At 44.7% G+C, this 288,358-nt stretch overlaps 1 protein-coding gene and 2 long non-coding RNA genes across 4 annotated transcripts; 2 read left to right on the top strand and 1 right to left on the bottom strand.

Moving 5' to 3' along the window:
* Positions 1–31,979: 31,979 nt before the first annotated feature.
* Positions 31,980–37,744, top strand: SOX4 (SRY-box transcription factor 4). Its single transcript, XM_019425262.2, has one exon. It carries the CDS (start codon positions 33,448–33,450, stop codon positions 34,885–34,887), a length of 1,440 nt encoding a protein of 479 aa, XP_019280807.2. The 5' UTR covers positions 31,980–33,447; the 3' UTR covers positions 34,888–37,744.
* Positions 37,745–97,044: 59,300 nt separating this feature from the next.
* LOC128777702 (uncharacterized) lies at positions 97,045–256,179 on the top strand. Of its 2 annotated transcripts, XR_008423027.1 has the most exons (5): positions 97,045–97,288; positions 99,021–99,275; positions 165,035–165,148; positions 200,851–200,894; positions 253,929–256,179. It is a non-coding gene; the product is annotated as an uncharacterized LOC128777702 (long non-coding RNA). The 2 variants fall into 2 exon arrangements; XR_008423026.1 differs by lacking the exon at positions 253,929–256,179 and having other exon boundaries at positions 200,851–201,806.
* A 15,347-nt stretch (positions 256,180–271,526) lies between these two features.
* LOC128777704 (uncharacterized) lies at positions 271,527–275,112 on the bottom strand. Its single transcript, XR_008423029.1, has 3 exons — positions 273,755–275,112; positions 273,531–273,657; positions 271,527–273,269 (listed from the first exon to the last, which is right to left on the bottom strand). It is a non-coding gene; the product is annotated as an uncharacterized LOC128777704 (long non-coding RNA).
* Between the last annotated feature and the right edge of the window lie 13,246 nt (positions 275,113–288,358).

The following is a 288,358-nucleotide window of genomic DNA, read 5'->3' as shown; positions in this document are numbered from 1 at the left end:
GACCTCACAGACTAAAAGAGGAGACGGACATTCAGTAACAATAAAATATGACAGTTATGTAGAAATGTCCCAGGATGCAACGAGACACATAGAAGAGCCACCTGAGGGGGGTGATGCAACAAACAAAGCTTCCCCCAGAATAGGTGACATTTAAGAGACGTGCTCGATATGAGGTAGCCAGATGAAAAAGGGGACTAAGAATCTTCCAGGGATAGCGAGAGTCAGGGGCAAAGGTAGGCGCTGGTGTGCTCTGTTTAGGAAAGAGCAAATAGGATCACCTGGGTGGCTCCGTTGGTTAAGCACCCACTCTTCATCTCAGCTCAGTGCTTGATCTCAGGGTCCTCAGGTCAAGCCCCATGTTGGGCTCCATACTGGATGTGGGGACTACTTAAAAAAAATAAGGGAAAGAGCAAATCGTTGAGTATGAGTGGGCCAAGAGGAAACTACACCAGAGGTAAGGACACTAGAGGCAGTCAGGAGCCTAGTGCGTCAAGCCACAAAGTGAAACAGTCAGTGCCTCAACAAAGGCATTGGTCTCGGATGGGGAATAATGGGTAAGCCCACGTCCTTTTCTATGTGTACATCAGCAGCTCATGATTCTGTCAGTTAATTATTGCAAATATGTACTGAGATGTATTCCCCCAGCATATGCCTTATTCTTACCCTCCATGACTATCGCTTGTGGTTACTGATTTTCATGTCAGAATTAGGAAAATCTGTTAAGGAAAAAAAAAGGGGGCAAATTTGAAAGCTAACGTATTTATGAAAAAGCATTTCTAATTCCATTTCAATTTGTTTCTGAAATCCAGTTGGAATGACCAAAGTATTCTTTGTTCATGCAGCCGAAAGGGTATCTCTGACCATTTCAGTGGTGGTGACTAGTTTTCCATATCCTGTAGCTAAACATCATCGGTTATGTAGCTTCCTAATGATCTGCCCTGAGGAGTTATTATTCCTGATGGCAATTAATCAAAATTAAAACAGACTGCATGGAATGAAGCAAATTCAAACATCCAGCCTCAGTTAGGAACACCTGCACATTAAGATTAATCATGGGCCCTGCTTGAATGTGACAGGTATATCAATATTATAGAGAAAAGAGAACGCTAACATTTTCCAGCAGAGTTCCAAGTGTTATTTCCAAGGAGCAGAGGCTTTGAGCCTGAGCCTATGTTGAACAAAACTACACAAAATCCATAGTTGTTACCTCGAAATTAACATTATTTTCTTCCAAAAAGCTTAGATAGTTGTGGCAATCTGCATTGCTAAACGTAAAATGCAGAGGGAGGTGACAGTGAAATGGAGGAACAAAAGTTTTCCACTGTCTTTCCCCACCAAAAAACCCCACCAAATTTGACCATCACTCATGAACAACAGTGCTTTGTGGAAGTCCGGGAGTCCAACAGAGAAGCTCCAACACACTGTTGGAGGCTAAGAGAAATCCAAGATTGGACACATTGAAGAGGTGACTCTACCCCGTCACCCCTCCCCCACAGTGGCACAGGTCAGCGCTGAGGGAGACCTTGTGCCACTTCTTCACAAGGAAAGTGGGAGCATATGACTGAGTGCCTAGCTTCCCCAGCTATGCAGGATGCTTGCCAAAGAGGCCCCGCCCCTTCTTGCCCCATCCAGAATAGGGAAATGTGCTACTTGACTGAAGGGTCAGCAGGGGTTGGGAGGATAGCAGCAGGGCTCTTGGAGGGCAGAAGTGATGCAGATCCTGTTATGTGAACTCCATCCAGAAGCCCGGCCATGAACCTCTGGGGATGCCTCATCTGTGCATCCCCCCCACTGGCCCACAGACACCCCCAGCACTCTGCGTGGCTCACCCTCAGCCCTCCCCCTCCCCCCCCCCCCCCCCCCATGCAGCCCGCTCCTTGCTCCTGCTGGCAAGGTCAACAAGCACAAGCCTTTGCAGATGGCTAGTGAGCACGTGCAGAAAGCCAGCCCAAATCTGCGGGGTTGGGAAAGAGCACAAAACTTGAGCATTCAGCACTGCCCTCGGGAAGGCAAATGGGAGGCTGTCAGCATTCAGCTGGGGGTTTTGCAGGGTCAGGGGAAAGAACACCATTTTAAGAATCATCCCCCCACCCCACCCCACCCCATCCACCAAGAGAGAACAGAAGTGTGGAGTATGTGTATCCATAGAAAATGTCTGAGAGTTGGGGCGCCTGGGTGGCTCAGTCGGTTGAGCGTCCGACTTCGGCTCAGGTCACGATCTCGCGGTTCGTGAGTTCGAGCCCCCCGTCGGGCTCTGGGCTGATGGCTCAGAGCCTGGAGCCTGCTTCCGATTCTGTGTCTCCCTCTCTCTCTGCCCCTCCCCCGTTCATGCTCTGTCTCTCTCTGTCCCAAAAATAAATAAACGTTAAAAAAAAAATTAAAAAAAAAACTTTAAATAAAAAAAAAGAAAGAAAATGTCTGAGAGAAAGAAAGAAAATGTCTGAGAGAGTCTTCGAATGCTTCGCAGGGCTGACAGAAGGTATTTCTCTCCCAAAGACAATCAGTAGAGGCTGCAGGAGGCAACTCCTCCTTCAGATGTGAAGATAGCAAGGCAAGACTTCAAGAAACATGAAAAATCAAGGAAACGTGACACCACCCAGTGAACACAGTCATTTTCCTATAACCGACCCTAACGAAATGGAGATCTGTGATGTGCCCGATAATGAATTCAAAATAGTTGTTTTAAGGATGTTCAGTGAGCTACAAGAAAACACAAAAAAAGACAATTCAGTGAGCTCAAGAAAACAATACACAAACAAAATGAGACATTTAACAGAGAAATAGAAATCATTAAAAAGTAAAAAGGAGCCAAACAGAAAGTCTGGGGCAATGAATAAAATGAAAAATGCAATAGAGAGCAGACTTGATCAAGGAGAAGAGAGAAGCTGTGAGGTCAAAGATAGGTTATCTGAAATTACGGTCAGGGGAGAACAAGGAAAAGTGAATGAAAAAGAGTGAAGAGAATCTATGCGAATCATAGAACACCATTGAGAAAAGCAATCTAGGCATCACTGGAGCCCTAGAAATTCAGTGATTGTGTCTGTCCACTGTTCTGTCCCTCTGTTAGGGGTTGAATTGTGTCCTCCAAAAAGATACACTGAAGCCCTAACCCCTGGTTCCTGGCAATGTGAGACCTAGTTTGGAAATAGGGTCTTTGCAGATGTAATCAAATCAAGAAGAGGTCATTTGGGTGGGCCCTATGCCACCAGAACTGATGTCTTTATAAAAAGAGAAGAGGCACAGATAAAGACACACAGGGAGAACAGCACGTGACAATAGAGGCAGAGATTGGAGTGGTGTCTATAAGCCAAGGGATGCCAGGGTTTGCTGGAAATACCAGAAGCTAAGAGAAAGGCATAGAAGAGATTCTCTCCTAGAGCCTTCAAAGACAGCATGGCCTTGTTGACTACCTTGATTACAGATCTCAAGCATCCAGATCCCTGAGAGAGAACAGATTTCTGTTGTTTAACCTGTTTGTGGTATTTTGTTACAGCAGCTCTAAGCAATGAATACACCCTTTATGCTTATATATGACTTAGCCTGGGTCCTGGGCATATTTCCTAATGTCACAGGACACCAAGAGTTGTCAGCCTGTGGTTGACAGGCACTGGGGCAGTCCTCCATTTCTAAATAGAAATAGGACATTTCCATTCTCATTAAGTGTCGTTTTCAGCTCTCATCCAGCGATAGGGTAATTCATTGTACTGTTATTCCCAAGCAAAGATGTCCAAAAGTTCAGTTCATTCAAAAGGAAGAGAACTTTAAAAAAAAAAAAAAAAAAAAAAAAACGGTTCAAAATGCCTTGTCTGTAAATTTAGAAGTGTGAGGGTATTTTAGACTAGAGTCAATCGTAGAGCCGGAATACCTGGTGTTTACTGTATTTTTACTTTCAAAAGAAGCCAACGCACTTTTTTCTGGTGACAGTACGTGCCCATTTTGTGTACTAGAACTTTTTTGGTTCACAGCAATGTTGACACACAATGATTTAATGTTCCCATCTCTACTGATTGATTTGGCACAAACAATGCATTGACGTACCAATGAATAAGAGAGATCTAGGTGACATCTTTCTCTCTACCTCTCTCTCTCTCCCTCTGTGTTTCACACACACACACACACACACACACACACACACACACACCAGAAAATGTAACTTTTTTCATATTAACAAATATTGAGAACAGTCATTTAATCAGCGAATTAATGAAGGCCCCATGGACGTTCTTGAAAGTCTCGAAGCTTATAAGATTTTTATTAGCCAAAGACTTGATGAAAATTAGAGATTTTCTACGACCTCCAGATTGTGTTAGGTTTTCGGCTTTCCACAAATTATTTAAAACTTAGAGCAATAAACAGCTTATATAAATCAGGGAGGCAAACACAACTACCCTCAGGAGCTGGGCAGGTAATAAAAATAACTGAAGTTGGCCAGATTGTATTCTTGGGACGTAACTTTGTTTACATGTTAAACACACAGCTTCATTTCCACCAAGAATGTCTTGAAACACAAGGACCTGCTCAGTCTACCTTTCATTTGCTCATCTTCGTGGAGGCTCAGCTACAAAATTATTTCACCGTTCTGTGAACTGTGAAACGAGAAAACCAGGGCAGGCACCAGGCTGAACAACAGGAGAGCTTAAGACCCCAGTGCTGACAAGAGCTTAGTGTGGATGGGGGAGGTTCAGGCTTCATGTAAGGGGACCAGACCTGCCTGGTCTCCAACTGGTTGTACCCAAGTAAGGGTGTGTGCCCACAGTTACTAGGCAGCCCAGTTTTGGAAGGGATTTTACACAAAATCTCCAGATTCTGAATGTCAGAAACTAATTTCATTGTTTTTGTACATACATGGTGGCCAGAACAGTTTGGGACCAAGCAAAACATTCTAAGAGCAGATTTAGCCAACAGCCTGCTCATTTACAACCTTTACTAAATGTTGCATGGGTTGTGTGTGTGTGTATGTGTGTGCGTGTGTGAAAATATACATAATATAATTGTGTATTTACCATTCTCACTATTTTTTCAGTGGATAATTCAGTGGCACGAAGTATATTCGCAATGTTGTGCCACTATCACCACCATCCATTTCTAGAACATTTTCATAATCCCAAGCAGAAATTATGTACTCATTAATTTGTTGTGTGCTTTTATTATCAACTTTAAACTGTGAAGAGGGGCGCCTGGGTGGCTCAGTCGGTTGAGCGTCCGACTTCGGCTCAGGTCACAATCTCGTGGTCCGTGAGTTCGAGCCCCGCGTCGGGCTCTGGGCTGACGGCTCAGAGCCTGGAGCCTGCTTCCGATTCTGTGTCTCCCTCTCTCTCTCTGACCCTCCCCCGTTCATGCTCTGTCTCTCTCTGTCTCAAAAATAAATAAACATTAAAAATAAAAATAAAAATAAATAAAAATAAATAAAATAAAATAAACTGTGAAGAGAGCCTTAAAATGAAAATGACCCAAATGGTTACCAAATTTGTTGTTACAAAAAAAAAAAAAAAAAAAAAAAAAAAACAGTTCAGATTTCAGTGTTAGGCCAAGTGCCCACCTTCTTCCAAGAACCATTCAGGAGTAAATCCTCTGCCAATACTAAAAGCGTCTCCAGAAATTCTGTATCTTGTCGGCGCTCAGCCCCAACCTCAGCCCCAACCCCTTACTTCATCCATACTTCATGTGACCCAACTTTGGACTTCATTATGCCCTTGGAAATGCTGCCGTGTGCTCAAACAACTTTCACGTGCACTTCACCTCTGCTCTCCACACTCTCTTCGCCTCTCTCCCTCTGTGAAACCCAAAAGATGCCCGAGAACATCAATTCTCCCCATCAGCCTCTTAAGTGGAAACTGCTTATTCTCAGCTCGGGTTTTGTAGTTGAGTCAACATTCGTCTACTTTCAGACATTGAACCTGCTTCCTCTTATAAATATCCTCCCTCCTTTGGGACTCATACCATTCAGCGGAATCTTCCTCATTGTTGTCATCTGCTGTCACTTCTCTCCACTCACTTGAGATTTCAACACCTGACTTCCAACCTTCTAGTCTCCTTTAACTCCTGCCATCATATTAGACAATGTCAACATATATTAGATGACCAGTCCAAAAGGCTGAGCTGCTAGTTCATTGAAATATCTACGTCAACACAAATCAGACATCCCACTGTCCAGCAAATCTGTCTTACTTTCAAGGTATTCGGTCCATCATCCCACTCTTCCACTATCTTGTATTCCATGAAAACTCCCAAACCACAACCCATCAGCCCCATTTGCCTTATTTCTCTATGTACATAGAGACTTACAGCCCTTCTCACTGTTAATAACTCCTTTGCAAACACTGTAGGAATTGCCACGCTTCTTTGTCCCTTGTCAAACATACCAAACCCCACCCAAGATGAACACTGGGGAAAACGTACAACTGAAGTGATTGGTATGGATGAAAAGTCAATGTCTCTAACCTGAACACCGCTTGGCAACCTAATTCTGTATCTCTGGTAAACTCAGCTGATCACTTCCTAAATGATTATTTTGTACTTCCCTAATCCTGAATCTTTTTCTCCCTAAAAGAGTCCATCACCAAATTCTATCAGTTTTACCCCCAAAATGTATCACAAACCGTTCACTGCTCTCCTTCATGGGCACCCAAACCACCACCATCATCTGTAGGCTGGGTCACCACAGTAGTCTTCTAAAGATTCTCCCTGCCACCTTAATTGTCCTCTCCGTGAATTCTCCACAGAGCAGCAAGAGTGATGTTTTTAAAATGTTAATCTTGGGACAGCTGGGTGGCTCAGTTGGTTGAGCATCTGACTCTTGATTTCATTTCAGATCATGATCTCATAGTTTGTGGGTTTGAGCCCCATGTCAGGCTCTGCATTGAGCCCCATGTCAGGCTCTGCACTGACAGTGCAGGGCCTGCTTGGGGTTCTCTGTGTCTCTCTTTCTCTGCCCCTCCGCTGCTCATGCACACACACACACACTCTCACTCTCTCTCAAAAATAAATAAATAAACATTTAAAGAAATAGATAGATAGATAGAATCTTAATCAGGTTGGGGCACCTGGCTGGCTCGGCTGGTGGAGTGTGCAACTCTTGATCTCGGGGTTGCAAGTTCGAGCTCCATGTTGGGTACAGAGATGACTTAAAAATTTTAAAAATCTTTAAAAAAAAAAGTTAATCAGGTCCTGCCATTCACTTATGTAAAACCATCCCGTGGCTTCCCATTGCATTTTGAATAAAATCGAAACCGCTTCATATAACCCCCTACCTGGTGCGGTCTGGGTTCTACCCACCACTCCATTGTCATCTCCACCACTTGTTTTCTTGCTCATTACGTGCTGGGCACACTAGCTTTATGGACTAAGCTCTCCTTTCTCCGGCCTTGGCACAATCAGTTGCCCCTGCATGGTGTGCTCTCCCTCCCTCTCCCATATTCTTCACCATTTATCTGGACAAGTTCTGTTCATTCTTTGAGTCCCACATTTGATGACCCAGTCTCAGAGAAGTCTGCTTGATCAACTCCATCTTTAAATTATGCCCCTTCTGTTCCTCCTAACTTGTTGATTTATTTTTCTTGACATCGCCTATATAGTTACCTATTTCTCTGTATATTTCCTTAGTTTCTGACTCTTATCGGACGTTACTTGGGGGCAAGGGACCATCTGTAATTTGATTTTCACTACATACTGTCTCCTGACATAGTACATACTATATAATGAGGGTCCCAGAAATAATTGTTAAACTAATGCTGAGTGAAAATTCATTCCCGATTCAGTAGGAAAGAAGGGAGAATATATAGGAAAGAGAGACAGGTGGGAGAGATATTTTACCATTATTTTGATATGGTTACTTGGGACTCATTTTTGTCTCTACCAAAACCAAACAAAACCCTTGTGTTCGGTACTTTAAAAACAGTCATACGAGGGCGCCTGACCGACTTAGTCAGTGGAGCATGTGACTCTTGATCTTGGGTTTGTGAGTTCCAGCCCCATGTTGAATGTAAAGATTACTTAAAAAACAAAATCTTTAGGGGCGCCTGGGTGGCTCGGTCGGTTGGGCGTACGACTTCGGCTCAGGTCATGATCTCACGGTCCGTGGGTTCGAGCCCCGCGTCAGGCTCTGTGCTGACCGCTCAGAGCCTGGAGCCTGTTTCAGATTCTGTGTCTCCCTCTCTCTCTGCCCCTCCCCTGTTCATGCTCTGTCTCTCTCTGTCTCAAAAATAAATAAACGTTAAAAAAAAAATTAAAAAAAAAATCTTTAAAAAAAAACAATCATGCTGTATTTGGGCTAGAAGAGAGTTTACTACAATAACCTCATATTACAGAAAAAGGACTCGTATTTTGTGACTTATTTTAACTGTAGGGTGATATATTTGCTAATTTAAAAAAAATTTTAAGTTTGTGTGTTTATTTTGAGAGAGAGCAAGAGGGGGAGGGGCACAGAGAATCCCAAGCAGACTCTGTGCTGTCACTGTGGAGCCCAACGTGGGGCTTAAACCCACAAACCTGAAATCATGACCTGAGCCGAAACCAAGAGTCAGACGCTCAATCGACTGAGCTACCCAGGTGCCCCTTTGCTAAAGTTTTAAAGCAGCAGTTGGTAAACTGTTTTTTGTAAATTAAGTTTCTTAGAACACAGCCATGGTCATTTATTTACATATTGTCTACACCTGCTTTTGTGCTACAGCAGCAGAGTTAAATAGTTGTAACAGAGAAAATGGCCTACAAGCCTAAAATCTGTGCTGTCTGGCCCTTTACAGATAATATTAGCTGACTCCTGCTTTAAAGTATTGAAAAGCAGGTTCCTTTAAATATCTTTGTCTTTTTCGGATTTTTTTAAACGTTTATTTATTTTTGAGAGACAGAGGGAGAGACAGAGCATGAGTGGGGGAGGGGCAGAGAGAGGAAAACACAGAATCTGAAGGAGGCTGTCAGCACAGAGCCCAACGTGGGGCTCAGACTCGTGCACCTCGAGATCATGGCCTGAGCTGAAGTCAGACAGTTAACTGACTGAGCCACCTAGGTATCCTCAGATTTGTTTTTTGTCTTCCTATTGAGTTATACACACACACACACACACACACACACACACTAAAGGCATAAACAGCACTGACTTTAGTGTACTGCTCGATAAAATTTTGTATATGTATACACCCATGCACGCATTACTTTGATAAATGTATTGAATATTTCAAGTATTCTAGAAGGTTCTCTCATGGCCATTTCCAGTCAACCCTTCCCTAGCAGATAACCACTCTTTAAATCTGTCACTTACAATTATATTCTCCTGTTTCTGAGTTTCATATACACGGAATTATACAGCACATACTCTTTTTTGTGAACTTCTTTTGCTCAACATAATGTCTATTCTTTTGTTTCTGTGTAGAATTCCATCAGATGAAAATTCCATAATATATTTTTGCGTATATATCTGGGGGTGAGTTTACTGGACATGTTATAAGTAGTGACAGTTTTCCATACGGGTTCTACCAATTTACACACCCCCTAAACATGTGAGAATTTCAGATGTTCCACATTTCTGACAACACTTGGTACTGTCACTATTTTAATTTTCGCCCATCCTTGTAGGTCCATAGAAGTATCTAACTACCGTTGTATTTTGTATTTCCCTGGTACATATCTTTTCATATACTTAATGGCCATTTGCATACCCTCTTGAAACGGCTGTTCAACTGTGTTACCCACTTTTTTAATGCGAAAAAACATATATCCTTCATTGTATGATGCATATCTTCTACCAGTATTTGGTTTCTTTTATGCTTAGGGTTTTAGTGTCCCGTGTTAAAAATCTTTGCCTACTCCAAGATCATAAAGATGTCCTATATTTTCTCTGCGCATTTACAACTGTGATATATAAGTTATTTTTTGTATATGGTGTGAAGTAGAGGTCAAACTTCATTTCTTTCCCATGTGAATATACGATTATCTTGGCATCATTTTCGGTGGCACATAAACACACTCTCCTTTTCCCCACAGAATTGCAAGTGGTGTCTTTGTTAGAATTGGGTAATTGCATAGATGTGAGGTATAGGTATATTTCTGTATATAGGTTGTATATATACAATTATGTATAATTGTAGAGGTATGGTTCTGACTTTCTTTTCTGTTCATTTGGTCTGTAATTGGTCTACTCTTACACCAATACTACACTGTGTTAATTAAAATCTGGTAGTGTAATTGATTCCCCACCTTTGTTTTTATTCTTCCGGATTTTTTTTTTTTTGACCAATAGGTTCCTTTGCGTTTCTATTTTATTTTATAATTCACTTGGCTATATAGGTTTCATCTGCCATCTTAAAGGAGAGCATTCCTATGAAACCTTTTGTAAGCCAAGCTGCTGTAAAATTTAACAATATCCCCCACTTTCCAAAAGTTGACATTTGCTTTTACAAAAGAAGACCTGCATTAATACCTGCTAACTGAAAGAAATCCAAAGAGGATTTTTACTTAAAAAAAAAAAAAAGCCATTACCATACTAATGTAGGTCTTTCTATAAAAGCCAAGTGACCTAACACAAACTTTCAGAAAATGGGGATGCTAGAATCAGTTTGGTTATCTCTACAAAGCAAACAAAAAACTAGAATTTTGCTTGAGATTGCATTTCATCTAGAGATCAATTTTTGAAGAATCAGCATCGTTACAATATTCAGTTTTCCAACCAGAAACAAGATATACTTCTTAGTTTAGGTCTTTTTAACTGCTCGGAAAAGCTCCATAATTTTTAGGATAAAGGCTTTTCATGTCTTTCATTAGATGTACTCCTAAGTGTTGTATGGTTTTTAATACTATTGTAAGTGGTGTATCATTTGCATTTTGTTTTGTTTGTTGTTAGTACATGGAAATACAACTGATTTTTGCATCCTTGAGTATATTGAACTCACCTGTTAATTTAATTGAATTTTAAAGTTTATTCATTTTGAGAGAGAGAGACATTATGGGGGGGGGGGAGGGTGGTTGGGCAGAGAAGGAGGGAGAAAGAGAATCCCAAGCAGGCTCCACAAGTTGTCAGCACAGAGCACAACACAGGCCTTGATCTCACGACCCATGATATCACGACCTGAGCTGAGATCAAGAGTCAGATGCTTAACCGACTAACCCACCCAGGCACCCCTCACCTGTTAATTTTAACAGTTTATAGATTATTTGGATTTTCTGTATACAAAATCATGTCATCTCTGAATAAAGCGGCTTTGTTTCTTTCTTTTTTTTTTTTCGGATCTCTATATATTGTATTACTTTCCGATCTCTATATATTGTATTACATATATATATGTATCTCTATATATTGTCTTATTATATTGGCTAGGACCTCCAATACAGTGACTGAATGAAAGTGATGAGAATAGACATACTTGTACTATTTCCCACTGGAGGCAGAAAATGTTCAAAATTCTATAATCTTAGGGTCATCAGATTGAGAAAGTTCTCTTTTAACCCTAGTTTGCTGAGAGTTTTTATCCTAACTGGATGCTGTATTTTGTCAAATGCTTTTTATTTTAATATTTGTATCTATTAGGATTATCACACAGCTTTTATCCCTTATTCTGTTAATGTAGTATATTATATTGATTTTTATTTTTAAATGCTAAACCAACCTCACATTCCTAGACGAAACCCTACCTGGTCATGATGTATTAGCCTTTTTATATATTGCTAGATTTGATTTATTAATATTTCCAAAATAATTTTTGGATCTACTGATCAGTAGAAATATTAGAGTGTCATTTTCTCTTCTTGTAATATCCTCACCAGGTTTTGGTATTGAAATTGTGTAGACTCATAAAATCAGTTGTGAATCGCCTCCTCTTTCTTTAGTCTTCGAAATTTTTCTTGTAAAATAAGTCTTATTTCTTCTTTAGATTTTTGGGAAATTCACCGGTGGACTGATGTGAGCTTTGCATTTTCATGGCGGGAGGGTTTTTACTTTATAGACACAATTCCTTTAATAGGTGTAGAACTATTCAGATTTCTTTTTGGATCAACATTTGTAAGTTGTGTTTTTTTAAGTTGTGTTTTAAGTACTTTTCCCATTTCCTTTATGCTGTTAATTGATTGGTATAACACTGTTAATTATATTTTATCATTATTTCTTTACTATCTGTATAATTTCTATGAAGGTACCCCTTTAATGTATGATATTGATAGATTGTGTTTTCGTTTTTTTCTCTTGATCATTCTTGCTAGGAGTATTACTCTCTTCCAAGAACCAACTTGTTATTTTTCTCTGTGGTGCATTTGCTTTCCATTTCATTGATTTCTGAGCTTATATTTATAATTTTTCTTCCTTCTACTTCCTTTGGGTTTAGTTTGCTATTTCTAGTTTCTTCAGTTGGAATCAAAGAGGTCTTTAATTTTCCTTTGTAACATATGCATTTAAAGTTATAAACTTTCCTGTGAATACATATGTTTTGATACATCCCATTGTCATTTTTAATTTGTTCAAATAATTTCTAATTTCTAACATGAATACTCCTTTGAAGTGTGGGTTATTTAGAAGCATATTGCCTAAGGGCACCTGGCTGGCTCAGTTGGTAGAGCGTGTGACTCTTGATCTCAGAGTGGTGAGTTCAAGCCCCATGTTGGGCATAGATCTTACTTCAAAAAAGTTAAAAGTATATTGTCTAATTTTGAGACATGTTGGGATATTCTGATCACATTTCTCTTGCTGACTTTTAGTTTAATACTGCTGCGATCGAGGAATATTCTGTGAAATACCGGTCTTGAAATTTACTAAAAATTGATTTATTAAACACAATTTAATCTCTTGATAAGGATTATGTATCTGCAGTTGTTGGGTGTACTGTCTTATCCATGTTAATTAGGTCCAGTTAGTTGACAGTGTTGTTTAAAAATTTTCATATCCTTACTGGTGTTTGTTTTGATTTGTAAAGTCTCCAACTTTGATTTTGAATTTGGTTTTAGTTCTGTCATTTTGTGTTTACTTTATACATTTTATTTTATTTTTTAAAAATATATATTTTCATATTTTTTTGTTTATTTATTTTAAGAGAGAGAGAGAGAACCAGCAGGGGAGGAACAGAGAGAGAGGGGGGCAGAGGATCTGACGCAGGCTCTGTGCTGACCACAGAGAGCCCAACAGGGGGGCTGGAACTCACAAACCGCGAGATCATGACCTGAGCCCAAGTCGGCTGCTTAACTGACTGAGCCACCCAGGCGCCCCTGTTTTATACATTTTAAAGCTTTTGGGATGCCTGATTTGCTCAGTCAAAAGAGCATACATTTCTTGATCTTGGGGTTGTGAGTTCAAGCCCCATGTTGGGTGTTGAGATTACAAAAAAAATAAATAAATAAACTTTAAAAAACAATAAAGCTATGTTACTGGGTGTTCACAAATCAACTTTTTTATTATATTCCTATTGATCTGATCCATTTATTATTATGCAATGTCTCTGTCTCTAGGAATATTTCTACTTTAGAGTCTCTTTCACATTAATATAGACACGCAAGCTTCCCTGTGGTTAGCATTTATAGCTAATAGTTCATCTACTGACTTTTAATTTGACTATATTCTTATATTTAAAATGTATCTTTTGTAAACAGCATATAACCATGTCCTCTTAAAAGCCAATTTGGCTACAAAAGGCCATATTTCATTCTTTCTCATTGCCAAGTAGTATTCCGTTGTGTATATAAACGACAATTTCTTTATCCATTCATCAGTTGATGGACATTTAGGCTCTTTCCATAATTTGGCTGTTGTTGAGAGTGCTGCTATAAACATTGGGGTACAAGTGCCCCTATGCATCAGTACTCCTGTATCCCTTGGGTAAATTCCTAGCAGTGCTATTGCTAGGTCATAGGGTAGATCTATTTTTAATTTTTGGGGGGGGGACCTCCACACTGTTTCCAGAGTGGCTGCACCCGTTTGCATTCCCACCAACAGTGTAAGAGGGTTCCCGTCTCTCCACATCCTCTCCAGCATCTATAGTCTCCTGATTTGTTCATTTTGGCCACTCTGACTGGTGTGAGGTGGTATCTCAGTGTGGTTTTGATTTGTATTTCCCTGATGAGGAGTAACATTGAGCATCTTTTCATGTGCCTGTTGGCCATCTGGATGTCTTCTTTAGAGCAGTGTCTATTCATGTTTTCTGCCCATTTCTTCACTGGATTGTTTTTTGGGTGTGGAGTTTGGTGAGTTCTTTATAGATTTTGGATACTAGCCTTTTGTCTGATAGGAACTGAAGAGTGTTATGCTAAGTAAAATAAGTCATACAGAGAAAGACAGATACCATATGTTTTCACTCTTATGTGGATCCTGAGAAACTTAACAGAAGACCATGGGGGAGGGGAAGGAAAAAGAAAAAGTTAGAGAGGGAGGGAGCCAAACCATAAGAGACTCTTAAAAACTGAGAATAAACTGAGGGTTGATGGGGGGTGGGAGGGAGGAGAGGGTGGGTGATGGGTATTGAGGAGGGCACCTGTTGGGATGAGCACTGGGTGTTGTATGGAAACCAATTTGACAATAAATTTCATATTTTTAAAAAAAGCCAATTTGGCAATTCGTCTTTTAATAGGAGTGATTGGTCCATTCATATTTAATGTCATTACTAATTTGGTTTGCTTGGAAGTCTGTGATCTTGGTGTTTGTTTTTTATTTGTTCTGTCTGTGCTTTCTTCCTTGATTCTCCTTCTCTGCCTTACTTCTGAATCAAATATTTTGTAATATTCTATTTTATCTCCTGTTAGCTTTTAATTATATCTATTTGTATTGTTCTTCTAGTGGCTTAGTCGCTACACTAAAAATTTGCATATGTATCCTTGACTTATCAGTCTCCTTCTCTACCAGTGCAAGAAATTTACAGCAGTTCAACACTATGCACTGCCCTCCCACTCTGTGCTATTGTTGCCATACATTTTACTTCTGTATATAAACTCTGTAAGATGTAAGTACCATGATTGCTTTAAATAGTCACTATTCTTATGTATTTACCCTTTCTTATGTTTCCATTCCAACTATGCTTGTGTGCTTGTAACTTGGGATCATTTTCCTTTTGCCCGAAGAACTTTTCATCTTCCTTACAATATGTGTCTGCTAGAAACAAAATCTCTTAGCTTCTGCTTACCTATTTTTCTTTAAATTTTTTTAATGTTTATTTTTGAGAGATTTCGAGACAGAGAGACAGAGACAGAGGCAGAGACAGAAACAGAGCATGAGCGGGGGGGGGGGGGGTGCAGAGAGAGAGGGAGACACCGAATCCAAAGCAGGCTCCAGGCTCTGAGCTGTCAGCACAGAACCCGATGCGGGACTTGAACTCACAAACTGCGAGATCACGACCTGAGCCGAAGTCAGACACTTAACTGACTGAATCACCCAGGCGCCCCAACCTATTTTTCTTTTTAACCATTTTTTGTTAAGGTATGAATCAGACATATAACATCATATTGATTTCAGGGGTACCAAATAATGATTCAGTATTTGTATACATTGCAGAATAAATACCACAATAAATCTAGTTAACATCCATCACCACACAGTTACAAATGTTTTTTCTTTTTTCTTAAAACAATTTTTTTTCATGTTTATTTATTTATTTTGAGAGAGAATGCACACATGAGCGGGGGAAGGGCAAGGAGAGTGGGAGACAGTGAGAATCCCAAGCAGGCTCTGCACTGTCAATGCAGAGCCTGATATGGGGCTTGATCCCATGAACCATGAGATCATGACCTGAGCCGAAATCACGACTCAGACATTTAAGCAACTGAGCCACCCAGATGCCCCATTTTCTTTTTCTTTTCTTCCTTTCTTTTCTTTCTTTCTTTCTTTCTTTCTTCCTTCCTTCCTTCCTTCCTTCCTTCCTTCCTTCCTTTTTTTTTTGAGGACTTTTAAGATCCACTCTCTTAGCAACTTTCCAGTATGCAATACAGTGTTATTAATAACAGTCACCATGCTGTATATTATATCTCCATCATTTAATTTGCTTTATAACTGGCAGTTTGTAGCTTCTGAGCCCCTTCACCCATTTTCCCACTCCCCACCCCAACCTCCTCTGCCTGTCACCAATCGGTTCTGTGTGTCTATGAGCTTGCTTTCGTTTGTTGTTTTTGTTTTTAGAATCCACGTGTAAGTAGGACCATATGGGATTTGTCTTTCTCTGACTTATTTCGCTTAGCATAATGCCCTCAAGGTCCATCTCTGTTGGCACAAATGGCAAGATTTCATTCATTTTTATGGCTGAATAATATTCCATTGTATACATGTACACACCACATCTTCTTTATCCATTCATCTATTGATGGACACTTGGCTTGTTTCCATATCTTGGCTGTTGTCAACGATGCTACAATGAACATGGTGGAGCATATATTTTTTTCCTAATTAGTGTTTTTGTTTTCTTCAGATAAATACCTAAAATTAGAATTGCTAGAACATATGGTAGCTCAGTTTTTTCACTTTCTGAGACGCCTCTATACTGTTTTCCATAGCAGCTGTGCCAATTTATATTCCCACTAGCAGTGCCCAAGGGTTTCCTTTTCTCCACATCCTCACCAACACTTGTTATTTCCTCTTCCTCCTCCTCCTCCTCCTCCTCCTCTTCTTCTTCTTCTTCTTCTTCTTCTTCTTCTTCTTCTTCTTCTTCTTCTTCTTCTTCTCCTCCTCCTCCTCCTCCTCCTCCTCCTCCTCCTCCTCCTCCTTCTTCTTCTTCTGATAATAGTCACTCTAACAGGTGTGAGGTGATATCCCATTGTGGCTTTGATTTGTATTTCCCTGATGATTACTGATGTTCAGACTTTTTCACGTGCCCGTTGGCCATCTGTTTGTCTTCTTCGAAACATTGTCTATTTAGATTTTTTATCTGATTGTTTTAATCAGATTGTTTTGCTTTGTTTGCTATTGAGTTGCATGAGGTTTTTATATATTTGGAGTATTACCCCCTTCTCAGGTATGTGATTTGCAAGTATTTTCTGTCATTCAGTAGGTTGCCTTTTCATTTTGTTGATGAATTCTTTTGCTGTGCAGAAGCTTTTGAGTGTGATGTCGTTCTACTCATTTATCTTTGCTTTTGTTGCCTTTCCTTTCAGTGTCAGATTCAAGAATCATCTCCGAGACGGATGTCAAGGAGCTTATAACCTGTGTTTTCTTTCAGGAGTTTGGTGGGTTCAGGTTTCATATTCAAACCTTACATCAACTTTGAGTTAGTTGTTGTGTGTGGTGCAAAATAGTCTAGTTTCCATATTTTGCACGTGGCCATCCAGTTTTTTCCGACACCATTTATTGAAGAAATCGTCCTTTCCCCTTTGTGTGTTCTTGCTTCCTTTGTCACAAATTAGTTGACCATATAATGGTTTATTTCTGGGATCCCTATTCTGTTCCATTTAACCTTAAGTTTTGAGGGGTATTTTCATTTGTCAGAATTCTAGATAGTTTCTTTTCGGTTTTCAGAACTTTAAAGATATATTCTTATGACTTCAGTAGTTTCTGTTGAAAAGTTAGTCATAAATCTTAGTTTTCCTTCTTTTAGAATAATGTGTCTTTTTCACCCATTGGCATTTTTAAGATTTTTTCTGGGTTTTTCTGGGGTTTCTGGGTTTTGAATACTTTTGTTTCTAAGTTGCTTGAGGTTCACTAGGATTCTTGGACCTTCAGTTTTTTAGGCATCCAAGAGGCGCCCCTCTTCTTATATGGCTTTAATAACACAGTGCTACACCATTTGTCTCTCTCCCTCATATCTCCTGGGCTATTTTATTCTTTCCATTTCTTTTTTCTGTACTTACATTTGTGTATTTCCTATTGACCTGTCTTTGGATTAACTAATCCTGTCTTTTTCTTCTTCCAGTCCTATGTAAAACATATTCAATGAGTTCTTAATTTGAGAGAGTTTACTTAATATTTCTAGAATTCTTAATCATTTCAAAGATTCCAATTCTATGTTTAAATACTTTTTGCGGGGGGTGCCTGGGTGGTTCAGTTGGTTAAGCATCCAACTCTTGATTTCAGCATAGGTGATGATCTCACAGTCGTGGGATTCAACCCCGTGTTGGGGCTCCACACTGGGCATGGAACCTGCTTAAGCCTCTCTCTCTCCCTCTGCCCTTCCCTCACTCATGTTCACTCCCTCCTTAGATAGATAGATTAGATTGATAGATAGATAGATGATAGATTATCTTTTCATCTACTTTTTCTATATTTTCTTCTATTCAAAGTATTTGTGATAAAGTCATGTCTTCTAGCTCTAACATCTGCACAAAACTGTTGGTCTGCTTCTATTGCCTACTTTTCCTCTTGATCCATTACATTTTTTTTGCCTGTCTCATAGTTTGGTATTGTATAATTAACACTGTATACAAAAAAGCTATAGGGGGCCCCTGGGTGGCTCAGCTGATTCAGCAACTGACTCCTGGTCTTGGCTCAGGTCATGATCTCATGGTTCATGAGTTCGAGCCCTGCGTTGGGTTCTGTGCTACAGTGTGGAGCCCGCTCAGGATTCCCTCTCTATCGCCTTCTCTCTCTACTCCTCCCCCGCCTGCACATGCTGTCTCTCTTTCTCAAAAAAATTAAATAAACTTAAAAAAAAACTATAGAGATTTATTTTTTTAATGTTTATTTATTTTTGGGAGAGAGAGAGAGAGTGGAGGAAGTGCAGAGAGAGAAGGGAACAGAGGATTCGAAGTGGGCTCTGCCCTGACAGCAGGGAGCCCAATGCAGGGCTCAAACTTACACACTGTGAGATCATGACCTGAGCCAAAGTCGGATGCTCAACCAACTGAGCCACCTAGGCGCCCCAAAAAACTATAGAGATTTAAATTGTTGTTCTTTTTCCCTCAGAAACGGTTTGTGTTTTTGTCTGTTAAGCAGACAAGTGAGGGGCTGATCATCTCAACCCAACTAAGAATGTGAGTTTCAGATTGGCTCGCACATCTAGTTAGACTCCATCCATCTATGGTTTCAAATGTCTTGAGGGCCAGACCTTCTTGTGTTTGTTGCAGACTCTCCCCTCCAGTGGAACTTTGCCTCCTAAGTGCCAGGAGACTTTGGGAAATTTCATATTGTATTTCTTGCCCAGCCCATTCCTTGAGGATGGACTTGCTACAGTTTTGATTGAGAGACTAGTGGGTCTCTTTCTCTGTCTGCTCCACCCTTAAAATTCTTGCCTTCAGAGATTTGGTGCTTTGCTCTTTAGCCTCCCACATCCTCGAGTTCAGTATCCGACAAGTATTCGAAAAGGGAGATGAGAGATAGATTCAGAGATTCCAATATAGACAGATACACAAACATCTTTTTGCATGCCCCTTCCTCTGGCACGACTTGGTCTGCAGCTGATTTCTCTCTGTCTTTGTAACTCAGCCTGTTACACTCCCCTGGCACCCAGCGAATATCCCGTGAGAGAAAATGGCTGTTTGATGATCCCATAGGTTATAATTTGTCCGTGCCAACCATCATGGATATGAAAAATTCTGTTTTCCTATGACAGCCTTTGTCAGCAAATGTCCCCAGGCAAGAAAGTAGCCAGCAGTCTCAGCCACTTCTCTAAAACTTATTTCTGTGGTGCCTGGGTGGCTCAGTCGGTTGAGCATCTGACTCTTGATTTTGGCTCAGGTCGTGATCCCAGGGTCATGGGATTGAGCCCCACGTTGGGTTCTGTGCTGGGTGTGGAGCCTGCTTAAGATTCTCTCTTTCCTTCTCCCTCTGCCCTTCTCCCCCACTTGTGCTCTCTCTTTCTCTCTCTCTCTAAAAAAAAATTATTTCTTTCTAGTCTTACATGCTTGTATAGCTCCCTAGTATCTTTAAAAATATGATTTCTCTTGGGCTTAAATTATGGAAAGAGCCTAAATGTCCATCAACTGATGAATGGATAAAGAAATTGTGGTTTATATACACAATGGAATACTACGTGGCAATGAGAAAAAATGAAATATGGCCTTTTGTAGCAACATGGATGGAACTGGAGAGTGTGATGCTAAGTGAAATAAGCCATACAGAGAAAGACAGATACCATATGGTTTCACTCTTATGTGGATCCTGAGAAACATAACAGAAACCCATGGGGGAGGGGAAGGAAAAAAAAAAAAGAGGTTAGAGTGGGAGAGAGCCAAAGCATTAGAGACTGTTAAAAACTGAGAACAAACTGAGGGTTGATGGGGGGTGGGAGGGAGGGCAGGGTGGGAGGGAGGGCAGGGTGGGTGATGGGTATTGAGGAGGGCACCTTTTGGGATGAGCACTGGGTGTTGTATGGAAACCAATTTGACAGTAAATTTCATATATTAAAAAATAAAAAAAAAAAAGAGAAAAAAAAAAATGATTTCTCTTGGGCTTTGTGCTGACAGCTCGGAGCCTGGAGCCTGCTTGGGATTCTGTGTCTCCCTCTCTCTCTCGGCCCCTCCCCTGCTTGCACTCTCTCTCTCTCTCTCTCTCTCTCTCTCTCTCTCTCTCACACACACACACACACACACACACACACACACACACAATAAATAAACATTAAAGAAATTTTTTTTTAATGATTTCTCTATGAGGCGGCTAGGTGGCTCATTCGGTTAAGCATCTAACCTCGGCAATTTGTGAGTTCGAACACTGCATCAGCCTTGCTGCTGTCAGCACAGAGCCTGCTTTGGATCCTCTTTCCCCCTCTCTCCCTGTCGCTCCCCTGCTCATGTTCCCTCTCTCAAAAATAAATAAAAAACATTATGAAAAATATGATTTCTGTAATCTCTCCTTTTCCAGTTGTGATAGCTTTCTGCTACTACCATATCATATTCAGAAGCATAAATGCTCTTGTCTCTAATGACTTTCTTTTAAATCTTAATGTGTTTTCTTATTTTTTTTTATTTTTGTAAAGTTTATTTATTTTGAGAGACAGAGAGAGAGAGCGGAGGAGAGGCAGAGAGAGAGGGAGACAGAGAAGGCTCCATGCTGTCAGTGCAGAGCCCAACACGGGTCTCAATCCAATGAACAGTGAGACCATGACCTGAGCCAAAATCAAGAGTCAGACACTTAACGAACTGAGCCACCCAGGTGCCCCTTAATATGGTTTTCAAAAAAAAAAAAAAAAAAAAAAGGAAAATATACTAAATATTAGTCCAGGTAAAAATTTTTCCTGGCATAGCATAATGTTGATTTTTACATGTGACTGAAAGGAAAACAGGACTTACTTAAAATAAACTTATTTTATAGAAAATGTAGATGAGGTGTATCAGTTCGAGAAGTAATGTGGAACAGATTTCTAATGTTCACCCATACCCATTTCTCCTCTATTCTGGGGCACAGAGGAGAGTCGTATTTCCAAGCCTTCAGGCTGGGGCAGGTGCCTACGTAAGTCCAATGGATTATAGGCACAAATGGTATGTGTCTCTTCCAGGAAGAGGCATTTAAGAGTGAGTGAGAGTTCTCTCCATGCTTCTTTTCATGGAAACCAAGGAGACGGCATGTTTACATATGGAGACACTCAGCCTGGTTCTCTAAGCCACTGCTGGGAAAAGGCAACCACTTTGGAGAGTTTCTCTCCCCGCAGTGGACTTTTCATCAGTAAGAAGGAATTTTAATGTGTTGAGTCATTGAGTTTTCTGGACATACCTACATCTCAGCATAGTCCACCTAATTAAGCTAAATATAGTAAGGAATACCTAAACTAACACAAAATCATAGCTTTTTCTCTGATTACTTGTTTTTTTTTAAATCCTGAAATTCTAATAATCTAGAAACTTTTTTTTTGGACTACTAGATATGATAGGCAATGGTTATCATAATAAATTAGTTGTAAAGGATGGTTAGTGGGGGCATCTGGGTGGCTCTGTAGGTTGAGCATCCAACTCCTGATTTTGGCTAGGGTCATAATCTCATGGCTCGTGAGATCAAGTCCCACATCAGACTCTGTGCTGCTGACAGAAAGGAGCCTGCTTGGGATTCTCTCTCCATCTCTCTCTGCCCCTCCCCAGCTTGTACGTGCTCTCTCTCTCTCTCTCTCTCTCTCTTTCTCTCCCAGTAAATAAACATTTTTTAAAAAGGATGGTTAATGAAGAATATCCTTTAATTACATGATAGGAGCGTCCTTAGGAATATTTTTTTTTCATTTTACCCTTAAGGCATATACATGAAAAGGAAAATATATCTATTTTGAGCTATGCTATATCATACCTTAAAGTAATTTTAGTGATGCAGTCTAGTATATTAACATAAGGGACTTTCCAGTCTTAAGAAATTAAAGCTATGTATTTAAAGAGGGCAGCAAATTTTAACCTTAAATCTTCCTTTTCTCATCTATCATACCATACCCTTTAGCTAAGAACACTACTTTCAAACCTCCCCTTCTCAAAGTGATCTTCCCTTCTCCCCAACCTCTCCCACCCATGTTAAACCCTACCTGAACCTACTAGAAAAGCTATTGTAAAGAACTGCTCTATAAGCTAGTGTTGCTTAATAGTGCCTCAATACAATTCTTCTTCAGTAATCTACATTCTTTTTTTTTAATTTTTTTTTACATTTATTTATTTGTGAGAGACAGAGAGAGACAGAGCATAAGTGGGGAAGGGGCAGAGAGAGAGAAGGAGACACAGAATCCGAAGCAGGCTCCAGGCTCCGAGCTGTCAGCACAGAGCCTGACGCAGGGCTCGAACCCACAAACCACGAGATCATGACCTGAGCCGAGGTCAGACGCTCAACTGACTGAGCCACGCAGGCACCCCGAGTAATCTACATTGTAATTAGAAAAATATATATTATAATCTAAAGGGATAAATCCTACTTATGAAAGTGTTACTATCATGTGTTGGTTGGAAGGGTAAGATATCAGAAGGCAAGATTGAAAATCTCCATTTTCCATCAAAATACTTTTTTGGGTGGCTGCGTATTCAATCTATACATAAAGGTCATCCTTGGGTAAAGTCATCTCTCTTGGGCAGAACTTGGTAAGTGTCTGTGATGGTTAATTCTATATGTCAACCTGACTGGGCCCCAAGGTGCCCAGATAATTGTTCAAACAATTCTGGGTATTTCTGTGGGGGTGTTTGGGATGAGGTTAATATTGAAATTGATAAAATGGATAAAGTAGATCACCTTCTGTCATGTGGATGGGCCTCATCCAATCAGTTGAAAGCCTGAATAGAACAAAAAGGCTGAGTCTCCCCCATGTAAGCGAGAATTTCTCCTGTCCGACTGCCCACGAGCTAGGACACTGGTTTTTCCCCTGCCTTAGGATTCCGACTAAAACATCAGCTTTTCCTTGGTCTTGAGCCTCTTGGCTTTTGAAACTGGAGCCACACTATCAGCTGTCCCGGGTGTCCAGCTAACTGACTGCAAATCTTGGAACTCGTCAGCCTCCATAATGGATCTAGATATACCGATGTATAGATGCAGATGTAGATATAGGTCTTCCGTTGGTTCTGTTTCTCTGGAGAAACACTATCCCATGGCATTAGAATTACACCCTGCGTGTGAACACCCTACTCTTCCAGGGTCTGCAGATTGGATGCTTATCTCACCCCCGACAACTGACTGAAAGAAATGTATAAGCGGAAGAAATAGCAAAAAAGCCAAGTGAAGCTAAAGAAGCAAATTAGTGAAGGCTTCATGTGGTTGCTTGGTTTACTGACCAAAAGGAAATAAATGTTGAGGCGATAGCAAACAATGAAGACAAATGAGACCAGGAAGAAGAAAAAAGAAAGGAGTGTAAAGGGAAGAGATAGGCAGGAAAGGCCACAGACAGCAGGAATGACAGAGATGAAAAATGACAGTGCTGGTGAGCAGCAAGCCTCCTGAGGGGAGAAAGGATTTCAGGAATATCTGGAAAAAGGCAAGGAAACACCATTTGTGACTAGAGTAGATAAGATGTTTAGAGTTAGTGAAGTCTCACTAAGCCCTATATCCACAGGAGGCATTGATGAGTATATGGATTAAATTCATAATGGAGACCTGAAGTCATTAAAAAAAGATAACCATAGGGGCGCCTGGCGGGCTCAGTCGCAAGAGCATGCACCTCTTGATCTCAGGATTTGGGAGTTCAAGCCCCATGCTGGGTGTCGAGATTACTAAAAAAAATAAACTTTAAAATGGGTGTAAGAGGGGCACCTGGGTGGCTCGGTTAAGTGTCTGATTCCTGGCTTCAGCTCACATCATGATCTATCTCATGGTTCGTGAGTTCAAGGCATGAGTAGGTCTCTGTACTGACAGCCCAGGGCCTGCTTGGGATTCTCTCTCTCTCCCTCTCTCTCTCGCTCTCTCTCTCTCTCTCCCCCCGTCTCTCTCTGCCCCTCTCCTGCTTGCTCTCTGTCTCTAAATAAATAAGTAAACTTAAAAAAACAACAACAAGTTCGTAGATACAAAGATACACAGAACAGATTTGGGGGGCGGGGAGGGTTGAGTGAAGAGGGTCAAAAGGTAGGAACTTCGATTTATAAATAAGTCATGGAGACCTAACGTACAGCATAGTGACTATAGTTAATAATACTGTATTGCATATTGGACATTGAAAAGAGTAAATCCTAAAAGTTTTCATCACAAGGTAAAAATAGGTGTGGCGACAGATGTCAACAAGACACTGTAGTGATCATTTTGCAACATATACAAATATCAAATCATTATGCTGTACACCTGAAACTAATATGTTATATGTCAATTATACCTCCATTAAAAAATAGTAAACATCATGTCTTTCAAAAAAAAAAGCAAACAGATAGCCTTCTTGGGTGGATTTGTATTTTGGCATCTATCACGTGGTGTTGTTAGTTCTGCTTTGTCCTCTATTACTGCATAACAAACCACCCAAAACATAGTGGTTTAAAACAACGATTTATTCTCCTCCTAAGTCTGTGGGTTTGTCAATCTGAGTGATTCTTCTGTGGGATTCATCTGGGATCACTCATGTGTCTGCAGTCATCTGACCACCCCACTGAAGTCCAAGATAGCCTCGGTCACATGTCTGGAACACCAGCACTGGCAAGGCGTTTCTGTTCTCCCCATAGGGCCTTTCAACCTCCAGTTAAGTTGGACTAGATTCTTCCCAACACAAAGCTCCCTTAGTCTCAAGTGCACAAATCCCAATATGGAGGCCCTTATCAAGGCCTAGCGTGGGTCATGCTTGCCAGTGTCCCATTGGCCCAAGCAGGTCACATGACCAAATCCAGAGTCAGTCGGGGAAGGCCCACATAAAGGCAACAGTATCAGGTTGACTTATTATACGAATGTACCAACATCCAGGATAAACTTAAGAATTTAGGAAATCGATAGCATTCCCATTACTTAATACTTGCCTGATGTCCACAGTCCATAATTCACATGTGAGTAGTAGTACTCCCTAGGGAGAATTTTATACATTTTAGATATTTTGAATGTGCTAGTGAAATATAGCCAGAAAATGAACATTTGAAATGTATATTGTTTTATTACGAACTAGGTACCTTGTTATATTGTAGTCCGACCATTATGTTGATTTTTATAAAAATATCAGGAGCAAGTAGGTTTTATTATCCATGAGTTTTCTTTCAGAATAGTAAAGTTACATTACAAAATACTTAGACGAGGCAGTGTTGGGGGCCCATATTTGTGAAACGTACTAGTTCAGCTTGACTGCTTAACGACGAGCCTTCAGTTATTTTCAAACCCTGCTAGCCAGATTAAGTGTCACTAAATTATTTTTTTTCAATAGGTATTGGTAATTTTTATTTCTGTTTTGAGACTAGGACAGAAAACATACTGGGGGGCGGGGGGATCTCTTGTTTCAGGAAGCAGTGCAAAAATGTCAAACCTTGCTTTGCCAGACTCTCCCCTTCTCCAAGACCCCCACACCGTCTCAACCGCCCTCCTTGGCACGGTGAATTTACTTCTAGATCGTTGTTCGAATTGTGAACTTATACAACAATACCAGCTCGCGGGTATAACAGAACAGATGGTGCAGCTCCCGAGCCCGGCAGCTGGAAGGGACCCGGGCTGCGCTCGGCACACAGTAGGGGCACCATAAACGTTGATTGACTGAGTTCATCGCGGCGGTTGACGCGGAGCCCTCCCGTCACCAGGCAGTGTCCTTATCTCTCTCCAAGCCCACACCCCTGGCCCGAGAGGCGGTGAGCTCTGAGCAGATGGCGACTCCCGGGTGCCAGGTGTGCGGCGCGTACGGCTCGGGACCCGGCACTGAGTTCTTTGGTCCCGGCCCCACCCGACCCCTCCCGTCCCACGAGCTCCCCCACCGCCGCGGCCTGCGGCACACGGGCTGTCGGGCGGGAGCGGGACGCCGGGAGGGGAGGGCCGGGAACAAGGAGATCGGTGCCTGGCGGAGCCCGTGCGTCCCGCTCCCACCGCCCGCCACGCGCCCCCACCCCCTCCTCCGACCCGCGTCACTTGGCCGCCCGTGCTGTCTCCGAGCCTTCCCACCTCCCCGCTTTGCGATCAAGCGCCTTTCTTCCTCCCCCTCCCCTCTTCTTATCTGACATTTGCTCGCCCGTCTCTGCCCACTCCCCAGCGGCTCTCCCTCTCTGGCAGACGCGCCCTAGCCCGCCCTCGCACAACCTCCAATCGCAGGTCAGCTGGTTTGCCAACGTCGGCCGAGGGTTGCTCTCTGCTTTAAGCGTTTTTCCATGAGTGAAATCGGCCGCTTTCCCCACCGGGCTCCTGCTGTAATTGCTTCTACTGGGCTGTTGGGGGTGGGGATCCCGTGGGTGCGCTCCCGTCCACACCGCACGCTAGGGTTCCTGGGATAGTTTCGGGGTACCCGGGAGCGAGGAGGTAGCCCCGCCGCCGCCCACGACGCTTCCTCTCAGGCCGGGCTACCGCGGGTGCCCTGCCAATCCGAGGGGGACAAAGCGAGCCGAGCCCCTGCTGCTTCCCAGTCACCGCGCCTGGGGCGCAGCCTCCACCAGCTACCCGCCCGCTAGAAGCTCCCTCCTCCCTGACCTGAAACCGGGAACTGAATCCCTGGGGGTTTCGGGTGCGCCCCCCCCCCCCCCCCGCCGGGCGAGGGCGCCTCTGCCGCGCCGGGGACTCCCCACCCCGCTCCCGCCCTTCCCGCACCCGCGAGGGGCGAGGGAGGGCACTGAGGCACTCCCGCCCCTGCGAAGGCCCGGGGGCTCGGGGAAACGCTTGAGGATTGGGGTGCAACCAACTGTTCCCCCTCCCGCCCCCCCCCGCACACGCCCCTCGCCGTCCGGCGCTTTCCTCGCCTAGCCCGCCGCGCGCGCACGCGCCCCGCTCGGGCGCCCCGCACGACCCGGCGGCTGCGAGCTCCACGGGGCCTCAGCCCGCAGGGACCCGGGCGCGGGGTCCGCGCGTCGCCCGCCGGCCCGAGCGCGGGCTCCCGACGCAGCGCGCGCACAGAGCACGTCGGCGTGCAGAGCGGAGGTCGTGGGCCGCGGGGTGGGGGGGTGGGGGGGGGGGGTGGCGGCTGTCGGTTCCGGTCAGCGACGGAACTGGGCGGCACCGCCGAGGGCCTGGCCGGCTCGGGGGCGGGGGGCGGCGCGCGGGGGAACCCCCCTCCCCGCAGCCCCGGCCAGTCACAACTTCAAAGGAGGGCCGGGAGCGCGCGCGCGGGGAGGCGGGGCGCGTCTTCCCTCGGGCCGCGTGTGCGCGCGCGCGTCTTCGGCTCCTTCCCCGGTCGTGGAGCCTCCACGGAAGACGGGCGTGAAAACGCTGCAGACAGGACCGCCTGAAACATGTTTACAGTAGGAGAGACTGTCCTCCAAAAGCACCGCCTGGGTCCATTCCAGTCTATTTGTTCCCTGTAACTAACCGAAAGGCGAGGCGCGGCCGCGGCGGCGGAAGGAGGCTGGGCACCACGACCGGTCGCCCCGGCCTCGCCGAGCTGCGCGCCGCCGAGCGCGGCGTCCCGGCCCGCGGGAAACCATGTTTTAAGGAGGCGGGGTGGCCTCTGCGCGCCCTTAAGTACTGCGCGCCGTTCCTCCGAAGCCGCTGTGCAAAACGGAGAGCGGCCGGCGGGGACGCTGCGTTCGGACCCGTGCCCGCTGCAGCAGGATGATGCGGGGGCACGGATCATGTCCCGGGTTCAGTTACCGTGTCCAAACGCGAGGCCAGCCCTGGCTTCCCCGGTCTCCGCGAGCATCTGACAAGTGGACGCGAGGAGGCGGTGGGCGGCCTTAAGTCTTGACTTATGGGGGGGAAATCATCTGAATTCGCCGACACACCCTAGTAACGGCTGATCGTTTAAACTGCTACCTAAGGCAGGCAGAGTAGTGGATGGAGGATGATAGGGGTGCGGGAGGGGGAGGGGGAGGGGGAGGAGGAGGAGGGGACGAAGAAAGAAGTCTGACCATCCCCACGTTTTCCCACGTCTGCTCGCGGGCGCAGGGAGGCTCAGCGCTGCCACCTGGCGGCCGCTCCTCCCCGGGTTGGGAGCCCGCTGGCCGCCGAGCACTCCCAGACTCCGGTGGGTGTGCCCCGCCTGGGCCTCGCCGAAAGCAGCAGCAGCTCGAATTCATGCTTCAGAATTCATACTCCAGCGGCCCAGGCAAACGCTCGTTTTCCGCTTGTCCTCGTGAGACGACGGAAAGGGAAGGAAAGGAAAAGTGACTTGGTATGGCCATCGAGTGCTTACTTAATCCTACCAGGCGCTACTCGCTGGTGAGGAGGGGTGAGAAAGTGGTAAAAAAAATTATTAGAGACTCTTACCTCTTAGCTTATTCTGGAAGTAAAATAAATCATGGATTTCATTTTGCCCCAGACTCCCTATTTTGCTCTTTTGTAAATATGAGTTACTTCCATGTTATGTTTTCAATACAAACCCTGAAAGGGAAGTCCGGTTCTCATACAACTTCATGAAGTGGGAGTTGTAATTTGTCTACTTGATTGAGAAGTAAATCAGCCTCCGTTGGAGGGTTCTTTTCCCTCGAGTGTGCAACAGAAAACGCTGGGCCTTTCAGTTGGCAAAGTCCAATGACATCAGATTTCCCAGGGCTGCTCCCGGCCCGCTAAAGTAACAAACACGGGGGTTCCCCACCCCCTTTATTTCATTTGAACTGAACACTTGTCAGACCAGCTCCCACAGTCACGGTTTCTATAACCAACGCAAGGCAAAAATCTTGCAAATCAGTGCAAATCCAGGAGATTTGTTAAAGTAATTTCCCTTCAGTTCCCACCCACCCCCCCGCCCTGTCCCCCACCGCCCCCGCACCATGCCATAGGCATATAATAAACATTGAGATGGAATCTTATTTCCATCTATACCCCATCCCATTTTATGGATGTGAGATTCTATGTTGTACAGGTATGTGAGAGCAGAAGAAATGAATTAGCAGATATTACATCTCAAATAGAATTCCATTATTTAATGGAAAAGATAATTTACCTTCATTCAAAATTTGAATCGTCTAACATCAGTGCTAACAAAGACAATTCGTTTATTCTAAAATAGGGTGGGGTTTTTGTCTGGTTTTGCTTTTTGCAAAATTGTCTTGGTTTACTGTTAATATGGCTTAAAGAGTAGCATTAAGAATTCCTTCATGTGCTGCAAAGCCAGCAGAGGGATCACTGAGTACTGATTTACAAGGGGCCACCAAATATTTGGTATTTGGGGAAAAAACATCAGTAATGTCGAACTGGTTACAAAGCATATGAAGTTAGGTAATGAGAACACAGAGGTCTCTTCTCGTTACTTGGTATTGAGAGGCCCGATACATTCCAGCATGCACGTGGTGAGAAAGAGGACTTTAATAAAAGCCATTTGTCAAATGTTTTCTTCCATTTGAAAAGAAATAGTGACATCGAAGAACAAACCTACTTTAGAGGTCTCAGCATTCATATATACTATAATCATGTTATAAAGTCAATGGAAATTACGAATACCTTAGTTCTTCAGTTCTAAGAACCTTTTTTTTTGTTTGTTTTCAACATCTCTAAGATATCTTACAACTGAGGGGATGTCACAGCTTCATTGGCAATTTTTCTTCCTTAGTTGCATGTAACAGTGGCGTGTCTTAAAAGCTACTGGATTTGTTAAAATAAAGAAAATACATCTCACAATACAAATAGGCCGGTGGCTATCTTTTTAGTATATACTTTTAAAAACCTGTGTGTAAGTAATGCACCTGGCTGGCTGAGTCCATGGAGCCCACCACTCTTGACCTCGGGTTGTAAGTTTGAGCCCCACGTTGGGCGTAAAGATTGCTTAAACATAAAAATCTTAAATTGTTTTAATTTTAAAATGTTTAAAAATTAAAAACCCATGTGATTTCAGCATAAACAAAATGACTAGGCCCACTTTGATTAAGTCCCACTTGCCCCCATACTTTTCAGTGGTGGGAGCAGAAATGGTTTCAGAAATGTAATCACTTACATTGCCAGTCGTCTTGACTGAATGATCACAAACTAGCTATGCTCTCAAATCATTAGTTGGTATAAATCCCAAAATAAATATATTTATTCCCTTTTTTTATTCTAGTGAAGATACTTTTATACATAAATTACATGTATAAAATACATATACCTGTATATATTTGTGTACATACATGTATACAACTGTATGTATACTCTTAAGAGGTAATTTTTATGTCAGAGTATAACATTTAGGATTGCTGGGGTTTTTGAGTGTGCATACCCAAGAAAAGAAAACGCATGATGAAACACCCAACTTTGTTATATGCAAAAAAAAAAAAAAAGGTTTTTTGTTTAAGATTTGTTCCCCCTTCTAAAAGAAAAAGAATATAACTTGGGTAGGTAGTGGCCAAGAATGAGTTGCTTTTACTCAGAAAACATTCTTGCTTGGGTTGATCCTTGAAGATCCAGTCAGATGTCTCCAAAGGGTGTTATTTACAGTAAAATTCTAAATCTGACAACCTGGGCCTCTCGCCAGCTACATACTTTAAAAGTTTGACAAGATAAATAGAAATCTGCTGCCTCCCACTAGTCTGATCTGAATCAAAAGCTCACTTTATTACGTTGGGTTGGCCCTACCTAACCACCTATCCCTGGCCTGTAGAAAAACAGTTTAAGGAAAGACCAATTTTTACTTGAACCCTAATTTTCACACCTTGTGGTAGAGATCATTTTTGTGGCCAAATAAACATATATTCTGATCACCCTTGTACCTTTCCTCTGCCACACTCTCCACAATAGTCCTCACTTTCTTTTAAAATGATTAAGACAACAGGATTGCCACTATTGTCCTTGTATGGGTCACATCCATACTCTGATTACTTTTCAAGTCAGCGACCATCCTCAGCGTGCCTGGCTGGCTCAGTCCGTGATCTGAGTTCAAGCCTCACCGTGGGTGTGGAGACTACTTTAAAAAAATCAGTGAGCATCCACAATTTTAGTTTCTTGAACAACAAAATGCTGCCTCTATTAGAAGGAGTATCTCTGGCATTGAATTACCAAGAGAAGGATAATAACATTCACTGGGGGCTTACAATGCATCAAACTCATTGAACCCTCACAACAACCCTATATGAAGTAGCTCCTAGTGTTCCCATATCACAGATGCGGAAGACTGAGACTTAATCATATGCCCAGAGTACAAAACCAAGTAAGAAGGACTAGCATCTAGGTCTAACATAAATCCAGAGGCCCCACTGTCTTCTGCCACAAGTTACCACCTCCTTCTTTCCCTCTGCCTTGGCCTTTTAGCTCCATTTGATTCAAGTAACATAGAAGCAACGTAGGAAGAATATTTAAGAGGAAAAATATATATAAGAAAGAACCCTTCTTAAAGGGTTGGGGCGGGGTGGGGGGGGGAGAAGGGAGGAGAGTGAAGCAACCTTGAATTTTGAAAATGTGGGAAACAAATATTGAGAAAGTAAATCGATTCCAATCCTTTACTCAACATTATCATCCTATACAAAACTCTATGGAAATTCTGCCATTAAGTATGGAACACTGCCTAATGTGTACCAGTGGAGAGCTCCTCTGTTTGGGCTATCTAGGATTTACAGGGGGGTTTAAATCGTTAAATAACCATAGTTAACCCCTGTTTGGTTAAGAGAGCAAGCAGTTGTTGCAAAAATTCCTCTCCTCTGCCTTCCACAAACAGAACAAAAATTGCTCTGAAGGGATTTACACAATACATCAACATCTGTGCTGTACCTAGAGTTGTTAAAATAATTGTGATGACAGGTGTCTAGGTACCACTTTCTTAATGGTTTTCAATATCCATTGATTTATTGTTGTGGCTTTCCTTCCCCCTTTTACATCCTTGGCTTTATGAAGGATCCGAGGAACAGATTTTGCACTAGAGGCTGATTCTTTATTCCAGTACTGAAAAGAACTAATAAAAATAATCACTTGGCTTTTAAGCAGAAAGCTTCCATTTACAGTATTTCACCCTTACTCCCCCCCCACACACACACACTTCCAAGCCCCTTGTTATCTAACATAATGGTTAGAATACATTTCCGTCTCTCCCCTTAATAATTTCATGCATTAACATCCTCTTTACACCACACACACACACACACACACACACACACGCACGCACGCACGCACACACACACACACACAGAGCAAAAGGAAAAAAAGGCAGCAGAAATCTCAGCTGTACTTCTAGCCCTTTTAAAAAGTTTGCTCTGTAAATTGGAATGAGGTCAGATTTGGAGCTTCTCATTGCACGCGGAGATTATTATTGCATCGGGTTCCAAGCCAATGGGAAGCCCGGGGGAGGGGCTTGGCACGAGGAAGCGTTGGTTACAGCGGCTGATTGGCCGTGGCCAAGACTGTGAAAGGATAAAGAGGCGCGAGGCGGAATTGGGGTCTGCTCTAAGCTGCAGCAAGAGAAACTGTGTGAGGGGAAGAGGCCTGTTTCGCTCCCGGGTCTCTAGTTCTTGCACGCTCTTTAAGAGTCTGCATTAGAGGAACTCTGCCATTACCAGCTCCCTTCTTGCAGAAGGGAGGGGGAAACATACATTTATTCATGCCAGTCTGTTGCACGAAGGCTTTTTGGCTTCCTACCTTGCAACAAAATAATTGCACAAACTCCTTAGTGCCGATTCCGCCCACAGAGAGTCCTGGAGCCAGAGTCTTTTTTGCTTTGCATTGTAGGAAAGGGACTAAGTGATAGAGACTATGTCGCTTTCCTGAGCTCCTGAGAGAGCGCTCGTGAACTGGAACCAACTGCTTCAGGGGAAGAAAAAAAAAAAAAAAAAAAAAAGACTTGCCTGGGAGGCGGCGAGAAACTTGCACTGGAAGCTTCAGCAACCAGCATTCAAGAAACTCCTCTCCACTTTAGCACGGTCTCCAGACTCAGAGCCGAGAGACAGAGCAAACTGCGGCGCGGTGAGAGAGAGAGAAAGCGAGAGCCAGAGGAGAGGGAGGGAGAGACTCTCCAGCCTGGGAACTATAACTCCTCTGCAAGAGGCAGACTACTCCTTCCCCGCATCTTTGGGAGACTTTTCTCTCTTCGCCCAACGCCGCCCCGGCGAGGAGTGGAGGGGCCCGCACGGCCGCCGCGCGCTTTCTCCCGCTCGGCGTGTGCTTGGCCCGGGGAGCCGGGAGGGCCCGGCGATCGCGCCGCGGCCGCCGCGAGGGTGTGAGCGCGCGTGGGCGCCCGCCGAGCCGGGGCCATGGTGCAGCAAACCAACAACGCCGAGAACACGGAAGCGCTGCTGGCGGGCGAGAGCTCGGACTCGGGCGCCGGCCTCGAGCTGGGCATCGCCTCCTCCCCCACGCCCGGCTCCACCGCCTCCACGGGCGGCAAGGCCGACGACCCGAGCTGGTGCAAGACGCCGAGCGGGCACATCAAGCGACCCATGAACGCCTTCATGGTGTGGTCGCAGATCGAGCGGCGCAAGATCATGGAGCAGTCGCCCGACATGCACAACGCCGAGATCTCCAAGCGGCTGGGCAAACGCTGGAAGCTGCTCAAAGACAGCGACAAGATCCCTTTCATTCGGGAGGCGGAGCGGCTGCGCCTCAAGCACATGGCTGACTACCCCGACTACAAGTACCGGCCCAGGAAGAAGGTGAAGTCCGGCAACGCCAACTCCAGCGCCTCGGCCGCCGCCTCCTCCAAGCCGGGGGAGAAGGGAGACAAGGTCGGTGGCGGGGGCGGCCACGGGGGCGGCGGCGGCGGCGGCGGGAGCGGCAACGCGGGGGGAGGAGGCGGCGGCGCGAGCGGCGGCGGCGCCAACTCCAAACCCGCGCAGAAAAAGAGCTGCGGCTCCAAAGTGGCGGGCGGCGCGGGCGGCGGGGTCAGCAAGCCGCACGCCAAGCTCATCCTGGCGGGCGGCGGCGGCGGCGGCGGCGGGAAGGCGGCGGCCGCGGGCGCCTCCTCCTCCTTCGCGGCCGAGCAGGCGGGGGCCGCTGCCCTGCTGCCCCTGGGCGCCGCCGCGGCCGCCGCCGACCACCACTCGCTGTACAAGGCGCGGACTCCCAGCGCGGCCGCCTCGGCCTCCGCGGCCGCCTCCGCCGCGCCGGGCCTGGCGGCCCCGGGCAAGCACCTGGCCGACAAGAAGGTGAAGCGCGTCTACCTGTTCGGAGGCCTGGGCGCGTCCTCGTCGCCCGCGGGCGGCGTGGGCGCGGGCGCCGACCCCAGCGACCCCCTGGGCCTGTACGAGGAGGGGGGCGCGGGCTGCTCGCCCGACGGGCCGAGCCTGAGCGGCCGCAGCAGCGCCGCGTCGTCGCCGGCCGCCGGCCGCTCGCCCGCCGACCACCGCAGCTACGCCAGCCTGCGCGCCGCCTCGCCCGCCCCGTCCAGCGCGCCGTCGCACGCGTCCTCGTCGGCCTCGTCCCACTCGTCGTCGTCCTCGTCGTCGGGCTCCTCGTCCTCCGACGACGAGTTCGAAGACGACCTGCTCGACCTGAACCCCAGCTCAAACTTTGAGAGCATGTCCCTGGGCAGCTTCAGCTCGTCGTCGGCGCTGGACCGGGACCTGGATTTTAACTTCGAGCCCGGCTCCGGCTCGCACTTCGAGTTCCCGGACTACTGCACGCCCGAGGTGAGCGAGATGATCTCGGGAGACTGGCTGGAGTCCAGCATCTCCAACCTGGTCTTCACCTACTGAGAGGGGGGCGCGCGCGCGCGCGGGCCGGGAGCAGAGGGCCGGGTTGGGGGGGGTGGGGGAGAGGAAAACAAAGAGAGCGAGAGAGAGCGAGAGAAGTGGACAGAGGAAGAGTTGGAAGAGAAAAGGGAAAATTGAAAAAAAAAAAAAAAAAAAGGAAAAGATTAAAAAAAAAAAAAAAGCGAGCAGGGCCGGCTTGGGCCGCGTCGCGGTCGCGGGAGAAAGCGCGGCGGCGTTTTGGGGACCCGCGCTCCCATCCCCCAGCTGCCCGGCCGCGGGGACGCGGAGGAGGCGGCGGGGAGACGGGGTGGGGGGGGCGACCTTTTATTGTTCTTGATGTTGTTGTTGATGGCAAAAAAGCTACTTGGAGTTTCCTCCCCTTTGCCCGAAGAGACACCCCCACACACCCCCCCCACTTCCAACGAGCTTCCGGACTTGTCTGCTGCTCCCCCAGCAAGAAGCCGACTTGATAGTTTTTTCTAGAGACTGAAGGAATCTCGTCCCTTTCTCATCGCCCCCTTGCTGTTTTTGCTTTATTTTATCTCATTTCTTGATCGAGAGAGGAGGGGGAAAAAACAACAACAAAAAAAAGAAAAAGAAAAAAGAAAGCAAAGAAAAGAAAGAAACCCAACGCGCCCCCGGGGATTTAGTTCTCAGCACCCCCGCCACCCCCCTCCCCCTGAAGAAGACAGAAGGCTCCGGGCGTGGAATTGGACCGAAGGCTGATCTTTTGGGGGGTCGCGCAGGCTCGAGAAGCGCCGGGACTGAGAGACTCCACGCTGGCGGATTCCCGTTTTGCTGGGTTTTGCCTCCTTTTTTACTTTTTTTCCCTTTCTTTCTTCTTTCCTTCCTTCCTTCCTTCCTTTTTTTTTTTTTTTTTCCTTGCCCCCTCCCGCAGCCGGAGGAGGAGGTGATGCGGAGAGCCCGGTGGGGAGCCCGGCGAGGGGCGCGGGTCGGGACGCGGGGTAGGGGGCTGCGGAGGAACTGGGACGGGTGTGCACGCTCGGGGAGCAGGTGGCGCGTCCCGGCGGCCCCCGCCCCGCGCATCCCCGCAATCAGAGAGGTGAGACTGGGCGGCCCGCGGGCGTGCAGGAGCGCGGACTGTTTGATGTGGTACCGGGGGGCCGTGGAGGGGCGAGTGGTTTCGGGCGGGGGGAAAAAAAAGAGGTTTTTTTCTTCTCTTAATCGGAATCGTGATGGTGTTGGATTATTTCACTGGTGGGGTTAATATAGCATGTTATCCTGTCTATCTTTTAAAGATTTCTGTATAAGACTGTTGAGCAGTTTTTAAAATAGTGTAGGATAATATAAAAAGCAGATAGATGGCGCTATGTTTGATTCCTACAACAAAATTATCACCAGCTTTTTTTCATTCTTAACTCTTTAAAGGATTCAAACGCAACTCAAATCTGTGCTGGACTTTAAGAAAGAAAGAAAAAAAACCACAATTCAGGACCAAATTTTTTCTCAGTGTGTATGTGTTTATTCCTTATAGGTGTAAATGAGAAGACGTGTTTTTTTCCCTCACCGATGCTTCATCCTCGTATTTTTTTTTTCCTTGTAAATGTAATCAGATGCCATTTTATATGTGGACGTATTTATACTGGCCAAACATTTTTCTTTTCTTATTTTGTCCCTTTTTTACTTTAACCTTTTCGTTTGCTTTCTTTTTTTTACTTCCTTTCTTCCTTCCTTTTTTTTTTTCTTTTGTTTTTGTTGGATTTTTTGGTTTTTGGTTTGTTTTTTTGTTTTGTTTTTTTGGGTTTTTTTTGGTAGTTTGTTGTTACCCACGCCATTTTACGTCTCCTTCACTGAAGGGCTAGAGTTTTAACTTTTAATTTTTTATATTTAAATGTAGACTTTTGACACTTTTAAAAAACAAAAAAAGACAAGAGAGATGAAAACGTTTGATTATTTTCTCAGTGTATTTTTGTAAAAAATATATAAAGGGGGTGTTAATCGGTGTAAATCGCTGTTTGGATTTCCTGATTTTATAATAGGGCGGCTGGTTAATATCTCACACAGTTTAAAGAATCAGCCCCTGATTTCTCCATGTTTACACTTCAATCTGCAGGCTTCTTAAAGTGACAGTATCCCTTATCCTGCCACCAGTGTCCACCCTTTGACCCCAGTCTTATAAAAAAGGGGGGGGGGGAGAATTAGCCAAACACTGTACGCTTTTCAGAAAAAACAAAATTTTTTAAATAAAAACTGTTCTGTCCAGAGGCTTTAAAACTGGTGCATTTACAGCAAAAAGGGATCCTGTAGCTTTAACTTGTAAACCACATCTTTTTTGCACTTTTTTTATAAGCAAAAACGTGCCGTTTAAACCACTGGATCTATCTAAATGCCGATTTGAGTTCGCGACACTATGTACTGCGTTTTTCATTCTTGTATTTGACTATTTAATCCTTTCTACTTGTCGCTAAATATAATTGTTTTAGTCTTATGGCATGATGATAGCATATGTGTTCAGGTTTATAGCTGTTGTGTTTAAAGATTGAAAAAAGTGGAAAACATCTTTGTACATTTAAGTCTGTATTATAATAAGCAAAAAGATTGTGTGTATGTATGTTTAATATAACATGACAGGCACTAGGACGTCTGCCTTTTTGAGGCAGTTCCGTTAAGGGTTTTTGTTTTTAAACTTTTTTTTGCCATCCATCCTGTGCAATATGCCGTGTAGAATATTTGTCTTAAAATTCAAGGCCACAAAAACAATGTTTTGGGGGAAAAAGAAAGAAAAAAATCATGCCAGCTAATCATGTCAAGTTCACTGCCTGTCAGATTGTTGATATATACCTTCTGTAAATAACTTTTTTTGAGAAGGAAATAAAATCAGCTGGAACTGAACCCTAAATCTCGACTTTTGTCATTATTATTAGACCCAAAGCCTCTAAGATTGGGAGGGCCCCCATCTGCCTTAGCTGTGAAACAAGTAAGTTCTCCCAGGACTGCCTGTTCAATGCGACCTTACTGGGGAACAAGAAGTTCCTCTTGGCCAGATTTGGCAGGCCCTGACCGTGAAATGACGGCGTCCGCTGAATACGTGTCAACTCTGCACGCTTTCTAGGAATTTTCTGATTTTTACATTTAAATAAATGCCGTTTGTCTTGAAATTTTAAAAGGAGGGGGAAGGGCAATGTGGACAGAATCCTTTACAGACAAAAACTGGCCGGCTGCTCTTTTTTTTTTTTTTTTTTTTTTTTTTTTTTTTCTCTAAGCCTTCTGTTCCTAAAGCTGCTTTATCCGCGACTTACCCCAGCTCGCTAACCATCCAGCAGTGGCTAGAATTGTTTTCCACAGATTAAGAACACACGAGCCTGTTAAATGATCGCCCTGTTTTGGAGGAGGAAGCCATCAGTGATTTTGAAATGGAAAGGGATCCATTTTTTGCCTAGAAGCAGAAAGGTTCGTGTGGTGCTAAAAAGTCTCCATTTTGTGCCATGCCCATTTTGTGGGTTATTAATGTAAGTGAAATGCAACAATAGAGATGAACTGGAGAAGTTGGCTTCCTGAAGGCCGAAGGGAAACCCAACCCCCACTCTGGATCTGTGAATAGCACGCTTTCACCTAGTGGAGATTTATACTTTTTATATGTGTCTGGCACAGCAGTATTACTGAGACCTGTATGCAGGGGGGGTGGGGGGGGTGGGGGAGAAAACAGGCCCATTAGTGCTGGCTTGGAAGCTGCATCTTGCTAAGTAGCACTATTTCCTGTTTACTTTGAGAGTTAACTATTGCCATTAACTAACAAAACCTGTCCTTACTTCCAAACCGTTGGTTGATTAAAAATGTGTGCTGTGTGTGTTTTCTAGTTTTCTAGCCCTGGAGAGGTGGAGTTAATACGCAGACATGTTTGGAAGTAACCCTTTCAGCCATCAGGATGGCTTGTACGTAAAGCAATATCCTTCATCCTAGAAGAAGAGGTTTTTGGAGGCGAGTCCAAAACGTGCACATTTTGTTGTTCAGTGAAGAGCAGGCAATCTCTGCCTCCAAAATAGTGTAACTGTTGTGTTTCAATATAATTTCACCTTTTCAAGATGATTATAGATACTAGTTTCCAATTTTTTTTTTTTTTTTTTTGCATTTTTCCAATAGAGTTGTTTTCGTTGCATTTGTATACTGAAACTGTGAGATCTCATTTTTTTTAAAGAAGACCTTAAAACCATATGGCATCTTAAGTCTCTTCAAAAACCTTTGCAGGGGGAGGGGGAGCTCCTTTTATAAAGTGCTTAAATTTAATTTTTGTTCATTGTAGTTATGATGATTGTTTAGTTTTTTCAGATCCAAAGTATCAAAACCTTGACATAAATGAAGCCTATATGAGGCACTTTTTTTATATTTTATTTTGTAGGGTTCTCCTAGAACTATATATTTTTCCTGTATTTTCCATGTGAGGGCATATGCTTTAAATGTTTTCTTTAAGAATTTTGGTAATGTTCCTTTAAAAATGAAAGCTTAAGTGTGTGTCCTTCTTAGCAGGTGATAGAATAAGGTGTAAGAAACATTTTTGTACTTTAAGCAGTTTTCATTCGTAAGGATACTAACGTGTTGGATGGTACAAGGCATAAAAAACCTGAGAAACCAAACAGTTTAGTATGGCTTTTTCTTTCAGAGAATTTGGATCAACAGAAAGGAATAAATTTCAGATTTTCTTTTAAGACTATCAAACTATTTTTCTTTAAAGACAGTGCTGCGGGGGAGGCAGGGGGCCTAGGCAGCTCAGTCAGTTGAGCTTCTGACTTCTGCGCTCAGGTCGCGATCTCGCGTTTTGTGGGTTCGAGCCCCACATCGGGCTGTGTGCTGACGGCTCTGAGCCTGGAGCCTGCTTCGGATTCTGTGTCTCCCTCCCTCTCCGCCCCTCCCCCACTCACACTCTGTCTCCCTCAAAAATAAGTATTAAAGAAATATTTTTTGATTAAAAAAGACACTGCTTCGGGCCCTTGTGCTCCATCAGAAATGTGCATCACTTAGTACACTTGCTGATGTAACTTCTGTCACTTCCTAGTTGAGTACCTACAAGTGCCAAGAAAAAAATACAGAGCCTGTAAGCTGATACAGTAGTAGGCGGGGTGCCTAAAATGGCTTCTTCCAGCTGCTCTAGGGACTGGCCTGGGGGTGCTGGAGACATTAAAGGGTCCTAAAGAAAGTGAAAGCAAAGGGTTGGGAAGTGAATGTCAACATTTACTGAGTATTTCCTGTATTTATAGTGTACTCATGAATTAGAAAACATGGTTTGGGGAATGCCAGGGGTCAGAAAGCTTCATCAAAATTTAAAACAATTTAAGGATCCCAAGGAAGCATTGGAAAGATCCCTGTATCCAAGAAAACCAAGAATTCTGCTAGAAATGTAAGTGTATCTTACCCATGTGAATTTCTCAGGGTGAAAGATTGATCTGCTTTATTTTTCTTCTGGTTTTGTTTTACACCCACTTTTTCTCCTCCTTTGAGGCCTATAAACTACTTTTTAAACCCGTAGTTGCTAACCTCCACCCCTACCCCTCCTATCCATCCTGAAAAATGAATCTCCATATACATTTCTAGATCTTTACTCTGGCTGTCTTTCGAAAACTAGAGTGGAGAGGGTACGGTCAGAAGAAGCATCTCTAGGTATCTGCTTGGTGTTTCCGACTCTGCCCCAAATCCACCAGGCTCCCCTCTATCCAGAATAAGAATGCAAAATTCACGTGCTGCCATTTAAGGCCCTGCACAAAATGGTCTTAGCCCCCCTTTCCAGTTCTCCAAAACTCCCAACGTAGCCAAACTGGCCTCTCCCATTAGACTGGAATTCTTGGAGGACTGGAACCAGGGCCTTAAATACTTCCTGTATCCCCAAATTTGCCTTCCCTGGTTCAGTTGCATATAATAAACGTTTAAGTCTCAACTTGTTGACTTTACATTTACATTGTTTCAGTGGGTCCTTAAGAGCTTCCAAAATGCTTTTGCATATTATGCTGCCTGATTATAGCAGCTGTGGTAAGCAGGGTCCGTGGACTTTGGGAAAACCAGGCTTAGAATTCTAGCTCAGGGCCTCTGATCACATTTCTTAGCCTCTTTATGCTTCAGTATTGTAATACCCGGTGAGATGCCTAGCCTACTGTAAGGGCTCATAAAATGCTAGTTCCTTACCTTACGGGTTGTTCTAGAAAAGGTAACCCATGTACAGGCCTAGTACAATGCTAGCAACATATTTTTGAAAATAAATCCCCCCAGAATCAGTGTCTTCACTACAGCAGAATTGTCTGGAAATTCTTGTTAAATGGCAGAGATTACCAAGATTATCAGACTCTGAGCTGGGGCCCTAAGAAGCCCCCCCCCCCCCCCCCGCCGCCCCATGTTTTTCCAGTGTTTCAGAATCCCTGAAACCAAAGTTTCAGATTCCTGCCCCAATGGTATGTTAGCATATTCTCCCAATAAATCCACAACAAGGGATTATGACTCCCTTTTGTTACAAGGAGAAATTGAGTTCAGAGTAGTTCAATGATTGGTCTGAGGTCATGAGGTCAGAAGTGAGCGAAAGGGCACCGGAAGCCCTTCTCGTGAGCCATAGTTCTTGTTTCCGAACTAGATGTCTTCTCCACTATAATAACAAAGAAACAGGCTTTAGCCAAGGCCTCAGGCCTGTGGGTAAGGATTCCTTCAGCCCTCCCACTTGCTAGCCGTTTCCCAAGGATGCCCTCCTGCCTTCCTGACTGAAAGAGCAAGGTTGGGTGATGAGCTAGGTTGAATATTTTGTCTATAGTCCAGTTCAAAAAAAGGTGCTCAGATAAAATGAACTCTGAGAGCGAGGCTTGGAACAAGGGACTGAGCCAGAGAATAGAAAGGCGTAAATACAGTGAGTGGGACTTCTGCTTTGCAGCCTGAAAGGCAGATTCCTGCGAGTGAGGAAACTGGGAATGATTCAGAGGAACACATTCAGCCTTTCCAGAGAAGGCTACCAGCTACCCATTCTAACCTAATGAGATTGACCGTTGGCTACAGTTAACTTGAAGGGTTTTATGGTTTCCTGCATGTGTTGTTTTCCTTCTCAATGTTAAAAAGAAGAAGAAGAAGAAAAAAAAAAAAAGCCTCACATCACCAAACGGTATTTCCCAGGGGGCTGTTTGAGGAGGCTGCCGCATTTTGGTCTGCGCCTTAGTTAACAACGCACCTCCATCCGAGTATGTCCCTGGATACAGGTGATAATAAATTTAGTCCCTTTTATTTTCTTCCGCCACTTTGAATTCAGGGCACTTGGTTTATGGAGGACGGCCAGACACGCCAGGCCTAAGTCAAGTCATGGCAGGAAGCTTCACCTAGAGACTTCCTGTACCCTGCAGACTTTTTGCTGAAGGACAGGGCTCTAACTCGTCTGCACCAATGCACGACATCGCTTTGCATCACGCGTAAGACATTCAAATGCTATTCCATTTGAGTTTTTTTGTTGTGGTTTTTAAGGATAGGACAGAAGAATCCGATGAAATATCGTCATGTAGCTTGCTTGGTTCCTTATATGTTTTCCCTAAAACATAATTCTTTGGATGAGTTTGTAAACACATACTGAATGTGCTGTTTCCGGACACAATCTGCAGTTGAAAGCCGGGAGGCAAATGAAAACCCTATTAGCAGGCTCTCTGCTTATAGTGAATGCAGTGAACGTCCGGCAGTTGTAGCCAGGTGATCGGCTAACGTGTAGGGTGCTTGTCTCCGCTTTTAGGAGAGCGAAGCAGCCAAATCTCGTTTAACAATCAATTAGCAATCATTGCATATGTGGTTAATTGCCGCCTTCTTCCCAGTGCCTGTCCTAACCTCCCCGGCTGCCAACACCTACAACCTGTGAAAATACCTCTTCTGGAACTCCTGACCTTCATCTTGGCCTCTGCTCTCTCCCTCCCCTTTCCCACACTCTCCATGTGGCCCTTTTATCTCTCTTGTTTATCCCCTGAGACACTGAATAATTTATTTGAAGTTCCTGGGAAGTGGTGGGACTTTAGTCTAAAAACACATTGCACTTTGTTCCTCCCCCTGGCAGAAGCAGGTCCAGAAGCCTGTCTTTTTTTTGTTTGTTTGTTTGTTTCCAAGATACTCAAATTAGGATATTTTGAGTAAGACTTGATTTTATTTATTTATTTTTTAAGTTTATTTATTTTGAGAGAGAGCGAGCACATGCGGGCACCAGTGGGGGAGGGGCAGAGAGGGAGAGAGAGAGAATCCCGAACGGGTTCATGCTGTCAGCACAGACCCTGATGAGGGGCTCCAACTCACAAACCATGAGATCATGACCTGAGCCACTACAGTTGGACCCCTAACTGAGCCACGCAGGCATCCCCAGAAGCCTGTCTTTGAAAGAGGTAATGCTAAATTCATTTGCAGATTGGCTAACGGTTTTAAGTTTTGGGTGAGCCCCCAATGAATCCAGATGTTGGAGGGAAAAAAAAAACGGGTGGGGGGAAGGTATTGCTGAAAGTGAAAAGTACCTTGGATCCCCCAAATAGGGCCGCCCAAAGACTCTTCCCAGATACTGTTTCAAGATGTTAAAAGGTGTGCTGTAGTCAAGGAGATTTAAAAACCGTTGAGCACTGGGTGTTGTATGAAAACCAATTTGACAATAAATTTCATAATAAAAAAAAACACGTTGCTTAGGAAAATGTCCAATTTTTAATTGTTGCAACAGTGTACGTGTGCAAATGGGAAAGTCTTTGCCGAGTAGCTCCTAGAAGTGGCATTGCTAGGTCTTAGTGCCCCAAACATAGGCTCACAGCAGTTTTCCCACCCTGGACCTGCTTAGGTGCGAAGTGTGTGCTGGGCAGAAAACCAGTGATAGGTCTAAGTGACCTAAGGTTAAAAATTAAACCAAACTGGGGAGCCTGGATGGCTCAGTCAGTTGAGCGTCCGACTTCCGTTCAGGTCATGGTCTCGAAGTCTGTGAGTTCGAGCCCCGCATCGGGCTCTATGCTGACAGCTGGAAGCCTGGAACCTGCTTCCGATTCTGTGTCTACCTCTCTCTCTGCCCCTCCCTTGCTCATGCGCTCTCTCTCTCTCTCTCTCTCTCTCTCTCAGAAATAAATAAACATTAAAAAAAAATTAAAAAATTAAACCAAACTTTGAAACTGTCATTTCCCCCAACCCCCACCCCCCCAGAGAAGGTGGATAGACTGTTAAAACAGGTAAACAGGGCTGTTGGTAAATCATTCTGTCTTCTATTCCAAGTCTCTGATAACATACGTGATTTAAAAAACACAGGGGCAGCTGGGTGGCTCAGTCGGTTGAGCGTCTGACTTCGGCTCAGGTCATGATCTCACGGTCTGTGAGTTCAAGCCCCACATCGGGCTCTGTGCTGACAGCTCAGAGCTTGCCTGCTTCGGATTCTGTGTCTCCCTCTCTCTGTGACCCTCCCCCCATTCATGCTCTGTCTCTCTCTGTCTCAAAAATAAAATAAAACATTAAAAAAAGTTACAAAACACAACAGTCACAGAAATAGCCCCCCAGAGCCCCCCATAGTGCCAAAGTGTAGGGACTGTACCACAATCAAAATGAACATGAGGACAGAGATCAACTCTCTGTCTTTTTTTTTTTTTTTTTTTTTTAGAGAGAGAGAGAGAGAAAAAGAGCACATGGGGGAGGGGCAGAGAGAGAATCCCAAGCAGGCTCCATGCTGTCAGCACAGAGCCTGATGAGGGGCTTCAACTCACAAACTGTAAGATCATGACCTGAGCCGAAATCACGAGTCAGACTCTCAAGCAGCTGAGCCACCCAGGTGCCCCTGGTCTTTTTCCTTCATTAGAACTCACCAGACTCCTCCTCATTAATGTGTTACTGGCTCTACTCTCGTTAGGCTCTGTATTTGCCAGAAGCAGGGGCTCACTGAAGTAACCTCACATCATGGGGCTTTATTTCAAAGAAACACGTGACTACCAGGGAACTAGAAATTTCATGAGAGTTCTGGAAGAAATATAATTTAAAATCCACGGCTCTAGTGAGCACTGTTAATTGGTTGCCTAATTTAGCATCAAGAAGGTGCAGATATTAATATGGATTGAGTATTCTCCCGGTTTTCCTATGTGTCTTGACTTTCTCCCAATACCAAATCCTTGATTCTTTTTTCCATATATTATCCTCGAATTCCCTTTAAAACAGAAGTTTGGGTGCCTGGTTCTTGTTTTTTGCCTTTGCTTCTGGGGTCTGAAAGTCTTAATCCTTCCTCTTACATCCTTTCTTTGTCCTCTCTTTATCCTGGGAGAGTGAGCCCAGGGTCCGCAGAGCATGTACACTTATTCCTCTACTGTCCACACCATTCTCACTGAAAACAGTTTGGTTTTTTATCTCTTTAATACACTAGGTCTTTTTTCTGTAGCCCTAATGTTGGCATGGAGGCCTGGAGTTATAAACAGTGAGGATTCAGTATACCACATTCTTCTGTTTTTTAACATTTATTTAATTTTGAGACACAGGGAGAGCGCTAGTGGGGGAGGGAGAGAGAGAGAAGAAAACAGAGGATCCGAAGCAGGTTCCCCACTGCAATGGGGGGGGGGGGGCGTTGAACACAGGAATAGTGAGATCACCACCTGAGCAAAAGTCAGCTGCTTAACCAACTGAGCCACCCAGGCGACCCAAGTATACCACATTCTGAAAGAGAGTGCCCAGTATTGTGAGCCAAAGCCCCTACTGTAATCATCCAGAGCAGAATTGATCTAATATAATTAATACTCTCCTCGCCCCACCCCACCCCCAAGTCCAAATAAGCAGAACACTAGAGACAAGGAAGGAAAAGAATCGAAAGGTCTTGAGACATCCCTGTGGGGAGCATAGGAGATCCTCATCCCATTCAAAGCCAAGTGATGGGAAGGTTCGGAGGGATTCTGCAAGGGATTCTGTACCTGTAAGAAGTGGGATTGGTATTCTCTTTGGTCATGTGCCTCATCAGGTAGCTGAGTTGGAATCGACACAAAGAGACAGAGGACGGGGGCGTCCGGGCGGCTCAGTTGGCTAAGCGTCCAACTCTGGCTCATATCATGATCTTGCAGTTCATGAGTTCGAGCGCCACGTCAGGCACTGCACTGACCACTCAGAGCCTGGAGCCTGCTTCGGATTCTCCCTCTCTCTCGGTCCCTTCCCCCGCTCACTCTCTGTCTCTGTCTCTCTGTCTCTCGCAAAAATAAATAAACATTAAAAAATTTAAGAAAAGGAGAGACAGAGGACTCTGGCAGTGGCCAGTTATGTAAAGGGATATTAGTATTGTTCCCTGTCTTTACTCCATCCCCCCAACACACTGGAGGACCTAAGTTTCAAAGTGGCTTGAGGAGAAACTGTTTTTCCCCTTCAAGCTGCTCAGCTTGGCTGCCAAGAAGAGAGGAGGTTTAAGTCAAGTTTGAGGGTGAATTTTAAAACTATGGACTTTTTATTTTGTTTTAACATTTTATTTTTAAGTAATCTCTACCCCCAACAATGGGGCTCAAACTCACGACCCCAAGACGAAGAGTCGCATGCTCTGCCGACTGAGCCAGCCAGGCGCCCTTAAAACCGTTTGGACTTCTTCATAATTGGAAATGACCAGAAAGTTATGGGCTCATACCACAATGTCGTTAGACACTCTGTTTTGGTTTTTCCCTGCACCATGATGCCAATCTTATCACACTCTACTGTCCTGGTAGAACATCCGTGTGGCAAACTGGTAAACGATATTTGGGGATGGGCGTAAGACTCCTTCATAGCTAAGTAAGAAAGGGAGTTTGTCCCATGTAGTCATCGTGAAGCCCAAAACTCACTTCTCCCTTTCTTTCCCCTTTAAACAGATGTGCTCAAAGAAAATCACACATAGACATGAAACCTGAACAGTTCCTCTTTCAACTATTTTGCATAAAAAGTTTGCTTTAAAAAATGAAAAAAAAAACACGCTTTGGGATATGATATGGAGCACTGGTCACAGAATTTTAAACTTTTTCGTTTTTATTTTTTTGAGTTTATTTATTTACTTTGGGGGAGAAAGAGAGAGAGCGGGAGGGAGGGGCAAAAAGATGGAGATTGGATCCCAAGCAGGCTCCGTGCTGTCAGCACAGAGCCTGATGCGGGGCTTGATCTCGTGACCAGAGCCGAGATCGAGGGTTGGGGGCTCAACTGACTGAGCAACACAGGCACCTCTAAACTTTGTAGATTATAAAGAAACTTGAGAGGCAGTTTGACCCACTTCCCTAGATTAATCCTGCCAAATCCCCTAATTTTCACATAATCCTGAAAAGCGGTGGTCTATACTCCCAAATTAACTGTTATTATCCAAATTGTTATTAAAACCACTGAACCCTCAGGGCGCTTGGGTGGCTCAGTCAGTTAAGCGTCCAACTTCAGCTCAGGTCATGATCTCGTGGTCAATGAGTTCGGGCCCCATGTCGGACTCTGTGCTAACAGCTCAGAGCCTGGAGCCTGGTTCAGATTCTGTGTCTCCCTCTCTCTCTGCTCCCCTCCTGCTCACACTGTCTCTCTCTCAAATAAATAGACATTTAAAAAAATTTTTTTTAAAGTGCTGAACCCTCAAAATCAAAGCCCAGTGCCTTTCCATTAGGACTACTGTTAGGTTGGTATTAGGAGAACATCAATATGATTGAAACTTTTAAATTAAATGATTCTTAGTCTCTTAACTACTAGACATACTTACATTTTAAAAACAAGATGCTAAAAACCAGTGAAGCTGTCCACTTGTGGAGGGGTGGGTAATTTGACCAAGTCAAGTGAGAACATTCAGGAAACGTGAGAGACCATCTTTAGCTAGAGGTTGGTAATTGGCTGCCATTTTGAAAGGCTCACTGACACCAGGCCTTGGGAATCTCCCAATTATTTCCCCTTTGCCTTTCAAACTCACATGTTCTCTAAAAAAGTAGGAGGGTGTTATGGTCAGCGTTCAAATGTTGCAGATACCTATTATGCTCAAATACCTTTACCTAATATATTTGAATACATATTACTAAGCAAATTGGCTGAAAGAACTTCTCAATAACTCACAAGCATTTTATTGATGAAGGCTACCCCCAAATATTTAGGGAGTGGAGAAGCCCAAGATATTCCCTTTTCCTCCATGTAAGAAGACGGACGTTTGCAGACGATGATCGCCAATTGTTTCCCCCTTTGGGCTACCATTAACGGAGGCCATAACAACTGTGGAACATTTACAGATCCCTGAAATCACTCACCTCTCGTCCTCCCTTCCCAGGTGACTGGAGCCCACTGTGGTTCTCCAACCTGTCCGCACTCATCATTCAGTCAGTCAAGGCCCTCCTCGGAGAGCATGTCCCACCCCACCCTTGATTCCTGCATGGCTCGGTCCCTTGGGAAGGAGCTCTTTTCTCTCTATCTCTGTGCCATCTCTGATTCAAGTTGGTCCATCTGGAAGTAATATTACCCAAGCGTTTACACCCGGAGCCTGGTTCTCCACAAGTGACTGCATGTTTCCTGAAACCAACTATTGGCAGCTGTTACATAGGCATTTGCTGCTTTTTAGATACCTATAATTACACCAATTATGCCAATCATTGATGTTTATAAAGGATTTAAAATTTTACACACCCAGGAAAAGTCTGTCAGAAAGCGGCATCGGAGGCAGAGGGACACCCACAGAGGGGCCTATCTGGCCATTTCAATTGCTGCTGAAACCCCCTTAAACTGAGCATCAGCAGAGTGAGTGAGGCTCTTATGAGCCTATATGTCTTAGGCAAGTGAATCCTGTCACTGGAAGAAAATTCTGTTTGGTTAAGGACCACCACAGAACTCAATCTAACTTTTATCTTTAAAGGAGGGAACAACGTGTCCAAGTTCATGAAATTAGGTTTTTGACCTCAAACTTTCTTTTTTTTAATTTTTTTTTTTTTACATTTATTTATTTTTGAGAAACAGAGTGAGACAAGGCGTGAGCGGGGGAGGGGCAGAGAGAAAAGGAGACACAGAATCGGAAGCAGGTTCCAGGCTCTGAGCTGTCAGCACAGAGCCCGACGCGGGGCTCGAACCCACAAACTGTGAGATCGTGACCTGAGCCGAAGTAGGATGCTCAACCGACTCAGCCACCCAGGTGCCCCGACCTCAAACTTTCTGAACGGCAACAGGAGGGTGAGATGGCATTCATGTCCCCGCCTCCACCTTTAGGTTCAATAAAAGGCTGGAGTGGTCAGCATGCTGAACCAGAAACCAGAGAGTGGTCCCAATGGCACCAGGTAGAGCCACATCAGGGCCTGGAGCAAAAGGAAACACTGGGCAATACCCATCCTGTGTTTATTTTTTTTTTATTTGATACTTTGGGGCGCCTGGGTGGCTCAGGTCATGATCTAATGGTCTGCGTGTTCAAGCTCCACATAGGGCTCTGCGCTGACAGCTCAGAGCCTGGAGCCTGCTTGGGATTCTCTGTCTCCCTCTCTCTCTGCCCCTCCCCTGCTCATGCTCTGTCTTTCTCTCTCAAAAATGAATAAATGTTTTTTTAAAAAGTTAAAAAAAAAACATTTGATACTTTGCTCATTATAGATTTTTGGCATTCTGATTTTTTTAATATTACATTAAGGTACTATTCTTTTTTTTTTTTTTTTTAATTTTTTTAACGTTTTATTTATTTTTGAGACAGAGAGAGACAGAGCATGAACGGGGGAGGGGCAGAGAGAGAGGGAGACACAGAATCAGAAGCAGGCTCCAGGCTCTGAGCCATCAGCCCAGAGCCTGACGCGGGGCTCGAACTCACGGACTGCGAGATCGTGACCTGAGCTGAAGTCGGCCGCTTAACCGACTGAGCCACCCAGGCACCCCAAGGTACTATTCTTCTTGATTATGGACTCTGCCCCTTATGTTCTGTGCCTGGGTGAGCTCCTTACTTGTTTCGTCCTAACCCACAGCCTGGGTTCCCGAGCATAGGTTTGGTGTGTGCTTTGCCGGCTGGGTAAATGTCCTTATATCTGAGTCTCTTTTATATGCCTGTGTTTTATGTATTTGCCATTTGCCCGGCGGCCAGCTGGGCAGAATGTAACGTATTTTTTGAGTGGAGCTCTTGAAACATTGGAACGATTGTCCTTTCATCGTTTGGTGTGTGTAAGGATCGTCTAGGGTGCTTGTTAAAAACGCAGATTTCCAGCCTTGGTGCCCAGAAATTGGGATTTACTATGCTGACGTGGAATTTGGAACTCTGCAGATCTGTGTGTTTCGATAAAACCATTTCTGATGCAGGCGGTTGCCAAACCACACCTGTTGAAACACCTCTGTTTCAGGGGATAGCTGTATTTTGCGGGTGATACTCTGTCCCACCAGCGGCAAAGGGGACTCCCGATCCCAGTGGAATAGCCGCCAAAAAAAGTAACAATAACAAAGTCACTCTCTAAGCCAGCCCTACAAGGGAAGGAGATCTAGAGCCAGAAATTTGTTACAGGACGCTGTGAGCCATCCCCAGCAGGTAGGATTTTCTGATAATTTGGCAGACATGGGATAAAACAACACATATGTACGCACTTGATGTCTAGAAACGGCTCACGTTATTGTTATTACATTTATTCCGGGTTTTTAGAGACACTTAAGACGTTCCACAGAACATCACATTCCTCTGCAAATCGCCACTCAGCCAAATTTTCTTAATTTAATAGGATTATCCCCTAATGGACTGCTTTCTCGGTGTTTCTCAAACGGAGGTATGAGGACCACCTATTTATTTTGCAAGCCGCAGATGATAAGGTCACTTTTCCTGAAAATGTTATCTGGAGCTCCCCCCACAATGCTTCTTTACAGCCTCAGGCACCTGTGGAAAGTTGCCGCATTATCTAAATCAGGATGGGAGGAATTTAATAGCAGGAGCTGATACTGACATTAATGGGGGCAGGTTCTCTGCGTCTGCGTGGATTATCTGCGGGATTTAGTTCTCACGGAGCTGGTAGGGCCTTTACCCCTAGTCGCGAGGGGCAGAATTTGAATTCAGGAAGCAGGACCCCAGCAACAGAGCCCTTCACCCCCGCACTGCAGCCAGCTTGGGAGCCCTGCTCTCTGCTCCTGGAAGCCCCAGGCTGTTCCGCTCCAGGGGAACATTCCCAAAGAGCTTATCGATGCTTCTCCCCTGGGCAGTATTTCAGGCGAGCCCCCCTCTCGGTTCTCTGTTGGACGTTTCGTATTTGTGAAAGGCCTTTGCAGACTGAGGACCCTGTCACTCGGCATAAAGCCTGCGTGTGTCTGGTGAGTCCCGAACCTTCCTAAAGTCCCCACCCCATCTTCTAGGGGGTTGGTCATGCTGATGCTGCCTGTGACCTTCCTGCCCTTCGAAATGAGGACTTCTCTCATGTGGCTGCTAAGCCTCAACACCCTTGTCTGATGCTCGCGGCACCCACCATCTATCCCACTAAAATTTTATTTCATAGTGATTTCGGCCAGAGTAGAATGACGGTGATCTTATTTCTTCAGTGGTACATACGTGGTGACCTGTCCGACCCAACTCCATGATTACTGCCCACACTGGGCAGTGCGTGAAGCATGCTCCGTGCTTGGGATTCCCTGTTATCTTCCTGGAACAAAACTGGCCCAGGACAGCTGGGTAGGTGAGTCCCCGCAATGACGGAAGAGGAAAGGAGAGGGAGAGAAGTTGCAGCCCCAGCTGGCTGTGCCTTCTGCCACAGAGAGGGGGCTTCAGGGTCTCCTGATTTCTGCTTTAGTTCTTCAGCAGACCGAGATCTTTTTACTCTCCCACCTTTTTCCTTTTTGGGGAAGTGGGGAGCAGGGATAGCGTGGGGCCAGGGTGAGTGGTAAGGGGGAGGGTGGAGAGAGAGCCTAGCCTGGGAATTATCAGAAAGGTGTGGATGGATATTTTAATTTTATGTTTGAAAGCTACCAGGGCAAAGTTAAAAGGCAAACCTAGTTTCTCTGTCCACATTCTCTAGGCACACACACACACACACACACACACACACACACACACACACACTTACACACACAGTCACTTATGCAATCCCTTATGGCATCGTGTTTCTACTGCTGTTCCCCTGTTGCATTGCCAGAAAAGGAAGGTGATATTTTGAAAGACATTTGATCCATCTAATGGAAGAGGAAGAAAACAGGGAGATGAGATCAGGGGGATTTCTGGGAAAGAAAGTGTGAAACACACGGGACAAAAGAGTGAGTCATGGGGCCAGAGGCAATCATGAGAGACCATCTGGCTCAGTGCTTCCCAATTTTTTTTTTTTAATAAAAAAGAGGTATTTGTAAGTCTTGGGGCACCTGGCTGGCTCAGCTGGTAGGCCATGCAACTCTTGATTTCAGGGTTGTAAGTTCGAGCCCCACATTGGGTGTGGAGATGATTTAAAATTAAAATCTTTAATAAAAAAAAAGATATTTGTAAAATTTTAAATTGGTGGACAATTGCTGGTTTTGCTGCATTAGGGCGGCCAGGGAGTGGTGCCGGGAGGGTGTATTTATTTATTTACCTTTGACCATGAACATTTGTGCAGAGACTGAGGTAGGACATTATATTTTGGCCAAGGCATCTGAAATAAACCTTTGAAACTCCTACATCTGATGGATGATGAAAAGGAAAATCACGGGGAAAAGAGGACAGATCTTCTCCCACTGTTGTGGCTGAAAATGCAGACAGTCAGTTCCCGGCCTCGTCTGTGGCCAAGAAGGGCCGTGTGTCTCACCAGACGATCTGAGGGAGAGGCCACGGGGGAAGGGAGGGGGTGTGAGAGCGAGTCCCCTGCCGGAGAATGGGTGAGAGGCCTTTGATGAGTGCCCCATCCTGTTTCCTTCCGGTGGAGCAGCTGTGGTGGCTTATCCTGTGGCCAGGAGTAAGCCCAGGAGCACGCTGGAGGGGCTGACCTGGAGCCTTGACATGATACCTATGGAACCAATTCCTGAAGGCCCTATTGACCTTCTGTCTTCGAGGGGAAAACAAATCCACATTGACCAAGTCACTTTTAGGCTGGTAGTCTGTGGCTTGCAAACAAAATCTTCCCTGATACAGATAGGGAGGCCTATTTTCTTTCTTTCTTTCTTTCTTTCTTTCTTTCTTTCTTTCTTTCTTTCTTTCTTTCTTTTAAAATATGAAATTTAGTGTCAAATTGGTTTCCATACAACACCCAGTGCTCATCCCAACAGGTGCCCTCCTCAATACCCAGCACCCACCCTCCCAGGGAGGCCCATTTTCATGCAGAAACGTATTGCTTGGCTTGCTCTGAGGCAAATGAAATTACTACAAATCATTACAAACACCCTCGTCACCACTAATCGCACCCATAACAACATTTATTAGACACATTATATACTTGTGCTTTATATATCTAGGGTTTCATTTAATACTGGCCCTTTAAGATAGTTATTATTTAAAACAATATTTTGGGGGGTGCCTGGGAGGCCTTAAGTGTCTGACGTGGGCTCAGGTGGTGAACTCACTGTTTGCAGGTTCAAGCCCGGCATCGGGCTCTGTGCTGACAGCTCAGAGCCTGGAGCCCGCTTCGGATTCTGTGTCTCCCTCTCTCTCTCTGCCCCTCCCCCGCTCACACTCTGTCTCTCTCTCTCAAGAATAAATATTCAAATTTTTTTTAAATAAAATGAAATATATTTTTTAAAGTAGGCTCCGTGCCCAACATGAGGCTCAAACCCACGACCCTGAGATGAAAAATGGCACACTCGACTGAGTGTGCAGTAACGAAGATAGTTATTATTATGCCCATCTTATAGATAAGAAAATCAAGTCCAGAGAGATTAAGGAACTTGCCACGAGTGTAATAAGAAGTAGAACCGACCTATGCCGTGTGACTCCACAACTTACTCTCTTTCCCATTGGGCATAGACAAACATTTAAAGTCAGCACTGGGCGGGGAGGGGCGGGGTGCCTGGGTGGCTCAGTTGGTTAAGCGTCCGACTTCGGCTCAGGTCATGATCTCACGGTTTGTGAGTTCAAGCCCCGAGTCGGGCTCTGTGCTGACAGCTCGGAGCCTGGAGCCTGCTTCGGATTCTGTGCCTCGCTCTCTCTCTGCCCCTCCCCTGTTCACGCTCTGTCTCTCTCTGTCTCAAAAATAAACAAAACACTAAAAAAATAACAAAATGAAGTCAGCACTGGGGGCACTGGCTGGCAGAGTTGGTGGTGTATGTGACACCTGATATCAGGGTTGTGAGTTTGAGCCACATGATGGGTGTAGACATTACTAAAAAATAAAATGAAGTTAGATTAAAAAAATAAAGTACAGCTTATGTTTTAAGGCAGTTTTTGAAAAATGGTTAGTTACATGTTTTGTTCATACGTAACAGCATTCACTGAACCATTACATGTGCATTGATACGCATCCATTTTCACACTTATTTTGCATAGCAATTCATTAGATCTAATTTGCAAGATTTCCCAATATCGGAAATAATAAAAGATTGCCAAGCGTGAAGTCACAAAAGAAACTTTTGAAGAATTGTCAAATCTGAGGTTTGAAACAGACTTGGGGAATGTCACGTGACTTTGTGAAATGTGCTGAAATCGCAATTTCTCTTTCCCTATGTAATTTTTTAAATGTGTATTTATTTTTGAGATAGAGAGCATGAGTGGGGGAGGGGCGGAGAGAGAGGGGTCACAGAGGATCCCAAGCAGGCTCTGCACTGACAGCCACGAGCCCCATGCAGGGCTCTGCCTCACAAACTTCAAGATCATGACCTGAGCCAAAGTCAGACGCTCAACCGACTGAGCCAGCCGGGCGCCCCCAGAATCTCCCTTAAGTATGATGTTATATCTACCAGATTGGCAGCCATTTTTTCTTTGTTTGTTTGTAGGGAAACCGGCATGTAGTGATTTTATAACTTTAATTTGGCCCCAAGTGTTTGCTGAATTATTTTCTCAATGGTCATGGTGCAATTCTCGAACTTTTCTGGAATTTAATGTAAAGCACTTGAGTCTGTGCTTAATCTTCCTCCTGGAAAAAGAAGAACGTTTGTCCTTTTCTGCCTCCTGCCGTGATTGTTGGAGATGTCCCCGAAGGTGGTCCTTCTGTCCTCTGTATGCCTTCTGTGGGCGCTGGGAGGTGGGGCCTCAGAGCCAGCCCTGGATGGGCTTGGGGCCCCCCTGGGCTGCTGTCAGCCAGTGTGCACTTGGCTTTCAGAGTAAGCTCCCGATAGTAAAAATGGGGACAGAATGGAAGTGAAATTGTTCCGTGTGTTCTCTAGGCCGAGCGGTGGGCCTGAGCCTTCCTGCCTGTGCTGCATCTCTGAGCCACAGACCTTTCTGCTGTGAGGGATGTGCTTCAGAGGCCTCTGGGCGAGAAACTTCCTGAATGTCTTTCAGGTGGGTGCTGTTTTCTCATCGTCCTGACTTTCATCTTCAGCTCCTGCCCTTTTAAAGTCTGAGCACACCAGCGGCCTACTTCACCTTTTCTTCCCCACGAAGGTTCTAATAATACGATCACAAATGATTCCAATTTTGAGAGTCGTCTGTTCCCTCGCACTATTTCCCACTTTTGAATCTCTGGCCATCTAATTTTACCTGCCTTTGGATATTTTTGAAATCTACTTTCCCAGTCTCGAAAAGAGTATGTTGGACTCTATTTAGCTTTTCCTTCTCTGTGAGATGATTATGATTCTGAGGGTCTCCTTCCCACAGTTTCTTGGTGTTTCCACTGTACTGAAGAATTCTTTTCCTGACAAGAGTAAGTCCAGAAAAAGCATCCAAATTCCACTTTAGAAATTCTAATTTATTCAAATTCCGGTGTAGAAGGGAAATTCAGTGATTTCAAAATTAATTAAAATCTCTATAAACGAAGGAAAAAATATATCCTTTGTTCATTTTTTTAGAATTCTTTATTCTTAACTCGTTTCTATAGTCTCCTCCTTACTGGACTTCATATAACATTTTCCCCTTAAAGTGTTACAGTTTAGAACAGTGGGTCAAAAACCACGCAGACTTGTGTTCATTTAATTGAAAGATTTTGAAGCCATTTTTTTTTCAATTTTTTTCTCTCTTTTAAAATTCAATGCTACATTTGTGTTGGAGCAGAGTAGCCTTTTCTAGATGTTTAAGACAGATCGATTTTGACTAAATGGTGTAAGAGCTCCTTTATCTATTGAGTGAGCCGTGACATCCTGACTTTTTAGGAGCCACATGCGTAGTCTTGGGCACATAATACGTTCTCTGTGTGTGTATGTGTGTGCTGTGTGTAGAATCAGTTCTCTCGATTGAAAAGAACCAAACCCCTATTTAGAAAGGGGTTTAATTATTAGAGACGTTCCACCCAACAAGAAGTCAAGTGAGCTCCTGGTTGACAGAACAACCCCACAGTGTCCTCAGGGACCCCAGGCTCTTTGCTCACTGCTCTGCCTCAACTGGACCAAACCAACGGGCTTGGTACCAGCTCCCCATCCCCCCTAGACAGGCAAGGAGGGAGGAAAAGTGTCTTCTGTCATCTGCCTTTTTTCTCTCTGTCTCTCTCTAATCAGGCAGGAAAAACTTCCCCAATGACAGTCCTGTAAACATGTGCACACACCTATATTTTGTGTCTCACATACACGGATTTGCAATATTAAGGAAATTTGCAAACATAAGCTATACTTTGACCAGGGTCATGGAACATTATTAAGGCAAGAAAAATTAATTCTACTTGACCTCGTTTTTTTAAAGGGTTATATAAGTAAACTGAGACACTATAAGAAATCTTTGAAACGACACAAGAGGTGAGGCTCATTATCACCCCGATGTAGGCGTGTTGGTTGATAAATCACCTTCTCTGAAAGACTCTACCAGTAAAAACCTAATGCAAGGTGCACCTGGCTGGCTCAGTCAGTAGAGGATGCAACTCTTTATTTATTTATTTTTAAACTTTTTTTTTTTTAAGTTTATTTGGAGTTGGGGGGGAAGGGGCAGAGAGAGAGAGACGGAGGAGAGACAGAGAGACAGAGAATCCCAAGCAGGCTCTGCACGTGCAGAGCCTGACGTGGGGCTCAAACTCAGCAACCATGAGATCGTGACCTGAGCCAAAATCAAGAGTCAGACGTTTAACCAACTGAGCCACCCAGGTGCCCCTCTTTTTTTTTTTTTTAATGTTTATTTATTTTTGAGCGAGAGAGAGAGACAGAGTGCAAGCAGCAAGCAGGGGAGGGGCAGAGAGGGAGGGAGACACAGAATCCAAAGCAGGTTCCAGGCTCTGAACGCTCTGCACAGAGCCGGACGATAGGCTCGAACCCATGAACCATGAGACCATGACCTGAGCCAAAGTCAGACGCTTCACCAACTGAGCCACCCAGGCACCCCAGGATGCAACTCTTGATCTTGGGGTCAGGAATTCAAGCCCCACATGGGGTGTAAATATAATGTAAAATTATAATCTTTAAAAAAATTTTATTTTTTAAAACACCCAACCCAATACAATACGATAACTATACATGAGAGGTTAATTCTAACCTCCAGTACCAGTACTTAAAAAACAGTTAATTCTGGGGCACCTGGGTGGCTCAGTCTGTTAAGCATCTGACTCTTGATTTTGGCTCAGGTCTTGATCTCGCATTTCCCGAGTTCAAGCCCTGCTGTTAGCACAGAGCCTAATTGAGATTCTGTCTTCCTCTATCTCTATCCCTCCCCCTGCCCTCCCCCTCCCCCCCCCCCCCCCGGCCGCCTCTCTCTCTCTCTGTCAAAATAAATTAAGAAATAAAAACTTTAAAAATAAATAAATAAAAATAAGAAAGCAGTTACTTCTATTAAAATAATCTTCTAAGGGGCGCCTGGGTGGCTCAGTCGGTTGAGCGTCCGACTTCAGCTCAGGTCATGATCTCACAGCTTGTGAGTTCAAGCCCTGCGTCAGGCTCTGTGCTGACAGCTCGGAGCCTGGAACCTGCTTTGGATTCTGGGTCTCCCTCTCTGTCTGCCCCTAACCCACTCGCATCCTATCTCTTACTCTCTCTGAAAAATAAGTAAACATTAAAAAAAACTTTAATCTCCTAAGATGTATGTATATATGGAAAACAGAACATTTTAGGATTTAGCTTTAAATTAATCCCTGTGCTATGTTTGGACTCATGTTCTAGGTCTTTTTCGAATCATATTCCATGTACAGAAACTGTTCCTGGTTTGAGCGAATGATACCTTTTGCACATAAGCCCTGCTTTACGCTGATGCTGAGGCAAACCCATTTTACAGATGAGTCTGTTTGTACACGAAAGTGAGTAGATTATGAAAGCTGTCCTTAAGGAAAGCGCATGTACAAGTACTTTTCTTGTTTAACTGCCAACTAAATGAAAGTGCTTGGAAAAAGTTTAAACCTTAGCATTGGCACAAAGCCTCTAGCAAGTAAGAACTGCGGATGGTTCTCTGTTTCATTCAGGCAATTCCACCAGAGGACAGCTTTCTTCGGGCCTCTGTTCCCACATGTCTCCACTGACCTGGCTTGTCAGTCAATGTCAGCTTTGTTGCTAACTCCATTGTGTGCTGTTTGACCTTGATTGGACTGGCCCAATCCAGGAAGTATTACAGGTCCTCCTTGAAGCTTTTCCTCCTTTGGCTTCTGTGACATCAGAGTCTCCTAAGCTTCCCCTGGGTCATGCTTCCTTCTTCTGCCGTGGACCACACCTGAAATACTGGTGGTCTGAGCCTCTGTCCTCTCACTGCCCCTGCCAGCTTCTCTGGTAAGAGCATCCAACCAGCATGGTCTGATTAGCTTCCATGGCTTTAAAAATGATGTATGAACTCTTGGCTTCCAGAATCTGTGTTTAAATGCCCTGGCCTCTCTCCTGTGCTCCAAACCCACTGAACAGGTCTGTGTGGATGTCTCACATTGATTTCAGACTCATGTGTCTAAATACGAACTCCTGGGCTCCCCCTCGAGACTGCTCTTTTCTCGGGTAGCAGGGTCTGGGGAAGGGGTGGCAGGTGCCACGTCCGGCCACGTCCGGCCACCACGATGGCAAGTAGAAGGCCCTATAGCAGCCCCAGAAGCAGGCCCAGGAGTTGCACCAGGAAGATAAGGCATTCAAGCAGAAAGAGAAGGAGGAGTGGAACGTGAGGACCTAAAAGCCAAGGCTCTGGGAACGGCCCCTGGCCACAGGCGGAATGAAGAAATCTGGCAAAAAAGGAGCAGTTCCTTGTGCCTCAGGCAATGGTGATCCTTAATCCCATTCCTCCCTGAACATCTGGGTTCCGGGTCATAGGTCGTAGCCACCTGTAGCTGGAATGAAGTGTTGTCTTAGATCCTGTTACTTGTTTTTTTTTTTTAATTTTTTTTTTTTAACGTTTATTTATTTTTGAGACAGAGAGAGACAGAGCATGAACGGGGGAGGGGCAGAGAAAGAGGGAGACACAGAATCAGCAGCAGGCTCCAGGCTCTGAGCCATCAGCCCAGAGCCCGACACGGGGCTCGAACTCGCAGACCGCGAGATCGTGACCTGAGCCGAAGTCGGACGCTTAACCGACTGAGCCACCCAGGCGCCCCAATCCTGTTACATGTTTAAGAAAAAACTTTTGGGGCGCCTGGGTGGCTCAGTCGGTTAAGCGTCCGACTTCGGCTCAGGTCATGATCTCGTGGTCCGTGAGTTCGAGCCCCGCGTCGGGCTCTGCGCTGACGGCTCAGAGCCTGCAGCCTGTTTCGGATTCTGTGTCTCCCTCTCTGTCTGACCCTCCCCCATTCATGCTCTGTCTCTCTCTGTCTCAAAAATAAATAAATGTTAAAAAAAAAAATTTTAAAAAAAAGAATAAACTTTTTAGGGGTGTGTGGGTGGCTCCGCTGGCCAAGCGTTGGACTTGGACTTGGGTCATGATCTCCTGGTTCGTGAGTTCAAGGCCTGCCCCTGCTTCATGTGCTTTCTCTTTCTCTCTCAGAATAAACTTTTGTAAAAAAAAAAAAAAAAAAAAAAAAAAAAAAAGACTGTTCTTTCTCTACTTTTTTTCCTTTCTTTTCTTTCCTTTCTTTTTTTTTTTTTTTTTAGTGATCTCTACACCCAATGCGGGGCTCAAACTCACAACCCCGAGATCAAGAGTGAGCCAGAAAGGTGCCTCACTGGTGTAGCTCCTCAAAGACAACTACTCTAGATTCCTTCTCCAGCTTCCCTTCACCCCCACCTCCAGTGATTTCGTCTTTCCAGCCTGCCTTCCCGATGTCTCTAGAATTTACCTTTCACTCCATTCCTGTGGCCACTGCTATAGGCAGGAACCTTATTATTGTCCACCTTTTGGACTGTGGTCCTGTTCAGTCCTGTCTCACTGCAGTCCATTCGACCCACTTGTGTCCACACAGTCTATTTAACATATAAATCCAATCATTTCATTCCTCTACTGGAACCCCTTTAATGGTCTCTGCCTCACCTTCAGGGGATTCGAAGGTTCCAGCGGGGCTTACAGTACTCTCGGGGACTGGTCCCGATTTAGCTTCCTGGTGCCATTTATTACCAGCCCTCCTTCCTCCTTTGCTCCCAACCTCTATATCCTATATCCCAGCAGTACTGAAATGTGTCAGTTACCAGAATAGACCATGCTTTCTCACCTTTGTGCTTCTGTTATATGGCTTCCCGCCTTCCTCATATTCCCTTTCTCTAATTCTTCACGGGATTCATGCTCTTTCCTTAGGAAGCAGCACAGGCTCTCCCCACCCCAGTCTGGGTAGGTCACCTGTGATGTGATCCCTCCCACCCTATGACTATCCAAGTGCTTCTTTCCTAACCATCTGTTTGTCCGTCTTTCCTATTCAACACAAAATCTTGGAGGGAGCCCCTGTGTCTTACTGGTCCTCATAAGCGCCCCACCTTGAATAGGGCCATCAGCTAATGTACGCTCACTGAATGCAGCGTAAATGAGGCAACCGATTAAGACAGAAAATAAGTTTCATAACTTAAATGTAATAACATAACAAAAATTTAAAGATACTTACAAATGAAGTCATATTGTGGTAGGGAATGTGGATATCTTGATTATAGTAGAAACATGTCTTTGCTTTTTGGGGTTTGTTTCAGTGAAGCCCCTTCCTTGAGGTGATAGAACCTGGGTGTTGCTGGAAAGCAAGCACCAAGACAAGGCCCCTCGGGTTGTTTGCTCTTGGATGAACCACTTACACTTGGGAAATTTAGTTTTCTCATCTGCAAAAGGACGGTTGGATCTACCGTGGATGTGGGTTGGAAAGTTTAAGTGAAAGACTTATACAAAAGTACCTGGGGGCTCCTGGCTGGCTCAGTCTGTAGAGTGTGCCACTCTTGATCTCGGGCCCCAAGGGTGGGGCTACTTAAAAACAAATAAGGGGCCCCTGGGTGGCTCAGTCGGTTAAGCGTCCGACTTCGGCTCAAGTCATGATCTCATGGTTCGTGAGTTCGAGCCCCGCGTCAGACTCTGTGCTGACAGCTCAGAGCCTGGAGCCTGCTTCGCGTTCTGTGTCTCCCTCTCTCTCTGCCCCTCCCCTGCTCACATTCTGTTTCTCTGTCTGTCTGTCTGTCTGTCTCTCTCTCTCAAAAATAAACACAGATTGGGGCATCTGGGTGGCTCAGTCGGTTGAGGGTCCGACTTCGGCTCAGGTCATGATCTCGCGGTTTGTGAGTTCAAGCCCCGCGTCGGGCTCTGTGCTGACAGCTCGGAGCCTGGAACCTGCTTCTGGTTCTGGGTCTCCCTCTCTCTCTGCCCCTCCCCTGCTCACGCTGTCTCTGTCTGTCTCTCAAAAATAAATAGGTGTAAAAATAAATTTTTTAAAAACAAATAAATAAAAGTATCTGGATATAGTAAGTGTTGAGTACCTATTGATTACTTTTCCCTTTTTTAAAAATATTTATTTATTTTTGAGAAAGAGAGAGACAGAGCATGTGTGGGGGAGGAGCAGTGAGAAGGGGAGACATAGGATCCAAAGCAGGATCCAGGCTCTGAGCTGTCAGCACAGAGCCCGATGCAGGGCTCAAACTCACAAACTGTGAGATCATGACCTGAGCCGAAGTCAGACGCTTAACCAACTGAGCCACCCAGGCACCCCAGCTTTCCCTTCTTTGAATAGCTTTTAGCTAAACAGATAATGCCATTTTCAGATGAGGGAAACACATCATTTGGCCTTCAGATAATATGGATTCTAGAAACTAAATACCTAAACATTTGGCCTGTTTGTTCAATTCTTCAATTATGATAACTTGGTAAGTTGTGGAATAAATTCATTTGATAGTCATTAATTTATATAAATTATTTTTTATATAATCTAGAAGCATCTAGGGGCACCTGGGTGGCTCAGTTGGTTAAGCATCCAACTTCAACTCAGGTCATGATCTCCCCATTTATGGGTTTGAGCCCCACATCGGGCTCTATGCTGACAGCTCAGAGCCTGGAGCCTGCTTTGTATTCTATGTCTTCCTCTCTCTCTCTGTCTCTCCCCCACTCACACTCTGCCTCTCTCTCTCTCAAAAATAAACATTAAAAAATAAATAAAAAAATAATATAGAGGCATCTATAATTTTCCTGATTATTATAGTAACTAGCCTATGATATTGACTAGCACATTAACAAAAGTAGCCTAATTTCACTCCTTTCTTGAAAGCATTTTTAAGTCTACTAAATAATGTATAAGTATGCAGAGTTAAAATAAGTCCAAATGATTATCCATATATCAAAAATTACCAAGTGGAAAGGCATACATTTTATTTTTCTGTTATTACAAACGTCATAAAGTCACTGCTCATTTTTTTGGGAAGTAAATCACATTAATGTGGGAGACTAGATTAAAAGGGAGAATAATTCAGATAGTTACTAAGATAAGTTTTCAGATAAATAAGCTAAATCTAGGCAGTAAATTGGGTGATTTAACATTTTTTAAATCTCCTATAAACATTTGAAATAGCTTTTTTTTTTTTTAAAGATTTCAATTTTAAACAAATCTATACCCAAGGTGGGGCTTGAATTCACAACCCCAAGATCAAGAGTCACATGCTAAGCCAGCCACATGCCCCTGAGGTAGCTTTTTAAAGTGTGCCTAGGGACACCCGGGTGGTTCAGTGGGTTAAGTGTCTGACTCTTAGTTTTGGCTCAGGTCATGATACCATGGTTCGTGAGTTCAAGCCCTGCATCAGGCTCTATGCTGACAGCATGGAGCCTGCTTGGGATTCTATCTCCCTCTCTCTCTAAAATAAATAAATAAACTTAAAAAGATAATAATAAAGTTTTCCTAAAGTCAACTATGTCCTTTTTTTAAGGTAAATGATTTGCTTGGTTCCCTTAATTCCCTTGGCAAAGGGAATATGGCTTCCCAATCGCCTTACTTTCTGAGCTCTTTCACCCACGGATCTCCAGCAGGTTAAACTGGCTACACATTGGCTTCTTTTCACAAGATACGAGTAATTACTTTAAATTGCTCTGGTTTATTAAGTGAAATCCAAAGTGGCTTCTGCACCTACCTGACATTTAGTTAATGAGCACAGTGGTCCCTTCAGGAGATTAATGGAACTTTGACAAAGGGGTATTTTAATTGGGTGAAGGAGCCCATCTGGATTTCGTGCGGGAAGGGGTGAAACAATCCATATATTTGAATGCAATTTAATGTAATTACATTGTAATTTTGGTTGTTGCCAAAAGACGGTTTGCCATCTAAAGTGAGGAAGCTCAGATAAGTAATTGGGATCTATCAACAAATATTAATTGAGTACCTATTATGTTCAAGGCTCTGGGGTAAGTATTGTGGGAAGTATAAAGAAGCATAGGACTTAGTAGCTATTCTCAAGTGACTATTCTCAAGTAATATACATAAGTACAGTAAGCAAATTGAGAAATGTGCATGCATGCATGACAACATCTTGGACACTGCCATGTATTTTGACTTTCTAAGTTCCCCCTGATATTTTTGTGTAGGGTATTGTGTCGGCGACACTGAGAAGTATTACACACGATCTGTTGTGTCACTTGAATCTGCCTGGGGCGGGGGGTGCCTGGCTGGCTCGGTGGAGGAACTTTTGATTGGTGGTGCAACTTTTGATGTCAAGGCTGGGCGTTCGAGCCCCACGCTGGGTGTAGAGATTCCCTAAAAAACAAAATCTTAAAAAAAAAAAAAAGAATTTGCTGAGGGAAGCAGGGCATGGAGATAAAAAGAAGTAAGTGAGAGGCAGCATCTGATAAGGTCAAATATTAATAACCCTTATGTTTGCAAACCGCTTAAAAGTGCTTTCATACGTGCCCTATGTTAAAGTGATTCTTCTCAGTCCTGTTTTCCCCTTGAGCAGCTTCCCCTACCTTCCTCTTCTCAGTCACCGCCTCTCAGATTTATACTCGGGTCTGGCTGCTTCACCTTTCTGAAACCTCTTCATCCCCGCAGTATCTTACCCGGCTACCCGCCCCTTCCGAAGCATCTCTCCCATCAGCCAAATCCAGTGACCTGTTTCAGTTCCTTTCCCCTTGCATCTCTGTCATGGTCGAGGCCAGAAACCCTTCTCTCGTTCTTGAAACTTTCTCTTCTTCTCGAATACTGCTTTCTGTTGCTTCCCCTTCGTCCCTTTCACACGAGGTGGAAGGAATGGCCTAGAACCACGTGCTGCAGAGTGGTAGATATGCTCCCGGTGGCCCCTGAGATGATCTGATTTACCTAGTACTGGGCTCTCACAGAGGGAGAGCCTGCCTGGGGAGACCTCACAGGATGGGGAGGAGGGTGAGGGCTGCGCGGTGAGAGTAAGAATGGGGACGGGCAAGGGTGGAGGTCTCCCTCCGACACCAGCCCCAGACCTCCTCCTCTCTGGTTGCTCTGAAACTGTACCCCGAGCAGCTCGAGGTGGGCCCAGCCTTTACCGCCACCCCACGGAGTTTGGGATTTAGTGGTTGGGGACGATGGGGAGTTGTAGCCTGGGTTTCAATTCACCAGCCGCCAGAAAAAAAGAACGGGGCGAACACTGGCTTCGGAACCAGACCTTGGGTTTAATTTAGCTCTCCTACTTACTAGCTATGAAACCAGAGGAACCAGAGAACCCACTCACACGAAAAGCCAGGAGTCCTTCCTGAGACTCCTCCTCCCTCCCCCTGAATCTCCCCACAGAGGTCAGCACGTCTAGCCTTCTCTACCCCCAAATCCACTCTGGCTTGGGCCCACCATCGCTTGCCACTGGGCCAACACACGAGCTCTAAACCTCGTGTCTTTCTCTTCTTTTGCCCTTTCTACGTTACTCTTCACACAGCACCCGAAGGATATTTTTGAAATGAAATCAGACTATGTTGCTCCCCTAATTAAAACCTTCCAAATGTTTTTCATTGCCGAGAATAACTTCCAAACTCTTCAACACAGCTACGAGGCCTTATGTAACACTGGATATAATGTTCCCCATCACTCGGTAGATTCTGGCCATACATTCTTTGTTTTCCCTGAACATGCCAAGCTTGTTCTTGTCTTCAGGGCTTTGCAATAGCTGTTTTTGACGCCTGGAATGCTCCTTCCCAGTCTTCATAGGGCTGATTGCTTCTCATCATTCAGTCTCAGCTCAATTGTTCCTTCTCAGGCAAGACTTCCTCAACCGACACCTGCTCCCTTTTCCCCTGCCCTCCACCAACCCACCTCTGGTACATATCTCACCTTCTTCATAGCTTGCCACGATCAGAAATTATCTTGTTTATTCTCCTTTCTCCCCACAACCATCACTAAACACAAATGACCTGACTATGTCTGTTCTGTTTGGTTCTGTTACCTCGATGCCTATAATGATGGCTGGTTTGCAGTAGGCAGTCAATAAATATATTTGTGGACTATTGAAGGAATGAGGTCAGTCATATCTATGAGCCTAGAATTAACACTGAGAAAGCTTTAATGAGATTTTTTTTTAATATATTGCATATATTGTAACATCTAATATATAACATATAATCTCACTGTATATATCTATAAGTAATATGTAAAATTCCATTATGTATGATATATACATAAAATGACATTATATAATATAGAGAAGCCAGCGCTCCATATGTATCTAGATAGATGTCTATGGGCCACCAAGACAAGTGCCTGGCCCATGTTAAGAGTGCAGTAGGGGCACCTGGCCAGCTCAGTTGGAAGAACATGTGACTTTTGATCTCAAGGTTGTGGGATTGAGCCCCATGTTGGGTGTAGAGATTACTTAAAAAATAAAACCCTTAAGGGCTCCTGGGTGGCTCAGTCAGTTAAGCGGCCAGTTTTGACTCAGGTCATGATCTAATGGTTCATGAGTTCGAGCCCCACATCAGGCCCTCTGCTGTCAGCACAGAGCCCGCTTCGGATCCTCTGTCTCCCTCTCTCTCTCTCTGACCCTCCCCCACTCAAGTGTGCTCTCGCTCTCTTTCGAAAATATTTAAAACTAAAATAAGACCTTTAAAAATAACATAAAATGAAAGAGTGCAGTAAATACGGTAGGTGTTGTATTTTCTGCGCATAAGACGTGATAAACTCAGGATCCTGGGAACAAATTCCGAAACTTACATTCATTCTACTGACAATGCTTCTTGAAAAAACTTGTAGTTTGTTCAGAAATTTCATCTGAAGAACTTGCTGAACATACTTTCAAAATTATGAGAAGGCCACTTGACAAAAGGTTTTTATAAGTATTTTCTCAGACCAGATGGCAATGACTCAGGAAAAGGAAATCCTTTGTAAACTGTTCTAGTCTCACCAAATAACCTGACACATTCAGAGGATTTGGGAATTCACTTCGGAAGTCCACTGGGACAATAAAAGTTGTTGAACATCATTTTGGCCAGAAATTAGTTATTAGTATCCTACCTTTCCTGAGAAGTCCATTAAATATCTTTTGGATATTCAGCTCATCTTTGTCTTAAACTAAGAAACATTGAGCCGGTGTTCATTTTCAATTGATTGATAAGAATGAAAAAAATAGGTTTTTTTTTCTTATTTTCAGGTGTGCCCTTTAGCAAACCAATTAGTTTTGTCATTCCTTTAAAGTTGTTATTTTACTGTTATTTTTTTTTATTTAGGAGCATTCCTTTGTTTACATGGTATTTGCTTTTATAGCTATTTTCCATACACAAAAGTGATACGGCAGGTGCTTATGCTGGTGATGTAGTATTATTTAAACATAAATTTATTAGGGGTGCCTGGGTGGCTCCGTCGATTAAGTGTCTGACTCTTGATTTTGGCTCAGGTCATAATTTCATGGGTCGTGAGTTCAAGACCCACATTGGGCTATATGTACTGATGGTTTGTGGTCTACGTGAGATTCCCTCTCTCTCTCTGCCTTCCTCCACCCATGCTCTCTTTCTCTCTCTTTCAAAATAAATAAATTAATTTAAAAAATACATTTATTGGGACAGCAGCCTGGCTCAGTTAGTGGAGCAGGTGGCACTTGGTCTCAGGGTTGGAGTTCAAGCCCCACTTTGGGTGTAGAGATTACGTAAAAATAAAATTATTTATTTTTTTAATTTTTTAATTTTTAATTTAAAACAATTTTTAATGTTTATTTATTTTTGAGAGAGAGATACAGAGTGTGAGCAGGGGGAGGGGGAGAGAGAGACAGAGAGAGAGAGAGAGAGGGAGGTACAGAATCAGAAGCAGGCTTCAGGCTCTGGGCTGCCAAGGCACAGAGCCCAGCGCGGGGCTCGAACCCACGAACCACGAGGTCGTGACCTGAGCCAAAGTCCAACACTTAACCAACTGAGCCACCCCGGCGCCCCTAAAACTAAAGTCTTTAAGTAAATAAAAATAAAAATAGGGGCGTCTGGGTGGCTCAGTCCGTTAAGCGTCCGACTTCAGCTCAGGTCACGATCTCGCGGTCTGTGGGTTCGAGCCCCGCATCAGGCTCTGGGCTGGCGGCTCGGAGCCTGGAGCCTGCTTCCGATTCTGTGTCTCCCTCTCTCTCTGCCCCTCCCCCATTCATGCTCTGTTTCTCTCCGTCTCAAAAATAAAGGTTAAAAAAAATTTTTTTAATAAAATAAAATAAAAATAAATTTACTTAAAAGTGATTTTCTTTTTAAAAAGTTATTGAATAAATTATAAAGTTAGTGTAGATATGGCAGAACCATGAGGATGGTATATGGCCACTAAAGTTTGAGAAACAGAGGTCTAGAATAGTCTTTCTATCTGTGGTAAAGGACTAGTTGTGTTTTGATTTTTTAATTTTTTTGATGTTTATTTATTTATTGAGAGAGAGAGAGAGAGAGAGAGAGAGAAAGTGTGCATGGGAGCAGGAGGAGGGGCAGAGAGAGGGAGGGAGACTGAGAATCCCAAGCAGGCTCCATACTGTCAGCGCAGAGCCTGACTTAGGGCTTGATCTCATGAACTATAAGATCACGACCCCAGCTGAATCAAGAGTTGAATGCTCATGGTGCAGCCACTCTGGAAAACAGTATGGAGGCTCCTCAAAAAGCTAAAAATAGAACGACCCTACGACCCAGCCATTGCACTGCTAGGCATTTATCCACGGGATACAGGTGTGCTGTTTCGAAGGGACACATGCACCCCCATGTTTATAGCAGCACTAGAAACAATAGCCAAAGTATGGAAAGAGCCCAAATGTCCATCGACGGATGAAAGGATTAAGAAGATGTGGTATATGTGTATATATATATATATATATATATACACACACACACACACACACACACACACACACACACACACACACAATGGAGTATTACTGGGAAATGAAAAAGAATGAAATCTTGCCATTTGCAACTACGTGGATGGAACTGGAGGGTATTATGCTAAGTGAAATTAGTCAGTCAGAGAAAGACAAATATCATACGACTTCATTCATATGAGGACTTTAAGACACAGAACAGATGAACATAAGGGAAGGGAAACAAAAATAATATAAAAACAGGGAGGCGGACAAAACATAAGAGACTCTTAAATATGGAGAACAAACAGAGGGTTACAGGAGGGTTTGTGGGAGGGGGATGGGCTAAATGGGGAAGGGGCACTAAGGAATCTACTCCTGAAATCATTGTTGCACTATATGCTAACTAATTTGGATGTAAATTAAAAAGAAAAAAAAGTTGGACACTCAATAGATTGAGCCATCCAGACCTCTCTGTTTTTTAAACTTTCCGCCAACTACAGGATTCTACTTTTTTTCTTTTGTTTCCTTGTTTGTTTGTTTTTAGTAACCTCTACACCCAGCATGGGGCTTGAACTCACAACTCGAGATCAAGAGTCCCTTACTTTTCCAACTGAGCCAGTCAGGCACCCCATGCAGGATGCTACTTTAATAAAATCTAACAACAATGAATTATTAGAAAAATAAAAGTGAAAAAAATCAAAGACATTAAAAGGATAAGGTTATATTTTAAATTGCTATATTCAACATTTATAAAATACTTCTGCCAAATTGCTATAAAAGTTTTAAACATTTGCTCTGAATTTCGGAACTGACCTCCTTGCCTATTGGTGAGAGCTTGCAAAGGGGCAGTTGGTTCATGGACCACACTTTGAGTAACATTGGCCTAGAGAAAGGGTACAGACCAGAGAAAGGTCAGTATTTAAGGGTGGAATACAGGAAAGGTAGTTGTGATGTCTTCTTTTCCAGGTCCTTACTTCTCAAGTGTCACTAATAATTCCTATTCATTCTTTCCCCTCTGTTCCAATTGCCTTGGTTCAAGCCCTCCCTTATGAACTGAGTATAAATGTATCATTTTGAAAAGTGTTGCTTCTCATCAAGTTGTTTAAAAAAATGCGGCCTATAAAATTTGCTAAGAAATTATCTTTTGAGAACACCTGGGTGGCTCAGTCAACTGGGCATCTGACTTCGGGTCAGATCATGATCTCTTGGTTCATGGGTTCAAGCCCTGCATTGGGTTCCTCACCGATGGTGTCAAGTCTGCATGGGATTCTCTCTCCCTCTCTCTCTCTGCCCCTCCCCCCACTTGTGCGCGCACGCTGTCTCTCTCTCAAATAAACTTAAAAAAAAAAAAGAAATTATCTATTGACTATTGAAGACAATGTCCTGTATATCATTCAAAATGTCTTTGAAGATGGCTCTGTAAAAATTTTCCTTTGGAGGGCACCTGGCTGGCCCAGTTTGTAGAACATGCTCTTCTTGATCTTGGGGTTGTAAGTTCAAGTACCACACTGGGGGTATAGTTCACTCAAATAAATAAATAAATAAATAAATAAATAAATAAATAAATATTTTTAAAAAGTTTTCCTTTGGAAGTTAGTACCAAGCAACTGTTTTCTTTTTTTTTTTTTTTAATTTTTTTTTTTAACATTTATTTATTTTTGAGACAGAGAGAGACAGAGCATGAACGGGGGAGGGTCAGAGAGAGAGGGAGACACAGAATCCAAAACAGGCTCCAGGCTCCGAGCTGTCAGCACAGAGCCCAACGCAGGGCTCGAACTCACGGACCGTGAGATCGTGACCTGAGCTGAAGTCGGACACTTAACCGACTGAGCCACCCAGGCGCCCCAGCAACTGTTTTCTTCTTAGACATCTTCTTTCCCTCCAGACAGTAAGGGTTGCATAATCCATCCTGTCATCTACCTCATGGCTTTTTGGTTTTTTTTTTTTGTTTTTGCCAGGAGTATCAGGGATCGATTTCATATATAGTACAGTAATTATATTGGTGTTCAATATGCTCTCTGCTTTTACATAGGTTTGTGTTTTCTATTGTATGAATCCCCAAACTGAGAAAAGGAATAGGCATTGGAAAATCAAAGGTATGATTGCTTTTTCAGTACTTCATGGGTTCAAGTCAAGGAAAAAGGGTTTGGATTTTAAATAAAAGAGGGTCCTGGTTGGCTCAGTCAGTTGAGCATCTGAGTCTTGATTTCGGCTCAGGTCATGATTCCAAGGTCCCGGGATTCAGCCTTGCTTTGGGCTCTGTGCTGAGTATGGAGTCTGCTTAAGATTCTCTCTCTCTTTTTCCCTCTGCCCCTCCCGTGTTCACACACTCTCTCTCTCTCTCTCTCTCTCTAAAATAAAAATAAATAAAATAAAATCTTTAAAAAAAGATCTGAAGGTAAAGAAAGAATGAATGGACAGCAAACATTAAACAACTCACTATTCTTCCTGATTTTGCACATTTCTAAAGTCTTCTAAAAGTTTTGAGGAGATAAAGGCTAAAGCTCTAGAGATTTAGGTGTTTTTCTGTTTTAACTGGGTCTGTTTCACTGGCATGGACTTTAACTTGTCGTTTGAGAATGAAACAGTTAACAAGAGGGCTCGTGATAGAGTTAGTGCTACATGTATTTTCTGGTTATTGTTGGTAGACTGTTGGAATTGGACCTAGATTTGTTTAGGATATGAGGTAGGCATGATTCATCCAGTTATTTTGAAAGCGTTGTCTGTCCCAGTTCCGGGAGACGGGCTGTTGTTTGCCTCCTGCGCTAAGGAGGAAGGCCGGAGCAAAGTGGATTGAATGACACCGTGATTACTGGTCTTAGATAAGGAGTCAGAACTGCAGTGTCAACCCAAGGGCATCCAAGCAAGAGTGGTGGGGAGTGGGATTTGGAAATGGGAGGGCGTGAAGTCCTCACCTAAAGTCAGGTCAAACTTGTATTACTTTAGGTGCATCTATTGTTTTGTTTTGTTTTCCCAAATGAGTTTGACTTGCCACATATTCTTTTTTTTTATGTTTTTTTTTAAGTTTTACTTATTTATTTTTGAGAGAGAAAGAGAGCGTGAGTGGGGGAGGGTCAGAGAGAGAGGGAGACACAGAATCTGAAGCCGACTCCAGGCTCTGAGCTGTCAGCACAGAGCCTGACAGGGGGCTCAGCCTCAAGAACTGGGAGATCATGACCTGAGCCAAAGTCGGAGGCTTAACCTACTGAGCCACCCAGATGCTCCTGTTTTTGTTTTTTAAGTCTATTTATTTTGAGAGAGAGAGAGAGAAAACGCACGCATGTGAGTGCACGAGTGGTGGAGGGGCAGAGAGAGTCGGAGACAGAGAATCCCAAGCAAGTTCTGTCCTGTCAGTGTGGAGCCTGGCTTGGGGCTCAATCCCATGAACGGTGAGATCAAGACCTGAGCCGAAATCACGCGTTGGATGCTCAACAGACTGAGCTACCCGGACGCCCTGACTTACCACCTATGCTTGTAGGAAAGGCAGTAACTCTCATGTTTAGTGTTTTTTTGTGTGTAACTGCCGGTCAGGAAGAGATACCATTGTAGGACTATCTTGTAAGGTGGTCAGGGAGGGACCAGGGAGCGGGAGGTGAACGAGAGTCTCGGAAGGACTGCAACCGTAAGATGTTAGACCCTCAGTGACGAAGTTGAGCAAAGCAGGAAAGTATGGTTTTGGCAGCAATGACAAATTTACTGCAACTTGAACGGATATTTGGATTTTTCGTCCATTGTGAATACAGATTTAAAGTCAGGAGCATATTACAACATCAAGATTGTCATCCTTTATCCGGATTGGGGTCTGGGGGGGTCTTTAAGCTGCTACTCAGTTGACTTAACGCAGAAGAGATGAAAAAGGAAACAAATTACTGAAATATTTATGCTAGAAGAAAGTGCTGGCTGCTTGCTCCTCTAAAAACCAACAGTAATGGGGGTGCCTGGGTGGCTCAGTCAGGGTCTGACTTCAGCTCAGGTCACCATCTCACAGTTGCTGAGTTCGAACCCTACGTCGGGCTCTGCACTGGCAGCCTGGAGTTGGCTTCAGATCTGTCTCCCTCTCTCTCTGCCCCACCCCTGCTCGCACTCTCTCTCAAAAATAAATAAACAAACATTAAAAAAAACCACACAGTAATGGTGGTGGGAGGAGAGTGGAAATAATAATAAATAAAATTTAAAAAACATCAGCAAGGTATTTCTATAAAAGTAACTGCACCGATCATGATAAGCTATTTATTACATGTGAGTCCCTGCTTCGTGGAATATCCACCTTTATTGAAAAGAACATTAGGGGGCGCCCGGCTGGCTCAGTGTATGACTCTTGATCTCAGCTCACGTCTTGATCTCAGGGTTGTGAGTTCAAGTCCGCGTTGGGCTCGCCATTGGGCCCTGTGCTGGGCTTGGAGCCTACTTAAAAAAAAAAAAAAAAAAAAGAGGGACGCCTGAGGGGCTCAGTTGGTTAGGTGTCCAACTTCGGCTCGGGTCGTGATCTCGTGGTTCGTGGGTTCAAGCCCCGCGTGGGGCTCTGTGCTGACAGCTTGGAGCCTGGAGCCTGCTTCAAATTCTGTGTTTTCCTCTCTCTCTGCCTCTGCTTCATTTGCGCACGCTCTCTCTCTTTCTCTCTCTCAAAATAAATAAATAAATATATATATTTTTTTAAAGTTTTCAAAAGAAAAGAGTTAGTACAAAAATTGTGATTAAATTAGTGGTTTACCTGTGATGGGAGGAATGAGGTAACTTCTATAAGCTGCCTTTTCCAACTGTACTAGGAATGTTCCGGAATACAGCTGCAATGACGTACCAGAAGGCTTGGCTAATCAACTAAACTTTCTGTTTTATATTGTGAAAAAATATGATAAAAAGCAATGAATTATTGATGTAGCAATGCTGTTTGTGGCAGAACAACAATAACCAAAAGAAACGCAATAGAACCTTGGCAGAGAAAGTAAACAAAGTATAAACAGGAAAAGTGCGCGCTAGTTATATTTATAAGTGACCGGATTTCAGAAATAACAGGAACACATCTCAGGGAAGTAGAATATCCCCCATATTTTGGCAATAATCTAGCAAGCAATTAAATACTCACTGTAACTCCAGAACACTTATATTGCTAACGCTGATTTGCTTAGAGATGTTGTTTCTACTGTTGTAATCTAATTTTATAGAATGATGAGATTTGAATGCTAAAAATAGCTGCAAAATAGTAACAGTCCCTTCTGACCATAAGGAGAAGTATTTCTAATTCATATTCACATCCTTAAGTTATTCTACGTTCAGTCTAAACGACTACTATGGGATTCACTTTTTAAGGTAACTAATTTATACCTTGACATTAGTTTGACTGCACAGGTATTCTAGTATAAAATTTTTAGCCACTGAGACATTAGAAGTCCCGGAAGAAATTGTCTCCTTTTTTTTATGTCTCACCTCCTGTAGACAGTGTCCCGCTCAGATGAAATATTTCAAAAGCATAAGAGAAAAGAATGACTTTCTCTATAAATGAATTTCTACGGAAATGTTTAAACACGTTTGAAAACTTCTTTTCATGGAGTCCATGTAGCCTAGCAACAGAGTCTATAAGTAATCCCCCACATAACTGTAGGAATCAGATCGTAAAAGTGTTTCATATTCAGTGTGCAATTCTATATTCTTTGCAATTCTAGAAAGAATCTTTTTTCTTTAATTTTTTTTTATGTTTATTTATTTTTGAGACAGAGAGAGACAGAGCATGAACGGGGGAGGGCCAGAGAGAGGGAGACACAGAATCTGAAACAGGCTCCAGGCTCTGAGCGGTCAGCACAGAGCCCGAGGGGGGGCTCGAACTCACGGACCGCGAGATCATGACCTGAGCAGAAGTCGGACACTTAACCGACTGAGCCACCCAGGCGCCCCTGGTGTTCTAACACATGCACCATGTTGTTCTAACATGCACATGGTGTTCTAACACCATGGTGTTCTAACATCTGCATAAAATTGCTAGAACTCCTATTCCATGTCCCTTACCGTGGGTGAAGGCACCAGTTTTTGGTGGCTTCACAGAAGACAGGTTGTCATGGTCTTCTGTGGTTCTGGACTCCTTTTTCTGCTGAATTATTTTAGATTTGAGACTGTCCATTCTTATATTTTCCCCGTTCTGCGTCGTGTTGAGCCAGATAGAAAATTTGTTCTTCTTTTTTTAAGTTTCCTCAAAAAAAAAAAAAAAAAAAAAAAATCACTTCCAGAAGGTGCTACCATGTGTACAAGTCTTAACTGAATTTTTTGTGATAGCAGAGAAATTTAATCAAGGAAGTACAAATATGTTAGACTAGAATGTGAAGACAACCTGGCTGCAGTTTCCCTGATCTTGGACCAGAACCGTGAGAAAGAAATGTTCGTTGTTTGAACCACCCGATCTATGGTAATGTTGTTATAGCAGCCCCCAAAATGAGTAGACAAGGAGTAACGGAAATGTGGACTCTCGGGGCACCGAGGTGAATCAGTCGGTTAAGCGTTGGGCTCTTGATCTCGCCTCCGGTTTTGATCTCAGGGCCTTGAGTTCCAGCCCTGTGTTGGGTTCCATGCTGGACCTGAAGCCTACTTTAAAAAAAAAAAAAAAAAGGAAAAGAAAATGTGGACTCTTATCTGTTTATGGTGTAGTCTTGACATTTTGGTTTTCACAAGATTTTTTTGTGCATCAGATCTGTAGGCTGGTGATAACCTTCTCTGCTGTGTCTCTCAGTGGGCGGGTGGAGTTCTTCTGGCTCCCGCTCCCCTTTCACGGTACACGCCGCTGCACGCACAGGGCTCAGCTATAGTTACAGTAATGTACGGTCAAGATCACGTCTCCTGTCGTAGCACAAAAAGAACCCACGGGCTGCGGCCTCATTTGGTGTCTCCTGTTCCTCTGAGTTTCTGTGGCCTTAAGTTATGTTTTTACTACTCTGTTTGAAGTTCTCTCTTTTCTCTGACACTTTAGTGCTTCCCTTTTATTCTTTCAAGTGTATGTGTGTGTGTCTGTGTGTGTGTCTGTGTGTGATCTATCTTTCTTTCTTTCTTTCTTTCTTTCTTTCTTTCTTTCTTTCTCCCTCTCTCTTTCTCTCTCCCTCCCTCTCTCTTTTTCTTTCTTTCTTCTTTCTTTCTTTCTTTCTTTCTTTCTTTCTTTCTTTCTTTCTCCCTCTCTCTTTCTCTCTCCCTCCCTCTTTTTCTTTCTTTCTTTCTTTCTTTCTTTCTTTCTTTCTTTCTTTCTTTCTTTCTTTCTTTCTTTCTTTCTTTCTTTCTTTCTTTCTTTCACCAGAATGTTGATCAAAAAAAGGCACCCACATCGGCTGGGTCTCCCAGTCTGCCATATTGTTGGAGTTTTGAGATCATCTATTTGACAAACAGATTGGCATTGTAGCCCTTTGGAGTGATTGTCCATGTTTTTTTTTTTTTTTTTTTTTTTTGTCTTTTTTTGTTTTTTTAAGTTTGTTTTTATTTGTTTTGAGAGAGAGATAGAGAGCAAGTTGGGGAGGGGCAGAGAGAGAGAGGGAGACAGAATCCCAAGCAGGCTCTAAGCTGTCAGCACAGAGCCTGATGCAGGGCTCAAACTCACAAACCGTGAGATCATGACCTGAGCCCAAATCAAGAGTCAGCCGCTTAGCCAACTGAGCCACCCAGGTGCCCCATGATGGTACTGTTCTAAGTAGTCCAATCTATGCCATGCAGACATAGAGGCATGAATTATAATGACTAGAAAAAAGGAATGTATTTTAAATCTGAGAATTTTAATAAAACAAAGGCATTTCTTTCACCTCTCAGGAGGAGGAATTTCAGGTTTATAATTTAAAAGAAAAGATTCAAGGCACCTGGGTGGCTCAGTGTGTTGAGCATCCGACTTCGGCTCAGGTCATGATCTCACGGTTCATGGGTTCAAGCCCCGCATGGGGCTCTGTGCTGACAGCTCAGAGCCTGGAGCCTGCTTCGGATTCTGTGTCTCCCTCACTCTCTGCCCCTCCCCCACTCGCACTCTATCTCTCTCCATCTCTCAAAAATAAGCAAACATAAATAAATAAATGAATAAAGAAAGCAAAGAAAAGAAAAGAAAAGATTCAGCAAAGCAAGCAAGGCACATGATAGGTCTTCTCTAAAGGGCTATAGCCAATTAGTCTTTCTTTTGGCTTTTTGGAGATACAACAAAAGATGGGTTATATCTGACACCACACTAATTGCACAACCACAAGGATTTTCTTGTAAATACAAATATCATTTTAAAAAATTACATGAAGGGGGGCACCTGGGTGGCTCAATCTGTTAAGCATCCAGCTCTTGGTTTTGGCTCAGGTTGTGACCTCGTGGGTGTGGGAAGGAGCCTCGTGTTGGGCTCTGTGCTGTGCATGGAACCTGCTTGAGATTCTCTCTCTCTCTCTCTCTCTCTCTCTCTCTCTCTCTCAAAATAAATAAACATTTAAAAAAATTACATGAAGATTGTTTTGTGTTATAGGGTACTACAAGCATACTGGTTAATTCTGATTTTTTGTGTAAGACTTTTTTTTTAAAGATTTTAGTTTTTTGTTGCGGCGGGGGGGGGGGGGTGTCTGGATGGCTCAGTTGGTTAAGCAGTCGACACTCAATTTTGGCTCAGGTCATGATCTCATGGTTCGTTTCGTACCCTGTGAGTTTCAGTACACTGTGAGGCTCCTTGCTGACAGTGTGGAGCCTGCTTGGGATTCTCTCTCATCCCTCTCTTTGCCTCTCCCAACTCAAGTGTACGCTCTCTCTCTCTCTCTCTCTCTCCCTCTCAAAATAAAGAAATAAACTTAAAAAAAAAGATTTTTAAAAAAGTAATCTTTACACCCATCGTGGGCTTGAACCTACAACCCTGAGATTAACAATCACACGTTCCAGGGGCTGAGCTAATCTGGCATCCTGGTATAAGACCTTTTGAGCAAAATGTGTTCACTGTCCTTAAACTCGTAAATTTCTAGGGTTATATGTTTAATGTCATATTTTCTATTTTTGGCTAAGTCCAGATGTTTTCAACTGATGTAATAATGACAACAAATACCTAATGTACTCTTCTGTTTTTTTTTTTTTTCATTAACATATATTTTAAATAATGGCAATCTAAAACATACATGTTTTAAAAACTCAAAACTGTTTCTTAACATACTTTATGCCCCATATTCTCTGCCTCATGTGCTAATATTATTTTTTATCACCAGCCTCTTTTAGAAGTTGTTGTACATAAATTATGCCACTGTTATAACTCCAGATGGGGTAGGTCTTAGGAAGTCCTGTTAATAATCTTCCGTTATAAATTCCAAAGACGGAGGGGTGGTTTTGCCCTAGAATCTGTGAGTTGCTTATTGGCCATGTTGAAGCAAATCGTGAAAGACACCAACACAGGGTGTTAGCGCCAATGTTAAATGTTAATAAATGTTAACTAATAATGCTGAGTGCTCATAAATCATTTCCTAGAATGAGGAAGTTGAAGCCTGTCAAGCCTGACTTATAGCCGTTCAGCGGGATATAGGAGGGGTACCGGATTAGAGCATCTCGGATCACTTCCTGATTTCAAATCCACCATCCATCTCACTTTCCTACGTCTTTTTTGTTTGTTTTGTTTTGAAGTAAGCTTTATGCCCAACGTGGGGCTTGAACTCACAACCCTGAGATCAGGAGTCACATGCTCTACTATCTGAGCCAGCCAGGTGCCCCCCACTTGCCTGCATCTCTTACTATACAGATTACAGTCTAGAGCTCAAAGTTCAACTGGCCATTTTGCAGAAAAGGAAGAGATTGAATAGCATTCTGTTGTCTCATACTTGAGCTTGGGGTTAGTGATCTCAGTATATGAGATCATATGAAACATAGGGCTGCCTGGGTGGCTCAGTTGGGTAAGGGAGCGACTCTTGATTTAGGCTCAGGTCATGATCCTGCCGTTCATGCTGGGCTCCATGCTGGCAACACGGAGCCTCCTTGGGACTCCCTCCCTTCCTCTCTCTCTGCCCCTCCCATGCTCCCATGTGCTCGCCCTCGCTCTCTGTCTCTCTCTCTCTCTCTCAAAATAAATAAACATTTGAAAATAAAAAGAAATGAAAAATACATGGAAAATCAAGTGAGCCATGTCTGGGTTGGAATTCTAGTTTTTTGTCTATTTACCACCCAGTGGGCTTGAACAGCATAATTATCTGGCACATAAGAAGCTCATAATAAACATTTCTCTGGAATCGGGGCTCCTGGGTGGCTCTGTTGGGTAAGGGGCTGACTCCTGATTTCAGCTTGGGTTATGATCTCACAGTTTCTGAGATTGAGCCCCTTAGTCGGGCTTTGTGCTGACAGTGAGGAGCCTGCTTGGGATTCTCTCTCTCTCTCTCTCTCTCTCTGCACTCCCCCTCTCAAAATTAAAATAAACATTAAAAATTTTTTTTGTCTTCATTTTTCCAACATAGTTCCTAGCTTTCTCATAAATTTAGATATTCCTATAAAACCTGTCCAGAAAAAGAATCTTTTCGTTTTTTTAATTTATTTTTGAAAGAGAGACAGAGCAGTGGAGGGGCAGAGAGAGAGGGACAGAGAGAGAATCCCAAGAAGGCAGCACACTGTCAGCACAGAGCCCGATGTGGGGCTTGAACTCACAAACTGAGAGATCAATACCTGAGCCGAAATCAAGGGCAGGACGCTCAATCGACTGAGCCACCCAGGCGCCCCTGAATTTCTTTCCATATACACTTACTAGGTACCTGTTATCTGTCACCAAGCATCACAAGAATAAATAACACAAATTCTCAAGGAATAAATTATGCCCGAAATTGATTTGTCTCTAATGTATTAGCCTTCATAAATGAATGTGTGTTTCAAGTGGGTTTGTATTGATTTACCCACAGTGTTTCACGTTGTCCTCCCTGTGACCCAGGTCACATATACTTCAGAGTGGATGGAACCTGGTCAAAAAGAGAGTTTCACCACGGAAACGGCAAGGCCAGGGCCTGCCTGGGGGTGCTGGGAGGCAAGACCATGAGATTAGAACCTATCAACAGGCCGAACTCAGCGCTGAATTATGATGCTACATTCTTATGTCCGAACATCAAAGCAAGAAAAAAAAACAAAACCATTTTTTAAAATTGAGACATTACAGGGGCCCCTGGGTGGCTCAGTCAGTTAAGTGTCCAACTCTTGATTTCGGCTCAGGTCATGATTTCACAGTTTGTGAGTTCAAGCCCCGCATCGGGCTCTGTGCTGACAGCTCAGAGCCTGGAGCCCGCTTCGGATTCTGTGTGTGTGTGTGTGTGTGTGTGTGTGTGTGTGTGTGTGTGTGTGTCTGCCCCTCCCCGATTTGTGCTCTGTCTCTCTCTCTCAAAAATAAAATAAACATTAAAAAAATTTTTTTTTTAATTTAAAAATGGGGGTTGAATGGGGAATTAGTGTTTAATGAGTACAGAGTTTCTGTCTGGGGTGATGCAAATGTTCTGGAAAGAGATAGCGGTGACAGTTGTATAACAATGTGACTGTTTTTAATGCCCCCTGACTTGTACGCTTGAAAATGGCTAAAATGACATGTTTTATGCAATCTTTGTTTTATCACAATAAAAATAAATTCATTAAGAAGCACGACGCAAAAACAAAAGTAGAAATTGGCTGGTTGAATGGGGGGGGCAGGGTTGTCTGGGAAACCACCTCTCTTCCTTATTTTATGGCTAAAATGCTAAGGCACTGCACTTCTTTCTTTCTTTCTTTTTTTTTTTTTTTTTTTTGACTGGTGATGTTTGTTGATGCTTCCTCTGACCTGCACCGCTTAAGAGAAGTCAGAAGCTTTGTATATAAAGTATTGTTGTGTATAATGAGATGCTTTCAGACTCGCAGAGAGCCATTCTCTAATAATGGTAGAGCACTTTGTAATAAGCAAGGGCTTTGACATCTATTATCTCAATTGATCTGCAGAACCCAGGAGGCATTACCTTTGTCTCAGGGGTTTGAGGAAATGGAAATGTGGAGAGGCTGAGGCCTCACTGTGGTCTTAGTATAAGCAAGACTGGAACCTGGGTCTCCTGGGTCCTGAGTTAACCTTCTTTGGATATGTGGCATTCTGACTTTCCTTTTGCAGATACTGACACTAAAACTTATGTGTGAATGTTTGTTTTTTATTTTTTGAATGTTTTTGAATGTTTATTCATTTATTGGGGGGGGGGGTGGGCAGGGAGGATCAGAGAGAGAGGGAGACACAATCCAGTCAGGCTCAGCGCAGAGCCTGACGCAGGGGCTTGATCCCACAAACCAAGAGATCATGACCTGAGCCAAAATCAAGAGTGGGATGCTTAACAGACTGAGCCAGCCAGGTGCCCCTTGTGAATTTTTGAATGTTTGCCTTCTCTGGAAACAAGCAGAGATAAAATTGACCCACACCAAGGTAGCTGAAACTTTTACTTTCTACCCAAATGTTTTGGAATTATATCATCAAAACCTGAATGCAAAAAGAATTTAATACAAATGTTGGATCAAAATAATTTTCGACCAGTCTGTGCTTGTGATTCTAGCCAGCAAATGCAAAAGGTTAGTTTGAAATGCTAGGTATCATAGGCTTAATCAGCCCTAAAGCACCTTTACCTAAACTTATCGCCTTATCAGGGCTTTCAAATTTCATATTTGTAAAAAGGGGCAAAATTATTTTATGCTCTGGGGTGCCTGGCTGGCTCACCTGGTGTAGCATGAGACTCTTGATCTTGGAGTTGTAAGTTCAAGCCCCATGTTTGGTGTAGAGATTACTTAAAAATAAAATCTTAAAAAATACATATTTATGCCCTGGTTCATGTGTTACGTTTTACATATATGCAAAGACATAAAAGTAATTTTTAAAAAATGTTTATTTCTTTTTGAGAGAGAGAGAGAGAGAGAGATTGCAGGCATGTGAGCTGGGGAGAGGCAGATCCCAAGCAGGCTCTGTGCTGACAGGCTCCAACTCACAAACCGCGAGATCATGACCTGAGCTGAGTCAGACACTTAACCGACGGAGCCACGCAGGCGCCCAAAAACTGATTTTTTTTTAAGTAACTTTGTTGGGTAGAAAATAAGGGTAGAAAGACTAACTTAATAAAGCAAGGGGTAAGATTACACAAACACATTTACCTTTTCACCTTGAGAAGGCACTACAGAAGAGCAGCATTTCCGAGGAACATTCTGGGGAACAAAGCAATGAGGGAATCTGCTTAATTACAGGATTTAGGCACAAGATTAAAGTAAAAGTATAAGTGAAACACCTTTTCTGACCTGAAAACCTGGGAGACATTTTTCCCGTAGATTTACGTAAAGAGTACACGGTATGAAATAGTGAAAAATGTCCTTGGCAACTTTGCTACAATAGACACAAAACTGACTTTCATGTCTCTGGTTCTTTGATGTCCTTTAGTAGAGGCCAGTGGTATAATACCAAGGCACACTCTACAAGGGGTCTTGTGAGACTCTGTTCTGGAGTCTCAATTTCATATGCAGTAAAAATAATGGCAATGGAATACAATTTGAGCTCAAATTCAATTTCAAAGCATATAAAATATGCTTAAAGCGGTTATAGTAAACTTTACCAAATCCCAAGGGTATGCAGGTTAAATACTGATGTGTATCAGAGTCCGTAAGGAAGGGAGGAGAAGAGGCAATAACCTTGCCTATTAAAGCACAGCATACGGGGTGGGATGTTCCGGGGACCAGGTTTTCCCTCAGGCAAATATGGTTTAGAAAAAAAAAGTTCGAGTGAATTGGATAGCAGTAGAATTACATGGACAAGTAAACAGGTGAAATGTAAGAGCAGTTAGATAATGAATTGATACCAAAGAAGAGGGAGATGTTTAATATCCTTCCTCTGGGCTCTCACCAGGACGTATGAATCCCTTTATGAAATCGATGACTCAGCTGGAAGCACAGAATTGGGACTGGCGAATCCATCATATTAGACATAAGTGCCAAAAACACCTTGATGGATTGATGAGATAATTTTGGCAAGATCAAAGTCAACAGAGATGAGATAAGGTCATATATGTTGGATGTAGTAGGAGGGAAAATACTGTCCTGATATCCCCCCCCCCCCCCCCCCCCGGCTCTTCTGCATCTTTCTTCTGATTTCAGAAGCACTGAGTGCCTGTTGTGTGCCAGGAATATGATGATACGTGAGGCACATGACCCGGTGGGGAAGACGTGTATAAAAACCTAGGCAGTGTGTACTGTTAGAATAGAGATGTCCATTGAGTACAACAGTTGTGGGGTGTGTGGCTGGCTCAGTCGGCAGAGCATGTGACTGTCCATCTCGGGGTCATGAGTTCAAGCTCCACACTGGCTGTAAGGCTTACTTAATTAAAAAAATAATAATAAATACAATGGTTGTATGAAGCATGGCAAGTCTTCAGTTCCTTGCAAGCTGAAGGGAGACTCCAATAAGGAGGAAACCCAAGTTAAAGAATAGATCTTTACTAGTCCTAGGCCTGGGGGATGGGTAGAGGGTAGGGGTAATGCAGAGGGAGAAGAGCACAGGAGAGGTCTATCCAGGGAGCTACAGAGGGAGATGTGTATGTGTGGGGACAGGGGGAGGAGAGACAGCAGGACCTGGCATGAGGGAGGTGGATAAGGCCAGATCACAGAGGAAACTGGCTTTAAACTCTGGCAATGGAGGGAACCATTGATAAATTTCTATTTTACTAAGGAAAGGAGTAATGGGGTCGAAATGGCATTTTCATAAAAGTTACGGGGGGAACAGTGCTTCAACATGGTGCTGGGGTGATAAAGCAGATACCAGTTTGGAGACTCTCTTAGTCAGCTCAGCTGCCATAACAAAATAACAAACTAAGGCGAGGCGTGGGGGAGCTTAGACAGCAGAACATGTGTCTTCTTCCAGTTCTGAAGGCTGCAAGCCCTAGATCAAGGTGCTGGCCAGTTGCAATCCCGGTGAGGATTCTCCCCATGCCTTGCAGATGGCCCCCTTCCCTCTGTGTCCTCACACGGCCTTTCCTCCGTGTGCATGTGGAGAAGGAGGGGGTGAGAGCTCTCTGGTGTATCTTCCTGTAATAAGGACACTAACCCTATCAGATCAGGGACCCCCCCCCCCCCCATGACCTCATCCAACCTTAATAACTTCCTTAACGGTTCCATCTCCAAATACAGCCACCCTGGGGCTTAGGTCCTCAACACATGAATTTGGGGGAGACACAAATATTCAGTCCCTCCCAGAGACTGTTAGAGTTGTTCAGTTAAAAGCTGATGAGGGCATAAGTTGAATAGTAGCCAAGGGGCAGGAGGGGAAGGATATCAGAGATGCTGAGGAAATAAAATTGGCAGTTCGTTGTGACTGTGGAGGGGTTTAGGCAGAGGGTGAGATGGAGAAGAAGAACACTGGTTAACTCCAACATGTTTTTGCTGTTGTTTCCTTTATCAGTGTATTAGTCAGGGATCTCTAGAGAAACAGATCGATCTAGATCTAGCTGTCCTATGGGTTCTGTTTCTCTGGAGAATCCTGCCATATACATATGTCTTCACAGCCTCCATCATAATCACACGAGCCAGCAAGAAGTCTCACGCTCTGCTGACTGCAGGCGAGAGAACCAAGAAAGCCAGTTGTGTTAATTCAACCTGAATCCAAAGTCCTGAGGTCCAGGAGCATCGATGTCTGAGGGCAGAAGAAGATGATGACCCAGCTCAGCAGAACGCACATTCGCGGTTCCTCTGCCTTTTGGTTTGATGCAGGCTCTCCATATATTGGATGATGCCCACCTACCTTGGAGAGAGCCATCTTCTTTACTGCCTTTACCTATTCGAACGCTAATCTCGGCCCAGAAACGTCCCCAGACTCCTCCGGAAATGATGTTGTTATCGGCTATCTGGACATCCCTTCGCCCAGTCAGGTTGACACAAAATTAAACCGTCACGACTGGTGAGATGGTAGTACCACGAGGGAGAATGAGGACTGTGGGGGAGATTTGCTGATTTTCAGACACAGTAGGTAAAGTCAGTTTACGATATGTTAAGTACAGGGGCGCCTGGGTGGCTCGGTCACATAAGCGTCCGACTCTTGATTTCAGCTCAGGTCATGAGAGTTTGTGAGTTTGAGCCCCACGTGGGACTCTGGGCCAGCAGCGCCGAGTCTGCTTGGGATCCTGTCTCTCCTTGTCTCTGCCCCTCCCTTGCTTTTGTGCGCGAGCTCCGTCTCAAAATAAATAAGTAAACTTACAAAAAAAAGAGGTACGTTAAATATGAGGTATCCGTGGGGCATTGTGGGGGAAAACGTCCGCTGAACGGTTGGATTTATAGGTGTTTGCTTCGGGGAGGCGTGATGTGGGCTGGAGATACAGGGATGGGGGAACCCATAGGGGATAGAGTCAGCATGGGTAGGCAGGTGGAGAGCAAAAAGAGAAGAGGCCCGAGGATTGATTCTTGGGAAGAAACTGGGCACGGAAGGAAACACCAAAAACCAGTGCTAAATGTCTTATTGTGTCATTTTAAATATAGGAGAAAAAATATACAGAAATACTTTTAGTTTAATAATTCATATTTTTCCCAGGGTGCCTGGGTGGCTCAGTTGGTTAAGCATCCATCTTTGGCTCAGGTCATGATCCCATGGTCTGTGAGTTCAAGGCCCCCGTCGGGCTCTTTGCGGTCTGAGCAGAGCCCGCTTCAGATCCTCTGACCCCCCTCTCCCTCTGCCCCTCCCCCGCTCACATGCGTGCCCGCGCGCGCCCTCTCTCAAAAATAAACGTAAACAACTTGTTTTTAATTTATATTTCTCTGCCTCAGACTCTCACCCTTATTCTTAGTAATTTTGTATGAGCACATGCCACCTTCACTGCTGACTCAAAGTGATATTTTTGCTAATAAATGAGAGAACCCTCTGGAAGGTGCTGTAACGAGTAAAGGATTGTACTTAGCTGTAAATTTAACCTCTGTAACTCCAGCTGTAGAATGAAGTCATTTATTATAGGGAAAAATTGCTGGCTCTGGAGGAGAAGAACAAATGGTTGCCTCTTTGCCCTCGTTTAAACAGGATGATGGCCCTAGCATTGTTCCCTACAGACAAGGTCTGTGCTGTGGAGGCTACAGGCAGCCATTAATGAGGCCAACTGTCACGGGTTGGTATGGGTGCCAAATGGTTCCTCTCACAGGGTGGGAAGGGCTGCTCTCAGAGTTCCTGCCTGGGCTCTGGATCCAGGGATCTGTCTCCAGCCCTTTTTGGGAAGGCGGAGCTTGCTTACAAATAAAAAGCAAACTAAATAATCAATGGGAGAAGAAAATACGGCAAAACTGAAGGAAATCTCTTATGAAGGAACCTAAACAGGAATGAAAAACGAGTATCAAGGCTGAGTGTATACGGGGCGCCTGGGTGGCTCAGTTGGTTGAGCGTCCAAGTCCAACTATTGGTTTCTGCTCAGGTCATGATCTCGAGGCACAGCCAGGAGCCTGCGGGATTCTGTCTCTGTCTCTGCCTCTTTCTGGCCCTCCCCCACTTGTGCTGTCCCTTCCTCTCTCTCTCTTTCTCTCTCTCCCTCAAAACAAATAAATAAACATTAAAAAAAAAAAAAGATTGAGTGGGAACCTGGGTGGCTTAGTCGGTTAAGTGTTCGACTTCTGCTCCTGACCTTCTGCTCGGGTCATGATCTCATATCTGGTGGGTTCGAGCCCCACATCAGGGTCTGTGTTGACAGTGCTGAGCCTGGAGCCTGCTTCGGATTCTGTGTCTCCCCCTCTCTCTGCCCCTTCCCTGTTCCTGCTCTGTCTCTGTCTCAAAAAACAAACAAACAAACAAACAAACAAACAAAACACACTGAGTGAGCCTACCAGTCTACAGCAGGTGACACCCCATTCAAATTTAAAAGAGAGAAGAGAAGAAGGGGCACTTGGCTGGCTCAGTCAGTAGAACATGAGACTCTCGATCTTGGCTTCTGTGAGTTCATGCCCCACATTGGGCATAGAACTTACTTAAAAAAAAATAAGTAAAAGACCACCTATTCCCAATCACGGTAGGGGGAATGTAATTAGTGTTACCAATGATATACCTTGGTATATCAGTGTTACCATCGAGAGTGTAGTGAGCGTTACCATTGATATACAGGACGATATAATGGAAAGCATGGCAGAGGAAGTCAGTGGCTGGGGAAGAAAGCCACCTTGTTTATCCCTAATACTTTTTAATTGTATCAGTTAGTGATAGGCTTCCTGGATTGAGTAAGTCAAAGCTATAGTAGAAATGTCTCTCGGAGAAGCTTCTATGACTTGGATATTTGATTTTTTTTTTAATGTTTAATGTTTTTAATGTTTCTATATTTTGAGAGAGAGAGACAGAGAGAGAGCAAATGAGCAGGGAAGGGGCAGAGAGAGAGAGGGAGAGAGAGATTCCCAAGCAGGCTCCACGCTGACAGCAGCAAGCCCAGCGCGGGGCTCAAACTCACGAACGGTGAGATCATGACCTGAGCCAAGATGGAGAGTCTGACGTTCAACCGACTGAACCACCCAGCCCCTTCCCCGCAACTTTTTAATTTTTTTTTTTTTTTTTTAGTCTAGAGGAGAAAGTCTAATAATGCCTCTCTCCACAAACCAAAATATGAATCAGTTCTCTTCTTGTGTAAGGTTGTTATCACTGCAAATAAGTATTTCCACGGGAAATAAAAAACAGTGGCAAAGTTGCATGAATTTGGGAGCAGAAAAATATTGCAAATTCCAAAGAAAACAGGGAAGACCATTTCTATTAAAGTCTGTTGCCTTTGGGTTGAAGATTTTATCTAAGTTAGATATAAAGGATTAAATGTTATGAAACAGAAAATCAGGAATTAAACCCGAAAGTTATGCCGTTTAACATGGAACAGTATCAAGTTTTTTCCCTTGCAGTTAAAGATACTGCGGTGGCATAATCACGTTAGCCTGAAGGAGCTGCTTTATGCATTGGGTAATCATCCAGGAACATGCGTTGTAATCAGCAGTTGTGATGTACTTGTATCCCAAAAGGTACCACCCACCTCATTAATGCAGAGGGCTTCAGAGAAACTCTACGATGGATGGAAACCTGATGCCACCGGGAAGCATACATTATAACAGCAAATACTGGTTGGGCAAAGGTGCGGAGAAGGCAAGGAAATATACCTCAACAAAGGGAAATGTTTAAGTGTGTTTTTAAGGGACACGTGGGTGGCTCCGTCGGTTAAGTGCCCGACTCTCGATTTCTGCTCAGATCATCATCTCAGGGTCCTGAGATCAAGCCCCGCATTGAGCCCGGCTTTGGGCTCCGAGCTGGGTAAGGAGCCTGTGTGAGAGTCCGTCTCTCCCCCCTGTGTCCCTTCCCTGCATGCATGCATACACTCTCTCTTTTTCTCAAAAAAAAGAAAAAAAGAAAAAAAGAAAAAAAAAACCTGGCTCAGTCAGTAGAGCATGTGACTCTTGGTCTCAGGTTGTAAGTTTGAGCCCCCATGCTGGGTGTAGAGATTATTTAAAAATAAAATCTTAAAATAAAATAAAAATGTGCAGATTTAGAATTTTCTATAATAATGGCATGGAAATGATCCTTGGTTCAGATGGAAAGAAAGTAAGGAGGCTTTTTTTTAATGTTTATTTATTTATTTTGGGGGGAGGAGGAGGGGCAGAGAGAGAGGGAGACAGAGAATCCCAAGCAGAGATTCCCTGCACTGTCAGCACAGAGCCCGACGTGAGGCTTGAACTCATGAACCGCGAGGTCATGACCTGAGCCGACATCCATGCTCCACGGACTGAGCCACCCAGGCGCTCCAGGAGTTGTAATGTATTAGCAAGTGCAAAGGATGCTCTGTCTCCCTTTCTCTTTGCCCCTCTCCCACTCTCTCTTTCAAAAATGAATAAACACTAAAAAAAAAAAAGAACTGTAAGCAGACATTGATGGATTGTCCGAGGGTGGAATTGTTGGGATCGCTCTTGCACTAATATGGAAAAATGCTGCATGGGACACGTGCGACAAGACAGATTTATATTATATTTCTAAATGTAGGGTAAGACATTTCCACCTAACCTACCCTTCAGAAAAGGAATTTCCCTTACACAAAGGTCCTTATGATACAGTCTCTCCGTTTCTTGCTTTACTTCGAACAACAAATTGCACGCGCGGGGAAGGGGAACCTCGTTACCCTCAATCTCTGGGCCTCGAGCTAGTTTCAAATGCATCTTGAGGTCACCTAACTAACTAGACGTAAAGGAGGCTCAAACTATTTTATGTAGACTTATTATTTTTTTTAATAATTTGTTCCTAGAGACATGATCTCATCGTGATCGAGTTTTGCTGTCTTTATAAACAGATCGCTCCAAGGCAAAGCGAGTGTTATGTTGTGGCTTGCTCAGCTGCACGTCTGTAGGAAGGCTGAATAAGTTTGCTAATGTTATGTGAATGACTATTTGTGAAATAGGATGAAGTTTCCAATGTTAGTATCATGTGCTCAGAAAGAGCTGTTTTATTTTTTTTTAATATATATATATACATATATATATATATATATTTTAAAATATATTTTTAAGTAAGCTCTACACCCAACTTGAACCCACAACCCTGAGATCAAGAATATCACGCTCCACAGACTGACCCAGTCAGGTGCCTCAAAAAGAGCTATGTTTTAGGGGTGCCCGGGCGGGGCGGGGGGTCAGTCAGCGGAGCATCTGACTTCAGCCCAGGTCATGATCTCTTGGTCTGTGAGTTCGAGCCCCGCGTCGGGCTCTGTGCTGACAGCTCGGAGCCTGGAGCCTGCTTCAGATTCTGTGTCTCCCTCTCTCTCTGCCCCTCCCTGGCTCATGGTCTGTCTGTCTCTCTGTCTCTTTCTCTCTCTGTCTCTCAAAAATAAGTAAACATTAAAAAAATTTTTTTTTAATTTACGCAAGAGCTATGCTTTAAACAATTTAAATAGAAATAAAGACGATGGGCTCAGAAAGGGAGATAAATGAATCATGATGGCTATGGGGATGACAGAGGTGTGTGTGAAAAGGAAACAAAATTGTTTCATGAACTGTGGGTGATGAAAAAAAACAGAAATATTTCTAAATTCTTATTTCTAAATTTATTAATGTATTAACTAAAACATGCTACCACATTAAACAAGCAGACATATGATCTAAAAGTGTGTATATTCAAGTTGGCCAAAAACCATTAAAACAATCTTATGGGGAAAATGGGAAATTAGTTTATATTATTTAGTCTCGTACAGTACCGAAAGCAGAGATTTTCTTAAAATTCACTGTAGCCTGGTTGAGATACATTAGACTTCTTGCTCTTTCTGAACCTTCCAGCAGTCTCCCAGAACTCATACATATTGACAGAAAGACGGGAGCACTGTTGATCAGGAAATCTGGTTTCTGCTATAAGTCCTTTTTTTTTTTTAATGTTTTATTTATTTTTGAGGGGGGGCACGCAAGTGGGGGGGGCAGAGAGGGAGACAGGGGATCTGAAGCAGGCTCTGTGCTATTGGTATCCAGCTGGATGTGGGGCTCGAACTGACGAAGGGTGAGATCATTACCTGAGCCAAAGTCCAACGCTCAACCGACTGAGCCACCAAGGCGCCCCTCTGGGATAAGTTCTATAGCACAGCAATCTGTCTCTTTTTTTTAATGTTTATTTATTTATTATTATTTTTTATTTTAGAGAGAGAAAGAGCACGGGCAGACGGGAGGGACAGAGAGAGAAGAGAGAGAGAGAGAGAGAGAGAGAGAGAGAGAGAGAGAGAATCTCAAGCAGGCTCCATGCTCAGAGGAGTGTGGGACTCAGGACTCGATCCCATGACCCTGGGATCATGACCTGAGCTGAAACCAAGGGTTGGATGTTCAACCCAGTGAGCCACCCAGGTGCCCCCCAAATTCACATTCTTAGTAAAAAATGCCACTACCTCCTTAGAGGATGGAGATAAGCTGAAGGGGGACACTTAGTCCAACCTGGGGGTTCTGGAAGGACTTCCTATGGGAGATGATGGCGTAGAAGAATCTGAAAGGTGAGTAAGAATTAGAAATAGGAAAAAGGTGCATGAGTACAATCATGTATGTCTCAGACAGCATTGCTTAAGCAGGTTAGTATTATCAGCGTGTACAGGGTGAGTCAGTTGATGGAAAATATAGATTGAGAAGGAAGGGAGGCCTGCAGAGGACCTTATATGGTAGGCTATGGAGATGAGATTTTGCCCTAGGAGATGGAAATGACTGCAAACAAGAACATTAGTAACAAGAAGAGTACAAGTAAACTCAATAATTGGGAGGCCTTGGAAATAAATTAGGATTGCAGGCGTGCCTGGCTGGCTCAGTCAGTAGAACAAGCGACTCTTGCTCTCGGGGTCGTGAGTTTGAGTCCCATGTGTTGCATGAAATTTACTTAAAATTAAAAAAAAAATTTTTTTGAAGAAATAAAATGGGATTTCAACTTTTCTGATGTCTCCTGGTGAAAGAAAAAGATGGGGTGTTAGTCTTAAAACATTTTGCAATACAGTGATTATTGTTTGGATATTGTTTGGATTATTGTTTGGATATTGAGAAGACGAAAGACGTTTCAGAACAAGCAAGTGCCCTTAGTGATGTTTCTGACCATAGTCAGGCAAACTATAAAGTGCTTGAAATTGAATGTGGCCAGTATTATGGGTAGCCCCCAGCTTAAGGACTTTAAATTACTATCTCATTTAATCCCTTGAACAACCCCATGGAGTAGGTGACGACTTCTCAGTTTTATTAGGTAAATAAAATCATTAAAACTGTACCAAAGGTGAAGTGACTTGTCCGAAGAAATTTAATTTAAAACATAGAATGATAAAGACTCAGTGAGTTTACAGTGCTGGTTAATGAGTCCCTGAAAGTTGGTAAGCCAATGACAATGACTGGGGAGAGTTCACTCTTTCTGTGGGCAGATGCAAAAATGAAGCGTATCAGGTTCCACAAAATCCTACCCCATTCTTAGGAATTTCTTGGTTGGCTTTTTTTTTTTTTTTTTAACAAGAAGGTAAGCTAATCTTTCATAAAATTATTTACCCAACACAGTACCAGTAAACTGATAGTCCAGATAGAAAACACTATGGGAAATTCATGTGAGCTACTGTATACATTTCCTAAGATTTAAAACCCATAAGGAAACCAGAGGTGTAAAGATAATTGAGTATCGAACAATTGATAATCAGCCTGGCTGTGCTGTGATTACAAGCAACCCTAAAATCTCAGTGGTTTATGAGAAGAGAGGGTTATATTTTGCTCGTACAAAATGACCACTGAGGTTTGGCTGAGGGGCACACTCTGGTACTCAGACTAAACCAGCAACCCTATCTCGAATTGTAGCAAATGGAAAAGGCACATGTGCAATCACAAACTGGCTGTTAAAGCTTAACACCCGGGGGCGCCTGGGTGGCTCAGTCGGTTGGGCTTCCGACTTCGGCTCCGGTCATGATCTTGCGGTTCGTGAGTTTGAGCCCTGTGTCGGGCTCTGTGCTGACAGCTCGGAGCCTGGAGCTTGCTTGGGATTCTGTGTCTCTCTCTCTCTCTCTCTGCCCCTCCCCCACTCACGCTCTGTCTCTCTCTCTCTCTCTCTCTCTCAAAATTAAATAAACGTTAAAAAAAATTATAAAAGGTCTTCCTTTCTTAAAAAAACAAACAACCCCCCAAAGAGAGGAGTATAATTTCTGCTCACATTTCATTGGCCAGAACAAATCACATGGCCACATCTGATTCACGCAGAGCGGGAAATTTCATTCCTACCGTGTGTCCAAAGGGAGGATAACAAAAATTTGGTGAACAGCATTTAAGGAGTCCCATGGTGAAATCTTAAGAGAAATAGCAGTGAGGGGCACCTGGCTGGCTCAGTTAGCAGGGCATGTGACTCTTGATTTCAGGGGTCTAAGTTCAAGCCCCACATAGGGCATAGAAGTTACTTCATTTTTTCTTTGAGCTTACTATAAAACAACAAAAAGTAAGAAAAAAGAAAGAAAAATAGAGGTGATAACCACATAAGAAGAAGAAAGTTCTGGATCGAGGAACGGCATTTGGGCTTATAACTATGTGAACACTTAATGACTTATTCATGATGGTGGCTAGGATGGGAATAAGGTTTAGTATATAATTTTTAAAAATGTGTTACAGTAGTTGACCAATTTATGCTGTGAGAAGTTTGCTGGAAAATTCCGCAGGGTCTCTCACTGGACGTGTGACTGACTAGGTCACACCGAGACATAACATGGTATGTGTTTATCAGCCTCCTTCATGGTCATCCAATGTTACGTGTACTTTTTTTTTAAAAAAAGTGATTCGTAGGGGCCCCTGGGTGGCTCAGTCAGTTAAGCATCTGACTCTTGGTTTTGGCTCAGGTCATGATCTCACGGTTCATGGGTTCAAGCCTCGCTTAGGGCTCTGAGCTGGAAGTGTGGAGCCTGTTTGGGATTCTCTCTTTCATCTTTCTCTGCCCCTCCCCCACTCAAACTCTCTCATTCTCTCTCTCTCTCTCTCTCAACATTAATGAATAAACTTAAAAAAAGGTGGTTCTAATAGTCTTTCCTATTGCACTGCTGTCTGCTGGCATTAGACTTAAAGAACTCCTTTTCTTATGAACCTATGTACAAACATTTCACACGTGAGATACGATTCTACATATCGCTGCTTCTACACTTTATTCAGTAGAATATCTAATTTGAAACTATTACATAAAAAATGAACTAGATAAACATTTTTCATTACTGAAATAACCTCCATTCAGGGAAAATCTGATCTTGTATCCGAACGAAGGTTCTCCAGAAAGAACAGATCCTACCCGTTGGAAAGCACATATGGGAGACGCTTGGTAGATCGGGTTCTTGCAGAGGCTGATTCTGAGACCAGGATTCAAGGACAAGTACTGGAGTTGATCTGGGAGGTGAACCCAGAAATTACTGGCAGGGAGAGACAAGGAAGGAAGGAAGCCAACGTCAGTTTCCAAGTGGTTACTGCTGTGGGCAGCCAAAGTTCAAAGTTGGGGACCTCAGGGAGACAGTGTAGAATACAACTGAGTATAGTCCTACCTCTCCACGTGAGGAAGCTGGAGAATTTTTCTACCGATGCCCTGGTTCCCCGAGGACCAGTCCGAGCGGCATTAACTGCCTGGCGCAATTCTTGGCCTGTCCACCCGCACTGGCAAAGTGGGGTCTGGCAGCCCGTGGAACCTCTTCAATGAAGAAGTGGAGAAGGGAGAGAATTGCAGAAAGATGCCATTGGCCTGCTAATGGGAAGCCGGTGACATAGGGGTGGCCCCAAATGGAGCTCCAACACTGCCAGAGCAGAGGATACTTGAGTTTCTTTTAAGTTTTTGTTTTTTTGGGAGGGAGAGGCGGGGGGGGGGGGGGGAGAGAGAGAGAGAGAGAGAGAGAGAGAGAGAATCCCCAGCAGGCTCTGCACTGTCAGCACAGAGCCTGTCGTGGGGCTGGAACTCATGAACCATGAGATCATGACCTGAGACCAAGAGTCAGAGGTTAACTGTGCCACCCAGGCTCCCTAAGGATACTTGAGTTTCTAAGCCCATTTGCTGAGACATCTATCCATCTTTAACTCTAGACACTAATTTTTTTAAACGTTTGTTTCTGAGAGAGAGTGCGTGCATGCCAGTGAGTGTGCACGCGGGGGAGGGGGAGAGAGAGAGGGCGACACAGAATCCGAAGCAGGCTCCAGGCTCTGAGCTGTCAGCACAGAGCCTGACGGGGGCTTGAGCCCACGGGCCTAAGATCATGACCTGAGCCGAAGTAGGATGCTTAACCGACCGAGCCACCCAGACTCGCCAATGCTAATTAACTTAAAAAATATATTAGGGGCACCTGGATGGCTCTTCAGTTTAGCTACAGGCTTTGACTCAGGTCATGACCTCATAGCTCCTGAGTTTGAACCGCACAGGGCTGTCTGCTGACAGCACAGGGCCCGCTTCAGAGCCTCGGTCCCCCTCTCTCTCCCTGTCCCTCCCCCCAGCTCACTCTTGTGCGTACTCTCTCTCTCTCAAAAATAAGTAAACATTAAAAACATTTAAATGTGGTGGCATATGAGAAAAGAACAGCATCTTTTTCAAAGGCAGCAGTGGCTAGGCCATATACAGTGTGGCCCAGGTGTGGGCTTTATTGTTGGGATGGGGGAGCTCTGACCTGTTAAGGACCAAAATTGTCTGGAGAAATCCCCCGGTTCCAAAGCAGGTTGGGAAAGAGAAGTAACTGCAAGAGCTGACAGGAGTGTTTCCTGAAGCAGGGAGAAGGCCTTCCCAAGGCCTTCCTGACTTTTCACCCAGCCTTTATCCCGCAGTCCTGGAGAAAAGGGAGAAACAGGTATTTTCAAAGGATTGGTCATGTTTTAATAGGTTCAACGAGTACAACTGTAACAGTAAGTGGGGGGTTGGGTGGTATTTGGAAGTTCCAGAATATCTTAGTTGATCTACCCTACGACAAGTATTTCGGAAAGGCCGCGGAAGAGAATGGTCTCCAAGTCCTGACTTCTCATTATTTTCCAAGCAGCTCCCTGATGATAGCGAAAAGTAAGGGTTTGTCTGGGGATGGGGGTGGGGGGTGGGGGGTGGGGTGGGGTAGACTTCTAAAAAGAGAATTCTGGAAGTCATCGTAATTAAACAAAGAGGAAAAACGTGCCGGACAGGAGCCAGGGAGGGGTGGGGGTGGGGGTGGGGGTGAAGCTGCGGTGCGTTGGGGATTCCCGACCGAAGACGAGGCTTCTGGGCTGGGAGCAGGCGAGCGGCGGGGCGCGGGGCTGCGTGAGCGGGGCGCACAGGTGCCCGCGCTGCCCGCAGGTGGGGAGGCCTCGCGGCTGCCCGCTGGGCTCCCCGGGCGGGACGGGGCGCGCGGGAAGTCACCCTGGCGCTTGCTCCCGTCCCCCCCCCCCCCCCCCCCCCCGGCCTGATGCCGCCGCCCGGCGCCTTCCCCGCGCCCGCTTCTCCGCGTGCCGCCTCCTGGCTGGGGACCCCGCGGCCCCGCGCTGCCCGCACCCCGGCCGCACACACTCGTTTCGTTCTCCCCAGGCAGCCGGGCACGACGCGTGCTCCTGCCGCCCGGGCCCCGTGGGCAGCCGAGCGCGCGGGGCTGCGACCTCGCGGCCGCGCTCGCCGTCCCGGAGGGGACGAGGGGGAGGGCATCTCCCGCCCCCCCCCCCCGGGTGCGACCGTCCCCGTTTCTGCCTCCGACCCCCGCGCCGCGCGCGCTAACTCTGGGGGAAGTTGTTGCAAAGTTTCCTAGAGCCGCGTGCAGGCGCAGCCCGGGGCGGGGTGCGGACGCGGGGAGGCGAGGACAGGCGCTCCTCGCGGCGGCTTTGTTCTGCTCCGGGGGAAAGACCTGGCGAGGAGTCGCCGGGCGGGCACCGGGACCGCCAGCCGCGGCATTCCGGCCCCAGCAGGGGCTCTTGGCTCCCGGCGCCCTCCTTCGGGCGGCCCCTAGCCCCCAGCCCCACGGCGACCCTGCGCCCAAGTCCCCAAACCTCCTTCCATCCCCCCAAACTTCACCTACCCGCCCGGACCCCACGTCTGGGGTGGGGGAGGAAAGGTGCGCGACGGGCCGGATGCCTCCAGACGAGCGGGTGTCGGCTTTGGAATGTTTGGGGCTTGTTCCTTCGCCCCAGAAACTGCTTCCCCACGCGGCCCCCCATCCTCTCCCATTTCCCCCACCTCTCGGCTTTCCTCTTCAATTCTAGTGAAACCTAGAAGAAAAATTAGCGCTGCTCAGAGTCCCCCAGAGAGCCAGCGCGGCGGCCCGTGGTGGGGATTGAGGGTCTAGGGATGGGGCGAGGTGAGGAGGGGGTCCCCGGTTCTGGAGGCCGGGGGACGACTGGTAAAGGGCCTGGGGACGGGTCTGCAATTGCGCCGGGCCCGAGACACCTGAATTGCCGGGGGCAAGGCAACGGGTGAGGGGACGCAGAGAGGGGATGCTCGGACGGTACGAGCCGCGCCAGGGGGTCTAGAGGATGGGGAGGCGGCGAGGGCCCCCGAGCCTGACCTTCGGGACGAGGAAGCTTGTGCAGGAGGGAAGGGAGCCGGTGGGGAGCGCGGGGCTCCAGGGTCGTGGGGAGCACGGCCGTCCCGAGAGTCCCGCCGTCGCGCTTTGAGGTTGGGGAAGTTCGGGGTCTGGGAAGTGGGCGCGATGCTCCAGGTGGGAACCCGCCCTCCGGGTCCCTGGACCGAGTTGTGCAGCGCCTGCAGCAACAGGTAACCCCGAAGGGTGGAGGCTCCGGGGGCACCCCGAGCTGGCTTTGTCCTGCAGATTAGAGGGCTCTCCTAAGGGACAGCGCTGGGGTGGGAGGGTGGGGTAGGCGAGGTTAAAAAAAAACAAACAACAAACGCTTGGGGCCCCCCTTTGAATTGTCGGGGAGTGTGGGGTGCAGGACCGTGAATCCGAGTAGAGGAACCGGGATGGAGAAGCCTGGGGTGCGCCCCACCTCCGATTGCGTAAATGCCTTTATCTCACGGGGTTGACCCCCTACCCTTTGCATCTCGTCTCCCGGGACGCCGGGAAACTGACAGAAACTCGATGCCAAGTGGATTGTTCACACTGATTGGCAGGGAAAGTGCGAACAAAGAGGTGCGTCCCCCGGAAACAATGATTTTGGAGATTTTCCCCCCCGTAGACTCGTGCGCGCTGGGAAGGCGGGGGATAAAAGGGTGGTGGGCGGGAGGGGCCCGGGCCCGGCGTCTCCCGGGGGGGAAAGTTTCCAGCGAGGTCGCGGGAGGAGAGGGTCGGGACAGAGTTGCGTGGAGCTGGGGACGCAGCCGCCCCGGCCGCCTTGGAGGTTCCCGAGCCGGGCGGGAGATGCGGGGAGAGGGAGGGGGCGGGGAGGGGAGGGGAGGGAGAGAGGAAGAAGGGGTGAGAGGGAGAAACCTGCCGCCGCTCGCCGCCTCTTTGTCTGCTCCGGGACTTGGAACAAAAGGGGGAACTCTGATGAACTCTCTCCTCCCCTCTCCCCCGGACGCCCGGGTATCTCTCCCTCTCGCAACTTTGCCGCCGCGACTTTCTCCGCTGTCGGGCCACACACAAAAGTGTCCGAGCGCCTCGCGGACTGCAGCAAGGGAAATGTCCCTTAGCAGTGCGACGAGGTGGGGACGAAGGTGAGTGGAAATTGTTGTCTTGTTTACCACCCCCCCACCCCCCCCCAAACTCGCCCGGCTCCCCGCCCTTCCGAGGACGGAGGCGTAGTCCGGTGGCGAAGTTTGGCTGGTAAGTTGTGCCTCCTTTCTCTGTTCCCTTCTCTTTTGTTCTTTAGCGAACTTGCACAGAATTGTTTTATTTGTTGATTTTTAATAGGCAGCAGCCAGACAGGCACTTCTCATTAACAGGAGAAGCTGAGGGGGTGGGTGGAGACGGGAGCAAGGGTGTCTAAGGGGGGCATTGCCTCGCTTTCTCCCAGTTGCGCACAAACGGAGTAAACTTGCTGAAATGCATGGGGACACGTCCAGTCTCCCTCCTCCCCACCGCCCAACGCCGCCCTGACTTGGGTCTTGGAAAAGAAAGAGACAAGGAGGTGGGGGGGGGGGTGTGCTTATAAGTTAATTGTCTGCGGAGCGCTGTGCAGTTCCAACGCACAATAGGAAAGCTGCAACAATAGAATGCAGAAGAGGTGTGGGTTGCAGGGGAGTGGACTCTTGAGTTGGTGGCCAAGGGGGTCTAGAGCAAACAGGTAAGAGTTCAGAAAGTTTTCTTCGGGGCTGGGGTAGGGTGGAGGAAGCCACAGGTTACCAGTGTCAGAGATACAGGGATGGAGGGATGGGGCCTGGACCACTAGTTAAGAGTCGGCCATCCTGACTGCCCTTTCCAGTTCCACGACCCACCCGGAATAACCTATGCGGTCCCTGAGATCCAGCCACTATCATCTCTCCAATTTACCCCCCCTCCCCGCCCCCTTTTCATTGTGTTTGAATAGAAAGGGGAACAGGAACCCCCCCCCCCCCCCCAAAGCTCCTCAGACCCAGCAGTCCGCCCAGCCTTTTGTGTTTTAACCTTTTGTTTCTGTCTGCCACGCCCGCCCAAAACAAGGATGGCTGTGGCTGCTTCTGCGGGGTGGACGCACAGCCCGATTCCCTCTGTATTATTTATAAGCAAAGGGAGGCTCCCTGACTTCTCTCCCAAGTAGCTGCACTTTGCAGCCTTTCTAGGTTGGTTCGTGCTCGAGGGAGGTGACCACTCTACAGCTAGTAAACACCTCTAATTACTCTGAGATTTCCTTCAGCACGATCCCACTTCCCCACAAAAGTTGTTTATCTGTCCCGTCCCTTGGTGAGTAGACATTTAGGGACAACGTTGGGAGTTTGTTCCAAGTGGGCAGATGTGTCTGCTAGCTGTTAGGATGCGCTCAGATATTAGGAACGGGTGGAGCAGGCTTCTGGAATTCAACAATGCAAATTTAGGTCATTATCTTCAGGTATGTGTTATGGGATCCTTCCAAATACCAAGGTAACTTATCACCTTCTCCACTTTCCTCTCCTGTCCCCACCCCTGAGTTGGAGGTTTTCCTCACACCCTGGGACTTAACTCACCCGCCTTTTCTTTTCGGGTTGACGTGACAAATGAAACATCAAACTGAGTAGGCTGCTAATAGCTGGAGGAAACACCCAAACACAGTCTATTGTAACTTCTCAAAGTTATGATTTTGCATAGTATTGTATAGAATATCCATTATTTAAAACTTGTAGCTAGAAATGATTTCAGTGCCAACACTTGGTATGTGAAATCTATTACGGGTGCGGTTACGGTGTTTTTTTTTTTTTTTGTTTGTTTTGTTTTAAAGAAACTGAGTACCTAGAATGACTCGGAAACTAACATTAGTTAATTTCAATTGTATAGGCGCAGTTATTGTCATCAGCACCTAGAAAGCATCATTCAGGGCATTGACATCCATACTGCATTGTTCTTACTGGATCTTTCTATCAGTGAACATTATGGAAGTACCAATACAGCATCAAGTTATTCCTGGATGGAAAGTTTTCAAACTTCTTCATTTGGAGTTACTTGAACTTTAGGATGATAGGCTTTTTGACGATGCCTTCCCTATGTGGATTACTACAATTTGATCACTGGGAATTCTCTGCCTCAAAGCAGGTACGTTGCTTTTTTAAAATACTCTACAAGCATTTGTTTTTGGGCTGGTGCCATTAGAGAATTGTCTAGCTGTTGCCTGATCAAAGGGATTTATGACTTTGGATTTCCTCGTTTTGAACTGGTTTTTGTAGGTTCATTTTCATTTGGAATGATGATTTGGGTACTTCTGACGGAACTTTACTAATTTTACAGTGTGTTCTCCAACGTTAGCATACATAATGGATGCGGGTTATAAAGTCACTAAGGAAAGTTATATAACAATGCTGGGTCCAATAAGCACGTGTCCTATTTTATTTGTGATTCATTTTGTTTTTAAATATGGCAGTGGGTATTTATATATTTGCAGAACTTTTGTGGTTTGCAATATTTCTCTTTTACTTCGATATTTCATTTTGGTAAACAAAATCCAAAAGTGACCAGAAATAGATGCATTATGACAGGGAGTCACTGTTAAGTACAAGTTCTATCAGAATGAAACTTGACTGTGTAATAACAACAGAGGCTGGTAAAGTTGTTTAATCTTTATAGTATACGTCAAGTTTTTATAGTGTTCATTAAGAGTCTTATAGTCCTTTTTAAGTCCTTACAATTCATTTTTGTTAATCTCTGTTAGGAAGCAGTTAAAAGTTCACATGAATACTGTTGGTAATAGAAAAAGTAGTTTGATACAGTATTTAATTTCCTTGTTTAGCAGTTGCTTGCCATGGAAAGCGAGAGTTTTCTTTGTTTGAAATAGGTTGATTTGAAATGATTTAAAAGTTGTCGGATTTGATACTCAAAAATGATTCGAGTTCAAGGTGGTTTAAAAGCCTACAGATAGAGAATATCATTGATATATTACTGTATTGGGAAATGTTAAGGTCTGGTCAGAGATGATAATTGGGAATTGGACATCTTTTCATCCTGCTGTAAGTCAAAAAAAATATTGTGATTTGCTTCTTTCTAGTTATGTAAACTTGGGCAAGCTCTAGTTTATTGTCCAATAAAAATGACGGTTAGGTTAAAGAAACTTTAAGAAATCTTTTGGCTTTATGATTTTGTGATTTGTTGGTTGCTCTTGTAATTAAGGTGCATCATCTCTCGTGAGGTTTGTTTTTAAATTGTTGAACAATAGACTTACTGACATGGAAAACTTCATATATATTAATAATTATTTCATATGAATGCTTAGTTCAGGGAGTATTAGTTCAGGAAATACGCTTTACATTTGTAGTAAAATATACTTTCAGCAAAGTTTGCTAGATGAAAATGTCCGATGTCCTCAAACATTTTTAAACAAAAGTTACCTGCCGGCATATTTTCGGGGGAATAAGGAGTGCAGTGTTGTTTCCCGGAAGGTAGTTTACAAAAGTATTACAAAGGTCTAAACTGAGTATGTTTGAATTTGTTCTAATGACCACCCTGAAAGGGGCTCAGACATGGGCTTGGAACGAAACAGATCTGAGTTTGAATCCCAGCCCAGGTAGCTACTCACTGTGATACATTGGCCAGGATATTGATTTCCTTGGGTGTCAGTTTCCTCACTGGTAAGTGGGGATCATAATACTTATCCCATAGAGTTATTGTGGGGAAGATGTTTTTTAAAAGCGTATATGTAAGAAAAAAACTGAAAGAGGGATAAAGACCTGTAAATATATAATAAGAGGTACTATTATTACCTTTCACAATGAATTAGTGGTACCTTGATACTTCCAATGTTCTCTGTTGATTGCCTTACAAGTTTCAAGCCACAGTAACCAAAACTACTTACTGAAATAAGCAGTCAAGTGGGATAGAAGATTTTACACACTCAAGTGTTTTTCTCTAAAAATATGTTCTACCGGGGCTCCTGGGTGGCTCCGTCGGTTGAGCGTCCGACTTCATCTCGGGTCATGGTCTCGCGGTTTGTGAGGTCGAGCCCCGCGTCAGGCTCTGTGCTGACAACTGGGAGCCTGGAACCTGCTGCGGATTCTGTGTCTCCCCCTCTCTCTGCCCCTCCCCTGCTCGTGCTCTCTCTTGCGCTCTCTCTCTCTCTCTCAAAAATAAATAAATATTAAAAAAATGAAAATATGTTCTATTCACCTCTTTTATCAGTTAAATGTGGCTGAATCCACTTCAACAAACACTTATTTGTAAGTCTTACGTGTGTAAGCAAATTGCTGAAGGTTATGGCTTCAACTTGGTATATGTGGCTCTTCCATTTCCTTACAAGTTTCTGTAAATGGACATAATCACACGTGTCTAGAATTAATTTACTCAAATTCTCTATTTTCTTTTTTTTTCAACGTTTATTTTATTTTTGGGACAGAGAGAGACAGAGCATGAACGGGGGAGGGACAGAGAGAGAGGGAGACACAGAATCGGAAACAGGCTCCAGGCTCCGAGCCATCAGCCCAGAGCCCGACGCGGGGCTCGAACTCACGGACCGTGAGATCGTGACCTGGCTGAAGTCGGACGCTTAACCGACTGCGCCACCCAGGCGCCCCTCAAATTCTCTATTTTCAATGCTACTGGTGATGAATAGGCCTAGATATAGTTTAAAAATTTTTGTTCATCCACTTTTCAGCTATAATAGAAAGTGATGGTTCAGTGGTTTCTTGATGGGGAAATCGAGAACTCTAGCACATTTTCTCACATTACTTCTTATGGAATGGTCCTTACTTAAATAAAAAAAACTCTTGTTAGTATAAACAACACTTAGAAGCATAGCGTATCATTGTGTAATAAAGTTTAAAGTCGTGGATTTTCATTTTCGAGATCTGTAATTTAGCAAGACACATTGCCTTCTCTGAGTGATTATTTTTTTTTTTTTAATTTTTTTTTTCAACGTTTTTTTATTTATTTTTGGGACAGAGAGAGACAGAGCATGAATGGGGGAGGGGCAGAGAGAGAGGGAGACACAGAATCGGAAGCAGGCTCCAGGCTCTGAGCCATCAGCCCAGAGCCTGACGCGGGGCTCGAACTCACGGACCGCGAGATCGTGACCTGAGTTGAAGTCGGACGCTTAACCGACTGCGCCACCCAGGCGCCCCATCTGAGTGATTATTTAGTTTGAGGAAGATTATATTCATTTACCCTTAGGATGTTTCTGATGGGACCGTTAAGGTATTGCTTCCTCTCATTTGTAACTCTGGTTGCCTAGAAATGATACTACTAAGGCAAACATGGAATAAATTGATATTAAAATGGAAAAATGTGTCTTTTGAGATACATCCAAAACTTGCTGTTTGTGGACAGCATTGATTTTAAGCATCAGATTAGATAGCATTAATATAGCAACTACTAATAAATTGTAATTACAGAGTTTACAAGATAAGTTCCTTTACATTTTCTTTTTTTTTAAGTTTATTTATTTTGAGAGAGTGGGGGAGGGGCAGGGAGAAAGACAAAGAGAATCCCAAGAAGGCCCAGCGCTGTGAGCATGAAGCCCAATGCAGGGCTTGAACCTGTGAGATCATGACTTTAGCTGAAACCAAGAGTCCGAACCCTCGACTGACTGAGCCCTCCAGGGGCCCCTCCTTTACATGTTCTATATAAAAGCATGTATTTAACTTTGAACTTTGTAAGTCTAGGAGGTAATGGCTTGAACCTTTTGTTGTATTTTGAGTTATCGTTTCTACTTATTTATTTGCTATGAGTTTCTGTAGGTATACTAGGTGTTCCCAAGTTTACTTTGGTTTCTTCTTTGTGGCCTCACATTTGCTGATTGTTAAATGCCAGCCATTTCTAAGAACTTTGATGGTATTTCTGTTCTTTATTGTTGAGGATACAGGTGTTTAAGAATATATTGACCATGAGCCAGTGAAACCTACTTTGGCCATTCATTCTTTCCTCATTCATTCTTTAAATAATACTTATTTAGTGCCTTGTGTATGTCAAGCATTGTTCTATACACTGAGGATACAAAAAACAAAAAAACTGTGTACTCTTAGAGCTTTTACTAGTAATGATAAAGTAGGTGTTAAAGGTGGCAACTTCTGTTGAGAAAAATAAACCAGAAAAGAGGAGAGAGGGAGTGGGAAAGAGAAGGTTCAGGGGGTTGGCCAAGGAGGACCCCCTGGAAAAGGTGACACTTGAGGGATGATAAGAAGGAAGGGAAGGAACGAGCCGTGTGAGGTCAGTAGGGGAGCATTCCGCCAGAGGCCTGGCTAGTGCCTGCTGAATCAACAGAAAGCAAAGAAGGCATAAACGGCTGGAGGGGAGTGAGCAAAGGGGGTGGTGGTGGGAGATGAGGTCAGAGAGGAAATAGGAATACGGTGGGCAGATCACATGGTTCTTAAAGGCCATCGTGAAGACTTTGGCTTTTTTCAGGGAGGGGCATGGGGTACCACTGAAGGGTTTTACAATGATTGACCTGATGTGACTGATGGTGACATAGAATGACTCAGGTGAGTGGAAACGCCGAAGTGGACAAAGGGTAGAAGAAGCAGGAAGACTGTTTAGGAACCTATTTCAGGTATAAACAGGTGATGTCAACTTGGTACAGGTAGCACGGAGGTGTGGCGAGAAGAGGTTGAATTCTAAAGATATGTTGACTGGAGGATTTTCTGGTCGGTTGGGTAGGAAGTAGGAGAGGAGGAGGGGAGTCAAATGGGATTCTGAGATTTTTGACCTGAGCGCCCGGATGGACCAAACGCCCATGAACCGAGATGAAGTGCGGGCTTGGTTTCCAGGAGACCGGGAGCCTAGTGGGACACATTAAGACACGTTTGAAGCATCGAGGCAGTTTGATACGTGAGTCTGGTTTTCTGGGAAGGAACCTAGAGATGCAAATTTGTGAGCTGGAAGACATGAGATGCCATTTGAAGCCGCAATCCTGGATGAGATCACCAAGGGAGTAACTATAGGAAGAAAAGAGGTCTGGATACGGAGCCTTCCGGATTGAGGAGCGGGGAAGAAGAGAAGGGTCAAGTGGAGGATAGTGATTCTAGGCTGCCGCTGAGGTGGAAAGCCAGTGAAGAAAGTGTCTCCAGCAGGAGGGCAAGATCATCTGCGTCAAGTGGTGCTGCCAGACTGAGCAAGATGACAGTTGAGAATAGGCCTTCGGGCTTGGCGTTTGGGATGTCGATGCTCATTGGCGGCCTTGCTGGATAGAGCAGTTTGGGTGAATGGTGAGAGGTCACATCTCTCTCCTTATTTGTGTGGTCCATTGCAGACCTTTAAAACCTCATCTACTCCAACTAGAATTTGTTAGGACTTTATAATTGGTAAAATGCTCTCACGTATGTGATCTCTGCCAAGCCTCAGAGCAACCGGAGAGAAATGGGATGGTGATATCTACGTTTATCTTATGGAAGGAAAAGTCGAGACTCAGAAGTGAAGTGATTCGTCCAGAGTCACCCAAATATATGAGATAGCTGTCTTTCAACCGCAAACCTCTTACCACTCACAATAGGGGGATAGTAATAATAATAAACAAATCCCACTACAATGGCTTAAGCTATTTATTTCCTTGCTGATGTGGAGAGTGGGTGGGAGGCAGGGGGGAGTGATAGCAAGTGCTAGTTCAAGCTTGGATTGAAATCGGGTTTTAATAACACAACTAGTAAGTGCCATTATTATTATTATTATTATTATTGTATTTATTTAAGCAGTCTCTGCACCCAACATGGAGCTGGAACTCACAACCCTGAGATCAAGAGCCACACTCTAGAGTTCTATGGACTGAGCCAACCAGGCACCCCTAAATGGCATCCTAAATGTGCCTCATGCCATGCAAGATAGTTATACACAACCTAGTTAGAAATGCCCGAACATATGTACATCCCCACAAATGTGCTGTCTTAGTCTGGTCTGGCGACTGTCGCCAAGCACCACAGACTGGGTGGCTTATAAACAACAGAAACTTATTTCTGACAGTCCCGGACTCTGGGAAGCCCAAGATAAAGACACCGGCAGACTCAGTGCCTGGTGACGGCTGGCTTCCTGGTTCAGAGATGGCTATTTTTTTTTTTTTTTTTGGCTGTGCCCTCACATGGAGGAAGGGGCAAGGGATCTCCCTTGGGATCTCTTTTATAGGAAACCCGTTCATGGGAGGGCCACTCCGATGATCTAAGCACCACCCACAGGCCCCCACCTCCAAACATCATTACATTGGGAATTAGGTTTCCATATAGGAATTTTTTTTGGTGAGGGGGAGGTGATACAAACGTTCAGTCTATAGCATGTATATTTTCAAAATTCTACTCATTCTTCAAAAGTAAATGAAAGTGTGAACCCTGTAGCACCGAAGAGGGTTTGGTGACTATATTTCTAGCCTGTATCAATCCGGATGCTGTTGGCTTCAAGTAAGAAAATAACCCCAAGTGGCTTAAAAAGTCAGGATTTTTATTTTAGTTTTTGGTTTCACAGAAAAGAAATTTGGAGCAGGGCTATTCCAGGACTGGCTGATTTAAGCAGCTGAGCAGCGCTAGGGTTCCTGATTAGCTGACTTTTTCCTTTCGGTTCTGAGATAACCGTTGTAGTGGGAAGCATCATGTCCCCCTGACTTGGGATCCTAAGATAGGAAGGGCTGAATCCTTGGGTCCACACACACACATACACACACCCCATTTTTAGAACTTTCTATCATGCCTGAAATATCCCCTGTGCCCATTTGCTGTCAACTTCTATTCCCACCCACTGGTCTTAGGCAACCACTAATGTACTTTGTGTCTCTCTAGACTGGTCTTTTCTGGACATTTCACACTTAAATGGAGTCCCGCAATCAGCCGTCCTTTTGTTTGGCGTCTTTCGCTCGCTGTAAGGTTTTTGAGGTTTATCCATATCGTTGCATGTGTTGGGAGCGTGTTCCTTTTTATTGCTGAGGAATGTTCCATTGCATGGATATACCACATTTATGTTTCTCTTCACCAGGTAATGCACATGTGGGTGGTTTCCATTTCTTAGCTATCACAAATAATGCTGCGATGAACGTTTATATACACGAGGTTTTGCATGGACATATGTTTTCATTCCTCTTGGGTAGATATGTAGGAGTTGAATTGCTGTTGCGTATGGCAAATTTATATTAAGCTTTTTCAGAAGCGCCAAACTGTCTTACAAAGTGGGGATGCCAGTTTGCAGCTTTGAGAGTTAACCAACAAAGGACCAGAGTTCCAGTTTCTCTGCCTCCTGGTCTTTTATATCTTTTTAAGAATGAGGAAAACTTCCTGGGGCGCCTGGGTGGCTCAGTCGGTTAAGCGTCTGACCAGCTCAGGTCATGATCTCACGGTCTGTGAGTTCGAGCCCCGAGTCAGGCTCTGTACTGACAGCTCAGAGCCTGGAGCCTGCTTCGGATTCTGTGTCTCCCTCTCTCTCTGCCCCTCCCCCACTCACACTCTGTCTCTGTCTCTTTCTCTCTCAAAAATAAAGATTAAGAAAGAAAAAAAAGAAATAAAAGAACGAGGAAAACTTCCAAAGAAGTCGAGAAGACTTCCTAGGGCATCTATAGAAGCCCATGACAAAACTAGTCGCTAAAAGGGGGCATGAGATTCCTCGGAGAGGCTTGGGCTGGTCGGGTAACCCCCCGGAACCCAGGAAGAGACTCATAACGCGCATCGGTGCCCAGTGTTAGTACAAGATTGGATGGGGTTGGCTTATGTGTCAGTAACCAAGAGACTCAGCCATATGTCCGTGTGCCAGGCTAAAGACGTACTGTTGGTATAAACATACAAAGCAGAGCCAAGTGCTGTGTTTATATGACAATTATGATTTAAAAGGTAGCCACAAACCCAAACACCAGTAATAAAGCCTATGGGAATTCGGGTTAGTCTCTGCTTATCTCGGTAAGAATTACTGGAAATTAACCTGTCCCACCGACTCGCAAAACAGGCACAGCCTTGGTGAGTGACTCTGTGGGCAGTTGCTAAGCCCCGACATTCCTTTCCTATGAAGTACCATGTAACTTTTTTGGCATTCCAGTAACAGTATTTTATAATCTTGGTTAAGTGCAAGTTAACAGCCACCAAATCCTTGGCTTAAGATATAGAAAGATATTTAGACTATGTTAAGTGTGGGACAACTTGGCAGCAGCTGAGCTAGGATGGGAAAAAAATAAAACCCAACCCAAGACTATATTTTCATAGTCTACGTTATTCTTTTATTAGTTCTCTTAAAATCTACTTTTTTTTTTAAAGCGATTTTTGAAACATTTTAGAGAGTGTGAGTGGGGGAGAGGGGCAGAGGGAGAGAGAGATGTCTTTATCTTTTATTTTTTAAGATTATTTATTTTGAGAGAGAGTGAGCATATGTGCAAGTGGGGGAGGGGCAGAGAGAGAGAGAGAGAGAGAGAGAGAGAGAGAGTCCCAAGCAGGCCCTGAACTGTCAGCACAGAGCCTGACACAGGGCTCAGACTGATGAACCATAAGATCATGACCTGAGCCCAAACCAAGGGTCAGATGCTTAACCAGCTGAGCCACCCAGGCGCCCCAGAGAGAGGATCTTAAGCAGGCTCCATGCTTGGCCCAGAGCTTGACGCAGGGCTCCGTGCTGTGACCCTGGGACCATGACCTGAGTCGAAATCGTGAGTTGGGTGCTCAACCAACTGAGCTGCCCAGGCGCCCCTAAAATCTATGTCTATTTTTCATTGTGAATTTTAACATGCAATTAGGGATAGGTGACCCCATATATGTGTAGGCTATTGATGCTACTACCCTCTGTTGCAAAATCCAGAACATGTGGGTCAGCATGTTTATTTCAGTGGAATGAAGGAATTTCAAGTGATTTCAGGCCTGAAAGTCCCTGAAAATCTGAAAAGCAAACATTTTGCTAAATTAGAAGGCGTCCACAAATAATTCAGAGAACGTAGGCATAGTCATAGGTAAATTATGTTGGAAATGGATTTCTGTGACACTCCTGCTTTTAAAATTATTTTTTGTTTTCTTTCTTCAAATCGTAAAGTAGATACCAGTATCGACTATGACATCTAGAATTTTGTAACTGTTAGAGGCACCTGGGTGGCTCAGTCAGTGGAATGTCCAACTTCAGCTCAGGTCATGGTCTCACAGTTTGTACTTCGAATTCTGTGTCTCCCTCTCTCTCTGCCCCTCCCCCACTCACACCCTGTCTCTCTTTCTCTCTCTCTCTCTCTCAAAAATAAATAAACAATTTTGTAACTATAGTCTTAATATTGATATGTTGAATTATACAGTGACTACTTAAAAGAGTCTCCAAACAATCCCAGTAGTTCTTGCAATAATGGGTAATTGATTCTAGAGGTGGAAAAAGCCAAGAAGAGAAATTTAAGTTTCTTAGTTATTGATCTTAGTGGGTATAAGGTATGCATCTTAAAATGTATAGTCTAGTGTTCTATTTCTCAGAAGAATAGTAACCATTACAGAAACCCTGCACATTTGTGTAGCAGTATCTTACGTATCCTCTTTTAAAATTTTTAGTTATTTATTTATTTGATTTTTCTTTCAAATTCCATGTGGTAGGTGTTACTAACATTCTCATTTGGCAGGTGAAGAAACTGGGGCTCAGAGAAGTATCTAGCCCAAATGACCAAACTAGTAAATGGAACAAGGCAAATCTAATTTAGAGTCCAGCAATGTAAACAAGGACAGGAGAATATCCCACTGGGTTCATGTGGACATGGTTTACTCTTATCCTGCAAATACTGTGAATATATTTTGAGACCCAGACGTTTAATCAGGCTTAAAGGGAGGATGGTCTGCCCTGATGGTGCTTTTAAATTCCTGAGGGATTGTTTTAAAAGCAGTGGTTGAGAAGCCAGTTTGGTGGCGAAACTGATCAGCATTCAGGAGTTTTATTTGTCAGATTTTAATGCGATGGCGTCCTTATTTAATGAATATCCCGACAATGGTGCATGACAGTGTTCGCAGAATCCCCATTCTGTAGCAAAAGAAAAGAAACGGATTTTGGACTTTCTGTTCATCTCATTTCTTCTTCAAGTCAGATGTCCAAAGAAGAGCTTTGGGTGGCTTACAACAATAACTGAACCAAAAACCCTAGCTTCATCTTGCTTCGTCCCTGAGCTTAGGTGTCTCCCTGTCTCTCTCTCTCTGGCCCTCTCACCTCCCAACCCCACCCCATCTCCTTGTCTATCTGGATACACATGCAAAGGGATTCTGTACAGTGGCTTGCTCTTTCTTTGTAGATCTGTCCCCTATCCTGGGCTGTCTGCTTTGCTGAGCAGCTACTGTGGAGTGCGATGAGCCTCTCAGGAGACTTCTTGTCCTTTCGTTGGGGCTGAGGCCAAAGGTAGGCCCAAGCGACCTGGTCTGTGCCTTCCTTCTCCGCCTCAGGCTTGGGTCTTACTAGCTTCCTGGATATTACCAATTCCATAGGGCAGATAGGATGTCTTTTCTAGAAGCCTGTAGCAGAGCGAAACCTAACTTCACAAGCTCTGCTTCCTTTCTCCTGGGTCTGGGTGTATCCTGTTTGAACGTGGCCTTCTGATGCTGTGGGTTTGGGAGACTTTTTGAGCCCCTGCTTTTCTAGACTGGCTTGGAAGGAAGAAGAGAACTTGAATCTCCCTCAGTAGTGCACACTAGTAGGTCCATTGCCTACCCTTTTTGTGGCTTTCATTTGGTGGCCCTGCGGGGCATTTTGGACCGGACCTAGATCCTTACAGCTCCTGTTAAGGTTGGAAGGTGAACCCTAGTGAGTGAACTAGGCTATTAGAATAAAAAAAACCCCACCTAGACCCTTGAATCTCCTTTCATTGGGATGCAAGTAAGATGCAGAAGAAAGAAGTTGTCTCAAAACAGAAACACCCAGAGGTGGGCCGTGCGTGGCCCTCTGCCCTTGTGTCAATACCCTGTGTTTCCGCTCCTCGTTCTGTCTACCTAGGGGCCACCACAGTGCCACCTACCTGCTCCGCGGTGTGACCTCTGAATCCCCAGGGTTTGTGTGCGCTCAGGCTTCCAAAGCCAGGGGTAGTTTTTGGGCTAGTTCTGGCTGAAGTCGATCGCTTTGGAATGTGGGAGTCCACCCAGGCGCTCAGAACTGAGTCAGGGAGCCTTGACCATCTTGTGGTCCCCGTGCTATTTTCTGACTCCTGGGCTCTGCGTCACTGTAAGTCATTAGCACCTACTGATTCAGCTTAGTTACACAAGTTCAGGGACTTGATGCACAGATTCAAATGGTTTCTCTTTGCACGTCCTGGTCTTTTGCGTTCCTTGGTTGTTTTGTCTCTGGCCTCGGTTGGGCCTGGTCCTCCTCTGCTACTGTTTTGTCCTTGGTTCTCCTCTTCGCTTCTCAGTCCTCAGAGCTGGCCGGTTCCACTGCGTCTTTGCCAACCCCAGTGGTCTCAGCTTCTACCCCCTGTTCTTAGGGAATAATCTTGGATCTGAATATGTTGCTACAAAAAAAAAAAAAAAAGTCATACAACATATTTCCAAAATCAGAACTCTCCATTTGCTGTTATCCTGTCTGCCCTTCTCTCCAGGAGATTGTATTCAGGAAAATTCAGGAAAATACCTGAAGTTTGGGGAACTACAGAGCCTCCCAACCATCTAAAGAGAATTAAGTTGGGCTGAGCACCCTTTTTATGTCAAATGTATCTTAGTGCTCTGATTCTGTGAAAACTGGTGATGGCTGAATAATATATGTGGTCGGTGATAGTTTATTAACCAGACTATTTGATGAATCCACGGAAGGGATTGTAACAAAGTAGCTGAGATAGACTAGCCTTGAGTGGAGTGATCAATAATAGTCGGGCATTTTGTTTTGAGTTTTTGTTTTTTTCTCTTCCTTTTTAAGTTCATTTATTTTGAGAGACAGACCAGAAGAAGGGCAGCGAGAGAGGGAGAGAGAGAATCCCAGGCAGGCTCTGCGATATCAGCATAGAGCCTGATGTGGGACCTGAACTCACAAACCATGAGATCATGACCTGAGCCGAAACTGAGTCGGGCACTTAACCTACTGAGTCACCCAGACGCCCTTGTTTTGAGTTTCTTTCTTTCTAAAAAAAAAAAAAAAAAAATCTATTTATTTTTGAGAGACAGAGAGACAGAGCATGAGTGGGGAAGGAGCAGAGAGAGAGGGAGACACAGAATCAGAAGCAGGCTCCAGGCTCCGAGCTGTCAGTACAGAACCCAACACGGGGCTCGATCTCACGAACTGTGAGATCATGACCTGAGCTGAAATCAAGAGTCAGGCGCCCAACTGACTGAGCCACCCAGGCACCCCATACTCTCTTTGGTATCTTTTGAATTTTATTTTATTATTACTTAAAATTTTTAAAAATGTTTATTTATTTTTGAGGGGGGGGGGGAGAGAGAGAGAGAGAGAGAGAGAGAGAGAGAGCAAGGGAGGGACAGAGGGAGAGAGAAGGAAACACAGAATCTGAAGCAGGCTCTGAGCTGTCAGCACAGATCCTAGGGCTTGAACTCACAAACCGCAAGATCATGACCTGAGCCAAAGTCGGATGCTTAACTGACTGAGCCATTCAGGCGCCCCTTGTATATTTTGTATTTAAACTATGTGACTACATTTATCCCAGTATAAATAGGAGGGGTGAACGGAAAGAGGGAGGGGAGGGACCGAGGAAGGAAACTATTAATTATAGAGATTCATTACATCAATTAAGTAATATTTTCAAGTCATATGCTTATCTAAAGTACCTTGCAAAGAAAGCTCTTGGGGTATAAAAGTACATAGTAAAAGGAACTCTTTAGAGATCCCTATGTGCCGGTCTTTAGGGAAATGGTCTTTAAACCTGTCAACAACCCCATAAAGCAGGCATTGTTATCCACTTTTTACAAGTGAAGAAATGGAAGCTGTTAATGGTAGGGCCGGGGCTGGACCCAAGTAGGTCTTCATGCACACGCTGCCATGATGCCACCTTAGTCCGCTTGGGCTGGTATAAAAAAACTGTGCAGACCGGGCGGCTTAAACAGCAGACGTTATTTCTCTCCCTCCTGGAGGCTAGGAAGTCCACTCTCAAGGTGTAGACAGGCTCAGTGTCGGGTAAGGGCTCTATTCCTGGTGTGCAGCTGATTGCCTTCTTGCTGAATCCTCCCTTGGAGGAGACAGACAGAGATCTGGTCTCTTCCTCCCCTTATAATGGCACCAGTGCCGTCATGGGGACCCCATTCTCATGACCGCGTGACCTCGTTCAGACCCAATTACCTCTCAAGGGCCTTACCTTCAAATACCATCACACTGGACATTAGGATGTCAATGTATGAATTTGGGGTGGGGGGGGACACGAACATTCAGTCCGTAGCACTGCCTCTTCAACACAGGCATCTGCAACTAGGCATCAGCTCACTGGCAACCCTGGCCTTGAGCAAAGCTGTCACGTGGGAGAGATGTGATGGCTACCGTCTACAGTTCCCGCCCTCTCGGTCGCCTGCTCTCCCTTTGCCATATGCATCCTCCGTCTTGGTCTCTTTCCTTTTCTTTCGTCCAGAGCAGTTGAGTCTCTGCAGATGCTATTCCATCCGTCCCTCTACAGAGCATTCACCTTGCAGTCCCTCATTTAAATATCACTGTGTACCCATCACTTGTCAGGACTGGGCTAGATGCTGGGGATACAAAGTTAAGCAAAACAGGACGTGATTCCTGCCATCGTGTAGCTTTTTCTTTTTCTTTCTTTAACACTTTATTTGTTTTTGAGAAAGGCAGAGACAGAGCACAAGCAGGGAAGAGGCAGAGAGAGATGGAGACACAGAAAATGAAGCAGGCACCAGGCTCCGAGATGTCAGCACAGAGCCTGACGCGGGGCTCAAACTCACGAACTGTGAGATCGTGACCTGAGCTGAAGTCAGACGCTTAACTGACTGAGCCACCCAGGTGCTTCCAAATTTTTTTTTTTTTAATAGCTTAATGAATTTAACTTTCTTCTTTTTTTAATGTTTATTTATTTATTAAAATTTTTTTTTTAACGTTTATTTATTTTTGAGACAGAGAAAGACACAGCATGAACGGGGGAGGGGCAGAGAGAGAGGGAGACACAGAATCGGAAGCAAGCTCCAGGCTCTGAGCTGTCAGCACAGAGCCCGACGCAGGGCTCGAACTCGCGGACCGCGAGATCGTGACCTCAGCTGAAGTCGGACGCTTAACCGACTGAGCCACCCAGGCGCCCCAACTTTCTTCTTTTTTTAATGTTTATTTATTTATTAAAATTTTTTTTTAACGTTTATTTATTTTTGAGACAGAGAGACAGAGCATGAATTGGGGAGGGTCAGAGAGAGAGGGAGACACAGAATCTGAAACAGGCTCCAGGCTCTGAGCTGTCAGCCCAGAGCCCGATGCAGGGCTCAAACTCACGGACCGCGAGATCACGACCTGAGCCGAAGTCAGATGCTTAACCGACGGAGCCACCCAGGCGCCCCTATTTATTTATTTTGAGAGAACCAGTGGGAGAGGGGCAAGAGAGAATCTGAAGCAGGCTGTATGCTCAGCACAGAGCCCAACACGACTGTGAGATGGTGACCTGAGCTGAAATCAAGAGTCGGACACTTAACTGACTGAACCTCCCAGGCGCTGCACTTAACCTTCTATGGAGTCATGATCCCCCCCCCACCCTTTTTTATAACCCACAGAACTTTCATTAACAAGATGCCACAGAATTAAGCTTTTGATAAACATACATTTTGGAAATAATGACCAAAGGGTGTTTTTGTTTGTTTGTTTGTTTTAATGAAAACTCAGTAACTTGACAGGTGAATGTGTAAACCTCTACAAAATAGTATTTGAATTTAAATGGTGGGCTTTCAGTCCAAGGGAGAGATGTGAGGAATTTTAGGCACTGTGACATGTCCTATAGTGTAACAATTTAGGGCAGCAGAAACCTTTCTGTGTCTCTCAGGTCCTATAAAAGGTAGCTGCTCCCTGTGGCTCTGAGAAGACCCCAAGGCATCGACCACTACCACCTTCACCACCACAACGGAAGTGAAAGGACTATGCGTGATCATAATGGACTAGAACAAAAATGTGGAGTGCAGTAAAATAAAGATGATGTAGGCATCCAGAATGAGTACCGTGGGGCTAAGAGTGACTGTCCCACAGTTTAGCCCCTACGTACACTTGTCCCTTGGTTTCCTGTCATTTCAATGTGATTCCATAGAGGCCGGGTGGCCTTGGCTGTATAATGCCTCCCCCCCGCCTCCCCCACAAGAGATCAGATCCTAATATCTGGAAACTCTAAGTGTTACCATGTAAGGAAAATGGTTTTTGCAGATGTAATTAAGTTAAGGACCTTGACATGGGGAGATTTTCCTGGGTTATTCGGGTGGCCCAATCCTAAGTGTCCTTGTAGGAGACAGGCAGAAGGAGATCGTCCCTGCAGAGCAGAGGTGATATGAAGGTGATGGCAGAGATTGAGGTGATGTGGCCACATGCTGAGGAATGCCAGCAGCCGCCACAAGCTGGGAGAGCCAGGATTGGATTGTCCTCCAGGGCCTCCCGAGGGAGCATGACCCTGTCAACACCTTGATTTTGGATATCTGACCTCCAGAATCACGAGAGAATAAATGCCTGTGATTTTCAGCCCTGGGGTTTGTGCCGATTTGTGAGAGCCGCGTTAGGACAGGACTAGGAGTTGCACACTCTGAGGGCGGGGCTGTGTGTTCTCTTTCCTTGGCCTCTATTCAGCGAGCAGAGTTCTGTCTTTACAGGTACTCAAACACTGGAGTACTTGAACGGACTTCTTCATTGGCTCAGCGATTCAGAGCCTGAAGATTTGTATTTAAAATTTCATTGCAAGAGAAGGGAGAGCAGCAAGATCTGATTTGCAAAAGGAGAAATTAATGCCCCTGAGGCTTAGTCTCCCGGATGAGTTTATTGCATCTGGAAGTTGGATTTACACCACCTTTCTATGTAGCAGTTCCTTCGCTGCCCTGCAATATTAATAATACCACCAAAGAGGCTTCATCTAGCAGAACAAGAAAAGTGAGTCATTGCAGGCAGTGGTTTGACGTCTTAATTAAATACCAACTTGGTGCTGGCTTTCTCTTCGCCTGCACTGACGATATCTAAGTGACAGTGGTCTGGGATCTCTAGATCCAACATGAAATGTCTTCTGCTCAAATCCTCCATAAAATGTAATTTGGAACTTCTGAGCTTGGCTCTCACTGAAGCAGAACCCTCGTGTATTTACTGGGACTTTAGAGGCATGGGAACTAGAAACAGTTTGTTTTCACATATGCGGAAGCTGCAGAAAAAAAAAAAAATCTGGAATCCTGGCTCCGTAGACTGGCCTGCTAATGAACATTAGGACATTATGACATTTCTTATAGACATTTTGCGTTTGTCCCATAGGGAGACAACGTCTTCTTGAAAAACCATGCCTCTAGAACCTCAGTTATGTCGTCAAGCCACGCAGGAGTTAAAATAAATTGCTAGAACATTTTACCAAATATTCTTAAACCAATGGCAATGGGTTTTGCCATGCAGCATTGTGGTTCTGTGCTGACGATTTTGTTTTTGTTGCTGTTGTTTTTTAAATGTTTATTTCTTTATTCATTTAGAGAGCTTGAGCAGAGGAGGGGCAGAAAGAGAGGGAGAGGGAATCTCAAGCAGACTCCACACTTAGTGCAGAGCCTGACTTGGGGTTCCGTATCCGAATCTGGAGATGATGACCTGAGCTGAAGTCAAGAGGCAGACGCTTAACAGATTGAGCCACCCAGGTGCCCTGAGATTTGTTTTTCTTAAGCACTACCTGATTCCACATAGGAATATGATTGTTTACACTATTAGATTTTGCAAGATTTCGTCACTTTTGTCGCTTGTAGTAATAAAGCCTAGCAGATATTTACAATGTTATGGCTAAAATGAAATTGCAGTTAATTTCTCCCTTGGCTATTCAGGTGGATGGAGAGAGGATTCGATTTTGAAGAGAGAGCTTTTCCCTTTTTTTAAAAAAAAATTTTAATGTTTATTTTTGAGAGAGAGAATGAGAGAGACAGAGAGGGAGACACAGAATCTGAGGCAGGCTTCATGCTCTGAGCTGTCAGCACAGATCCTAGGGCTTGAACTCACGAACCGCAAGATCATGACCTGAGCCAAAGTCAGACGCTTAACTGACTGAGCCACCCAGGCGCACGCCCCACCCCCATTTAAATTGAACTTGTCTTTCCACAATTATCTTATCTTATGGTTGAGGTTGAACTTGACATTAGACCATTTTAGGTTTAAGTTAACCCACCAGGGTTGCCTGGCTGGCTTCATCTGTGATTAGTCTGTGATTCTTGATCTTGGAGTCGTGAGTTTGAGCCCCGTGTTAGGTGTAGAGATTACTTAAAAGAAATAAAATAAGACATTAAAGGGGCACCTGAGTGGCTCAGTTGGTTAAGTGTCCGACTCTTGGTTTCGTCTCAGGACATGATCTCACGGTTCATGAGACTGAACCCTGAGTCGGGCTCTGCGCTGACAGCATGGAGCCTGCTTGGGATTCTCTCTCCCTGCTCCTTCCCTGCTGCCTCTCTTTCTCACTCTCTCTCAAAATAAATCAACTTAAAAAACAAGTTAACCCCTCACATGTCCAATGACTGAATTCATTGGCACTTCTGTCTCTTGCCACACTTTAAACGTGCTTCAAATACGCCATTTAGTTTAAAGTACTGATAGCAACAGCCTTGTTACCAAAGTATCAACCGTCGTGACTGGGACCTTGCTTGACCAGTTCCTTGTGAAATTCCCTAGAGACAGACCCATGTACGAGACATCCTGTTATTTTGCCTGGGGGGACATAGCAGTTGGTCAATAAATGATTATTCGGCTAAATGAAGTAATGATTGAATAATGATTGAAATCCCCAATTTGGGTGCCAGCAAAGCCTTAAACCAGCAATTTTGGTGCCCTGAGCTCACAGATCAGCTTTGTAGCTGGTATCGTGGGGAAGCGGAACATGCAAGAATATTCGTAACTCATCCAGCGCCGCCCAAGGAGACTATACCGTGAGCCACAAATATGAGCCCACGTAAGTGTGTACGTTTTTCTAGGAGGCCCATTACAAAAGGAGAAAGAAACAAGGAAAATGACTATTGGTAATATATTTTCTTTAACTCAATATATTAAAAAAATAACATCCAACATGCAACCAAAAATAAAAATTATTAGCTATTTTACATTCTTTGGTTTTTTATTTTTACTTATTTTAAAAAAATGTTTATTTTTGAGAGAGATGGAGACAGAACGTGAGTAGGGGAGGGGCAGAGAGAGAGGGAGACAGAATCCGAAGCAGGCTCCAGGCTCCGAGCTGTCCGCACAGAGCCCGATGCAGGGCTCAAACTCACAAACTGAGATCATGACCTGAGCTAAAGTCGGACACTTCACCGACTGAGTCAGCCAGGTGCCCCAACGTTCTTTGGATTTTAGTGTATGCATTTGGTACTTATAGTACATCTCAATTTGGCCTAGCCTCATTTTAAGTGCCCAAAAGCCACATATGGCTAGTGGCTACCATATTGGATAGCGCATGTTTATACCATCTGGAGGCTCCTATTTTCAGTCATTGTTCCTGCTAACTAGATGTAAAATCTGGATTTCATACGCTTTTGACTTGGATACACGTATAGTCCTGTCCAGGAACTGATACGAGTTGTATCAGTTGTGCAACCCAAACAAAATTGACAAAAACAAAAAAGTTCATCATCTAAAGATTTTGTAAAGTATGTCAGTCATTTCCTCTACATTTTAGGGTGCATGGCCAAGCTTCCGTTGCTCTGAGATTCACATTTTCTCTTATGTTCTTGTAGGGCAACTTACTTACCTTTCCTTCAACCTCTGTTTTCTCTTCTGTAGAATGGGGATAATATTTTGCCTCAAGGTATAGCAATAGCATTTGCAAAGATTTTAAGGCTGAAGCAATGAGTACTCACCGTTGGCTGGTATTGGTTCTTACTTTGTTTTTTCTTTTGCACACAAAACTCCAGAAAAACATGGGTGATGTCTGCCCTATATTTGCTAACCTTTTCATAATAATTTTTTTCCAACATCAACTCCCTATTGTGGCAAGAACTTGATGTGATTATTTGATGAAAATAAGGTAATCGGCACTTTGCTTCAGTGGGTTCCACGTGGGCTGCCCCAAGTAGCTCTCTCGTACAGGGGGCCGTGTAGGATACCAAGAAAACACAAGACTGGCTTTTCAGGTGAGAAAACTTGAGAGAACCTTAGTTATCTTTCTTGAAGTATCGAACTAAAGTTGGAGACTTCTTTAAAGCATTTCCATTAAACATATCAAAATCAAGCCGGAACCTCTTATCTGGTGGGGAAAAGAGATCATGATGGAGAATTGATTATAGATACATCTAGGCTGTTCATTCTGTGTAAAACCTTTTTCTCCCCCTGCTCTCTTCTGACTTTATGAGTTTTGGGGATATGAAGTGTATGCTAGGAAAATATGTTTGGCTGTTTACCTTGCTTTCGGTGAGGATGAAACAATCAGAAATTACGCCTGGGTGGCTGAGTCCGTTGAGTGTCAGACTTGGTTTCGGATCAGGTCACGATCTCGCTGTTCGAGGGTTCGAGCCCCGCATCAGGCTCTGCGCTGCCGGTGTGAAGTCTGCTTGTGATTCTCTGTCTCTGTCTCTCCGTGCCCCTCCCCACCCCTCAAAAATAAACTTGAAAAATAAATAAAACGTTTCAGTTCATTAAAAAAAAAATTACCTGGAGATAATTAGCTAAAATTTCTTCTCGTATCCTACCAAAGCTCATATAAGCTTTGTCAAATACTTTTTCTCCTGTTTTTAAGTGATGTAAATATGTTTGCACTTCCTCTGGCATTTCCTAAGAATTTTTGCATAACTTGGGTGCCTTTATTTAGATGTTGTCATTGATTGTAATTCCAAGTAAGATGGTCTTCATGATAAAGAGTGGGTGGCCACCAGGCCTGTGTTCTTGGGAATCAGTTGTCCCTTTGCCCTTGCTTTTTGTCAATAATTAAACTGCATTCTGATCCTCCTTCAATTGTTTGTGGAAAAACACCCATCCAGGGAAGTATTCATGATTTGAACAGCACTTGACAAACCCCTGAAAGACTTAGGGAGAATGGGAGAATGGGAGGATTATTGAGGCTAGTGTTTAGAGTCTTCCATTTTCTTTTTCTTTTCTGTTTTCTTTTATAAGTTGTTTTTTAATGTTTATTTATTTGAGAGAGAGAGAGAGAGAGGGAGACAGAGCGTGAGGGGAGGGAGGGGCAGAGAGAGAGGGAGACTCAATCTAAAGCAGGCTCCAGGCTCTGAGCCATCAGCACAGAGCCTGACATGGGTTTTGAACCCGGAGGCTGTGTGATCGCGACCTGAGCTGAAGTCGGACGCTCAACTGACTGAGCCAGGCGCCCCTAGATTCTTCTGTTTTCAACTAAAAACTTTTTTTTTCTTAAGTATGAAACGTTGGCCCCCACACAGCTGACTTTGGAAAGAATGGTTAACTCATGGTTGAAAACAGAGCTCTAAAATGTGTTGGTAAAAGCAACATACCTTTGCTAAATATTATATTTTATTTGAATGAATGAGTGAATAAATATAATGAGTGAATATAATGCATTTTTTGCTTTTTATGTTTATGTAAATTGAAAAAAAATTTGCAAAACTGACCTTGTATCTTTTTTGAAAGATTTTTTTTTTTAATGTTTATTTATTTAAGCAATCACTACTCCCAGTGTGGGGCTTGAACTCACTACCCTGAGATCAAGAGTTGCGTGCTTTTTTTAAAAAAATTTTTTAAATGTTTATTTATTTTTGAGAGAGAGAGAGAGAGAGAGAGAGAGAGAGACAGAGCATGAGCAGGGGAGGGGCAGGGAGAGAGAGAGAGACAGACAGACAGACAGAATCCGAAGCAGTCTCCAGGCTCTAAGCTGTCAGCACAGAGCCAGATGCGGGACTGGAACTCACGAACTGTGAGATCGTGACCTGAGCCGAAGTGGGATGCTCAACCGACCTAGCCACCAGGCGCCCCTAGCGGGGCATGCCCTTGATCAACCAGCTGAGCCAGCCAGGCACCCCGGGCCCTTGTGTTTTTATGTTGCACAACGTGGGTAACTTTAGTTGAAATAGACCTGCGTTGAAATGGAGAAAAGGAAGCAACTCTCTGCTTTTCTTTTTAAATCTTGCTGTTAAAATATTTGGGTGGTCCAGATCAATGTGAAGGTAATGGTTTCCCTTTTCTCCGCATCACTGGTTGGAAAAACCATGCATTTGGCTGGTTTTTGAATAGGTGAAAGTTGACAAATCTAGTATATTTTCTTGGAGGGAAATCAGTGCGATAGTCCCTTTTTGCTATGAGGTAAAGGGCATTTGACCTCTTGTCTCTTCTTTTCTTTGACATGGCTCACTCACTGCGAATGTTGGAAACTCTGAGAGAGGATAAATTCTGTCTGGTTTTGCACTGCACTTTATCCTGTGTAGAGTGCTCATAGAAAGGGAACCATGTCTGCAGAACTTCTAGAAAAAGTTGTATCTCTGTGGTATTGAAGGGGTGCATGAGATGGGTACATATCTTCCCTCCTGTGGAAAGAAGATAATCATTCTGCAGTTTTCCTGTGAGTCAGGAAGCAGTAACAAAACTATAGCTATCCTATCCAGCTTCAGAAAAATGAGGTAATTGGGGGAGCCTGGGGTGGCTCAGTTGGTTGAGCCTCCGGCTTCGGATAAGGTGATGATCTCACGGTTCGTGAGTTCAAGCCCAGCATTGGGTTTGCTGCTGTCAGAGCAGAGCCCGCTTTGGATCCTCTGTCCCCTTCTTTCTCTGCCCCTCCCCTACTCGCCCTCTCTCTCAAAAATGAATGAACATTTATTAAAAAAAAAAAGAAGAATGAGGTGTAATTTCTCGGGTGGGAGGGAGAAGAAGAAAAAGGCTGGTGACTTGAAAGTTGAAATACTGGTTTTTTGCATCTACACCCAAATCTGGTTTTCCCTTTATTTTGTTCATAGAGAAAACCTAATCGGTGGGAACCAATCATCTTGTGATTGTGCTTTTTAAACCTTGGCTTCAGTTTTTTAATGACAGTGGTTGGGAATACAGTCGTTCCCTTTTATCCTGGGTTCTCCGTAGTTTTAGGTATTGGACCGGAAGCAGAGTATCCTCCTTCTGACGTAAGGTCAGAAGGTCAATAGTAGCCTGACCCCACGTCACTCACCTTGCTTTATGCCATCATGGAGGCATTTCCTCATCTCACGTCGTCACAAGAAGAAGCGTTGAGTACGGGATAATATGATAGTTTGAGAATGAGACCACATTCTCAAACTGTAAACAGTTTATTGTAATAACCATCGTATTTTATTATTATCATTTAATGTTTATTTATTTATTTTGAGAGAGCGAGAATCCCAAGGAGGCTCTGTGCTGTTAGCGCAGAGCCCGATGGAGGGCTTGATCTCACGAGCCGTGAGATCACAGCCTGAGCTGAAATCAAGAGTAGGACTCCCAGCCGACTGAGCCACCCAAGCGCCCATATTCTATTATTATTGTTAATATCTTGCAGTGCCTATGTATAAATTAAACTCTATCGTACCTATGTACATATAAGAAAAAACATAGTGTATATAGAGGTTGGTATTATCCACACTTTGGGGTACCTACTGGGTATGTACCCTTGCTGGTGAGGGGGGACCACTGTAATTTCCCTCCTTGGACCTGAGCTCTGTTAATTATTTGATAAGAAACCTCTCATTGTCAGAAGAGCCAAGAGGCAGGTCTAGCTAATATTTTCAAACCCAGGAAATATTTATTATCTCAAATATTGTTCAACTGATAGGTTAGCAGGATCCTGGGATAAGACAATTTCCCTCATGATAATGAGACGCTGTGACTCAATTACTTTTCCACAGGGCTTTTTGTTTTCATTTTCTGGTTTCTGCTCCTGGATTTAAGACTCATTCTTTTACACTAAACAGTGATGCTGTTGAATAGCAATGTTACTTTTTTTAGCTGAGGGAAACTTGGTTTATTTCCTAAGTTAACAGAGTTCCGTTCTCAACAGTAACTCTGAGAGCCCTGGATATCAGTCTTTATTGAGCCAATAAAGTTTTATTTACTTGCTCTTAAAAGTTTGGTTTCCACAGTAGTGTGGATAATAACGTATTTAGCGCAGATTTCAAATATCTTTCTTTGAAACGGGGCAAGGGCTGATTTACTTATTGGCTGTGAGTTGTAAAAACATTTCAGTTGATGTTTTTTTAACATTGCTTGACACTCTCAGAAATGGTTCATTCTGGAACAGGTCCTTGGATCGTGAAAGAGGGGGAAAAGGAGAGTGGTTCCTTCTGCCAATGCTGAGTGATTTGCCCAAGGGGGGGTGTTACAGGGCTTGAGGTAGAGCCTTACCCTGCTTTGTGGACAGCGCCCTGTCTTGCCTTTGAGTCTGGTGGTCGTCCAAGGGAAGGTCCAATCACTTTTGAGGAATAGTTTTAATTAGTAGGATTGGTTCCTCTACATTTTATCATGGAAGAATTGGTCAGATATCTATCTTGTTTTTCATGTTTATTTGTTTTGAGAGAGAGAGAGAGAGAGAGAGAGAGAACGCAAGTGGGGGAGGAACTGAGGGAGAGGGAGCCAGGATCTGAAGGGAGCTCTGTGCAGACAAGAGAGAGCCCGGTCTGAGGCTCGAACTCATGAACCATGAGATCATGACTTGGGGTGAAGTTGGATGCTTCAGCGCCTGAGCCACCCACAAGCCCCAGATATCTACCTTTGTGAGCACCAGAGACTCGTGGTAAGATGCCTTGCAAATGTTGAATGGTCTATGAATGTTATGTTGAATGGTCTATGAATATTATGTGTATCCCGATATGCTGACGTTACTGTAGTTACCGCGGCGCGCAGCAAAGCAAAGCACTCAAACTCCTTTCATTATTAGGGTTTCTCGGACACATCAAAGGGCCACCCACCACCACGCACGGGATTGCCTTCAGGAAGGTCCTGCCCTCTTGAAGATGACTCTTAGCATTGTAATGCTGCTGTTGTCCGGCTTAGAAAGTCTGTGTTCCTGAAATAGGAAATGTGTAGCAAGAGCGCTGGCTTAATTTTGATTAACGTTTGGTTAAACGAGATGTATACATATGTAATGTTGTTTTATTTTTTTAATGGTTATTTATTTAATTTTATTTAAAAAAATTTTTTAATGTTATTTTTGAGAGAGAGAGAGAGAGAGAGACAGAGCAGAAGTGGGGAAGGTACAGAGAGAGAGGAAGACACAGAATCTGAAGCGGGCTCCAGGCTCTGAGCTGTCAGCACAGAGCCTGATACGGGGCTCGAACTCATGAACCACGAGATCATGACCTGAGCTGAAGTCGGATGCTTAACCGACTACTGAGACACCCAGGCACCTAACAGTTTTTAATTTAAAAAACACATTGGTAAAGTTAAGTCTATGCAACTATCCAGAATAACAGAATGCTTTTACCCTTACAGCTCCTTCTGAAGAAATGACAACATGGGTGTGGGCTATTGGCTAGTGTTTGAAGGTATTTGAGTGTGTATTAACTGCTTCCGACATTGAAAAGTTTTATCCCCTAGGCAATTTGGAGTCTTATGTGTTCTACTGGCATACTGGATGGTCTTTGGGAATGTGTGATAGTCTCAAATTCTGCAGAAGGTGGCTATTGAATATTAAAAACAGGGACACCTGCGTAGCTTAGTCAGTTGAGCAACCAGCTCTTGATCTGAACTCTTGATGTTAGGTCTTGATCTCAGGGTTGTGAGTTCCAGCTCCACATTGGGCTCCGTGGAAAACATGGAGCCTACTTAAAACCAAACAAAGCATATGTCTGCAAACATTTTACAGTGCTGTGCTAGAGGGACACCTGGCTGGCTCGGTTGGAAGAGTGTGTGACTCTTGATCTTGGGGTCATGGGTTCGAGCCCCATGCTGGGTTGTAGAGATTACTTTAAAAAAAAGAAAAGAACTTGAAAAAAAAATTTAAATGCTGTGATAGAGACTCTTCATTTGTCACCCTGAGTATGTGGATCTGCAAATGTTCCTCCTCCTTAATTACATGGCTTGACATTTCTTCAAGGAAGGTGCCGTCGGTTACGAATCACCTCTTGCCATGCTGGAATGCCAGGCTTCTGTCTCCTAGCACTGAAGGTGAAGTCCAACAGGGTAGTTGCCAGGCTCATCACCAGGATTTTTTTGCCTCCCTCAGTTTGCTGATACAGCATCAGTATCAGAAAGATGGACCTCCACAACCTCTTTAAAGTGCTTTAAATTTAGACACATTTATGTCTTATCCAAGGATAATCCTGACAAATTATTGTAAATTATTTCTGGAAGCGGTTGAATTAATTCTGTACTATGCAGAGCCAGGTGTATATTTTGGGAAAGATTTAGTGCGTCTTTGGTGCTAAAAGTACAGCAACAGGACTGGAGACACTCACGGCGAGTCCGGGGTCTTTGCCCTACTGTGCGGATAAATGATGTTCACGAAAGGTCGAATTAGAGCTTTAAAATTCCTGATTGCCGTGCTCTACTTTCTAGTGTGATCCTTTTTTAGTCTGTCTCTGTGACTTTTTCCCCCTCCTTTTCATTTTCTCTTTTTAGTGGGAAGGTACAACCCCGATTCATTTATCTTCTGGAAAGAGGTATTCTTTGTGTTTTCGTGACAGGTACTTCTCATACCCATTGTTTCTAGAAGCAGGAGGACTTTTTCATTTCTGTGCTTCTGGGGTCACACAGATACAAAGATAGGATGAAACAAAAGTGGGCCTGAGAGAGGAATAGAAATTAGTGTTTCCACGTTGAAAAAAAAAAAAAAAAAAAAGAAAGGAAAAGGCATTGAGCCCATACCTGCAGGAGATTGTTTGATCAGTGGAACAGATAAATTAAGTAAGTGCAGCAGCCCCTGCCTTAGAGGAGCTTATACGCCGAGGCTCGCACGTCGAATGGCTCAGAGCAGCCTCTCGGGAATAGTTTGTGACGTTTCAGTGTGACGTTTCTGAATTCCCCACGGTGAATAGTTTGTGTTCATCTGCTAAGGCTGCCGTAACGAAATACTGGTTTCAACAACAGGAGTTTACTTTTGCGCAGTTCTGAAGGCTCGACGTCCAAGATCAAGGTGTCAGTAGAGTTGGGTTCTTCTGAGGGCCGGAAGGGAGGGATCTATTCCACGCCTCTCGCCCTGCCTTGGAGATGACCACCTTCCCCCTGTGTCTCGTCTTATTGTCTTCTGTGTGTGTGTGTGTGTGTGTGTGTGTGTCCAAATGTCCTCTTCCTATAAGGGCATCGGTCATAATTGGATGAGAATCCACCCTAATGACCCTTTTAACTTAATTCCCTTAAAGACTCTATCTCCAAATATAGTCACATTCCAAGGTAATGGGAGTTAGGACTTCAACATAGGAATTGGGGGTCATAATTCAGCCCGTAACAAATGGTTGTGGTTGTCCCTTGATACTAACACTCATGCTTTGTTTTTCTCATTTCTTTTATTCTTTTTAAAAAATTTTTTAAAATTTAATGCTTATTTATTTTTGAGACAGAGAGAGAGAGTGTGTGCGTGCATGCACTCGAGAGAGAGTGCGAGCATGAGCAGGGGAGGGGCAGAGAGAGAGAGGGAGACACAGAATCGGAAGCAGGCTCCAGGCTCTGAGCTGCCAGCACAGAGCCCGAGGCGGGGCTCGAACCCACAAACCACACGATCACGACCTGAGCCACCCAGGCGCCCCTTGGGTGTTTTCTTCATAAACTTTTTATTAAGTATAATATGCATAAAAAAGTGTGTCATGTAAGTGCACAATTCAGTGAATGACCGCACAGTGAACTCTGTAGATTAAGGATGTTGATAGCTCCATTTCTTTGTGTCTTGTTCAGTTACTTTTCCTCCCAGAGGTAACTGCGGTCGAGACTTTTGGACACCATAGATAGAAGTTTTAAAGAGTTCTCCATTAATATAAATGGAAGTGCACACTACATACTCTATGGTGTTTGGCTTCCTTTTGCTCAATATTTTGTCTGTGAAATACAGTCGTGTTGCTGAGTGTAGCAATAGGTTTTTGCTCCCCCCCCCCCACGCTGTACAGTTTTCAATTATTTGAATAGTGCACACCTGTTTATCCATTCTACTGGTTGCCTCCACCATTTTGACCGTTAGCAATAGTGCTGCTGCGAACATTCTGGTAAATTCGCTTATTAAACAGGTACGTGCATTTGTTTTGTGGGATGCAGTGGCTGGATCATAGGGCATAGGTTACATTTTAGTATATGCCTGCCAAAAGGGCATATTTTTCTAAAAGGGCTTGTACCAGTTGACCCTTCCACCAGTAATGTGTGAACGTTCTCGTTACCACAGTGTGTTAGTGCTTGATATTATCATCAAGTTTTAGATGTTAGGCATTCTCTTCGGTAGGGAGTGGAATCTCACTGTGATTTCATTTCAAATTTCCCTGATGACAAATGAATTTGAGTGTCTTTTCATCTGTTTTGACCATGAAAGTATCTTCATTTGTGAAGCTGTTTAAAGTCATCATGGCCACCGAATCATCCCCCAAATCAAATTCCCCAGAACTCTTCTAATTCTTTAAAAATTTTTTTTAATGTTTATTTATTCTTGAGGAAGAGAGACAGAGTGTGAGTGGGGCAGAGAGAGAGGGAGACACAGAATCTGAAGCAGGCTCCAGGCTCCGAGCTGTCAGCACAGAGCCCGACGTGGGGCTCGAACCCATGAGCTGTGAGATGATGGCCTGAGCTGCAGTCAGACGCTTAACTGACTGAGCCACCCAGGTGCCCTAGAACTCTTCTAATTCTTTTTTTTTTTTTTAATTTTTAATGTTTATTTTATTTTTGAGACAGAGAGAGACAGAGCATGAGCAGGGAAGGGGCAGAGAGAGAGGGAGACACAGAATGTGAAGCAGGCTCCAGGCTCTGAGCTGTCAGCACAGAGCCTGAAGCGGGGCTCGAACTCACAAACTGTGAGATCATGACCTGAGCTGAAGTTGGACGCTTAACCGACTGAGCCACCCAGGCGCCCCAGAACTCTTCTAATTCTTAAGTAGATAAATAATGGATTGATCTTTTTGTAAATTTAGGTTCCTTATTTCTAGGGTGAAGGACTTGGTTTTCTTGGGGGAGGGTCTGGGTTTACGCTTTATTAACAGAATCCTCGTTCTCTCTCAGAAGCACCCCAGTTTGGACAATAAAATTATGGTCGCCCTATTTATATCCATCACCTTTCCTGCATTATTAAAAGCTTTCCTGTCTGAAATCACTCGTTCATTTATTCTGTCATTGTTGAGCTCTTACTGCATTCCAGGAGTGTGGTAAACACTCAGGGAAGAAAGATATATAAGGCATCCCCACCATTAAGGTCCGGAGTATTGTGAAAGAAACAGGTAATAGAACCGCTTTACCTGATTTAATCATAGCTCTGTAATCATAACTCTGAATTCTATGCTGGATCTCTTTAAGAGTATCTATACTAATGAAATGATTTGTTATACCTATAGCTTGTGTTGAGGATTTATGATATATTTTCCACTACTAATAGTGACTTAGCAATTACATTTGGTCTGAATCACAGAAAATTCACTGTGTATTTTCCTCTCGCTTTGTGGAGGCAGTCGTTAAAAAGACACCGTTTTGGCGCTGTGTTTGTCTCAAGATCCCAATCTGTGTTGCGGATTTATGGTCAGAGAATTCTGTCCGCAGCTTCGTAGAACTCGTGGTGTGGGCACAAGCCTTAAACCCTTGAGTTACGGTCAGAGAAACTTGTCTTAATGGGTTGAAATCATGTCTTAAAAAAAAGTCTCTCTGGTCCCTATGTCTTCATTCAGTTGGATCCAGCTGTGTTAAAAAGGCGATCTAACACTGCCCGTTAACCAGCAGAGATTACTGCCTTAATTTAAATGTCTCCTATTGTCCCATCTGCCCAGGTGCTTAGCTCTTACTCTGTGCTCACTCCCCTGTGTGATTGAACCGTAAACCCTGTCTCAGGATTGTCTGTTTACGTGTCCACCTCCTAGATTAGACGGCGATCAACGTGAGAGTCCCGGCAGCTGGCCTGATGCCCAGTATCAGTTAGCTGTTCTGGTCAGCGAATATACCTTTTGAACGAATGAGGATAAGCAAATCACAGAGCCCAAGCGCAGTTCCACATGCAATGACTAAGAAACTGCAGAGTACCCACTGCCCAGAGCTAGGCACTGCGCTGGGCCAGCGTGGCCCCAAAGACACCTGCTGACTGCTCGGTCAGACTTCGTGTTGGGGGATGAGAGCAAGCAGAAATGAAGGGATCACACAACGTAGTGTTCAGTTACAGATTGAGGTGTGTGTGTGTGTGTAAGTTTATTTATTTATTTTGGGGGGGGCACAAGCAAACGGGAGGGGCAGAGAGAGAGAGGGAAAGAGAGAATCCCAGGCAGGCTCCGCACCATCAGCACAGAGCCCGACGTGGGGCTCGAACTCGTGAACCGTGAGATCATAACTTGAGCTGAAATCAAGAGTCGGAGGCTTAACCTCCTGAGCCACCCACGTGCCCCGAGATGCTTTGAAGCAAAGGAGTGCCTGACACTCCTCTGACCCAGGTTCAGAACCTGGGAAGGCTTCCCAGGGAAAGTGGCACTAGAACTCTGAAGGATGAACAGGACTTCGGTAGAGGCAGCAGGTGGGCACGTGGGGAAGGATCTCCGGCCGAGGGAATGGCTTGTCCAAAGGCTCTGCGGTGGGAGGGAACATGTGTGCACTGGATCACAGAGATTTCCAGAAAAGATAAACCGGCGAGGCCATTCCTGGGCTGGCAGGCTTCACCGAAGATCCTGTTCTTTAGGAGCAAGGGCTTGCCTCTGAAAGGTTGTATGGGAAGGTATGGGTGCAGATTTTCATTTTATGAGGCTCATGCTGTGCTAGAAACTAGCTTACTACCTTGAAAATGTAAATAAAGGGAAAGAATCAAATCTTTATCCTTCCTTTGCTGTATAATTTATATCTCAAAGCAACTGAACAGCTCACGAAGAGAAGTTTCTCTGTAGAAGCATTCTAGCTGGTACATGAAAGGGAATGGTTAGGATATGACCTACCACCATTGTGGGATCCTTAAGGAATCAGGTACCTAGGCAATACTTATCAATAGCTGTTAACATTAGAAAAAGAGAGACGAGCAGACATGACATGATTCTTGAATATATATAGTACCATCGTTTGGTAGAATTGTCGAAAAACCACACCTACAGCTGACCATGCTGGTAGACCCGATTAGCATATTTTCGGGAACTGTAAGGGGACAGAGGGACGGACTTTGCACCACACGTGCCCGCGGAGATGCGGTCAGCGTCGTCCAGATCCCGGGAAGACCAACAACACAAACAACCCTGATTATTTCAACACAGAAATCGCAAAGGGGAGAAAAGGGATGGAGGGGATTAGAAACTGTAGGTTAAAAGACTTACATACATGGAGAGACCCTATTTGGATTCTGACTTGAACACACGAACTGTGAAACGAAACCACATTTATGGAGATTATTGGGATAATTTGAACACTGGCTGGATATTTAGTGCCGTCGAGGGATTATCACGAATTGTTCCTGTATGATCACGTTATTTTGGTTCTGTTTAAAGAACAACAACAGAAAGAGTTCCTCTCTTTTACGTACTGAAATACTTATCAACGGGATGATGTGATGTCTCAGATTTGCTTCCAAGGGGGAGTAAAAGTGGGTGAAGGTTGAAGCCGGGTTACGAGTCGGTGGGAGTTCATTTTACTTTTCTTTCTCTTCCTGTTTATGCCCAACATTTTCTATTATTAAAAGTTTTGAGGGGCGCCTGCGTGGCTCAGTCGGTTAAGCGTCTGACTTTGGCTGAGGTCAATGTTCGAGCCCCACGTCGGGCTCCGTGCTGACAGCTCAGAGCCTGGAGCCTGCTTCGGATTCTGTGTCTCCCTCTCTCTCTGTCCCTCCCTCACTCGTGCTCTGTCTCTTTCTCTCTCTGTCAAAAACAAATAAACATTAAAAAAAAATTAAAAGTTTTGGGAGGTAGGAGGAGAAAAATAGAGAAACCACCCTTTGACTTTTCTCCTCAAGCCCCAAATCCTTGGTATGTCCGAGTTGACATTTTATCAGGTGTTCACGTTTTAGTGTATTGCTATATTAAAACATTTTAGTTTTAATATCTTGAATATTAGTATATTTTAATGCCCATGGGCATGATTAATCTTTTAGAAAATTAATTCTGTTAATTGTGTCAAATTTGGGTATCTAGGAGAAGCCTAATGACAGTAAGCAGCACTGAAAATCCCACCATCTTGGGGAGAAGCTACAGTTAATATTTTTGGGGTATCCAGTCTCATTAAGGACGTATACATACTAAGTATGATTTTAATGATAAAGCTGTTTGATTATGTGACAAATTTCCGGGTTCATATTTTAACGGTACATTGTGAGCATTTCCCCAACGCATTGGGGATTCTGTTCTAAACAAATTTTAGTGACCATTTAATATGACATCTTATAGACATTAATGGCAGAATTTATTTAATTAATTGCCCCTTGGTGAACATTTATGCTTTTTTAAAACAATTTGTTTTTCCTGTGTAAATGATGTTCTAATGAATAGCCTTATGTAGATATATCTGGGTGTATACCCTGATCATTTTCTTAGAGTAAATTCCTATAATTGAAGAGCTGGGTCAATGAGCCTGTATTTTTATAGGAATTGATACATAGCCCTTCAAACTGTTGACACTGATTTGCATTCCCATTAGCTGCATACGAGAATGCTTGTTTTTTCTATGCCCTCATCAACTTTGAATATTCTCGGTAATTTTTTGTGGCCAATTTGTTGATGAAAAATGGTAGTAAATTGCTTTAATTTGCATTTCTCTGATTACCATTGAGCTTGAACATATTTCCTATTAATTACTGCATTAGTCTTTCAATGACCAGAGAGGCCCTTTGTGTATTTTTCCATTTGTGCGTTCTTTTTATTGATTATACATTTTCTTTATATATTAAGGCCAGTATCACGTTGGTCGTCATATTGTAACAATTTTCTCCATATGCTTTTAAATTCAGCATGTGGATTTTCTGACATAGAGTTTTCATGTTTTTGTATAGTCAAATTAATTTATCTTTTTGTTCATGAGTTCTCTTTTTGTTTATTAAAAAGTCATATTCTATTTCAAAATGGCTGTGTTTGTCCTGTTTTTTCCCTATTGTTTCATTTCTCTTACCTTTGACTCTAATTCACATAGACTTTATTTTGCTCTATCACCATATTGTATTTTGTTTTATTGTTTACAGTAGGGGTTAACATTATCTTCCTGGTAGTGACCATTTATCCTAGATATTGAACAGTTCTTTCTCTTATTTGAATTATTACTACTTCTCTCATATATTAAGATCTTTTATACATGGGCCTTGTATACCCTCCCTATGCCATACTATCCAATCCTGTGCCAGTATAATCGTAGTTTAAGTCTTGCAACTTTACAAACTGTTTTAGCATAAAATATCAATTTTCTACCTCTCTCTTTTTTACTTTTATCCCATTAAAAAGGCCTTTTCCCTACCCTTTTAATCTTTCAGATGGCTTTCTCACTCCTGTTAAGGTCCAACAAGAATTTTCTTGTGATTTTGAACTGGATGACATCAGACCTATTTGGGAGAGTTTTGATATTTACACATCATTCATTCTTATCCAGTAACAAATAATGATCAGTGTTTTTTTAATGTTTTCCAGACATTTTTGTATAGGCTCTGCATTTTTCTTGTTAATTCCTAGATATTGTATACTTGATGATGTAATTATGTTTGGGATTACAAAAACGTAACAGTATTATTGAGATAAAATAATTATCTTTTTTTTTAAGTGTTTATTTTTGTGAGAGAGAGAGAGAGAGAGAGCGCGCAGGAGAGGGAGAGGAATAAGAGAGGGGACAGAGGATCTGAAGCGGGTTCTGTGCTGACAGCAGTGAACCTGTTGTGGGGCTCGAACTCAGAACCGTGAGATCATGACCTGAGCCTAAGTTGGATGCTCAACTGACTGAGCCACCCAGGTGCCCCTGCTTAACATTTTTTGGCTTACTTTCCAAGCTGATCTAACTGTTGATCACAGGAGCACACATACAACCTTATATTACTTTTAGTTTTCTGTTTTGTCTTTTTAAAGGTGATTCTGCCCACCTATTGTTACGTATTGTTTTTCAAGACAGGACACAGGATTACCATAACATGGAGATCTCTGAATTAGGCATAAGTAAACATTAAACTCTGGTCTCTGCTCTGTCTTCAACTGGCTGTGCGGTCTTATGTGTTAAAAGGTAAACTGAGGCATGTTAAAATTTTTAAGAGTGTAAGCAAAAATTGCTTTTTGAAAAATTTATTTATTTATTTATTTTGACAGAGAGAGAAAGCGAGCATGGAAGGGGCAGAGAAAGGGGGAGAGAAAGAGAGAGAGAGAGAGAGAATGAGAGAGAGAGAGAGAGAGAGAGAGAGAGAGAGAGAATCCCAAGTACCGTCAGTGCAGAGCCCGATGTGGGCCTTGAACTCACGAACTGTGAGATCATGACCTGAGCCAAAGTCCGACGCTTAACCTACTGAGCCACGCAGGTGCCCCCCAAATTCCTTTGCATTGGGCAGCATCTCATTCAAAGATAGAAAGGAGCTCTGAGGAGCTGTACAAAATGAGACTTACAGGCAGAGGGAGCAGAAACAAGGAGGTTACACTAGGCCAAAAAGTGGATACTTTCCCTTGGGGAAGAGTCTGTCAGGCAGATTCCTGATTTAGTGCTGATCAGGTGATTCCTGATTGATTGGTTGAAGATTCCACTCCTGGGAGAGCCAAAACTGTAATCGATTCTTTTTTGGTGACATAGGGCTTAGCATAAGTGACTCCATGTTGGGTCCGTTGTCTTGTTTTTAATTTATTTTTTTGTTATTGCCGCTGCTGTTGTTGTTACTCTTATTATTTCTTAGAGACAGAACATGAGCAAGGGAGAGGGGCAGTGGGAAAGAGCAAGAGAATCCTAAGTAGGCTCCACACTCAGCATGGAGCCCGACTAGGGGCTCCATTCCAAGACCCTGGGATCATGACCTGAGCTGAAATCAAGAGTCAGACGCTCAACCAACTGGGCCACCCAGGCGCTCCGATGTTATGTTATGCCATTGGCAAATCAGTTAATTCTGAACTTTGTTTTTCCTCTAAAGATGTTTATTTCTCAGTATGTAACAAGCCCTCAAAATATGTCAGCCTCATACTTTGTGTATTAGAAGGAAATCAGAATTTCACCGGCAGCACAGCAGATGAAATGTTATAGAAGTGAAAGTATGAAAAATATTCTGTGTTTCCCCCTCATTCTGTTTGCCTGGTATAGGGTCAGTTTGGCATTTTAATTGCTCAGAATATTGGCTTTGTGTCCTAAGTCTACCAAGCATGACTAAGAATACACATGACCTCACTCTGAAGAATTATGTCACCCCCTCCATTTTAGATGCTAGTTTTCACACTTGTGAGGGGGAGAACACATTTTTATTGTAAGGTTTATTTTTATAATCAATGACCCAACTTTAGCGTTTTGAATCTGGTAGCGTTTTCACATAGGCTGTTTCCTTTCTCATGACACAAGAGAAGTGTTCACTTAAGTTGCAACCGGAAATGCTGCTTGATTATGGAAAAGTATGGAAAATGACTGACTTGGGGAATCCATGCCATGGGCAGAGAGGGGTTCCGGTGGTCCTCAGGATTATGACCTCCTGTTGGTTGGTCTTCATTTCTCCCACTGGGCATCTAACAGGACTGTGGTTCTGAGAAGTAACTGAACTTGCAGAAATAGCTCATGAAATCATTTTCTATTTAAACGGTCTGCACTTTTTAGAATAAATACTCTTTAAGTAGCACGATATTAATCTAGGTCTTTGACAGCAACTGCATTGAGAAGGCAGCCTTTGCAAAAACACTTTTGTCACCCATCCAAGTATGGGTCTTTTATGACAGATTGTTGTGTATCTGAAGGAGCTATTGTGTCAACAATGAGCATCATAATGAGTCTAGAAATCTGACTCAATGGAACAAATGTATTTTAATGGCAAGCATTTTACTTTAAAAGGATGTACCAAAATAGAGCGAGAGTCTGAAAGCAAGGCATTATTTTATAAGGAAAGACTAATACATGGGTAGTTCCAGCTGAAGTAAGGATGTCACTGGGAATGAAAATTGACTTTGAGTGGATAAAATCACTCCCATCAGCAAACCACAAATGCTGTGGGAGAGTTACCTGCGGTGGTACAGGAGCATTAAAACGGGTGCAGATACCCAGGAATGTCCGTTACTGACATTCACCCCAGGGAGATGCAGGATTATGTGGGGCATCAGAAGACTCCCTTCCTGTGGCACTGAGAACACCTGCCATGTTCTTCTGGGCTTGCAAGTTCACATTGACTAAACTGCCACACAGGCAATCCTAGAATAACCTATTTTTTCAGTGTTTCAATTCTACTTTCTAAGCGTAATATAATATTGACTGGCAAAGAAGTAGTAGGTTTGGAGAGTAAGGTAAGTTTCCTAACACGTTTAAGATAATGCAGAAGTTGTATATTTGTGGAAGTAGGGACCAAACTTGAATGTAAAAGGTGGATGTTCTAGAATAACAGGTTTCATTGGTCCTGGAATTGATTTTTTTATTTATTATTTATTTTGAGACAGAGGATACACAGATGGAGGAGGGGCGGAGAGAGAATCGCAAGCAGGCTCCGCCCCATCAGCACAGAGCCCAATGTGGGGCTCCATCTCATGACCTGTGAGATCATGACCTGAGCCCAAGTCAAGAGTTAGATGCTTAACCGACTGGGCCACTCAAGTGCCCCTGGAATTGATTAAAAAAAAATTTTTTTTAAATGTTTATTTATTTTTTAAGAGATGGAGAGACAGTGTGAGTGGGGAAGGGGCGGGGGGGGGGGGGGGAGATACAGAATCCAAAGCAGGCTCCAGGCTCTGAGCTGTCAGCACAGAGCCTGATGTGGGGTTTGAACCCATCAGCAGTGAGATCATGACCTTAGCTGAAGTCAGACACTTAACCGACTGAGCCACCCAAGTGCCCCTGGAATTGATTTTAAAGACTGTATATTTTTTTTATTTTTGGTAAGAAAATTTATATTTTATGGGAATATAGTGTCACATGTTTTCTGCGTTGATATTTTTCAATTTATTAGGATCTCTAGGCTAAGATATTGGAAACGTTCACGTGTACTTACATACCAAAATTTAGGTATATAATGCTCGACGTGGAGATTGTTTCTTTATTACTCTCTGCGATAATCCACATGGTTTTTTTGTGTTACATCTGCTGGCTAAAAACAGTAACTCTATTCCATGAAAGGCCTTTTAGGAGACAGAACCCCTTTGGCAGGTAGAATAGGGGAAACCAAAAGAAGTATGTGAGTGCTGGATCGTCACCTAACACGTTTTCTTTTCTGCGGCTCCTGGGTGGCTCAGTCGGTTGAGTGTCCGACTTTGGCTCAGGTCACTGTCTCACGGTTTGTGGGTTCAAGCCCCTTGTCGGGCTGTCTGCTGTCAGCACAGAGCCTGCTTCAGATCCTCTGTCCCCCTCTATCTCTCTGCCCACCCCCCAATAAATAAATAGTAAAAAAAGACAATTTTCTCTCTCAAACTTTTTTTTATTTCGATTTTTTAAGTTTATTATTATTTTTAGTAATCTCTACACCCAATTTGGGGCTCAAACTCATGACCCTGAGATCAAGAGTCGCACGTTCTTCCGACTGAGCCAGCCAGGCGCCCCAAGAGATTTTATTTTCTGGGCAGAGTTTCCTGTTGACTCTAAATCATCACTGACGTCCCTGACCATCTCTTCTTTCTACTTAAGCTGCCTCTGTGTTGTCTTAGATTTCTTTTGGAAATTCCTTACTTCATCAACGCATGGTGCTGTTCATGTCTCCCTCCTTTAGATGTCTCCTTTTTAGCTCCTAGTGTCCTTGCCTAAGGCAGGGACGCCTTTTAGAAATTGTGTGGGATTTGCAGCTTCTTGGAGTGGCAGTCTGGGAAGAGAGCCGTGGCTGCAAGAATTGGGAATAGGCACCAATGACTGAGCACTGTCATGGGGGGTGGGTAGACTTCTATGCGTAGTGATTTCCCGAGGAAGGCAGTTTACCCGGGAGTGCAATCCTGGGTGCCCTCTGGCAGGAAGCATCTACATGGTTTACAGATTTAATACAGAACAGGAGCTTCGTGGTCTGCTGAAGAGTGGTGAGGCCAAACGCCTTTCTCCCAGTCTTCCAAGTCGAGGGGAATGTGACCCACCTTTAAGAAAGTAATATGGAGCAGGGGCGCCTGGGTGGCGCGGTCGGTTGAGCATCTGACTCTCGATTTCCGCTCAGGTCATGATCTCACGGTTCGTGAGTTCAAGCCCCGCATCGGGCTCTGTGCTGATGGTGTGGAGCCTGCTTGGGATTCTGTCTCTCCTCTCTCTGCCCCTCCCTTGTGCGCGCGCTCTCTCTCTCTCTCTCTCTCTGTCTCAAAAGTAAATTAATAAACATTAAAAAAAGAAAGTAAGACGGGGCAGCTGCTTTGGTGCGAGAGGGAGGTGCTCTTAGCGTGTCGCTCTTGCGTCCAGCCGAGGTACGTGCTGTTTCAGACGATGGACGGTGTCCCACCTGCGAAACGGTGCCTTCCAGTGGAGTGTTACACGGCTGTGGCCGCAGGAACTGAGCTGACCCTCGGGTGCTCGCAGAACGAGGGGGGGAAACATGAAAGAACCGCCCCCTCTCGGTCCCCACGTTCTGAGCTCTTCTCTCCACCGTGTTCGTCCCCGGGATGTACAGAGGATCCAAAGAAGAAATTCTTGCCAATTGACAGAAGAGAAGGAAGGGCAGGGGGGAGAGACAGAACGGGGAGAGTCAAGCCTTGGGGCCACAGGGGCTACCCCAGGCTGGTGAGGTCCAGGGACGTGGCTCCAACAGTGGGGGGGGGTGGCCCTTGATGGGGGGGCGGTCAGGCCTGGTTCCCTGCAGAGCCCCAGAAGGGAGCTTCTCTGCACTGAATCCCAGACTGTATTTGAGCGAACAGAAGGGAGTCCTTTGTGCTTTGGCAAAGCGGCACATTCCAGAGTCGAATAGGGAGAGGTCAGATTTGTGAATGCCGGGAGGGGCCCTTTAAGGGAAAGGCGTCTTTGTTGAAAATGGAATGGGGCAGGGGTGAAAGGTGAGGTGTGGCAGATGCGGGGTGTTGTGTGCGGCAGTGTCCCTCCCGGTCTCTACCGGCTTATGGTAATTGCTCGATGCCCGGCTGGTGAGTGAATGCCAGATGACAGTATTTAGGGCATTGTGTGCATTTCACCGAAGGCAGATTAAACTTTGTCCGCATTATCTGGAGTGCCTTACCTACAGAGGGGCCACTTTTCTTTAAAAAAAAAATTTTTTTTTAAATCTTTATTATTTTTGAGAGAGAGAGAGAGAAAGAGAGAGAGACAGAGAGAGAAAGACAGAGAGCGAGCAGGGGTGGAACAGAGAGAGAGGGAGACACAGAATCCGAAGCCGGCTCCAGGCTCTGAGCTGTCAGCACAGAGCCCGAGGCGGGGCTCGAACCCACGAACCACGAGGTCATGACCTGAGCCGAAGTCGGATTCTTAATCTGTCTAACCGACTAAGCCACCCGGGTGCCCCTAGAGGGACCACTTTTCTTTCCAGAGTGAAGCCTGCCTCCAGAAAAGAGGCTGTCTTCTTGAAAATGTCCTGGAGTCACTTTCCATAGTTGGGATTTTCTTTTTTGTGCTTAACTGCATTGAAAAGTGCCTTTTGCTGGTAAAGAGGACTCTAGCTGGGTGACCAGAAGACCCGCAGTGCCCACATCCAGGTTACACAAAGATAGCAAAGTGCTTTTGGTTATAGTCACTCCCACCTAAGCTAAAACTACTCGTTGGCACCCGTAGTGCCAATGGTATCTTAAAAATACCGTCGCCTGTAATTTTGCACACTAAATTTGCCTGTGTTGATACTGGCAGCGGTTAACCCAATCTCTTTTTCCAATGCATCGCACACCCACACATTTGCAAGCTAGGACGGAGGCATGGGAAATATTTCCAGCCCGGAGACACAATACAGAGGAAAAGTTCTCCTTCGGGAAGACCGTTGGAAACCCGGACCGCACGGCTGCCTTCACCTCCTCCTGGCTTGCCTTTTCAGTTGTTCAACCTTAAATGAATTTGCACAGCAATGGAGATCTGGGGAAATTGGAGACAGGGCAATCGGGGAACATTTATTCACAACTCGGCAAACATCCATTGAACCCCAGTTGTATGTTCGGCACTTTCCTGGGTTTGGGGGGTGTGGTTCTGAATAAGGAGACCACCCACCCCTTAGGGTAGCCGCAAAATGAACTTAGGCTTTGCCAAAAGAAGGATGCATATGAGAAGGCACTAAGTGTAGGAATTACTTGTTGTTGTTGTTGTTGTTGTTGTTGTTGTTGTTTTTTGTCTAGTCTTTGTACGAGGTATGTTGTATTTTTGATCTGTGCAAGGCACTTATTCCACTTATTGCTTAGAACGACACTGTGAGAAAGATTTTACAGATTTTAAAGGGAATTCTGCCTGTGGGGGTTTGGGTAACCTGTCCCTGGCCCACAGGTTAGCCCCAGGTCACCTTGACTCTTCAGTACAAACCAAGTTGCTACCTGCTTCTGTATATCCTACACTCCCAGAAGATGCCCAGGGGATGGGTCATGCCATGCTCTAAGTGAGGGGAAAGGCTGAAATAGCAACATTCTAAAATCCTCTGAAGCCAAGTCCAACCCTACCCGGGTTTTCTACTTCCTTCTTGAATGGTTGGATACATACTTGCCCAGACCATGATGTTCTCTCATCATGAAGAGCTTGCATGGGGGAAAAAAAAAAATCTTTATTTTTCTTGAGTTCCTGGTCAACCATAAGTCATTTTTCATAGATAACAAACATAATAGCCTGGTGTCAAGAAAAGGTACTTATTTTATTCTGGGAAGCGACCCTTGAAAACTTAAAATTTTCTTTAAATCATTGAAAAGGAATGGCATAATTTTCAGTAATCATACCTACTCGAGGTACTTTTTTTTAAGGATTCAAAGTTTGAGGGGCGCCTGGGTGGCTTAGTTGGTTAAGCATTCGACTTCAGCTCTGGTCATGATTCATGGTTCATGAGTTCGAGCCCTGCATTGGGTTTTCTGCTGTCGACAGAGAGCTTGCTTTGGATCCTCTGCTCCCTTCTCTCTGTCTGTCCTTCCCCTGCTCAAATGAACTTAGCCTTTGCCAAAGGAAGGATGTGTATGAGAAGGCACTAAATGTAGAAATTACTTGATTTTTTTTTGTCTAGTCTTTGTATGAGGTACATTGTATCTCTCTCTCTCAATAAATAAATAAATGAACTTTAAAAAAATCTTTAAAAACAACTCAACGTTTGCTATTCCTGCACTTCTCTAAGGCAATGTGTAGCTAAAAGCTGGATAAATTTCATGTTTTGACAAACTAATGAAATGGCAAGCATCACCAGCAGAATACACTCACCAGGGGTGTAATCCCCATTCCTACTCTCCTACCGGTGTCTTGAGAGACTTCATCCCTACTCGTTGCGTGCAATGTCAGAGAACAAAGAGGTGCTTCATCTATAAGTCAGTAATACTTGAGTGTATTTCCCTTGAGGGAATGATACACCAAGTTTCCTATGACCTACTCCTTTAAAAACACACCACCTTGGGGCACCCGAGTGGCTCAGCTGGTTGCTGACCTGACTCTTAATTTTGGCTCAGGTCATAATCTCACGGTTTATGGGATCAAGCCCCACATTGGACTCTGTGCTGACGGTGCGGATCCTGCTTGGGATTCTCTCTACCCACCCCCTCTCTCTGCCCCTACCCTGCTTGTGCTTGCTCTCTCTCTCTCAATAAGTAAGTAAACAAAAAAATACACGGTTTTGGGGTGCCTGGGTGGCTCAGTCTGTTTGTGGGATTCTTCACTGTCAGTGCAGAGCCTACTTGAGATTCTCTCTCTACCCCCTTCTCTCTGTCCCTCCTCTGCTCATGTGCTCTCTGTCTCAAAATAAATAAGTAAACATTAAAAAAATACACTGTCTTAAGCACATTTAAAAAATTGTGACTCCATGGTCACAATCAAATCACACTTTGATTCTGTTATTGGAAGTAAAAAGGAATGTATCTCTCACACACAAAATTGCAAGACACAGTTGAGTGTGTGTGTGTTATCGCCGAACAGAATAGATTGAACGCATCGGTTTTAGCTGCCATGGACTCTAGAACGTGGAATCCCTTCTGATGGAAAGAAAGGATGTACACTCTTTCTGGGGGACTGCCTCATATATTTACTGTACAGCTTCTTGTGTCCGGGGACCACTCCTCAGAGCCCCACCATCTGTGGTGGGGCTGGGGGGGGGGGGCGCGGGCAACAGCATCTCAAGTCTTGGAGAATCCGTCCGTTGTCTTTCTCTGACTGGATGACGCCATTGTGGTTACTTGTCCTCTGTCTCCGATCGATAACCTCTCATTGTCCATGATCCCATCTTAAGGACGTTGCAGTGGCTGCACGCTGTTCCATTTTCCTTTTGGAAAGGCGATGGCTGGAGAACTCTGTCTGGAAGAAGCAGTGGGAGTTCGAGTTCTCCAAGTTCCTTTACGGAGGGAGACCTGGAGTTTGCGGAGGGAGCCGGCCGCCCGCGTGGCAGCTCCAGGGGCTGGCATAGCTCCCGGAGTCCTGGGTCCTGTCTCTCCTCTTCCCTATTGCCTCTTTTAAGCTTCACATGTAAAAGAATAGCAGGGGATTTTTTAAAGAATAGCAGAGTCTATGTGGATACCAGGAAAGGTGTGTTTGGCCATCAACAAAAATCCAGGATCCTCAATGGTGTTCATACAAGGACGATTTGAGGTCACAAATTGGTCTTTTGGCAAATGAAAGAAAAAGAAATCTGGCGGGTAACTTCCTATGTTTCTGTCTGCTAGAATTTTTTATGCTTCGGTTGATTTTTTTTTTTTTTATGTTTATTTTACTTTTGAGAGAGAGAGAGCATGCGCGAGAGTGAGCAGGGGAGTGGCAGAGAGAGAGAGAGAGAGAGAGAGACACATAATCAGAACAGTATTGGAAGCAGGCTCCAGGCTCTGAGCTGTCAGCACAGAGCCTGATGCAGGGCTCGAACTCACAAGCCATGAGATCATGACCTGAGCCGAAGTCAGGTACTTAACCCACTGAGCCACCCAGGTGCCCCTGCTTTGGTTGATTTTTATAGACACCACTTTTTGTGTACGTGTGTTGGGGGAGGAGAGGGGTGTTCTTGCCTTTTACCGATGCATTTCAAATTTAGAGAAAACAAAATAGCCTGTGTTTAAGTCGCGTGGGAACCTTTCTTGGGAAGAAATGGAAACGTCGAGGGAATGTGTTGTAAATTGGAGGAAGAAGGAGGTTTAAGATTGCTTGGCCTGGTGAGATCGGGTGAGTTTGGGACTGACGGCGACCCAATCCAGTCTGGCCAGACTGACGGATGAGCCTACCCCACGGGCCACTTTCTCCATGTTGGTTTTTGGCTCGGGATGTTGGTCGGAGGCTAGGCCTGGGCGAGTCAGGCTTCCCTTTCCTCCGGGGTTCCCGCTGGCCTCCATCTTGGGGCCAGCGGTGGACACGGTGGAGGAACGGGGGAGCATTCAGTTCTTGGGCTACTTACTGCATTCTTTCAGGGAGCCGTGTCTCTGTGCGGCGGGTGTTAAAGTGCGGATCAGGGGTCCTTTCCTTTTATAACGTGCACTTTTGTGGCCCTTTTCTTGTCTTTTTTCTTAACGGTAATTTATCATTGAGAGACAGAGAGAGACAGAGCATGAGCATGGGAGGGGCAGAGAGAGGTGGAGACACAGAATCCGAAGTAGGTTCCAGGCTCTGAGCCGACAGCACAGAGCCCGCCGTGGGGCTCGAACTCACGGACCGCGAGGTCATGACCTGAGCCGAAGTGGGACGCTCAACCGACTGAGCCACCCAGGCGCCCCTTGTGCTCCTTTTCACAACCAAGGAAGCACACCCCACCTCCTTCCAGTCTGTTCTATTGATCTATTGATTTGCCTTCATACTGTTGTCTTGTGGTTTCCAGCCCTAGGACACTCCCAGGGCTTTCTCTCTGTAGGCCCGAAACCCACTCTCGCCACCCTTCAAGCTCACCCTGACTGCCTCTGTGGAAACACCTGAAAACCCTCCTGAGGGGCTGTGTGGCCTCACACACTTCCGTCATGTCTCCCCCTTCAGGTGTCTGTGGAGTGTGCATAATGACGGCACCCACCCTGTGGGTTCCTGCGGGTCGTGCGTGAGGCAAATACAGGTAAAGCACCTTAAGGCCAGACACACAACTGGTGTTTTACCAGTGGTAGCAGTTTTTGCTGTTACCGCGATTGCTCAGGTCCCCATCCGTGCCCTCGGAGAGGCTTGGGCTGGTGGCAGCATCTGGGGGGAATGTCCATCGTGGCCTGAAGCAGGTGTTTCCCAGCAGCCTGACTGGCTAGGAGGCCCTCCTCCCTCTGAACTGCCCAGGCCTCCTCATTTGGGCTTCTTGCCCCCCCCCCCCCCCGCCTCCCCTCCCCCTTGCTGGGATGAATCCCCTTCCTGTTCTCACCGCGTCCTAAATTTGAATAACTCACCCCTTTCCACGTTCCTTCCCGTTCTGTTCCACGTTCCTTCCTGTTCTGTTGCCTCCTTTTCTTTCTGGCCTCCTTCTCTTCTGCCTTTTTCTTTCTCCTTCTACCTCTTCCACATACCCACTCTGGGGGTTTGTCATTAAAACAGCTCAGCCAGTGGGAGGAGGGTCGCACTTTGTGGTAGTGTTCCTACATCCACCAAGACCAAGAGTGTGTGACCACGAATGGAAAATTTGCATGAGCAAGAAGGGCAGGCTGGGAGGACCCTGAAGGTATCTCCCCTGACAGCTGCGTGAGAGTAATAAAAATACATAAAAACTAAACTGCTAAGCACAATTCAGTGCTAGAGAGAGGCTACAGTTATAGCAAGAGGATAAACAGAAGTATTTAGGGTGAAAATCGGCGGCCCTAGATTGTGCTTAATGATGTCAAAGAAGCCTCCTCTTTAGTTTGTGGGAAAACCATATTCTGAGTTTAGAGACTTCTACCTGATTCTTTTGACAAGTCCATGTGTGTATGTGAGGACTCATGGATGTGTATTTGTATTTTATTTTATTTTATTTTATTTTATTTAAAAAAATTTTTAAGTTTATTTGTTTTGAGAGAGAGGGAGAGAGAGAGCCCCAAGCAGGGGAGGAGCAGCAGACAGAGAGAGAGAGAGAGAGAGAGAGAGGGAGGGAATCCCAAGCAGGCTCCGTGCTGTCAGCGCAGTGACCCATGCAGGGCTCGAACTCACAATGCTCGAGATCATGACCTGAGCTGAAGAGTCAGATGTGTAACCAGCTGAGCCACCCAGGTGCCCCTGTACATTCATATTTTAAAATAGAGCAGCTTACTACGAACTTGCTAAATTTGTAGAGTGAATACAGTTAATCTTGGGGAGATATTGTACTAACACATATTGAGTGTTCTTGTGGAACACGATATATCATTTTTGAATATGCTGTTTCCTTTTTGTGGCTTTTTCTACTCACTTTTCTCCAAATTCCCTGTGACTCTTTAGTTAATAATGAAGGAGAATTAAACAAGGCCCTGGCATCCTGATATATTTGTTCAAGATCTGGTTCATAGCATTTGTGTTCAACTGGTTTTGTGTGATAAAACCCTGCGTGCTCTTTTTTTTTTTTTTTTTTTTTTTTTTTTAGCGGCCTCATCTAATAATTGGTGAGGCGTTGAGGTTTGCAGTCACAAAATATCCAGAGTCGGAAACGTAAAAAGTAAGGCTCCCATAGCATCGCCTTTTAAGATGTCTGGTAATCATCCCTTCTTTTTGAACCAGGTGGAATCCTCACTAAGCAGGTTAGGGACTTTTCTGTGAGGCCAGGAAGGGGTTCCTTGGGCCCAAGAACAGATGCTCAGAAATCAGCTTGTTGGCCTCCCCAGATATCATTGGAGAGTTCAGGGTGAGTGTTCATGGGGAAAGGCACGCCTTCCCCTCTCCACCTGCCCCCTTCCTTTCTGCCTCTAATGTCCATTGGTGTGGAGCTGGTTGAGAGTGGATAAATAATTGATGTCATAGTATCAGCTTTGTCAGAAACCCGTAAAGATTTCTTTAAGTGTTTGGGTCTAAAATCTTTCTCAATGGAGCCCTAAATTATTAATCATGTGAAACTAGTATACATTTCCTGCCTGTGGTGTATACGCGGCTGTAGTTTGAATTATTTGTGGATCCCTTTGCCAGTTCTTCCTCTTTTTCTGGTCTGAAGCAGACAGCATGGAGGAAATGGAAGCTTCTAGGCATTTTTACAACCACTACCAGATACCTCTTATGGCCCTGATAAATTCAGTAGGCAGAATACAAGTCGTTAGTCTCTTGGCCCTCCGTTTTGTAATGTGTAAAATCGGGAGACCCGTTGAAGATCCTTTTAGCTTTCAATTCGGTGATTCTCTCATTTAGAACTTGTGAGGGATTTATCATATATATGGGAACTAAAGTTCAAGTCACTACAAAGAGGCAGCAATCAGGTTATCAGTCACCTGGTTGTTTTTTCCAGCCTAGTCTCTGCCCATTCAACCCTTGTTGTAACCACCATGTGGCAAGTTATGATGTCCCATTATTATTTCTTTCACTTGAGAATGCTTCAGCGATATAGATCTATCTCAGCAGTTGTTACACTGGTGAGTTTCCCCATATCCATCAGAAGAAGAAAATCCATCACGCTTTTGACTACTTTTCCTCTCCAAGAAAATGATCTTTAAGAGAATGGCACGTAATATAGACTTTACTATTCTTAAGGCATTGGAGAAAGTGCATGTGAAATAAAATCAATACATGATGCAGTAGTTTATTTAAATTTAAAATATTGAATGGCAAAGCATTTTATCAAACACGTCGGAACCAAACACACACAGCGGACTTCCAGAGAGTGAAAGGGTAGGTAGGATGCAGCAGAAATATGGCGAAAGGTACTGTGTCTGATGCCTAGTTGTGGTTCAGTGACTGTACATCCTCAACTCCGCTAACAGAGTGAGGCACATTCATGCAACGTGAAGAAATGTTTTACGGGGCCCCTGGGTGGCTCAGTCGGTTAAGCGTCCGACTTCGGCTCAGGCCGTGATCTCACGATTCGTGAGTTCGAGCCCCACATCGGGCTGTGTGCTGACAGATCCGAGCCTGGAGCCTGCTTCAGGTTCTGTGTCCCTCTCTCCCTCTCTGCCCCTCCCCTGCTCACGCTCTGTCTCTCTCACAAAAAAACTTTAAAAAGGAAAGTGTTTAGGGGCACCTGGGTGGTTCAGTCGGTTGAGCGTCCGACTTCAGATTGGGTCATGATCTCACAGGTTGTGGGTTCGAGCCCTGCGCTGGGCTCGGTGCCGACAGCTCAGAGCCTGGAGCCTGCTTCGGATCCTGTGTCTCCTTCTCTCTCTGCCCCTCCCCTGCTCATGCTTTGTCTCACTCTGTTTCTCAAAAATAAATGTGAAAAAAAAAGTAAAATGTTAAAGAAATGAAGGTTTTAGGGTTATATATAAATATATATATTTATATATATATAAAATCCCATCCCATAATGTCAAATTAAGTTATAATGATGATGACCAGGCAATTTAGAGGAACACAAGCAGTCTTATCTTCATATATTTTTTTTTTTGCATTCTGCACTCTGTTTCATAGGTATAGGTATAAATTATGTGTGACTGTTGTGTCTTTTTAGAGATTCCTTTTGTTTTGTTTTGTTTTAATGTTTTGTAGCAGTTTATATAGCATGGAAATTACTGGTCCTAGAAATTTAAAATAATTGGCCAATAAAACCAAATAGGCATTTGGTCTTTTTGTTGGTATAGATTACTTTATATGTTCCTTAATTCCTTCTCTATTACTGTTGTACTTTTGAGAATTGAAATCTATACAGCCACCAGGGGTATTAAGATTTTAAAATGTGACGGGGCGCCTGGGTGGCTCAGTTGGTTAAGCGTCCGCCTCCGGCTCGGGTCATGATCTCGCGGTCCGTGAGTTCGAGCCCCATGTCGGGCTCTGTGCTCACAGCTCAGAGCCTGGAGCCTGTTTCAGATTCTGTGTCTCCCTCTCTCTCTGCCCCTCCCCCGTTCATGCTCTGTCTCTCTCTGTCTCAAAAATAAATAAACGTTAAAAAAAAAAGATTTTAAAATGTGAATCGTTTTGCGATATATATGTATTGACTCATCATACTGAATATCTTACATTCACACGATGTTATGTGTTAATTATATTTCAATACAGCTGGAAAAATAATTTTTTACCATGAAATCCTATGTTAGGTAACCTTAAATGATAAAATTTTAAATACATAGTTATTTTAAGTTTTCTTTGTGTTTTCTGTTTTTCTCTGATTAGGTTTGCGTATTCTTCCCCCACAAGATCCAACTTATAGATTGCTTTATTTTTTTTCTAAGGCCTTTGGTTTTCTATTTACCTTTCAAATTAAAAAATATTTTTTTAATGTTTACTTATTTTTTGAGAGAGAGAGAGAGAGAGCGAGCATGAGCAGGGGAGGGGCAGAGAGAGGGGGAGACACAGAATCTGAAGCAGGCTCCAGGCTCCGAGCTTTCAGCACAGAGCCCCACATGGGGCTCGAACCGTGAGATCGTGACCTGAGTGGAAGCACAGAGCCCGATGTGGCCCTCAAACTCACGAGTTGAGAGATCATGACCTGAGCCGAAGTTGGACACTTAACCAACTAAGCCACACAGGTGCTCCAAGAGGTTGGAGATCTTAAAGTCAACATTTAGCTAGGTCTGAATTCTTATAACCGCACATGCTTTCTTCTCGCTTTCTGCTCCCTAGCAGTCTTTGCGAGAAGGAAACTTCTTCTAGGCCTTGGAGCCCAGTGGAGTGATGATAGCAGCAGGTTTCCTTTCTCCTTCCGATGCTGCAGACATCTCTTGTCCCCTGTTCATGCTTGGAACTCAGGCACTCTCCTGGCCTGGTAATGGATTCCCTAATTCCGTCATAGTTTTCCAGGGGACTCTGGCAAAGTCCCTCTGTCTTTTCTGACATTCCAGGACAGCTTAATTTGCCTTGTAATGAGCTTAGGGTATGGCGTCTGGCAATGTGGTTAGTAAATGTTGTTTCTCCTCCTGTGTGTGGGACTTACTCACTTTCCTAAAAGCAACGGATGCATGGCTGTTCATTTCAGACCGGGCTTAGGTTAGGTGTAGGAGTGGGGTGGAGTTATTTGCAGTGGCATTGCAGTTTTGAAAATTGGGCACCAAGGCAAAATATTCTTGAGGCCCACTAAGAGAAAAAGAATGTTCCAGAAAGGCTTTTTTCTGGGCCTCTCATCTTGCCTCTGCCATCCACTTCCCAGCATAATGTTTTAGTTTGAAAAAAGAGTGCTCTTTTGCCTTGATCCACTGTTTTCCTATCTTGTGTGGCTCTCCTTGCAAGAAGTAGGTTCCTGGGCTCTGAAAACAATCTGCTGGATAGATTCCAATAGTATTATTAGGTGTGGAAAAAGGAGACCCGAAGGATGCGGATTTGGGTCACCCCCCTGGCAGGCTGTGCATTTTCTCAGGCTAGTGTAGTTTCTTGCTCTGGTGCTATCTGTGTGTGTCAGTGAAGGCCTCCCTCTTTCACTTCCAACCCTGTAACTCAGGAGGTAGATTGCAAAATGTTGTTTTGGAGTCTAGCCACAGTCCATGGAAGGGTTGAGAGTGTCAGGTTATGATCAGCCCTGCTCCCTGTCTTTGTTCCCCATGATGAGATTTCCCCCCTTTTGATATGTTTCCACGGGAGTTTACAGGCGGCTGGGAGTGAAAAGTCTGAGACACTTTACTATTCTGTCAGTTCTCCTGAAATGTTGAAATTTTTAAAAAGGATGGTTTCACCAGTTTGCAATTTGTGATCATGTAGATGTTGATAGGGAATTCTACCCAGCTTAAAATAGTGTCTTTCCTATTTGAATTTGAATTTGAAATTAAAAACTTTTTTTTAATGTATTTTTTCAGAGGAGAGAGAGGGAGAGAGAGAGAGAAAGAGAGAGAGAAAGAGAGAGAGAGAGGCAGAAAGAGAGAGGGAGACACAGAATCTGACACAGGCTCCAGGCTCCGAGCTGTCAGCTCAGGCCTGACACCAGGCTCGAACTCATGTCCCTGAGATCGTGACCTGAGCGGAAGTCGGATGCTTAACCGGCTGAGCCACCCAGGCGGCCCTGAATTTGAAATTTAACATTAGAGAAACATACAATTAGGAAGTGCCCATTAGAGTTTAAGATGGGCACTTTTTTAGTATAGTATCAACTTTTCAAATGTCTTCGTTGTGTTACTGTAAGGGATTCCATAGTCCTCTTTACCGTTCTGAGATTTCCCATTCTGAACCAGATCAAAATAATTACCTTCTGGCATTATTAAACATCTTGGATTAAAACTCAGAGTATGTAGGGGCACCTGGGTGGCTCAGGACTCACGTGAGTCAGAGGCTGAGTGAGGCTGTGTCGCTTCAGTGTTTCCCCAGGGGGGCCTGGGGGGCCTGGGAGGCCTGTACCGCTGTGTGCTTTTCCACGGGATTGGTTGGAGCTCTTGGGGTCCAGCCTTGGTCACCTAGGTCCTTCTTTGCTATCTCCCTGGCTTCCTTTTGTGTAGAGTTTTTTCTCGTATTATTTCCTTTCCTTGAATGCACAGGGGATGGTGTCTCAGGTTGCAGGAACAAAATAGTGTAGACTAGGTGACTTAACAGAAATTTACTTCTTACAGTTCTGCGGGCTTGTAAGTCTAAGGTCAGGGCATCGGCAGATCTGGTGAGGGCCTGCTTCCTGGGTCACGGAAGGCTGTCTTCTTGATCTCTCCTCACAGGATGGAAGGGGTGAGGGAACTTCCTGGGCCCTCTTTAGAAGGGCATTAATCACATTCCCGAGGGCTGTACCCTCATGACCTAATCACCTCTCAAAAGCCCCACCTCCAAATACCATTTCATTAGGCATCGGGTTTCAACATATGAATTTTGAGACGACACGTTGAGTCTATAGCAGATGGGTTCATATATTGTGTTATTAGACCTTGCTGACAAAGCTTAGAATAGAGAGCAACGACTCACAGATGGCTAGACCCAACAGGGGATTTTACTGTCAGCCAGGCCTACCCGGCCATCTCCCTGATGCAGAGACTGAGGTCTAGGAGGTTTTGCTGATTTCTACGGGGTAACCCAGTGGGATTCCTTTGAGTTTCCCGTCTACTGTCCCTAGATGTTTCTGTGTCTGGGCTTGTACTCGCAGCTGGATTTCTATAGGTCATCACTAAGTGTGCCCAAACCCAGAACGTCCACCTTCTCTATAACTACGTGAGCTAAAATGGGGCTTCTTGTCCGTCTTTTGTGGTTCTTTTTCCTTTCCTCTCCTCTCCTCTCCTCTCCTCTCCTCTCCTCTCCTCTCCTCTCCTCTCCTCTCCTCCCCTCCCCTCCCCTCCCCTCCCCTCCCCTCCCCTCCCCTCCCCTCCCCTCCCCTCCCCTCTCCTCTCCTCCCCTTCTCAGTTCTTTTTCAGCAATCTCAACACCCAGCGTGGGGCTCAGCTCACAATCCCAAGCTCTTCCGACTGAGCTATCCAGGAGCCCCATCCTTTCCTGTTTAATTCACTTGCTGTGGCATATGTTGGGAGTCTATCGAACCTTCTTAAATGAACACTGTTGAATAATTTCAAGTATTCATATTCATTAGTACTCAGTAAGCACAATGTTGTCCGTGTCCCCTAAAGTGTACAGCACATAGAGTTTGAGGACTTGGCAGTCAATGTACTGGTATTTCGAAATTTATTTTGTTTCCAATTAATAAAACGTGAAAAAAAAAAGTAAAAAGTCCTGTGCTGAAAGTTTGGCTAAAGTCCTAGAATTTGTACATGCCTTTGCAATAAGCTCATAGTATACTGCATTATCTAGTACCCTCAGCCCCTGCTCTTGGCGTCTTCAACTGACAAATGAGAGATTAAAGGACGAGGATTTCTCTTCTCCTGCCAAAGGATGGTAAATATTTTTAAATAATTTTTAAAAGTTGTGGTCAAAGGGGCGCCTGGGTGGCCCAGTCGGTCAAGCGTCGGATTTAGGCTCAAGTCGTGATTTCATGGTTCCTGAGTTGAGCCCCCGTTGGGCTCTGTGCTGACAGCTCAGAGCATGGAGCCTGTTTTGCATTCTGTGTCTCCCTCTCTCTCTGCCTGCCCATTGCTCGCTCTCTCTTTCTCTGTCTCTCAAAAATAAACATTAAAAAAAATTTAAAAAATTGTGGTAAAATATATAACATGAAGTTTACCATCTTAACAATTTAATTTAATTTTTAAAATTTATTTATTTTTTAATTTACATCCAAGTTAGCATAAAGTGCAACAATGATTTCAGGAGTAGGTTCCTTAATGCCCTTATGCATTTAGCCCATCTCCCCTCCCACAACCCCTCCCACAACCCTCTGTTTGCTCTCTATATTTTAAAGAGTTTTCTCTTTTGTCCCCCTCCCTGTTTTTATATTATTTTTGCTTCCCTTCCCTTATATTCATCTGTTTTGTCTCTAAAAGTCCTCATAGGAGTGAAGTCATATGATATTTGTCTTTCTCTGACTAATTTCACTTAGCATAATAACCCTCCAGTTCCATCCACGTAGTTGCAAATGGCAAGTTTTCATTCTTTTTGATTGCCGAGTAATACTCCAGTGTGTGTGTGTGTGTGTGTGTGTGTGTGTGTGTGTGTGTGTGTATACACACCACATCTTCTTTATCCATCCATCCATCGATGGACATTTGGGCTCTTTCCATACTTTGGCTATTGTTGCTAGTGCTGCTATAAACATGGGGGTGCATGTGTCCCCTCGAAACAGCACACCTGTATCCCGTGGATAAATGCCTAGCAGTGCAATTGCTGGGTCGTAGGGTAGTTCTATTTTTAGTTTTTTGAGGAACCTCCACACTGTTTTCCCGAGTGGCTGCACCAGTTTGCATTGCCACCAACAATGCAAAAGAGATCCTCTTTCTCCGCATCCTCGCCAACATCTGTTGTTGCCTGAGTTGTTCATGTTAGGCATTCTGACAGGTGCAAGGTGGTATCTCGTTGTGGTTTGGATTTGTATTTCCCTGATGATGAGTGATGTTGAGCATGTTTTCATGTGTCAGTTGGCCATCTGGACGTCTTCTTTGGAGAAGTGTCTATTCCTGTCTTTAGCCCATTTCTTCACTGGATTATTTGTTTTTAGGGTATTGAGTTTGATAAGTTCCTTATAGATTTTGGATACTAACCCTTTATCTGATACGTCGTTTGCAAGTTATCTACTCCCATTCTGTCGGTTGCCTTTTAGTTTTGCTGACTGTTTCCTTTGCTGTGCAGAAGAAGCTTTTTGTCTTGCTGAAGTCCCAGTAGTTCATTTTTGCTTTTGTTTCCCTTGCCTCCAGAGACGTGTTGAGTAAGCAGTTGCTGCGGCCGAAGTCAGAGAGGTTTTTGCCTGCTTTCTCCTCTAGTATTTTGATGGCTTCCTGTCTTACATTGAGGTCTTTCATCCATTTTGAGTTTATTTTTGTGTCTGGTGTAAGAAAGTGGTCCAGATTCATTCTTCTGCATGTCGCTGTCCATTTTTCCCAGCACCACTTGCTGAAGAGACTGTCTTTATTCCATTGGATATTCTTTCCTGCTTTGTGAAAGATTAGTTGGCCATAGCTTTGTGGGTCCATTTCTGGGTTCTCGATTCTGTTCCATTGATCTGAGTGTGTGTTCTTGTGCCAGTACCATACTGTCCTGATGATTACAGCTTTGTACTATATCTTGAAGTCCGGGTTTGTCATGCCTCCTGCTTTGGTTTTCTTTTTCAAGATTGCTTTGGCTATTCGGGGTCTTTTGTGGTTCCATACAAATTTTAGGATTGTTTGTTCTAGCTCTGTGAAGAATGCTGGTGTTATTTTGATGGGGATTGCAATTTTATTTTATTTTTTTAGATAACTGTTATTTATTTATTTTGAGAGAGGGTAGGCGAGTGGGGAGAGACGGAGAGAGAAAATGCCAAGCGGGCTCGTGCTGTCAGTACTGGGACCAGCATGGGGCTCAATCCCACACACTGTGAGATCATGACCAGAGGCAAAAGCGAGAGTTGGATGCTTAACCTCATGAGCCCCCCAAGTACCCCCAGCTTAATGATTTTAAAGTGTACATAGTTCATTTCTACTAAGTACGTTGACAGTGTTGTCGACCCTCCACCACCCGTCTCCAGATCTCCTTCATGTTGAGAAGCTGAGAGTCTGTATGTTAGGGTATTTTGTATATACAAATAAATCTATGAACAGCATTTCTATGCCTTTTCAGCTAACATTTATATGGCGTTTTATTGCAGATATTCTCATTGAATATTTAAAACTTATGAGAGGTAGACATTCATATCCCCCTTTTATGAATGAAGAAATTGAACTGGTCAGGCGTCTGGGTGGCTCGGTGGGTTAAGCGTTCGACTTGGGCTGAGGTCATGATCTTGCGGTTTGTGGGTTCAAGCCCCGGGTCGGGCTCTGTGCTGTCAGTTCAGAGCCTGGAATTGCTTTGGATTCTGTCTCTCTGTCTGTCTGTCTCTCTGTCTCTCTCTCTCTGGTCCTCCTCTGCTCACACTGTCTCTCAAAAATAAATAAACGTTAAAAAAATTAAAAAAGAAATTGAACTGGTGATAGAGGAAAGGTAAGGACGGAGCCAAAATTCCACTTCAGTGCCCTTGCTCTGAAACCCTCTCTGTGTCCATTCGACCACACTTCAAAAGACTGTGACCAACATTTGCTTTCCTCATCTATCTATCCTACCCGTTTATTTTGGGGGGAGGCTGCGATAGGTGTTGAGAAGGTGTATTTGTGGCATTTTGTTGTAAGTTATGGGTCTTGCGCTAACAGTAGGCACCCTTGTCCCTCACAGTGGGCATCTCATCAGATTGGGGACTAGCAGGCTTTGCCTAGATGTAGCAGATGTCTATTCAAATATTACTGTAAAAACTGCCTGGGATTGTATTTAAATTGCTTCTATTCTTCACTAATTAAATTGCAGATTGTTTCTCCTGGGGCTTTTGCAGGAGTCTGGGTTTCTTCAATTGTTTGTGTTGGTCAAGGACAAAATCAATCTTTTGCATTGTAGGTTAGTGCAAAAATCCTGCTGAATGGGCTCCTTAAGTCCACAATCCTCCTACAGCAGATCTATTTAAAAAAAAAAATCAATGTATTTTTTCTTTTTGGCAAGATAGAGCATGGGCTTTTGTTTTATTTTCTATTTGTGTATTTTGAGGCCTGAGCTTAAAATGCCTGGAGGGGTCTTAGATACAATGGAGGCCATGTGTTCTGTTGAATGGGTCAGCTCCCAAGAACAGGACAGTAGAATTCAGATATTTTAAAACCACACATGTGTCTCCCACCTGGCTGCCACAGTTTTCAAATCTTTAATCAGTCCTGTGAAGAGGTTAGGCTGGCAACCAGTTTGGCCTAGAACTTCATCTTGGCCCTCACCAGTTTCATTGTCTGGCTGTGATGTTTACAGAACAGTCTGGCATGTGATCTTTTCATTTGCAGAGAGAGGGAGGTAGAAGCAAATTGGAACAAGGAATGAGTGAGACGCCAGAGCTCAGTGTCCCTCCACATCAGGGGCTTGGCACAGTTTGACCTTAACATTATTTATGTATGTATTTTTAAATTTTTCTTTTCATATTTAAGTCATCTCTATACACAATGTGCGACTTGAACTCACAACCCCGAGATGAAGAGTCACCTGCTCTACAGACTGAGGCAGCCAGGAGCCCAGACTGTGACATTTTTGAACACGAATGCTTGCTTGGTCTTAAAATGTAAATCATTTCCATTTCCCTACAAAAGTGCACAACAATCCCAGTGTAACCTTTCTTCCTATCTACGGACCATAAAGACTCTCAGCTCTCAGAAGGAATAAATTCCTGGCCGTTGTGAGCACTGGTTTTGGGACAGTGTCTCTGCTAAGCCTTTTACATCCATGATCCTACTTAGTTGCAACCTGGTGAGGAAGCTGGTATTCATCCCATTTTACAGATGAGGAAAGTGAGGTTCAGAGAGGGTAAGAGAAGACTTACTCGAAGGTTGCACTGGTAATAAAAGCCAGATCTGGAATCGTGTCCATTCTATGACAAAAGTGCTCAGCATTTGAAAAAAAGCAACATTAATTTGTACAAGATTGTTGCTGAGATTCATGTTCTTCAGACTTGAGAAATCAGGTGGCAAGAAGGAAGCAAATGGATATTAAAGACAATGTCAGACAAAAAGTAAGAATTGAGTTCTACTCAACGATGTGCTCCCGTTGGTGGCATGTCAAGCTACCCAAATATCGGTTGGGAAATAGAATGCTTTTTCAAGTCACGTGTCTCTGAGTGACCCTGGACAGTTGGTGAGCATGAGTGTGTCCCCAGTGTAAATAATCAGACAGAAGTTGGATGTGTTTGAAGCTACCCGGAGATGTCTACGTGCAGCTGCTGGGAAGAGACCAGGGTGTGTGAGGAAATGAAGGTTGCTCGGTGTGCAGGCTAAAAGAGGGGTGAATCTTAGCACCCCAGATAGAAACTACAGCAGCAAATAACAGAACCAGAAGAGAGACATTTCCATCTGGATCCATCCAGGAAAGGATGTCTGTCAACTAGAACAACAAAAGCAAATACGTCACCCCTGGTTTTATCGGATCAAAATGGAGGACCAAATTTAAAATGGACTTTTCGGGGCGCCTGGGTGGCTTAGTCGGTTAATCGTCCGACTTCGGCTCAGGCCATGATCTCACGGTCCGTGAGTTCGAGCCCCGCGTCAGGCTCCGTGCTGACAGCTCAGAGCCTAGAGCCTGTTTCAGATTCTGCGTCTCCCTCTCTCTCTGCTCCTCCCCTGTTCATGCTCTGTCTCTCTCTGTCTCAAAAATAAATAAACGTTAAAAAAATATATATTAAAAAAAAAAATAAAAATAAAATGGACTTTTCAGGGGCTCCTGGCAGCTCTGTCGGTTGAGTGTCCGACTCTTGGTTTCAGCTCAGGACATGATCTCAGAGTTTTGGGGATCGAGCCCCTTGTCAGGCTCTGCGCTGACAGCATGGAGCCTGCGTGGGATCCTCTCTCTGTCTCCGTGTCTCTCTCTCTCTCTCTCTCTCTCAAGACAAATAAATAAACTTAAAATGGACAGTTCACATGCATATTTCCATTTTGACACACCTCATGCCATATAAATCACGTTGTAGGCAAAGACCTATTTTAACCTCGTATATTTAATTTATTTTAAAAACCCAAACACTCCTTTCTACAGAATGTCGTACCGCTTTATTGTTAGGCACAAATTTTCCTAATTACTATTTGAAACGAAATGTAGGTATTTTGTTCTTAATATTGTTTCCCAGCGTTAGTTTTTTTTTTTTTTTAAGTTTATTTACTTATTTTGAGAGAGAGGAAGAGAAAGAATCCCAAGCAGGCTCCTCACCATCAGCACAGAGCCCAGCGCAGGGCTCGAACTCACGAACTGTGAGATCATGACCTGAGCTGAAATCAAGGCTCGGGTGTTTAACCCACTGAGCCACCTGGGCGCCCCTCTCAATATCAGTTTTAAGAGATTATATTTGGGGGGGGGCTGGAAATCGTGTTGTTCTCTAGCTGTGCTGTAGTGTTTAAGGAATGCTGACGTGTTTCAGTATCTTTTGTAGGGTAGTGATGAAATCCACTGGTCAGTAAGACTAAAACATTGCTGCTTATTTCTGAATGTCAAGTCACAATAACCACCACCACCACCACCTCCTCCTCCTCCTCCTCCTCCTCCTCCTCCTCCTCCTCCTCCTCCTGCTTATCTTATTCATGATTCAGGTGTTTCAAACATACATTATTTGGTTGCTTTTTCTCCTTTTCTTTGCTGCCTCTTCTCATGGGATCTTTGTGCTCTGGCACGCACCTGCTAATTTGGATCTTTTAATCACATTTTAGATGAAAGGGCGTGGGAGAAGATTTTGACACATTTCATTAGACAAATGGAAATTGTGTCATATTTATATGCAAAAATGTTTTCTTCACTGAAAGCAGCAGGATTTTATTTATTTGGGAACGTGTGTGTGTGTCTGTGTGTGTCTGTCGGTCTTGTCTGTCTGGCTCTGGGCCCCTATGAGGACTTTTTTTTTTAATTTTTAATTTTATTTATTAATTAAAAAAATTTATATCCAAATTAGTTAGCATATAGTGCAACACTGATTTCAGGAGTAGATTCCTTAGTGCCCCTTCCCCATTTAGCCCATCCCCCCTCCCACACCTGTTCCAGTAACCCTGTGTTCTCCATATTTAAGAGTCTCTTCTGTTTTGTCCCCCTCCCTGTTTTTATATTATTTTTGCCTCCCTTCCCTTATGTTCATCAGTTTTGTCTGTTAAAGTCCTCATATGAGTGAAGTCATATGATTTTTGTCTTTCTCTGACTGACTAATTTCACTTAGCATAATACCCTCCAGTTCCATCCACATAGTTGCAAATGGCAAGATTGTATTCTTTTTGATTGCCCAGTAATACTCCATTACACACACACACACACACACACACACACACACGCGTGCGCGCGCGCACACACACACACACACACACACACACATACACACACACCATATCTTCTTTATCCATTCATCCGTCGATGGACATTTGGGGTCTTTCCATACTTTGGCTATTGTCGACAGTGCTGCTATAAACATGGAGGTGCATGTGTCCCTTCGAAACAGCACACCTGTATCCTGTGGATAAATGCCTAGCAGTGCAATTGCTGGGTCGTAGGGTAGTTCTATTTTTAGTTTTTTGAGGAACCTCCAGACTGTTTTCCAGAGTGGCTGCACCAGTTTGCATTCCCACCAACAATGCAAAAGAGATTCTCTTTTTCCGCATCCTCGCCAACATCTGTTGTTGCCTGAGTTAATGTTAGTCATTCTGACAGGTGTCAGGTGGTATCTCATTGTGGTTTTGACTTGCCTTTCCCTGATGATGAGTGATGTTGAGCATGTTTTCATGTGTCGGTTGGGCATCTGGATGTCTTCTTTGGAGAAGTGTCTATTCATCACTTTAGCTCATTTCTTCACTGGATTATTTGTTTTTTTGGGTATTTTGATAAGTTCCTTATAGATTCTGGATACTAACCCTTTACCTGATATGTCTTTTGCAAATACCTTCTCTCATTCTGTAGGTTGCCTTTTAGTTTTGCTGACTGTTTCCTTCGCTGTGCAGAAGCTTTTTATTTTGATGAGGTCCCATTTTTGCTTTTGTTTCCCTTGCCTCCAGAGATGTGTTGAGTAAGAAGTTGCTGCGGCCGAGGTCAAAGAGATTTTTGTCTGCTTTCTCCTCGAGGATTTTGATGGCTTCCTGTCTTACATTGAGGTCTTTCATCCATTTTGAGGTTATTTTTGTGAACGGTGTAAGAAAGTGGTCCAGATTCATTCTTCTGCATGTCGCTGTCCAGTCTTCCCAGCACCACTTGCTGAAGAGACTGTCTTTATTCCATTGGATATTCTTTCCTGCTTTGTGAAAGATTAGTTGGCCATAGCTTTGTGGGTCCATTTCTGGGTTCTCGATTCTGTTCCATTGATCTGAGTGTGTGTTCTTGTGCCAGTACCATACTGTCCTGATGATTACAGCTTTGTACTATATCTTGAAGTCCGGGATTGTCATGCCTCCTGCTTTGGTTTTCTTTTTCCTATGAGGACTTTTTGAAAGGAAGGGATCTTCGCCCCAGGAAGAAATCCACACACTCACATAAGATTGTTTTGTTCATTCAGTTTCAATTGTGGATTCATCCCTGAACTCTTGGTTGTGAGTCCTTTGTTCTGAAACATCAAAAGTCATTTTGAATAGACTTGGCTTTGTGCACTGGCTATTTGTGTGGTCCCCAGAGAACAGGGACCTGTTGGTGTTGCACCTGTGTTTTTGAGGTTGTATGAAACAGTAGGAGATCTGGACATTTCTAGATTTCATGGGTGTGCACTATGGGCCACACTTTATAGAGAAGGAACTTGATTTGGAGAGTGTGTATCATAGCGATAATGGATTAGTGAGAAATGGGGCCAGAGAAATATTAGCGTAATTCCTTGCTTAGTGGTTTTTTTCTTGGCTTGGAACATACACTAAACATGGAGATATACGCTACCAAATGCAGTGAAAAACACTGGTAAATATTTACAACCACACTGGACTCTGAGAATAAAGGACAGAGGGAGCCTGGAAGGAAGGGACCATGTCCCAGTGATGTGTGTTCAGGGAGCTCCTATAAGTGATCACGTATGGGATCTGGGAATCGAAGAGGCCAGGCCTCATTAGATATCTCCTGGGAGATGAGTGTTGGATTGTTGCATCATCTTGAGTCTTACTGGATTTAAGCTATTTTCCCCCATGGTGTCCCAACCATAAACCACCCAGCACAGGAGGAATACCCAGAAGTGGTTTGAGACCTCCCTGCTCTCCTTTGTCCTCAGGGAGGAAGGGGCCCTTTCACTCCTCAGTTCCTCACCTGCCATTGAGAGATACAGCAAGATCTAGAATAAATTCTCTACAACCTTGGTCTTAAAGGAGCCAACACTGTCACCTTAGGCCACACACATGTACCCCCCTACTAGCGATATGTACTAAATGGCCCCAAACAACAACAACACTTGACTTCATCCCCTTGTAAACTCCACTAATCCCTTGTTTCTACTCCTATGACATCTATAAATCACGCCTTATTGTCACCTTAGTTCAGACACCAGACTGAACAGCTCTTAAATAAGGTGAGGGGTCTTTTCTAGCCCAACTCAGTAGTCCTTTTACTACCAAGGCAAGCCAAGCATGTTGCTGGTATTCAGCAAATAGTTGCTGAGCAAATCTTAAAAAGGCCAGAGCTAGTGTCCCGTAAAATCTCTAAACATTCCCGTCTGAATTGCTTCCAACTCCTGATCAAGTTGGAACAGTGATTCAAGGTGATGTTGTCAGAGACTGCACCCTTTACTTGCTGTTTTGACGATTCGTCTTGAAATTTACCCTAAACCTACACGGCAAGTAATCTGTAGTATTGGCATTTTGGGTTTCCCATCGATGATTATGATGCATAGCATCATACCGGTCATATTCTGGTAATTTTATTGCGTGGCTTCAGTTGTGAGGCAGGGATGAAACAGATTCATTCATTAAATTCGTTGACTATCATATGCTAGGGATTATTTCATAAGCCAAGATGTAAACATGGACAAGATGTGGTTATCTGCTTATAAGCAGCTTTCATGTTGGCAGGGGAGATAGATACGTGAGGGGTCTTTTGCAGTGTCTAATGTGTTAAGTGACCTCACAGAGGAAGGGAGAGAAAGGACCAAAGAATAATTGATTTTGCCCGGGACTGGGGAGTATGTGCCAGGTACAAGGACAGGGTGCAGAATGAGACAGGAATGGCAACTTCCAAGCAGAGGAAGAGACTGTGCAAAGCTCAGAGGAAGGTGTGGAGATCTCGGAGTAGTGTGCCTGGAGTGTAGGGTGCCAGGATCGGCTGGCAGTGACATGGAGATGTGTAGACGCTCTAGAAGGGTGTTTATGCCTCCGTGCAGAGTAGTTTGGATTTTCCCTTGTGGGCACTGGGTGCTTTTGAATGGGTGAAAGCAGGGTCTGAGTACCACTTTTTTTTTTATAGTAAATATCTACACGCAGATCTCAGTTCTTGTCTGAGGTAAATGGTAAGCGGGGACCATCACTGGCCAACACACTATCCGCTCCAAGAAATTATCAGGGAGGCTTAAAGAAAATTCAGTGTAGGGCATGGTGACTGTCTCCACATTAGCACACGATCTTTTCAGAAAGTGAGGGGCTCCTCCTGAGTATAAGTTTGTGTATTTGTTTGCTTAGAATTAAGGGAAACAAAGGCGAACTTGAAGTGCTTCTCATTTAAGCAGTTTGACTCTGGGATCTGAGAAAGACCAGTGTTGTAATCCTGCTCCTTTTAAATTAAATTGGCTTCACACAGGACTGATGTCAGAAGAGTAGCAGCCAGTGCTGTAGGGGCCCCTGAGTGGCTCGGTTGGTTAAGCGGCCGGACTTCAGCTCAGGTCATGATCTCTCGGTTCGTGGGTTCGAGCCCCGTGTTGGGCTCTGTGCTGACATCTCAGAGCCTGGAGTCTGCTTGGGATTCTGTGTCTCCCTCTCTCTCTCTCTGCCCCTCCCCTGCTTATGCTCTGTCTCTCTCTCTCAAAAATAAATAAACATTAAAAAAAAAAAAAAAGAGTAGTAGCCAGTGGTGTGAGTAAAGTAGGAGCAACAGGAAACATTTAAAATACTGGATCTAGGTTGTTTGCTGCTAGGTGGGGTAAGAAAACCACTTAGACCCAGTATAACCTGTATAACTAGATTTACCTGTTCTGGCCCCCTTGTCAGTGTCTGGCAAGTAGTTTTAATAAAAACAACTCAATTTTGTTAGATACCTACTAGCATTGTTGCCCTGCTCATTCGTTTATCCAATAAGAAATATTTATTGAACACCTACCAAGTGCTGGTCTGAGAGGTTACATTTTAGGAAACTTTGGAAAAAGAGGGCATCTTTGTAGCCCGTTTCTAGGAAAAGGCTTCCGGTGGAGGTTTCCGGGACCGTTTGAGTGAGGACTTTGGCACTATTTAATTATTTAATTAATTCAAGAGATGTTGATCGTGGTCCCTCACAGTGTGCCAGGCCCTAGCTGGGCATTGGCGTTGGGAATTTGATGTTGAACTCTGTAGACTCAGCCCTTGTCTTCACAGAGTTTGCATGCTAGGGGGATGTATACAAACAGCCCCAGTGTGGGAGTGCAGCATGGAGGGTAAGTACAGGGAGAGTATGTCGGGTGGGTTATTCATCCGTGACTTCGAGAAAAGGCTTCTTGGAGAAAGTGGTATCTAAGCAGAGACCTGATGAAGAGTAAGAGGAAATCGAAGCAAGGGACAGGAGGGCCGTTGATGGTGCAGGAGGGTGTGCCGAAGCCCAGGGTGAGTGTGTGTGTGTGTGTGTGTGCATGTGTGTGCACATGCTTCACCTGGCTGTGCTATGAGGTGTGGGGTGGCAGGAGAGAGGTGGGCGTTGCACAGAGCCTGACCGCGCTCCGGGCTCCGTTCAGATGTTGGGGTTCGCTGTCATGCCAGTAGGAGATCTGCTTCCCAGAAAGGTCAGGGTAGCCTGTGTGTCGAGAGAGGATGGGTGAACTTGAAGACTCACCAGGACAGACCTTGCCCTGATCGGGTTGGCAGATACCAGTGACCCAATCAGGGGCAGGGCCGTAGGACCACTGAGCCCTGGCTGGGCTGGGAGGGCATGTAGGGAGTAGGATTTAAATAGGACTTGGGGGGGCCTGGGTGGTTCAGCTTCTGACTCTTGATTTCAGCTGTGGTCCTGATCTCACGGTTTCCCGAGACTGAGCCAGCCATCAGGCTCTGTGCTGACGGTGTGGAACCTGCTTGGAATTCTCTCTCTCTCTCTCTCTCTCTCTCTCTCTCTCTCTCTCTCTCTCTCGTTGCCCCTCCCCCACTCTGGATCTCTCCATGTCTCTCAAAAAAAAAAAAAGAAAAAAAACTTAAAAAAATTGCAGCGCCTGGGTGGCTCAGTCAGTTAAGCGTCCAACTTCGGCTCAGGTCATGATCTCACGGTTTGTGGGTTCGAGCCCCACATCCGGCTCTGTGCCGACAGCTCAGAGCCTGGAGCCTGCTTCAGATTCTGTGTCTCCTTCTCTCTCTCTCTCTCTCTCTGCCCCTCCCCCACTTGTGCTTGCTCTCTCTCTCTCTCAAAAATAAATTAAAACATTAAAAACAATTTTTTAAAAAAATAAATAGGACTTGGCGGCTGACTGGAGGTGGGGATCATGAGCAGTTCCAGGAAGAGGACCCTGTTCTACCCACTAGGAAACACAATCCTGATCTGTGGAGTGGGCATAATTTTCAGGGTAATCCAAAAAGAATGAAAGCAAAGTCATCTAAGAAATCTTTGCTCTCTTGGTAGCTCAGCCAGGGGACAGATGCACCGGGGAAAGGAAAGGAATAAATTCAGAAGGGTGACTGCTCCAAGTTTGATTTTTTCTCCCTGCTTTTGAATTTCAAGGCCAGTCGAATATGCCTCATTAGTTTGAGGGAGACTGTGATCCTATAATCTGTTTCATTTTCAGAGAACTAGAGAGATGTGCACTTCTTTGGAGAAGGTGATTTTTGTAGCCTTTGAATAAAAGTAGTTTCAATTCCACCTTTACCTGAAAATCAATGGTGTCTGGTGTTTATCAGAAGTCAGTCAACACCCTTATGTCCCAGGTCACCAGCACTCATATTTTTATGCCAGTCCCTGTGAGCTAAATAATCTCTAATGGTCCCCAACTGCTAGGATTTCAAGCCCTCATTCTCTTGGATCTTCAATTTTTTTTTAATTAAAAAAAAAAAAAAAAAAAGGATCTCTTCCAGAAAAGCACATTTGATTTGTTGCTGAATTAAAGTTTTTCTCCTTCTGAACGTGTCCTGTAGGTCATTAATGGAAAAATGTAGTCCATAATGCTGCACGGTTTGCCCTTTTTAGTTTGATATGTTTTAAATATAAAATATAAAAATTGTCAACACTCTGTTAAAAGAATGTATAGCTGGAATTTTAATTTGATTATCTATCCCAATTTTCTCAGGCTTTCACAGGCAAAGGCTTGTTTGAACAGCTGTACTCCTATAAATCTCAGTAACAAATGAATGAGGAATGATTTTGTGTAGCAAGTCAGATGAAAGGGACTTCCTAAGAAAGACAGATCATTAAGAGAAGGAAGAAAAACTAGCAAATATTTGAGCAATTTGGCAATGATTAAAAAATAAAGCAGTTTACTCTAATAATTCTTTTCTAATGATCTTAAAATATGCTGTCATTAGTAGAGAAAACTCCTTATTTTATTTAGGTTTTAATATTGGGTGGAAATGAAATTTAAAACTAGAGTCAGCAGCAAAGGGGAAATGCTAAACACTGAGATGCATAAAAAATAGGCATGTAGTCCGTTTTCTATTATCTGTCATTTTCTGCCATCTTTTTACGTGTTGTGTGCTGGGGTTGGGGGGATGGGGGGGCAGGGGGACTGTGAAATCTGTCTGCCTCCAATCACAAAGAGATCCAATTAACATGTGAATAGATATTTGAAAGAGGTGTGGGATAGAAAGGCTTTTGGCTTTCAACATCTTACCTACTGGATAGATTTGAAAGCATAAAATAAAGCTAAAGTAAATTCGGGGAAACATTGATTCACCCAACTGAATAAACAACTTACTGAATTTGCTAATCTAATTAATCAAATTCTGCTTTTCCTTCCAAAGTAGGTTCACAGGCAGTAAAATAAATTAAGTCAACATTTTTTTTTTTTTTTTTTTTTTTTTTACCCTCCACTTACTAAAAATAAGCTTTCTTTCCCTGGGTAAATCGGTCATTTAAATTCCCAAGGCTATGCTCCCGCCATCCACTGGCAGGAAGCAATTGTATGGATGTAAAATCGTTTCTCTGCAGATTGCAGAGCTTGGGTTCTGAGTATTGTATCTCAGTTCTACCACCTTGACTGATGAACAGAGTATATATTTACTGAAGTTACTTTTAGACATAAATAGCCTATGGATGATGTTGATTTGCAGATATGGGAGCCTATGACTTACAGGTATATCTTTTATGAAGCTTAGAACTGTAATGATGGTGGGAAATGATGACTTTGGGGGCAAAAAACTTCTGGAAAATTAAGGGTATGTAAAATTTGAAAACAGAAGTAATTGTGACAATTTAGAGACCAAAGTGGTAAAAATATTTCAGTTTCGGTGGTCTGCAGAGCTGGGACTTCATGTTGAGTTTCCCTAACTCCAAACCACTAGAGTAAGATTGTTTCGGGTTGCTTGTAGCTTAAACTACAGTGTAACAACTTTATACATACACACATTCACATAGATACAGTATACAAGGGAGATGAAGGACAAAGTGAGCAGACAAGAATGAAAAGCTTGCCAAGTGGTGAATGAGAAGCGCTCCGCAAGTTAGATAAAATACAGCGTGTGGATATTCTAGGTAACAAGTGTGAGTCATCAGTTGGTTTCTTTTGTTTTATTTTTTAATTTTTAAATGTTTATTTATCTTTGAGAGAGAGAGAGAGAGAGAGAGAGAGAGAGAGAGAGAGAGAGAGAGAGAGAGAGAGGGACAGAGTGCTAATGGGGGATTGGCAGAGAGAGAGGGAGACCCAGGATTGGAAGCAAATTCCAGGCTTTGAGCTGTCAGCACAGAGTCCGATGCGGGGCTCGAACCCACGCACCGTGGGATCACGATCTGAACTGAAGTCGGATGCTTAACCGACTGAACCACCCTGGCACCCCGTTTTGTTTGTTTTTTAACTGCATGATACCAGGATGCGGAAATAAGACTGCAGATGAGAATGGAGAGGGAGAACACCGTTCACATTAAAGTTCTGTCTACACTTAACGGCATTTCCTCGCCTTTGTCATGAACGGGCACGCTTCCAAGGGAGGGTCTCAGTGGAAAGTGCTCCCAGATGACTTAATGCCACCAGCCCTAGTCACCTTGCTGGTGTCCTCCCCTTGAGGATCAAAGAATCCCTCAGGACTGCCTTCCCCCACATTTCCTTCTCTGATGGACCTATTCCCATTCTTTGCAGTCTCATTCACCCTAGGATATTGTGCTCAAAACTCACTTATATGCTCAACTAATCTTAATTAAAATGTAAGGGAAGATTAGGGCATGATCAAATGAAGTTCTGAATATACTTGAATAGTCAGGCAACAGTTTAATGGATTAAACAGTTCTTGGAACGGCTTCCCTTTCTGACAGTAAGTCTTAGTGGTGCTGTCATTTCTTAATACCCTCTTCTTCTACTTTCGTGTGTTGGCTGAACGTTCTCTTTTAACTTACAGATAATTTTGCTCTCTGGAAACTCATGCCCACCTCTTTGACTTCGGGTCAAAATTGCTTTCCTCACACTTGTAAAACATTAGAATGTCCTTCCGTGGTGGGCTGTCGAATGTCATGTAAGTTACTACTTTTTTTTTTTTTTCCCCCCCAGAATGTGATGGATTTTCACGTGTGGATTTGGTTGTGTAGATAGCCAAACTAGATTGCTCTCTAAGAATTCGCATCGTAATCTATCAGGTTCTCCTTGACATTCACATTGGGGAGTGATCTGGCCAGATGCAGGTGAAGATGATGAACATTACCTTGTTTTAATTGGGATGGCCAAGTCACCCTTAAAAACTCACCGATTTTCCACTGACCTTTACCCCACCCCCTCCTCCCCAGGGTCATGTGTTAGAAACTACCTGTGTTAGTCCTTATGAAGCATTAAGCAGAGTGTCTAGGGCCACGTAAGGGTACGTCTAAATATTAGCTATCACTATTATTATTTTCAATATTTACAGTAAAGAGATTTATTTTTATATTTCATTCTATTTTTATTTTATCATAAAACTATTTTTATATGGGGCACCTGGGTGGCTCAGTTGGTTGAGCGTCCGACTTCGGCTCAGGTCACGATCTCACGGTTCGTGAGTTTGAGCCCCGCGTCGGGCTCTGGGCTGATGGCTCAGAGCCTGGAGCCTGCTTCCGATTCTGTGTCTCCCTCTCTCTCTGCCCCTCCCCCGTTCATGCTCTGTCTCTCTCTGTCCCAAAAATAAATAAACGTTGAAAAAAAATTTGTTTAAAAAAAACAAAAAACAAAAAACTATTTTTATATTTTCTGTGCTCTTATGTGGCAACTCGTACATCATACATATATTCCAGTAACCATAAAAATTTTATTTTTTAAATTTTTAAAAAATGTTTATTTTTGGGAGAGAGAACACGGGAAGGGCAGAGGCAGAGACAGAGAGAGAGACAGAGAATCCGAAGTGGGCTCTGTGCTGACAGCAGAGAGCCTCACGTGGGGCTCGAACCCATGCACTGTGAGATCATGATCTGAGCTGAAGTCGGATGCTTAACTGACTGAGCCACCCAGGCACCCGTGAAAAATTTATGTCTTAAAAAGGTTTTATTTCTTGCCTACGGTGTTTCAGGCACTGGTGCTAGATTCTGCAGATAACCAAGATAACTAAGGTAACGTCTCTGTCCTTTGGAAACTGATGGTCTACCTTTGATAAAAATGTTTCATGCTGTAATGTGCTCATTTACGTCTTCTCAGTTGTGAGTTCATTTGAGGTCAAAATCACGGGAGCCAAAAAAATTCACGTCACATTTTACCCTGAAATAGTCTAGGATCAGAAAGATAAATCGCAAAGTGCTTTGCATTGATAAAGCTACTTTTATTTCCAAATTTTTTCTAGCACTTAGCACAGTAACTTAATAAATCCAGCTATTATTATCAGGCCATTTATTTTCACTATGGCTCTTTGCATGACTTTTCATTGAAGAATATGTTTTTAGTGAGGAGGCCCCAAAGGGATAGAGCATCATGCTAAAAGGTTGACCGTTGCTGAGTTTTCCCACCTTTTTTTTTTTTTTTTTTTTTTTTTTTTTTTTAATTTTAGGAAGAGAGAGAGACAGTGTGTGAGTGGAGAAACGGGCACAGGGAGAGAGACTGAGAATCTCCAGCAGGCTTCACGCTCAGGGTGGAACCTGATGCGGGGCTCAATCTCAGGAACCATGAGATCATGACCTGAGCAAAAATCAGGAGTCAGACGCTCAACGGACTGAGCCCCCCAGGTGCTCCCCTAACCAGTTTTATTAAGATATAGTTGACATTACAATATCATATAGATTTAAGGTGTGCAACATAATGATCTGATAGAGGCATATATTGCAAAATGATTACCACAATAAGTTTAGTTAACATCCATCACCTCGTATAGCTTTTTTTTTTTTTATGACAAATTACTTTAAATTTTTTTTTTTTTAACGTTTATTTATTTTTGGGACAGAGAGAGACAGAGCATGAACAGGGGAGGGGCAGAGAGAGAGGGAGACACAGAATCGGAAGTAGGCTCCAGGCTCTGAGCCATCAGCCCAGAGCCCAACGCGGGGCTCGAACTCACGGACCGGGAGATCGTGACCTGAGCTGAAGTCGGACGCTTAATCGACTGAGCCACCCAGGCGCCCAATGACAAATTACTTTAAAAGTATTGTATTCAGTTCTGGACCCATTTGGGAATATTGGTAGCTGAAGCATGTTGACATTCCTGTTTACGCTTTAGGAGACGGTACCAAAGCAATCGTAACCATTGTTACCATTATCCCGATATCCCCCTGCCATCAGCACCTACTGTTATATAGAGCCCCCACATTGCTTGGCTCATTTGACCTTTGCAACAATTCTATGAGACATGGAGGGCAGCAGATTCTTCTCTGTTTTATGGATGGAGGCAACCTTCCTGGATAATAATGATTTCCCTAAGATCATGAAAGGAGTATCTAGCATCGGGGCTCAAATCCAAGTTTCTTCGGTTCACATCCATTGTGTTCACCACTAGACTTTTATGGCTGGAATATTACCTAGACAGGTGAAGATCCTGGGACTATTTCAGCGTGGAAAAAGATGACTGCTATCTTTCCATGCCTGAAAGCCTATTCTGTAAATGGGGCATTGGTCTTACTTGAAATTTCTCAGGGTGTAACTTTCAATGTGTGTTACTTACGTCTACATGTATTTTGGCTTCATAAAGAAATTCGTTTGTGATCTGCAAGGCCACAGGGGGGAAATCTCCTGCCACACCCATGTGCTCTGGCCTCTGCTCACCTATCGGCTCCGTTTCATTAAGTTCTCCCCAGCCCCGTTCACGACTCATTGGTTTTCTTTTCTACCACAGGACCTTTGCACTGCTAGGCCCTCTGCCTAGAAGGCCATTCCCCCTTTCCCCATAGCTCTGCTTAGTTGAATCTTACAGATCCTTTAGGACTCATCCTTACAGTTTCTTGCCCAGAAAAGACTTCCCGAAAAGAATGAATGTTGCGTAACCACCTCAGTAAACGAGTCAGGGTTCCTGAGTGTAAGCAACAGAACGGGACTCCTAGCAGAAGTGGTTTGTTGAAAGGATATCGGGCAGTTCGCGGGAGAGAGCCCTTTTGGGAGGGCTGAAGACCTAGGCACATCGCGAAGTTTTCGGGAGCGGTGTCCAAAACCATGCCAGAGAAATGGCCCGGAGGGTGCCGGCTGCCACATGTTCTGGCCCACCGAGCGCTAGGTGCCGGGGTCGACACCACTGCCAGGAAGTCTGCTGCGTCGCAGGAGTGGTGCCGCTCGGCCCCGGGGGCTCCGCCCTGCAGCCAGCCTTGGCCCCCACGCCGGGCACCTCGGTTGCCATGACCAGTCAAAGCAAATCCCATGCATACCAGCATGATGCTCACGTGCGAATCCCTGGTTCGCAAGGGTGAATCTCACGGCCGGTGCTCCCGGCACCCTAGCTGCAGAGGAGCCCGGAGAACAGGGCGCCCTAAGTTCAGAAAGCCAGAAATCACCCCGGTACGTTGAGGCTCTCGCAAAGGTGCTCCTCGGCCAGAAACTCGACACGCATCTTCGACACTGAGATGCGAGTTCTCATCTGTGTTAGGCACCAGTCATACCGACATCACACTGTTGTTCTAAGGATTATGTGATTTGTGAAATTGCTGAATACACTATACAGAGAAATGGAAGTAGAAAATAATAGCATTCTTTGGCCATGACTTCTATTTTTGGCCAAGACATAAAATGGAACGCTTAAGCAGCTGATTAATCTTCAATTCACTTTGGAGCTTTTTAAAATACGAAGGATATTCTGTTTCCCCAAAAAAAGCATTTTAAGTGGTTAGGAGAAGTTGAAAAAGCAAAGCACTTTTTATATCAAAGTGCTTCCTTTATAAATGTATATCATCTCCACATTTTTGTTTGGTAATGGAAACATACAAAGTGATGCCAAACATAGAAATTGTAGTGTAAAAAAATGTGGGTGAGTTTTCAGCTACTCTTGACTTGTTTCTGAATTTTAAGTCTTTGTTCTAATCTAGTTCTTACTCCAGTTTCATGGTGAATACAGCCCTCTTGTTCCAAAACAGACAATGAGCTTATTCAGCCCTCAGTGCCCTCTCTATTTGGATTTTCTGCCATGGCCTTTGGTGACTCTATTGGCAGGATTATTATCTTGGAAAAAAGGTAGACGTGACAGCTGAGTTTTTAGCACAAGTGATAGCAGTTGTGTAAAAGCGAACGTGTACGTAAACGCTTGTCGCAGTTACCGAATTTGCATTAACGCTAATGTCGTGAGAGTTATTACTCATATGATTCCTGCCTTCCTCTATAGGGAAGCTCCCTCCATAGGAGAAATCAATAACAATGCAATTTCGGAGGAGAAAGAGCCAAGCAGGGTTATTTTCCCATTGGACGGAAATGTTTCTCTGTAGAACATATCAGAATCTTGAGTTATGCTATTTGGTTGGCTTTCTTTTGCAGCAAATATTAAACGCACATAATACGTTGCTAGAAAAAGTAAAACATGACCCACCTTTGCACTGCCAAAAAATGGGTTATAATTCCTGATTTCTGTCATCATCGAGGTAGCTTTTATTCAGGAATATGGAGAATTCTTTTTTTTTTAATTTATTTTTTAACATTTATTTGTTTTTGAGAGAGTGAGCGGAGGAGGGGCAGAGAGAGAGGGAGACACAGAATCCGAAGCAGGCTCCAGGCTCTGAGCTGTCAGCACAGAGCCCAATGGGGGGCTCGAACTCACGAACCGTGAGATCATGACCTGAGCCGAAGTCGGACGCTGAGCCGACTGAGTCACCCAGGCGCCCTAGGAATATGGAGAATTCCAAGATAAGTGCTTTCAGACACCTTCTTCCGTAAGTGATGCTTCATTCGACGTCGAGCTGTGTCCTAGATTACTGAGTTTCTCATGTTGAATTTGGAAGATTTTCCTCTCAACATGCACGCTCCGCGTCTTCCTCCTCAACCCTGTAATACTTACCTGCACGCATGCACACACTCACAATACTCATTTACGCTTAACCTCAATGGGACATTTGCTTAAGACATATCCTGACGTTGGGTTTTAGTAAAGGTCTTGGCCCAGAAGCAGAGGTTACCTTATGAGTGCCACACAGTCAACAGAGCTCGCTCGAGGTAAACAGTAAAGTAGGCAACATTAAGTGTTGGGGATTCAGAATGTATTTCAATTATGTGGGTAAGTATTTATGTGATCTGGGAATATCTTCCAGCTGTAAAAATTCTACTTCCGTCTCTCAAAATACATCCTGAGCGTAAGGGAGTTTTCTGTTGGTTGGGGAAGGGAAATGAGGCACACCGGGGGAGGGGGGGCAGGAAACGGACTATTCCGAGCGAGGGATCTTTGCTTTAATTGGTGATGTTGCAAGTGACTCTCCAAAGGGTTCTCAGGTGACCGAGTGGGTGTATCGCCATTGCCTTTTACTTTATTGACTCACCAAATTCTTAGATTACTCACTACCTCTTGATATCGACAAACCATGAAATTCTTAGAGAACCTGTTCAGTAGCGCCTCACAGAGAATTATCTTGTTAATAAACTCCGCGTTATTTGGAATTCAAGTTTAATTAAAAGGGAGAAGTAAATGATTATGTAAAGATTTTTCCTCGTTTATCTCCTTTTATTGTCTCTTTGCCTTTTCTCTAAACTCAAAGATAGACTGTATTTCAAATCCGCGTTTGCAAGGTGAATTTTTGCAGCATCTGTTGTGATACCTATTCTGTCGTTAGCTCTTGAACTAAATAAATTTTTTTTTTTTAAATTAGAAAGGTTAAGAAGGTGTTCTGTAGTAGAGTCTGAGGGAGGTAAAAATGAAAAACAAATCTATGTTATCCAGGGATTTTAGTGTCTGAGGATGCTGTTTGAAGATAATGATTGTTTATGGGCTCTTTAAAGCTGTTTTCTTATAAGAGTTGCCAGATAACAGATTCGTTATCCGAGAGTGGTTTGAAAGGCCTTTTGAAATTGCCTGGGTGACAATACTACCTTACGGTCCTTACAAAGCTCCTTTGAAGTTGGATTTTTATATTGGAAAACCAGAAAATATTTTTCTTTTCTTCTTCTATTAAACAGAAAGTGATACACGGACCAGAGGGTTTAGTAAAATGGTATAGAAGAAATACACTGGTTATTTTTCCTGATCGACTCGGCTCTTCATCTCGGCCGTTGTGGGTTGCAGGGTGTTTCTGAATTCGGATTCTTAGCATGACACGCACGATGCTTTTTGTAAATTGTATGTAGGTATCAAGAACACGCTGTCAGGCCTCACGGTTTGAGGGCCTCCGCGTCTCCCCTTGGACGGGAAGCCTGCCGCTCCCAGGCTTGGCTGTTCAGAGAGCTTTGGATTGAGATGAACGTTGTAGGTCACGGGACGTTCCCGCACAGCCTTTGTTACACACGGTCACGCCAAAAGAACGGGGAAAATGGAATGGGCCGTCAGGGGTCAAGGCGAGAAACTTGACGAGGCAGATACTGCGGCTTGGGTTAGCGGGAGTTTATGGGAGCCCGCGTCAGTCCAAGCTTATGTGAGCTCACAAAGGAGATTCACGGTCCACTGCTCTACAAAAGCTCGTTGGGCAGGCACTTTTCTTCCCAACTAGCTTTTAAGTGCCCCTGGGGCTCTCCACCTATTCAGCGAGGCCTCTGGGATTATGAATACATAAGCCTTAATGATTTTGGAGTCCTGAAGGAAGGACCCCAACTAGAGCGTCATCAAAACTCGAAGGAACAAAGTACCCCCAGTACGCTCGGTGCTCGTGAGGAGTGCCGTGCTCAGGTTTTGCAACTGTTGGAGGACATTTTCACGTGGGTAGGACGGTTGGAACTGATGAGACATTTGCATTCGAATGGCGGAACCAGCCTCGTGTGACAGCTACACCTCCCGAGAGCGGCGGAAATGCTTTTAGTTTTCAGGGTTTGGCAGAAAGTATACAAGGCGTTTGATGAATACGCAAGCTGGTTATTTCGAGCATTGTGGACCTTCCGTCTTCCTGTAGTGAGCAGCTCTAAATATTATGCGCCCCCCCCCTTCTCAGTTTTGTGTTTCAAAATACAAATTGTGATTATTAGGAATATATTGAGTCTCTGGGTCTACACTTCAACTGTTCTAAGCACTGTTTGATATCATCCGAGTCCGACTCAAAATCCCTTCGTGAGAGAATAGAAACAATCATCTGAAATTTGTGATAATAGGATTTAACCTGTAGTGTCGGATTCCCTCTTCCCTTCAGTTTTTATCCAGTTTTTAATTGCCCACTGGATGATTTATTTTAGAATTGGCCTACTTTTTTTTTTTTTTGGGCTTCAGCCCCTGTGGGCAAATGTAAATTTGCAGCTGAATTAGCAAACCGGGGAATCTCTGTGTAAGTTAATCACTACAATAGGGAATCAAGTAGCTGATTTCTCTCCTTTTCTAGATTGGCTGTGTATGGAAGGTGGCACAGCCAGGACTGGAAAAGTAGTGGGGGGGTGGGATTTGTGGGGACTTGAGTGACTTTACATTGTTTTCCTAATATGTAAGGAACGTATGGTTGTTCTAGAAAACACAGAAAAGTAAAAGGAAGAGAGGAAAACCCATCGTCACTCAAAGTTTGTTAGGTGAACGTTATGACGTCCTTTATTTCAGATTCTTCTTAGGATTTTTGAAAAATTTTATGTGTAGGAAGTGTGCATATATTTCTGTCATAAAGACTAATAGACTACCAACCCGTGCACCCACCATCCAGCTTTAACCCGTCTTGTTTTATCCACATCCTTGCTTGGGCCCCAGATGCAGTCTTTCCCATTTCAGTTCAAGTTTGTCTCTCAAAATAAAACATGTTATTGTGATTATTATAAACGCATCAAGTCCAGATATATATATTCTTTTTTATTAAAAATTTTCAATGTTCATTAAACATAGACTCCGAAGCAGGCTCCAGGCTCTGAGATGTCAGCACAGAGTCCAACGCGGGGCTTGAACCCACGAACCGCGAGATCATGACCTGAGCCGAAGTCGGATGCTTAACCGACTGAGCCACCCAGGTGCCCCAATATATATATATTTTTAATATATATTTTTAGAAGTTTATTTTATTTATTTTGAGGGGGGTGAGGGGCAGAGAGAGAGAGAGGGAGAGACAGAATTCCATGCTCAGTGTGCATGCAGCCTGATGTGGGGCTCGAATTCATGAACTGTGAGATCATGACCTGAGCTGAAATCCAGATTCCGTCACTGAACCGACTGAGCCACCCAGGCACCCCAAGTCTCAATATGTTTTAAATAATTCAGGATCCTGGGCTTTTGCGTCTGTCATTTTCTTGCATTCCTTTCTAGTTCGGCCCCACACCTGTGGGTATTCCTAAATAATACATTGTTTTGTATGTTTTCAGTGTTTAGATAAGTGGAACCGTGTTTTAGTTCTTCTTCGCCACTTACTTTCTTGCGATTAATGATGTCCCCATGCCTTGTGTGTGGTTGTAGCACATTTGTTTTCACTACTATGTTACTTGGTGGGAATGGACCAGTTTATCCAGTTCCCGTCAGTGGATATTTGGGGTTGGTTGTGTAGCAGATTCTGTCAGTGCCTCGCCTCCGCCCCTTGGATCTTTCTCGGCGCTCTCAGCAACTTCCAGATGCTGGTAGTGCCCCTGTGCCTCGGGACTCTTTGCACACGCACGCCTGCGGCAGGAAGGTGTGCTGCCCTAGCAGTGGCCGGCTGCATGTGCCCGTGGAAGCGGCTTGGGAAACGACTTCATCAGCTGGTCATATGATTCCAGGTCTCCTACTTTCCCCGTGAGATGATGCTCCAGTCACCCATGCAATGACTAGTTTAATAATGTACCCTGTTAGCGGCTGTCTTTCCTTCCAAGAATGACTTCTCCATGCCTCTGCCAGTTTTCCTGTTTATTTTTTTATTTTTTTTAATGTTTTATGTATTTTTGAGAGAGAGACAGAGAGAGAGAGAGAGAGAGACAGAGTACAAGCGGGGAGGGGCTGAGAGAGAGAGAGGGAGACACAGAATCGGAAGCAGGTTCCAGGCTCTGAGCTGTCAGCACAGAGCCCAACGCAGGGCTCAAACCCACGAATCATGAGATCATGACCTGAGCTGTAACTGATTGAGCCACCCAGGAGCCCCTATTCTTCCTTCTAAATGACTGTAATCTTACCTCAGGGTCTACTTTTGCAAGAAGTTAAGGAAGATTGGTCATTTGCAGCTTTGGTCATTGTAAATTAATACCACTGTGGACACTCTTGAACATGAGCCAAATATTTCTTTAGGAGGTATTCCCAAGCGGGAGGACTAGATTATGCTCATGAGTAGTGAACAAATATTGCTATTATTTAACATCCTTGCTAATTTACCTTCGGTTTTGTGCTGAGCATAAAGTAGTTTCTTATGGTTGCAATTTGCATTTTTTTTTTTTTTCAACGTTTATTTTTGGGACAGAGAGAGACAGAGCATGAACGGGGGAGGGGCAGAGAGAGAGGGAGACACAGAATCGGAAACAGGCTCCAGGCTCCGAGCCATCAGCCCAGAGCCTGACGCGGGGCTCGAACTCACAGACCGCGAGATCGTGACCTGGCTGAAGTCGGACGCTTAACCGACTGCGCCACCCAGGCGCCCTGCAATTTGCATTCTTGAATATATAATGAGATTATGATTTTTATATATATTACTGGACGTTTGTATTTTTCTTCTGTAAAGCACATATTTGTATCTCTTGTAACTTTTTCTGTTGGCCTGTAGTTTTTCTTTGTAGGAGCTCTTTATATATGCTAGGTGCTAGTGTTTATGTACTTTAAAGATATCTTCTTATGTACTTTAAAGATATCTTCTCCCACTCTGTATCTTTTTTGCTCACTTTCTTATGAATGCTTTTGGTGAACATAAATTTAAAGTGATGAAGTCAGAAGAAAGCATTAAGTCTTTCACAATTAAGTATGATATTACTCGTAAGTTTTTCTTAGATACCCTTTTAATTGCGGTGTTCAGTCCATTTGCATTTAATGCGATTATTGATATGACTGGGTTTAAAACTACCATCTTATTGATTTTCTACTTTTTAAATTTTCTTTCTTCTTCCCCACACCCCCTGCTTCTGCTTCTTCGACTTCTCGTATTTAACACTTCATTCATAAAAGTGGAAATACAATCTATTAAAATTTTAATGGCATTTTTTTCATGTGGACAAGTGGAGGTTCTTTTCTGTACTGGACTCACCAGCTGTGGAGTGGATATCTGGAATAAAGTGTTTCTGACAGAACGGGTTTGGATATCACTCATATAGTGAAAAGTATGAAGTGCGATTTTGCAACGCTGAGCCACATTCAGTGGGTGACATCGTTCGCTAAGAAGGTGGCTTTTGAAATGCCCTAGAACAGGGCAAATATACTGGAAGACGCCACATAATTGAATGCGATACTTGCCTTTGAAGCCCAGGTGAGACAAGAGACTTGAGATGAGCAACCCGTAAAGACTGGAATTTAGAGGAACAACGGCGGGTTCGTGATCCAATGATCCTCACGTTCGAGGTCCCGTGCAGGAGACCCAGACCCACGGCTCACTTCATTCATCAAAGGAAGGGAGGCTTGTAGCTCAACCTTTCCCACGTTAATCTGCCAATAAATTCAGGACAACTGATAAGAAAAAAAGAATTGACATGACGCTAGAAAGCTTTATAAGTGAAACTAAGTCTTGCCGCTCTCAACAGTTTGGTGTAGGGGGGTTTTCATAATGTTTCTAAAATGAGGTCGTGTGAGGTCACTGAAACGGTGCTTGTTTTCCTTGTAACTACTTCAGTGGCAGTTATGTGCTGCTTGATAGGCTTTGTTGGGGAATGCACGATACCGTAAGCATACAGTTTTTCGGTCTGTACTTCCTGACGTGACGGTCAAGGCTGTGGGTAGACAGTGTGGGATATCATCATTCCTGGGATTCTAATGATAGAATGATAATGCGTGTGACCTGACATGGGCCTTACACATCATCCGCCTCCCCTACTATCTAGAAAAAGAAGTAGACACAGACACGTTAAGAGACTTATTTCAGTCCCACCAACTGGGTAATCCAGGTAGATCTTGTAAAATAGAGCTTCCCCCACAAAATGTGTTAGCGGCTAATTATTGATTTAGCAAAACTATTCATCTTTTTTTTTTTTACTCTCAGAAAGTGACTGAAGTTTCAAGAATGAGGAAGACAAGTTAGATTTCAGGGGAATGGCCGTGCCCAAAGGGAGGCATCATTAGAAAGTGGTGGGAAGAGGGTCAGCGGCCCTGAACCTAAAGGTACAAGTGGTCTGTCCAATCTCATGATATTTTGACAGCCAAATTTCATGCCCGCGTTTATACAGCCTCTGTCAGCAATTGCAGTTAGGAAACGGGCACTTAAAAATGGTTAAAAGGGTAAATTTTATGTTCTAGATATTTTCCACAATTAAAAAAAGTACAGATAAATGAAAAAAAGTAGGCTGTGGATTCACACCATTTCTCTCTATTTCTTTGGGTGTGAGGGAAGGGAGTTGTTTTTTTTTTTTTTTTTAACGTTTACTAATTTTTGAGACAGAGAGAGACAGAGCATGAACCGGGGAGGGTCAGAGAGAGGGAGACACAGAATCGGAAACAGGCTCCTGGCTCTGAGCTGTGATCACAGAGCCCGATGCTGGGCTTGAACTCACGGACCATGAGATCATGACCTGAGCCGAAGTCGGCCACTTAACCGACTGAGCCACCCAGGCACCCCATGGGAGGTTCTGATAAAGGGTAACTTGCGTGCCTTTTCGGTGAAGAGCTACCCACTCCTGAGGAAGGGCATCTCTTTTGAGGGCAGAGCTAAGAGGATCATCAGCCCACGTTGTGAAAATAAAAATCGGCTTGCCTGCTGGAGGCTGCCCAAACCCTCTTTTTTCTGCCACATCAAATGAGCCCATCATCCCTTTCACTCCGGCCAGGCTACTCAGAATGATTCATGGTTCCACATAAGCTCAGAGGGATGATGTTTACTCAGAACTGTTCCCTGTGAAGTAATATTCTGAAACTTGCATACGCACGATCACATTTATATATTGCAGTCATGTGCCGGAGGTGGTATTATTATCCCTGTTTAATATACAGGAAAACTGAGGCTCTGAGAGGTGAAATAAACGACCCAAGCTCACACAGGTGGCCGTGTAGAGTTAGAATCCAAACCCAGGTCTGTGTTGTTGAAGTTCTTGACCTTTTCATGATAACATAATGCAATTACGTTTATATCATTGTAGCATCATTGGTTTGACTGTTTTTATTCGGTCCAAGTTAAGTGGGGCAAGAATTTATAGTACCTCAGACTTGGTACAGAATTTTTCAAGGGAGATACGTATAAGAAATCGGGTTTTGTTTGGGGTTAAAGTATTTCATTCATTCAGTAGACGTTTAGGGAGAGCCCAATTTGTGCTAGGCATGGTGATCCATAGCCCTGAACAAGATGGACGCAGTCCTTGCTTGCAGGGGAAAATAAATTATGCCATAGCTGGGTAAATCCACTAAATCTCTATGCAGAAATGTGTTTGAAACCTAATTAAGGACAAAAGTAGAGCTTTTAACCATTTCTCTGCTACTTTTGTTACCACCAGCTGTCATCTGGTTTTGCGGGCACAAAATAGACTACTCAGCAAAACGTCTTTCTTTGGAGAACTCCAAAATAAATGCCTTCAATTCTTGTTTTTCACAGTATTTATGTTGTTTAACGTCCCCATGAACACTGAATTAATGAATACGGGACCGTTGCTCCTAGGGGAAATAGAGGATTGGGTTCCTGCGAGCCTCTGCTCCTAACAATTTCCTCAACTCAGTAACACATACCCTTGTTTTGTGTGTGTTTCCGGTTAAAGACGCTTTACTTAATATATATTACTGATTCATTAACGTTGAACTCATGGCCAACGGTACTGCAGCTCCTGCCTGAACGGAGCCCATCTCATACGTGTATTTTCTCTGTAAGCACACCACAGTCTTTTTGCATTTGGGAGCATCAGATGGCTTTGCAGCATCACGCCTGGTGGACATTCTAGAAGGCGAAATCACCGCAGCCCCTGGGTGGCTCAGTCGGTTAGGTGCCTGACTTGGGCTCAGGTCATGATCTCACGGGTCGTGGGTTCAAGCCCCATGTCAGGCTCTGTGCTGACAGCTCAGAGCCTGGAGCCTGCTTCGGATTCTGTGTCTCCCTCTCTCTCAGCAACCCCCCACACCTCTGTGTGTCTCTCTCTGTCAAAAATAAATAATAAACATTAAAAAAAAATAAAAATCTAAATCACCAACAAAAAATGTAAAAAAAAAATGTACCCTAAATGGACCACAGAAAGGACTCTTGTTTACAGTGAGTGAGAGGGGGCGCCTGGATGTATCAGTTGGTTAAGTGTTGGATTCTTGGTATCGGCTCATGATCTCATAGTTCTTGAGTTCGAGTTCCGCATTGGGCTCGGTACTGACAGTGCAGAGCCTGCTTGGGATTCTCTCTGCCTCTCTCTCTCTGCCCTTCCCTTCTGTCCCCTGCGCGCTTGCTCTCTCTCTCTCTCTCTCAAAATAAATAAATACAAATTTAAAATAAAATGTTTCCAGTGAATGAGAGCTGAAATGAGAAGGCAGATCATGGCCTTGCCTTGTTGGGCCTCTGGGAGGGTGTGCTTTGGGAAACTCAACATTTTCCCAGCTCTGCCCTTGTCTGTGAATGAAGCGAAAGCTTCATTGAGGGTGTTGATTTGGGGGTTATACACATGCAGTTTAGCCAGGTAGGCAAGTTTGTAAATACAAAATTTGTGGGGCGGTCGGTTAAGCCTCCAACTTCGGCTCAGGTCATGATCGTGTGGTTTGTGAGTCTGAGCCCCGCGTCGGGCTCTGTGCTGACAGCTCAGAGCTTGGAACCTGCTTCCGATTCTGTGTCTCCCTGTCTCTCTGCTCCTTCCCCACTCGTGTTCTCTGTCTCTCAGAAATAAAGAAACGTTAAAAAAATTAAATACAAAATCTTTGACTGATGAAGTTGGACTGTAGTAATTTCAGTGACAAAAACAATACTCGAGAAATACCTCTCGAGTGTATTCTCTGCAGGTGTTCCTCTGCAGAGAGTTAAGGCAGAGTGGGGTGCAGATGCCAGTGTGGAGGCTGCTGGTGGGGAGATGGGGTGCAGGAGGTCTTTGACAGGGCCTCCTCTAAACTGAGATCTGGAAGGAGACTGTCCAGACTGAGCCGAGGCCTCGGGTCCGGAAGGATTTTTGGTATGAGGAACCCCGAGCATGTGGGGTCACCGCACAAGAGTCGGGGACGGGCAGGGCTGGGGCCGGGGCCGGCAGGTGCAGGCCTGGTCACGTTTTCCTCCTGAGCTGGGGCGAGGCTGGGGTCAGCATCTGATTCCAAGCCTAGTGGGACACGCCTCGTGGATCCCAGTGTCAGTACTAAGGAGTCAGGGTTGCCTGGGAAGCTTCGAGGAACTGTCACAATGTCCTCTCACATGAGCTATTGAACGTTTGCCTTGGAAAATTCCATTTTTCTCAGGTCCATCTTCGCACACGGCTTTCCTCCCTCTGTGGGTGCCCTTCCTTGCACAGCAGTCCCTGGTCAGGAAGCCCTTTCCAGTCAGAAGCACCCGATCCCCACGACTGTGGCTTTGTTCTGCTCTGTTCTACGTGCCCTGAGCACCCTTACTTACTCCGCTGGTCCTCCAGTCCTGACTGTTGGTGTATTTCTCTTTTTAATTTCCCCAGCCACACTCTGTAAGGGGAGGGGTCATTGTAGCTTCCTCATTCTCTCTTGGGGCCCTGGACACGGTAGCTGCTCTATGTGTTGAATGACACTGAGCTTTCCTATGCGGGTGCCGGAACCTTTTCACCCTGTGGCCAGTACGAATGAGCATCAAATGGGAGTGGCTGATGGCACAAGAGTTCCTGGGCGGTGGGGGTGCTGAGGGGTGGGGCAGGGGCCAGTGGGCAGCCTTTATAGGAGTGAGAGTTACCCACATGCCGTCTGTCTGCCTTTTCTCTGAACGGGGAATGACAGTATCTGCCAGGAGACAGAGGGCTGGACCAGAACAACGTTTAAGATCTTTGGTAATTCTTAATATCTGTGCGTGATGGTCACAGAGCAGCTTAGCTCAGGCCCTCGGGACATAACTGTGTTCTGTAATTTTGTTGTTGTTGTTGTTGTTGTTGTTGTTGTTCTGCAAAAGTAATTTAATTCTTTTGCTTTTCAAGATGGCTTCCCTTTGTCTCCTTACATTAAATATAAGACTTTTTTTTTTTTTTAACTGCAAAGCTATGGAATCTGGTATATCCCATGATGTAACTATGGCATGTTTACCCAAGAAGGAACATACCACTGCAAAGACATGGGTTTCTCTCTTTGGGGAAAGTTTGCAAATGCCTCAGTGCATTACAGATCCCCATCATGTTGTCCAAATGTGAGGATGAGCAATTTTTAGAAAGAAAAAAAAATGTGTTCCAAATAGATCTCCGTTGATTTCTTTAATCATAAATTTATATTATTTCCCCCCTCCCCCACTTTGTAAAACAAGCTGAATGTTTTTACTAAACTATGAAAACACAACACAATCGTAAGCCATCTTGTCACTTGGGAACTAGAGATTCCTGGACGTGTGGATTATTCCATAGCTCTGAGAAGGCATTAAGACTGCATGATGCCACTCATTTTAATAACTAAGGGACAAAGTAGAGCTTTTAACTACTTCATTGCTAACTTTTGACATCATCAGCTGTGGTTGAATTTAGTAGGATCAGATAATAGCCTAATTACAGCAGAAGATTTTTTTTTTTTTTTTTTTTTGGAGAACTCTAAGAATGCAGATACTAAAAAGCAGTTTGCTCTAGTGAAAACGTTCTCCTTTTACACAACCACTACGTTTTGATTCTGAAAAATACCCTGACTGGTGTTTACCTGGGTTTTAAAGCCCAGAAGAAAACGCCCAGTTCCTATTAAACCCAGGATGAACGAGTTGGTGAGTTGAGTGTCTTTGTAAGCTCACACTTTCAGGAAGATTAAGTACACAGCAGCTTCAGCTGCCTGGTTGGCGTAGCTTGGGATCATGAACGAGACAGGGAATTGTGGCTCTGTCTTCCTACAGCAGTCTGCCACATGCTACCCATGGAACCCATGGTTTATGTTGAGAAAATGTGAAAGATTCAGTGCCAGATACCACTCTAATGACTGGAAGCACAGTTCAGAATGTATAGGTCACTAAGAGCAACTTCCTGATTATGAAAACATCAAATCGATAATAGTAACCTTATATACACGAAGGCAAAGCCATGTGGGATTTCTCTTATTGATGGTAATTGCATGAAAACATTGCAGTTTTGACGAACAGAGGTGTGTATACATTTGTCATTATGTTGGTAGACATACAAACTCAGTAGTTTGGGTTTTTGTAGTAGAACTCTGAGGTCAGTGTCTGAGTGGTTGATGACCTTACAGCAAACACACAGAACAAAGTCACCTCTGACCCCTGGGATTTTTTAAGTTTGAGAATCTCCAGGATCCTATTTGATAGGAGGTTACACGAGGGGCACCTGGGTGGCTCAGGCGGTTAGTGTCCAACTTTGGCTCAGGTTGTGATCTCACGGTTCATGGGTTCAAGCCCCCCATCCGGCTGCTGTCAGTACCGAGCCCGCTTCAGATCCTCTGTCTCCTTCTCTCCCTGCCCCTCCCCTGCTTGCTTGTTCTCTCTCTCTCTCTCTCTCAAAAATAAGTAACCATTAAAAATAAATGAAACATTTAAAAGGAGGTTACACGAAACTTAATGAAACCTAATTTTTATAATATGCATACTCTTATTCGTGATAGAAACATTATATGCTGCCAATCACGTCTCTTCCTACACACTCATTTTTATTATATCTTTACCTAGTACTCTTTATCTCCCAGAATGTAGCTGTTGACTTACCTCCTACGATTTCCTCATATCCTCACCCCACTTCCCTCACCAGCCCCTGACGAGATTTCTTTGAATTTTTCGAAATCGTCTGGCTATTGCTTGCCTTGGGCTCCTTTTCTAGTGGAACTCTCTCCTTCCACAGAAGTGCCCCCTTCCCTTCTCCCTGCACAAACTCAAACATGAGCTCCAAGCTCTTTCTCGTGATTTTTGCAGACAGAACGATGTATTATGAGTGTAGAGGTTTTGTTTTATTGTTTTAAGTTTATTTTGAGAGAGAGAAGCACAAGAGGCGGGGGGCAGAAAGGGAGAGAGAGAGAATCCCAAGCAGGCTCCACACTTCCAGGGTAGACCCCGATGTGGGGCTTGAACCCACGAACCGTGAGATCATGACCTGAGCCGAAGTCAGATACTTAACCAACTAAGCTACCCGAGGCTCCTTATGAGTGAAGAGATTTTAATGAAAATTTGGTAATAGTGAGGGTGTTTAGAATTCTAGAGTACCAATAATTTAAAATTTACAGTAGACATCCTTGTTCTTCAATATCTCCTTGGCCATCCAATCTGCACAGACTGCAGGGTTTTGCAAATTGCTGATCCTTTGGTCTCTCTCCTCTTTCTTCTCATCTCTCTCCCTTGTTCTCAGATTTCTGCAGCGTGTTTATGTAGAGGTTTAGCTACACTGTGTCCTTTCTGTTCTGTCTCCCCTTGCTCTCAAGGAACTCATAAAGATTTTTTCCCGGGGTCCCTGGGTGGCTCAGTCGGTTGAGCGTCCAACTTCAGCTCAGTCATGATCTTGTGGTTTGTGAGTTGGAGCCCCGCGTCGGGCTCTGTGCTGACAGCTCAGAGCCTGGAGCCCGCTTCTGACTCTGTGTCTCCCTCTCTCTCTTCCCCTCCCCTGCTTGCACTCTGTCTCACTCACTCTCTCTCAAAAATAAATAAACATTAAAAAAAATAAAAGAGATATTTTCCCAAATAAAGGCAGTTTCCTCCCCAAAACTCTGGGATCAGCTGTTACAATAATACTTATTTTCCCTGCAACACATAAACTTATTATGCAAGATATTCCCCAATTGTAAGCTCATGAGCTCTCTCTCTCTCTCTCTCTCTGTCTTCCTCTCTGTTTCTCTGTCTTGTATCCTAGCTGCAGGTTTTTTTGTTGCATATTACAGCAGGTTTTGATTACTTTCACCATCTGTGCGAAGCGGGGAGGGCACTGGTACTGACCAAGCCAGTGGTGAAGTAAGAGAGTTTCCAGCTGCTTCTGCTTGCCTGCATTATGGTGCACCTAAAGTATCTGTAAGGCACGCGTGCAGGAGTGAATGGAAAAAGTTGCATGTGTCTGAAGGTGACTGGCCCAGGGGCTCCAGCTGTTCCCAGGGTTCTGGCCACACAGGCTCCATCCAGCCAACCCAAGACCATGGACCTCAATATGGAAGCACACCTGTAACGATGCCACAGCCGTCTTTGGGAAGCTCTGGGAAACGGTAGCCTCACTCAAGCCCAGGAAAATCACAGCAGCTTCTCATCTCTTTGGGCCACAAGTCCCTGTTTGGAACTTACTATGACACTTCAAGGAAGTGCATAGTTTTTTATACATAATTAAACATATATTACACTGCATTACTTCTAGCTGTAGAACTCTGCAAATACAAACCCAAAAGCCTACTCTGTCTACAACATTAGTGTTACTGGAGTATATTTTATTAGTCATATTTCCAAAGTCGTATTTCCAAATGTACAATACTAAGGTGTAGCATGTGACCATCTTTTGTGTTTATTGTTACTTTAACATTCTACTCATCACTCCTTTTAATTAGCTGGAAAATTCAAGGGGGCTTTGGAACATCTGTGGGAAAATCACCTTAACACACGGGTGGTTAATTCCAAAGCTCATTTGCAAAATGCATGGCGTGTGATCGTTCATTTTTTTTTTTTCATTCAGTCATTCATTCAAGAACTGTTGGCCGAGTGCCTGGGATGTGGTAGTCAGGAGAGAAAGGGAAAAAGTTTGTCATAGTCGCTCCTTCTAGGAACGATGGGACCTACAGTCCAACAGCCAGACAGTCCTTGGATATTTGAAGCACTAACGTTATGTTTCAAAGAGTTAATAGTTAGGTGTCAAAATAATAGATGACAACAGTGAAACAGGAATTCTTCAGAAAGGATGTTCAGGGTGAGGGAGAATTGCTAGGGAGTAAGGTGTAATTTAAACTTGTCCTTGAAAGATGGGCAGGGTGCAGAAGATCTGGAAGGGAGAGACCACTACAACTATAGATTCTGGTAGAGTGCAGTTTAGTTGAAGAAAGGGCTTGTTTTAAAATAAAATACCTCCAAGAGAATAGGTAAACATTTAAAAAAATTTTTTTAATGTTTATTTATTTTTGACAGAGAGAGAGAGAGACAGAGCATGAGTGGGGGAGGGGCAGAGAGAGAGGGAGATACAGAATCTGAAGCAAACTCCAGGCTCCAAGCTATCAGCACAGAGCCCGACGCGGGGCTTGAACCCACAGACCGTGAGATCATGACCTGAGCCGAAGTCGGATGCTCAACCGACTGAGCCACCCAGGCGCCCCGAGAATAGGTAAACATTAAACCCAAGGATTTTTCTAAAAAATTTTTCTTTTTTATTTATTTATTTTGAGAGAGACAGAGCGAGCAGGGGAGAGGCAGAGAGACAGAGAGAGAGAGAGAGGGAGAGAGAATCCCAGGCAGGCTCCACACTGTCAGCATAGAGCCTGACACTTAACCCACTGAGCCACCCAGCCGACCCGGAACCCAAGGGTTTTTCTAAGTAAAATTTTATTTATTGTAATGAATGAGAGTGCAAAATGAAGAAATGATCAAAGATGCTGGCATAATTCCTAGTGTAAAACGATCCAGCATAATTTATTCACTAAATGTTGGCAAATGATCGTGTGTTAGCAGTTCAGATGGGTGGGTATTGTTTCTATAATGAAGAGTAAGTGTCTCAAAATCGTTGCCTATGAAGAGAGTGAAAATAGGAATAATATCTATTTTTAAGACCTTGTAAATATTTTATTTGTTCATAGCCAACACCTTTATTGAAGGGAGACAATTTTGCTACTTCTGTGACAGTTGATCTTGTTAGACATGTTGCAAGTTCTGACTGATGGCAAGACCAATAAGGGTTGTCCATTTCCCTTCTCAACCCCAACTCAGAGGAACCGGCCTAAGGGTTATTTATTTTCCTTTTCTCCTCAGAATGCTTTAGGGCCCATAATAAAAATGACATAAAACTCCAATTTTTGAGTTCCTTTGGACTATGGGGCCAGGGCTAGTTTCAATCCCTAGAAGGAAGCATGACTAAATTTTTGTTGGTTCTTTCTTGAATGTGCTGGTCTGAATAAATTCTCATGAGTACTGAAATTTAGCTTTTGTGGGAAAGTTGCCCAAGAGTTACAGTGTACAGGGGCCAGAGAGAGGGGAGGGGACACAAAAAATCTAGCAGTGCTACTTTAGTCATTTTAATCCGTGGAATAAGTCAAAAATGGAGATTCATTTTGACAGCTGTAAAGAAATGCACTCTTAGACCAGAGACTCAGGTTGAACTTGTTTGTGAAGGCTCGAAGTGCTATTTGCAGTAATGCTGCGTTTCTCCCATTACTGGCCAAGTCTGAAACTTGAAGTTGTTCACCCAAGAACAAGTTATTTAATTTGTAAAAGAGCCATTAAAAACCTTTCGCATCCCTTCATCCATCCATCCAACCATCCTGTCATTGTTTTACACCTACTAACCAGGTAAGGCACCCGGGGGGGTCTATGTGAGTGGTTATATCTCTTGTGACACTTACCCTTTTCCCCACATGCTCACATAGCGTGACCATTGTTCCAAGCCAAAACATCAACATCTCCTCGTTCTTACGAATGGCGGCATAGCATTTGACGGAATGCGATGGGGACACCATAATTTATTCGAAGAGTTTCCTTTAAAAAAATGCAGCAGGAATTAGAGACTGTTAAAAACTGAGAACAAACTAAGGGTTGATGGGGGGTGGGAGGGAGGGCAGGGTGGGTGATGGGTATTGAGGAGGGCACCTTTTGGGATGAGCACTGGGTGTTGTATGGAAACCAATTTGACAGTAAATTTCATATATTAAAAAAAAAAATGCAGCAGGAGTTATCAGTTCTCATAATTAAATCAGAGTTATAGAAAGCATGTAATACTTGATTTATCTGATTGATTTAAAGAATTCCCACAATCCCAAGGGGTTCTTGTGTGTGCAAATTAGATACGGCATGTCACATTTTTCAAATAGAAAATCCACAGCTAAAATCGCTCCTTAAAGGACAAAATGCATTCCCCTTTTTTTTTTTTGTCTTTTTATGAAAATGTATTTTTTTTTTTTACATTGAAATGTAGTTGACACACCAGGTTACATTAGTTTCAGGTGTATTAATGGTGATTCGACAAGTCTGTACACTGGGCTGGGCTCACAGGACAAAATACAGTCTGTCTTCAGAGGTCCATAACAACAAGACAAAGCATTATACGGACCACACTAATGGCTTCTGCAGCTTGGGCTGACCCTCATTCTCTTTCAAGAGGAGTCTGATTTTGATCAGACACTGCCCTTCATCTCTGTGCCGATAGCCGAATGCAGAATGCTTCTCCTCCCTAACTGCTCTCCATATTCATGGAAGGACCACTTCCCTAGCCTCTCAGAAGGAGCAGGCTTTGTGCCAATGCTTGGGTGTCCTGAAAATCTGCCCAGGTCTTCCCACCAGGTCCCTTGTATTCCTGAGATATTTTCCTGTTCTGTTGTGAGTTGAACCAGACTTTCTCTTCTGTAAGATTTGGTAGAAGACGTGGTCCTGTTTTCACAGAGCACCCAACCCTTGCTTTCTTCTGTTACTCTGAACATCGTGATTTTTTGGTCTGCCTGAATCCCATGATACAAATTGATTTTATTTCGGGGTGCCTGGATGGCTCGAGTGAGCCTCTGACTGTTGATTTTGGCTCAGGTTGTGGGATTGAGCCCTGTGACGGGCTCCCCGCTGAGCACGGAGCCTGCTTGAGATTCTTTCTCCCTCTCCCTCTGCCCCTTTCCTGCTCATGTGCGTGCAGGCATACATTCTGTGTCCAAAATATTTTAAAAAAATAAACTAATTTTTTACTTTTACCTACATGAATCAAAAATTTCAAACTCATCTATTAAAGTCTACATAAACATTAGGTAAAAGGAATTTGAAGATTGTGTTTCATGCAACAAAGAACAATATATCATATCCTTAATTTCACCCCCAAAGTTGAGATGAAGAAGTGTTTTCACAAAATGGATTTATTGGGAAATCAAACACAAGCATCGCAGAGAAGAAAATGTGGTGTATGTGATCTATTTAGTTTACCGAAAGTAGTGACTTAATGTAATTTGAGAAATAAAGCCTTCCAGAGATTTACAGAATTAATCTTACCTTTCAAATTATTTTAGTGGCAGAGGGTTCTTTTTTGTTTAAAGCTCAAGTGAAGCCTGATACTTTTGTCTCAAGTCCACCTGGGTTCATTTGGTTTCACATCATTGGGCAATACAAAGCACCCTTATATAGCAGGACTCCTGTTCCTCAAAAAAAAGTAAAGTGGGTCAGTGAGAAGATAATCATTTAATTTCTTTGAAAGAGAGGAACTTGAGAAAACTACCAAGTATTTACCCAAACTGAGATATTTCCACATGTTTGTAGCTAAGTAATTTAGAATAGATTGGTTTATTTTGAAATGTAAAATGATATCCCCACCAAGATATACTCACGAAATAGGAGGTCTCTAGAAGATAATGAAAAAAAAAATTATAAACCATACCCCTGAGACAATAGTCAGCAAAAACAGATCGCAGAAAGAAAAGAAGACAGAGCTCATTGTAGTCATGGTAAAGAGTGGAGAAAATGTAAGAATTATGGGCATTCAGAAAAACGCTCTTTGACAACAGTTCGTACTAAGGTGGCCTGACCTGACCAAGTAATTCTTTTCTTTTTTTTTTTTTTTTTTTAATGTTTATTTACTTTTGAGAGAGAGAGAGAGAGGCATGAGCAGGGGAGGGGCAGAGATAGAGGGAGACAGAATCCGAAGCAGGCTGCAGGCTCTGAGCTGTTAGCACAGAGCTCGACGTGGGGCTCGAACCCACAGACTGGGAGATCGTGACCTGAGCTGAAGTCTGATGCCCAACCAACTGAGCCACCCAGGTGCCCCCAAGTCATCCTTATAATATCGTATGGCACTTACACGACCTGTCTCCAAAGATTCTTACCTTCCTAACAGTTTTGGTTCAGCTCACATCGTATCTTTTTTTCTTTCTGTGCCATGTTCATTTCATAGCGATGGGGCAACTGATAACAGAACCAGTTAATTTGAAAGAGATGCTGCCTTGAGAAATGCTTTTCTTTTTTTTTTTTTTTTTTAAACGTTTATTTATTTTTGAGACAGAGAGAGACAGAGCATGAACAGGGGAGGAGCAGAGAGAGAGGGAGACACAGAATCTGAAACAGGCTCCAGGCTCTGAGCTGTCAGCACAGAGCCTGACGCGGGGCTCGAACTCACGGAACGTGAGATCATGACCTGAGCCGAAGTCGGACGCTTAACCGACGAGCCACCCAGGCGCCCCGAGAAATGCTTTTCTTTTTCTTTTCTTTTTTCTTTTTTAGAGTCTCATTTCCTTTGGTCATGGTCCTTTTGGAGATTTAAACAGTAATATCATTTTGATTCCCCATCCCTACATTCCTTGCCCATGAGAAGGCAATCTGTGCTCTATCGTTTTCAGTTAGTAAATTCTGATGTTTTTAAGCAACCAGTTGTTCATGAAACAGTTTATGAAGCATCTACCAAGTGTCTAGCACTGAATTAGGTGTGAACCTGACATTATTGTCATTTCTTCTGAATTGTCTTATTTACTGGTTTTTGAAAAATGGATGTTAATGTAGATTAAGATGGAGATTTTTGTTTGTTTTCTTTACCAGTTGTTTGCTGCTTTTATCTACATGGGCTAAACAATTAGCCTTTGCTGTCCTGAAGTCATCATCTTCCCTTCAGACTTTTAAAAAATTTTTGTTTACTTATTTTTTATTAAAAATTTTTTTAATGGGGGCGCCTGGGTGGCGCAGTCGGTTAAGCGTCCGACTTCAGCCAGGTCACGATCTCGCGGTCCGTGAGTTCGAGCCCCGCGTCAGGCTCTGGGCTGATGGCTCGGAGCCTGGAGCCTGTTTCCGATTCTGTGTCTCCCTCTCTCTCTGCCCCTCCCCCGTTCATGCTCTGTCTCTCTCTGTCCCAAAAATAAATAAAAAATGTTGAAAAAAAAAAATTAAAAAAAAAAATTTTTTTTAATGTTTATTTATTCTTGACAGAGAGTGAGAGAGAGAAAGAGAGACAGAGCACAGTGGGGGAAGGGCAGAGAGAGAGGGAGACCCAGAATTCGAAGCAGGTTCCAGGCTCTGAGCGTCAGCACAGAGTCCGATGCGGGGCTTGAACTCACGGACTGCGAGATCATGAGCTGAGCTGAAGTTGGGCGCCCAACCGACTGAGCCACCCAGGCGCCCCTTATTTGTTTATTTTTAAGTAATCTCTGCTGCTAACGTGGAGCTCGAACACACAACCCCAGGATTAAGAGTTGCTTGCTCTTCTCACTGGGCCAGCTGGGCGCCCCTCCGGTCAGACTTTTAAGGGTCCTGCTATGGAATTAAAATTAATCGTCTCTCAGTACTGCCTAAAAGCTCATAGACTGATGGCACTTCAGAATAATGTTGGTTTCTAATGAACAGAATATATTTGTATGGAAATGTCGGTTTCACAGGTAGAATCAGAGTTGGGATTTAATTTTCCCTGGTAGATCTGCCTTGAAAATTTGCCTCAGGCCTCCTCTGCCCTTGTCCTAGGGTCATCTCAGAATCATCAAAAACAGTTTTTTGTTTTTTTTTTTTCCTGCTTGGGTTTCTAAAGGGTAAGAAGGGCAAACTTGATGTGTCGTGCACCTATCTCTGCCCTTTTACCTTCCGTGTAAAATCCCTCCTGTCCTCTTATTCGCAGCAGAGTGAAGGTGAAGGTGAGTTCAGGGGCAACACTACAGTCCTTGTCCTCAACCACAAGACGTTTGGCATGGAGTTACAATTTTACAGTAATGGTTCCACTTTCAAAGTTGAACGGAGACCCCGGTGTTCACAGTTCCGCGCGGCGATCTGTCGGTGACGTTTGTGTTAATGCATCTTGTCTTCAAATTTCCCCTCTCTTTGCTTCTCCCCGCCCCAGAGCTCACTCTCTCTGCATGTGTCAAACTTCCTTTTCTCTCCTCGGATTCCATTCCTCCAGGATCTGTAAAGTGTCCAAGTTCCCATAGCTCGCTTAGAAATGGATCGAGTCCAGAGGGACTGGTGCCGACTTCTCATTAATCTGTCAGAGTTTCAGCTTTACAGGCTTGCACCGAGAGAGGTGGGAGAGGAGGAAGAAGAGAGTGGGGTCTCCCCTCCAGGAGAGGAAGGCGCTGTCTTTTCTTCCTGTGGCACGATTGTTCCCTGTAGAGTTCATTCTCCCAAGGTGAATTCCGAGCTGAGCCAGAACCAGTGGGCCTAAGACAAAGAGTTAGGCTAGGACCTTGTGACTTGGCTTGGAGGCCGAGGAAGAATATGTAAATTCACTGAATTCCCAGGCATTTCAGCTCTGGAGGAAGAGGACTGGGGGAATCCAAGAGTCTTGACCTTCCTGTGAGGCTGAATTTATAACTAGAGCCTGTTTTAACTAGCACGGCTTGAGTTTCATACTCGCAATAAAGCTTAAATCAAATTACTCTCCACTCCTACCATACTCTGATGGGATATTTATTAAATGTTAAAGTCTAATCTGAAAGCAAACAGAGCTTTAAGTAAAACTATGGGACATCATTTAATAGTGTTTATAACTGCAGCGATGAGAGTCTGGGCCTGACAACCCGGATAGGAGAAGGCGGTCCACGGCCCTGCTTCCCAGTCTGGACCTGTCTGGAAGTGTTTATTTGCACTGAGTTTTCCAGTCTGAAAGTCTGTGTCCTTGTTTAGATTCCGCCTGAGTAAACAGCCAGACGATAAACTTCCTCTACAGGTGAGAGGTTTGTATCTTGTGAACCAGACGGACCAGAGCCTTTAAGCCATGCTTTCCTGTCCCGGGGCTGCGTCCTCAGCCCCGCACATGTTTTTAGGAGGCCCTACTGTGTGCCCAGATCTGTACGGTTGTACCCACGGGCGTACTGATCATGACGATGACACGTGGTCATGTTGGGAAAGTGAATCCGACACGTGAAACTAGATGGTCACTTAGGAAAATCCTGGAGTAAATAGGAGTCAAAGGTCACAGTGTCAAACGTCAAATCCCGCTGAAGCAGATACTGTGCACTAAGTCATCAGGAAGAGGAAAAGTGAGTGTTGGCTTTAGTTACCAGGGGGAAGTTGGATGAAATAAATTGGATTTGAGATGGTCTGTGATTTTGGAGGACAAACTTTATTTTTCTTTAATGAAAAAAATTTTTTTTAAATTTTTTTCAAGTTTGTTTATTTTTGAGAGAGAGAGAGAGAGAGGGAGAGAGAGAACAGGGGAGGGGCGGAGAGAAAGGGAGACATAGAATTGGAAGCAGGCTCCTGGCTCTGAGCTGTCAGCACAGAGCCCGATGTGGGGCTCGAACTCTGAATGGTGACATCGTGACCTGGGCCAAAGTCGGACACTTAACCGACTGAGCCACCCAGATGCCCCTGAAAAAAAAATTTGTAATGTTTATTGATTTTTGAGAGAGAGAGAGAGAGAGAGAGCTTGAGCAGTGGAGGGACAGAGAGAGAGGGAGAGACAGAATCCAAACAAGCTCTAGGCTCTGAGCTGTCAGCCTAGAGCCCAACGTGGGGCTCAAACCCACAAACTGCAAGATCATGACCTGAGCCAAAGTTGGATGCTTAACGGACTGAGCCACTCGGGCGCCTCCAGATGACAGACTTTAAAAGAGTAACGAGTGAAGTTAGCACAGTGCTTCCTGTCCTGGTCCTACACGTGGTTTCTAGGCGTGCTAGGGCTCCCTGTCCACAATCCTGCCCCAAACCCTTACCTTTCTTCCCCCTGTGCTATACAGATGCTGTTATTTTCTGTGTGTGAATGACATGAGTCCTTCGTTAGGCAGCACTGAATTAGAGGATTTTCATTTGGATGGCAAAGGATCTCGACACCAGGTCTCACGAGGAATGAAGGGCCTTGCACTTGGTGCTGAGAAGATTCAGGGTAAACATCACAGTGGCTTTCAAACATCGCTGAGGCCATTTTGTTGCAGAACAAGTTGATTTGTTATCAATCTGGGGTGCAGAATTGGGCCTGCTGGGTGCATGTCCCAGTGACCGTACAAGAATTCAGCGCAGACCAGAGTTCCCTCACCGTTAAAATGCCCAACAGAGCACTGTTTCTTAGAGCAATGAAGTTTTCATTCCTGACAACGTGAAGGAGAGGTTGAATCTCACCAGTGCTGGCTGTGTGGACGGGGCGGCTGGTTACACTAAGTGGGCTCCAAGGTTCCTTTCAACTTGAGTATCTTGATCACTGGGTGTGTATTTAGGAAACGAAGGCCAGTGGAAATGAGGATGGCTTTCTGGGCAAAGGTCACTGTAGCATGAACAAATGGAACAAAGAAGAGACCTGGGGACGTCTCCGTGTCTGGTGTGTGTTGAGGGATGACAGAAACATGAGATGAACGATGGGAAATTTAAACGTTCTGATAGGGAAGGGGGAACATCTTGGTTCCTGTCCTGGGGCAGGATATGCTGAAACAGGTATGTGAGGGGGTTTTGCTTACTATCCTGTGCTAGAGGGATATGGGGTGGCAGGTAGTGAGATATTGATGGGTTCCTTAGGGAGAGCACGGAAAGCTTTCCCAGTTATCCTACCCCTTGCCTGGGCTATGGTGGGAGTAATGGAAACAGAACAAGGGGCAAATCCAGAATGTAATGGAAAGTCTAATATGGTTTTCCCTGAAAATGGCTCTGAAATAGGATTCCCAAATTAGTAATTGAAAGTTATATGGTTGAGTCTTTCGATCAGGAAACCACAATCAAGTATTTACAAATATTTTGGTCTACCACTGGAGATGACCGGTGACCTGAGACAAATCATTAAAATTCCCCATATTTGAGTATCATCCTGTCAACAGAGAGTCTGTACAAAATATTCTGAGTCCTGGATGAAAGGGGCCTTGTTGTATTAATATCGTACTGTATTCTTGTTATCGGGGTTATTGTTCTCAGTAACAACAGTGATGCAATTTTATATTTCCTACCTTAGGGATGTTTTTGTCTTCTAGCTGGATTCCAAAAGTGGCTTTTCTGTGACATGTTCTTTAATATTGGTCCATCAAGGGGATGTGAAAAATATGTAATATTCAAGATCGTTATTCTTATTCCCCTCCCTCCCCCCAGTCTGATATCTAGAACATATTGAAGGTTCTTTGGCCTCATCTATTTACAAGAAGCTCTCCTAGTTTAGATTGGTGCTTTCCTGGGCTACTGATTTTTTTCCTCTTTTTTTTTTCTTTTCCTGTGGAATTCTCTGAACAGGGCTTTCCTGAAAAGAATACATTAAGACTGGCAGAATGATTTTGTTTGCAGCAGACTAAGCTTTGCAGATGCCCTTTGTTGAGGGAAAAATACATTATTCCGAAAGTCCTTCTGATCTTCAGGAAAACTGAAAATCTCAAATGTTCTGGAACTAAAGTAGCTCACAGCTGATGGTATTTTACGACATAAGAATAGAAATGCCTTAAAGACAATTTAACTTTTAACACGGAGTTACTGAAAGGAAGACTCCCTCCCCCCATCACCTGCCTCCCCCCACCGCCCCCGGAAAAGCAGAAACCATAGTACTCCTGTCTGTTTTCCATTTAGTATGTTTTTGCACCTGAACATCTCCATAGGTGACACGATGTGTCCAACATAATTATCCTGGGGTGTAATTATTTAATGTGTGTCAGTAAGACATGGTTCAGATACTCTCTGAGCTCTGGTTGGCTGTGCCCTGAATAAAACCGTGCTATTTCAGGATTGCAAAAACAACTCCAGTGCAATGGCAAAAGAAGAAAGGAGGACATTCCTCAAAAAGAGTTGGTTTCATGGCTTAGAAATCCGTTTTGTGCTCACATGGGCAGACGGTGCTCGAGTGCGAGAGAACTCACTTTGATTTACAGGGGCTTATAAAATGTGCTGCTCTTTGTATCCAAAGTCACAGACCTGCTGTTAAAAGGACATGTACCCAGAGTTTTTCTGGTGGTAAAATTTATAAAACCAAACAATAATCTCTTTGGAAAGCTCCTCAAAGGCGGGACAGAGTCTGTTAACTTGGGTTTGTATCATGTCTAGCATGGGGCCATGCATAGACCAGCTCTCAACAAACGTCTTTATTGTGGTCGATGGTGATTGAGAATCCAAACGGGTTTGTTTAGGATGATGGGTAGGCAGGGAGCTCTGGCGGCTGGGTGGGAGGGGGGTGGTGAGGGGGGTCGGGGAAGAAGATAGATGGGCGGTCAAGGACCTATTTTGGCAGATGCTACTGCCGTTCTTTAAGAGAAAGGAAAAATGGCGCAAATTCCCTTCCAGGAGCGTCTGCTCTGGAAATTCATTCCTGGGTTGGGGGCGTCTGAGATGTTCCATGTCATTGGGGTACACAAAGGTCATTTGGAGCTGCATTCTCTCTTGGCTTGACTCTCTGTCCCCCCTGCCTAATCTTTTATTCCAGTCCTGTCCCCTGCCTCTCTGCCTCTCTCCCTTTCGTCCTCAACTACTTAGGTTTGCTCCTCTTCTAGGCTGTAAAGATCCCACTCTTTTCCTTCCTGTATCTGGGGACCATTTCATGGGTGGTGGACATCCATCAAATCAGCATTTGAACGCGTGAGCAATTTGAGGCTTGCTTTTTTAAAATTTTTATTAAAAAATTTTTTTTTAACATTTATTTATTTTTGAGAGACAGAGAGAGACAGAGTGTGGGCGGGGTTGGGTCAGACAGAGAGGGAGACACAGAATCCGAAGCAGGCCCCAGGCTCTGAGCTGTCAGCACAGAGCCCAACATGGAGCTCGAACTCAAGAACCGTGAGATCATGACCTGAGCCAAAGTTGGGTGCTTAACTGACTGAGCCACCCAGGTGCCCCAAGGCTTGCTTCTGTACAGAGGGAGAAATCCTACAACATTTTCTAGTGTTCCTACTGTGTCTTTTTTACTGGAAAAGCATATAAATAGACCATCCCTACTGGAAAAGCATATAAATAGACTGTCCCGTCTATAGGGTCAGTATAAACTTTAGGTGGTATTGCAGCTTATTATTTACCATGTATCCCTTTAAAGCAGTTTTGTTGAGAAAATGTCTCAGTCTTGGGGAAAAGACAAGAGAAGAGCCAGTACGGAATTGTTACGTGGTTGAGGTCTTCCTGAAGTAGCAGGAAGAATGATGTGTTTCTCTCAGGCTGCAAGGGAACGGAAGTTTTTCTTTGAGCAAATGTGCTTGTGAAAAGTTAATTTTGAATCGAAAAACCTGTACGTTGCTAAGTTAGTAGTTAAAGCAGTTCTAGATTTTGCCTAAAAGATGATTTAATTAATTAGAAGTAGGTTCCACGTCCAATGTGGGGCTTGAACTCACAACCCGGAGATCAAGAGTCACATGCTTAGCCAACTGAGCCACCCAGGTGCCCCCAACCTGATTTTAGTCTCCTTCGTGTACTCTTTCTTAGGAAGGCTGTAACTTTGTCTTACGCTCAGCGTGACAGCAGACCCTTGTAAACTACAGATGAAAGCGTCATCCCTCTCACTGTGCACCTGCTATCCCAGTATAGTTATTAGAAGCACCTCCTTCCTTCTCTGGGTTTATTCCCAAGTAGTCACCTCAGGCATTCGTGGAGAGAAGCCAGGTTCCAACTGGGTGTCACTTTCAACAGAAGAGAAACTGCTGTTGTCAGTGACTTGGTAACGATGGGTCTGCATTGACAGGTTTCTGATCTGGGAAGTGGATTGCAGTCATTCCGCTTAAATATTCACTCACCATCTCTCTTGCGTCAGATACAGTTCCAGATACTGGGAATGTAGAAGTGAAGAAAACGGAGTCGTTGCCCTGAAGAAGCTTCGGTTTTTGCAGGAGAGATTGACAACGATGAAAAAAAGAAAGATATAATTTAATTTCACGTAACAATAAATGCTTTCGAGATAAAGCAGAGTGTGGGAACAGAGATGTCGCCGGAAATGCTATTGTCGATGGGGTGGCCAGGTAGAACTTCTGATGGTGTGACATTTGAACTGTCACCACAGTTACCTCAGCTAGGGCCTGTGCAACAGGAAATGCCTTGTTTAATGACCTCAGATGCCCCTGGAGTATCCTGGAACCTTACGAGGGAAAGGACAGTGATTAGCACAATGCTAGGGCAACTTTGTGTGCGTTGTCTTCAGTGGCGGTGAACTTGTCCTCTGTAGCTTATCTCCACTACCAACAATCTCACACCATAAGTGTTCTCCTTGATGTATTACCCACATCACATTTCCAGTGAGTTGAAGAGTTCCGACAGGTATGGACAGGGGAGGACTTTTTTAAACATGGCTCAGCAACAGTCCAGAGTGTCTCTTGGGCTGTTTCCTCTCAGTCGTGTGGCTCAGTGAGCAGGTGTTCTGGGAAATTCTTCTTAAGCCCCAGATCCTAGTTTGGAGTTTCCTGCCATCTGGGAGGTCTGCACTGTTTCCTGAGCCTTGGAGAGGGAAGGGACATGGGCTCCTATGTCCCAGACCTTCAGACTTCAGCATTTACCCAGTGCTTTGCAATCTGCCCCTCGTTATCTCTGTGGTGGGGTTTATCCTGCTGGTTCTGCACCTTACGGAATACATGTAGGGACAGATGGAGATGGCAGAATGGAGGGGAAGGAGAGATGATATTGAGCTGTGAGCTCTTCCCAGGGATGGTCTGCCTGTGGGCTTCCTGTGGGGACAGGCACGTGACCGGCGCATGGTATTGGCTTTCAGTGAAAGCTGTGGCATGAATAAGCTACACAAGGTGGGAAAGAAAAGCCACACGAGGTGAAGGTGAGCTGTTGTTTATTTGAACAGTTTGGAACATAATTATGCATTAAGAGATTCTACTGTCGAAGGAGAATACTATTTCAAATCCTTTTGCATGGTGAATTGTCTCGATCTGGATGTCATAAGGAATCTCAAAGAAATGACACTTAAAAATGTTTACTAGTCGGGGGTACCGGGGTGGCTTAGTCGGTTACGTGTCTGCCTCTTGGTTTTGGCTCAGGGTCATGATCTCAGTGTCACGAGTTTGAGCCACACGTCGGGCTCCTTGCTGACAGCTGCAGAGCCTGTTTGGGAGTCCTTGTCTCCCTCTCTCTCTGCCCCTCCCCTATTCCCTCTCTCTCTCTCTCAAAAAACAAATAAACCTTTAGCGAGATGTTTAGTAGACGAACTAAGCATGAGTGGTGAAGTGGCCATTATATGGTGGGTCAGTACACAGCCCCCCAGGGTTTGAATTGCTGGCGATATCTTGGATCTCGTAGCTGATCGCTGGTTGGTCTGTCCCTTTGTCTGACCATCCATCCGTCCTTTTCTTCATCCACTTACCCACCCACCCATTCAAGTTGGTCACGTAGGAAGAGGTTCTACTACTTAGCAACAGTGTGGTTATTCATCTCACGGGGACTCGGTTTTCTTATTTATAGAATAATGGGTATCATTAACTTATGACTGTCCTTACGTGCAGGTCACTTTAGGTCCTAAGGGTGAGGCAGGCTTCAGATCCCCATTTAGCAGATGGAGAAAGTGAGGCAGGGAGTAGGATTCAGTAATTTGCCCAAGGCTACCAGGCTGTTGAGGGGCAGAGGTGCAATTCAAGAGGAGGTCTACTAACTTGCTTCCATTCTGTCCTGAAGGTTGAGTCACCAGAGAGGAGGACGGCAGGGCATTTCAGGAGAAAAGACCACCTGCGCAGGCTTGGCCAGGCCGAAGGGCCCTGTGTACGTGAGGAACAGCAGGGGACGTCCGTGTGCCTGGGGCACTGTGCACCCCAGTGTTAGCAGCAGAAACCAAGCCTGGGAACATGACCGGGCTTCCCCGATGTCTGGCTACAGGATCTGGTTTTCTTTTGGCTCACACACAGATTTGGGTGCAGGGACACAACATGATTGGAGGAACACATTTCAGGATGTTTATGACCATAAGACCTTCTTAGGCTTCTAAAGTACTTTTGTGCAACTAAGCTCTTCAGTGTGGTGCCCAGAAACTGCCTTCTGTAGTGTCTCCTGCAGTCTGGCCCTTGAGAGGTCTCCTCCCAGGGCTTCTGTTCTAAGGAACCTCTGGCCCCCCCGGGCCCCTGTGCTGCCCTTCTGAGCATCAGCACTTTAAAAATCCCTGCTCGATTTTTGGGATTTTGAGAAGAAAACTCCTTTATCTTCCCCCCTTCTCTGCTGTTGCCTTGATTTTAACCTGTTTCCTGCTATTTCAAAACTTCTTCTATTCCATACGTGAATAATTAGGTCTCCTTTGGCTTTGCTAGGGAAAAATATACCATCATATTTCGATTAAAACAGTGTAATAACTCCACTAGAAAAGTACATGCCCGTTGCAGGATGAGTTTCTCCCTTTCCTTTTTATTTGCGGCATCCCGGGGTGGCCTACTGGAGAAAAAAAAAATACCATTTGATTCTCCCTGGGTGGTCAGACAGGACTTGTAAAGAGTCTTGTTTGTTTTGTGTTGAGGCTTCAAAGGCACGCAGTCTTGCCTACATAAAGATGTACTAAGAAAATGGGGATTTTTTTGAAGTTGCTATGTATAAAGGGAAATTCAGAGCCACTGTTTTCCTTTAGAACTACAAGCTAATGTGATTAGAGAAGGTCCCTTTTCACCACGGATCTTTGTTGTTCCTGTGTCTGGTTAATACCTCCAGTCTTACGGGGAAATCTGTGCTTACAAAAACCATTTCCACCTGCTTTTTTTTTTTTTTTTTTTTTTTTTTTTTTTTTTTAACCACACAACCACGTACTTTAATTCTTAAGCCCACCTTGATGGTGCGCATTTAGGCTTTCCAAAACGAGGAGATCGGAGCGTGTGCGCGCGCGGGAGCCGCTGAGGACGCTGCGCGGGTGTGTCTGCTCGTGAAACATCTTTCTGGCCACGTGCCCCGCACATTCCAATTAGCGAGGCCCTCCCGCTGTGGCATGGGAGAAGAGTTTGGATTGGGGTCAGGCCTGGCTAAGTGTGGGAGACTTTTTAATGCAGTCTTTGCAGAAGTCCCTCGTTAGCACCTCCAGGTCAGCGGGAACTCGGGCAAGCCGGTGTCGCGGGCACCGTTGATATTTTTCTGCGGCGCGAAGCGCGTGTCAGCCATTTTCCTTACCCAAGCTCATGTTCTCCATTTCATAAAATTAATTGTACCTAATGGGGGAGGTTGATGGTGCTGAATTATTTCGAGCCTGGAGGGAGCAGAGAAGCTGGGTCCTACATCAGACCGCTCGCTGATCCATCTAATCGGTTGTCTTGCCGTCCGATGCAACGGACCAATGTGTATAGCCAATCATATGAATCCCTACATGGAGTGAAAAATGACCTTGAGCCCCGGAGAGCCAGACGGCTGCTTTATGTGGTGTGTTCACCCACTGAAGCTGTTTTAATGCCTTGGCCGAATAGGCATGTGGTCTGTTTCTAATATCTAGAATATTATTTAAAAAAAAAAAAAAAAAAAAAAAGGTAGCTGCTATGTGAAAGAGTTAAATCTTTCATGACTTGCCAGTAACTTTGCTTTTGGAACCAGGTGCTTAGAACATAAATAATTTGGGGGTGTAGCCTCTAAAAATTTTAAGGGAGTGAAAAAAAAAACCCTCCAAGCTTCTTCCTTGTATCCAGACATAACCTGCTATTATAAGCTGTGCTGTTTTTTGTGTTTTTTTTAAAATGAAGAATATTAGAGAAAGGAAGATATAAGTTTTTTGGATAAAAAAATTAGACACGTTATAAGCCAATTTTGCGGGATGTGTTATCGGGCAATTATTTTTTTATCAGGTACGTTTTTAAAAAATGTCAGATTTTTTTAAAAGGGAAGTCTGGACACGGGAAGCAAACTTAACCCTTGATGTATATAAACTTGCACGCCTTTGTAAGTTCTGGAGTCAGAGTTCACTGCGGCTTTGATGTGACTCTACCAGCAACAGGATGGTGCTCCGTGAACCGCCCATGGTGTAGTGGGAAGAACTTCCTTCTGGGGTCAGCCAGCTCCCGGTTTTGATCTATGGCTCTGCTCCTGCTAGTCCTACGACCTTGGGCAAGTTACTGCATACTCTCAGTCCATCTCTCTCTCTCTCTGTCCATGGCCTTCTGTCACTCTTGAGACTAGCCTTACAAAAATGGTTTTAGAGGTTAAATGAAATAAGCTATAGAATAGGGCCTAGCACATATATTTGTGTTAGCTTTCTCTCTTTGCTTCTGACGACGTCCCAGGGCTAGTATTTTTTCACGTGTAGCAATGCACTGTTGGCTTTGGTAGTCATTATGGATCTCTACCCGCCTTCAGTTTTCAGATAATGAAGTCTAGCTCCAGAAAGGGGGAGTGATGTGCTTGCAGTGCCTTATAATAGGAGTAGCAGAGTGGGTGCTAAGACCAGGTTATTGGGTGCTTCTAGCTTTTATTCCACGTAGAAAGAGGGCTTAGCCCTCCGTGGTGAGTGCCTGGCATGGAATGGTCCCCGAGCAGGTAAGTCCAACACCATTCTAACGTGTTTAATAAAGAATCAACTTCTCAAATGTTCCTCTAGCACCTTCAAGGTAGGCCAAGATGTGTACTGAAATGTCACTCTGCTGTGTCCTTCTGTTTACTCTTCCAACTTATGACTCAGTTTCCCTTTCTTTCCTAGCACTCTCAGGTGACTACAGAAGCGTTGGCACCCAGCATGCTCAGGTAAGAGACTTTTCGGATGAGGAAGTTTCCAGATAAAGGATCATAGCGATTCCCTTTGTGGTTACGGTTCTTTGTGCTTGCCCTTTCCTGGAAGATCCCAATGGCCGCCATTTCCCTGGTTGCTCTCCTTCGGTGTTTGTTTATTTTAGTTTCCTATATGTGCTGTTATTCTGTTATGTTTTCGGTTTTATTTTTACGTATTCATGCATGCACGTCGTAATGCTAGAAAACATGCACAAGAATGGTGAACCCTACCTTCAGGGTGAGGGTTTGCTCATGAGGAGAGAGTTTGGGTACAAGGCAGATGTCAACTATCTGTAGTGTTTTAAGAGCTTTTTCAATGTGTGGGCACCTGGGTGGTTCGGTGGGTGAAGCCTCTGACGCTTGGTTGTGGCTCAGGCCATGATCTCACGGTTTGTAAGACAAGCCCCACATCAGGCTCTGTGCTGACAGTGTGGAACCTACTTGGGATTCTCTCTCTCTCAATCTCTTTCTCTTGCCCTTACCCTGCTTGCACATACTCTCTCTCTCTCAAAATAAACTTAAAAAACTTTTTCAATGTATGTCTCTTAAAGATAAGAGCTCTTTGTTTTAAACATAGACATAATACTGTTTTCACACCCAGAACAGTAGTTAACAGTAATTCTTTTATGTCACATATCCAGCGTGTTCAGTATTCCCATTGTGCAGACAGATACTGTAAAGACAAATCTTAGGGGTGTCACGTACAACATGATGACTGTAGTCACCACCGCTGTACGGTGTGTTTGAGAGTTGTTGGGAGAGTAGATCCCAAGAGTTCTCATCACAAGGAAAAAACATTTTTCCCTTCTTTTCCTTTTTTTTCTTTTTGTACCTGAGATGATGGATGGTAACTCATTTCACAGTATGTGAACATCACATCACTATGCTACATATCTTAAATGTAAGTAGTGCTGTATATTGATTACGTCTTAATAAAACTGGCGAAAAATTAAAAAAAAAAAACCCACAAATCCCTGTTTGGTATCTCGTATGTTTGGAGGCCACACTTTGGGCTGGAGCAGTGGCTCCCAAGCGTGGTCCTGACATGAGCTGCACTCGCAGCACCTGGGAACTTTTCGAGACTACGTGAAATGCTGGACCCCACCCCAGAGGGACTGAACCACAGATCTGGGGGTGGGGTCATTCTCTAGGTGATGCGAATGCACGAGAAATACTGGTCTAAGGAAGACCACGATGGTATACTCTTTTCACACCCTGTTTGATGTTTGGTCTTTGTGTTTAACACAGCAGTATATCCCGAGATGCTGCAGATAACCCAAGATGGTGCACTTACACCTGGGTCGCTGTGATAGAAGAAGTCTATAGTTTGGTCTTTCGTCCCTGGCTCCAGGCCACAGCTCCTAAAAGCCCTGTAACTTCCCAAACCTAATAGAAGCATCTTTTGTTTTAATATTTGGTTATTGTTCCCAGCCCTGGAAACCGCTCTGGAGCCGGAAGTTTTGTTATTCAAAACAAGCCCCTTTCAACCACACCTGAGCGTATGTTAATAAGGCGACTCGGGGAAGCCTCTAATTATGGGGGCTGGTTGCCAGGGGAACCACGAGTGTTTGGAGGGTTGGTACTTCCAGGCTCCGCCCCCTGACCTCCGGGGAGGCGAGAGGGGCTGGAGGTTGAGTTAAACACCAGGCGCCAATCATTTAGTTCCTTAAGCCTACCCTATAAGAAGGGGTTCGGAGCGCTCCTGGCTCGAACCCGCGGAGGTGCTCGGAGCTGGGGGGCGGGGCGGCGCCTTGGGCCTCTCGGCCGGCTGCTGCTGAACCGTAGCCTTCTTGGCACATTGGTCATCTGGTAAGTCAACTGTTTTCCGGAGTCCCGCGAGCTGTTCTAGGAAGTGAGGGAACTTGAGGAAGGAGTTTGGGGAACCCCCGATTCCTGCAGCTGGTGGGTCAGGGTTGCAGGTGGTGACTGGGGCTTGGAATTGGCGTTTGGAGGTGGGGGCGGTCCTGTGGGACGGGACCCTTGACGTGGGGGGCCCGTGCCAACTTGGGGCGGTCGGTGTCCGGATTGAATTAACCTCCGTACCCCCTGTCCCCGGCCAGGGAGCTTTGGAGAATTGCTTGGTGTGGAAAAAGCGCGCGCGTCTGGTGTCAGGAGTGGTGTGTGAGTAGAAGGAAGGGGGAGTTTTTGCTTTTGAATTCCCGCTTTGGAGTCCAGGCCTTTCGTTGCCTCCCGGGGCCTGGACCAAGCCCGCCTCCGTCTCTGGCCAGAGAGTGCAGCCTGCGCCCACATGGGGAAGCCGGCACGATGGCAGCCTCGGAGGCAGCGGCCGGGACAGACTGAGCGACCTTAGAGGTAATCTCTTTGAGTGTGTATGGTAGAGAGAGAAACCTCCTTTCTAAAAGAGTGCAGTTCTCTGGGGCTCAGGTCATGGTCTCGTGGTTTGTGAGTTCGAGCCCCACGTGGGGCTCTGTGGAGCCTGCTTCAGATTCTGTACGTCTCTCTCTCTCTCTCTCTCTCTCTCTCTGCCCCTCCCCATTCATGCTGTCTCTTTCAAAAATAAGTACAACATTAAGAAAACCCGCAGTTCTAAGGGCTGGGGTTCTCAACCGCGGGCCACACAGGGGAACCACCTGGGAGGCTTTTAAGAGGATGCTGGCCACCTGGCCTGACCTCCAGAAGCTCCAGTGTCCTTTGAGTTGGGAGTGGGTGGTGCCGAGGGGATGGGGTCGGTCTCAGCCTCAGCGACTGCATCGGCCTGGCCTAAAACCTCTCCAGGTGACGCCTTGTGGCGGGGATTCAGAACCAGTAATGGGTTTGGTTTGGGACTGAGGTAAGAAACCAGACGGAAATGCATTGCAAGAGTGTCCTTTCTGGGGGCTTACCTTTTAAATGAATAGGTGCTTTTCAAACTGTGCTGTTTTTTTGCCTTTTTAAGCTCATTTATTTTCAGAGGGAGAGCTTCAGCGGGGGAGGGGCAGAGAGAGAGAGAGAGACACACACACACACACACACACACACACACACACACACACACACACACACACACACAGGGAGAGTGAGAGAACCCCAAGCAAGCTCTTCGTTGCCAGCGGGGCTTGAACCTATGAATCATGAGATCACAGTGTTAGCGGAGATCAAGGGTTGGGTGCTTCCCCGACTGAGCCGCCCAGGCGCCCCTCAAACTGTGGTTCTTAAGTTATGTTTTGTTTTCAGCCGAGGCCAGTTCTAGATAAGGAGATTGGACTATGGTTTGTCTGCTCCCCTGTAGGTGTCCTGTGGGGGGACGATGTGTGTTTCTGTGGCATGTGAGGGACCCCTGCCCTGTCACCTCTGCGAGCTCTCCCTCTCCCCTCTCGTAAGTAGAGATGGCTCCGGGAAAGGAACTCGGAGACCCTGGTGGCCTGCAGTGTGGGCCGTTTTAATGTTTCTGAGGCTATCATCAATGAGCCCAGAACCTTCCTCGCAGTCCTGAAGTTACGGAAAGGAAAAATTGAGCTGGATTTGTTGGTTGAGTGTTGAAATATTCCATGGAAAAAGGGAAACAAGTTCTACCACGGATTTTTCTTGGCCGGATTTCTCGCCTTTCCCCCCAAGTTTCTGGCAACGGTGATTAGAAATTGACTTGCAGGATTTCTTCCCACTTGCTTCCCAAGACCTCCTTTGCTGGCTTGCTGCTGACTAGCAGTAGTTAATTTGCTATCTCTCACACGTGTTCTCCAAAAATCACAGAACTCAGAAATAAACAGCATGAACTTGGTCGGTCACATTTGAAGGATTAGCCAGATGTAAATCTGAGTTGCACTTGGGAGGTTTCCTGTGCCTCATTTAAAAATAAATAGAACTCTAGCTTTGAGTAGAAACAGATTTTTTTTTTTTTAAGTGAAATATCTTACTGGAAAACAAATTTTATTTTTCCAATAAAAAATATGGGAAGGAGGTAAGCTCTTCTTGACGCCCATGGTTATTTTATTTCCTGCCTTTTCTTTCTCCTTGCTGATGGCAGATGTGGCCGAAATAAGACCCAATTTCATTTTCCAAAATGGGGGAAAAAATCATTCAGGAATTTATTTATTCTTAATTGACAGCAGACGTTTAAAATCTGATTGGTTATGGTCGACTGTGCAACGTGCCTTTTAGGAAAATACACATTTATGTATCGCCTCAATTGTGCTGTGCTGATTCCTCAGCATAACAGCAGGTTGAGGTGTTGGCCTTGAGGATTTCTGATTCTTAGACCTTTAAAAAAAATTTTTTTTTCTAAGAGAAAAATGAAAGCTATTCATGTGATCACAATAGGAGTTATGTGATTAAAAAATATTTTCTGTTGGTATGCAAATTTGCTGCCAGAAATCCCAAATCTTCATATGCCACCTGTTTTTAATTCTAGCGAAACCTATAATCAGAATGAAATAAAAAAAAATCTTCCCTCTGAAAAATCAGAAACCCGGGGCACCTGGGTGGCTCAGTCGGTTGAGCGTCCAACTTTGGCTCAGGTCATGATCTCGTGGTTAGTGAGTTCTAGCCCTGCATCCGGGTCTGTGCTGACAACCTGGAGCCTGCTTCTGATTCTGTGTCTCCTCTCTCTGCCCCTCCCCCACTCATGCTCTGTCTCTGTCTCTTTCAAAAATAAACATTAAAAAAATAAATTGAAATTTAAACCTGTCTTCATCCTTGCAGATCGTATTAAATGACATGAATACACCAAAGCCAAGAGGTTGACTTTATGAAGTAGACCTTATGTTTCATGCAGACACGTGAATTAAGTTACAGATCTGCTAGACCGTTCCCGTGAGCAGATTTTGATCATTCAGGTTTCTGGCAGTCCCCAAATAGAACAATTGTGGGTCCCATTACCTTCTGTATCCCGTGTATCACAAAAGTGACCATTTATAACCTGATGGAGGAAAACGTTCTGCTTTGTCAAAGCCACTACAACTTTCCAACCAACTGGTCCCGTCTTCCTGTCCCCGAAATCATTTTCTGTTGTTCAGTCCTGAGCTCAAACTTCTAATGTACATTCCCACTCTTTTCTAGGGACCAAGATCTGCCCGGTTAGCTTTTCAGTTTTGAAGAGTAATGGATGGTCAGGTGTGCAGCACAGTGACTTTGCAGAGGGGCTCCTTCTCGAAAGCTTCTGTCACTGAAGGGGGTGTCAGGGATAAGGTAGTGATGGGCAAAGGGGTTTCTCTTCCTTACTTCCAGAGAGCTACACTCTCCTCAGAAGCTCCTTGGTGGGTAGGTACTATCAAATTTCAGGAAGTAAGGCTGCCAGGAAAAGGTAAAGAGAGAGAAAAGCCAAATTCCAGACGCAGGTAGTCCTATCCGTGTTCAGCTCCTGTCCGTAGGACCTCAGAAACGGATCCTAAAGTGGGAGCAGCAGACCGCCGCCGCCTCCTCGGTTCCTATGATCGAATTAAATGTGTTTGCACTTAAAAAGGATAACAATGTTAGATCTTAATGGGATTAACCTAACTGAAGTTTATTAGGCGTTGCTTTGACAGTAAAGATTCTGGATGGCTCAAGTTCAGTTTTGAGGTTGTAGCTTTGGATCCTGCCGTGTTTGCTCCCACTGCTCTGCCGAAGACAGCATCTGTGTCCTGCCAGATGTGTTCTGTGACTGGCACTTGGAATAGGAGTGGAGTTTGAATATTTTCCCCCTGTAATTTTGGGGGAAGATGAACTTTCATAGAAGGGGAAGTGTTTAGCTAAAGCGAAGAGGAGTTGTGTGTCTTTTTATTAGAGAATTAAGGCTGTATTTATAGTCCCTTAGGGTCTCTCTCTTAATTACCCAGCTACGCTGTTTCTCTAGCCCAAGTTCATTGACGACGACTGGCTTTGCTTTCGAACGTGTTGTAGGTACTGAATAACTTTTGTGGTAAGACGTAAAACTTCTCATTCTAGCTGCGTGGGATGTACAGTTGTGTGGTACTGGGTGCCACGTGTTTGTACAACCATCCCCGTGATCCATCTGTACCGCTTGTCTTCCCAAACTGGAATTGGACCCATTAAATGCTCACTCCCCTTTCTGCCTTCCCTTCAGGCCCTGGCAGTCACCATTCTACTTGTTTCTATGAATTTGGCTATTGGAGGTTTTTGATCAATGCAATCCTGCAGTATTTCGTGTGTGTGTGTGTGTGTGTGTGTGTGTGTGTGTGTGTGTGTGTGTGTGTGTGAGAGAGAGAGAGAGAGAGAGAGAGAGAGAGAGACAGACACTGGTTTATTTCATTTAGCATAATCTCAAGGTTCACCCATGTTGTAGAATGTATCAGAATTTTAAGACCATTTCCTTTGTATGCGTGGACCATTTTATCGATCCATCCATTTATCAATAGCATGAATGGGTTTCTTCCACCCTTTGGCTTTGAATCATAGTGAATCTTGCTAGTAAGAACATGGATATGCAAATGTCTGCTTCAGAATCAATATTTTTGAATTGTTTCCCCATGAGAAATGTCTTTTTCCAATTAAGATACCCAAATACTGGTTTTGACACTGATTAGGTGCTTCCATATTGTTTTTAACAAAGCCTCTTATGTAGGCTAATGAGAATTAATGTGGGGTATGGGTTATGAAGGTCCCTAAAGGCCTAAGGGAACAGATAAACACATGGCACTGAAAATCCTTTTGGAACACACCTGACTAGACCTAACAGTCCACTTTCTCTAATAGCGACCCACTGGGATAAACTTTTCTTTAAAACAAAGTCTGATTTCTTATAAAAACCTGTGTTTTAGAATCTTCATTAAGAAATTTTGCATGATTTCCAAAATTAACATTCTTTCGTTAATCAAATTTTTGTTACAAAAATTTTTTTAATGTTTATTTTTGAGAGAGACTGCTTGTGAGCATGGGAGGGGCAGAGGGAGAGGGAGACACAGAATACCACGCAGGCTCCGGGCTCTGAGCTGTCAGCACAGAACCTGATGTGGGGCTCGAACTCCCAAACCATGAGATTGTGACCTGAGCCGAAGTCAGATGCTTAACTGACTGAGCCACCCATGCACCCCATAACAATTAGTAAAGCAGGAAATAATCAAGGATTTGGTGTGTGTGTGTCTCTAGAGAGTGAAGTTTATCTCTTGGAAAATAGTGTAACCGCACATACCACTCAAAAATACACCTCACATTTTTGGTGTTTTCAGTGTTTCTCCCAGAACAATCTTAAGGCGATGAGTCTTTCAGATAGCTTATTGTTAACTAGACAGAATCTCCTTGTAGCCAGTATTCATTGGGCATGTATCCTAGTCAAATTTTTAAAAAATGTAGGTGTATTTTTGAGACAGACTGAGTGCAAGTGGGGAAGGGGCAGAGAGAGGCAGGGAGGGAGACACAGAATCCGAAGCAGCCTCCAGACTGTGAGCTGTCAGCACAGAGCCTGACGAACCCATGAACTGTGAGATCATGACCTGAGCTGAAGTTGGAAGCTTAACTGACTGAGCCACCCAGGTGTCCCTGGCCCAAACCATATTTGTTAGGTTATGAGTTAGGATATGATTACTAGTTAATGTTTATTCAGTCCTTGGTATGCTAGGCTTTTCCTGAGCTCTTTATTTGTGCTGTGATTTAATCTTCCCTAATATCCTAATATTCCCTAATATCCTAATGTGTTTATACCAGGATAACCTGATTTCACAAAGAAGGAAAATCAGACGGGCGTCACTTGACCAAGGACGAAGTTAGGATTTGTCGGAGCCCAGACTTAAACTCGGACATCTGACTTCAGACTGTGTATCTTTGCCACTATGCCATACTGACCTGGCACTTGAGCATTTATCTTTTTGAGGAGAACAGACCCTTTAAAGTCAGTTCTGTGTGCCTAGCTAGAAACCCATGCCATATTAAATGATCACTAAATATTTTAGAAGGTCAGCACCAAAGGACCAAGCTTTCTTCTGAACACCATGCCCTTTATTTCTCCTTTTAAAGGCAAACACATTTCCTGGAGAAGGAAATTCAGAAAGGCTATGGTTAGGAATTTTAAAAAAGATATTTTTATAAAAGGTGTTACTACTGCTCTATGAATTTGTTTTGGAAAGAACTTACCGGAAGTATTAGGAATAAATGTCACTCAGAAATTTGGTATTGGTTTGTAAGGAATATCTACTTAGGTCCAGTTAAAATTGAGATCTTCTTGAGATACTGGTGTTCAGAAGTACTTATAGGTACTCATTCTAAAATAGCCAAGAATCATCATTTAGACCTGTTAGCAAGTGAATGGGTCCACTTAATGAGGTCCTATTTCTCTGAATGCTCATGGTGAGGATTAAAGAATCCTTTGTAGCTGAAGGAACATTCTATGAGCGAGAGTCATAGTTGCCAGGCATTTAGCTAGATGCTGGGGATTTAAAGACCATTAAGAAATAATGGTTAAGATCTGTGTAACTTAGTTTGAGATACAGAGGTAAGACAGAATTCCTCATCCTGTGAAGGAAAGAAGTTTGGAGAAAAGTTAACTAGGTAGGAGCCTGGTTTTTAAGGCTGAGTTAGGAGGGTGAGAGGTGTGTGTGGTCTCAGAGGAAAAGTCACATCCAAGGGTATTAAGGTAAGAAGCAGCATGCTGTGTTCTCCAAGTCCCCAAGTAAGGAGTTGATTAAAGGGTAAAACCATGGATTGTTGGCAAAAGATTTTGAAACTACCCTTTGAGTCTTGGCTTTATCTTTTTGTGGAGACCTCAATGGCTTTGGCCTTTGTTTTGAGGATGAAAAATAATGTATGTAACAGTTCAGTAAAGAACCTGACCTGGAGGTTTCTACATTGATAGTATCATTTATTAGGTTACTTTGCTTTTCATGTTTTTTTTTTTTTTTTGGTTTTGGTTTTGGTTTTCTTTTGGTTTGTTTCGTCTTGTTTTGAATAGTGCTACATTTGCATGGTTCACCCCCCCCCCCCCAATCTAAAAAGTTTCCATGCTTGAGCCTCATCAACCAAGTTCTTCCTTAAACCCCTATTTTTAGTTTCTTACATGGCCCTTCCATAGTCCCTTTCTGCTGCTCAAGAGGAAGTAGGATTATCCATTCTATACTTCCTGCTCTTACAGGAAAGGTAGCATATTCTATGCATTGTGTAATGCCTTCCTGTTTTATACTTAACCAAACATATTAGACCTCTTTCCATATGTATTTAGAGGAAACTTCTTCATAGGTGGTTTTTTAAAATTTTTTTGCAAGTACTTTTTATTTGGGTGGTTGGATGCCGAAGAACTTAAAATAAGTACGGTTGTCATGTCCTTCTCACTCGGCTTCCCCCGGTCATAGTATCTTTTATAACCTTAGCATGTTGTCAAAACCAGGAAATTGATGTCGGTACAACACCATATATCAGACACCTTATTATTTGGGTTTTATCAATTCCTTTATGCATTCTTTTTTCGGGGTAAGTGCATATGCCTGTGACCTTTCATCAAGCAACCATCCCCACCGTCAAGGTGCAGAACTGTTCCCTGACCATAAGGGGACTACATTCTGCCAATTTTTAATAGTGCCACCTTACTCCCCTTCCTCACCATTTGGACCTGCTGGTCAGCCCACACATCTTCTGTGTGCCTACTTGAAGAAAACACAACTGTATGTTCTACCTTTCTTGGGAGTAAGAATCCTATTTTCTTTTTTTTTTTAAATTTTTTTTTTTTTAACATTTATTTATTTTTGAGAGACGGAGAACGTGAGGAGGGGAGAGAGACAGACAGAGAGACAGAGAGACAGAGAGACAGAGAGACAGAGAGACAGAGAGACAGAGAGACAGAGAGACAGAGAGACAGAGACACAGAATCCAAAGCAGGCTCCAGACTCTGAGCTATTTGTTAGCACAGAGCCTGACTCGGGGCTCGAACCCACGAACTGCGAGACCATGAGCCGAAGTCGGACGCTCAACCGACTGAGCCACCCAGGTGCCCCAAGAATCCTATTTCGAGCATTTTTATTCCCCATTGGCCCGAGCACTTAATGGGTACTTAAGGAAGACTTGTGGAAATGCAGGAGTCAAGACCAGACCAAAGCCAAGCCAAACAGAAAATTCAGAGTTGAAAAACAGATGAGTCAGGATCATTTGCTTTATGAAATAACCAAGTTCAGATTTACTTAAATAGGAACTCCTCAATGTGAATTAAGTGATAATTTATCATTTCATTTAGGACTCCATTAAAAGTGCTAATGATCAGAAACAAAGCTTTTTAAAAAGCATCACTTTTCAGGGTATTTCCATTTTTATGCCCCTGCCCTTTTAAGGACTTCTGTCCTAGTGGGATGATAGGATTTATTATCCCTAGTTGAACAGAGCAGGAAACTGGCTAAGGGAGAGAAGAAAGCTAACCTTTAGGGAGTCTAAGATTGAGGCTGCCCGCAGTGTTGAACTGGACATCGCCCTTCTCATTTCACAGAAAAGAACGAAAGTGCTCAGGTCTTCAGTAACCTGCCTCTGGTCACTTGATATCAGACAAGGTTCCAAACCTACAACCCTTGCTACCACTCCATAATGAATCCTTTTCTTGGGTTAAAAGTCAAAGAATGCAGGGGTGCCTGGTTGGCTCAGTCGGTTAAGCTTCTGACTTCAGCTCAGGTCGTGATCTCGCGGGTTTGTGAGTTCGAGCCCCCTGTGCTGACAGCTCAGAGCCTGGATCCTGCTTGGGATTCTGTGCCTCCCTCTCTCTGCCCCGCCCTCTCTCTGCCCCGCCCTCTCTCTGCCCCGCCCTCTCTCTGCCCCGCCCTCTCTCTGCCCCGCCCTCTCTCTGCCCCGCCCTCTCTCTGCCCCGCCCTCTCTCTGCCCCGCCCTCTCTCTGCCCCGCCCTCTCTCTGCCCCGCCCTCTCTCTGCCCCGCCCTCTCTCTGCCCCGCCCTCTCTCTGCCCCGCCCTCTCTCTGCCCCGCCCTCTCTCTGCCCCGCCCTCTCTCTGCCCCGCCCTCTCTCTGCCCCGCCCTCTCTCTGCCCCGCCCTCTCTCTGCCCCGCCCTCTCTCTGCCCCGCCCTCTCTCTGCCCCGCCCTCTCTCTGCCCCGCCCTCTCTCTGCCCCGCCCTCTCTCTGCCCCGCCCTCTCTCTGCCCCGCCCTCTCTCTGCCCCGCCCTCTCTCTGCCCCGCCCTCTCTCTGCCCCGCCCTCTCTCTGCCCCGCCCTCTCTCTGCCCCTCCCCTGCTTGTGCTCGCTGTCTTTCTCTCTCTCTCCCTCTCTGTCTCTCTGTCTCTCTCTCTCTCTCTCTCAAAACCTAAATATTAAAAAACAAAGTCAAAGAATGCCTTTTTTTTAAATGATGGTAGGAGTAGTATTTGAGTACATTATTTATGGAAGATCTATACTGTACTAATTCATGAAAACGGCTAAGAGCTTTGGAGTTAGGCAGTCTTCTGTCCAAATCCCAACTCGGCTGTCCTCTAGCTTTGTTGCTGGTGGACTTCATGCACTCTCCTTTAAAATGGAGACTCTGGGGACGCCTGGGTGGCGTAGTCGGTTAAGCGTCCGACTTCAGCCAGGTCACGATCTCGCGGTCCGTGAGTTCGAGCCCCGCGTCAGGCTCTGGGCTGAGGGCTCGGAGCCTGGAGCCTGTTTCCGATTCTGTGTCTCCCTCTCTGTCTGCCCCTCCCCCGTTCATGCTCTGTCTCTCTCTGTCCCAAAAATAAATAAAAAACGTTGAAAAAAAAAATTAAAAAAAAAAAATGGAGACTCTGGTGATGGTTCTGTATTGTCAAAGGTTGCCGTCCCCCCCACCCCCCAAGGTATTTTTAAAAATCAGTGAATGCGCAGATTTTTCCTAGAAACAAATCATTTCTATTGGTAGTATAGGGACATACTATCCCTGTGGTTGAGATCTTCCTAAGGTTCTGGTAACATGTATCTATTGATCTATCCGTGGACCTAGTCATTACCTGAGAAGTAGGTAGAAAGGCAGGTGGCTCGTGGGTGTATGTGTGGTGGTGGGGTGGGGGGGTGAGGGCGCTCCTCGTATACAGCTTTTGTGCTGACAAAAACTGCGTGCAGTCCCCAGCATTACTATTGCAGTCACCTCCCTGGGATTGTTGCGGGAATGTGCTCAGCTCTGTTCAGCTGGGTGGGTGGGTGGGTGTGTGTGTGTGTGTGTGTGTGTGTGTGTGTGTGTGTGTGTGTTGAGGGGGAGACCGTGGAGGGATTTGTGAGCAGCATTTGTATCCCAGTGGCTGACTGTGGAGCGCTCTTGCCTGTGTTACAGATTGCTAGGAAATTGGATAGATCTCCTGAGAGATTCCATCCCACACCTTCCCTCAGGACCAGGCTGTGACCCAAGTGAGAGGCAGGGGGGTGGAGTGGGGGGGGGGCACCGCAGGGGAGCGAGCTGGCCCTCCGTCCAGTGTGTGTGATGTCTTCCATACTTGGGGCACTTTGCACAGCTGCAGGGAGTCGACTTGGCACACGGTGGAAGATGTACTCCTGTCCCCTTGAGAGCCTCTGTGCTTCTCGAAAGAGCAAAGGAGAGCTTGCCTGGCAGTTCTCATTACAAGTCTACATGGTGCGGTCAGATGCTGTATTAGGTGGAAATCAGGTGGGATGGAACACTGGTTTCTCAACTCGACGTGCATATTCGAAAGTGGTTTTTTTCTTAATCTTGTCCGTGCTTTTTCCTGTAGGGCTGGGGGTTAAGACCCACTGGGCTAAAGAGAAAACTCGGTGACAAAATGACAAAAGGGCCAGACAAGATCCTGCTTTACGTTGGCCGCGTGGGTCCCCACAGTTCCCAGTGAGGCCGTTGATCCTGGGAGTTGGCTGCAGCTTGTCCCTTCTGACTGTGGGGTCCACTGGGCAGCGTCCTGTTGATGGCTCTACCCACCCAGCCTGTGTGTCCTGTGGTGTAGGGCACAACCACCCCACCTGTCTCTGGAGGGAGGAGCATGCTGTTTGCCTACTTACCCTTGGAATTGTGATTTAAAGCCTCGACCCTCAGGCTTTAAACAGAAATGTATGGTGCCTTCTAGGAGTATTGTGTTTGAATCTTAATAATTTATCTCTTTCATATAAGAGATAACTGCAGGGCAGACAAACATTCCGAGAAAGGCCTGTGTTTCACATTTACTACAAATAAGTCATTCCTGCTCTTGAGCTCTCAGAAGTCATAATTTGGAAATCCTTCTTTTCCTGTGAAACCCGGAAAACTGTCCCCCCCCCCCCCCACGTCCTTTTGATAGGAGCTGTAATAAAAGTTCCCATAGGCAAAAGCGTCTGATCTGATGTGGTGGCTGTCTTTCTAGGGAAGTCCTGGCAAATGCATTGCTGCCTTTTTTTTTTTTTTCTTTTTGGAAATTGGTGTCTTTTATTCCTGGAGTTTCATGCCCAAGTATGATGTCACTCACATGTCTTTGGTACCTCCCAAGTCCCTTTGCAAATGGACACTACAGAAGAAACAAAAATTGGTTGAGTGCATAAAGTGTATTTCAGGAACCCCGAAAAGGGTATGTTTCAGAGGCACTGAATGCCTAAGTATTAGCTGACACTTCTCGTCCTGCTTCAAAATTAAATGTCTTTCTGATCACATGTTTTGCATAGTGTGACATATTTGTCCTCTTTTAAATGCATAGGAATTGGCAAGAGTCTAATTTCACTGGTAGGTTTGCTGAAGCATTATCACCAGGCAGGCAGAATGATTGATGAGTGCTTTTCAGGGAGGGAAATGTTGCCAGCTTGGTTTGTATGTTGTCTTACCTGGAGTTGAGCCCCTTAATTTTCTATTTCCGTTAAGAATAATCCCTTTTCATGCTTGTAGCCATAATCACACTGTAAGAGACTTAAAAATTGTCATTTCCCAGCAGTATTTTTCAGGGTAAGCATCTTTAAGATGGTGCTCCTTTTTCTCCTAACTCCTGTGAGAGCTATCCTGGCAGTGAGCTTTCCCTGTGTTGTCAGTACTAAGTCAGGGCACATTGTGGTCAAGTGGAGAAGCTAAGGGGTAACCGAGGGAACCCCAACACTCCGTCTGAAATGGCAGCAGTAGGCGAGGTGGACGTCGACAGTTAAAATGGTGCCTGACGGGACTTGGATGGTTTCGGTTAACGTGGAATCTAGTGAGGCGGTATCCCCTTGGGCTCCTCCCCTGTACTGCTTTCGTGTTTTCCTATCCTCTGACCTACAAGTACTCCAGGGGCACTTAGCCGTTCTTGAAGGACCTACGTGTCTCTGGACAGGCCAGAGATGGAGACAGGCAGGACCTTCCTAGATAACTACTTCCAAGCCTGTTGTGCAAAACGGCCAGGAGGCTAGAGGCCCACTCTCTATCTGGAAAGTGCAAACGTGGAGCTCTGTTACTTTTACAGACCGGAAACTCTATTAGAACGTGGTAAATTCTTCAGTCACTCTTGAGGTGTGGAGCAGATCCCTTGCGGTCCTTGAACATAGTGAACTTTGTAAGTGTAGAACTTCTGTTACCATCTCCCCTTTGTCTCCTGAAGTACTTTGGTATAATCTTCACGGAACTGTCTTTTTCTGGGCTTAGGATATAAATTCTTGCATTAGGTCCTTCCCCATTCAATACCAGGTACTCCAGGAGTTGGCTGCCTTCGGGAGAGTGTGCGATTGCTCAATTGATTAATTGTTTGGTTGTTGGAGTTTGGATTTATAGTTCCTGCAGAGACTGTAAGTGGTTTGTGGTCAGTGGGAGTGAATCACTATTCTAAATGAGCAAGAATATTGACTTTAAATAGAGGTTTCTGATTGGCTGCCTCTGACTCCTACAGCTATGTCCGCTTGAGAAAAAGATGAGAAAAAGATGAATCAGAAGTATTTTTATTGATGGATCTAATCCAGTGGATAAGCAGTATTCGACTACAGCTATGTCCACTTGAGAAAAAGATGAATCAGAAGTATTTTTATTGATGAAGCCAATCCAATGGATAAGCAGTATTCGACATTCCAAATAGTAAACTTGTGGCCCTTAGCACTTGAAGGCTATGTGACTGCAATTGTATAGAAAGACGTGGAAACACATGGTCCTCACAGACAGCAAACAGAATTCCTATTATGGTGATAAATACTCTTGCTTGGTTGGAAGTAATTCCTTACAGGTGATGGAGATGAGCGAATGCTGAGCCACACCAAGGGCAGGGAGAGGAGAGGGCTCCCTAAGCATTGTGTGGGTACATTTCCTGTTTACCACAGCTTGGTTCAGTTGTACCGTCAGAACCAAAGAAATGAACTGATTTTTTTCCTAGAGTGGTCTATTTGACGAGCCCTCCGTCAGTTCTTAAATCCCCACTGCGGAGGCTTTAGGTTAGGAAATGACAGTTCATGACAGCTGGGCATTTCCAGCTCTTCCTTGGCCCTCTCCAGTTCCTATTCTCCATTTACGCTCAGATAGTCCTGGAAATGCTGGAGAGTCTGAGGAAAGAATCAGGTTTCCAAATGACATTGCACTGATAGGGAATTAAGAGTTGGCTTAATTAGATTCTACCTTTTTATTTTTCTCTTAACTTGAAGAAAACCAGGTATGTGTGGGAGTTGTAAATGAATGGTGTGATGTAAATTGTAGCAAAGGTATGTGATACCTGTTGGAGACTAGATAGACTTTAGAAATAGAATTTTTGTACTAACGTGGAAGTTTATTGTTTTTACTTAGCTAGAACTGTAAATTTTTATTTTGGCATGTTTTGCCTTTTAAAGCAATCCAACTTTTTTTAGTTTTGTAGAATTCAGATGGGCCTAAAGGCAACTAATGTGAGTTAGGTTAGATTGAACTTCCTTTTAGAGGTGGGTGAAGACTTTGAATTCTTGCCCAAGATGTGCCAACTCCTCACCATTATACAATCTGATGGGCAACATGTTAGGACACTGGCCTTAAGTGAATGCTGTCTAAATTGGGATTTTTCTTCTTCTGAGAAAATAGTTACCTGTGACCTTCTCACCAATTCCCCTTCTTGGTCACAGTTCAGTCACTTAAGAAGGGTCTGAGAGGCTTCTTAGAAGTTCAGGGGTGCCTGGGTGGCTCAGTCGTTTCAGTGTCCGACTTTGGCTTAGGTCATGATCTCGTGGCTCAGGAGTTCGAGCCCCACGTCGGGCTTTGTGCTAACAGCTCAGAACCTGGAGCCTGCTTCAGATTCTGTGTTTAAAAAAGTTAAAAAAAAAAAATTCATATGCATGTACTGTCTTCAGTACTGAACCATTTCACAACAAGAACGTAAGTTTGGAAGCTAAAAGACCATTCATTCCACAGGCATTACAATCAGGGCAGAAAAAGAGTCAGTTGACCAGAAAGGACTAAAAGAATCATCAAGAACTTTAAAAAAAAAAAAAAAAAAGGCCAGCTGGGGACCCAGGAGCAATTTGGGGTTATGTTGATCCTCTGGGCCTGGCAGAGACTCTGGGCACCAGAGTTCACACAGCTGGATCAAGGTCTCACCCTGTAGTTTCTCTTTCCACTTGGACAGAAATGGAGGTGTTGGGCCTATAATCTGGTCCTTGCCCAAACCCAAGCGAGTGTTGTGCAGTCTTTCTGTTTTGAACACATTTGTCCTCATTTTCCCTTTTCTCTGCTTGCCCACTCGAAGGGGAAAAAATGATCAGAGGTACTCCTGGGTGGAGCCTCTCTTTGATTGCAGTGCCCCCAGGGTTTTCCAGGCTAGCAAGTGAGAGCTGTGGGGCTGGCCCAGTCGGGGCGGCCGGTGCTGCCTTCTCGGGTTCCCTTCCAGCCTTCCCACCCCAGAGGGGAGAGGGAAGCCCAGTTGGTGAGCTCAGGAGGGCAGGCCGGTTGGGGAGCGGCGGCTTGTTGACCGCAGCTGTGTCTCTTTCGTTGGGGAGGCCTTCCAGCATCTTGGAAGGTGTGGGATGAAAAATCTCTCCCTTCGTCATGCGTTACTGGTGCTTGTTGTCCCCTGTGCCTCAACTTGGACGTGCAGGGGCGTGGGGTGGGGAGGGGAGGAGGCGGAGGTCTCTTGGGCTCCCTCTGAATGGGAGTCAGCGTCCAAGGAAACGGTCACCTTTTGGCCTGTGTCCTTCTCCCCGGGTGAGTGGGAACGAACCTTGGTTACTTGTGTGGGAGTCGAGGGGCTGAGCCAGCTCCATTCGGCAGGACTTGCCTTTGGAGGAATGGCTCTTCCTGAGTCTCTGCTGGGGGTGTGGAGGAGGCAGCAGGAGGTTTCTGGAGCTGCAGTTTATTGAGAAAACAGCTGCCCCACTCCCTTTGCCTCCCTCCCGCCCTCTCTCTGCGGCAGGATGTGAGTATGCTGTAAACTTTGGCAGGGGTGAAGCATGGTAATACTTTTCTGAAACAGGAACTGAGTTTTTGGCATGGAGCTGCCAGGTTAAAGCTTGGGAGGGGGGCTGGGGAGAAGGCTACGTAAAATTTGATCTAGTCATTCGAGAAAGGATTCGTACTCATCCCCGAAAAAGTCCGAGTTCAGTGGGTCAGTCCCAAAGCGCAGAGCTGAGATCGGGAGCTGGACTGGACGATGTCGGCACATGCTGGGACCCAAAGGCGTGCCTGCAGTCCATCCTTCATTTTCCTAACCTCTCCAACCAACGGAATACACCATTGGAAAGGACAGTAAATGCTTCTCAGCGGACAAGTTTAGGACCTCGGGTTTTGACCTAGAGCACTTGACAGGATTGAAGGAAGCAGGGGAGGGCGGGACACCATTGGCCAGAAGTGTGCAAATCAGGAGCTTGGGGCTGATTTAGAACCTGGAGATCTAAGAAGCAGCTGTTGGATGGTGTGAACTTTTGCACATGGGATTTCAAGAGGCTAATTCTCCTTGGAAATCTGTTGGCAAAGTGGTTCTTTCCTGGCTGTCGCCGCCTCCTCCTTTGGAGGCCTGTTTTCACTGAGTGTGAGCGTTCTGTGCCAAACGTAGCAATGACCTTCTGGCGCCTGGAGCGGCCACACAGCCTGACCCAGAGGGGGCTGGGGTGGGCAGGACTGGATGAGGAGGGAGGGTCTCTTTAAGCCCCACTGGCTCTGGGGTCGGTCCCAAACCTCAGACTTGGAGTTGAGGAACAGGAGGGAAAGGGGGATGTTCCAGAAGGTTTCTCCTGCCTCCCTCTGATGAATGCAAGCCTGGCCCCCTCCTCCCTCCTGCTTTCCTTCTGGTCTCTTGGGTACCCCCACCCCTGTTGAGTCCAAACTTGCTTGCTTGTCTCACAAATGGTGAGAATCCATTTTTCAGGGAGACTCTTTGGGAATGTATGTAGAGTTCACTAATGGTCTATGCCTTAGGGTATGGTTAACACATTCCTCCCTCCCCACCCCTTCCTTTTCTTGCCCTCTTCCCTTCCTTCACAATTGTTTTTCTTTCTGTACTCTGACTTGTGTTTACTTTTACAGTGGAATTACTAAACTAAACATACTTCGACATGTTTGAGAAAGTGAAGCTCCTCTCTTAAAAACAGCATGATGACGAGTCTGGGATCCATGAGAAATTGTAGAATTCAAAAGGCCAAAGTTAACATCCATTATTAAGCAACTGATGATGAAGTTCTTGAAATGATGAAGATTGCAGAATTGACATTTTCTTACTCTGCACTTCTTAAGGGATGCACATCTTCTATACCTCAAAGATGCACAGGTCTGTCTTATTCAGGCACATGAAATTCCTGCAAAAAGAGCTTTTAAAAGTAAAATGACAAGTTCCCTTTCATGTGCCAATAGAGAAATAGGTATGTAAGTGAAAGCTTGAGAAAATCCTAAGTACTGAAATTGCTTATATCTCGTCTTCAATTTACACTTAAGGTTAACTTGAAAAGAATTATTTGGAGAGAATAAGAGAGGGAGGGGCAGAGAGGGAGAGAGAATCCCAAGCAGGCTCCGAATTTTCAGTGCAGGGCTTCATCCCATGGTCTTGGGATCATGACCTGAGCCAAAATCAAGAGCCGGATGCTTAACCCACTGAGCCACCCAGGTTCCGCTTAACTTGAAATTTTAAGTAGAACATAAAAATTGAACCCTATAAAATACAAAAGGGAATAGACCAGCATATATCTAATATTCATATAAAAGTACGCTTTTTAAAATTGTTTTTTGGTATTTTTGAGAGTGTGAATGGGGGATGGGCGGAGGGAGAGAGGGAGAGAGAGAGAGACCCAGAATCCGAAGCAGGCTCCAGACTGAGCTGTCAGCACAGAGCCCAACGCAGGGGCTCGAACTCATGGACCGTGCGATCGTGACCTGAGCTGAAGTCGGATGCTTAACTGAGCCACCCCGGTGCCCCAAAAGTGCTCTTCCTAATGCAACGAAGGAAGCCTCCTGGAACGTTGACCGGCAGTAGAGATTCCGAATGTGTTCTATCTTCACATGTTTTCAGCTCTCCGCAGTGAACTAGCATATCTTTTGTGACTGGAGCCTCACTTGTGGCAGCACACTCGAGTGAGTACATAGGCTCTTGGCTTTCTCTCTGTGTGTGGTCTGATGCAGTTCACGTAAGAATGGTAAAAGCTCAAAGTGAAATCTATTCGTGTTTGCAAGGCTTTCAGTCTTCCGTGTAACCCCTACCACTTGGGGTAAGCCTGGGTGGGTGACAGACCCTCGGAGCTCCAGCAAGGAAATAGAACAGGGCTGGCTGTCCGCGGTGGGTTCCTGTCTTTCTGTCTCTTCAGTGCGTGCGTGTGTGTGTGTGTGTGTGTGTGTGTGTGTGTATGTGTGTGCACGCGCGCGCACACGCGGCTTCAAGGACACGTCCTTTACACATCCTGTTGCTGGTTTTCCCCCCTGGGATCTCTCCCTCCTCGTTGGTTCTGTGCATCCTCTCCCTCCCACCATGGAGATGATCCCTGAATTACTTTATTGAAGATGACTCATCATCGGGAACAATAGGTCACCATTAAAGTTAATAGTGCTTTCTAAGGACTCTGGGGTGGCAATAAAATTTGCAAGGAGGCACGGAGCAATTGGAACTTGCAGCACAGTGTTTTAATTGTGCGGGGATGTCTGTCCTTTGCTATGCTATGTTTTTACAATTGCTTGGGAACTGCTGAGATTTTTCTTCCCCGAGATAGTACTCTGTAGAAGGCACACTCCTAGTCAGCGGTGACCTGGGATTATTGGCTCCAGAATCTGCAGCCTGAGGGACCAAGCTGTCCCTGACACGTGGCACGTTCTCAAAATGGCTCGCTTTCCAGATTGTGGTGGGGGGACACATGAACCGGAGGTAGCACCACGTAGGATGGCGAATTGAACGCGTTCCATTATTGATACACTTCAGCCTTCCATTCATCCCCTCTACATACCATGTAAGGGAAGTGAAGACTACTTGGGTTCTCCCTATCCTCCCCTTTTTAAATTCTTAAAGTACACATGTTAGAAATCAGAATCTTAATGGGGTGTCTGGTTGGCTCAGTCTGTTAAGCGTCCGACTTCAGCTCAGGTCGAACTTGGCATCCTTGAGTTCGAGCCCTGTGTTGGGCTCTGTGCTGATAGCTCAGAGCCTGGAACCTGCTTCAGATGGAGTGTCTCCCTTTCTCTGTGCCCCCTTCTTCTCCTCAAAATAAATGAACGTTAAAAACAGAATCCTTCCCGTGTGTGTGTGTGTGTGTGTGTGTGTGTGTGTGTGTGTTGTTTTTTTCTTTTTAAGACTCTGATTTCGGTTTTCCCAGTTTCCAAAAGGTGGGGTGTGGGGCGGTTTCTAGGGTGTCCTGTTTTCACCGGTAACATGGTGGTAGTATAACAGGTCAAGCATAGGTTTCTGTCTCTTGCCGGGAGCTGCGCTTCACCTTTCTTGGTTCCATCCCCTGCAGCCTGCCCTGTCCCTAAGTCCATCAAATGGCACACATTTGAGTTTATTCCCTACATATAAGGCCATTCACCTTGAGTAATGCTTGAGGCTAAAACTCTGTAACAGGGGACATCTCCATTATACCCAAAGGATAATTGGTGAATGTTCTAGATTAAATGACATCCTAGGTAGAACCTACACTACTTGGTACCTAGAAGGGAATTTTAAGTGCTAAGTTGGTAAGTAGATGAATCCTGTAGGTAACTTCGACTGAAACAGAAGCAGCTGATTTGGGCCGGTGAATCTTGGAGTCACTTGGCTTCATTCTGTAGATTGTTGGTGGCCTATGCACATTAGATACATAATGTGTTTTATTTGGGAGGGAGCTGCGTAATACTATGTATCTGCAATGAAAATGCCAAATGAGAGACATGGAGACTGACAGGGAGGAATCCTTGGTTATCTCTGGGAATTCTCAGGGAGAAACACGACTTGGAGATTCCAAGAACACTGCCCCCTCCTACTAAAAAGAAGTAGAACCTGGAGGTGGTGGGAGGTACACACTGTGGAATCAAACTTCCTAAGCCCAAACCTTGGCCTTGTGTGCCTTGGCTGCCCCGTCTGTACGATGGGGACCCCTCGCTGAGTCATAATGGCTCTGCAGGCAGTCCAGGATACCCCACGCCAGACTGAACTTGGGGATCAGAGCTGGCCTGCCAAGCCGGAGGAAGACCACAGACTATGCCTCAACCCCAGTTCTGGTTTTGTTACCATCTGTCTTGGGCATCTGAACTTCTTGGCCTTCAGTGACTTCTTTTGGGGGATAAACTGATGGTGCTTTGTGATCCTTTAAACTTCTATGACCCAAACCCTAGGTCTGGCTCTGTACAGGCGAAGGCACTCCTTGTGATGACCTCCAGTGTCTGAAGATGAGGTCGTGCCACTTCTGTAAGCCGATGACCCACTGTCTGCTCTAACAGCCCTGTGGAATGAATGAGAAGGTACGGGGTGCCAGGGGAATCTTCACTGTGTTGATTAAGTGCTTGGCCCTAACGGCCACCATTAACCACTTAGACGGTGGTGGGTGGTAAACTCACTTCCTTAGTTCCCAGTCTCCCTCTTCTTTCTTCCAGCATACCCATGTGATTTTATTACTTGAGAAAAGCAGAGCTTTCTAGAGGGAAACAATTGATTGTGACATTAAACAACACACTCCAGATGGCTATTTGTGCTTGTTATACGGCTTGAAAACTTAACCCCTTCCCTGATCATTCTAGTCCTGGCTGGGGCACTCAAAGCCCCCACCCCCCACCCCATACTCCTTCAGGTCAGACTTCGGAACATGAACACCAGTGTTGGTGGGTTTGGAATAGGTTTGCGTCCTCAAGGAGGGCAGAGAACCAAGCTCATTCTACCCACTTTGGGAGTCTGTGGGGCCGCCTGTAGCAATGTACCTTCTGTTCGGGCTGTTGGAGCTACACTCAGTTCCTAGGGAAGTCACTATTTGTAAGCACACAGAAAAACTAACTTTGTGTCTGAGTTGCTTGCCGTTCAACGTTGTCCTGTAATACCTTGCCAGTGACCAGATGAACATAGGTCGGGGAGGACTTCCTCACCTCCAAAACTCCATCCACTTCTTTCCATACCAGATTTAAAAAACTTAGCTAACTGAAAATTGTGGTTTTGGGGAAGGAATTACAATGACCTGGATGACGTTCACAGTCTTGTTTGAATCAACTCTTTATGTGAGGGTTGGTTTCCCTTTAGGAAAGAAGATCCTAAAATATTTTTTTCCTTAGAATTTGTTTCTTCAGTATCTTAGAACAGTGACTTGTGCATAGGTGATGTTCAGTGACTGGGTGGAGTGAATTAATAAATGAACACCTTTCCTAAATCTTGTCTCTGCCTCTCTTTTATATCCTTTGCTGTCACTGTAGTTCTTGAAAATCTACAATCTGGTGAATCTACTTGCTGTTTTTGTACACAAAATGTGTTTTCACTTGGTCACCTGGCACAAATTCTTTCCTCTGCCTGTGTTGCCTCCCCCACGCCCCCATCCAGTAGTTGATAAGTGCTGTTAGTCGACCTCAAAAGCTAAATCTTCCCAAATGACTTCATGAGTAGTCTCATCCACCTCTGGTCTCCACTGCTTACCTCTACCATCGATAGATGCTAGACACGCAGAAGCCCGGGTTTATCCTTAGATAATAAGTGTACTTTTACGTGACGGGAGAACGGGGAGTGTACAAGGTGAGGGCGTGCATTAGAAAGGCCAGCTCATCATCTCTGGATGGAACACCCCTGGACCAACAGATTAAAGTAATGGATGCTGTGTTGCTGGCCATCCAGCATGGCTGCCATTTATGGCCTCACATGTATCTGAGATGAAGCTTATTTCAAGATGACTCTCTGACAGTCTTCCTCTCTGCTCTGATACCGGTCATTAAGAGATTAGGTTTCTTGAAATATCAGCATTTGTTGGCCCCCTGGCTGAATAAAGCTCTCTAGCTTGAGGAGGAAGGGATTTCTGAATAGATTTTCAGCGGCGAAGAAATGCTGAGTTTTAAAAATAAACATTCCTCGAGCAAGGCAGTCTTCTGCCTACTGTGAACAGGCATACACCTTTCAAAAACTTAATTGCAGCCAAGGGCATTTAGAGTTGTCTGTAGACAGGGAGGAGGGTGTGGGGGAGGGAGAGACTGTTCTCCTGGTTGGTAACCATCACACAATATTTGGGCCATTTCTTACTGCATATAAACCTTTTATTTGGAAGGAATCAACTCAAATTGCTTTGAGACTTTGCTTTTTGGATCAATGTTCCTAAGACCAATGGTTGCAGGATTCCTCATTAATAAAGCTATGCTCTGGCCTGTTCAACGGAGTGGTAGATTGCATGAAATCGGGATTTGGTACTGTAGCGCCTACTATACTATCCAGAGAGGGAACGAAAGGAGGCGGAGGCTCCAAAGTGGTAGTAACCTCTAGAAGCAAACTCTGCGAAAATAACTACTATGAAAAGGGCAGGATGTGATTCCTTATGTTCTCCCGGGTGGGCTCTAGGGCTGTTAGCACCTTAAAATGGTGAAGTTGGTTTTGTTTGGTAGATTAAAAAAAAAAAAATACCATGAATGGGTTTTCTTGGGGCTTTATTAGAAAATATCCTGAAACGGGAACTTTTTTGATGGACAAAAGGGAAAATTAGGGCAAAGCTTGGCATCTCCGAATCTATTTGCCTGATGAGCGAATTGGGTACTATTTCTTGTACCTAGATAGCATACCATGTGATCAAATGATTTGGCTAGTTCTGAGAGCCAGAGATAGATTTTCTGTCTGGTTATATTTGCAACGTTCTGGGGCTTGCGGTAGCCGTAGAAACTCATTACAATTGGCGGGCAAGCATAGTAGGAACTGCAACTGTAGCTCTTCGGTTTGAGCAGGAAAATAGGGAAAGGACACTTGGCCCTTGAGTAGGAGTTGCGCATGCCCACATCCGTGTGCCTGGGTTCCTTTGTTAGCACCTATTTTCGTGTTATTCCCAACCAGTACTTTGTAGACAAGTGCGTTTACAACTCCTCTTTATCTGCTCTCTCTTCCTCGACCTTCACGTGGGAGACTGCTCTTCTAGGTGCAACCTGATTTTCTTTCCCTTCCTCTGCCTTTTATCTGTTTATGCTGCTTATCCCTCCCCTTCTTTTCCTAGACGTGGAACTAAAATCTTGTGTATTTCACCGTTTTTAACAAATCATGTGAACCTAAAAGATGTTGTTGAAATATTTTAAAGAATTGTATTTCAGAGAGGGCTTCCTTCATTGAAGAATTGAGAATACACATTTTCTTCATGTTCTGGTGATAGAACTCATGGCCGCAAATGGACAGTGAAGTCAATGCCACTGATCAGAGTCCTTGAACCTAAAAAAGAACTATTGGTGGAGCCTGGACCATGAGCAAAGTTCAAGGCCAAAGCAGAGAAGTAGGCACTAGACACTCCTCACATTACCTTCTCTCTGAATTGTTGGTAGGGTCAAGAAATAATTTTCATCAGTGTCTTGACTTGTCTGGCCAATTAAACAGACATGTCTCTGCGATGTAAGCCTATTAAGTGAAAAGGGTTGGGTCCTACTGGGTATAATTGCAATTAAGAACAGTCCACCATCCTCTTGTAATTTTACCAAAATAAGTATCCTGAACAGAACGAGATTATGATTCAGCGAAGCAAAACCTATACCTCTTAGTAGAGGCCAGATGATGTTACATCAGTATCGATATGTGGATTTCATAGGACTCCCCACACGCACCCCCTGTGAGATCTGAGACTTCCTTGAAGTAACCTTGGCAAAAAATTAGCTACTCAGACCTATAAAGGATATTTTGAGCTGGAATATAAAAAACACATGTAATAATTAATATAAAAGCAGCTGAAAGCGCCTGAGGTCAGTAGTTGCTACATCTATATTACATGTAAATAAAGTATTAGCCAAAATTCCTTTCAGAGGGCCCTAATTACATCTGTTTTAATTTGATTTTAGTCTGATTTAATGATGTTTTTTATATGAATTTGCTTCACGGTTACTGATTGCAATTTCCTTTCCCTGACAAAAGTGTATTCTAGATGGGATAATTGTAAGCCTTTTTAAAATGTTTAAACCATGTAGTTTGGCGACCCTGGGTATATCAAAGGCATGGTTATCTTAGTGCAAGGAATCTTTGGTTGAATATAAAACTAATAGGGAGCCAGTACTTGAAGCTTAATTTCAACTTGTTAACAGTTAATGTAAAATTTCGTACAATGAATTGCACCAGTCTTCTAGGTGCATTTGAGTTTTGACAAATAGATATGCTTGTGTAACTTGGACCTCTGGTTGCCCCAGCTAGTTTATTTCCTGTTCCTTTCCAGTCTCTCCCTGACTCAAATTATCAACAGGCAACCAGTGCTTGGCTCTTCTGGTTTTTTCCCTCATAGAGGAGATTTACCTTGGCTATAAGCTTCATGCAAATGAAGTCTCACAGTATGTACCGTTAAAGGCTTTGACTCATGAGGCTCATTTTAATGAGTTACATGTAATGGAAACAAGTTAGGATGAAAGCAGTTGTGTAGGATTAGAGCAAACCAAGAGTGCTCCTGTTTCAAAGAAGGTAAAATGATTAAAATATTAATTTTGAGATGGCTGAGCTAGTACCTACTTGTTACTGATCTATCCTTAAATTGAAACTTTAATTGAGGTAATTGTATGTTCACATGCAGTTGTAGGAAATAGTAGAGCCTTGGGGTACCTGGGTGACTCGGTTAAGCGTCTGACTTTGGCTCAGGTCATGATCTGGAGGGTTGTGAGTTCGAGCCCTGCATTGGGCTCTGTGCTGACAGCTCAGAGCCTGGAGCCTGCTTCGGATTCTCTGTCTCCCTCTCTCTCTGCCCCTCCCTTTCTCATGCTCTACCTCTCAAAAATAAACATTAAAAAAAAATTAGAAAAAAAAATCCTAGAGCCTTTGTTTCCCCCAATGGTAACCTTTTGTGAAAATCAAATACAGTATCTTAACCAGGATACTGACTTGAGTGCAGTCTACCAATCTTCCATCTCCTGTTTCACCTGCGCTATGTTTGTGTACGTTCATGCTGTGTGTTCTTACCACATGTGTGGGTTTGCATCTCCACCACCACAGTGAAGATGCTCAACATTGCTGACAATACGAGGATCCCTCTTGCTGCTCTTGGAGAACGACACCCATTTCCCTCCTACAGCACCCCTCCTTTCTCTAGCTCCTGGAAACCACTAATTGGTTTTCCATTTTCTTTTTCTGTTCTTTGTAATAAGAAAACCCGACTCTCCCCCTCCCAACGTGGGTCTTGGACTCAGGAATCCAAGTTCAAGAATCAGATGTTCTACCAACTGAGTCAGCCAGGTGCCCCAGTTGGTTCTCCATTTCTTAAAAAAAAAATATGTGTATGTATATATGTGTATGTGTATATATATACATGAGTTGCCCCGCCCCAACTCATGTATATACACATATACACATATATACAAAATACACCCCATAGGTTTCCCTATGTGCACATACCTTTTTGGATTGATGTTTTAAACTCCCCCTCATTACTGGGAGATAAATCAGAGTTGTATCATTAGTTGGTTTCTTTTTATGGAATGATACTTCCTGGTGGGTGTATGGATGTAAGCTATCGTTGAACCATTCACCTGTTGAAGGACATCTGGCCTGTTAGCAGTTTTGGGCTACTATGAATGGAGCTGCTCTGCACATTTGTGTACAGGCTTAATGCAAATGTAAATGTTCATCTCTTTGGGATAAATGCCCGTGAATGAAATTGTGGAGTTGTTTGGTAACTACGTGTTCAGTTTTAAAATGAACTGTCAAGGGGCTCCTGGGTAGCTCAGGTGGTTGAACGTCCAACTTCAGCTCAGGTCATGATCTCACGGCTCGTGAGGTCAAGCCCTGTGTTGGGCTCTGTGCTGACAGCTCAGAGCCTGGAGCCTGCTTCGGATTCTTTGTCTCCCTCTCTCCGCCCCTCCCCAACTCATGCTTGCACGCATGTTCTCTCTCTCAAAAACACTAAGTTTTTTTAAATGAACCGCAAAATTGTTTTCCAGAGCAGTTGTACCAGTTTTATATTCCTACCAGAGATGTAGGAGTGACCTCATTCCTCTGCCTCCTCAACAGCATTTGGTGTCCTCATGTTTTCATTTTCACTGTTACAGGTGCGAAGTGATGGTGTTCTAGACTGAAGTTGAATTTCTGACAACTAATGATGAACATTTTGTGCTTCCTTGACCTCTATATATTCTCTTCGCTGAAATGTCTGTTCATGCCCTTTACCCATTTTCTAAGTGACTAAAAAAAAAATCTGTGCTTAAAATAGTAAACAAGGGGTGTCTGGATGACTCAGTTAAGTGTCCTACTCTTGATAGTGGCTCAAGTCAAGTTCTCATGATGGTGAGTTTGAGCCCTGTATTGACTCTCTGCTGAGTGTGGAGCCTGCTTGGGATTCTCCTTCCTCTCTCCTCTCTGCCCTTCTGCCCTCTCAAAATACATGGAAAAAAAAAAAAAGTAAAACACAACTGAACTAGCTTTAAAGAATGCTGAAAAATATCCTAAGAAACACCTCACTTGGCTTGGGAGATGCTGTTAACAGCTAGTTACATAGATAAATAAACTGAATCGCCTAATGAATGGAAAAGGATGTTTTGCATCCAAGCGGTTTTCATCTGTGGTTCTCCCAATTGTGCCAGTAGCTTGGGCTTTTGATCCCTCCAGTTTTCCCAGGTTCTGTGCTCCTCCTTCTGCCCCAGACCTATTTCCTTCTCCTTTTCTCCTGATGCCCCTGGGTGACAGATCCTCCCCCTTGACTAGTTGAATTCGGAAGCCTATCAATGCATTCCTTCAACCGGTCTTGTGGCCCAGATTGTGTTTTTGTGCAGAACCTGGGCATTTGATATCCTCTCTCAGTACAGCTCTGTAGTGTTGGCTTCCTCTGTCACTAAGAGGAAGACAATGTGACTGTTCTCTTGATGGGAAGATAAGCAGTCTAAAGACAGAGCAGAGAAGCCTCTGAGTTGACTTGGTAATGAATTGGCTGTAGAGTGACGTATAGGGGTCATCAGAACATTGCTTTAGATGATGCTTTCGTGACCAAGTAATAACGAAAACAGCCCAAGGCTTCCAGGCTAAAGGACTTGGATTTGTGACCTTGTTCTGACCTTACTAATTGAGTGACATTGGGCAGATGACTCCTCCTTTGAGCCTTCACTTAATTGTGAAAATGGGTAATCATTCCACAGTGAGTTAGAAGGATCAAATAGGACAATGAAATGCATTTGTAAGTGATAAAGTACTACACAAATGTAAGTGGCTGCTGTGTTTATAATAATTACACTCCTCCTCCCTGTGACTGAAGCAAACCGACAAAACCTGGAAGATGAAGTGTCATTTTCACAGAATGAGGTCAAATGATCACGAAGTTTAAGGTGGGGGGAAAAAAATTCCTAAGCATTTTGTTAGATTTGACTTTAATTTTGTTTGGTAAACAAAACAAAAAAACCGAAGAAACACTGCTGAAAGAATTCATCCACCAGCAATAATGGCATTTCACGTAGGCTGAGATATGGCCACTGAGCAGAGCCGCTAAGAGTGAAAATGTAGTGGATGTGGGAGGAGGTCAGTCTTCCCATTTAAGCTGTAGTTTTTTTTTGTTTTTTTTTTAATTTTTTTTTAATGTTTGTTTATTTTTGAGACCGAGAGAGACAGAGCATGAATGGGGGAGGGCAGAGAGAGAGGGAGACACAGAATCAGAAGTAGGCTCCAGGCTCTGAGCTGTCGACACAGAGCCCGACGCAGGGCTTGAACCCACAGACCGTGAGATCATGACCTGAGCCGAAGTCGGACGCTTAACCGACTGAGCCACCCAGGCGCCCCTAAGCTGTAGTTTTAAAGGTGGGCTGTGCATTAACTTGCCAGTCAAAGCCTTACCTGGGATCTTCTTCCCTCCCATTCTTAGTTTCTATCATTGGCTAGATTAGCCTTGTGGTCAAGAAGATAGACAGGCCCAGGTTTGTAAAAGGAGTGTTGTTAGTTGCGTGACCTTGGATGAAAGATTAGTCCTCTCTTTATCCATAATACAGATTCAAATGAAACTGTTGATTTGGTACATTACACCATCAATTATTTGGACATTGCTGTTGAATAGTTATTTTGAATAATTTTAGAGTATAAACAGGGTAGTAGGCATCCCTGTCTATAAATCCAGAAGTTCAGAAAAAGGTGGATGAGGTCCTGCTTAGCAGCAAAGTCCTATTGTTCTAAAACAGGAACCTGGTCGTTACCAACTAGGGATTTGATGAACCCAAGCCAGTTTGCATACATGTACTTATGTGCCCCTGATCTTCGTTTGAGACATTTACTTTTGTGACTCAGGGTAATTAGAAGATCTCCAGGCTGTCGAGGATCAGATGATATAAATATACACGAAAATACTTGGGAAATTGTAGTAGCTGTGTGAACGTTGTCCGTTATAGAGGTGATGGTAGATGAAGTGGGAGTAATAGAAATAGTGGTAGGAAAAAAGTTTAGGTTCATCAAGCTTGAAGCCTTGGCTAATATTTCTAGTTAGTTATTGGGTAGTGTCGGAAGCTTTCATTTTAGACCCCACCTAAACCACCTAACTTTTGGAACACACCGTGGTGAATGGAGTCACTCTCTGTATTTTAACAATGGAGTTGTAGATGGTAACATTTATAAAATTGTCCTTTAAATCTGGGAGGGCTGATAAAATGGCTTCAGAGAGCTGGAGAGAATCATAATGGAAACCCAAGCAATGATTAGATGAGGTGCCAGGTTCCTGGATCAAATGGATTATGGAAAAATGAGGAAGGAAGTGCATTGAGTCATTATGCTTTTAGTTACAGTATATTTTTATAATTCATCCTGTGGGTGGTATATTGTTTAATTCATTACAGCTTTTAAGGACCAATTTCAGATTAAAAGCATGGATGATTAGAGTTTTAACCAGACTCTAATCCCAGTTACTAAAGAGGACTTTTTTTTTTTAATGTCCTTTAATCTGAAATAGATTATGGTTTTCCTGTAGTGTTGGATTCTTCGAGTACCCTTTAAAATATAAGGATTTATTTCACTCTTTGCAAACTTCTAAGGCAGTTGCTTCCTGGCTTTTAATACAGGATTTTGGTGTCTTTAAAAAATGTGCATGTTTTAAGTGAGAATTACATGAGGAATCTGTTTGAAGCTTGTTTCTCCTTTATTAAGAAGAAAAATGCTGTATCTGATAATAATTGCAATAAGTAATGAGATTTTACAAAATGTGTTTACTTCTGATGGTATAATCTGTTAGTGTATTCAGTGCTTTCCCTGAAAAAGAACTCCAAAGAAATTGAGCAATGTCTTTCCTTGGATTCATTGTGTGTGTTTGTGTGTGTGTATGAGAGAGACTGATGTGTGCCCTCTATGTGTAAGTCAGACTTGAGGCTGATCGTGGTTGGCTCCTGTGAGTAAGAACAGATGAAGGGCATGCCCCTTTTTATCTGCTTGGCTGCCTCGCACATATCTTTCCTTTTTTAAAAAAAAATTCCTAGGTGCTCGTTCATTCACGTGCGTATAAGCAGCTTTTAGCATTTCGTATAGACCAATGATGATGGGTGGCTTGGGAGAGTGGAGTTAATATTCTCAGTGTTGGATTTAGTCCACAATTGATTTAAAGGCTTCAGAGAAGCTTTTTCTGCCCACCCTAACATTTGAAATAGCAGTATTGTCCCCTCCCTGCCCCCAACACTTTGTCACTTGGTATCGCCCTCCATTTTGTTTTCCTTCATCGCCTTTAACATTATCTACAATTACATTACATATTTGCTGATTGTTGGTCTCTATTAGAATATAAGCACTATATGGCCAGGACTTGAACTCTTTTTCAACTCTGTTGAGACTGGGACTGTGCAAGGGGAATACATAGGTTAATGACATCCTATGAAACCAACCAATGAGATAAGTTCTAATGTTTAAGTTCTTTCAGGGTCTAAGCTTCATATCTGGAATCCTGCTTTCTTTCCGGGTTCTAGCACTTCTTGCGCTGGAGAATTTCCGAAAGAACATTATTCTGGGAGGAAGGACGACAAATGAGTGTGGGTATCAGGCTATCAAGTAAATACTGGAACAATTTTGTGGTTGGAAGTGTTTATTTTGATCAAATGTGATTTGGTCTAACCTTGAAGTTAGACTTCTTTATGAAGTTGCATAAATGTTAATTAATGTTCATGATGTGGGCTTCAAGCTGAAAGCACGTAGAATATAAATATTGAAGCCATAGGTTAGAAAATAGAGCATTGTAGCTATTTTGGGTTGGGGGGGATTACTTTGACAAGAGCTGGAAATTCAGAGTTCTGGGTTCTATTTTCTAATTTTTTTTTTAACGTTTGTTTTTGAGAGCAAGAGAGTGTGAGCAAGGGAGGAGCAGAGAAAGAGGGAGACACGGAATCTGAAGCAGGCTCCAGGCTCTGAACGGTCAGCACAGAGCCTGATGTGGGGCTCAAACTCACAAATTGTGGGATCATGACCTGAGCTGAAGTTGGATGCTTAACTGACTGAGCCACCCAGGTGCTCCCCAAATATCTGTTTAATAAATATTTAATTGAATATTAATCACTTTAAAAATCCCTTTTCTGTCCCTTAGAATTTTTGTACTCCAGATCCTCTGGTTTTATTGATGTTTTGTTAGTCTGTTTTTCAGGTTTTTCTTTATTTTTATTTTTTTAAACCCATGAGTGTCCCCACCTCAGTGTGTGTATGGAGACAGTGATTGTCTACTCATCAGTGCCTCACTAGTACATTTTTTTTCCTACCTCAAATTTGTATAAGCCGCACCTGGAAACACGAATACAGTCTTTAAAATCCAAAACTGTAGAACCATATCTAAGGCAGCAAGCGTAGCTTACAAACAACAAAAAGATGAACTGGGCCAGTTTTGATGGCGATGCGGAATGTCTCAAAGGAAGATAATCAAAGATGAGAGCCGTCTCTACAGCCAAGCTAAGAGGGTTAGACCCCCATAAATCTTAAAAGAAGGCAGCTAGTCCCAAACCAGGTGCCCTATTTAAAGAAAGCCCATTGACCATTAGTGTTATCAGAGCTTTTATGCCAGACTTCTGTCTGTCTGTGGTGTATTTGGTGAATTTTTAACTGGACAGACTTTACAATGGGAGTGTTGAATTAGACCATAAACAGCTGAAAACTACTTCAGAATTCCAGATGCCTGACGCCGCTCTGTCCCTCACTTGGCTTTTTGTCTGCACTCACCCCACTTGCTGGGGTTTCTTAAGGGGTGGTCCTGAGACCACCAGCATCCAACCACTTGGGGCATGTGATGAAGGTCTAATTCCCGGCCTTCGAGTGTCGACCCGCTCAGTCAGAAACCACTGGCGTAGAGTTGGGAAATTTTAACAAGCACCTTGCAAGCGATTCACAGGCACATTCAAGTTTGGGAACCACTGATTCCTGGGTGAGTAGTATAGCTTTACTTAAGGTGGCAGGTGTGGGTTTTATTTTATTTAATTAACTAATCTGTTTTTTGTTTGTTTTTTTTTTTTTGACAATATCATGATATGCACGGAGGAGTGAACTGCTAAGAAGGAAGAGCTGTTTTTCTCTTTTGGGTCTAGTTTTTTTTTTTTTTTTTTTTTTTTTTAAAGGTTGTGGTAGGAGGAACGGAGAACCCATACACCTGTTTCTTGAGTAGACTTGCTCTTTGGTGGGATATCCTAGATCTACTAAATCTTAACATGCTAATGTATATCTGCACAGAAAACCTCTGCAAATGAGTCCTATGGTCTCTGCAAGGTTCTACCTTGGGTGCATGTCACTGCTTTGATGAGGATGTCATCTGGGTGACCAGGCCAGATATGTTCAGTATTCAGGGTGAGTTGGGATTGAAATATCCGTTCTGGATGGCAATGAGGGCTGTTTAAAGTTTTGTTGAGTTTTGTTGTGTTTTGAGAGCGAATCCCAAATAGGCTCCATGCTGTTAGCATGCAGAGCCCACGTAGGGCTCGAACTCCTGAACGGTGAGATCATGACCTGAGCTGAAATCAAGAGTCCGATGTTCAACTGACTGAGCCAGCCAGGTGCCCCATTAAATGTGATTGTTATAGAATGTTCCCTAATAACTCAGTACAGAGTGGGTCTCAGGAGAGGGCTCAGAGAAAAAAATCCTGCTGGAGGTTCTGAAATGGACTCTGTGGTCACACCCTTTGTGATACTTGTTCATTGAAGCCCCTCTACGAGGGTCTCGGTTTCCTAATGTGCAAAGTGCAGCCCGTCTAATGTAAAAACACATTCTGAGACTTGAAGCCAGGCACCTTCTCAGCATAGCTGTAAGGCATTCTAGAAGTGTCTGCCAATCACGGAAGACCTGAGTCGTCTTCCCTGGGCACGTGTGATGAAAGGTAAGGTTTAAGTCAGAAAGCCGTTTTCGTGCCCAGCCTGCATGACGTCGTTCATGAAGACTGTGTGGGAACTCTGCAGGTCGGGCGGCCTGCCTGAAGCAAGGGGAGTGATCAGGGTCATGAATTCTTCGTTCTTGACCTTCACCCTTTGCCAACCTGGGCCAAGTTAGAAGTGGACTCGGCATGGGGAACTGGTTTCAGTACAGACAGCTAGATCATGAAAACTCCTTGAAATACTTAGCAAACTGCTACATTAGATCAAGTGGTGGTGTTATTAAACGTTTAATGTTTATTTTTGAGAGAGGGAGGCGGGGCAGAGAGCGGAGGCGACAAAGGGTATGAAGCAGGCTCCAGTCTCTGAGCTGTCAGCACCGAGCCCACCGAGCGGGGGGCTCGAACTCCTGAACCTGAGCCACAGTTGGACGCTTCACTGCTTAATCGACTGAGCCACCCAGGTGCCCTGGAATGGTGTGGTGTTTTTAAATGGCTCGAGGAGCCCTAGGGAAGAGACGAGGGATGCTTTTCTCACTGATGTGACCACACCTAGGAACTTCAAGCCAGAGGCCAGAATGAAGACTGGCTGAGCGGCTGGGATTGTGAAGTGTGGATACTGAGTAGCTGGCTTACCGGGCATCTGGCACCCGGGGCTGCATTTGTTTCCCATCTCCGCTTCTTGGGGACCCAGATCCAGGGGAGTCCCAACTTGAGGACAGATGCAGAGATTTTTCTTGAACCAATTTTAACTTTATTTCCTGCAGATGCACTTGGAATACATCCTTGCTGAATTTCAGCTCAAAATTTAATTGGTCTCGGGGCACCTGGGGGGCTTAGTCGGTTGGGCGGCCAACTTCGGCTCAGGTCATGATCTCACGGTTCGTGGGTGTGAGCCCTGCGTCGGGCTCTCAACTGTCAGTGCAGTGCTTGCTTCAGATTCTGTGTCCCTCTGTCCTCTCTGCCCCTCCCCTGCTCATGTGCGCGCGCTCTCTCTCTCTCTCAAAAGTAAGCAAACGTTAAAAAAAAAATTTAGATGGTCTTTCCCCATTTTGCAGGCCTGTGAGAAGGATTAAATCAGATAATCCCTATAAAGCCTCCATCTGGTTTCTGGTATACAGTAAGTGAAAACATGAGGCCCCACCTCCAAACCCCATGGAAAAATAAATGTGTTAATGGAGGGAAAGGAATTACTGTTGCTGCCCACGGCCTTAATAGTTTTTTCCTCGATCAGGTTTTACTGGAGGCAACACTGAAGAGTTGTTTGCTCTTTTAACAGTACATGTCAGGGCCCCTGGGTGGCTCAGTTGGTTGAGCATCAAACTCTTGATTTCAGCTCAGGTCATGATTTCCCTGTTCCCCACATGGAGCTCTGCACTGACAGTGTGGAGCCTGCTTGGGATTCTCACTCTCCCGCTCTCTGTGCCCTTCCCCAACTTGGGTGCTGCCTGAACTCTATCTCAAAATAAACTTAAAACAACAAAAACACATCATATATGCAATTGTGTGGGAGAACCACATTGTCCTTCTTTGTTCTTGAGCAGTGTTCCCCTCCCCCCCTCCCCCAGACACGGTACCATTGAGTGAATTTTTGTTTTGTTTAAGGAATTTATTTAAGTACTGTCTCTACCCATCATGGGGCTGGAGCTTCTTCCAACCTGGAGATCAAGAATCACGTGCTCTGATTGAGCCAGCCAGGTGCCCATGGTACCAATGAATGGATTAATCTATGAATATTCTTGACCTCAGAGTTTGGAAGTGGACCATGAGGCAGAGAACAGGCTCACTAAGTGACAGAACCTTTGCCTCTGTTGTGCTTGGGATAAAAATAAGCAGAATTGAAGTGTGAGGGGGAGTCTTCTCATTCCCTGTAAACCAAGAAGCTACCCATAATCTCAAGACTCAACACAGCGGACTTCTGGCTTGGTTTTCTCCTCCCCTTCTTCCGTTTGGGGTGTGTGTGTCCTAAATACAGGATGGGTGAAGAACTGGGTTGTAGGGGTTTCATGGAACACGTATTAGTTGAGGATCTGCCTGGGTGCTGGGCATTGGGGGGGCTAGCCCTGCTCTATGGGGTTCGGGTGCAGGGAGACAGTTACACATTGATAGGAGGTGTGGAGGTTCTGGTAAAGGCAGAGCCCTCAGTAGGGGAAAAACATGCTCCAGCTTTAGAGGTTTTGACTTCTGCTTTTATTACTTGACTTTTTGAGAGGCACAGCTTGACTTAAGATTAGCCAAAGCAGCATCTTAATTGAGCAAGTCACAGCTATTGGGACAACCAAATTATAATTAACTTTGATGTTTTTGAATTCCTTTTCCACTCTTTGCTTTTTCTGTGCTTTGATCCTTAATGATACGTGCACAATGAATTATGCTGGAAGAGAAAGGTCTGTGTTTGTATTAAGTATCACCAGACCATTCTTTTCTTGGAGTGCGGGGGCATTTTTACCTCCTGGTAAGACGGATCGGTAAGGAACATGCTGTACTGTGGTAAGCATCTTTTCGGTTGGAATAACAGCCAGTAATATCACAACTTCAAGGTCAGAATAAACTCCATGGCCTGGACAAAAATTTGTGATGTTGGGAAATGGAGCTAGGCTATGGAGGCAGACCCAAAAGATAACTACGACGTGAGAGTGCATGTGCTTCCATATCAAAGCTACTAGTTATCTGAGTATCACTTGCCTGCGATATTCCTGACTTGGGGAAGAGTTCACTATGCGTTCATTTCCCTGTGCCTTCCTTTTATTCTCATTGTTGTAAATTTGAAGTTCACACTACAAAAAATGTAACCTATTACTAAGCTATCAGAGGATCTGTCGTGGGGCTGTGGGGTTGCGCTGTGTCTCTTTGGCTAAGTTCCGTAATTTTCCTGAATCTCGGTTTTCTCCTCCGTAACAAGGGTATGCCTACGTGATGCTGTAGGATCAGATAAACATGCAGAAATGTCTTGGAAACCCTGAAATTTTTGAAAGAGGATTCTTTAATGATGGGTGGAGAAAAGCAGCCCGGCCTAAGCAGAATAGTGTACTTGCCTTTTCAGTGTCTAATCCCTCACCTCTCAGATACATGCTTGGTAAGGTCTCCCTCCTCTAGGTATCTGCCTCTCACGTCAGGCTCTCTTGACCGGTTTCCTCACTGTGTCTATTTTATTGCTATTTGGTGACAGACGTCATATTTTAGGAGTACACTGACCAACTGTGACAATTGCTGGTTCAGATAAGCCGAGGTCAGTTAACAGATGCAAATACAGCTTTTTCTTTAATGTTTCTCCCCATTGCTCTTTATCTCTTCCTCCCAATATTTTTGGGGAATATTGGTAAAATTTGGGGATATCAGCCCAGATTTTGGGGTCAAATTATGGAAACAGGAATTTGGACTCATTTTATCCAAGAAATATTTTGTGTTTAATTTTCCAGGTAAGCAGATTTGCAAACACGTGTCTAATTACTTTACATTTGAGGCTTAGGAAGTCGAATATTACTGTTGGTTCTGACCTTGTACCCTTGTTATGTATGTTGAATTCTGGTATCCTGGCACGTGTGTGTGTACGTAGAATTTTATTAAATCCCCTCACTAGGTGTTAGGTTAGGAAGGTGGTTTGAGGCACTTTGGTCATGATTGCTGGCTTGCTTCATTATGTTCCTGTCAACTTGTTTTTCTTGTAAAAACTCCCCATCACAAATATGACCCAATCCTTGGAGTAAGTGTGCGCTAAATATTAGCGTGCTGACATTTAGAAACGGTCCTCCCCCTTGTAGCCTTAGATGTATTTTGTTGTTTTGTTCTCTGTGGCATCAAATTTATTCTCGTCCTTTTCTCTTAGAGACAAGATGTAGGAAGGAAGAGACAAGATCACAGCATTAAGATTGAACGTATTTCTCAATCTTCACATCCTTAACCAGTTTCTTTGATGCATTTGAGTTTGCTATAAAATGTTAGGGGAGGAAGGAAGGCAACCACTGATAATCAAAGGGGAAGAAAGATCAGGGTAGGACTCGGTGACATTTGAGGCTAAGTTCTGGAGCCGTTGCAAGAGTTATGGCTGCCTGTGACTATTTGGCCTGGCTACATGTCAGGGCCATTAACTTCAGAATAACAGAGCCTTTAAGAGAATGTACTTTTTTAGAAAACTCCTCATTAACTTAATTTATGGAGGGGGAGAGGAGTTAGGGAGGAGCTGGAAGCCTGTACTTTGAACAGAGCCTGGAGGTTAGGATAGGAGGGGGGAAAAAAAAAGCTGTGAATGCTGGATTGTTTGAAAAGTCTTAAAAATCACCAACTGTGCCCCCGGTGGTCTCGGAGGCCTGTCTTCTTGGGATGGAACTTCCTCCTTGGTGATGGCCTTTGGAGCTCCATCCCTACTGTGGATCTCAGCTGGGAAATCTTCAACAATAATTAAGTTTTGGTTTGTTTTGATTCTCCTCCAGCCTTGTGGTTGAATAGCTTTGTGTGTCTGTAGTCTCTTGTTAACAGCTTTTCCCCCGGTTGTGAAGATGTCCCTTTGCAGTGTCGATCTTCACCTGGAAGGCTTTGACCACCATCTCAGAGAAGTGGGTGACGTGTATCCATGCCTCTCCCGGCAGCCCCCACATGGCTTTTTATCAGATTTGGGAAACGGAAAGAGCAAAGCTAGCATTGCTAAGAAAAGACTGGGGAAAAAAACCGTGGTGTGTGTGGGTCCACACAGCCATGGGAATGTGACAGGATCAGTCACTCCTCTCTGAAGTGCCTTTGGCCTTGTTTCCCTGTGCCAGGAGAGAAGAGGTGTAGTGTTGTAAGTTAGATGGAGAGAGAATTAAACCGTTGAATCCGTCACAAATGCTGAGCCCGCCTATTTGCCCTGTGCTAAGATCCGGAGGAAGGATGTCCTCATGGCACATGACTGCAGGGCAGTGATGCTGTTGCCAGGGCACTGTGTTCACGTGGAGCAGGTGGAGAGGAGTCCAGCATATGGCCTGGGGAGCTCGAAGGAAACCGTACTCAGGGAGTAGCATTTTGGCTGAGAAGTGGAGAACACCCGCTTGTAATCTTTTAGGAATGAACGTAGGGTGTTGATGTGGAAGGCATATCCCGGGGAATGGTATGGGGGTATGAAGGGATAGGTCTACGAGAAGTTCACTATTGCCGTGAAAGCCATTTGTTCACGTAACACACGTTTGTCGTGTACGTGCTTGACACAAAGTGCTGTGCCAGGTACCAGGAGTAAAAGTGGTGAATAGACCAGATAATAGGTAGAATTTTGTGACTGACTGGATGTGGGAGGCGACCTCAAGGTGTTTGGCACCACAATCAGGTGGGTAGTGGTCTATCTTCTAGCAAGGAGGAGGGCCACGCTGGGAGGAGGAGCAAGGGTGGGCACGATGTGGAAGGCAGATGATGAAACAATGGGGCTTGGCCCTTCTGATGTATCTGAGATGTTAAGTGGTGGTTGGATTCACAGCTTTGGGGTTCAGAACACAGATCTGGGTGGGAGCTGCAGATCTGAGGTAAAGGTACCTAGATAGTTAGTAAAACCGTGGGTGGGATTGCCTGGACCAGGCTTCCTGAAGCACGTCACCTGGCCAGGTGAAGGGGGATGAACAGGAAGCTAAGAACGGCCGCCACGGTAAGGAAATGAGATTGTTATAAAAATCGAATGGGAGGGAAGTAGAGCCCAACTATAGCCAGAAGTCGGGGAGGGCCAAAGGTCATGGTCATAGTAGTTCACGTGGAAAGATTGGACTGGACGCTAGAATGAGGGCTGGGAGCTCTGGGGGTATTGGAAATGCGCGGGATACCGTGTGTGTGTGTGTGTGTGTGTGTGTGTGTGTGTGTGTCTGTCTCTCTCTCTCTCTCTCTCTCTCGTAATGACTGGAGGGCCCTCCAGTCATTTAGTGAGCTGAACCCAGGATGCTTGTATCTTGTAATGCACAGCATAGTCTGCGTGTGAAGACGTGTCCTGTGTTGAACATGACCCTCAAACGTCTCAAAAGATTCTGCGTGAAGGTTAAAAATAGACGACCTGTTAACTGGTATTTGAGCTGGAACCTAACATGGCTTTACATCTAGGCACAAAGCATTTGTGCTTAGGTTTCAATATACACATTGAATTTTCCAGGGATAAAGCTAATATGTTAACTGGGAAGATTGTGCATGGTTTTATGTGGGCTTTTACTACAAATTCACAATACGGGAAACTCGTGTCCTCAGTGGCAGTACCCACTTGTGGAATTGGAGTCATCAGTGAAAACACTGCTGATCTGTATTTGTAGCCGTTGTCTTTGTGATGATTCTATGTATGGATGCATCATTACACCCTCTTGTATAGTTCTGTATAAATACGTAAATAAGCAAGATGTCTTAAACTATAACTATACATTTTGGGCAATCTGGGTGGCTCAGTCGGTTGAGCATCTGACTCTTGATTTCAGCTCACGTCATGATCTCAGGGTCGTGGGATTGAGCCTCACACCAGGCTCTATGCTGAACATAGAACCTGCTTAAGATTCATTCATTCTCTATCTCCCTGCCTCTTTCTTCTGCTTACAGGCCCTATCCCTCAAATTAAAAAAATAGTACACCTTCCCCCCCCCCCCCCACCCTTGTTGCATATTATACTGAGGTCATCCAGGTAGGTTATACTAATGATGTGTATTTCACAGCTGAAAAGCATATTACACAGAGGGAGACTGAGAATTTTCAAGCCTATTAACCCCTGGCTGTATCTTCAAGCACCTTTTGTCTACTGTTAAGGGAAGTTCTGTGTCATGTGATCTCTTGTTCTTTTAAAGCATGACCCTCAAACCATGTAACCAGAATCACCTGAGGACATATGAAACACAGGTTTCCTGGGCCCTACTCGGTCACTACTGACGTTCCTTGTGGGAGACTCTGGAACCTACATTAAGTCTTCTGTCCCCAACATAGACTTGATTCTTATCCACTAACATTTGAGAGGCCACTTATGTAGACAAGGGGAATCCTTTAAGAATTTAGAGAAATTGGGACGCCTGGGTGGCTCAGTCAGTTGAGCGTCTGACTTCGGCTCAGGTCATGATCTCGTGATTTGTGGGTTCGAGCCCCGTGTCGGGCTCTGTGCTGACAGCTCAGAGCCTGGAGCCTGCTTCAGATTCTTTGTCTCCCTCTCTCTTGGCCCCTCCCTGACTTGCACTCTGTCTCTCAAAAAATAAAACATTAGGGGCGCCTGGGTGGCGCAGTCGGTTAAGCGTCCGACTTCAGCCAGGTCACGATCTCACGGTCCGTGAGTTCGAGCCCCGTGTCAGGCTCTGGGCTGATGGCTCGGAGCCTGGAGCCTGTTTCTGATTCTGTGTCTCCCTCTCTCTCTGCCCCTCCCCCGTTCATGCTCTGTCTCTCTCTGTCCCAAAAATAAATAAAAAACGTTGAAAAAAAAAATAAATAAAAAATAAATAAAACATTAAAAAAAATTAAATACAAAGAATGTAGAGAAATTGAGTGACAGAAGTAGATTTGGGCCTAAAAACCATATTCTGATGGGACTTTGGAAGGAAGATTGGAGGAGTTTGGGACTCCTGAACTCCTGGGCCGGGGGCTGTGAACCAGTGCTTCTCTCCTAATGCTCTCGATGAAAGCATTGGAAACCTAGCAATGGTATATGCAGAAAAAGGAAACGATTAAAAAGTAAAATGATACAACATTGTGCATATGGGGAATAAAAGGAATAAATGCTTGGAGAGAGTTTCTGGCTGTGTGGATGGTGGGGTCACGATGAAGCTGGGGCGTTCAGCAGGGAGGGTGGCTAGACGTCAGGGCTGGTTTGGGCATGCTGACTTCGCTTCCTGTCGGACCTGTAAGTTGAGATCTGAGTATGTACGTAAGTGATTTAGTTGAGAACAGCAGTCTCCTGGGGGTTGGAAGGAGGGAGTCTTTCAAATGCAGGTGGTAGTGAAGCTTCTGCCCTCACAGCGATTGTTGCCTAGGGAGTGTACAGAACTTTCATTAAAGGATATATATGTGGACTTGTGTTCGCCCCTCCTTGATTCTAAGTGAATCTCCCTTCCAGAATATGAGACTTCTGGGAGGCATGGTGGTTTTGATGATTGAAGACTGAAAGACGTGAAAAATCAGATAAAGGCAATGTAGTTACATCTTTGAATAAGCCTAATTGGGGTACAGCGTGGGAAACCCTTAAGCCTTCTGATATAAAAGCTGTGCAGTCCAGCTTTGGAACCAAGGACGTGCCTGGAAAGATGGGCACGATTTGGGATGTTGTCGGGAAGGTTACACTGAAAACAGTTGCCCGTCTACAGGGTCAGTACAGTTAACAGGAATTACATCTGGGAGATCTGATCATGAAGATCTCCAAACCAGTGGGTTTTCTTTTTTTAAGTGTTTATTTGTTGGGGTGGGGGAGGGGCAGAGAGAGGAGGAGTCAGAATTCTTTTTTTTTTTTTTTCTAAATTTTTTTTTTTTAACGTTTATTTATTTTTGAGACAGAGAGAGACAGAGCATGAACAGGGGAGGAGCACAGAGAGAGGGAGACACAGAATCTGAAACAGGCCCCAGGCTCTGAGCTGTCAGCACAGAGCCTGATGCGGGGCTCGAACTCACGGAGCGTGAGATCATGACCTGAGCTGAAGTCGGACGCTTAACCGACGAGCCACCCAGGCGCCCCGGAGGAGTCAGAATTCTAAGCAGGCTCTTTGCTGGCGGTGTGAAGCCTGACAAAGGACTTGGTTTCATGAATCGCAAGATCATGACTTGAGCCGAAATCAAGAGTCAGATGCTCAACCAACTGAGCCAACCAAGTGCCCTCTTTGTTTTTTTTAAACTCTGAACTGTTTTCCCCCTTAATACACATACTCATGCCTTTGAAATGACGATAATTTGGTTTGAGGTCTCTTCAGTAAGGAGATTCTAGCTTTAAGAATCATTTCCCAGGGGCCCCTGGGTGGCTCAGTCGGTTAAGCGTCCGACTTCAGCTCAGGTCACGATCTCGCGGTCCGTGAGTTTGAGCCCCGCGTCGGGCTCTGGGCTGATGGCTCAGAGCCTGGAGCCTGCTTCCGATTCTGTGTCTCCCTCTCTCTGTGTCCCTCCCCTGTTCATGCTCTGTCTGTCTCTGTCTCAAAAATAAATAAATGTTAAAAAAAAAAAAAATGTAAAAAAAAAAAAAATCATTTCCCATGCAGTTGTTTACTTTTTACTCCTTCATGTTGGGATTTGTACGTAAGATGTGAAAATAACCAAAGGGACCAGTGTCTTCATTCTGGCTTTGACCACCTATGTCAAAAATCACAGCTGCTTTCTGTTTTGGGTCTTCCTCTTGACCTCTGTTAGGAGAAATCGTGTAAAGGGGTTCCTTCCATGAAACCAGGGGTGTTTTTCTGCTGCTTCTGATAATAACCTACTCAGCAAGTGCTTTGTACAAGGTATCTTGGTCGACCCTAAATGTCTTTCATCAGAAGTCCCAAGGTCTCCAGGCCTTCGTATGGCTTTCGCTGCCGAGGCGTTGGACTTTGGAAAATCCCCAAGTGCCAGGCTCTGGGAATGGGGGAGGGCCCCATACTGAAGCTGATTTTTGCAGTGCTCGCTGTGGCTTGCGTCCTCCAGCATTTGTATCGCCAGCGCTGCTAATATGCAAGCGTTGATAACGAGACTGTTACGTGTCCCCACAAACCGAAGCTTGGCATGCAGGAGTTGAGACTGAAGCACGCCTTTTGAATGTAAAAACTGCAGTTTCTCTATAAAGCCACCAATAAGCAAAGCTAGTGATTATTGTCAGAGTACCCAAACTGCTCGGTTTACTTAATACTGCAGAGACCTCAGTCTGCAGTGCACACCCGGGAGTCACTTCGGGAGTTTGGGGGGAAAAGGCCTATCTATGAATGTGGTACTTAACTTTGAAAGGTGTCCATTTGAACAATGGAGAACGTTTTCCTCCCAGTCTCGAGTTAAGGTTCGAGGCTTGTTTGTCTAGGTGTCTATGGGGGCGGAAACAAAAATGCTCAAGGCCTCAGACAAGCCCCCCCCGTCTTCCACGGGGGAGCAGGAGCAGTGACACGTAAGACGAGGGGCGCCGTGTGACCTGATTCTGCCACCGCGTAGGGACTGGCACGATTCAGTCATGTGCTTTCATTCCCAGGTAAACTTGATGCTGAAGGACCCTTGTAGGGAGAGCAGGTACCTGGAGATCCCTCTCTCCCCCCATAATGACGATGGATTTCTGTGGGTCTGCCCCACTGCTCTGGCCTCCCTCATGACTAGTTGGAAGCATATGCAGAATGCTCGTTGGAGCTAAGCACAAAATCTATTGCCTTGGGACAGAAACTGTGTGATTCGCATTTGGATGAATCTGTGACTCTGGCTGAACCACTCGCCTCCATGCTTAAATCACTGAAATTACTTTGCCCGTAGGTTCACGGCTGGCAAGCTACAGATAACCCTGTGTGGGTCCAGTCGTGCTAGTCTTGTCCTCTCTCTGCCACGTTGTCCGTAGACATTCATTCCTTTTTTCTTCTCTTTACCACCTATTAATTCCTTTTCTTTTTTTCATCTTTTTCTATCCTTGGTGGACCTTCTTTCCTCTCCCTTCAAATAACCGAAACCCAGGAACCCCTTGTAGAGACTCTACGAAGTACCAGGTGACTGAGCCCCATGTTGTCACATCTGTTCACTACATAAGCTGTAGTTGGGTGGACTCCAACTTTGGCAGTGAAATGATAAACATCTGTAGAACATAGGTATATATGTTAAAATTGTTTTTAATGTTTGTTTATTTTGAGGGAGAGAGACACAGAGTGTGAGTGGGCAAGGGGCAGAGAGAGGGAGATGCAGAATCCGAAGCCAACTCCAGGCTCCGAGCCATCAGCACAGAGCCCGATGCGGGGCTCAAACCCGAAGCCGAGAGATCGTGACCTGAGCCGAAGTCGGACGCCCAACCGACCGAGGCGCCCCTATGTATATATGTTTTAAAAGTCAAACAGATTTATTAAAACTCCGGGTTTGAGCAAACATTGATGTGAATAGGGCAGTATCCAGTCTAGGCAGAAGGGAGTGGGAACAGGAAGTTGTACTGTGGGGGTGGGGGGAGGGGGGACCAGTTATTATAAAGTCATTTTCCTTAGGGGATGGTGAATTAACTGACTAGGGCTGATCAGGTAATTCTTGACTGACTGGTCTAAGGTTCCCTGGGAGAACCAAAACTGTAAATGGAGTCTGATTGGTAGTGACATGGGGCTTAGCATAAGTGATTCCATTTTGGGTTTGTTGTCTGGGGTTGTGTGTGTGTGTGTGTGTGTGTGTTTAAACATGTCTATTTGTAGTCTCCAGATATCCCTGCAATGAAGTCACACACCCAGTTATGCTGTCTCAGTTACAGGGATGCAAAAACCTAATGAATTAGCAAAAGATGGCTGAGGGCCCCTGGGTGGCTCAGTCAGTTAAGGATCTGACTCTTGGTTTCAGCTCAGGTCATGATCCCACAGTTTGTGGGAGCGAGCACGGCGTCAGGTTCTGTGCTAACAGGGTGGAGCCTGCTTGGGATTCTCTATACCCCCCTCCCCTGCTCATGCACACATGTGCACACTCTGAATAAACTAAAAAAAAAAAAAAAAATCAAAAAAGTATTACCAAAAAAAGTTTCTGCTGGTTCCAGGACATGTGATTGGTGAGCAGGTGGGGGCTGGCTGTGTGTCCTCTTCCATCCCCATGGTGCAGAGCCTGATCTTCTAGGGTGGAGCCTGCACAGCCCCATGGAGTGGCCTTGAGAATGTCCTTCCTTGGGATGAATCCTTTCCAATGTGTGTTCTTCATCTATTACTCAAAATAGGGCTCCCAGTTTTAAGAAAGGGGTCACACGTACTCAAGGCATGACAAAGCATCGTTAATATAATGCGAAATTCTTTACGTGTAGGAGGATGTACCTAAGCTTTTAGATTACTAGGGCAGGCGAACGGTCTAAGGAATTCTTCGTGCAGATCTCTAGCTGTTCATGTGACAGTGGTGATTTGCAGGCAAGGATTAGCCAGACCTCTGAATATGACCTGTGGTTATTTTTTTTCCTTCCGGTAACTTAGAAGATAATTTCAAGCAAAGCCATCTTGTTTTGTACTGAACAGTCAAGTACTGTGAATGCCAGGGTAGGCCCCTTGGATTCCTAAAGTGTGATGGTTGTCAGTTGAGATTGTATGCTTGGATAAGTAAGTATCTTAGTAATAGTTTTATGTTTTCATGAAATTCCAATCCTAGCCTTCTCTCCAGATCCAGTGGCTTAGGTATAATTAGATAAAAGGTAGGAAGGAAAACCAGTAAATAGAAACCAGGAGAAATGTTTTAGGACGTTGAACTTCTCAACCTCCTGTATATCTATTAAGAAATGGGCTTATTAACTCTACCTTAACATGCCTGGTCCTTTTCCATACCTGTTGGTTTTTCTTCTGTGTGTGGCAAATATGACCTGTAATGGTGTAACTGTCTTCCTTTAATCTTTTTTATTTAAGAGCCGGGGGTGGGGGGGGGGGCGAGGAGAGAGAATGAATCTTAAGCAGATCCACACTCAGTGTGGAGCTGGACCCACGGAGCTTGACCCCATGACCCTCGGATCATGACCTGAGCCGAAATCAAGAGTCAGACGCTCAACCGACCAAGCCACCCAGGCACCCCTGTCTTCCTTTAATCTGTAATGGATGTTCTGTATATCCTATGCAGACACAGCCTGTTAATTGGGAAAGGGAGAGAATACAGCTAGGAATCCGCTGCTCCCAAAAAGAGACCTTATTTTTCCCCAGAAACCAAATCCTATGAATCAAGATGCAAACTATTTCGATGAAATGTGTGAGAACAGACTTAGTCAAACTTTCATTCTGTTCCTAATGACCTGTCTTTGATTGTGTTGTTTCAGAATAAAAAGTTAACTCTTGAGTTCTTTTTCCTTTGACAATCATAGAGCACTTCCTCAGCTCTGTGATTCACTTCCTGTTTTGGGGGACAGGATGTGGGGTAAATGGTGAAGCCCACGGGTCTACTCTACAAGCTCGGGCAGATGGAGTGTTTGCATTGTGCATCCAGGGAACAGGGAGTCAAGTTGGCTCTTGTCAAACTAGAATCTTAAAACCAGAAAGTGATGGTTTAGTGTTTACTCTTTGTTTTAATCCTCATAATCTTTTCTACTACCTTGGCTGTTAATCTATTTCGAGAGAGAGAACCCGAGTGCGCGTGCAAGCGGCAGAGCAGGGAAGGGGCAGAGAGAGAGGGAAACGAAGAATCCCAAGCAGGCTCTGCTCTCGAACCCACGAACCCATGAGATCATGGCCTGAGCCGAAATCAAGAGCCGGGCACTTAACTGACGGAGACACCAGGTGCCCCTCCTCTTTCATAAAATTGTCTTTCGGCTTGTTTTCTCTATATTTAAAAATGCCTAACTGATCTCGTGTTGCGTATAAGGAGTGATTCGTAGGGACTTAAATAGGCGTCTCCACTATGCCCACCCTCACGTTGCCAAGGTGTCTAAAATGTCGTTTGAATGGTACTTAAGGTTTTCTCTTAAAATCTCAAACCTGTCTTCATTTGTGGTATCCTTCAAATGAATGATAAAAACCGTGCCCATACTGAATTGGAATATAGATTTGTCCCAAACTGCTTCTTGCCATTGTTGAGGAGCTGAAGAAAGAAATGGGACCTCGAGGGAGGGAGTGGGAAAGAAGAAAAGAGGATTGTACTAAATACCTTGTCCTGTTTTGGGAATGGCCCTTCCACATACATACCTTTTCTAAACTTTGTCTCCTGAGTTACAGAAACAGATGTGATCTGTGATTCCACAACGAGATGACGGGGGAAAAAAAAACACACACACAAGGGGATTGACTTTTTTTTTTTTGGATGAAAAGACCAAGGCTAGACAAAACGAAGGTACAAGGATGCTGCATGAGGGTAGCTTACATGCCACCTGCTTGGTAATACTGAGGAAAAAGAATTCCTAGTCAGGATGGTGATCCAGCCACACATGGGAGGAAAGCTTTCTGCACTTGTGAAAAACAGAATCTGGGTTCCCCTGTGTCTCCTGGATGAGCTCACTGGGCAGTTGTCCTCCCAAATCACATGATCTTCGTGTGGTGTAGCCTCTGGAATCGGAATTGGAGTCCAGATTCCATCTGTCGTTTCAGACTTGAATAACTGTCATGAATATGTTGGATTTGAGTTAGAGACTGAAGAAACAGAAGCCACAGCCTTCCCTTTGAGGAACTGGGCGGGGGGTGGGGGGGGGGGGGTGGTCAGAAGGAGCAGGGTGATGAGCATGGAAAATGGAGTAGGGGAGAGTTTATCATGAAATACATTGTTTTGGTTTATGAGGTCACAGTGCCTTTACCTGGCCACATTTGTTCACACCTTTGTGCCCACATGTCACAGGCAAATCTGGGCCTCTAGATGCTTACCAGCACCTGTGCCTCTTAGGCTTATTCTGTCAACATGATCTATGTGTGGACGATGTATCTGTGACAGTTAAAAAAAAAACAAAAAAAAAAAGCCAAAAACAATTGGCTTTTTCCTGTTGCCAGACAGTCACTGTCTGCAGTTGTTAGCTGGTTTGTGCTGAGGGAATATAAAATTGAAAATTCTAAACTAAGCATAATTAGGGAGGGAAATTTGTTGCCAACTTGCCACCCCCATAGGATACAACTAAAGCCACATGTAAATGATTTTCCAGGGATCCAAGTTAGTTTTTCCCTTCTGCCAACTACCATGGAACACCAAGATTAAAGAGTAGTAACAAGGCCTTCTAATAGGTTTTGGAAAGGATTCCGTTTGTCTTAGGAAAGGGTATTGGGAAGAACACCCTTTTGAAACATTGACTTAAATATTTATTTTTGGGTTTATGATCCCAACATACTGCCTTTTGATCTGTTTCTGAGAGCTCAGATTTTCATGTCTTGCTTTTGATTTTTGTCTTGGTGAATTTTTAGAAATTAGAAACTTTAAAAAACAGAACACCCATTGCTTAGCATATGGGACAGAAGAACCTCCCCCCCTTTGGATTTTTTTTTAAATAAGGCATCTAACCGCCCCCCCTTCCCCCTCTCTTATGCCTCAAATGACCTAAGGATTTAGAGGTCCTAGGTCAGATTCTTTGCTTTACACCCAACTGTTTTCTCCTTATATGGTGATCTTCCTGGTTTGTATGGACCCCAAGGGCTCAGGGAGAATCTTTGTGTTGGCTTCGATGGGTATATGTAAGCGCAGTTAGAGGATTCTGATTATCTGGCTCCCAAACAGAGCCCTGACTCCTCTTCCCCCTTTGCATCTTCTTTACCTTTGAAGCCAGCTAATTATGAAAAGGTACAGGGTAGTGACTCTATCGGCCTGTTTCTGGCGTGCGGGGTGGGGAGATCCAAGCAGAAGGAAGCTTGTGGACCTTGACTATGCTTTGAGCAGAGAAAATCTTTTTCTCCTTGTACATTGTTAAATCTGTAGGAAAGGCACATCAGCTCAAGATCTGTCACTCTGGCTCCCGGCCAGCATGCCAAATTCTGTCATCTTTGCTGCATGGCCAAGCATATTTATTACATGTTATAATTCTGGGTTTGGTTTTGATCCAGCAATCCTGATACATCATCAGATGGTTAGGGGTGTGGAAAAGGAAAAAGGCTATATTCATTTCTTGACAGGGTCTTGGGAGAAGTGTGAGCACAGAAGTGCATGCTGCAGTTGGCTAGGGCAGGAATTTTTCACGCGGGCTGTAAACCTCTCCTCTGTGCTGCCTGGAATATTAATTGCATCATCAATTTCTGTTCATACAGATTGGTGATCTCAGACTGAGGACAAATCTGGGCCATGCTCCTGCTCTGGCCACCATATTTCCAAGGAACTCAGCAGTCAGCACCAGCCTTGAGAACGGGGTCCCCGTGGCCCCACGCTCCCGGGGTCTATGGTGGAGCTTGGCCTCCGTCGGTCTGGGGATGGGAAGGAGGCTGAACTCCTGAACTCTTGGGTCTGCCCCGGCCTAGCATTAACCATTCGGAATTGACTTTCCTTACTCCCTTCTTAAAAATGGCTTCAGAAGGGCAGGAAGTGGTGTGAGTAGATAGTAGTTAAAAGGAAAAAAATAGGGAAAGTGATCGCATTTGTTTCTTGAGTCCGGAGAGCCTTGACCGTGTCATTGGCAGTAAAGTCTTTCCTGCTCCTCGGGGCTTCACAGATGAATCCTTGGCTTTGGGGTGGCCAGTGAAGGACTGTTCTAAAGCTCAGGAGTACGTTCAGCTGCTTTGCAGGAAGCAATGACACAAGGTTCCAGCCACTCTCCCCCGCCTTCCACTTATTGTTTGGGGCTTGGAAACCGGCTGGGATGAGGAGGAAGAGCCACTGAGAAGTGGTTTTTTTTTTTTTTTTTTTGGCAGTTTGGCTGCTGAATGAAAGCAGGCACTTTATTTAGAAGTGAGTAGGGAGGGAAATGTAGCTTAGGGTTGACACCCTTCTGGTGCTTATCCATAAATATGAAATGGTGTTAGAACACCAGACACCAGAGAGCTTTCTGATTGGCTGTTGGTGATGTCATCTTGTCATTAATACTGTGCTCAGAAAATAAACTGATCTGCCTGTTTTCTTTCTTTCTCTTTTTTAAAGCTGAAATGTACAAAAATCCATTTTGTAATCTAAAATGAGGCACTTCAGTCAGAGCACTTTGAAAGAATGCTATTTCTCATGTGTTCAGAGTCATTTTGGCCTTCACTTGAGCTCTGCAGTAATGAACCACAGGTATTCAGCCTGTCTTGTCTTCTTGCTGAAAAGTGAGGCGACTGCTTTTCAACACCTGGGCACCAACGGTTGACATTTACCCATATTAAGTGCTAATGCAGTAGATGGGAAAGTCTATCTGTCAGCCTTTAAATGTCTTAGTATGCTCACAGGCAAGGTTGGTGCTTGTGGGTATGGGAGGGATATGGATGGTGATGAAAAGTGCTTGCTTTGTTATTCCTAAATCCTAATTTTACTTCTCTACCTCTGATAACTCTGCAGCCAAGTGGACCCCGGCCTTCTTTTCCACTTAATGCTCATCTGATCTCGTGCTGCTGTTTGAGCACAAGGATCACACTTGTGGCATATGTCCAGGTTCCCTGTGTAAAATCCAATCGCATTCTTGCTATGCAGGATTGATTGACATTCCCAGGAGGAAAGCCACTGCCCAGCAACTGTGTGACCCCTGCATTGATCTGTGACCCCCAGGGGTCTGGGAAGGTCTCCCCATCCTGCATCCCTACTGGTTCACTCTGATCGAAGGAGGCGTACCGAGTCTTGATTTACTGTTGTGTATAACTATACTTGTATGTGTTTTCTTTAAACGAAATGAAGACCTGTCCTTTTGAGGGAAAACCATGATTCTTCATTAGGAATTTTAGCTGTTAAAGTCTTACCTTTCCTTAAAAAACTTGGCTTTTGTGTGTAACTGTTGAATGATAATGCTCCTTTGCCGCCAATGTACTCCTAGGTAGAATGCCTCTAAGAGTTCACCGTGTCACTGGTGAAATGGCTCTCCAAGGTTATTTTATGAAAGCCATGGGATGTAGTCCTTGGATCAGCTAACTGCCTAGCAAGCAGGTGCAAGTGATGTCTGTCTTGCAACCGTATCTCCTGTTAGAGGGAGATGCTGCGTTACTTTTCAGAGTTTCCCTTGTCTTCAGCAAGCTTAGAAACCATAGATTTAGGGGCCTTTGGGGTCAGAGGGGAAAAAAGAAGAGACAATGAGGCCCATTCATTCTTAGGGGCTCTAATGAGTCATAGAGATGGTCTATTTTCCAGGTTAGAGCTCTCTCTCTGACAGGCTTTAATTATCTGTGATCTGAAACAAGGAGTGATAAAAACATGCAAAAAGCCTTTCAGGAACAGGTTTTTGAAGGAGATGAATCATCCAGTTCTGTGTCCCGCTCAGCCCTTTGGCGAGGGGCTGGCTGCCTCTGCCCGCCCCCCCCCCCCCCCATTAGTTTGCCGCTTGGTCACGTGACAGCTGTCTGCAGACCAAAGGAAAGAAACAATCCTTCACTAGCAGGAAACCTAATCCTAGGCAGGTGCAGCTTGAGTAACCACCCTGGACACGAAGGTCAGCATGGTTGCAGCTCCCACCCCCACCCCTCCCTTAAACTTTTGCAGATGGTCTGAGTAGGGAGGAGCAAAACCCAGTAACCCTTCTCTCAACTGCAGCCCCCAGATCGTCCTCTCCTCCGGGATCCCCATTTCTCTAGATACTGCTGAACTTTTGAACTCCAGTACAGTGCACTATTAGGATGTTTGTTTGAAGGTTTCAGATAAAGCAGTAGCAGATTTTACGGAAACAGTAGACAGATCCATTTTCCTTTTCCTCCAGTGATGGTAGGGATCTAATTAGAAGTCCGTGTTTTAGCAACTTCCTCTGTATGTGTTGTGGGTTCTTTTTTTTTTTTTTTCCCCCTCTCCCTAAAAGAGGCTTATGGACATGAACAAAGGCCGGATGTTGCTCTAGAGCTTATGAACAAGTGCTGTACTTTAGATTTGTCTGTAGTTTACAGACCACGTTTTCCTTCTCCGGACCAAACTAGATCCTGTCCGGTGTGAGGACTTGTTATTTTCATCGAGCTGCTGTTTTCGCTCTTAAAGTGTCCCCTTGCCACTTTATTTCACATCCCTTACTAACGGCCACTTTCTCTATTTAGATTCTCACTTGGAACTAATGCAGATCCTGGGCACACAAGTGTGTCACGCCCAAGGGCTGGTATATTTGAAAAGCTATAATGAGAGTGAAGGATGTGTGTCACCCTTTGGAGGGGGGTGGGAGGCACAAAGTTAAACAGGAATCAGAGTATCAAGTACACAAATCTGCAGGGAGAGGAGTCCAACATTTTCTTATTTGGAACCTCATTGACTGAAATCTGACTTTGGGGACAACAGAATATTTGCTAAACTAATCCACTTCTCTGAATAGCTCTCTCATTTCTCGTGGCTTGGCGACTGAAACTTAGAAATCCACAATTATACTGTACGGATGAGCCTTGTTGTAAATTTAGTATGTAATCTCCACATTCGGGCTACGTATGGCTATGAGCACCCACTTAAGAGCTAAAAATGTAAGTGACCGCCCACTCTGTCCTGAATTGGAATCCTACATAATTGCTCTATGCTTTAAAAATCTTCCCTGGAGAAAGGAGTTCAAGATTCAGTTGTTAGTGGGCAATCCTTTCTGTGAAGCCGAGAGTCCCTCAGCCCTGGGAAGAAACTTAAGTAAATACTTGCTGTTGAACTAATAGCATGAGTGAAGAACATCGGAGGAAGAATTCACATGTGTTGCTTAATCCAGAGGTCACACGTTGGATTCAGGGGCTCGGCACTTAGAAGTAAACATGCATGAGGCAGTGGCTGTGGGATATTCAGAATCACTCACTGATGGGCTAGGCTGCTACAACTGGTCAAAATGGAATGTGTGGAAGGTTCGGTGGTCTCCGAATCTGGCCGTTCGTTGAAGTCCTATTGTGTGCTCTTAGGAAACCAGCACCAAAACTCCCCCACTCGCACACCTACCCTCCGGAACTCCTGCACGGCCAGAGGAACCACCGCCTTTGTCCCTAGGTCAGGAATGCGGGAATTGGAAGGACCAGCGGGCGGAAGGCATGCGGGGAGAGCACACGCCAGAGGGGAACCGCAAGGTACTGCGGGCACAGAGGAAAGAATCCCCCTAGTTTTGGGGCTTACTTTAAGATTGATTCAGCCACCAGCCTGACACATTGCGTCACGCATTGTGATAGACGTGTACACAGCGAAACCCCTTGTTGATGGGCTCAGGCAGATGTGAGCAGAATCACAATGGCACTTCTCCCCTGGGTTAGGGACCCCTGAGCACAATTACTAGAAGGACCTGCAGGAGGTGGAAGGTAACAGCTGGATTTGAAGAAGTCATCGTCCTGGGGAGGTGATACTTAAACTGGAGTGGACAGCTGGGCGTGTAGGCAGTAGTTTTGTTAGGCGAAGGTGCTGGGGGTTTTCCTCCTGTAGAGGATCCTTTCCCATAGGATAAGAGACAGAGGTTGCATGGGTTTGGCCTCCAACAGAATGCCAGCCCTTGGATGGTGGGGAAACGCCTTTCCAAGGGTACCTCCTTCCTGTCAGGCAGCATGCATGCAGTAGGCGCTAAGACCTACTCCGCTTAGTGCAAGATGTTGAATATATGTCTCGTTAAGCAACGTGATCATTTTCTGAAAATACTTGTGTGCCCTATTTGTGTTTCTCATAAAAACAAAAATTGGGATGGAAAAGAAGGGAAATCTGCTAGTTTGCTCTCCATTTTTTTCCCCCCTCTCTCCTTGGTGATTGTTTGGTTTTTCACATCTCCCCTGTTGGATGACTCTGCCTGGATCCCAGGCTCACAAAGTGAGCACAGCCCAAGTCAGTTTCACAGTCATCTGTTTTTCTTCACACCGCTCCCAAAACAAAGCCACAAGGATGTGAGAAAGGAAGGATTTTGAACATTTGTGATGTCTGCCTGGGCTGTCTTTAATGTAGAGAGACCTTCTCGGTCCTCCTAAGAGGTAAAATGGCTGGTATCCGCGTCCACAGGCTAGACGTGCTGTTTCTTTTCTTTTTTAATGTTTAATTTTGAGAGCGAGAGCGCGAGGGACAGAGTGTGATTTGGGAGAGGGGCACAGAGAAGGAGACACAGAATCCAAGGCAGGCTCCAGGCCCTGAGCTGTCTGTACAGAGCCCGACACGGGGCTCGAACTCATGAACTGTGAGATCATGACCTGGGTTGAAGCCGGTTGCTTAACCGTCTAAGCCACCCAGGCACCCCTGTCAGTGCTGTTCCTAAGAACGTTCTTGGTGCTTATTTTTACTGCTGGTTTGTTGGCGTCTCTGCAGAATAGACTCACGAGATAGGAAAGGAATGTGTTTTTCTTCCTCCTTTTAAGATGTCAAACCCAGGTGGGGAGTCATGATCTTGATGAATTCTAGCACTTGTCAATTTGAAAATGTTCAGGGAAAACAAACGTCAGAAAGGATGGGTTTGTTTACGTGCTATCACTCAGTGATCTGAAGTCACAGACATCTTTCTTACGACACTTTTGAAGCTGAGGGTTGGAACTGAATAATCGACAACCTTCCAACATAGAGCATTACCAAGCTTGAGGGATTTTTTTTTTATTGGGTTTTTTCGTACTGCATTGTTTTCTCGTTTGCCTTTCGTCTTTGATCACTTATTTCTGTGACAAAAATTTGGTCATGTTACTGCTTTTCTCTTTCCCCTAAGCTGATATCGCATGATGGGAGTTCTTCTCCCTGCTTACCCCCCCCCCCCCGCCCCCACCTGTTCTTACTAATTCTGTTGGTTGCACGTAAATTATTTATCTAGACCTAGATAGTTTAAATATACCCATCCATTGTATGTCTGCTTTCATTTTTTTCCTTCAAATGTTTTCAGTTTTCTTTTTAAAATTTGTTCATAATAATGGATTTCAATAGAACCTAAAACCTGTTAACCTCAAGTGTCGGGCTAAAGTTTATCTTGGTAAATCTTTATCAGTGCTTTGAATTAATAGCTGAGTGATAGTGTGGAGGATGTGGTGTGTTTAAAAATCAGAGTGTAAACTGTTTTCAAGTCCTTAAGTCCTTGAGAAGACTTCATTTCCATCCTGGCCCTTGGTGTGGGAATGATGATTCTTCCATGTTCTTTAGCATGTAAGCCTAAGGCTCCGTTCACCATTTGCTTCCCAAAGGTTGAAAATAAGATTGCTTTGCTTTAAAAAAAAAAAAAATTGGGGGGGGCGCCTGGGTGGCTCAGTCGGTTAAGCGTCCGACTTCAGCTCAGGTCACGATCTCGCGGTCCGTGAGTTCGAGCCCCACGTCGGGCTCTGGGCTGATGGCTCAGAGCCTGGAGCCTGCTTCCGATTCTGTGTGTCTCTCTCTCTCTGCCCCTGCCCCGTTCATGCTCTGTCTCTCTCTGTCTCAAAAATAAATAAAACGTTAAAAAAAAATTAAAAAAAAAAATTGGGGTGCCAGGCTGGCTCAGTTGGAGGAGCATGCGACTCTTGATCTGGGGGTTGTGAGTTCGAGCCCCACACTGGGTGTAGATTACTTTAAAAAAATTTTTTAATTCAGTGTTCTCACTAATAGAGGCGAGCTTTCTCTATGCTTTTCTCTGAAGTTTGTAAACGACAGGAGTTACTTTTTAAATATGTCTGAGAAAATGAGCGTAGTCGAACCACATTAGGGAAGAGGAGATGTGGGTTGCCTTGGAAGGTCCTGAAGGACCCATCAGTCAAAGGCATGGTGATCCCCTGCATCTTGCAGTCAGCCTCTGCTCCTCTGTTTCCAGAAACAACTCCTATTTTTTCCTAAAGCCAAAATAAGTTGTCATTATTTCAATGAGACTGTTATTTTAGGAAAGGGGTGGGGCTGTATGGGTGGGTGGCTTAGTCATTGGAGCATCCGACTCTTGATTTCAGTTCAGTTCTCGATCCCTGGGTGGTAGGATCAAGCCCCGCGTTGGGCTCTGCACTGAGCATGGGGCCTGCTTAAGATTCATGTTTTCATCCTCCCTACCTCTCTCTCCCCCCAATCCTCCCCTGCTCGCATGCATGTGTGCTCTCTAAAATTAAAAAAAAAAAAAATGGGGGTGGGGTCGGGGAGGCAGTTGAAAAACATGTCTGCATGATAGCCAAAAGGTAGAAGCAATCCAAGTGTCTGTTGGCAAAGTGTGTATATACGTGGGGTAGGATGTTGAGACTGCAAAAGGACCCTCGGGGACCTTGTGCTCCATGACCTAAGCCTGTCCCAAAAGAACAGATTGTGTGACTGACTTGTACGAGGGACCTTGAGTAGTCAGATTCCCAGGCACAGCGGACCGGTGGTTGCCAGGGATGGGGGGTGGAGGAAATGGGGAGTTCACGTTTTAACGTGTAGAGTTTCACTTTTGAAAAGGCTTCTGTGGCGGGTCGTGCCGATGGTACCAAAGTGGGAAGGGTGCACAACACCGTAGAACTGTGCCCTTCCACATGGTTAGGGTGGTAAATTTCATCACGGTTTTTACTGCAATTAAAAAACAGGAGAAAAAGTATCCTTTGTAAAACTTTACAAGTTAAATGTAAAACAACTGGGTCATGTGAGCTAAATGACAGATGTTTGACCTTATAGCAGCATCGAAAAAAATGTACTAAACCTTGATGGCAAATAATTGCATTGAATGTAAAGGAAGCAAAACACGTCCAGTTAGGTTTTTCTGATCTGTGGTATTCGTCTCCTCTGCGTTTTCTCAGTTGGATTCCGAACAGGGTAAATCACTCCTTTTGTTTTGAATTTGGAATTCCTGAAACACACGAAAACAGGCACATGTTCAAAAGCAAATAGGATTGAACTAGGGGCTAAAGTTGATATGCATGTGGAGCACCTGGGGCTCTAATGCCTACATTCTGACTCGGGGGTGGGGGGGGGGGGTGGGGGGGGAGGTGGAGATGGGGGAGGAGGGACCCAAGACTCTGCATTCCTCCCACAGTCTACCTGCAGAGTTCTTGAGAATGGTTCGGCCTCCCCATGGCTATACTAGGATCCCTCTGAAGGCTTACTCACCATTTTTCTTGCTACTTTGGGTTTCTGCAAGATCAAGGCTGTCCTCATCCGAGTTACCTTGACCTTGAGGATTTCTACAATCTAAAAAACGCCTTCACTGCCATTGTAGTGGGGTGTTACACGAAAGGAAGGGAGGTGTACTGCCCGCATCTAATACGAAGTCCGATCCCCTTTCGTTTTATGGCCGTGTGCTAGTTATTGGGATAGCTGACTCATTTTGATCATGAGCCATGAGACCATGATGAAAGTAGAAAAAAAAAAGACTCTGCCCTCAATTTCAAGCAGTGGAACGTATTTCTGTGAAAGGTCTTGTGCCCATGCCACTTGATCATGGATAGCTCAGACTGAATGGCTTTTGTAGTTAGGCAGTGTTGAGGGGGAGAGAAACATGGCTTTATGGCATTGCGTGGAAGGCAAAATTCTAATAACTCCCAAGATCTCCTTACTGCATGTGCACCCTTAATCCCTGGGACGGCGGATTTGGAGTTCAAGTCCAATGACCTAGTTGACCTTTAGGGAGATGGCCCATGTGAGCCTGACCTACCCATATCAGCGCTGTTAAAAGCAGTTTTGTCTTGATGATTGAAGAGAGCATAGACGGATTCCTTGCACCCTTGCTGGCTTGGGACCTTAGTCCTATCACTACAAGGAAGTGAATTGTAATGCTGAAAATCAGCTTGGAAGTTGGTCCCTCCCACCCCCACCTCCCCTTTGAGCCTCCTGATGAAAACTTAGTCCCACTGGTACCCAGATTCCAGCCTCACGATGTGCTGGATTTCTGATCTGAAGAACTGATCTGGTGCGTGCCTGTTGAAGCCACTAAGCACGTGGTAGTCTGTTGTACAGGAATTAGAAACTGATACACATTGTGTACTGGTGTGTAAATGCCTTGAAGGAGAATACAAGCTGTTAATAGAAACGGGCTAATGCTGCTTTGCCGGCTGGACAAAGAAAGCCCACCCCCCTTACACAGGGTGGAAATAAAACCCTTCACGAATGGTAAGAAGTCAAATACTGGAAAGAACCCGGATTTGGAGAGAAGAAACGTGAGCAAGTCTTAGCTCTTAGACTTCCTAGCAAGTGGGTCATGCCTTTGGGCCTTATCTATACAACAAAGTTGACCAATGGCATCACACGGTAACCACTGGTTTTATTTAACCATGTCCTGTACTCCTCTCCATAACTTCCTTCTACACAGCCTAGCCCTCACCCACTCGGTGTAGGATTAAGGGTGTCCGTTGTGGGTCTTCTGAGGTAGCTGCCTGAAAGCAGTTGAAAATCTTCTGCATTTTTTTGGACCAGTCTAAAGTGTTCCCATGTCAGACCGTCGGTAGTCTGATGTTTGCACCGAAAAGTTTCATCAAAACCTCTTACTTAGATAAAATGTCTGAAATCTGCTCTAGTTCTACAAAACCAATGTGCATGAATAGCTTTTACATTTTTAAAATCCAGAGACTCCCTTCCTGTGTGTTTAAAATACGAAGGTAGAGAAAGGATCTTTAAAATCTATTTTTGAAACCTAGGGTGATTTTAACTAGAAGTGTTTCTCTGCCTAGAACCACTCACGCTTCCAAATAACGTTCTCGGGTGTGTTTCTGCAGCCCTTGCGTGTGCATCACTGCGTGTGAGCCTGGCCCCTTGCACATCCAGGTGTGTGTGTCTAAGTGCTGGAGTCTTAAAGGAAGTGGTGTTGTGTGGAAGTCTCCAGTTGGATAGTCTGTTTTTCCTATGAGAGGTCTCTTCCTTGAGCTGAAGGCTCTGGTTCACACCGTGAAATAAAAATCTGCAGAAAATGAAGAATGCTTCCATTACAGCCTTTCAGGAATAGGGCATTTCGAAGGGAAAATGCTACTTCTGGAGAGTTCTTTCCCTCAACCTGGAGCTGCTTTCTGTGTTGTCAACTAGCTGCAGATAATTCACTTTTTTTTTTTTTAAAGCATTAGTACTTTAGATTTTTGTAATGTTTATTTTTGACAGAGAGCATGAGCAGGAGGAGGGGGCAGAGAGAGAGAGAGAGGGAGACACAGAATCGGAAGCAGGCTCCAGGCTCTGAGCTGTTAGTACAGAGCCCGTGGGGCCTGAACTCACGAACTGCGAGATCATGACCTGAGCTGAAGTCAGACGCTCAACCGACTGGGCCACCCAGGGGCCCCTGCAGATAATTCACTCTTAAACAGGACTGTAAGGGCGGGGTGACCTCCAACAGTTGAACCACCGGGAACATGGTAGGAAGGATTGGTCAGCTGTTACAATGGGAGAAAAGAGCCACTTTTCAACCCCCTCCCAGCATGTGAAGGGCCTTGAGGAATGTCTTCCAATGTGGAAAACAAAGTTGTCTACAAGGCCAGCGGGGGAAGTACTGTGGTTTCAGGACTCCATCACAGGCACGAATAAACCTTTCCGTCTAGCCAAGGGGCGTCCCCACTGTCTACACAATACCCCCGTCAGAGCAGATCTGTGGTGTGAGATGCTCCCCCGTCCCCCATCACTTGTAATTTTGCCCAGACTTGCTAGTCCTCATTTGGCATTGGGTTTGTGAAAATCACTTTTGTGGAGCTATTGTTTCTTCTGTCATTTTTAAACAATACCAGAGGATGGCAGGGAGGGGAAAGGGAATCGCAGCTCCCACACAAAGCAGATGCCTCTTTGAGAGGGTGCTAAAGCGGCGATATTCTGGGCATAGCAGTCTTGTTTTTCTTGTCCATTCTTCACCCTGAGTAGAAGTGACGTACGTTCTGACGGTGGTTCAGGGACCAGAAACCTCAGGGTTCTCATGGTCTGCCACATTTAAAAAAAAATTTTTTTAATTATTATTTTTTTTGAAAACGCTGTCTTTAGGGTATATGCCGTGACACCACACGTCAACTCTTGCCTCTGTTCCATCCTAGTGGCAACTGTCCCGAGGCACTGTGCTTGTAGGGTTGCAGCAAAATCCTTTTATGGGTTTGTAGCTTGGTAAAGCACTTTGCAAACAGGCCTTAAGCAAATGAAGTTTCAGTCATTCAACAATTTGAGCCTTTAGAGCTTACCTTTCATTTCCTCACCCTTCAAATCTGGGTTATAAGATTGGGGGGGCCAGAGCTCAGTAAAAGTGGTTTGGTCTTAGAAAGCTCACGTGTTGAAGGGACACCTGGGTGGCTCAGTCGGGTAAGCATCCGACTTCGGCTCAGGTCACGATCTCGGGGGTTAGTGAGTTCGAGCCCTGCGTTGGGCTCTGTCCTGACAGCTGGGAGCCTGGAGCCTGCTTCGGATTCTGTGTCTCCTTATCCCTCTGCCCCTGCCCTATCCCGAGCCCCTCCCTGGCTCACACTCTGTCTCTCTCTGTCTCTCTCAAAAATAAAAAGTAAAAAAAAAATTAAAAAAAAAAAAAAAAAGGAAAGAATGCTCACGCGTTTAACTCTGCTCCACATTCTGATGACCCATTGTGAATAGAGGCAGCCCATCTCGGCTTCTAGCTGGCCTAGCTTCCCGCGTTCCCACTTTCCGGGAGTTTGAAAAACCATGGCTCTGAACTTCCCAGCTGCTACATTGAACTGCCGTGCTGTCCTCATGAGGTGTGGCCCTGAGCAGTGGTGGCAGACGGGGGGATACCCGGAGACACCATTGGGGTCCAGAGACACCATTGCGGATGCTTCCGTCCCGAGGCGTTGTTAATGTAGCACCTGAGATTCCACCTGAGGTCTGGGGCTTGAATACTCCTTTTCTCCTCTCTTGGCAAGTTATTTTCCTTGTGGGGCTTCGTTCTCTTCGTGGGAGAAATGGTTATAATGGCTGCGTTGGGCCCAGCGCCTTGTGATTAGTGAATCGTAAAAAGAATGGCCAACCGTTGGTCACAAAGCTAAGTGCTTCGTGGCTAACAGGAGTCGAGTCTTTGTTCCAGGTTTGCTTTTTGAGCGTAAGACGTTCTTTTTTTAATTTTTTTTTAATGTTTATTTTTGAGACAGAGACAGAGCATGAATGGGGGAGGGTCAGAGAGAGAGGGAGACCCAGAATCCGAAGCAGGCTCCAGGCTCTGAGCGGTCAGGACAGAGCCCAACGTGGGGCTCGAACTCACGGACCATGAGATCATGACCTGAGCTGAAGTCGGATGCTTAACCAACTGAGCCACCCAGGCGCCCCAAGACGTTTCTATCTATGTGAACCTCCTACCTTAAAGATCACAACAGAGGTAATGCCAGATTCTATTTCACATAATGGCTCTAAGGGTGTAACTCACGGCCTTGACGCTCTGAGAACATACATTTGCGAAACATTTCCCTTCTCTTCGTGATCACGTCTCTAGGAAGGAATTGGGGCAGGTGACAAAGGAGACCCCAGGAGGGGCTCGGCGAAGGCTCGGCGGAGCGGGCCCAGAGGGTCTCGTTGGATGTCATCTCCTTCTCAGGAGGGCGAGGGGCGTCCCCTGCACCAGCTAGAGTTCGGACCTGCCTTGGCTTTGCTTTAGGTGGAAGCCACACAGAACGCAGCTGAGGAGTAGATGAACGGGATCCTTTTCCCTTTAAAAACGGAACAGTACACCTGATTCATGGATGCTGGCTGCCAGCAGTAGCTTTGGGAGTACCTTTGAGGTCAAGGCTGCTGTGGCAGCGTGGTGTCTGTGTGTTGATTTTTGCTGCCAACAAAGCCCTGTCCCTCAACTTGGCATTGCCTCATCCCCTGCCTGGGGACAGCGCCAGGATCTTGGCATTGTACCTGTGGCCGTGTGGGAGGGCCGTCTTTGAGATCTTCGGGCAAGTCTGAGCGCTTCTCTGGCAGCCTACCCTGTGTCGTGGCTTCAGCCGTCCTCTTGCTGCCGGCCACTTGCTTAACTTGCTGTGTGTTCAGAGATGCGTAATTCCATTGGATCTAGTATTTCGGCGACTTCCCTGCCGCACACCCTCCCCTACCCCGTGGTGCCTCATTTTGTGTTGAGGCGGGATCCTGTTGTCCTTTTCTCCATCTCCCATCTCTCGTGGTCTGTGGGAGCTAGCAGGAAGGGGTGGTGGTGTTCAGTTGTCAGGTTCGTGCACTCTTAGGGGTCAAGACCTATTCTAACTTGTTCATCTTCCTGCCTCTTGATTTCTTTACTTATGCCGTAGGGTGAGAAATCAGACTGCAAAGAGTGAGAAATCTGTTGGCTCCTGGGGGGGTGAGGGTGGGGAAGGGGATATTGGTGGGGCCCATAGGGAGGGAATATTTACTATAGTAGACACCAGAAGACTCCGTGCAGGTGCTCTCTGCCATTTTCTAGCAGGAAGACGTTTGACAAACAACTTAACCTCTTTTAATCTTTGATTCCCTCATCTTTAAAATAGACATCACCTCTAACTTTCACTGTGGGGCTGCTGGGAGAATCAAATGAGAGAAATAAAGCATGTGTGAGAACTTTGCAAGTTGTAAGATGAATTAACTAACACCCATCCAAGGCCGTGTGCTCGGTGCTGTGGGACAGCTGGTCCACCTGGAATGTTGAAAAAATGTGTAGGGTTTTAAGTGAGAAGACCCAGGGCTGAGGCCCAAGAGCAGAGCTTACTGGTGGTATGATCATTGGCCAATCATTTAACCTCTAAGAGGTTTACTTTCCTTATGCCTCACATTATTATCTCTTAAAAAATGTGATCATGTATTATCTAGAAAATTCTGGGTAGTGCAAATGTTAGCTCCAAAATGTCATCCTCCAAAAGAGTTAAGAGATTGAAAGAAATAATTTGCGGATCTAAAAATTCCATATTACGGAATTGTGGGAAACTAAGGGGTAGATTGTCTGATCCAGGTGGCAGTTAACACGAAGGGGCTTGTTTTGGAATCTAGAAGTTTAATAGGACACCAGTCAAATTCCTTCAACTTCCACATAGATGATAATTCTCTCAATTAAGCACATTCTTTCATTTTCTGTAGGACTGCGAGGTCATGACCTAAGCCAAAGTAGGACGCTCAATAGACAGCCACTCAGGTGCCCCTTAAAGTTCACATCTATAAAAGGCAGATAAAAAACACTTGCCTTACTACGTGGGATTGTTCTAAAGGCAATGTGAGATAATTTATGGATAGGTTTTGGAAATTTGAAAGCTAAAAGATAGATGATTACTATTTTAATGTATTTTGAGCTCAACATAAACTCGGGTCTAAAATACTTCAGAACAGGCTAAATAGCTAAATAAAACTGAAATGGGATCATTCATTTAAAGTTCACATTAAAGGGACCCCTGGGTGTGGCTCAGTCCGTTAAGCATCTGATTCTTGGTTTTGTCTCAGGTTGTGATCTCCTGGTTTGTGAGAATGAGCCCCACTCGGGCTCTGTGCTGAGAGTGCAAAGCCTACTTGGGATTCTGTCTCTGCCCTTCCCCTGCTCGTGTGTGTGTGTGCACGTGCGCGCGCATGTGCACGCGTGTGCACACATGTGCATGTTCTCTTTCTCAGAATGAAGCTCAGTGTGAATTTTATTTTATCTTTAAACATTTGTTTTACTCTGGTGGCTTTGAGTTTCGTAGTTCACAACAATAAATACCATTGAAGTAATCTCTTTAAACAGAAATGTTAAGAATGAGACTTTATTGGATAACAGAGGAAAATTTTACACTGTCCCAACTAGAAACCTAAAGGAATCAACAGAAATGAACTTGAAGGAGTAGGTCAAACATATATCTGTCTGCAAAAGTCAAATGGACAGCTTCCAAATAAAGATGCTAAGGATTTGATCAAGGTTAGTAACAATTAAGAATTAAGGGATATATTGAGTTTTGTGCCTCACTGAGGTTGGATCTTCTCACGTGCGTAAGACTTTTTTCTTTTTTTTTTTTCCCAAGAGTTCGTATTACTGCTTCTATTTTTAAATGGGGCACCTGGGTGGCTCAGTCGGTTCAGTGTGTAACTTGGACTCAGGTCATGATCTTGAGGTTTGTGGGTTCGAGCTCTGTATCTGGCTCTATGCTCACAGCTCAGTCTGGGGCCTGCTTCAGATTCTGCTCTCACTCTGTCTCTCCCCTGCTCATGCCCTTTGCGTCTCTCTCAAAGTAAGTAAATATTACAAAATTAAAAAGTCAGCGGGTAGTTGGGTGATTCTGTACTATTAACTTGTTGGTAATTATTGTCAGACTTCTCTGCTGTCTTAGAATAAATATGTGCTTCTGGCTCACGTTGAGCTAAAATACCTGGAGACCGTGTGATCTGATGAGAGCCATGTCTATCTGAGGCCAGACAGCTCCCCAAAGAGCTTTTACTAAGAGAAAACAAAATTTCCCCCTTGCCAGCAGTTATCACCCCCTTTCTTTTCTAGCCTGCGCAGAACACTGGGGAAGTGAGGAGAAAGGCTCATCAGCTTTATATCAGAGGTGACAGGGAGAATTCTGAAAGACTCACCCATAGAGATGGGGGTGCCTGCAAGAATGCCAAAGCTGGTGTTGGATTTCCTGGTTGAATGTCTGCTCAGGCTGACATGCCTGACTACCCCTGTGCTTGTCTGGGCTGGGGCGGAAAGAACTGTGAGGCACAACAGGAGAGGGGGCTCCCAGCCGGGCAGCTCACATGTATTCTCCGTTTAGTTTGGCAGGAGCATGGGAATTCTCTAAGGGTGAAGGGAACACTGCAAATGGTAGATGGTCTTGATCCATCTTGTTAGAGGATCTCCCTACAAGGCTGTCGTCTGGTAATAGGAGTCCAGGGGTGGGTGGAAGAGGCTGGGCCAGAGCTGGGGTCAGATCTACGTCAGAGAAGCTGTGCCGTGAGGAGGTCCCTTGGGAAAAACCACACAGGAGCCAGAATTAGAGGAGGAGTCATGGCCAGTCATGGCGGGGGGTGGGTGGGTGGGTGGGTGGGGGGACATTTGTCTTTACCTGTCTACCGGTTGTTTGCAGGAAGAGTATGGACAGCCCAGAGCAGGGAGGAGGAGAGGTCAGTGAGTAAAAGAGTAGATCTTAGCCCTCCCTGTTTATAGTTGGGGTCACAGGTTTGCAAGGTGTCAGGGTGGGGCTTGCCTAAACCATAGTTGAACTGGAGAACGAAGAAAATAATTTGGCCTAGAGCTTTACTAACCAAAAGTTGGCCCCAAATTGTAGCATCTGCACTAGATCCTACATTAGAGTTGGGAAAAGGGTTACAAAAAAAAAAACAAAAAAACAAAAAAAACCCAAAAACCAAAAAACAATCCGTGGCTCTGATGTGAGTGAAGCGAAGCCATTTCCCATTAATGGCCTGTGAGATGCTAACACTCAGGAAACCGAATTTCCCAGATTCTCCCTCTTTGTTTCTAGGATTCCAAGTATTCATTCCATGTCTAAATCCACCCCAGGGCCATTGGTGTTTGTCACGAGCCTCCAGGAATTTTCCTGTTGCCAGGCTTGTGGTCCTTCCTCTTGTGGTCTATGGTGTGCATTGTATCTGAGGATAAAGAGTCACAGTCATGGCGCCAGATGTTGACGTAAGTGAATTACGGGTGATAATTTGATGGCCTCTTTGTACATGGAAATGTCTTTTTAAGAATTGGATTTCTGTTGTCAGTAGGGTATTGGGCAGATCCCTGAGACCTATAAAAGATACTAGACAATAAAGGCAGATGTACATCATGATTCAGTTTGAAGGAGCCTCCGTGCTCCTAATTTGCTTAGAAAGACTTGTGAGCATTCTATGATACCATGTCAACACGGCTTAATAAAAAGCTACCTCATAAAGGGAGAAACAGATACAACATGCCTCTCCTAATGTTTTCCAGAGAGTCTGTGAATGAATCGAGAAGTGGATCCAGGATTTCACGTATCAGCACCCTAGGTTTTATCATTTCTATAATCCTTTTCTCTTTCCCTGTTGCTGTCGAGATTTTAAAGGGGGATTACGGTTTGAGTTAAAGAGAGCAGGCGATGCGAGCCTACCACACAAAGTTGTTAAATCTCAGAGGCCTGAGATTTCTTGGCTCCTTTCAAGTTTTGGAAGCCGTGCACTCCTAGGGAATGCTATTAGGAACTGGCTTCATGGAGAAAATGTAGCTTTGGGGCAGTTAGCTTTTGAAGCTGGGAGAGGATAATAGGTTGGCGGACGTGAGTGGGGAAGTGTCTGCGGGTTTAGAAAATAAAGGGCGTGAGGAGGGTGGCGGTGGTGTGCGGGTCTTACCGTAATAGTTCTTTAGCAGGACCAAGTGGTTCTCCAGATCGAGTTCAATTTTCCGCTGAGTGCGTTTTCTGTTTTGACAAAGCCTGGGCACCCTCTCCCGGAGTGTGCGTCTCTCTGTGCCCTGATTGCGGGGGGCTGTGCTGTTAACTTGGCCAACGGCCCCTTTGGACCCGAAAGGACTGGTTTAATTTACATCAGATTGTATAGGTTTAGGGCTTGGCAAAACAAAAACAAAAACCAGCCTGCAGTGGCTCTTCTCTCTCCACCTCACACTGTTAGAGGTCCTGTATCCAGGGAATGAATCCTAACACGAGTTACATACACGTGGAAGCAAACCTCAGGTAGCAGGGTGGAAAGGGGAGGAAGAGCTGTCACATCTGTGCCTTCCTGAGTGGGAAGTTCAAATCTGGGCTTTGGCAGAGTAGGACACAGGCGAGGAGGAGGGGCGGCAGCGCTAGGAGCTCCTTTGGGGAGGGCGTTCCGGGACAGGGTCACCCACTCGGGAGGTGGTGGCCCTGGAACACCAGAGCGGGCCGCACCTGCGGCTCTGTGCAGACTAATGTTTCTTTTGCTTAATGGGCATTGAGTCACCTTGTGAAACGTCTTTTCTAATAGGGAGGTGGACTTATTCCTGCCCCAAAGCTACTGGGAGCCTGTTTAGGAAGACGCTCCCCTCACACACACCCCTCCACCGCTGATGAACAGCGTTGCTGTCACTCGGTTAAGCAACTTGCCAGGGGGGAGGAAGTCACCTTGCTGGGAGTCCTCTACCTGAGGACTGAGTTTAGAGGAGGGAGAAATCTGAACTGCCCGGTGATTGCCATGCACAGCGGCGATGCTATGGGGGTACTTAGGAGTGCCCTTGGAGGGAGACCCGGTTCTTGACCTCGAGGAACACCAGCCAGTGGCTCTTCCCTCCATGTGCTTTCGTGTGCCGTCTGTTTGTTCTGGTGAGATCTTGCTGGTACCCTCAGAGTGCCTAAGTAGGCTCGTTGCTGATCGCACTGTATTGAATCTTGCTAGAACCTTGTGAATGTGCTTGCTGGGCAGTCGTCGAGGCTCCCTGTGCCACATGTGTATGTGGGGGGTGGGGGCATCCAAATGGCTTTGAGTGTCCGTTCCCGTGTCAGTCGGAATTCTGTGCTAACAGAGCGCATCTGCTCTGTATTTTACAGATGAGGACGTTTGAGTCCCAGAGAGGAAACGATTTGCCCCTTTCCCTGAGGTAAGCTGGCAGGGTCGCTCCCGAAATCTAGGTCTGCAGATTCAGCCCAGCGCCCTTCCCTGAACGTCACACAGCTCCTGTCACGATCTTGAGATTTGTTGAAGCCACAGGACTGCGTGATGGTTGTACATATGTGGATTTCAGTGCCCCAGTGGCATGGACCCCTCTGTCAGTCTACGGCCCGAGCCCGGTTCCACGACACGTGGTGAATGGCCACTCGTGTGGTCTCAGAACTGGGTGCCTGAGGATGTCCCGATCCCCTGGGATAGTGCCTTCTGCTGCACCCTGTGTTGTCTTTTCCTCTTGGGGCCCTGTGGTTCCCGTGTGGAGGCAGGCAGCCCCATGCGGGGCCGAATTTCAGCCCCGTGAAGGGCATTAGCATAGACACCATACATTCTTGAAGAGCCAGGATGTAGTTTTCAGGTGGATATACTTCCGTTTTAAGAACACTTGCTTTGACATGCTCTGAGATCAAGAAGGAGCACTGCCCGTGTCTCCAGAGGATCCCCTTGGTGCTTTCTCTGGGTTAGAACTTGTCTCAAGAAATGGCTTTGCCCTGCAAGCTTCTAACATCTCTTCCCTTATTGGCTGGCAGCTTTTGTGCAATGGATTTTACTGATAAGCTACTAAATTTAAATCTGGCGATTACACGGTGTGAATTACTTCAGGGAACTTCCTCGATTTTAGGCCAGGACTGCAATCAAGCCCCAGGCTGTCAGGATTTGGAGTTTTTCCAGTCGTGGTGATGGCTCGCCCTCCATACGCTCTTATTTCGGTACACAGTACAGAACGGATCAGGATAATTCACTGGATTTAGGGATCCGAATAGTTAAACGATCACTCGTCACGGGACGTGTGCTGGAGTTCAGCTAGCCTCATTCACATCTCCTCCTGATTTTGTGCCTTGGCCCCTTCTTAGAGAAGAACTACTCCATTTCCTAACTTCTCAAGGGGCCAACCAGAGGTTGCTTTTTTTTTTTTTTTTTTTTTCCTCCTGTGTGCCAAATTTCTCGCAGCCCTTTTCTCAGGAATACCCTACTCTGTTTGGGCTGCCACAGGCGTTTTAGCTTCACTGTTGGTCTTGTTGATTTTCCGGTATTGGCTTTTCTCCTGCTGCCTCTGGGGTTCCTCATTTTCTTCTCTGCCCCCTTGGTCTCAGGTACTGGTTGTTCTTTTGGCTTTATTGCCTATTAGAAGTACGGGCAGGTGGCAATTGCTACACTTTGACCTCTGGTTCTTCTTCCCCTGGAGGGCTGGTGTTAAAGAGGCCAGGAAGGCAGAGAGCTGGGAACAGGAGGGAGAGGAGCCCAAGTAAGCCTGCTGATTGCTCCTTAATGTAGCCAGATGTTAAGTACTAGGAGAAGAGTAAATGAAAGCAGGCTTTCTCTCTGTCCCTACAAAGCCCTTCTCTTTGTCACTTGCCTTGACCCCTTAGCTACTCTTTACTTTCTGGGTTCTACAAATGACTAGCATTTATTACCTCAGGTACATACGGAATTAGAAATGCCTCTGTAGGCTGGTCCGGAAACCTAATCACTTTGATGACTGTTACTATGAGAAGCTGTGCTGTGAGTTTTGGGTAAATTTCGAGCATTCCTTAGGCGTATGAGCCATCTGCACGTTTAGGTAAGTAGATCGATCCTTTGTTGCTCGGTCTTTTTAAAGCTGGTAGTTCACTTTAGAATCTAAAGTTATAATGACAGATAGTTTTGAAGGTATCTGAATGGGCGAAGAGCCTACTCTTTTTTGGCATTAAATCTCATTTGTTACCTCCACACGCTTCTGAGAGGTCTACATTTTCCTTTCTGTCAGTGTCTTTCAGAGGATTGTGTTTTGGTCTCGGGATAATTGTGCTTTAAGAATACAGCATATGGTTGGGGACTTGCTTTTAAAGTATTATACAGAGTTTTCTCATTTTAGAATAGTTTTTTGTTCCCCCTTGGCTGACTTGACTAAATACCGTAAACTCAAGAAGCACTCCATGGGTGCAGGTCTGGTATCGATTATCATTAATTCTTCCCTTTATGACTTTGCCACTTAAATACACATTTAGAAACAAACCAAATAAACATTAAATAGCATAAGTAGATTTTTGACTTGGGTGGTCCAGTGAGTTTCAACATGTGCTTATGCTTTGAAAGGTGGTTATGAAAACATTATATTTAAGCAACCCATTAAAAGATTGCAATGGATTTATTTTGAAATGTATTAATACAGATATATTTAAAAAGAAATCTTGGATTATTTATAACTTCTGTACAAAGTAGCTAAAAAAAGGTAAATTTTTGCCCATATAAGGGGTTAGTCACTGTATTTCAGCTTGGCTGGTATAACCTGATGGGTTTCCAAAGGCACGCCATTGGGCAAGACACATGACTTCCTAGGTTCTCATTGTTTCATTAATGACAGATGAGATAAACTAGTTGGCTCTTAAGCTTTTCTGAAACTCTAGGATGCCGCAATTCTGTGACTTTAAAAGTTGATATTTAAAAGAATCCCATGAAGCAGAAAATACAGTATTTACTCCACAATATACATGGAGAGATGGCACGTTCTGGAATGATCAATAAAGGTCTAAAAATAGCCTATAATCCTAAGCCTTCTTTAAAAAGTCAGTCTTTATTCATGGCCTTGTTTAGTGAACTGTGCACACTGTTGGGAAAATAGATGGGGCATCTGGAAAAAATACTAAAATATTTATGGGCAGAGACTATACCTCAACACCTTAAATAACTTGTATTTCTTTCTATGTGTGGTGATACTGCCATCAAATGCAAGGTCAACTATGTGAATCAGCCCCATTAGAATAACTTTGGATTTGGGCCAGTGGTGTTCTGGTGGTTTCTGGATTGTGTGTTAAAACTTGGAGCTTGGAGAGGAAAGCTTTTACTCCTACAGGTTGGCATTTTGCTTGCAACTCCCCAGAACAGAAAGGAGTCCTCCTTTTTGTTTCTGTTTGTCTTCCACACCTCGTGGTGATCATTGTTGTTGCCTTCTGGTGATCCATTTCCCCACCTTGCAGTAGGAGGGTTTTTTTGTGTGTGTGGGTTGGGGGGGGGGGCGGTAATTAGTTGTCTAAGTTAATTCTCTTAAGGATTCTTGACTGGTTTCCTTGAGGAAGAATTGGGGATTAGGGAGTGATCTCCTAAAACCATTGTAGAGAATGTGTTGTATGAAGTCCATTAAATGTTTTAAAAAAAAAAAAAAAAAAAAAAGGCCCTGTAATGTAACCTGTTCGCAAAATCAGACAGTGGCTCCTGTAAGCAGAGCCTGGGGCAAGCCATTTTGATTTGTCACAGAGGTGGCTCTTGGGCAAATGCTAATGGCACATGAAGGCAGAGTGACCACAGTGTGTAGTGTAGGTTCCTTTGATCACTCGTAACTGGTTTTAATATTATACCAGCATTTTATCAGAAACCAAAATATTTCTCCGTGTTCTAACCCTGGCTATTGTGTTTTTTTCCTCCCGCTCTGAACCTGTAGAAGGCTTTCTGTTGTGTCAATATCGCATGTCAGCAAGTCTCTTAAGAAAAACTGTAGCCCTAAGGACTTAAGAGCATTTGATTCCCATTTGTCCCAGGATGCTGGGGGGGGTGGGGGCAGAGGTCATCTCTTGATACCCCTGGACCCTACTCAGTGCTTGGTATATGGTGGGGATCTCCTGTTGGGCAGGGCTTCTGAGAACCCTGCAAGAATCTTCCATTAGAATCTTAAACTGCCTAACATCTAATTGATCATGGAAGACAGAACAAAATGAACTTGGTTCCTTTTGTCCTTCTGTTGTTCCTTCAGAAATGAGGGTCCCCCCGCCCTTTACAAACCAGTGTAATCCTTTAAATGCAGAGTTAAAGTTTATCCGTTAATATTCATGCTTAGCAATAGTTGATAAAAAACAAACATCCTACCTCTCAGTAATAGGCTAGTGAAGTATGATTAAATTTTTAGAAATCGAAGAGGCAAAAGAGAGTGTAGATGCCTTGATAGGCTCATAAGTTGCTTACAGTGGAAGAGAGTCTGACCACATCTATGCTGGCTGTTTTTCTGGGGGATGCTTGGGCTGCTGGAGATACATGGATTTGTTCCTATCTCTACTTATAATGTGGCCGTTTAGGTCTTTACTGTGAGTTCTGTGGCCATATCTTTGCCACCTTCTAGCTTGGCTTGATATTTTGAGACTTGTCGAGGGTTTCCCATTCCACCATCTAGGCCTCCTGTCTTCTGATCGTTGCACTTGCCGCCTCTGTGCCGGCAGTGATGTTGGAGGCACAGGTCTGTGCAGCTATTTCTATGCCCAAGCTTCCCTGGTGCTCAGAGGCAGAACCTGTGTTTGTCAGTTGGTGGTTTAGATGAGTTACAGGTAAAACACGATGCAAGTCTCTGTCTAGATGCTTATCTTTTGCCCCAGCAGAAGCAGACAGAGAGGGAGATAAATGTTTGGCAGCCTTTGTTTAAAAAAGGAGCTGCTGGTGTCTAGAACAATCCCAGCCTCTAAAACATAATATAGGGCTTTGGAGGTGGGGGAAAGACAGCAGAAAGCTTTACACCCGAAGCCTAGTGTTGAGTTAGGGCTCGTAAAATCTGACTATTTCTCAAAGACCAAAACAGGTCATCTTGGAACGTGAAGGTGTTCATTTTATAGAGAGAATGAAATCTTCAGTGCCAGCAAGTCCCAGGATGGGTTCGTAAAGTCACGATAGATGTGAAGCCTCTCGTTCGAAATGCTTCCATTAGTTTCGTGTGCTTAGCACGTTGTAGGATATCCAGAGGAGTCCAAGGGCTGCGTGAAGGTCTGTTGTTATGATAGCAGTGCTTCCTTGATCTGGAACAGATTAAGGCTAAGGGATGGGGTGACTGCTTCTTAGGTCATGCTGAGGCACCCTTGTGAGGGGGAGCAGCCTGGGGGCGGGGAGTGTGCTGGTAGCTGGGCCAGCCTTCGCTTGTAGTTGCCCGGAGTCCGGAAAAACTGCAAGAAGAAATTACTCACAGACTCCTGCCAGCCACCTGCTTCAGATCATGCTGAAGTGACCATGGTAGATCCGTGACCCTCCCTGCCTGCTTCTCAACAAGCCCACAGTTCTGTGAGGAAAAGGACCTGGGTTAGAGGGATTATTCATTTTATTTTAGCCCCACAAGTTCCTCTTTATTATGACCTTTTTAGCCCAATTTAAACTGTTCAGTGAAGAAACTGATATGTAAGCAAAAGTAAGAAGATGAGGTCACTTACCTTAATTTCCTTAAGCCTTTAATCATTGTAAATAAAGATCTGGTTTCTTTGGAGTTTGCAGTGATGTCTTAGTTTTGTGGTGATTGGTGGACTCTTGGCAGATTGAGTCATCGTTTGACTTGAAGATCTAGAATAACATACCATCTGTCAAGAAATGATGACAGTAGTTGGTCTTGACACACCAAAAGTTGCATTTATGAAACAACCTAAGATTTTTTAGTTACCGTAGTACACCTGAAATCATGCCGTTGCTACCCAATGGCCTTTTGAAGGTGGGACTGACTTCCTGTTTCCACGGGGCCCTTGGCCAGTATAGAGCTGAGCACGACACTTGCTTATCCCATAGCTCTTGGCACACAGTAGGCGTTCAGTAAACACTTGATCGGCAGCTGCTGGCAGTTGCGGGCCTCTTGGGTGAATTCTGAGATGGATGGGAGGTGAGGCTGTGTTTTTATTCACCAGCCCGAATTGCACTGCCTGGGCTCCCACGGTACTGTCCTGATAGGATCGTCTTTGGCATTTACTGTTCTTCTGCAGACTCCCCTTAGGGGCGGTGCCTGGCAGCGGTAGAGTCTGAATCTTGCTCCGTGTTGGCCTTCCTCTACGCTGCCGCTCTGAAGGCTTTGTGTGCGCGAGGAAAGTCGTCCCCCTGGCCTGGTCACCCAATTTTGGCAGAGGATCAACGGCTGAGCCTCCAGCTCCGCAGATCTACCACTCAGCTGGTCTCGGGACACCGATGATGTGCAAGCGATCCCCCACGCTAAACTCGAAGATGAGAATTTTTTCTTTGAAATTTAAAAGAAGGATAAAAATGTGGTTGCTTTTCAGCCTAGATTGATGAGCTGGCGTGGGGGGAAGGCCGGCCTTTGAAATCTATAGGCCTCATGTTACAGGCCTGACCCCGCCGACCCCGGTAGATTAGTAATGGTCTACGCAGCCTGCTCTGTCAGCACGTCTGGCAGGGCACGCACAGATGGTGCCAGTTGGAGAAAATCGCAGCCCAGCGCCGCACCGCAGCCTCGCCTTGGCCGTGCTGCCCGGGGAGGAGGAGCCGAGACCGGGTCCTTTACAGACGTGTTCGTGCCCCGCGCTGCGGACCAGACCTGGGAGGAAGCCGGTCCAGGTTTAGGATGCGTTTGCCGGTCACGACTTCAGTCGTGCTTTCTTGAGCTCGCTCAGGCCTTCCGCCCCGCCGAGCAGCTGGGATTTGTACCGGGTCTGTGGCCTTGGGCTTGTTCGGCAAGGAATTTGAAACTAGAACTGATCTCATTCCAGGGAGTCCAGCATAATGCGATACTTGTTTTCCTACAGTCAGTGAGCCTCAGGAAAATGCGAGTGGGATGCAAGGCGGGGGGCTGGGAAGGGGGAGGCAGGAGTCTTTAGAGTTGGAGTCATCAACCCCCGGGAAAGAAGAATTTCACTGGAGAAAGCCGCTTCCGCGACCGGCTTCTGGGTTGCCGGGTGGTACCCTGCTTTGGTGAACACTCCTGTGTGGCGTCAGCCCTGGAAGTGGGGGCTCTGCTCCCCACAGGTGGGAGGGAAAAGGCCCTCCTTGGCGCGGAGCCATCGACCGGGGGCTGGGCTTCTAAGCACTAGTTCCTTCTAACGAAGGACATAAAATGCATCAGGAGCCTGCTCTTTGGACTTAGACGTTTTATTCTTTGAAAATTCTGCTTGGAGTCGAAAGTCCGGGGTTGAGGGCGCGTACCCTCGGAACGCCCCTCCACCCGAGCCACATCTCAGTAGGTTGAGGGCAGGCTGAAAAAATCCCAGTGTGGAGCAGATGCGCGGGGCCCCATGGCAGGGGCTCGCTCGGTCAGCCTCGGCCTCGGCCCATTTGTGACTTTGTTTTGTACTCTTTTTGCCAAAACTTCTTCTGGAAATCTCCACCCAGGTTAGTCTGGCTTTGTACGTTGTCACTGCTTAACGGGCTCATTGGGTTCCTCTTGAGTTTGAGGAAGTCTGTTTGATTTCTCGAGTTTTCCTCAGAGATGCCACTGTTGGAAAACGCGAGCCGCTTTTAAGCGTTCACTTCGGAGCGGCGGACCTGGGCTCCACGAAGGCAGTTCGTTTCTTCCTCCCGAAGATGGAAGGACATAGGTCCGCTTCGACACACCTGGTGCTTCCGAAATTGGGCCGTGGGCCGTGGCCCGGAGGGCGACGTGAAGGAGGGAAAAGGACGTTTGCTAAGTGCACGCCCTGGGTACGCACCCACACGAGCCTTGCTGGCTGCCGCGCAGAGGGAGGGCCCCTCGGGAAGCCTGCGGACATCTGACGGAGGCGTGGCTCTCCTTGGCCAATCGAGCGCGGCTCAGGCAGGGTAGCTTTATGGACGTGATGGGAGACTGAAGGGGAAAGTCAAGGTTGCCTCCCGAGCGGGAGGCGGGAGAAACCGGGAGATGATGAAGTGGGTTGGCCGGAGGAAGAGGAATTCTGTTTTAAGCCGTCGGTAGTTGGAACGCCCTTAGGTTGTTGGATTTCTGGGTCGGGATTTGGGCACGGAGGTCTGGCCTAGAGAGGCGTTTGGGAGTTAACACGTAGTAATGGTATAAGAGAAGGGGGAGAAATGGGCAAGTCCGGAGAGGACGAAAAGCGAGCTCCCAGTTCTCTTCCCCCTCGGGTGTTTGAGCAGCGACAGGTATTTGCCGAGAGAAGACCGTAACGAAAAGTACTTCGTGATTGTCAGGGTCAGGCTGGTTGTGTATTTGATTGGCAAACTCGTAGGAGTCTTGGCAATGCAGACACAAATTCTTAACCCTGAAGCAGAATCTTGGAGTACTTTGGGCCATTTCACAGATGCTCTACCATTTGAAGTAGATGCCAGAACAAACGAGGAGACGGACGGTGGAGAGGCTGGAGCCCACAAAGCAAGCATCTGCTGGTTATTGAGTTGCAGGAATAGCAGAGGGACAAGTGGACGGCAGGAGCCAAGAATAAAACCTGGTCAAGAGGCCACATCCACCCAGCTTGGCAGACAGGCCCGGTGGCTTTGGTAATGACACTGGTGCCTGCTGTATGTGAGCCTTTCCACCGAGTTTAAAAAAGGCTTTCCTCTAACTACTGGGTCGCCCAGAAGTTGGGCTCCTTCTGCCCTTGGTGGTTTTCTTCCTGTGGAATCAGTGCTGTGTCTGCTGACTCCACCATCGTACTTGTGGTCCTGCCCCGAGCGCCTAGGAGGTTTGTGAGGACATGCCCTTGTGGACGAGCCCAGCAGAAACCACATGACTTCACGGCTAGACTGGCACACGTGGACTTGACCAAAGCTTTGTCGCTTTGTCTTTTTCGATTTCTCTCCCCGGTCCCTCCCTTTTTGTTCTCTCAGTACTTTTGGCATAAATAATATGTAATTAAAATCATTAGAAATTTCATGGCAAGGCTTACTACTAGTGGTGAGGGATTATTAACACCGGAACTTCCTTTGGATTAATACTTACATTTTGACTAGAACTCCCTTTTTTATACCCACATTCACCACCAATTCTATTTTAAGTATTCTAACTCTGGGAATGACATAGGAAGGAAAATAGACCCACAACTTTGGAGGAAAAAAAATCCAGGAAATAATTTTGTAGGCTTTTCCTTTGTATGCCCCACCATACATGAAGTCCCAGAATAAATATCCGTGAGACTTTTCACTTTCACTCATTTTCTGGGGTTTGCTTGTGTTGGGTTTTGGGAGAAGAGACCCGTAAGCACTAGTTCCTTCTAACGAAGGACATAAAATGCATCAGGAAGACAGTTTGCTGAGACTAGGATATCCTAAATATTTGCAGCTGGAATACTTCTGGCATCTGCTGAAGGTTGTGTTTTAAAATGCCATTACGTTGTGCATAAATGTGCTCTTTTTTGTGTGTGTGCCACTGTGAGTGTTGTTTATTTTTAATGTTCATCCACCTTTATGTAAATAATCAGTGGTAAAAGTTAAGTCCAGCTTTTCCCCTGCACCCCACCTCCCCCCGTGTCTGTCATTTACTGGGCACTGGGCTGCCTTTTGGAACTCAAAGACATGCATGAAATGGTCTCTGCCCTCAAGGAGCTTAGTGTCCCATAGTGGTGGATGTAGAAATAGATGCTTTTAGTTCAGTGTGGTCAGGGCTGTGGGAGTATACCCCATTCTAGGGGGCACTGTTGGGAACATATTCTCTTGGAATTAACTGTACCTCATTCTTGAAGATCCAGTCTAGAAAGAGGGGTGGTCTGGGTCTTAAATATCATGGGATAGGCGGATTGCTATGGTTGGTCATCCAGTATCAGCAAGCTCTAAGGTGGGGGGTGGTGGTGTGGCAGTTGGAAAGGCTGGAAAGCAGAGCCAAGGTCAGAGCTTGACCTAGAGTTGACGTTACCTATGAGGGGTGTCGGCTAGTAAATGGTCTCCCGCTGGTATGGAGGATGAGAGGGATTGAGAAAGGGGAGGAGAGCCCGGCTAGGGTATCCACTTGGGTGGTTGTTGGCAAATCGGATGAAGGCCTGAGTTAAGGCGGGGACCCCGAGCAAACTCATGAAGAGAAAGGTGTCAGAACGATGTGGAGATGAAATTGGTGGGACTTGTTAATTCTTACGGTGCCGTGTTTGTAGGGAGTGGTGGCAGGGGAGGCTTGGGGCTCTCCTCTTGGTAGCTGAAATGATTGGGTAGCCATCACTGTTGGGATTGTGAACAGAAGGGGAAGAGTTCTGTGGGGAGACCAGTTGTGAGTTTGTGTCATTAGTGTTTCTTGAATACTTTAAAAAAAATTTTTTTTAACGTTTATTTTTGAGACAGAGAGAGACAGAGCATGAACGGGGGAGGGGCAGAGAGAGAGGGAGACACAGAATCGGAAGCAGGCTCCAGGCTCTGAGCCATCAGACCAGAGCCCGACGCGGGGCTCAAACTCATGGACCGCGAGATCGTGACCTGAGCTGAAGTCGGACGCTTAACCGACTGAGCCACCCAGGCGCCCCTCTTGAATACTTTTAAATTACATCTTGGGGGCACCTGGGTGGCTCAGTTAAGTGTCCGACTCTTGGTTTCAGCTCAGGTCATAATCTCATGGTTCATGGGATCCAGCCCTGCATCAGGCTGTGTGTGGACAGTGCAGATCCTATTGGGATCCTCTTTCCCTTTCTCTCTGCCCCTTGTCTGAGCACACGTGCACGCTCTGTCTCTCAAAATAAAATAAAAAAAACCCACTGCATCTTGGATGCTGTTTGACTACTTGATAAAAGTTGAAGTATGTGTTCAAGTCCAGCAGCACTGATTGTGAAAATTGGGGGCTACAGGAATTACTGCATGGAGAGGGCCTTGATGTCTAGACACATGGATTTAGGAGGATTGGAATTGCCCCATCTCCTATTTTCTACTTGAAAGCTGGTCTTTTAAGCCAGCATAAAGCCCTTAAGCTATGTCTTTGTGAGTTACGTCCAGTTTATGCGTCCTTCTTGCTGTCTCTACTGCCACCACACTTCCTGTGGTGTCTACTCCCGTGATGGTCTGCTCTCCACAGAGCAGGTAGCACGGTCCTTCCAGAACACTAGTCAGATTATCTATCCTCTGCTTAAACCTCTGAAGACTTCTCATTTCACTGAAAGGAAGGGCGTGTACGTGCGCGCACACACACACACACACGCGCGCACACACACGCGCACACACACACACACACACACACCCTGAAGCTGTTGGTTGGGTTCCCCAGGATGTGGACTCAGAGGTTTGAGGAAGGCTCTAGGAAATAACCCCTATGAGGGGTGAGGGAAGTAGGATTGTGTAGAGCAGGAGATGGAGTTTGGATGCAGTTGGCGGAGCAGACACCTGATGTTACGGTGATCTTTGAAGTCGGAATGGCCTTTCAGACCCATTCTGGCTCTCCTTAGTCTATACTTGGCTGGCATACCCCAGCAGGGGTTTGAAATTCTTGTGGGGCAGTTTCCCTTGTCAGTCCGCTCCTGGAGAAGGACTTAACTGGGGCCCATTGGCAAGGAGCCTTGGCAGGAGTTAGAGGAGTTAAGTGTTTTGGTGCTGGTGGGATTTCTGGACGGTAGACGACAACGTCCACCACAGGCAGCCTGCAAGTCTCTGTGTGGTCTCCCTACTCGTTCCTGCTGCCCCTGTGACCTCATCGTCTATTTTCTCCTTTGCTCACGTCGCTGTAACCACATTGTCCGCGCATCCCTTTGACTTCACATACGTTTAGTTGGTGTTGCCTGCTGGGAAAGTAGACTCCATGACGATGGAGACTGCTGACCGTTTGTGTCCTTTTTTTTTTTTTTTTTTAATGTTTCTTTTTGAGAGAGAGAGCATGAGTGGGGAGAGGGAGAGAGAGCGTGACAGAGAGAAAGAGACAGGGAAACGCAGAATCTGAAGCAGGCTCCAGGATCTGAGCTGTCAGCACAGAGCCGGACCCTGGGCTCGAAGCCACGAGCCATGAAGATTGTGACCTGAGCTTCGAAGTCAGATGTGAACCGACTGAGCCCCATAGGCACCCCTGTGTGATTGTTGATGGTGTATTTTAAGAGATATTTTTGGAAAAGATAGCCTGTTAAGTGCTTTTCCTTTGGAAAAGTAAAGATTCAAAGATGGAGAAGTACAAATGAAATACAATTTAAGGGGTAGTTGATACTGTGGTCTGATTATTTTGGGACTCTTTGAGACGAATTCACATAGAGCATTTTACCGGTGATGGATTTATAAAATAGACTTGATAAACACTAGTTTTCAGCACTACATCTACTGTATGAAATAGCGTGAACCTGTTGTGCCTTTTAAGGGTGTACTACTTTGTCATTGCAATAAAATCTTCTATTGGACAAGCTCCAATTGAAATAAATATTTATCCGAAGGCAGAAATGATGCTATTAATAATTCAGAAGAGTTTTCAATTAAGCATTAACAATATCATTGCCTTTGGCGGCAATCTGCTTGAGCTCATAATATCGAATTATTTTTCTCAATGGAGCTAAAGTTAAACCTCAGATAACCAGAACTCAGGGATTCCACCTTTAAAAAAAATGTTTTTTATGTTTATTTTTGAGAAGGACAGAGCATGAGCTGGGGGACGGGGGGCAGAGAAAGAGGCAGACACGGAATCTGAAGCAGGCTCCAGGCTCTGGGCTGTCAGCACAGAGCCCGACACAGGACTCGAACTCCCAAGCCGTGAGATCATGACCTGAGCCCAAGTTGGACATTTAAGTGACTGAGCCACCCAGGTGCCCCACGAATTCCACCTCTTTAATCAACATGTGCTCTTTGAACATCTGTTAAGAGAAATCTAGGATTGTAAAATAGATTGAGGATTTTTTTTTTAAGTGTTCCTTCCCAGGCATATCTGGTTTTCTGTTGATATTTGGCCCAGTATTCTGGGACCACATCCTCACAGTTGCCTCCATTAAAAATTCTGATTGAAAAGCATCATGAACTACTTGAAAATTCTATCAAAGAAAAATTATGTTCATCACATGGACACATGGGCTAACAAATGCATCTCCTAAAGATGTCAGTGATAGGTGTCCTTCTACCGGATGGGGGAGGGACTTGGATCATCTGTACTGTTCCTGCTCTCGCAGGTCCCCCCGCCCCCATCAGAAGGCTAGCTAATTTTCAGTGAATAAGAAACTCCATTTATTAAAACATCCCATTCAACATAGCGTGTTTAGCGCGCGTGCTTTGGGCCAGAATATAAGATGTGGTGATTGTAGACTTGTGCGTGAGTTTTCTTCATTTCCTGAAGCAACAGTTGATGTTTCTGCATTGCAGGTAAAGAGAAAGTGATTCCTCAGGCTCCCAGAGGTGTCTAGAATACTTACGTTATTGGGCATACTTCCTTGGTATGTGTGTGTGTGAGGGGGGGAAAACAATCAGAGCGGTGGTACATTCAGATTTTATCTACGTGAACTTTTCTTTTCTGGCTAGGATATATTTGCGTCCATCATCCTTCCAGGTAGACTACTATCACTGTCACTCCTTCGTGTTCACCCCCAATTTTTTAATCAAAAGGCACTTTCCCACCTCAGACACTAATTATTACAATGGCATGATTTGCCAGCCAGACACGACTCAGTAGTGGTATTTGAGCAACAAATCAATGAGCAAATATTGATGCAACAGACTTGCCACATGAGCGTGACACCATCTGGGGTTCTGTACATGATTTACAGTGGAAGACACAGCATCTCTGCCTTTAAGTGGCTCAAAATTAATTAATGGGAGATGGGAAAGAAACAGAAAAATTAACCAAAGCTCCTGAACTCATTTTCACAGTTGCTCATGTCCGAGTATCATTCATTCATTTGGTGTTTGCCGATCACTCTTGCTTGCTTGTCAGGAGATGCACTGAGGCTGGGATGAATGGGGAATGTGTGTGCCCTGATCCTCTGGGAGATTACAGATGGGGTATGTTTGACCATATAGTTAGTAAGATGGAGAGAGCATCTTCAGTGATCCAGAAATGAGTGAGGTAATTACATAAACTACTTAGGAGTAAATTGTCAGGAAGGCTTAATATCTAACTGCTGCAGAGAGCACTCTTCATCACTAGTAACAGGTGGATTTGCCTATGGGTCTCTAGAGAGAGAGAGAGAGAGAGAGAGAGAGAGAGAGAGAAGGCAGTGTTGGCAAGGGAATCCTGTTGAGTCGGGGTCTTTTGTATATTTCCAATGCCTTTTTCAGCAGTACTTGCCTTTTTTTTTTTTTTTTTTTTTTTTGACATGCTGTAATGTTGTTAGAGCATAATGATGCTGGAGCCTGTAGTTCTGGTTTGAGGTCTGACTTTGCAACTTACCAGCTGTGTGAAATTAGACAAGTGACCTAATCTCCTTGAACCTCCACTTAAACAGCTGTAAAGAAGAGACCGAAGCTCTGAACTACCTGCTTCGTGTACTCTTCGAGGGTTCGAGGGAGACCACGTGTAACACGAAAGAAGTTGAAAGGTGACATTGTACGCGTATTTGTTGTTAGTATTGAGTGGTTGTGAAGGATTGGTCCCCCTCGAGCGCACCTACCCAACATGGTTTTCAGTGGTTGAAGATAATTGTGGCTGCATTCAAGGGATGTGTTAGTTTGTGGGCTTAGTAGCATTACTGAAAATGTGAGAGCCTTGTCTCATGCCTTTGAGATTGACCAAGGGAAATTAATGAGTCAACTGGTAATTCCAGGCCTCTAAATTTTAACTGAAGTCAGGCTTGGACTTGGACGATTTGAAGGAATTCTGTACAGGCAGGCCATCCATACACATGCTTTCTTTTCAGTTTTATTGAGTAAATTTCTAAGCTATCAAAAGGATGCTCGTCCTGTAATGTGCATCTGTGCAAATGTGACTTGAATGGAAGCCTGATGCAGGCTGGCAATTTCGTGTGTTGTGTTCACTGCTCTAACCCCAGGGCCTGGGGCAGGGCCTGGCCAATAACAGATGCTCGGTGGATTTTCCTTGAACTGTTGGCTCTTTGAAGACTGGTGGTTGTGTTTGAGGCACCCTGTAAGGTGTTTGGTAATAGTGGGAAAGTCCTCTCAGAGTCCATGACCTTAAGGACTCTAGCCTCTAAGAGATAGAAAAATAAACGCAGAATGCAGTTCTCAACGAGTGCTCCAGTAGTGAGCTGGGTGGGGTAGGATAGCAATTGGGAAGACTTCATGGAGGTGTTGGTAATGATTATATTCCATATAATGTGTTCAAGAATGGTGTGTTCAGTTCCAAATTCAGGCAGTAAGAGGGTTCGTGGTTGGTAGAGAATTTAAAAACAATACAACTGACTGAAGGTTGGTTGGCTGTTTGAGGACTATGTGGGGAGCAATTGTAAAGTAAGACTGTGAGAAAATATCCTTCCCCCAGGGCTACTTTGGGCCTGCTCCCCACCCATCCCCCCGCACCCCTTCCTGTGCCTCAGCTTCTCTGGGTGGAGTTTGTCCCATTGAGATACTTGAGCTTCGGAGACAATGGTCTCCTTGAGAGAAGAGCCTTCTGGCTTGGTAATGATGATTTTACACAAGTGTTCTATTAAAAAACAAAAAAAAACAAAAAAAAAAAAAAAAGGAAAAAAACCCTAAACTCTGAACACATATCTACTTCAAGATAACCCTAGTAAAAAGGAAACTGCTATAACTCGCAGAAGTCTGGAAAGTTTTTTTGTTTTTTTTTTTGTTTGTTTTTTTTGTCTCCTTTAAAAGCAATGTAGTCTTAAAAAAAAAAGTGTACTCGACTTTAAAAATTGATCGTTGCTTGGATCAACCTCACATACCATCAGACCTCTGTTATAAAATAAAATGACCTTTGACTTGTTGAAAAATTTTTATAAAGATTTTTGAATTCTATCATTTTCATTTAGAATAGCCAAGATTGATCTACCAGTGGGTTATTGTTACGTGTTAAGTTTTTTGTTTCTGTACTTAAGGAAAAAGGGAATCCTTTTCTCGGATGAGCCAAAGTTCACAACTCAGTGGTCATCATTCACTGCCGAATTTTTATCTTAATATTTGCCATAATTTGGATGTTGTGCATGTTATAGGCTAGTTAAGGATCTGTTCCGGCCCTGCTGCTTTGGGCATATGGAATGAGGTGGCACATGAGTCTCCATATCAATAGCAAACAAAAAGAATTTAAGAAAGCTCTGAATTCCCTAGGACGGATTTGTGTTATTTGAAGCAGTCACTTTTCAAATGGTCCCTAATGGTGTGGTAGCCGTACCCACCAGAGGAGAGTTTTTAGCCAGCGAGTGCTACATCATTGATTATTGTGGACTAAATCATAACAGCCTATGAACGTTCCATTGTGCTGAGCCTAGAACTAATAGGAGAACATCTGTGAGGTCAGATCGGAAGTGGATTTCAGAACGTACTAACCAAAGAAGAGGGAGACGGAAAACATTTACAGACGCCCATGGGTGAAGCAAAGACTTCAAGGGAAGGTAACAAACAACAGAACTGTGTCATTGTGTAACTTCCCAGCCCTTGGGATTTCTTAAGACAGGTTGAAGCTATTGCTAACGTAATTAACTCTTCACCCAAATTTAGCTGACTTGAAGATGCACACACCTTGTGACCTTCCTCAGCTGTTCTCACGAGGGTTTCAAGTACTTAACTCCATTAATGAGAAAATGCAAGAAAATTGTTTGAATATTACATCTCCTTGAAAGCTTCTACTTAGGCTAAGACCCTATGGGGGCAAGAATGACAGCCGGGACACAACAGTCCCGGAGGGGCAGTATCCTGCAGAAATTCCTACAGAATAACCTGGACCCCTCGAGACCATGAGACATGGCAGACGGGACTTGGAGACCCACACAGAAGTACAACAGCGATGGATACGTACTGCTTTAGAGCAGTTAAATGGGGTGCCAGTGGACCCCTCGTTGGCACTGGAAGGAAGGGGACTGTTGGCTAGTTGGGGAACTTGTCTGCATAAAAACTGGCAGCATATCGTAGGGAAAGTGGTTTTGAATGTGAGAACTTAGCTATGCTAAGGTTACGTTACATCTTGAGGTTTATTATGTGCCAAATATTGGACTAGACGTTTGGAGGTGTAAAGTAAGTGAACTAGAATCCTGTCTCCGAGTGACAGCTCTGGAAGATCTGCTTCTGGGAGGCTCTGGAACCTATCACAAGGCCTGGAAAGAACCCTGTGGATGTGTTAAATTAGCTAAAGTTAATCTTACTTACTCAGTCACTTAGTTATCCATTAGCCATTGTTTGGTGGAAAGTTGGGGACGAAAATCTACTTCTTGAGAATGTGATAAGGAAGGGAGTGGTTGGACAAGTGGGAGGATTACCAAGAGCAAACCGTGTCCAGAAAATTGAGGAAGAGATAATTTCCAGAAGGAAAGGGTGGGTCTGATGCATCCCCTTTGACAGAGAATCCAAGTAAGATAAGTCCAGGACACGGGCAGTGATGGGGAGGTAACTGGTGCCTTTCAGGAGATGTGCTTAGGGGGAATGGTGTGGACTGGCTTACAGAAGCTTGAGGAAGACTCTTTTGAAAGAGGAGGGGGGTGCGTGTTTGTGAGAGATAAAGGGGTGATGTATGAATTCACCATTAATACCGTCAATTTGTAACTGTCCTTGGACAAGTTACTGGATCATTCTGGGCCTCGATTTCCTGGCCTATAACACAAGGTTGATAGTAGCAGCTAGAGAATAAAATGAGTGTTAATTCATGTTGTTGAGCAACCGGTTTCCAGAACTTTTTCATCTTGCAAAACTGCAACTCGCCACCCATTCAACAGTAACTCCCCGTTTCCTCCACCCCTTCGACCCCTGTTCCTGGGACTTATGTTTAGTGGTCAAACTCGTGGGAGTGGAATCGTACGGTGGTGGTCTTTTTGTGACTCAGCTATTTCACTCAGTATACTGTCCTTATGGTTTCCTTGCGTTGTAGCATGAGTATGGACCTGTCCTCCAAAGGAAGGAGACATTGTTTTGAGGGCTGAACGATACTTCATTGCGTGGATATTACCAGATCGTATTCATCCGTTGGTCTGTTGATGGTTATCTGGGTTGTTTCCACCTTTCTGGCTGTGGTGGCTAATAGTGATACAAACATGGGTGTACAGAGAGCTTTTTCTCTTTTAAGCAAGGGGTGTCGACTTTTCTGCTCCTTGTGAGTCATAGCTGGTGCGAGGGCGGGTGTAGGAACAGGCTATGCATGGGAGATGGAGTGGCTGTCAGAAATGTCTAGAAGCCCACTAATGGAAGGAAACAGCTCGGAGACAAAGGTCTTTTTCCTTTAGAACTTAGGGAGTGCTGTTCCCAAGAGTGTCGTGATTGTTGCATTTCTCAGTAGACAACGGAAGGGTCCATCTTCAATTTCTTCTTTAAACTTGAGTGGCTGAGACACCTCAGATGCGTTTCCCATTGTGTTGGTCTATAAAAATGGTTTTCTTTCTTTTTTTTTTTTTTTAGTTAAAAATGCTTATTTACTTTTGAGAGAGAGTGCGAGAGGGGATGGGACAGAGAGGGAGACACAGAATCAGAAGCAGGCTGTGGGCTCTGAGCTGTCAGCATGGAGCCCGATGTGGGGCTCGAACCCACAGACTTGAGAGATCACGACTAAGCCCAAGTTGGCTTCACCAACAGAGGCACCCAGGTGCCCCAAACGTTTTTCTTTATAGTGTTTTTTTTTTTTCTGGGCAAGACAACGATGATACACCTTCTCGACAGGTGAAGAGAATGTGACAGACCTCCTGCAGTGAGTTCATGGCCAAGCTTGTGTTGCTCTGGCAGCTGGGCGTGGGGTCCCCAACCCCCACTGTGCCATGTCTCTTACTGGTGGCCTCCAGCCTCTCCTATGTACATCTTGCTCCTTTTCTCCCTAATAAATGACATAAGAGCAAAAGTTGCTGTAGTATCTTGTGTTTTGTCTTTACTGAACTTGTAAAAATGTTGCTGTCTACACTCGAAGGGTAATAAACTCTAAGTCTAGAGTCCAGGGAAGGGAGTCCTTTACCTGATCAAAGGTAGAATCCTATTAGCCACATAGTTGATGATTTTCTAGGAGATGCTTCAGGCCGGACATAACTCAGCCACCAGGAAGTAGGATAATCCCCGAGACTGGTAATGTCAAAATTGATTCAACTTTGCCAAGGGTTTCGGAGCAAATGATCTCAGATTTTTCTCGTGTGGCTTGATGTCGAATAAGCTGTGGAGTAGTGAACCAAGTAGATGGGAACTGTCATTTTGGGCTAAAAATGGAGAATGGAGAAGAGGAGAAAAGAAAACCTAAAGGTTAACTTTTTATGGTCTGTTTAGCCATAATGGATGCTTTTTCTCACCTCATCGGATGGTAGATTTGTGACTTGCCCGCCTCCCTCCCACACTGAAATTTGTGGAGAACACCCCCATGTTCTCCTTCCACCCCAGCTTCTAAGGGTCTCCGGCCGCACCTGCAGATGCCCATCCCTTGTTGCCGTCTGCTCTGGGCCACACGCTCACCCCTCGGATCCCTTCTTTTACCCAGTGCCTGTTCGCTGTACAGCCTTAGCTGCCTGCAGAAGTGACGGTCTGTCTGTTGATGTAGAAAGGGTGTTGGGCAGTTCTGCTCCATCTGTGCCAGAGTTGAGCCTCAGCAGAGCCTTCGTCCCCCTTCTCTGGGGAAACTGAGGCTCTCTGAGCTGGAAGGCAATTGCTTCATGTGAGAACTGAAGGTTCTTCTTAGCAGAGGTTGCTTGACCACTGAACACAGAAGCATCAACTTCGGGAACTTACTGGGGTTCTCATTTCACATTCGGCACGAGAGTCTGCTGGTCCCTGGCCCAGGCGCTTCAGGAGTTTCACTATCAAAATGTGAAATGCTTCTTGGATGTACAGGAAGATGTAGGCCTGCTCTGGCCGGCCGTATGCTCAACCTAATCTTCGAGTTCTGATGGGATGTCCTCCCACTCCAAAAGCTAATATTTGAATGTTTTGATAGGCTTTGAAATGTTGGTCTGCAACCCAAATAGAGAAGTGACTTTGCCAGAATAACAAGTGTGAGAAACCACTGGGTCTGGGGGGTGAAGCCAAGACTCCAAATCGATCGCCAGGACTTTTTTTCAAAAATTGCGTAAAAGTCTGCTCTCCGGGTCAACAGAGCAACACTTTTCCTCCATGTTAACAGTTTTGGTGGGTCAAGTTTTAAAAAGATTGTCCCTGCCTTGACTTGGGGTAGAGGATTTTAATTCTGAATCCTGGGATTTTATGAAAGAATGGGAGAAACGGGTGAGGAAACAGAGCAGAGAGGAAGCAGAAGGTATCCTGGGTTAAAGGCAAAGGGTTGCCAGGTACCCAGGACATGGGGGGAGAGAGGGCAGAATGCTAAGCAAGACGAGCAAGATGCTGCTGTCTTTCTCCCGCAGATACGTGTTGCTTTTACCTGGTTGATGGTGCAGATGAT

The sequence above is a fragment of the Panthera pardus genome, unplaced genomic scaffold (assembly GCF_024362965.1).
Source record: "Panthera pardus isolate Hobbes unplaced genomic scaffold, ASM2436296v1 HiC_scaffold_17, whole genome shotgun sequence".
NCBI classification, from domain to species: domain Eukaryota; kingdom Metazoa; phylum Chordata; class Mammalia; order Carnivora; family Felidae; genus Panthera; species Panthera pardus.
The sequence above is the reverse complement of the archived record's forward strand: the minus strand, read 5'-3'. Positions and strand labels throughout refer to the sequence as shown.

Coding starts and splice junctions, on each gene's coding strand:
- SOX4 (XM_019425262.2), top strand. CDS start 33,448: ATGGTGCAGCAAACCAACAACGCCGAGAACACGGAAGCGCTGCTGGCG.